The sequence below is a fragment of the Podarcis tiliguerta genome (assembly GCF_965153285.1).
Source record: "Podarcis tiliguerta genome assembly, chromosome: 3".
In the NCBI taxonomy this organism is placed as follows: domain Eukaryota; kingdom Metazoa; phylum Chordata; class Lepidosauria; order Squamata; family Lacertidae; genus Podarcis; species Podarcis tiliguerta.
The window spans coordinates 114,373,534-114,659,911 of NC_139536.1; the positions used below are offsets into that span (position 1 = coordinate 114,373,534).

The following is a 286,378-nucleotide window of genomic DNA, read 5'->3' on the forward strand; positions in this document are numbered from 1 at the left end:
CATTTTAAGCACCTGGTGGCAGGAGGCTCAGGTGTTGATAGGTGGCTACTACAGTATTAGAGCAGGTACTAGCTTATTTTGTGTCTTAGGACTTATCTGTGTGAGATAACCAGCCTCATACAACCAGCATGCTAATGCATGAATGGGTTAAAGCCATAGAGTAAGCTTTCCTGCCAGGTTTAGTTAGGTCACTTCCCCTCACCTTGGAAGATATCCAGCCTGTTGTTGTACCTCAGTCTGCCTGAGAAGCTCAGTATGTAAAAGAAGTCGGAGCTGGTTGCTCACAAGCCATTCTTGAGTTCCTATACCAATAATTTAAAAACGTTCACCACTTATATCTTAGCCAGGTTTTACTGCCTGTGTCTTTTCTGACTGATGTATGGAAAAGCACATGAACCTGACCTTTGTAAGTAAACCAGTTTTTAACTTATCAAACTTGTGTTCTTTTCTTATGCAGAGGGAAGAAGAAAGTTTTGGAATTCACAAGGATATATTTTAAAGGTCCAATGGCCTATATTTCCACACTTTACTTTGATGCATATTTTGTAATTTTTTTATGATAATATTTACTAGAAGTTTTATAGTTACAGGAAAAAAAGTATGAGAGAAAAAAAAGCAATAAAAAATTAACAAACAATACATCGAAAATAGAAAGAAAAAACAATACATCAAAACAACAAGAAAAAACAAAAACATTTAAAAACACATCCAATTTCGATATCTTTATCTTTCATTTACTTGTTTCCTCGACTTCCCCACACCTCCCTTTTTTGTATTCTAGTTCAAATTAGCTAATTCAGCAAATCCTTTCCCTCTTTCTCAATTTTTTGTTCTATAATTTATCTTAACACAATCTAACTTTAAATTTTCCACTTTAGCCCATTAACAATCAGTTTCTGCTTAATTCTTTATAACATTTCTGCTAAAACCATATAATTTCATTCCAGTATTCTTCTAACATTCATTAATTTTGCAGTATTTCTGTAAATATACTTTAATTTTTTTCCAATCTTCTTCCATCGACTCTTCTCCCTGGTCTCGGATTCTGCCAGTCATTTCCGCCATTTCCATGTAGTCCATCAGCTTCATCCATATTTTGTAATTTTAAATGTCTGCTGGAGTTCTCTCATCAAAGAGTACTTGCCCCTAACTCAGATCTTGGTACCCAGGAATTCTAGTGAGTCCAGGGAAGAATATATTTGTTAAGAGTCCAGTGGGGAATACTTTAGTAGACATTTCAGCATTTAAAATGATTTTTTAAAACCTGACTTTAAAAACAGAGAAAGATTGCCCTTTCTCATGGTTTCACTCAGCCATGAGACTCCATGTTGTATTTTTGTTTTTTGTTGTTTTATTATTCTGAGGTGTGTCCCCCCCCCCCACATTGTACAGTTTTGAGAACAATCTCTTATTTTCTGCATTGTTCCTGATATTTTTAAATTCCTTTGGGTTTTCTCTCTCTTTTACGATGGATGTCCACAATCTCATTGCTTCTCATACTGCTTAGATGCACAGAGAGTAACTTTATCCAATGGAAGTGGAGATTGGATGTCATTCTTAGAATGAGAGGGTCATTTCTTGCATCAAACAAGAGAAACCTAGAAATGATGCAGCAGGATTACTATGGATTAACAGTGTATTACTATGGATAGTCTTTCAGACTCCCAGCTAATTCGCACCCACAATTGTGACACAGCCATTCAGATGATTGGCAGTTTACAGAAAGCCATTGGAGTTACAAGCAAGCATGCGCTTTGAGCTTCAATGAGGGAACTATTCAAATTAAAGCTCTTGTGGAGAAGCTGGAATGAGCAAATTTTTAATTACACTATGAACTGAAAGTTTGCTACCCAGCATAATCAGTCACATGACATGACATGACAAGGCACACACACACACCATTTGAATAGGAATGCCCATCACCTGGGGGGGGGCAGCCCCTTTAAATATTTTATTGGCAGGGCCAAAGGGACCTTGGCCCCTAGGAGTTTGCTTCTATGTTTCCTGGTATCAACATCAAACTGACTGGCCGGTAGTTACCTGGGTAACTACCCACTTTTAAAGATGGAAACAACATTGGCCCTCCTCCAGTCTGCAGGGACCTAACCTGTTCTCCAGGAATTCTCAAAGATTATAGACAGAGGCTCTGAGGAGAAGAAGAAGAAGAAGAAGAAGAAGAAGAAGAAGAAGAAGAGGAGGAGGAGGAGGAGGAGGAGGAGGAGTTTGGATTTGATATCCCGCCTTTCACTCCCTTTCAGGAGTCTCAAAGCGGCTCACATTCTCCTTTCCCTTCCTCCCCCACAACAAACACTCTGTGAGGTGAGTGGGGCTGAGAGACTTCAGAGAAGTGTGACTGGCCCAAGGTCACCCAGCAGCTGCATGTGGAGGAGCGGAGACACGAACCCGGTTCACCAGATTACGAGACTACCGCTCTTAACCACTACACCACACTGGCTCTCATCTGAGACATCTGTAAGCTCCCTTAGTATCCTTGAGTGCAGCTCAACATGCCCTGGAGATTTGATTTAAAGTAGCTAGGTGTTCCCTTACCACCTCTTTGCCTATCTTGGACTGCAGCTCCCTCCTTGCACTGTTTGTTCTGTTATCACCAGGTCTGGCACTGCTTTCATTTTGGGTGAAGACACAGGCATAGTACCGTAGTTGTTGAGCACTTTCACCTTCTCTCTGTTACCCTAGCATTTCCCCATTTTCTCCATGCAGAGGACCTATTATTTGCTTGTTCTTCTTACTTCAAAAAACCTCTCTTGAAGCCTGAGTTCATTCTGAGTTTGGGCCACCTGACCTTCTCCATGCAAATGTTGGCTACTCGTGTATATTCCTCCTTTGTGATTTCCCCCCTTTTTCATTTCTTATACATGTCCTTCTTAAATCTCAGCTCATCTGTGAACTCCTCATGCAACCACACTACAGTGGTGCCTCGCAAGACGAAAATTATCCGTTCTGCGAGTCTCTTCGTCTAGCGGTTTTTTCGTCTTGCGAAGCAACCCCATTAGTGGATTAGCGCTATTAGCAGTTTAGCGGCTATTAGCGGCTATTAAAGGCTTAAGGGATTAGCGGATTAGCTGCTAAAAGGCTATTAGCGGCTTAGCGGGCTTAGTGGATCAGCTGATAAGCGGCTTAGCGGCTTGGGAAAAAGGGGGGGAGGGAAAAAACCCCCACAGGAACTCGCAAGACATTTTCGTCTTGCAAAGCAAGCCCATAGCAAATTCGTTTTGCGAAGCACCTCCAAAACGGAAAACCCTTTCGTCTAGCAGGTTTTCCGTCTTGCGAGGCATTTGTCTTGCGGGGCACCACTGTAGTTTGTTTAGATGCCTCCCACTTTTCTTTCCTGCTGGAATTGTCTGCATTTGGGCCTTCAATATTTCACATTTAAGAAAGGTGGACTCCCTTCTTATTAAGTATTTCTGGCATGGGATCTCACCCTGTAGTTCCTTAAGCTTTTTGAAATCAGCCTTCTTAAAGTGAATCACTGTGAATGATTGTATGAGTGTACAACTTAGCTACTTGCGTACACAGATTGTACACTTGTTGAATGTAACATGTGAAGATTGCTACTTTCTCAAATTAGAGTGAATGTTTGTGTCTGCCCTTCAATGCACAGAACAACACACTACACTTGAGGACACTGCTTCAGGTGTAGGCAGACCTGGATTCCCCACTGACAGAAATTGGTAGGGGAGTACAAACCATGGATTTGAAGAGCCCACCCGCTCCATAATTTGCTTGTATAAAAAACTGTTTTGGGGTCTCTGCAGCTTGTACAGTTGTATTTCCCAAGTAAAACCATTATCACTAGCTCATATTTGGACATTTAACTGGGAATATGATCCTTCAAGTTTTGAAGGCATTTGTTAACATGTGACTACAAGAAACCAGTTTCATTGGTTGATCTCTATGCCCAAAGCAGAGGACCAACTTGCACCCAAGATGTGACGTCATGAGTGCATAACATCCCATTGTCAGGGGAGACCAAGCATGGAGTCCACAATGGCTTGGCTTCAATGGCCGGTGGTTCCTCCCCTCCCGCGCTCAGGAGGAGCCGGTCAGTGGAGCTGCACTGTTCTGCACTGTGCTCAGCTCTGTGGATGGCCTCCCTCGCCCCCTCAACATTGAGGGGGCATGGCCCCTTCCAACAGATATGGGGGGGAGAGGCTAAGACACCTCAGCCCCATAGAGTTGGTGCCCCTGGCCCCAATGTCATAATAATTCAGGTCTAGATGCTTCAACACTAGCTTTATGGGATTCATCAGCACGTCAGGTAAAGGGGAACACTTAAGGTTTGTGACAAAGCACGGATCAATTCTACCCGCAGGCTACTCAACCCAAATACCCTTGTTGAACAGGAGTGTTTAAAAAAGGCTCGCATTGCACACACAGGTAGGCTAAGTAATCCAGGAACTTGTGAGTCTTAGAAACATGGCAGAGCACAGAGCTGGTGGGGCATGGGAGATGTTGTAAGCCCAACAACAGGAGTAAGGTCCAGGTCTTCTTGAGATGTTCCAGGGGGTGGCTGGAAGGTGAATCTCTGCAGGAGACTTGTGAAGAAGAGGAAGAGCTCCATTTTGGCAAGAGTCTCACCTACACATGCTCTCCGACCTGTAACAAATCACAGGAAGCAGAGAAACCAGGTTTATCGGTTGCTTAGTATTATGATCAACTATTTGGAGCAATGTGTCATTGCTCCAAATAGTTGATCATAAGAAGAAAATATCCCAAATACTTTCAAGAAGACTAAAATGCAGTGATAAAGTAACAGCTAACGGTGCCCATCTTAAAAGAATTACATACTCCCGATACTATCCCTCCCTGCAGTCCTGAAAACCAGGGGTGGGAAACCTTTTTCAGCCAGAGGGCCACATTCCCGGGTGAGCAACATTCATGGTGGCCAGATCTGGTGGCAGAAATGGCCATAGCAACTTATGTGATCCTTACCGTTGCACAGTATTCTACATTCCAGGCATGTAAAGATCCCATTGATTAAGCACAAACTATACAGGTATACACAAAAGTTAAAAAAAAAAAGTTACCTGCAGAGAAAGGCATGAAAGCATCTCTCTTTACGAATTTTCCTTCAGAGTTGAGAAAATGCTCAGGATAGAATTTATGTGGTTTCTCCCACTGAGATTCATCATGCAGCACAGAGGACAGCAATGGTATGATGTGAGTCCCCTGCAAAGGCAAAGCAAGAGATATTTTAATATAAAGCATATGCCTCCGGTACAATTAATATTCAGTGCAGGAGAAATGAGATTTGAGTTCATCTGAGAAATGTCTTTAGTTCCAAAAACTTTAACGTATAAGTCATGATCTCCCACCAGAAGTGGTTTCTTTTCCAACCTTGTTCTCCTTCCCACTGAGATCTGTTTATTGGGTTGAAGCTGATGCCTGACAGCTTCTGATGGGTAGATTGCATGCTTGCAGTGCAATCCTATACAAGTCTGCACAGATGTCACCCACACTGAAGTCCAAGGGGCTTACTCACAGGAAAGCCTTAAAATATATTGTAACTAGTAGGCAGCAGTTCAATGAAAAGGATCACCTTTGGAATGAAGTAGCCATTGAGGGTAACATCTGTAGTCGTGGCATGTGGCAGGTTGGTTGGCACAACATCAGCAAATCTCTGGATCTCATGGACCACGGCATCTGTATAAGGCATTTTTGTTCGGTGTTCAATCCTTGGCTGAGAAGATCCAACAACCTTTGCAATTTCTTCTTGGACCTTTGCTGGGGGAAACAAAAAATGGAAAAGCATTCATTTTTCTGCTAAGATTATCTCTTTGACTTTGGCTTTTGTCTCTCAAAATATTAATCTCTCCAGCATAGAACTGGCATAAACTGGTTCTCCAATTCCATGGGCTCACAAATTTAATCTCTAGAATTATACACAGGTATTTTTAAGCAGGACCAACATTTAAGGCAGTGGTTCTCAGTGAGGGGTTCAGGGACTGCTGTGGGTCTGCAGCACCATCACCTGCTGGGGGACTCACATATTTTGTTAATTGCACAGTGAAAGCCTTTCAGGCATCATCCAGCCTCTGCTCAGGAGCAGCAGGGGAAAAACTTGTGAAAGAGTTCCTGGGTGGGAAGTGACCTGGGATTGAGCAAAAACCTCTGACAATTTCTTTTGTCTCTCAATTTCTTAGGGCCCAATTTCTTAGGGCTCTTGTGATTGGAGAGGGGGAATAGGGAGAGGGAGAGGGAGAGAGAACAGCTTGCTCCAGGGGGTGGGGTGGCATGTCATAATTTGTTCACTTGTACTATATGTTAATAAAATTAAATTTCTCTCTCCCCCAACTAAATCTTTGTCATTTTGTGTGGAAATATCACAAATTTTATGGTCTATTTAGTATACCTAAAATCCTTTTCTTATTAGAGGCTCCCCCACATTTTTTAAAACGACTTCCACAGGTAACTGCCATAAAGTTATCAAAATTTTCAAAAGTAGGGGTTCTGTGGCTTGGCTTTTGAAAAATAGGGGGTCCTCAGTAATTGGCTAATTGGGAACCACTGATTTAAGCCAATGCCTGATACAGTGGTACCTCGGGTTAAGTACTTAATTCGTTCTGGAGGTCTGTTCTTAACCTGAAACTGTTCTTAACCTGAAGCACCACTTTAGCTAATGGGGCCTCCTGCTGCTGACGCACCGCTGGAGCACAATTTCTGTTCTCATCCTGAAGCAAAGTTCTTAACCTGAAGCACTATTTCTGGGTTAGTGGATGTAACCTGAAGCATATATATGTATGTATGTATGTATGTATGTAGTGTATGTAACCTGAAGCATATGTAACCCGAGGTACCACTGTATACTGATGGAGACAAATGCATCCAGGATGGCTATTTAAATATCACGTGGGGAAATGGCTGTAGCTCTCATAAGGTGGCCACTTCCATGGAGATTCCTGACCAAGCAGGGCTCTACAATATGCGTTTTCAGTGTCTTCATATTCATAATCGCCTCACACAATCCTGCCCCCTGCCTGATTAATTAATTCACGCCAATCTTCACAATAACAGGAAGGGCAATGTTCTCATCCCCTCCTGCTGTTGTTTCAGGTAACATCCAAATCTGCCCCAAGTTTTCTTTCAGGTCTTGCTCTAATAGTTACATAAAATTGGATTTAAGATATTTCAGAATAATGGGAGCCAACCCAATGAAAAGCACTCACTCTGAATTTCAGGATATTTCATCATTAGAAACAGTCCCCAGCGCAGTGTGGTAGAAGTGGTCTCCATGCCAGCAGCAAATAAATTGGCCACAACAGCTTTTAAGTTTTCGTTGTGGAAATATCCATTCGTCTTGTTCTTCTTCTCCTCCTGGGTTGCAAAGAGTTAAAACAAATGGAGTGAGAAAATTTCACGTGCAGAGATAAAAATGAATACCTGACTGGACCCGATGATCCAAAGTATCACTGCACATAACCCCAATCGCTGAGCAGTGAGAGATTCCAGGTTTTCCAGACCATGCCATCATGATGATATAGGATTTATTTACACATATATACAACCCAAGCATAAGACAGAGGGGCTCAACACCCCAAAGTTTCTTGCTCATCCATTAGTCACAGCTTTGGAGTCAAGCAAACACCAAGAATGGGTCTGACTCAGCTCTTTCCCTATTGTTCTCTGTTTACCAACTAAGTGAAGAGGTGGTTGTAGCTTGACAATCCAGCTCCTTCTTCTCTGATGCTAATCGTGGCACTTAACTGCTCAGCCAACAGCCTTGGTTTAGACTAAGGAAATACAGTGGTGCCTCGCAAGACGAAAAGAATCCGTTCTGTGAGTCTCTTCGTCTAGCGGTTTTTTCGTCTTGCGAAGCAAGCCCATTAGCGGATTAGCGGATTAGCGCTGTTAGCGGTTTAGCGGCTATTAAAGGCTTAAGTGATTAGCGGATTAGCTGCTAAAAGGCTATTAGCAGCTTAGTGCCTTAGAAAAAGGGGGTGAGGAGTGAAAAAAACACCCCAGGAATCGCAAGACATTTTCGTCTTGCAAAGCAAGCCCATAGCAAATTCGTTTTGCGAAGCACCTCCAAAACGGAAAACCCTTTCGTCTAGCGGGTTTTCTGTCTTGCGAGGCATTCGTCTTGCGGGGCACCAATGTAATGGCATTATGTAGGTGGCAAGTGTGTGGTCCTCATCTTACAAATAAACTTGTCTGACTGGTTCAACAATAGATTCCTCCATTAGAATTAACCAGTGCTTTCCTTCTAGAAAAAAAGAAGAAGATTCTGGAACTGCATACCCTATAGAATCCCCAGGGAAAAAAGCACTGGTTAACCCTTACTGGGTGCAAGACCCCATGAGTTAGAACATACTCAGGCATCATGCAGACTTAATATGAATGCATACATGAAAGGCAGCATTTCTGGTGAACACTTGGTTAGTGGCCATTTTGCATAAAGTGCTATTTTCAGCTGACATCTTTGGTGAATTTACACATAGTCCAAAAGGAAAGCATGACACAGAAATAGCACATGTCAGTATGCAACTATATTTGGTGAACCTTCTTTAAACTGAGGTGAGCAACATGGGGTCTTCTAGACGTTGCAGATCACAGCTCCCACCAGCCCCAGCCAACTTGTGATGGAGGTCACAGTATAGTAGGGACAAGCTTTGTGTCCTTCTTGTAACTGGTTGTAGAAGTGAATGTATGCCTGGCTTTTGCAGTGGAAAAGAGAAATTTAACCCACCCTTTGTCCTCAAAAAGGAATCTCAGAGCAGAGTTTCTGTGTAGAGTATGTGTGTGTGAATGTGTTACTGCATCTGACACAATGGCTCATGAAACCTTATACAAAGAGAGATTCCTAATCTCCAGGAGCAGAGCTGAGCACAGTGGTTACTGTTCCAGGCACCCGGTTAGATTTGTATCTGCGCTCATTCAGCTTTAAACAAGCACAAACCATGAAAATACTTAGGCTGGAATAAATCACAGAACTTAGCTTTGCAAATAAGTGAGTATTTTACTCAGAGTCTCCTGCAGTTACATCAAACAAGTCTCCGTCTGCTGGCAGTAAAACAAAGATGAAAGAAGGTTCTAAGCGGATTAAAAAGAAAAGGACTTACGAAAAGGATCATGCAATCTTTGGATTAGCAAAAGTGCAGGCTATAAAATCTCCCATTTGAAGAGATTCAGTTCACTTGCAGGGAGCCAGAAGCTGTCTGGCTCCTTCACTGCTTGTTCCAGGAAGCACGAAGAGCAACAGACTGGGGAACAGAGTCTGTTGAGAGCCACACACACTCAGGTAACTTGAGCTGAGGTTAACCCTTCATATGCACACAAGTGTGAATCAGTAAGTGTATACAGGTGACTCTCAACTTACACAAGAGTTACCTTCCAGGTAAAGCCCATAAAGCCAAAATTGTTTATAGTCAGAGCACATTGGGTTCAATGGCGAGTAGGATTGCCAAGACTTTTTTGTTGGATGCCCACTGCTTCTTTGATTTTGTAAAAAAAATGCCAAGTGCATAAGGCAAGTTAAATGTGCCTATGTTGTGAGTTCCCTGTGTTTCAATGGCACCAGGAGCAGCAGCACAGATAATAGCTGCCTGTCCTGCCAGGAACCAGAGGGGAGGGAGCAGAGGAAGGGAAAAAAGGGAGAAGTCAGAACTGTGGAGGTTAAGTGGAAGGAGGAGAAATGCAAAGAGCAAATCCATTCCTACCCCCCCAAATGGCTATTCCTGCCTGTCCAAATGTGGCCATCCTCAGAACGCAATGAATTTCTAGCAGGACAAACTAGCCACTATTCCCCCTTTGTACTATTAGCACAAAACCTAGCATAATTGGCAGCCTTGGCTATGCAATCTCCTCTTAAGCCTCTGCTGTGTCTACAAAAAGGAATGTGATAGCAAGAAACAACTGACTAACAATTGCACAACAGATGCCATTTGATTAAGGTAGATTTTCAGAAATGTTGACAAGCATGCAACCTTTGGCCCTGCAGAGACTGCTTCTGTAACACATTAATGATGGTGGAGTAGTTAGAAATGGCAGAAAGTGTGCTTCTGAAGTGAGGCTTCCTGACTACTCCTTATGCAACCACTTGCAAACATACACTTAAAGCATGAATTGAAAATTTCTCCTGGGCAAACTTAAAATGCTCTGTTACCTCTTGCTGTCGAATAAGAAAAGAATCAATAAAGCTCCTTTGGTCATTTTCATCCAAATCTCGGAGGTGTTTTATGAAGGTGGCATTTATGAAGGCAAACAGCTCATCTCTGTTTTGAATGATAGTCTTACGAGCCCCCAGAAGAAAACCAAGAGCAGGAAACATGTTATACAGCTGAAAGGATAAAATGTGAAAAAAGAAAAAGAAAACATTAGGAAAGCCCAGTACTGTACACTCAGATGGGTGTCTCAAAGCGTGGTTGCCCATATACAATACAAAACAATAATGTATTCAGGTTGATTTAATGTTTAGTCATTACACCTTAAAGACTCCTTAAAGTTACTCTGGCTAAAAGGGTGGTGTAAGTCAAATTGCCCCATAGCAGCCAGCAGTGTCTCCTGGAGGCTCTGAAATGGTGTTTGGAATGGGGGGTAGGGCACCTCAGGATAGCATAATTTATGTGCAACCCCAGGATAATAAGCTATTGTGATTCTCCTCTGGAGGTTCATCTTCAGGGAAGGAGATCTGCCCTCGGGGGCCCCTTCTGAGCTTTCATGGAACCAGCTATCACTGGTTCTTCCTTGTCTTTGGAGTCCCAATGGCAATGAGGCCAGAAAGATTTTGTTATAGTTATGGGATAACTGTGCCATCTGTTTGAGTTTTCTAAATATTTCAAATCACCACCAAGTTTCTCAAGATACCAAGATTCTGTGTTTTATAGTGAATCCTGAACAGTATACAATAAACAGGTTGCCCTGCCCACACTGCCCACACTGTTATTACAATCAACTGTTTGTTTGTTTTAATTGGAAAAAATAGATTACCATGACTGAGAAGTTTCCAAGAAGCCGGACATTTTCATTGACCAACTTCAGAAGTCTTATGTATGTGGGATCTTCATAATCAAATCGCTTGTCTAGTAGTATGGCCACTATAATATTGGCAACAGCTGCATTCATAATTGTGGTGGTCTCAAATGGGTTTCCTAGACAGAAATATGACAGTTAAGCAAAAATATTCTGTTGAAATTCCAAGTATGGAAAGGGCGTTGTTTTTAAGTCTGCTCTTTGTTGCCTTAAATCCCTACTGGCAGCTTACCTATGTGTAGACCTCCTTTATCAAAGAAACTGATCCTAAGTGCTGCTGGATGTGGCCATAGCTGGGCTAAGAAATGCTAAAGAGGGCTTGGAAGTCATAGGAGCTATTGGAATATAATCTACACACTACAGGAACAGACCGATTACGTCTCCACAAGGAACCAACCCTGGGAACTGTAGTTCTGGATTTAACCATAAGTATGGGCTCATCCACACTTCCACTTCACACACGCTTTCTAGGCATGGTTGAAGCAGTTTTTCCCTTCCCCCACTCCTTTCCAAGGGGAAAACCACTCTTTAGCAGTAATTCAGAACTAATGGCAATCTGGGGAAAACCCAAATTGTTCCAAAGAGTGGCTTTTCCCAAGGGAAAGCAGCGGGAGAAGAGGAAGTGTGGATAAAGCCCATGGAACACAACACTCCGGGCACTTTTAAAGTGCTATGCTTATGCACTGGTTTGACTTCACCCCTGGAGGCACACTCCATTGTCTCTCGAGGCAGACAGATGCCAACAACAAGATACACCCTGGAGCACCAGAGACAAATACCAACCCACCTTGGTAAGATTCAACTTTCTTAACCAGGACACTGCACTCTTCAACAATTCTGTCCTCTATGGACCTCTTTCCCATGCCGTAATCCCGTAATGTGGTTAGTGCAAACCGTCGCATCACTTTCCAGTATTCACCATGAGAAAAAGCTACACCTGAAGAGAGAAAAAAGCCGGGCAGGTTCAAAGTCATTCTGGCCATAGTAATATGTACTTGCTGTTTAACATCTCATCCTTTAACTACAGAATTACAGAATTGAGACAGGCACAGACAAGACCCCCAGCTGTCATGGACTGGCTAGATGAGAAGGAGTGGTGGAAACCCCCTGACCAAGAGTCTCCTATGGAAAGTGCAGAGGAAGAAGACTTGGAGTCGGGCTCTTGGTGGTGGACAACCGGACGCACCTTAGAGGAGGGGAAGAGCTGGGAGGTACTGGAGGCTGGGAGCTTAGAGGGTGAGGAAAAGGGGATAACAAGCAGGTGGCCCAGGGTCCTTTGGGACTCGCCAGAGACAGAGGGAAGGGCCTGACTCAGAAGGAATAGAATGAAGTGGGAGGTATTAGGCAATCTCAGCAACGGCTCAATATAAGGGAGCATTTCTCATGGGTTTCTGCATGGATCTTGCTTAGATTCCTTAATAAAACTATTAACTTCAAGGGGTTTTTGTGCCACGTGTCAGTGCTTCCATGATAACAACCTTTTAAATGTTTCTTCAGACAATGATTTTCATGATTATGTTATTACTGCAGTATAGAAATTTAACAAATGAGTAAATAAGACGGTGGCGCTGTGGGTTAAACCACAGAGCCTAGGACTTGCCAATCGGAAGGTCAGAGGTTTGAATCCCCGCGGCAGTGTGAGCTCCTGTTGCTTGGTCCCTGCTCCTGCTAACCTAGCCGTTCGAAAGCACATCAAAGTGCAAGTAGATAAATAGGTACCGCTCCGGGGGCAAGGTAAACGGCGTTTCCGTGCGCTGCTCTGGTTCGCCAGAAGCAGCTTCGTCATGCTGGCCACATGACCCGGAAGCTGTACACCGGCTCCCTCGGCCAGTAAAGCGAGATGAGTGCCGCAACCCCAGAGTCGGTCACAACTGGACCTAATGGTCAGGGGTCCCTTTACCTTTAAATGAGACAGTGCATAGAAATCCTTTATATGCGTATGCAATATTTTATACACATATGCAGACTTTTATTCATTTTTGTTTATTCAAGAGCACCTTACTGGACTCTGGCCTACTCTTAAAAAACCCCCAAAACTTCATTTGATCTACAGAAATCCGCAGATGAAGCTTCATATGACAGTATCAGCCTAATGCGTGCAGATCCTGTGCACAGGTTGGTAGAAAAATTCAAAAGCTATTCTCAAGTTATAGAGCAGTGTTTCCGAAAGTGGGAGATACCATTCCCTGGGGGACGCTAGTAGCCTCGGGTGCAATTGGGGGGCATCGAATAAAAATAAAGGGACGGTGGAAGCATAAAGGAAGAAGAGAAGAAAAATTTGAAAAATTGTCCATTTGTGTTTCATCTGTTGTGTAATGATGTTTATTGCCACGTTGGGCGCCATTAAGGGATGGCAACAACTCCTCCCCTGGATCGGGCAATTGTGCTGAAGGTGTGGGGTTTTCCCAGGATGGGGGAACCCTTTTCGGCTTCACCCAGGCCTGGGAAGTGGATTGCAGCTTGCCTGCCTATTTGGCCAATGGCAGACGGGCTGCAGCACTGGTCTCTGCGGCAGATCGGACTGTCTGTCCGCATAAAGAATGTCGATTTCCAGGGGGGCACTGAGTATATTTTTTTTCTGAAAAAGGGGCAATATGCCAAATAAGTTTGGGAACCTCTGTTATAGAGTAAGCCACGAATCTACTGAGAGGGGAAAGTATACCTTGCATTTCTCCCACGATAACTTTTGGATTAGACTCTTTTGGCATGGTTACTCTATTTACAAGCAGTACCAGGTACTACATAAGGAATGGACTCACCAAAGCCCTTTGTGATCTCTTCCAAAATTGGGACAATGGGCCTCTCGGCAAATGCATCGGCCTGATTCACCAGGGCCTCCTTTATCGTCTCATATCCTGTCAGCACCACCATTTTCTCAGAACCCATTTGGATGCTGAAGACAGAGCCATACTCTTTTGACCACTGAAATTCAAGAGAACGAACACAGTGTGGTCACCAAATAAAGCCCTTCTCACTATTCAAGGGTACTCAAATAATATATTAATGTAAAGCAACTCTCATGGATACAAAACTGCAGTAGCTTGTACACTTGCCTCAGAGTAAGGACTAATTTATACATTCTACAGAATCAAGTTTTCACGATTATTTGCAGTTTTATTCAATAAATGTTACTACAGTCAGTAGAAAGGGTTACGGGTGGTGCTGTGGTTTAAACCACTGAGCCTCTTGGGCTTGCTGATTGGAAGGTCAGCAGTTCGAATCTCCGCAACGGGGTGAGCTCCCATTGCTCAGTCCCTGCTCCTGCCAACCTAGCAGTTCGAAAGCACGCCGAAAAGTGCAAGTAGATAAATAGGAACTGCTCCAGAGGGAAGGTAAACAGCGTTTCCGTGCACTGCTCTGGTTTTGCCAGAAGCGGCTTAGTCATGCTGGCCATATGACCCAGAAAAACTGTCTGCAGAGCGGACAAACGCCGGCTCCCTCGGCCTGTAAAGCGAGATGAGCGCCGCAACCTCAGAGTCATTTGCGACTGGACTTAACTTTCAGGGGTCCCTTTACCTTTACCTTTACAGTCAGTAGAAATCATTTCCAAGTCATTGTGCCTTGGACTGAGCTGAAAACATGTGATTTAAAAACAGCAATTTTGCAGATGAATTTACTTTTGTATCTTTGCAAATCACTGTGCAAAACAGAATCCAAATGACATACAGTGGAACCTGTACTCACGACCACAATCCGTTCCAGAGGCCCGTCTAAAAGTCGAAATGGGTCACTGGGCGAGGCGCCATTGGGCACAGGCACAGGCACAGGCAACAATTGCCCGCTTCTGTGCAGGCGCGAACGGCGATTGCCGCTCTTCCACATGCATGAACGGTGGCAAACCCACTGGTTACTTCCAGGCAAAAGAGGATGTAAGAAGAGGTTTGACTGTAATGATAAAGCTCATTGTCTATCCTCCAGGGTTTGGGGGACGTTTGCTACTACTAGCTGCAGCAGCAACAACAGTAGACCAGCCCTTTCACCCAGTTTTCTAGGAGTACTCAGAAAACAAGAACAAAAGCAGGCAGTTGTAAGGATAAATGTGATTTACCTTTAATAGCACCTCTCTAATCTAGTTCAAAAGTTAGGCTCAAGCAAGAGGGCTGTGCTAGAGGCAGAAGAGGAGAGAAGACCTGTTGTTTAACGTTTCAAATTTAATTTTACTTTTAAAATGCAGGTTTAGTGGGGCCTGCCTGCCCATTAGCCTTAGGCAGCAGGCTGGGAAGACCACTCCCCATCCCTGGGGGGTGGAGTTGCGGGAGGGCATCCAGGACCACCCTGTGACCCAGCAGTGGGCAGAGGGATGCTGCCCGCGTCATTGGGACTCCCAGCCGCATCACACACCCCAGTGGACCAGTGTGGTTAGCCAGGAGCTAACCAGTGCGCAGCTGAGGGGGCAGCCTCCTTTTTGCCTCCTCGACAGATCACCCAGCCCACCCGCCCTCTTTTACGCGTTGCTTGACTTTGGCCTTGCTATAGACTAATGTTGGTTGCCTTCTTGTTGGGGCCAGGTAGGCATTTTTCCACTTGGCAAATTGGCACCAGCCATTTGGTTTCCGCTTACCTTGTAGCAATCGTCACAACTTTGTAAGGTTAGGCATTGCGTAAGCCTTGTTTATGGGAGGGAAGGTTGTTGCCTCCGCCTGCCCCTCCTTGTTAAAGGGATCCAGGAGTGTGGATCCTGTCCGAAGCCTGAGCGTGGGCTAGGGCCATGCCACAACCCCATCAGGGACCCTGGGGGAGCTTTTAATTGATGTATATCATAGGGCTCTCCCTACTGGTGGTTGACCCTTAAGAGACTTCCTGTGGACGTGCAGGAATCAGGATATAGTCTGGTTTCACACAATGCCTAAGCCAAACCACTCACATCTGTAACCAATAAAGTTCTGGCCTTATTTATCCCATTAGCTAAAAATATTTGTGTCCATGTGTTTATTATCTATGGGGAACTGGGGGCCCCGGGGCCTCACCACACAACAGAGGAGGGGTGCAGCAGATCCAAGGAGCCTAAACCCACCCACCATGACTCTCCCCCTTTGTGTCTCTGTAGCTTGAAGGTCCCCAAGGGGCATGCTGCTCACGGCCACTTGGGAGTTGGGGCTGCAGCTGCTCTTTTTGCTCCCCCTGCTGCCTTGAGTGCACCAGGACTTAACCAGGCCACCTCGAGTTGCGTCAGAAGGTGGAGGAGAAGGTGTTGGGAGTCATTTTCAAGCAACATACCAAATAAGAAGGCAGTGATTATGTATAACTTGCAGACTTAAGGCAAACAAAAACACTCTCTGTGGATGAATGGCTGCATGCCAGGGTGCTGTAAACAGTAAGGCAGAGCCAGAAAAGAAACCTGCAGACATATACCAATCCTTTGCATCACCTCGGCAGCATATTATAAAATGCTAAAAGTTCACAGGTGGCTCTGGTCTGTGGTATCCTTCCCCCCTCTTTAGTTACCATTTTCCATAAGAAGATAATGGAGAGGGAGAGATTAAATGCAATACCTATTTCAAAACTCAAACTTGGATTTTATTTATTTAGAAGGAGGCCATATCTAAAATAAATATCTTTCTGCAAAGCTTATTTTTCTTTCTCTTTCTTTCATTTGCAGTGCTCTCCTTGGGCTTGAAAGTTTTATTGTTAAATAAGTACAAGCATCCCAAAATGGGTTTCCATGTTACAAACAGGTGGTGCATGCAAGAGTATAACAAGACGGGGATAGACTTAGCCAAGACATTGATCAAATACTTGACACACACCCTTTTGTAGGGGGGGGGCACCTCTACTTGCATGGCTTATGTTCTGAGCTTTGCGACTGGGCAAGCAAGGGCCCTCCTGCACAGGTCCTGGCAGCTGGTAAGGTTTGCACTGGCACTTCTGCATTCTTGATCATGGAGGCAGAGTCAAACGTGATTTGACACCAGACACCCCCAGAAACCTTGTTCAAATTACCAGTTATAAATTGCAACTTGGTCCTATGACTATTTATTGGGAAAGATAAGAGGAGGTTCTGTAGCACACAAAGGGGAGATGAGATTTATAGGCTCTAAGAGAACAAAATGCAATGTAGTAGTAGTAGTAGTAGTAGTAGTAGTAGTAGTAGTAGTAATACCCCACTCTTCTGACTGGGCTGCCCCAGTACCTTTCAGCCTTGCCATGGGAAGAACTGGAATCTTTACCTTTAGCATGGTTCTGTAAGGCCTCTTCAGATCCATGATGTGGAGATTCCCAATGAGAGGTAAAGGCCTCGGTCCTGGTGGAAGATTTTGGGAGCTCTTTTTCCCGAAAGTGCCCAGTTTCAAAACAAAGGAAATCATAATGATAAAGAGGAATAACGCTGGAATTGGCTCCGTCCAATCCATTTCGTTTCAGCAAGCAATTATTTGGGGTAGTGGTTATAATGCAAGCTACAGCTCAATTTGGTCAAGAACAATGTCTTGCAACTGCAAGGAGCAGCCCATATATAATGTTATGTTATGTCTCTAGCGAATCATTAAACCATCCCTCCGATTTTTTTATCTCCACAGCTATTCAGAGCTGTACATTGGATGATTTGCCTTTCAGTTTAATGTTTATTCAAGTGAATGGTGCTTACTTGCAGAAACTAATGCTTTCAGAACAGATTCAAATGCTTTTGAAGGCAGCGAATTTATCACTCAGGATTACCTGTAAACTTAGTTTGTTTGTTACCCTGGGAGTAGAGAGCAGCATTGTGAAATCATTTGCAGATGAAATTATTCCACTTTACTTAGGGACAAAAGCATGTAGTTTGAAAGGAAGGATACTAACTAAGCAGTGCATCCTCTCATTTCAAAAGGGCTGGAATAAATTTATACAATACAGTAATACCTCTGCAAATGTCTGCCTCGTCTAGCATCCATTCCAGCGAACATCCGCGGCAAACCCGGAAGTACCGGAATGGTTACCTCCAGGTTTGCACTAAAAAAGAAGCACTAAATTGCGCTTCATGCATGCATAGAAGTGCAGATGTGGGGCTTTGCCCTATGTCCTTTTCGGCTAGCAGCCGGGGCTCTGGAACGGATCCCAGTCACAAAACAAGGTACGACTATATCTGAAAGATTATTGTAAGCAATTATCATCACTAGCAGGGGTGTCTGAAGACTTGTAATGAGAAATTTTCTACCTTTCTATATTTAAATTTTGAATTATTTTGTAATGAGTGGAATTAGAATTGGAAAACGTACAAAATACAATGGTGTAAAGGCTAACTTTGAAAGCCATGAGGCGGGAGGGAAGAAAGTTGATAGGCTCTAAAGAGCCAGGGACGTAAAGTGGATTGTAATGATGTGAACGTATATTATTAAATGGGAAATAAATAAAAATTATATATATATACAGAAACAAGAGAGAAGAGAGATTCAAAGCGGACATTTTTTTTTTCTATTTCCTGGTGAGACCATGGTGACTTCCCTTGTCTCTATTGTGAAACGGATTAGCTCCCTCTTCCCTCCCAGAGCAGTAGCTAGGCAGAGAAAGTTTTGAGTTTTTCATGTTTTGGAGATGTAAATTTTGATTTTGAATTTGACACATTTCCCCCATTTTTATTTTTGATATAACCAGTCAGAATTCTGTTGATGAGGGAAGCCTTAAGGTACCCAGACTCTCAGAGAAAGTTCATTATAGTGGTATCTTGGTTTAAGAACGGCTTAGTTTATGAACAACTTGGATTAAGAACACTGCAAACCCAGAAGTAGGTGTTTTGGTTTGTGAGCTTTGCCTTGGAAGCAGGACATTTTCCACTTCCTGTTGAAGGTGTTCCATTTGTAAATTGAGTCCCCCGCTGCTATGGGAAAGCACGCCTTGGTTTAAGAATGCTTTGGTTTAGGAACGGACTTCCGGAATGGATTAAGTTCATAAACCAAGTTACCACTGTACTATCTAGGAGTCCAATTACAGAGAAAAGATGGTTCTTTTATTCTAAGCCAGAAGCAGAAAGTCACTGAACTAATTGACAGCATAGAGATGCCAGAAGCAAACCCAGTTGACGCATCTATTATGGCAGAGTTTTTAAAGAACCAGGAGGAAACAAAGCCATTGCCTGACATCAACAAATACAGTTCAGAATCCAAATACATTGGAGCCACAGAAGTTAAAATACCCAACTTCCTCTACCATTCCTCATAAGGCTTGGTTTCCAGACCCTTTATCGTCTTGTCACAATTCACTGCACATCTACTTGGGAATATGATGCTTCAAGATATTTGAAGGTATATCTTAACATGGGAATACATGCAACCAGCTTTGTTGGTTAATCTCTATGCCCCAAGTGTCATAAGAACTCAGGGCCAGGTTTTAAGTAAGAGATGCTCCAATGCTAGTTTCATGGGATTCGGCAGTATGGCAGGTAAAGGGGAACACTTCATGTTTGTGAGAAAGCATGGACCAATTCCACCAGCAGGCTACTCAACCCAAATACCCTTGTTGAACAGGGGTGTTTAAAAAAGGCTCGCATTGCAAAAACAGGTAAGATAAGCAAGTTAGAATTTCTGCTGCTCCGTGATTGCAGTCATGGGATTGTTGTCTTTCACATGACAGTGTATGTTTTGACTCCACAAAGTGGGAAGTGATGGAGACAGGATGTTTGTGTTACTGTGTTCTGTGAAGTGGGACTATTGTCCTTTGCTCTTTCTCTTTGCTGTCTGATGCTAGAGAGAGAGGGAACCATGTTGCAGTGCTCCGTGTGTGTTTATATGTAAATAAAGTAGATTAGCCAAAATGCTGAGTTGCTGAGGTCTGTTACGCAAGCTGTGAAGACTCTGTGGATCCCTAAGTGTGCCAATGTCTGTTGGCATCGGTCGCTGTGATGTTCAGGCTGAAGAAAGCCTTTGAAGCTCCTGAACGAACGACCGGGAGGGAGAGAACATGCCAGTCAGACATGTGACTCTACCAGGGTCCTACTCGAGTGTAGGACAAAGCAACTCAGGAGCTTGTGAGTCTTAGAAACGTGGCAGAGCACAGAGTTGGTGGGGCATGGGAGGTGTTGTAAGCCCAACAACAGGAGTAAGGTCCAGGTCTTCGTGAGATGTTCCAGGGGGTGGCTGGAAGGTGAATCTCTGCAGGAGACTTGTGAAGAAGAGGAAGAGCTCCATTTTGGCAAGAGTCTCACCTACACATGCTCTCCGACCTGTAACAAATCACAGGAAGCAGAGAAACCAGGTTTATGGGTTGCTTAATAACACCCCACATACAATGGTACCTCAGTTTCAGAACAGCCCTGTTTACAAATGATTTGGTTTACGAACTCCGCAAAACTGGAAGTAGCATCCTGGTTTGCAAACGTTACCTTGGTCTAAGAACAGAATCTGAACAGTGGAAGGGCACCGGTGGCGAAAGGCCTCCTTAGGGAAAGAGCGCCTCAGTTTAAGAACGGTTTCGGTTTAAGAACAGATTTCTGAAACAGATTAAGTTCATAAACCAAGGTACCACTGTACTTCAAAGCAGACTAAAATGCAGCAATAAAATAACAGCTAATGGTGTCCATGTTAAAAGAATTATGAACTCCCAATACTAGCCATCCTGCAATGCTGAAAACTGGGGGGAAGGGGAATCTTTTTCAGCCTGAGGACCACATTCCCTGGTGAGCAACATTCCAGGGGCCACACCCCAATGGTGGCCAGATCTGGTGGCAGAAATGGCCACAGCAACTGATGTGAACCTTACCTTTGCACAATAGGCTACATTCCAGGCATGTCAAAATCCCATTGACTAAGCACACACTATGCAGATACTCACAAAAGTAAAAAGAAAAAAGTTACCTGCAGAGAAAGGCATGAAAGCATCTCTCTTTACGAATTTTCCTTCAGAATTAAGAAAATGCTCAGGATAGAATTTATGTGGTTTCTCCCATTGAGATTCATCATGCAGCACAGAGGACAGCAGTGGTATGATGTGAGTCCCCTGCAAAGGCAAAGCAAGAGATATTTTAATATAAAGCATATGCCTCCGATACAATTAATATTCAGTGCAGGAGAAATGAGATTTGAGTTCATTTGAGAAATGTCTTTAGTTTGACAAACTTTAACGTATAAGTCATGATCTCCCACCAGAAATGGTTTCTTTTCCAACCTTGTTCTTCCCATTGATATCTGTTTAATGGGTTGAAGCTGATGCCTGACAGCTTCTTAAGGGTAGATTGCATGCTTACAGTGTAATCCTATACAAGTCTGCACAGATGTCACTCACACTGAAGTCCAAGGGGCTTACTCCCAGGAAAGCCTTAAAATATATTGTAACTAGTAGGCAGCAGTTCAATGAAAAGGATCACCTTTGGAATGAAGTAGCCATTGAGGGTAACATCTGTAGTCGTGGCATGTGGCAGGCTGGTTGGGGCAATATCAGCAAATCTCTGGATCTCATGGACCACGGCATCTGTATAAGGCATTTTAGTTCTGTGTTCAATCCTTGGCTGAGAAGATCCAACAACCTTTGCAATTTCATCTTGGACCTTTACTGGGGGAAATTAAAAGAAAAGCATTAATTTTTCTGCCAGGATTATCTCCTTGACCTTGATCTCATAAGATATTAATAAAAAGGTATAGGTAACTCTGCCCATACGGTCCAGTCGTGTCTGACTCTAGGGTTGTGTGCTCATCTCACTTAAGAGGCCTGGAGCCAGCGCTGTCCGGAGACACGTCCGGGTCATGTGGCCAGCGTGACAAAGCTGCTCTGCTGAGCCAGCAACAGCGCAGCACACAGAAATGCCGTTTACCTTCCCGCTATAAAGCGGTACCTATTTATCTACTTGCTCTTAAGTGTGCTTTCGAACTGCTAGGTGGGCAGGAGCTGGGACTGAAAGACGGGAGCTCACTCCACCACGGGGATTCGAACCGCCGACCATACGATCAGCAAGTCCTAGGCATTGAAGTTCTACCCACAGGGCCACCCACGTCCCCTAAGGTATTAATACTTGAAGCATAAAACTGCCCTAAACTGGTTCTCTAATTCCCTAGGCTCGTAAATTTAATCTCTAGGCAAAGTTATTTTAAAACAGGACAAACAAACATTTTAGCCAATAACCTGATATACTGATGGAGAGAAATTCATCCAGGATTATTATTGAAACATCACTGTTGGGAATATCTTGAGGTGGTATCCTTTGCATATAAAGGCAAGACAAATTTTGGAGAAAATATGGGGGAAAGTTAGCTAGAGAAAGAACATTTGGATAGAAAGCTGGAAAGGAAGAGGAAGATTCAACAGAGGTGGAGGTGAAAGAGAAATAAATATGGAACAAGATGGCTTTGAAAATTCTAACTTGGAATGTAAATAGGCTAAATAATAAGATTAAAGGGAATAAAGTTAAACATGTTGTAAAGAAGTTAAACTTGGATAAATAAAACTTAAATAAAAGGAAAGAACTTTGTACCTTCTGATATAACAAAAAAGAGAGGAGTTGTAATGTGTATAAAACCAGATTTGGACCCAAAACAATTATTCAAAGATGAACAATGAAGAATATTGATAATGGGAAAATACACCAGATTTTCATTAGAGGCTAGAAGAAATATTATTTGAACATTTGAATGAAAAGGTGATTTTGATGGGCGATATGAATGGTGTAGGCTCCCTAGATTGGGACAGGAGTATAAGAAAAAATGAAACAAAAGAAGGCAAGCTACTGAAAGCCTTTTTTAGGATGGCTGACCATTTAAGTTGAATTGACATTTGGAGAGAAAAACACCCACAGTACATTTTATTCGACTGCGAATCATTCTGCAACCTGTATGGACTTATAAAGATTTTTATACTAAGGTAAAGAGGGTGGAAATTCTATCAAGAACATTATAATACCACAACTCTATAACAGTGGAATTAAGAACAGGGACAAGTTTCCCAATGAGATGGAGTCTAAATGAAAATTTATTAAATTATAAAATTTATTAAATCAAAAAAAATTTGAAAAAGGGGCAATAAAATAAAAGGATTATTTTGAAATTAATTTAAATCAAGAGATAGATTTAAAGGTGGTATGGGGTGTGAGTAAAGTGGTAATGTAGGGGGTTGTTTTTTTACATAGCAAAGCGCATACCAAAGAAATATAAGAGAGCAGAAAAAACTAGAAATTTTAGGAGAAATAAAAGGGAAAGAATTAATAAATTTCCCTTGAAAAGAGATAGTGAAACAGGATGTCAAGATGTTGCAAATGCAATATTCAATGATAATAAACCAAGCAATAGAGTGGGAAAGTGTTTTAAATATTTAAAACAGAAACACTGAAAACAGAAATCTGTTGGAGACCAAAACACCACTATGGCTTTCACCTTTGGAGAATTTAAAATAAAATAATTTAAGGTTTTATCAGAGAAGTTAACAACATGATTACAATAGTTTCATTTGAATGAAGTATTTTAAAAGGATATGAAGCGGCGGGGTTGGGGAACAAGCATCACAACTGGAAAGAGACCTATTAAACTGTAATGTTAAAGTGATATCTAAAATGTATAAGATGTTATTGGAATGGGAGACAATGATGAACAAGTGAAATCTTCAATGATACACTGGGCAATAGATATTGTTAATAATATAAAAACGGATGTATGGGAAAGTTTATCAAAGGTGGATATAAAATATTGGAGCATTTTATAGTTTAAGAGAAAACTATGTGATAATGTTATATAGATGGTAAAGGTAAAGGGACCCCTGACCATTAGGTCCAGTCGTGGACGACTCTGGGTTTGTGGTGCTTATCTCGCTTTATTGGCCAAGGGAGCCGGTGTACAGCTTCTGGGTCATGTGGCCAGCATGACTAAACCGCTTCCGGTGAACCAGACCAGCGCACGGAAGCGCCGTTTACCTTCTCACCTGAACGGAATCTATTTATCTATTTGCACTTGCTTTCGAACTGCTAGGTTGGCAGGAGCAGGGACTGAACAATGGGAGCTTACCGCATTGCGGGGATTCGAACCGCTGACTTTCTGATCAGCAAGCCCTAGGCTCTGTGGTTTAACCCACAGCACCACCCGCGTCCCATATAGATGGGACCTAACACCTAATAGATTGGCTAAAATGTATAAACCCAAACTGAATATGTGCTGGAAATGTAAAGACAAAGAAGGTAAACATTTTCATATGTGGTGCTCTACTAATAAAGTTAAAGCTCACTGGGAAATGATATATAATGAACTGAAAAAGATGTTTAAAAAACCATTAGCTTTTCTTTCGGGAATTTTGGAATCGGAACTACCTAAAGAGAAATGAAAGGAATGGAAATGGTTTATAGAGTATTTACAAACAAACTATAAACATACTAAGACATTGGCAGGATTAATGTAAAAACCTTCTGATTCAATATACATATGGGATATATATGGGAATATATATCTAAATGAATGTGTTGAGATAATTTGGAGTATTGCAGGAAAATGAAATGAAATGCTTCACAGAAAGATTGAAATGTTAAATTTAGGATTGAATAATGGTTGTGACACACACACTTTCTAATAGATACATATAACTGGAATTAAGATTTCTCAGAATAATGGGAGCCAACACAATTAAAAGCACTCACTCTGAATTTCAGGATATTTCATCATTAGTAACAGTCCCCAGCGCAGTGTGGTAGAAGTGGTCTCCATGCCAGCAGCAAATAAGTTACCCACAACGGCTTTTAGGTTTTCATTGTGGAAATATGCATTCATCTTGTTCTTCTCCGCCTCCTGGGTTGCAAAGAGTATGAACTGGTTAAAACGAATGGAGTGAGGAAATTTCAAGTGCAAAGATAGAAATGAAAACCCGACAGGACCCAATGAAATGACAGTATCATTGCACATCAACACAATCGCTAAGTAGTGAGAGATTCCAGGTCTTCCAGACTATACCATCATGATAATATAGGGTTTATTTACACATGTATATAACCCAAGCCTAAGATGGAGGGGCTCAGCATCAACACTCCAAAACATCTAGTTTCTCCATAGTCACAGCTGTTGCTCTCTATCTACCAGCTAAGAGAGGAGATTGGGGAGGCTTGGCAATCCAGCTCCTTCTTCTCTGATGCTAATCATGGTGCTTAACTGCTCAGCCAGTGGTTAACCTGCAAGAATATTATATGACTGCATACATGGAGGGCAGCATTTCTGGCGAACACTTGTGGAGATCTGAAATCAAGGTTAACATAAAGTGTTGTTTTCTGCTGACATATATGGTTCTCAGTTGAACATCTTTAATGTATTTACTCATAGTCTAAAATGGAAAAATAACACAGAAATACCACATATTCATCTGGAAATGTTTCATTAAACTGAGATAGACAATATGGTGCCCTCCATATTTTGGAGATTGCAACTTACTTCTGCCACGCCTTCCAACAGGAAGAGTAACACCAATAGTTCTTAACCCAAGGTACTATTTCTGGGTTAGCAGAGTCTGTAACCTGAGCGTCTGAAACCTGAAGCGTCTGTAACCCAAGGTACCACTGTATAGCTAAAGCTATCACCATTAGTGATGTATGGAAGTGAGCTGGACCATAAAGAAGGCTGATGGCTGAAGAATTGATGCTTTTGAATTAGGGTGATGGAGGAGACTCTTGAGAGTCCCATGGACTGCAAGAAGATCAAACCTATCCATTCTTAAGGAAACCAGCCCTGAATGCTCACTGGAAGGACAGATCCTGAAGCTGAGGCTCCAATACTTTGGCCACATCATGAGAAGACTCCCTGGAAAAGACCCTGATGTTGGGAAAGATTGAGGGCACAAGGAAAAGGGGACGACAGAGGACGAGATGGTTGGACAGTGTTCTTGAAGCTACGAACATGAGTTTGACCAAACTGCGGGAGGCAGTGGAAGACAGGAGTGCCTGGCGTGCTCTGGTCCATGGGGTCACAAAGAGTCGGACACGACTAAACGACTAAACACCATCACCAACAACAACAAGCGCAGTGCATGGGCCAATGTTTTTTCCTTGCTCCGAGATGCCTCTCCATCCACAAAGTTTCCTATCTCCTCCGGTGTGAAGAACGCCTTCTTCTGAGCACACGAGGCATTTTCCCATCCCCCTTGCATCAAAAGGGAGTCAGGCAACCATTACCTCTCATAAGCCAATGGTTTGTCTGCCATAATTCCACCCCTGAAAACTCATACACCCCAACTGTCATGTTTTCTTGATCAGGGATTTACCCCAGAAATGCTGTTGAGCATGCAACCATTGACCCTGCAGAGGTAACTTCTGTAACACATTAAAAACGGCTGACTATTGGGAAATAGTAGGAAGTATGCCAGGTTCGACCCTTCTGAAGTGAGACTTCCTGACTACAACTTATGCATTCACTTGCGAATATGCCCTTAAAACATGAATTGAAAATGTCAACGCTTATTCTGGGCCAACTTAAAGACTCCATTACCTCTTTCTGTCGGATAAGAAATGAGTCAATAAAGCTCCTCTGGTCATTTTCATCCAAATCTCTGAGGTGTTTTATGAAGGTGGCATTTATGAAGGCAAACAGTTCATCTCTGTTTTGGATGACAGTCTTACGAGCCCCCAAAAGAAAACCAAGAGCAGGAAACATGTTATACAGCTGAAAGGATAAAAATGTGAAAAAAGAAAAAGAGACATTAGGAAAGCTCAGTACAGTTCTTTCAATTGCATCTCGCAAAGCGTGGTTGCCCAAATACAAACAAAACTCTTGAATGGCATTTGGAATGGGGGGTGGGCTACCTCAGGGCAGCGTAATTTATGTGCAACCCCGGGATAATAGGCTATGGCAGGTCTCCTCTGGAGGTTTGCCTTCAGAGAGGGAGATCTGCCCTTGGAGGCCCCTTCTGAGCCATCATGGAACCAACTATCACTTGTTCTTCCTTGTCCTTGGAGTCCCGATGGCAGTGAGGCCAGAAAGGGTGTGTGCAAAAGAGACTTTATTATAGTTACGGGATGACTGTGCCGTGTGAGTTTTCTAAATATTTCGAATCACCACCTGCTTTCTCAAGATATCATTCTGTGTTTTGTAGTGAATCCTGAACAATATACAATAAACAGGTTGCCCTCCCCACTTTGCATACAATGTCATTACAATCAACTGTTTGTTTTATTGGAAAAGAATAGATTACCGTGACTGAAGGGCTTCCGACAAGCCGGATATTTTCATTGACCAACTTCAGAAGTCTTATGTATGTGGGATCTTCATAATCAAATCGCTTGTCTAGTAGTATGGACACTATAATATTGGCAACAGCTGCATTCATAATTGTGGTGATCTCAAATGGGTTTCCTAGACATAAATATGACAGTTAAGCAAAAACATTCTGTTGAAATTCCTAGTATGGTTTTTAAGTCTGTTCTTTGTTGCCTGAAATCACTACTGGCAGCTTACCTATGTGTAGACCTTATTTATCAAAAAAACTGATCTGCTGCTGGTTGTGGCCATATGTTGGCTAAGAAATGCTAAAGAGGGCTTGGAGCTATTGGAATGTAATCTACACACTACAGAATCAGACCAATTTTGTTTCCACAAGGAACCAACCCTGGGAACTGTAGTGGGATGTAAAACACATAGGAGTCGAGTACAACATTCCTAGAATGGACATGCTAGGGGATGCTTTCTACCAGCCAGGAGAAAACTTCCTGTTTCTTCCTGAGCTGGGACAAACTTCCTCTGCATGTGACTAGATGTAGGTGTGGCCTAATTTGGGTTAGGGGAGCAAACTGTTACGATATTGAAGCAATGATGCTGCAAGCTGATTGCTTGGAAAAGTCACATGATGTTGGGAGTGTCTGTGGGAAACAGACAGCACCGGAATTAGCTCAGAGTCTAATATGAGCTGCACAGGAAGTGCTTGTGGAGTCGTCTGCTGGAGTTTGATGAGAGCAGACATGATTTTTGTATTGCTGCAGAGACAGGAATAAAAGCATGTAAATACGTTTCTGTCTTATCTCTTTCCCCTGCCGGGGGGGGGCAGGAAAGGGTGGTGTGTTCTTCTCACGCTGAGGAGGATCGCCTATCGCGACCTCTGCCTGGTCCCTGCCGGGAGAGCAGACCGGGAGGTCAACAGGACTCCAAGCCGGGTGCCTGGGAGAGTTGCCAGTTTCTGCTGATAATGGCTTGGAATCCAACACAAACCTCCTTCTTTGCTTCTTCTTTTCCTTCTCCATTTTTTTACGTGTTAACAGACTGCCTGTCTGCAGTCACTTGGGACAAACTCCCTTATGGGATAGTTCCACATGTATATATCAAATCAAATCAAATCAAAATGTTTATTCGGCTTTACGCCCATAATGAAACACAACACAACACAACAGAACAAAACAAATCAAATAAAACAGCGGACTCATACAAAACACATGTAGTATGACACCGTTCACAACACATAAGGACATGTATTGGCCATTCATAAGAAAAGTTTAAGATTAAAGTTAAAAATTTTAAGGACTACACTAAAATCAGTATCTGATGTCATTATAAAAAAATCTTATAGCTGTCAATAATCAGCTAAGACATGTATATATACTTTTGTAACCTAAGTCTGCCTTGAGGGATCCATCCATCCATGAACTGAATGAATGTGAGTAAACTACTTTTATATTGACGTTAATAAGATTGTCGTGTCTATTCTTTTTAAGAGGGAAAAGAAGGGATCTTACACAGACGAGAAGCACAGACGAGCCTGCAACAAGCAAACCGCTATGTGTTTAAACTCTGCTTATAGAACTTGCTAACGCAAGTTAGGGAGGATACAATTAAACAATATATCCCCTCCTGCCTCCCTGAACATCCCCACAGAAATTCAAAGTATGGAAAGGGCATTGTTTTTAAGACTGTTCATGTTGTCTTAAGTCCCCACTGGCAGCTTCCCTATGTGTAGACCTCATTTAACAAATAAACTGATCCTAAGTGCTCCTGGATGTGGCCATAGCTGGGCTAAGAAATGCTTGGAAGTCTCAGGAGTTATTGCAGTACAACCTGCACATTCCCGGAACAGACCAATTGCAGGGAACCCTGGGATTTGTGCTTCTGGAAGTTAGGAATATGTAACACAATAGTCTTGGCACCTTTAAACTATGGTAGTATAGCGATGCACCAGAGGAAAACACCAACCCACCTTTGTAAGATTCAAATTTCTTTATCAGGACACTGCATTCCTCAACAATTCTATCCTCTATGGTCCTCTTTCCCATTCCATAGTCTCGCAATGTGCTTAAAGCAAACCGCCGCATCACTTTCCAGTTCTCACCATTAGACAGAGTTAAACCTGAAGAGACAGGAAGAAAGGTCTCATGTCTGCATGACAATTGCACAAAAATATCAATAAATTGTGTTCTGCATTTCTTCCATGGAACTGAGAATGGATCCCAGCTGTTCTCCCATTCAGACTCAGACTTCTGAGCTTTGACAAAGTAGCTGGCAGATGTGTCATCAGACCATGACCTGAGAACACATTGATCGATATTTTCCATTACAAAGTGTAGGGTAGAGTAGAGGGTGGTTTGTACATGTCAGGCATCAAAGCAGAACTCAGCTTGTTCTTTGTATCCCATGGGGAGACATTATGCCTTCTTCATTTTTCCTCTTTGTATAGGCTGGGCCAGAAAACGGTCAGTCAGTTTCCCCTTGGTGTGTGGCATTACTTTTCCATGTGACAATCATTCACAATTCAAATGTGACAACTATTACATTCTCCTGCCCCATTCTCCCCCAGCTCTACAATATGACTGTTGGGAAGAAGGTGGGAATGGGAAAGGTTTGCTTTAACTGGTCTCCATTTTTGTTTCTTCAACAGAGCCCCACTGAGCCACTGAAAGTCAAGACCAAAAAAGGCTGGCCTGGTCCACTCTTTTTAACATTTTAGCTTGATCTGCAGAAATCTACACTTTTAGTGACACATTCTCAGCCTAATGCCTGCAGATACTCTGTCAATGTCAAAGGCACTGAGGTTGGTTGAAAAATTCACAAGGATTTCCCTCACAGGAAACAATGGATGTTGTTGACCTGCTTTGCAAACGCTCATCTTACAAACCATTTCTTGGGAACAGATTGTGTTCACCTGGTGGACCAGTGTGTGTCTGCAAGCATTACAAGTTCCAATAGAAAGGGAGGTGCCTCACCAAAGCCTTGTGCAAACTCTTGAAACATTGGAACGATGGGCCTGTCAGCAAATGCGTCCGCCTGATTAACCAGAGCCTCCTTTACTGTCTCATATCCTGTCAACACCACAGTTTTCTGGGGTCCCATTTGGATCCTGAAGACAGAGCCATATTGCTTTGACAGCTGGAATTCAACAGAAGAAAAAGTGAGAAAGAGAGTTCTGATATACCCAAAGAATATATTAATGTAAATCATCTCTCACAGAACCAAGACTGCATTAGCTTGCACATTTACCTGAGAGTAAAGGCTCTTTTATACATTCCACAGAATCTAGTAACAAAGTTTGACTTTTAGACTAGTGTCAGTTTTTTTCAATAACTACTATTGGGCTAGTCACACTTCTCTGAAGTCTCTCAGCCTCACTCACCTCACAGAATGTTTCTTGTGGGGGAGGGGGGGAAAGGAGATTGTGAGCCTCTTTGAAACTCCTTAGGGTAGTTTAAATAAAGCGGGATATCAAATCCAAAATCCAAACTACTATAGAAGTTGGTAGAAATTACTTCCATGTCATTGTGCCTTGGACCGAGCTGAAAACATACGACTTAAGAATAGTAATTTTGTGGAATCAATTCACTTTTTGTATCTTTGCAAATCACCATGCAAAACAGAATCTAAATAACATAATGATAAATTAAAAGGTCATTGTCTATGCCTCAATGCTCTTCAAGACATTTGCAGGTGCCAGATTGCTGGAATTCCAATGTGTTACCTCTGAGGATGTGGATAGGCTGCTTGGATGAGTGAAACTGACCACCTGTCTCCTTCATCCTTGCCCATTCTGGCTCATAAAAGCTCTGTGGGGTGGTGAATGCTTCGCTCTGTTAAAGAGCCCTCCCAAACCTACTGAAAGTGCTGGTTATAAAACTGCTTATTAAAAAATAAATATTTCGACACAGCCAATATGGCCAACTATCACTCAGTCTCAAATCTTCCATTCTTGGGCAAAGTGGTTGCTGAACAACACCAAGCATGCCTGGAGGATGCAGACCATTTGGATCCTTCCAATTGGGATTGTGGCCTCATCATGAGACTGAAACTGCCGTGGTTGTGCTGGTCAGTCCTCTCCGGCAGGCTAGGGACAAAGGTGAAAGCTGCGATGTAGACTACATCGCAGTGGATGTAGTCTACCTTGATTTCAGCAAGGCATTTGACAAGGTGCCCCATGATATTCTTGTAAAGAAGCTGGTAAAATGCGGTCTTGACTATGCTACCACTCAGTGGATTTGTAACTGGCTGACTGACCGGACCCAAAGGGTGCTCATCAATGGTTCCTCTTCATCCTGGAGAAGAGTGACTAGTGGGGTGCCACAGGGTTCTGTCTTGGGCCCGGTCTTATTCAACATCTTTATCAACGACTTGGATGATGGACTCAAGGGCATCCTGATCAAATTTGCAGATGACACCAAACTGGGAGGGGTGGCTAACACCCCAGAGGACAGGATCACACTTCAAAACGACCTTGACAGATTAGAGAACTGGGCCAAAACAAACAAGATGAATTTTAACAGGGAGAAATGTAAAGTATTGCACTTGGGCAAAAAAAATGAGAGGCACAAATACAAGATGGGTGACACCTGGCTTGAGAGCAGTACATGTGAAAAGGATCTAGGAGTCTTGGTTGACCACAAACTTAACATGAGCCAACAGTGTGACGCGGCAGCTAAAAAAGCCAACGCAATTCTGGGCTGCATCAATAGGAGTATAGCATCTAGATCAAGGGAAGTAATAGTGCCACTGTATTCTGCTCTGGTCAGACCTCACCTGGAGTACTGTGTCCAGTTCTGGGCACCACAGTTCAAGAAGGACACTGACAAACTAGAACGTGTACAGAGGAGGGCAACCAAAATGGTCAAAGGCCTGGAAACAATGCCTTATGAGGATCGGCTAAGGGAGCTGGGCATGTTTAGCCTGGAGAAGAGGAGGTTAAGGGGTGATATGATAGCCATGTTCAAATATATAAAAGGATGTCACATAGAGGAGGGAGAAAGGTTGTTTTCTGCTGCTCCAGAGAAGCGGACACGGAGCAATGGATACAAACTACAAGAAAGAAGATTCCACCTAAACATTAGGAAGAACTTCCTGACAGTAAGAGCTGTTCGACAGTGGAATTTGCTGCCAAGGAGTGTGGTGGAGTCTCCTTCTTTGGAGGTCTTTAAGCAGAGGCTTGACAACCATATGTCAGGAGTGCTCTGATGGTGTTTCCTGCTTGGCAGGGGGTTGGACTCGATGACCCTTGTGGTCTCTTCCAACTCTATGATTCTATGATTCTATGGTTTCCCAGTTCTGCTGGATCTCTCAGCAGCTTTTGATACCATCGACCATAACATCCTTCTGGACCGTTTAGAGGGGATGGGAGCTGTGGGCACTGTTACACAGTGGTTTTGCTCCTTCCTCCTGGACCGTGTCCAGAATGTGGTGTTTGGGGATAAGTGTTCAGACCCCTGGGCTCTCACCTCTCACCAAAAGGTTCTGTCCTCTCCCCCATGCTTTTTAACATCTATATGAAGCCTCTGGGAGGGATCTTCAGGGGGTTTGGGCTGGGTGTTCATCAGTATGTGGATGATAACCTGCTCTACCTCTCTTTTAAATCAGAACCAGTGAAAGTGTTGAAGGTCCTGTGTGAGTGTTGGGAGGTGGTTGGATGGCAGCTGACAGAATGAGGTTGGGGTTGAATCCTGACAAGACAGAAGTACTGTTTTGGGGAGACAGGGGGCAGGCAGGTGTGGGGGAGTCTCTGGTCCTGAATAGGGCAGCTGTGGCCCTCAAGGACCAGGTGTGCAGCATGGGAGTCATGTTGGACTCACAGCTGTCCATGGGGGCGCAAGTCAATTCTCTGTCCAGGGCAGCTATCTGCCACCTCCATCTGGTACGCAGGCTGAGACCCTACCTGCCGGCAGACTGTCTCACCAGAGTGGTGCATGCTCTGATTATCTCCTGCTTTGACTACTGCAACACGCTGTACGTGGGGCTACTTTTGAAGGTGACCCAGAAACTGCAACTGATCCAGAATGTAGCAGCTAGACTGGTGACTGTAAGACCATATAACACCAGTTCTGAAAGACCTAGAGTGGCTTCCCAGTACGTTTCTGAGCACAATTCAAAGTGTTGGTGCTGACCTTTAAGCCCTAAACATCCTCGGCCCAGTATACCTAAAGAAAAGTCTCCACCCCCATCGTCCAAGGTTCAGGGCCGAGGGACTTCTGGCAGTTCCCTCACTGTGAGAAATGAGGTTACAGGGAAACATACAGAGGGTGTTCTTGGTAGTGGCACCTGCCCTGTGGAACACCCTCCCATCAGATGTCAAGGAAATAAACAATTATCTTACTTTTAGAAGACACACCTGAAGGCAGTCTTTTTTAGTGAAGTTTTCAATGTTTGATGCTTTATCGTGTTTTTAATCTGTTGGGAGCCGCCCAGAGTGGCTGGGGATACCCAGACAGATGGACGGGGTATACATAATAAATTATTATTAACTTATTATTGTTATTCAGTTGCAGCAGCACAAATATTTCCTAGGAATGCTCAGAAAACCAGAACAGAATAGTCAGTTATAGGGATGAATGTGATTATACCTTTAATGACACCTCTCAAATCTAGAAAGATAGGCTGAAGGAGGACGTTGGCCTAGGCAAGGTTTGCACCGGCACTTTTGCATCCTTGAAAATGGAGACAGAGTCAAACATGATTTGACACCAGACATCTTGTTCAAATTACCAGTTATAAATTGCAACTTGGTCCTATGACTCTTTATTGGGAAAGCTAAGAGGAGGTTCTGTAGCACACAAAAGGAAGATGAGATTTATAGGGTTTAAAAGAACAAAAATTATTATTATTATTATTATTATTATTATTATTATTATTATTACCCCTTTCTGCTGACTGGGCTGCCCCAGTACCCTTTAGCTTTGGCATGGGAAGAACCAGAAGCTTTACCTTTAACATGGTTCTGTGAGGCCTCTTGAGATCCATGATGTGGAGATTCCCAATGAGAGGTAAAGGCCTTGGACCTGGTGGAAGATTTTGGGAGCTCTTGTTCCAGAAAGTGCCCAGTTTCAAAACAAAGGAAACCATAAGGATAAAGAGGAACAACGCTGGAATCGGCTCCGTCCAATCCATTTCGTGTCAGCAAGCAATTTGTTTTGCAATGGTTGTAATGAAAGCTACAGTTCAGTTTGGTCAAGGATAATGTCTTGCAACTGCAGTGAGCAGTATTTATATTATGCTAGGTACTGTCTCTAGCAAATCATTAAACCATCCAGTAAAAAGTGTCCCGCTTTGGCCCTCTGGTTTTGTTTTCTTCTCCTCAACTATTCCAAGCTGTACATTGGATTATTTGCCTTTCAGCTTAATGTTTACTCAAGTGAGTGGTGCCCACTTCTTCAAACTATTGCTTTCAGGAGCAAATTCAAACTCTCTTGAACCTGCTTGCAGACCTGTCACCCAGATTATGTGTAAAATTAATCTGTTATAATGAGAGTGAAGGGCAGCATTGTGAAATCATTTGCAGATGAAATTATTCAACTTTAATTAGGAACAACTGCATTTAGTTTGAAAGTGTCCAGTATATGCTGAACATCCTCCCATTCAAACATAATAATAATAATAATAATAATAATAATAATAATAATAATAAATTTTATTTATATCCCGCCCTCCCCAGCCAAAGCCGGGCTCAGAGCGGCTAACATCAAATGTATAATACATTAACATAAAATCAGACAATCAATTAAAATACATCCTCAAATCAGATCAGGATCAGAATAGCATCCAATCAGATGGCAACCCGCAGATTAGGGTTGGGGACCTTAAATGCTCACTGTTTGTGCTGAAGTTATATGGGCCTGTGAGAAAAATTGGGAGGCCACTTTCATGTAAGTTCTTATGAAAGTGGAGAGGAGTCAGACTGAACCCCGACCAAAGGCCTGGCAGAACAGCTTCGTCTTGCAGGCCCTGCGGAAAGATGTCAAGTCTGCGGAAACACTCACACATATTTTCTTTATAGCATAGTTTTTATTCATTTTCATTTTGAAACTGTTTAACATGGTGGCATTAGGGTATATCTTTGTATACATTAGAGTATATGACATGCAACAATGTGAGCAAGTAAGGATAATAACTAAGCAGTGCATCCTCTCATGGGGCCTACATCCATTCTTACAAAGTTTATGGGGCCCTGTTAAGACAAAAATTAAAGTGTGGCTGGATTTTCTTAAGAGAGAAGAGACATTTGAACTAGACATTTTTTCTGTTTCCTGGTGAGACCATGGAGACTTCTAGTGACACCAGTGTGAAAGGGATTAGCTCCCTCTTCCCTCTCAGAGCAGTAGCTAGGCGGAGAAGGTTTTGAGTTTTTCCTCTTGTGGAGATTTAAGTTTTGATTTTGGTTTTGACACATTTCCACCATTTCCATTTTTCATATGACCAGTCAGAATTCCGTTGATGAGGGAAGCCTTAAGCTACCCCGACTCTCAGAGAAAGTTCATTCAGATACAGGTAGAAGATGGAAGATGGTTGTTTAATTCTAAGCCAGAAGCAGAAAGCCACTGAACTAAGCCAGAAGCAGAATTCTAAGCCAGAAGCAGAAAGCCACTGATGCTCCAATGCTAGTTTCATGGGATTCGGCAGTATGGCAGGTAAAGGGGAACACTTCATGTTTTTGACAAAGCATGGACCAATTCCACCAGTAGGCTACTCAACCCAAACACCCTTGTTGAACAGGGGTGTTTAAAAAAGGCTCACATTGCAAAAACAGGTAGGCTAAGCATGTTAGAATTCCTGCTCCGTGGTTGCAGTCATGGTATTGTTGTCTTTCATATGAAAGTGTATGTTTTCACTCCACAAAGCGGGAATGACGGAGATAGGATGTTTGTGTTACTTTGTTTTGTGAAGTGGGACTATTGTCCTTTGCTCTTTCTCTTTGCTGTCTGATGCTAGAGAGAGAGGGAGCCGTGTTGCAGTGCTCTCTGTGTGTTTATATGTAAATAAAGTAGATTAGCCAAAATGCTGAGTTGCTGAGGTCTGTTACGCAAGCTGTGAAGACTCTGCGGATCCCTAAGTGTGCCAATGTCTGTTGGCATCGGTCGCTGTGATGTTCAGGCTGAAGAAAGCCTTTGAAGCTCCTGAACGAACGACCGGGAGGGAGAGAACATGCCAGTCAGACATTTGACTCTACCAGGGTCCTACTCGAGTGTAGGACAAAGCAACCCAGGAGCTAGTGAGTCTTAGAAACGTGGCAGAGCGCAGAGTTGGTGGGGCATGGGAGGTGTTGTAAGCCCAACAGCAGGTGTAAGGTCCAGGTCTTCTTGAGATGTTCCCGGGGGTGGCTGGAAGGTGAATCTCTGCAGCAGACTTGTGAAGAAGAGGAAGAGCTCCATTTTGGCAAGAGTCTCACCTACACATGCTCTCCGACCTGTAACAAATCACAGGAAGCAGAGAAACCAGGTTTATGGGTTGCTTAATAACACCCCAAATACAGTGGTACCTCGGTTTAAGAACAGCCTTGTTTACGAACGATTTGGTTTATGAACTCCGGAAAACCGGAAGTAGTGTCCTGGTTTGCAAACGTTACCTCGGTCTAAGAACAGAATCTGAACAGTGGAAGGGCACCGGTGGCAAAAGGCCTCCTTAGGGAAAGAGCGCCTCAGTTTAAGAACGGTTTCGGTTTAAGAACAGATTTCTGAAACAGATTAAGTTCATAAACCGAGGTACCACTGTACTTCAAAGCAGACTAAAATGCAGCAATAAAATAACAGCTAATGGTGTGCATGTTAAAAGATTTATGAACTCCAAATACGAGCCATCCTGCAATGCTGAAAACTGGGGGGAAGGGGAATCTTTTTCAGCCTGAGGGCCACATTCCCTGGTGAGCAACATTCCAGGGGCCACACCCCAATGGTGGCCAGATCTGGTGGCAGAAATGGCCACAGCAACTGATGTGAACCTTACCTTTGCACAATAGGCTACATTCCAGGCATGTCAAAATCCCATTGACTAAGCACACACTATGCAGATACTCACAAAAGTAAAAAGAAAAAAGTTACCTGCAGAGAAAGGCATGAAAGCATCTCTCTTTACGAATTTTCCTTCAGAATTAAGAAAATGCTCAGGATAGAATTTATGTGGCTTCTCCCATTGAGATTCATCATGCAGCACAGAGGACAGCAGTGGTATGATGTGAGTCCCCTGCAAAGGCAAAGCAAGAGATATTTTAATATAAAGCATATCCCTCCGATACAATTAATATTCAGTGCAGGAGAAATGAGATTTGAGTTCATTCGAAAAATGTCTTTAGTTTGACAAAATTTAACTTATAAGTCATGATGTCCCACCAGAAATGGTTTGTTTTCCAACCTTGTTCTCCTTTCCATTGATATCTGTTTAATGGGTTGAAGCTGATTCCTGACATCTTCCTAAGGGTAGATTGCATGCTTACAGTGCAATCCTATACAAGTCTGCACAGATGTCACCCACACTGAAGTCAACAGGGCTTACTCCCAGGAAAGCCTTAAAATATATTGTAACTAGTAGGCAGCAGTTCAATGAAAAGGATCACCTTTGGAATGAAGTAGCCATTGAGGGTAACATCTGTAGTCGTGGCATGTGGCAGGCTGGTTGGGACAATATCAGCAAATCTCTGGATCTCATGGACCACAGCATCTGTATAAGGCATTTTAGTTCTGTGTTCAATCCTTGGCTGAGAAGATCCAACAACCTTTGCAATTTCATCTTGGACCTTTACTGGGGGAAATTAAAAGAAAAGCATTAATTTTTCTGCCAGGATTATCTCCTTGACCTTGATCTCTTAAGATATTAATAAAAAGGTAAAGGTAACCCTGCCCATACGGGCCAGTCGTGTCTGACTCTAGGGTTGTGTGCTCATCTCACTTAAGAGGCCTGGAGCCAGCACTGTCCGGAGACACTTCCGGGTCATGTGGCCAGCGTGACAAAGCTGCTCTGGTGAGCCAGCACCAGCACAGCACAAAGAAATGCCGTTTACCTTCCCGCTATAAAGCGGTACCTATTTATCTACTTGCTCTTAAGTGTGCTTTCGAACTGCTAGGTGGGCAGGAGCTGGGACTGAAAGACGGTAGCTCACTCCACCACGGGGATTCGAACCGCCGACCATACGATCAGCAAGTCCTAGGCATTGAGGTTCTACCCAGAAGGCCACCCGCGTCCCCTAAGGTATTAATACTTGAAGCATAAAACTGCCCTAAACTGCTTCTCTAATTTCCTAGGCTCGCAAATTTAATCTCTAGGCAAAGGTATTTTAAAACAGGACAAACAAACATTTTAGTCAATAACCTGATATACTGATGGAGAGAAATTCATCCAGGGTGATTATTGAAATATCAATACTGGGAATATCTTGTGGTGCTATCTTTTACATATAAAGGCAAGACAAATTTTGGAGAAAATATGGGGGAAAGTTAGCTAGAGAAAGAACATTTGGACAGAAAGCTGGATAGGAAGAGGAAGATTCAACAGAGGTGGAGGTGAAAGTGAAATAAATATGGAACAAGATGGCTTTGAAAATTCTAACTTGGAATGTAAATAGGCTAAATAATACGACTAAAGGGAATAAAATTGAACATGCTGTAAAGAAGTTAAACTTGGATAAATAAAACATAAATAAAAGGCTGTGAAAGTACTTTGTACCTTCTGATATAACAAAAAAGAGAGGAGTTATAATGTGTATAAAACCAGATTCAGACCCAAAACAATTATTCAAAGATGAACAAGGAAGAATATTGATAATGGGAAAATGCACCAGATTTTCATTAGAGGCTAGAAGAAATATTATTTGAACATTTGAATGAAAAGGTGATTTTGATGGGCAATATGAATGGTGTAGGCTCCCTAGATTGGGACAGGAGTATAAGAAAAAATGAAACAAAAGAAGCCAAGCTACTGAATGCCTTTTTTAGGATGACTGACATTTTAATTGACATTTGGAGAGAAAAACACCCACAGTACATTTTATTCGACTGAGAATTATTCTGCAAGCTGGAAAAAAACCCTGTATGAACTTGTAAAGATTTTTATACTAAGGTAAAGAGGGTGGAAATTCTATCAATAACATATAAGACCACAACTCTATAACTGGAATTAAGAACAGGGACAAGTTCCCCGATGAGATGGAGACTAAATGAAAAATTATAAAATTATAAAATTTATTAAATCAAGAAATATTAGAAAAAGGGGCAAAAAAATTAAAGGATTATTTTGAAATTAATTTAAACCAAGAGATAGATTTAAAGGTGGTATGGGGTGTGATAAAAATGGAAATATAGGGTTGTTGTTTTTTACATAGCAAAGCGCATACCAAAGAAATATAAGAGAGCAGAAAAAACATGACATTTTACGAGAAATAAGAGGGAAAGGGAAATAATTACTAAATTCCCCTCAAAAAGAGATAGTGAAACAGGATGTCAAGATGTTGCAAATGCAATATTCAATGATAACAAACCAAGAAATAGAGTGGAAAAGTGTTTAAAATATTTAAAACAGAAACACTAAAAACAGAAACCTGTTGGAGACCAAAACACCACTATGACTTTCACCTTTGGATAGTTTAAAATAAAATAATTTAAGGTTTTATCAGAGAGGTTAGCAACATGGTTACAATATCATCATTTGCATGAAGTATTTAAAAAGGATATGAAGTGGCGGGGTTGGGGAACAAGCATCACAACTGGAAAGAGACCTGTTAAACTGTAATGTTAAAGTGATATCTAAAATGTATAAGATCATATTGGAATGGGAGACAAAGGACGAACAAGTGAAATCTTCAATGATACACTGGGCTATAGATATTAGTAATAATATAGAAATGGAGGCATGGGAAAGTTTATCAAATTTATAGAATGTTATAGTTATAGACAACTATATGAAATGTTATAGACAACTATATGAAAATGTTACATAGATGGTCCCTGACACCTAGTAAATTGGCTAAAATGTATAAATCTGAACTGAATATGTGCTGGAAATGTAAAGAGAAAGAAAGTACTATTTTTCATATGTTTCCTGGGAAATGATATATGATGAACTGAAAAAGATGTTTATGGTGTTTAAAAAGCCATAATCTTTTCTTTTGGAAATTATGAGATCAGAACTACCTAGAAATTTATTTAGTATAGAATATTTAGAAATTTATTTCTGTATGCAATTTATACAAATTTATTTATTTATGCAACCATTGCTGCAAGATTAATATTTGCTCAAAAATGGAATGATGAAGAGAAGAATGGATACAGAAATTAATGGACGAACAAGTGAAATCTTCAATGATACACTGGGCAATAGATATTGTTAATAATATAAAAATGGATGTATGGGAAAGTTAATGGAATGTGGATATAACATTTGCAGCGTTTTATAGTTTAAGGGGAAACTATTTGTTTTATAGATGGTAAATGTAAAGGGACCCCTAACCATTAGGTCCAGTCGTGGACGACTCTGGGGTTGCGGTGCTCATCTCGCTTTATTGGCCAAGGGAGCTGGCGTACAGCTTCTCAGAAAGGGAGAAGGGAGTCCAGATTGAAATGTTAAATTTAGGATTGAATAAGTGTTGTGACACACACACACACTAATAGTTACATATAACTGGAATTAAGCTATCTCAGAATAATGCAAGCCAACACAATTAAAAGCACTCACTCTGAATTTCAGGATATTTCATCATTAGTAACAGTCCCCAGCGCAGTGTGGTAGAAGTTGTCTCCATGCCGGCACCAAATAAGTCAGCCACAACAGTTTTTAAGTTTTCGTTGTGAAAATATGCATTTGTTTTGTTCTTCTTCTCCTCCTGGGTTGCAAAGAGTATGAACTGGTTAAAATGAATGGAGTGTGAAAATTTCATGTGCAAAGATAAAAATGAATACCTGACAGGACCCGTTGATCCAAAGTATCATTGCACATCAACACAATCGCTAAGTAGTGAGAGATTCTAGGTCTTCCAGACTATGCCATCATGACAATATAGGGTTTATTTACACATATATACAACCCGAGCCTAAGATGGAAGGGTCAGCATCAACACCCTAAAACATCTAGCTTCTCCATAGTCACAGCTGTTGCTCTCTATCTACCAGCTAAGAGAGGAGGTTGGGGAGGCTTGGCAATCCAGCTCCTTCTTCTCTGATGCTAATCGTGGTGCTTAACTGCTCAGCCAGTGCTTAACCTGCAAGAGTATTATATGACTGCATAAATGGAAGGCAGCATTTCTGGTGAACACCTGTGGAGATCTGAAATCAAGGTTAACATAAAGTGTTGTTTTCTGCTGACATATATGGTTCTGAGTTGAACATCTTTAATGTATTTACTCATAGTCTAAAATGGAAAAATTACACAGAAATACCACATATTCATCTGGAACTGTTTCATTAAACTGAGATAGACAATGTGGTTCCCTTCATATTTTGGAGATTGCTATTCCCTTCAGCCACACTTTCCAACACGAAGAGTAACACCAACAGAGTTGCTGGTTGTAATAGCTGCCTGTCCCGATGGGAGTCAGAGGGGAGTGAAGGGAGGAAGGAGAAAAGGGAAGAATCTTAACTGTGGTGGTTAAGAGGGAGGAGGATAAATTCCTGGCCTATTGCCAAAGAGCAAATGCTTCCCTACTGTGGAATAGTCTGCCTCACATGAGCAGGATACTTAAAACTAATTAAGTCCTGGCCTGACTTCATTGGCTGCCAACAGAGGACTGCAATACCTCAAGGACTACCTCTTCCCATATAAATCAACCCAGATCCTGCGATAATCATCTGAGGCCCTTCATGTGGCTCCTCCACAACAACAACAGAGGGTGGCAACGTGAGAATAGGCCTTTTTTTTTTTTGCAGCGCCTCCCCTTTTTGTGGGATGCTCTCCCCAGGGAGGCACACCTGATACTTTCATCACAGATCTTTAGGCACCAGGTGAAACCATTCCTCTTCTTCCTCTGTGACCTTTCAAACTGTGTGGGGTGGGCTTTTTGTTTTTGTGTTTTTTGTGTTTTTATGTTGTAAACCATCCAATGATCTTCGAATGAAGGGCTATATAAAAATGTAGTTAACAACAATAAGAACAACAACAACAACAAGAAGAAGAACATGGCTATAGAGTAAGCTTTTTGCCATGCTTACCTCAACTTTGGAGGAATTATATTTCCACTATTACTTTGCTGCATATTTTGTGATACTGAGCACTTTTTCTAAGACCCACACAGTCCTTGCTTATCAGGGATACATTCCTAGCATTTCTCTCTCACAAAGGTGCAGCCATGCAGTTTCACATTACAACCAGCAGATTCACAAGTGAGGCAGAGGATCAAAAGCAGAATGAAATAACATGAAAACTGCTTAGCTGTTTAGAAGCTTTATTTGGTACGTATGCTAAGATATGCTTTTCAACTACTTAAAAAGGTAAAGGTACCCCTGCCCGTACGGGCCAGTCTTGACAGATTCTAGGGTTGTGCGGCCATCTCACTCAAGAGGCCGGGGGCCAGCGCTGTCCGAAGACACTTCTGGGTCACGTGGCCAGCGTGACATCGCTGCTCTGGCGAGCCAGAGCCGCACACGGAAACGCCATTTACCTTCCCGCTAGTAAGCGGTCCCTATTTATCTACTTACACCCAGGGGTGCTTTCGAACTGCTAGGTTGGCAGGCGTTGGGACCGAACAGTGGGAGCGCACCCCGCCGCGGGGATTCGAACCGCCGACCTTTCGTTCGGCAAGCCCTAGGCACTGAGGCTTTAACCCACGGCGCCACCCGCGTCCGTTTCAACTACTTATATTCCCACTATTACTTTGCTGCATATTTTGTGATTTTTAAATCTCTGCTAGAGTTCTCTCATGAAATAGCACTTGCCGAAAACTTGGATCTTAGCATCCAATAATTCTGCTTTCTACCATACCCCCCCCCATCGTACAGCTGCTCTCCCAAATGGCCACCCTGCCTATCTAAAAGAGGCTCAGCCTCAGACTGCTGTGCATTTGCAGCAGGACAAATTAGAAACCAAAAAAGAAGAGATTTTTTTAAAAGAGAAAAGAAAAAGCAGGGGGAAGGATAATAATTCTAAGCTCTTTATCACTTATACCATAACCCTAAAGGCAGTGTAGATTGAAAGTTAAAAGCAAATTCAGGCCTATATGTCTGCTTTAACTTTTCTAACTTTTCAAAGCTTTTAGAAATAATTTCCAACCCATTATTTAGAACTCTGTCATCACACTAACACCTGTTTCCTTTTCTGGGTGCTAATTAATTGGTAAACAGAAACTCCAATTCATATTAATTTTGAATCTTAGTAATGGTTAAAAGAACTGATCACTGCAGATGGTGACAGCAGTCATGAAATTGAAAGACGCCTGCTTCTTGGGAGAAAAGCAATGACAAACTTAGACAGCATCTTAAAAAGCAAGGACATCACTGTGGCGATCACGCAGGGCCCCCGGACATTTGACGGTCTATTGACCCTGTGCCGCCGCTGCGATTGCTTTTTCTGCTGCCACCACCCCGCTTCTCATGGGGACACACGGAGTCCAGTCAGTTGTTAACATAAACAAATAATCAAGTTTATTTTTAAATGCAGGAACAAGCTTATGGTTTCAGTTAGTTTTTCTTGACAGTTTCTTAATCTTAGTTCCTAACAACTTCAAACTGATTATTCCCAACTATCTATCTGACTCCACCTAACAATTCTGTGGGGTGTAAAACACAAGAGCAGTCAATTACAACATTCCTAGAGTGTACATGTTTAGACATGGGGAGGGATGTTTGTCCAGCCAGCAGGCAAACTTCCTGTTTCCCTCTGGGCTGGAACAGACTTCTTCCACATGTGATTAGAGGTGGGTGTGGCCTCACCTGTGCAGGTAATGATAAAACCACAGGACAGGGCAGCCATCTCTTTCTCTTTCTTCTCTTCCTTCGAAGAAGCAACATCTGCTAAGCTAAAGATGCCCTCTTGGCTCCCAGCCAAGAGAGGACAAAGGGACTATCCTCCTATAAGATAGATTCTAAATGTACGTTTCTTCATTAAGCCTAAGTCTGCCTTCTGGGATCTGATGTGGACAGAATGTGAGTAAACTCTTTTTATACTTTTGTAAAGGACTGTGACGTGTCTTCTATTTGAAGAGGGAATAAGGGGAAATTACCAGAGTGATTATTATAGAGGCTTAAGCAAGTCTGAGCAAACGCTGCCGTTGCAAACTTAAAATAAAGGGGAATGTTTTACTCTGCTGATATTGGAAATTTGTTAACACAAGTTGGATAAGGATATAATCAGACAATATATCCTCTCCTGCATCCCTGAACATTCCCACAAATTTCTCTCACTCTCTCACAATACAACTCTACCAACCCACACCTAAAACTCCCTCTTCCTTCTTCAACTCCCAAACCTCAACTCTCAACTCAACTGACTTTCAAAACCTCCCACTCTAACTTTTATTCCGCCCTTGCATTCTCACTGGCCAATCACATCACACCTATTTTAACCCTTTCCTTATGACCTATCCTAGGAGGCAAACGCCACAATCACCTTGCCGACAAAGGTCTGTACAGTGGAACCTCGGGTTAAGAACTTAATTCATTCTGGAGGTCTGTTCTTAACCTGACACTGTTCTTAACCTGAGGTACCGCTTTAGCTAATGGGGCCTCCCACTGCTGACGCACCGCCGCAGCATGACTTCTTTTGTCATCCTGAAGCAAAGTTCTTAACCCAAGGTACTATTTCTGGGTTAGCAGAGTCTGTAACCTGAGCATCTGAAACCTGAAGCGTCTGTAACCCAAGGTACCACTGTATAGCTAAAGCTATCACCAGTAATGATGTACGGAAGTGAGAGCTGGATCATAAAGAATGTTGATGGCCGAAGAATTGATGCTTTTGAATTATGGTGATGGAGGAGACCCTTGAGAGTCCCATGGACTGCAAGAAGATCAAACCTATCCATTCTTAAGGAAATCAGCCCTGAGTGCTCACTGGAAGGACAGATCCTGAAGCAGAGGCTCCAATACTTTGGCCACATCATGAGAAGACTCCCTGGAAAAGACCCTGATTTGGGAAAGATTGAGGGCACAAGGAGAAGGGGATGACAGAGGACGAGATGGTTGGACAGTGTTCTCGAAGCATGAGTTTGACCAAACTGCGGGAGGCAGTGGAAGACAGGAGTGCCTGGTGTGCTGTGGTCCATGGGGTCACAGAGAGTCGGACACGACTAAACGACTAAACAACAACAACAACAAGAAGCGCAGTGCATGGGCCAATGTTTTTTCCTTGCTCCGAGATGCCTCTCCACCCACAAAGTTTCCTATCTCCTCTGGTGTGAAGTATGCCTTCTTCTGAACACACGAGGCATTTTCCCATCCCCCTTGTATCAAAAGGGAGTCTGGCAACCATTACCTCTCATCACTGCATAATTATCTCTCTTTGCAGAAGCATTAGCAGCCAATGATTCCACCCCTGGAAATTCATACACCCCAATTGTCATGTTTTCTTGATCAGGGATTTTTCCCCAGAAATGCTGTTGAGCATGCAACCATTGACCCTGCAGAGGCAACTTCTGTAACACATTAACAATGGCTGACTATTGGGAAATGGTAGGACGTATGCCAGGTTGGTCCCTTCTGAAGTGAGACTTCCTGGCTACAACTTATACATTCACTTGCAAATATGCCCTTAAAACATGAATTGAAAATGTCAGCGCTTATTCTGGGCCAACTTAAAGACTCCATTACCTCTTGCTGTTGGATAAGAAATGAGTCAATAAAGCTCCTCTGGTCATTTTCATCCAAATCTTGGAGGTGTTTTATGAAGGTGGCATTTATGAAGGCAAAAACCTCATCTCTGTTTTGCATGATAGTCTTACGAGCCCCCAGAAGAAAACCAAGAGCAGGAAACATGTTATACAGCTGAAAGGATAAAAATGTGAAAAAGGAAAAAGAGACATTAGAAAAACTCAGTATTGTACTCTCAGCTGGGTCTCTCAAAGCATGACTGCCCAAATACAAAACAAAACTCTTGAGTGGCATTTGGAATGGGGGGATGGGTAACTCAGCATAGCATAATTTATGTGCAACCCTGGAATAATAGGTTATGGCAGTTTTCCTCTGGAGGTTCATCTTCAGAGATGGAGATCTGCCCTTGGAGGCCCCTTCTGAGCCATCATGGAACAAACAATCACTTGTTCTTCCTTGTCCTTGGAGTCCCGATGGCAGTGAGGCCAGAAAGCGTGTGTGCAAAAGAGACTTTGTTACAGTTGCGGGATGACTGTGCCATGTGAGGTTTCTAAATATTTCGAATCACCACCTGCTTTCTCAAGATATCATTCTGTGTTTTGTAGTGAATCCTGAACAATATACAATAAACAGGTTGCCCTGTCCACTTTGCATACAATGTCATTACAATCAACTGTTTGTTTTATTGGAAAAGAATAGATTACCATGACTGAAGAGCTTCCGACGAGCCGGACATTTTCATTGACCAACTTCAGAAGTCTTACGTATGTGGAATCTTCATAATCAAATCGCTTGTCTAGTAGCATGGCCACTATAATATTGGCAACAGCTGCATTCATAATTGTGGTGGTCTCAAATGGGTTTCCTAGAAATAATTATGACAGTTAAGCAAAGATATTCTTTTTAAAATGTGGGATGTAAAACACACAGGAGTCAAGTACAACGTTCCTAGAATGGACATGTTAGTGGATGCTTTCTACCAGCCAGGAGAAAACTTTGTGTTTCCTCCTGAGCTGGGACAAACTTCCTCTGCATGTGACTAGATGTGGGTGTGGCCTAATCTGGGTTAGGGGAGCACACCTCCTTCTCTTCTTCTTCTTCTTCTTCTTCTTCTTCTTCTCCTCCTCCTCCTCCTCCTCCTCCTCCATTTTTCTACGTGTTAGTAGAAGTGACTGCCTGTCTGCAGTCACTTGGGACTAACTCCCTTATGGGATAGTTCCACATGTATATATACTTTGGAACCTAAGTCTGCCTTGAGGGATCCATCCATCCATGAACCGAATGAATGTGAGTAAACTACTTTTATATTGACTTTAATAAGATTGTCGTGTCTATTCTTTTTAAGAGGGAAAAGAATCTTATATACCAGGAATCTTATATAGAGAAGCTCAGACGAGCCTGCAACAAGCAAACCATTATGCGTTTAAACTCTGCTAAGATATAGAACTTGCTAACGCAAGTTAGGGAGGATATAATTAAACAATATATCCCCTCCTGCCTCCCTGAACATCCCCACAGAAATTCAAAGTATGGAAAGGGCATTGTTTTTAAGTCTGCTCATTGTTGCCTTAAATCCCTACTGATAGCTTACCTATGTGTAGACCTCATTTATAAAAGAAACTGATCCTAAGTGCTGCTGGATGTGGCCATAGCTGGGCTAAGACCTGCTTGGGAGTCACAGGAGTTATTGCAGTACAATCTGCACATTACAGGAACAGAACAATAGTTAGGAACCCTGGGAGCTGTGCTTCTGGAAGTTAGGAATATGTAACACAATAGCCTTGGCACCTTTAAACAACGGTTGTGTAGCTATGCACCAGAGGAAAAAAACAACCCACCTTCGTAAGATTCAAATTTCTTTATCAGGACACTGCATTCCTCAAGAATTCTGTCCTCTATGGTCTTCTTTCCCATTCCATAGTCCCGCAATGTGCTTAAAGCAAACCGCCGCATTACTTTCCAGTTTTCGCCATTAGACAGAGTTAAACCTGAAGAGACAGGAAGAAAGGTTTCATGTTTGCATGGCCATTGAATCAATAAATTGTGTTCTGCATTTCTTCCATGGAACTGACAATGGATCCCAGCTGTTCTCCCATTCAGACTCAGACGTCTGAGCTTTGACAAAGTAGCTGGCAGATGTGTCATCAGACCATGACCTGAGAACCCATTGATCAATATATTCCATTACAAAGTGTAGGGTAGAGTAGAGGGTGGTTTGTACATGTCAGGCATCAAAGCAGAACTCAGCTTGTTCTTTGTATTCCTCCTTCATTTTTCCTCTCTGTATAGGCCGGGCCAGAAAATGGTCAGTTTCCCCTTGGTGTGTGGCATTACTTTTCCATGTGACAATCATTCACAATTCAAATGTGACAACTATTACATTCTCCTGCCCCATTCTCCCCCAGCTCTACAATATGACTGTTGGGAAGAAAGTGGGAATGGGAAAGGTTTGCTTTAACTGGTCTCCATTTTTGTTTCTTCAACAGAGCCCCACTGAACCACTGAAAGTCAAGATCAAAAAGGCTGGCCTGGTCCACTCTTTTTAACATTTTAGCTTGATCTGCAAAAATCCACAGGTGACACTTTTTGTGACACATGCTCAGCCTAATGCCTGCAGATACTCTGTCAATGTCAAAGGCACTGAGGTTGGATGAAAAAGTCACAAAGATTTCCCTCACAGGAAACAATGGATGTTGTTGACCTGCTTTGCAAATGCTCATCTTACAAACCATTTCTTGGGAACAGATTGTGTTCACCTGGTGGACCAGTGTGTGTCTGCAAGCATTACCAGTTCCAATAGAAAGGGAGGTGCCTCACCAAAGCCTTGTCCAAACTCTTGAAAAATTGGGACGATGGGCCTGTCTGCAAATGCATCCGCCTGATTAACCAGAGCCTCCTTTACTGTCTCATATCCTGTCAACACCACGGTTTTCTGGGGTCCCATTTGGATGCCCAAGACAGGGCCATATTGCTTTGACAACTGGAATTCAACAGAAGAAAAATTGAGAAACAGAGTTCTGGTATACCCAAAGAATATATTAATGTAAATCATCTCTGACAGAACCAAGACTGCATTAGCTTGCACATTTACCTAAGAGAAAAGGCCATTCCACAGAATCTAGTAGCAAAGTTGGCTTTAGACTAGTATCAGTTTTCCCCCAATAACTACTATTGGGCTAGTCATACTTCTCTGACGTCTCTCAGCCTCACTCACCTCACAGAGTGTTTGTTGTGGGGAAGGAGCGGAAAGGAGATTGTGAGCCTCTTTGAAACTCCTTAGGGTAATGATAAAGCAGGATATCAAATACAAAATCCAAACTACTATAGAAGTTGGTAGAAATTACTTCCATGTCATTGTGCCTTGGACCGAGCTGAAAACATATGACTTAAGAATAGTAATTTTGTGGAATGAATTCCCTTTTTGTATCTTTGCACATCACTATGCAAAACATAATCCAAATAACATAATGATAAATTAAAAGAGCATTGTCTATGCCTCAGTGCTCTTCAAGACATTTGCTACTAATAGCTGTAGCAGCAACAGTTGCTGGACTCATGATACAGCAGCTCAGCCGTTTCATTCAGTTCAGTAGACTCCACCATGGGAGCAGGGCCGGGGCGGGAGAGTGCTCGAATTCTGGAATTCCAATGTGTTACCTCTGAGGATGTGGACAGGCTGCTTGGATGAGTGAAACTGACCACCTGTCTCCTTCATCCTTGCCCATCCTGGCTCATAAAAGCTCTGTGGGGTGGTGAATGCTTCCCTCTGTTAAAGAGCCTTCCCAAACCCACTAAAAGTGCTGGTTATAAAACTGCTTATTAAAAAATAAATATTTGGACCCAGCCAATATGGCCAACTATCACTCAGTCTCAAATCTTCCATTCTTGGGCAAGGTGGTTGCTGAACAGCTCCAAGCACACCTGGAGGATGCGGCCCACTTGGATCCCTTCCATTTGGGATTCTGGCCTCATCATGAGACTGAAACTGCCGTGGTCTTGCTGGTCAGTGCTCTCCGGCAGGCTAGGGACAAAGGTGAAAGCTGTTTCCCAGTTCTGCTGGATCTCTCAGCAGCTTTTGATACCATCGACCATAACATCCTTCTGGACCGTCTAGAGGGGCTGGGAGCTGTGGGCACTGTTACACAGTGGTTTTGCTCCTTCCTCCTGGACCGTGTCCAGAAAGTGGTGTTTGGGGATAAGTGTTCAGACCCCTGGGCTCTCACCTTTCACCAAAGGGTTCTGTCCTCTCCCCCATGCTTTTTAACATCTATATGAAGCCTCTGGGAGGGATCTTCAGGGGGTTTGGGCTGGGTGTTCATCAGTATGTGGATGATAACCCGCTCTACCTCTCTTTTAAATCAGAACCAGTGAAAGTGTTGAAGGTCCTGTGTGAGTGTTGGGAGGTGGTTGGATGGCAGCTGACAGAATGAGATTGAGGTTGAATCCTGACAAGACAGAAGTATTGTTTTGGGGAGACAGGGGGCGGGCAGGTGTGGGGGAGTCTCTGGTCCTGAATGGGGCAGCTGTGGCCCTCAAGGACCAGGTGTGCAGCATGGGAGTCATTTTGGACTCACAGCTGTCCATAGGGGCGCAAGTCAATTCTCTGTCCAGGGCAGCTATCTACCAGCTCCATCTGGTATGCAGGCTGAGACCCTACCTGCCGGCAGACTGTCTCACCAGGGTGGTGCATGCTCTGATTATCTCCCACTTTGACTACTGCAACACGCTGTACGTGGGGCTACTTTTGAAGGTGACCCAGAAACTGCAACTGATCCAGAATGCAGCAGCTAGACTGAGAGTGGCGGCTGAGACCATATAACACCAGTCCTGAAAGACCTACATTGGCTTCCCAGTTCGTTTCTGAGCACAATTCAAAGTGTTGGTGCTGACCTTTAAGCCCTAAACGTTCTCGGCCCAGTATACCTAAAGAAACGTCTCCACCCCCATCGTCCAAGGTCCAGGGCTGAGGGACTTCTGGCAGTTCTCTCAATGTGAGAAATGAGGTTACAGGGAAACATACAGAGGAAACATACACCCCCAGACACCTTGTTCAAATTACCAGGTATAAATTACAACTAGGTCCTATGACTATTTATTGGGAAATATAAGAGAAGGTTCTGTAGCACACAAAGAGAAGATGAGATTTATAGGCTGTAAAAGAACAAAATGTATTATTATTATTATTATTATTATTATTATTATTATTATTATTACTGTCATTATTTATACCCCGCTCATCTGATTGGGCTGCCCAAGTACCCTTTAGCCTTGCCATGGGAAGAACTGGAAGCTTTACCTTTAACATGGTTCTATAAGGCCTCTTGAGATCCATGATGTGGAGATTCCCAATGAGAGGTAACGGCCTTGGTCCTGGTGGAAGATTTTGGGAGCTCTTGTTCCAGAAAGTGCCCAGTTTCAAGACAAAGGAAACCATAAGTATAAAGAGGAACAATGCTGGAATCGGCTCTGTCCAATCCATTTCGTTTCAGCAAGCAAATTTGTTTTGCAATGGTTGTAATGAAAGCTACAGTGCAGTTTGGTCAAGGATAATGTCTTGCAACTGCAGTGAGCAGCATATATATTATGCTAGGTACTGTCTCTAGCAAATCATTAAACCACCCAGTAAAAAGTGTCCCACTTTGGCCCTCTGATTTTGTTTTCTTCTGCTCAACTATTCAAAGCTGTACATTGGATTATTTGCCTTTCAGCTTAATGTTTACTCAAGTGAGTGGTGCCCACTTCTTCAAACTATTGCTTTCAAGAACAAATTCAAATTCCCTTGAACCTGGTTGCAAACCTGTCACCCAGATTATGTGTAAAATTAATCTGTTATAATGGGAGTAAAGGGCAGCATTGTGAAATAATTTGCAGATGAAATTATTCAACTTTAATTAGGAGCAACTGCAGTTAGTTTGAAAGTGTCCAGTGTTTCCTGAACTTCCTCCCATTCAAACACTCACACATATTTTCTCTTTAGCATAGTTTTTATTCATTTTCATTTTGAAATTGTTTAACATGATGGCATTAGGGTATATCTTTGTATACATTAGAGCATATGACATGCAACAATGTGAGCAAGGAAGGACAATAACTAAACTGTACATCCTCTCATAGTGCCTAAATCCATTCCTACAAAGGTTATGGGGCCCAGTGAAGACAAATTTCAAAGTATTATAGTGGGTGTAGCTGGATTTTCTTAAGATAGAAGAGAGTTTCAAAGGGGAATTTTTTCTATTTCCTGGTGAGACCATGGTGACTTCCACTGACTCCAGTGTGAAACGGATTAGCTCCCTCTTCCCTTTCAGAGCAGAAGCTAGGCAGGGAAGGTTTTGAGTTTTTCCTCTTGTGGAGGTTGAAGTTTTGATTTTGAATTTGACACATTTCCACCATTTTCATTTTTCATATGACCAGTCAGAATTCCATTGATGAGGGTAGCCTTAAGCTAATCCAGACTCTCAGAGAAAGTTCATTCAGATACAGAGAGAAGATGGAAGATGGTTGTTTAATTCTAAGCCAGAAGCAGAAAGCCACTGAACTAATTGGCAGCATGGAGATGCCAGAAGCAAACCCAGTTGCCAGATCTATTATGACAGACTTTTTAAAGAACCCGGAGGAAACAAAGCCATTGCCTGACATCAACAAATACAGTTCAGAATCAGAATACATTGCAGCCACAGAAGTTAACATACCCAACTTCCTCAACCATTCCTCATAAGGCATGGTTTCCAGACCCTTTTTAGTCTCAGTCACAATACTCTGTACATCTACCTGGGAATATGATGCTTCAAGAAATTTGAAGGTATATCTTAACACGGGAATACATGCAACCAGATTTGTTGGTTGATCTCTATGCCCCATGTGTCATAAGAACTCAGGGCCAGGTTTTAAGTAAGAGATGCTCCAATACTAGTTTCATGGTATTCAGCAGTATGGCAAGTAAAGGGGAACACTTAAGATTTGTGACAAAGCACGGACCAATTCCACCCATAGGCTGCTCAACCCAAATACCCAAGCCAGGAGTTTGTGAGTCTTAGAAACGTGGCAGAGCACAGAGTTGGTGGGGCATGGGTGGTGTTGTAAGCCCAACAGCAGGAGTAAGGTCCAGGTCTTCTTGAGATGTTTCAGGGGGTGGCTGGAAGGTGAATCTCTGCAGGAGACTTGTGAAGAAGAGGAAGAGCTCCATTTTGGCAAGAGTCTCACCTATACATGCTCTCCGACCTGTAAGGAAACATAGGCAGCAGAGAAACTGGGTTTAGCAGTTGCTTAATAACATCCCTAATATTTTGAAGCAGAAGGAAATGCAGGGATAAAATAACAGCTCATGGTGCCCGTCTTAAAAGGATTATGAACTCCCAATACTAGCCATTCTGCAATGCTGGAAACTGGGGGGGGGGGTGTCTTTTCAACCTGAAGGCCCCATTCCCTGGTGAGCAACATTCCAGGGGCCGCACACCAATGGTGGCCAGATCTAGTGGCAGAAATGGCTACAGCAACTGATGTGATTCTTTCCTTTGCACAATAGGTTACATTCGTGGCATGTGAAAATCCCATTGACTAAGCACACACTGCAGATATACACAAAAGTAGAAAAAAGTTACCTGCAGAGAAAGGCATGAAAGCATCTCTCTTTACGAATTTTCCATCAGAATTAAGAAAATGCTCAGGATAGAATTTATGTGGTTTCTCCCATTGAGATTCATCATGCAGCACAGAGGACAGCAATGGTATGATGAATGTGCCCTGCAAAAGCAAAAGAAGAGTTATTTTAAAATAAAGTATATTCCTCTATAATAAATATTGAGTGCAAGAGAAATGAGATTTGAGTTCATTTGAGAAATGTCATTAGTCTGACAAACTTAACATATAAACCATGATCCCCCACTAGAAATGGTTTAATTTCCAACCTTGTGCTCCTTCCCACTGAGATCTGTTTAATGGGTTGAAGCTGATGCCTGACAGTTTCCAATGGGTAGATTGATTGCTTACAGTCCAATCCTATACAAATCTGCACAGATGTCACCCACCCTGAAGTCCAAGGGGCTTACTCCCAGAAAAGCCTTAAAATATATTGTAACTAGTAGGCAACAGTTCAATCAAACTGATCACCTTTGGAATGAAGTAGCCATTAAGGGTAACACCTGTAGTCGTGGCATGTGGCAGGTTGGTTGGGTTAACATTGGCAAATCTCTGGATCTCATGGACCACGGCATCTGTATAAGGCATTTTTGTTCGGTGTTCAATCCTTGGCTGAGAAGATCCAACAACCTTTGCAATTTCTTCTTGGACCTTTACTGGCGGCAACAAAAAGAACAACGTTTATTTTCCTGCTAAGATTATCTCTTTGATTTTGGCTTTTGTCTCTCAAAATATTAATCTCTGCAGCATAGAACTGCCATTAACTGGTTCTCCAATTCCTCACAAATTTAATGTCTAGAATATGATACAGGTATTTTTAAAACAGGACAAACATCTTAGCCAATAACCTGATACACTGAGGGAGAGAAATTCATCCAGGATGGTTATTAAAATATCACCACTGGGAATATCCTGAAGTGGTATGTTTTACATTTAAAGGTCAAAAACAAAGATTTCGTGATCCTACAGAGCCAGACAAATTTTGGAGAAAATATGGGCAAGAGTTAGCTGGAAAAAGAGCATTTGGAAGGGAAGCTGGACAGGAAGAGGAAGATTCAACAGAAGTGGAGGTGAAAGAGAAATAAATATGGAACAAGATGGTTTTGAAAATTCTAACTTGGAATGTTAATAGGCTAAATAATAAGACTAAATGAATAAAATTGAACATGTTGCAATGAAGTTAAACTTGGATAAATAAAAGTTAAATAAAAGGGTAGGAAAGGACTTTGTACCTTCTGATACAACAAATAAGAGAGGAGTTGTAATGTGTATAAAACCAGGGTTGGACCGAAAGCAATTATTCAAAGATGAACAAGGAAGAATATTGATAACTTAGATACCATCACATGGAGAAAAGTATTATTAACGCATTAGGTGTGTATGCACCTAATGAGAAAAAAAATACTATTTTTAAAAGAGGCTGGAAGAAATATTATTTGAACATTTGAATGAAAAGGTGATTTGGATGGCGATATGAATGGTGTAGCCTCCCTAGACAGGACTATGAGAAAAAATGAAACAAAAGAAGGCAAGCTACTGAATGCCTTTTTTAGGATGACCGACAATTTAAGTTTAATTGACATTTGGGAAGGAATTTTTCGAAATTAATGAGAGACATGGGACTGACAGGAAAATCATTTGGGATACCAGTAAAGCCTATATGAGAGGAATTGGAATACAACAATACAATACAACAAATGGCAAGAATAAGGAAGGCTAAAGCAAATGATACTATGGAAATCAATAAACAGATAAGGGAGAATGAAAAAGAATTGTTGAAAAATCCAAAACAAGAAAGTATAATCCAAAATATTAAACTTCTACAATCCCAACTAATTAATTTAATAAACAAAGAGGTGGAAAATAAGATCAAATGGACAAAACAAAGGTATTTTGAATAGGCAAATAAACCTGGTAGAATGTTGTCTTGGTTAACAAAGGAGAAACAAGCGGATAGGGTTATAATAAGATTATTGAACAAGGAAAAGAAATTACAGATCCGGACTAAATAAAAACGATGTTTAGGAACTTTTATAAAAAATTATATGAATTGGAAGGTAAGGATAAGAATAAAATTAAAGAGTATGTAAGAGAAAACAAAATCCCTGAAATAGATGGTAAGGAATTTAGCAATTTAAACTCGTGCATAAGCACGGAAGAAATAAGAGAAGTGATAAGGAAAATGGAAACTGGGAAATCACCAGGCCCAGACGGAATACTGACTATTTATTACAAGAAACTAGAAGAAGTAGTAATCTCTAGACTTAAAAAGATGAGATAATGAAAGAAGGGAAAATCCCTGATGTTATGTACTGAAGTTCTCACCCTGGGCCAGCAAGGGGATACTGTAGATCGTTCAGGTCCACATATGCAAATAAGGGATCGAAAGTGACGTTCAGTGATTGGCTAGTTACAGAAAATGGTTCCTGTTGCGTTGTAGTGGAGCTCTATATAAGCAGGCTGGCTGAACCCTTCAGTTCAGTTCTGGCCTGTGAATAAACAAGAGCTGTTTGAAGAACCGCTGTGTCGTCTGCCATGCTCACCCACAACTTAACATCTGACTCTTGGCATGAAGCGTTGATAACCATACAGCGGTACCTCGGGTTACATACATTTCAGGTTACATACGCTTCAGGTTACAGACTCTGCTAACCCAGAAATAGTACCTCAGGTTAAGAACTTTGCTTCAGGATGAGAACAGAAATCGTGCAGCAGCGGCGCAACGGCAGCAGGAGGCCCATTAGCTAAAATGGTATTTCCAGTTAAGAACAGTTTCAGGTTAAGAACGGACCTCCGGAACAAATTAAGTACGTAACCAGAGGAACCACTTTACTACCAAAACAAGTAATGGACCCAAACATTATAAAGAACTACAGGCCAATTTCACTATTGAATATTGATTACAAAATCTTTGCAGGTGTGTTAGCAAATAGATTGAAAAAATGCTTGAACAGAATAATAGGCAAGGATCAGAATGGGAGACAGATAAAAAATAATACAAGTGTAGTGATTGATCTTCTAGAATATATTGATATGAAACCTAGTAAAAAGGTGGCAATGTTACTGGTAGACGCGGAGAAAGCCTTTGGCAGTGTGGCCTGGAATTTTCTGGTCCACACCGTGGAAAGTTTGAAACTTGGGAACAAAATTTTGAATGGTATTAAAGCGATTTATGAAAACCAGAAAGCTAAGTTAATAATTAACAATGAAATAACTGAAGAATTCCAAATTGAAAGAGGCACCAGACAAGGATGTCCTCTATCCCCACTTTTGTTCATTGTGACGCTGGAAACACTCCTAATAGCGATAAGAAAGGACCTAAAAATCAAGGGGATTAGTCTAAGCAATAGACAATTTAAAGTTAAAGCATTTTATTATTACAGAAAATCCAGAAGAAAGTATACAAGAAGCCCTAAAGAAATTGTTTGAGTATGGAGGAGTATCAGGCTTCAAGTTAGATAAAAATAAATCAAAATTATTAATGAAAAATATGAGGGTAAAGGAACAGGAAGAATTGGAAAGGGTAACAGGCCTTAAAATCACCACAAAAGTTAAGTATTTGGGGATCTGGATCACAAATAAAAATACCAGTTTGTACAAGGATAACTAAGTGGAAGGAAATAAAAGGATATTTAAATAAATGGAATATATTGAACTTGTCTTTATGGGGTAGGATATCCTTGATAAAAATATCAATTCTCCCCCAAATGCTCTTCCTTTTCCAGATGATCCCAATAATTATTGGGATAAAATGTTTTAAAGGCTGGCAAAAATGAATAAAACATATAATAATAAGTGCTGGAGATGTAAGAAACTAAAAGGAACCTTCTACCGTATGTGGTGGATTTGCCCCCAAACTGGGAAATTTTGGAGCATGATCCACAAAGAAATAAAGAAAATACTAAGAATATCATATAGTAAAAGGCCAGAGGCATTCCTTTTAGGGATTTTAAATGATGATATTCCAAAAGACAAAACTATTTTTTTCTTATACGCAACGTCTGCAGCAAGAATCCTGGTGGCTAAGAATTGGAAAGGGAATCAGTTACCCACTGATTTTGTTGTATGTTGGTTTTGTGTATTGTTATTTTTCGATATTTTTAATGTTGTTGTTGCTGTGTGGAAAATACTAATAAAATTTATAAACATGTAAAAAATTAAAGAAATCAATTTGTGAGTTTTTATACAGAACTTTATTGAGGCGAATGAGGCAATTTGGAAGAAATGGGTAAATATTTAGAATACAGCAAACTACCTAAGATACCAAAAGATAAAATGTCATTTCATAATAGACATGTCACATAGATGGAATTACAACAAGCAAAATTACAGGGTAAATTAGGGAAGGCACCCAGACATGATGGACTTTCAGCAATATAATATAAAAATTACAAGATTACGTAATACAGCCTTTAAAAGAATTATGAGTAACTCTTAGAATACAGGAAAGTTACCCAAATCTTGGAAGAGTGCATACTGTACATAACTTTGATTTATAAGCAAGATAGAGATCCAAAGCTGGTTAAGAGCTATCAGCCTATTTCATTATTGAAAAAAGATTATAAACTGTTTGCAGACAAATTAGTTAATAGGTTGAAAACTGTATTAAAAGAAGTAATATTATGATTTTATCATGAAGCACCTTGTCTGTGCTGGTTGAAGGAATGGTTGTTCTTGAAGAATCCACATATTTTAGATTTGGAAGATCATGATAATATTTTTTTGTGGGCACGCTTATTTGAGGTATGAAAATGTGAACGTGCATAAAGGTTTTACAAACCATATAATCAGGAAAAAACCTGCAGTTTCAATATATATATTGGATATATATGGGAATATATATCTAAAAGAATATGTTGAGATAATTTGGAGTACGCAGGAAGATGAAACGAAATGCAAAGAACCACAGAAAGAGGGCGAAGTGAGATCAGATTAAAATGTTAAACTTATGATTGAATATTATAAATATTTTCGCTCTTTGATAGTTACATATAACTGAAATTTAGCTTTCTCAGAATGATGGGAGCCAACCCAATGAAAATCACTCACTCTGAATTTCAGGATATTTCATCATTAGTAACAGTCCCCAGCGCAGTGTGGTAGAAATGGTCTCCATGCCAGCAGCAAATAAGTTGGCCACAATAACTATTAAGTTTCTGTTGTGGAAATAAGCATTCGTCTTGTTTTTCTTCTCCTCCTGGGATGCAAAGAGTATGAACTGGTTAAAACAAATGGAGTGAGAAAATTTCATGTGCAAAGATAAGAATGAATAACTGAGTGGACCTGATGATCCAAAGAATCATTTCATATCACCCCAATCACTGAGCAGTGAGAGATTCCAGGTTTTTCAGACTATCCCATCATGGTGGTATAGGGTTTATTTACACACATATATGTTGTTGTTGTTTAGTCGTTTAGTTGTGTCCGACTCTTCGTGACCCCATGGACCAGAGCACGCCACGCATATATATGTGCGTGTAAATACATATACATATATATATATATATATATATATATATATATATATATATATATATATAAAAACCCAAGCCTAAGATAGAGGGGCTCAGCATCAATACCCCAAAACATCTTGCTCCTCCATAGTCACAGCTGAAAGTGGAAATCAGGGAAGCTTGCCAATCCAGCTCCTTGATCCAGTTTCCTTTTCTGGGTGCTAATTAATTGATAAGCAGAAACTCCAATTCATATTCATTTCCAGTCTTAGTAATGGTTAAAAGAACTGAAGCCCTAATTTAAGGGTGATTGGTCAGTGCATGGGCCAATGTTTTTTCCTTGCTCTGAGATGCCTCCCCACCCTCAAAGCTTCCTATCTCCTCCAGTGTGAAGAATACCTTCTTCTCAGCACATGAGGCATTATCCCATCCCCCCTTGTATCAAAAGGAAGTCTGGCAATCAATATTTATGACTTGATTACCTCTCATCACTTCTTAATTATCTATAATTACATATTTTCTTGATCAGGGTTTTTCCCCAGAAATGCTGTTGAGCATGCAACCATTGACCCCGCAGAGGCAACTTCTGTAACACATTAACAATTGCTATTGGGAAATGGTAGGAAGTATGCCAGGTTGGTCCCTTCTGAAGTGAGACTTCCTGACTACTCCTTATGCATTCACTTGCAAATATATCCTGAAAACACGAATTGAAAATGTCAACGTTAATTCTGGGCCAACTTAAAAGATTCCATTACCTCTTGTTGTCGGATAAGAAATGTGTCAATAAAGCTCCTCTGGTCATTTTCATCCAAATCTCTGAGGTGTTTTATGAAGGTGGCATTTATGAAGGCAAACAGCTCATCTCTGTTTTGGATGACAGTCTTACGAGCCCCCAAAAGAAAACCAAGAGCAGGAAACATGTTATACAGCTGAAAGGATAAAAATGTGAAAAAAGAAAAAGAGACATTAGAAAAACTCAGTACAGTTCTCTCAATTGCGTCTCTCAAAGCATGGTTGTCCAAATACAAACAAAACTCTTGAATGGCATTTGGAATGGGGTTAGGGCTACCTCAGGACAGCATAATTTATATGCAGCCCTGGAATAATAGGTTATGGCAGTTTTCCTCTGGAGGTTCATCTTCAGAGAGGGAGATCTGCCATTGGAGGCCCCTTCTGAGCCATCATAGAACATACAATCACTTCTTCTTCCTTGTCCTTGGAGTCCCGATGGCAGTGAGGCCAGAAAGTGTGTTGTTACAGCTTGGTCTCTCCCACAAATGCAAGACAACACTGGCTGTTAATTGCTAAAACAACAAACTAGGACGGAGCTCCTCTACTCATCGTCCTCCCCAGAAGATACAGTTGCCCAGACTGAGCTCCTCCCCCTTCCCCAGAACGGAAGCCCCCACCTTTTCTTCTGGTATCTTTCGCGCAGCTCTGCCACTTTTGAAATCCTACGAGATTTGGCAGAGAGTATTTCCTGCATTCCAATGTCTTGCCCACTATTGGAGTTCTCACACCTCTGTCTGTCCCTTTGGTCAGAGCTCAGATTACAGCTGCTTTTCCCCTCCTCTCTGCTTTCTGCTGTTAACTGTCCTCTCCCTGTGCCTGCTTCTTCTCCTCCTGTCAGAATTTGAGCTTCGCTGACACGTGTTTGCAAGAGACTTTGTTGTAGTTATGAGATGACTGTGCCGTGTGAGTTTTCTAAATATTTCGAATCACCAGCAGGTATCTCAAGATATCAATATTCTGTGTTTTGTAGTGAATTCTGAACAATATACAATAAACATGTTGCCCTCCCCACTTTGCACACAGTGCCATTACAATGAACAGTTTGTTTGTTTTAATTGGAAAAAATAGATTACCGTGACTGAAGGGCTTCCGAAAAGCCGGATATTTTCATTGATCAACTTCAGAAGTCTTATGTATGTGGAATCTTCATAATCAAATCGCTTGTCTAGTAGTATGGACACTATAATATTGGCAACAGCTGCATTCATAATTGAGGTGGTTTCAAATGGGTTACCTAGACATAAACAAGACAGTTAAACAAAAATATTCTGTTGAAATTCCAAATATGGATAGGGCATTGTTTTTAAGTCTGCTCATTGTTGCCTTAAATCCCTACTGGCAGCTTACCTATGTGTAGACCTCCTTTATCAAAGTGCTGCTGGATGTGGCCATAGCTGGGCTAAGAAATGCTTGGAAGTCACAGGAGTTGTTGCAGTACAATCTGCACATTACAGGAACAGACCAATTGCAGGGAACCCTGGGATTTGTGCTTCTGGAAGTTAGGAATATGTAACACAATAGTCTTGGCACCTTTAAACTATGGTAGTGTAGCTATGCACCAGAGGAAAACACCAACCCACCTTCGTAAGATTCAAATTTCTTTATCAGGACACTGCATTCCTCAACAATTCTATCTTCTATGGTCCTCTTTCCCATTCCGTAGTCCCGTAATGTGCTTAAAGCAAACCGCCGCATCACTTTCCAGTTCTCACCATTAGACAAAGTTACACCTAAAAACGGGAGGAAAGGTTTTATGTCTGCATGGCCATTGCACAAAAATATCAACAAATTGTGTTCTGCATTTCTTCCATGGAACTGAGAATGGATCCCAGCTATTCTCCCATTCAGACTTCTGAGCTTTGACAAAGCAGCTGGCAGCTGTGCCATCAGAGCAAGACCTGAGAACACACTGAACAATATTTTCCATTATAAAGTGTAGGATAGAGTAGAGGGTGGTTTGTACATATCAGGGATCCCAGCAGAACTTTGTATTCCATGGGCAGATATTATGCCTCCTTCATGTTTCCTCTTTGCAAGAAAATGGTGTGTGGCATTACTTTTCCATGTAATCTGCAGAAATACACACTTGACACTTTTTGTGACACATTATCAGCCTAATGCCTGCAGATACTCTGTCAGTGTCAAAGGCACTGAGGTTGGTTGAAAAATTAACAAGGATTTCCCCCACAGGAAACAATGGATTTGAATGACTTGCTTTGCAAACGCTTATCCTACAAACCATTTCTTGGGAACAGATTGTGTTCACCTGGTGGGACCTGTTTGTGTCTGCAAGCATTACCAGTTCCTGTAGAAAGGGGGGTGCCTCACCTAAGCCTTGTGCAAGCTCTTGAAACATTGGAACGATGGGCCTGTCTGCAAATGCGTCCGCCTGATTAACCAGAGCCTCCTTTACTGTCTCATATCCTGTCAACACCACAGTTTTCCGGGGTCCCATTTGAATGCTGAAGATGGGGCCATATTGCTTTGACAACTGGAATTCAACAGGAGAAAAAGTGAGAAAGAGAGTTCTGGTATACCCAAAAAATATATTAATGTAAATCATCTCTGGCAGAACCAAGACTGCATTAGCTTGCACATTTACCTAAGAGTCAAGGTTATTTTATACATTCCACAGAATCTAGTGGCAAAGTTTGACTGTTAGACTAGTATCAGGTTTTTTTTAATCACTACTATTGAACTTGGTAGAAATTACTTCCATGTTATTGTGCCTTGGACCGAGCTGAAAACATATGACTTAAGAATAGTAATTTTGTGGAATGAATTCCCTTTTTGTATCTTTGCAAATCACCATGCAAAACGGAATCCAAATAACATAATGATAAAGTAAAAGAGCATTGTCTATGCCTCAGTGCTCTTCAAGACATTTGCTACTAATAGCTGTAGCAGCAACAGTTGCTGCTACAGCTGCATGATAGCACTCTCCCTCCCTGGCCCTGCTCCCATGGTGGAGTCTCCTGAACTGAGCTTAGCCTTTTCACCCAGTTCAGTAGACTCCACCGTGGGAGGGGGAACCCGGGCCGGAGGGTGCCAGATTTCTGGAATTCCAATGTGTTACCTCTGAGGATGTGGACAGGCTGCTTGGACAGTGAAACTGACCACCTGTCTCCTTCATCCTTGCCCATCCTGGCTCATAAAAGTTCTGTGGGGTGGTGAATGCTTCCGTCTCTTGAAGAGCCTTCCCAGCTCCACTGAAAGCGGTGGTTATAAAACCACTTATTAAAAAATAAATCTTTGGACCCAGCTAATATGGTGAACTACCACCCAGTCTCAAATCTTCCATTCTTGGGCAAGGTGATTGAGCGGGTGGTTGCTGAACAACTCCAGGCACGCCTGGAGGATTTATTTTGAAATAAATCTATGTTCATTGTGGTTAACCAAATTCCTAAATACTTAACTTTTTTGACTACTTCTATACCAATTTCCTCCTGCAATATATCAGCCAAGTCTTGAAGAATATTTTTAACTAATATTTTAGTCTTGCTTTTGTTTTATTTAAAACTTGCTTCTTGTCCAAATTGTTCTATTTTTTTAATAACTTCTTTGGCATTATTTAATGGTTCTTCTATAGTTAGTACCAAGTCATCTGCAAAGGCTTTCACTTTATGTTATTTCTGGCCAACTGAAATTCCTTTTATTTTCTCATTTTCTCTTATTGTCTGTGATGGCCTGGGATTCCGATTCGGAGGATGAAACAGAGGAATCCCGGCCTGCACAGGAGTCCCCGCCTCCAGGGCCGGCTGAACTGGGGCCAGGCCTAGATGCTGAAGAGCCTGCACCTGTGGCAGTGCATCAGGAGCTGGCCCCAGGTGAAGCCCTTCTGGCCCCAGAGAGGCTTGACGACTCAGTGGCCACAGGTGAGCCTCCTCCGGGGCCCAGTAACCCTTCGGCCTCTCCTGATCTGCAGAGGTTTAGAGCAGAGAGGCGAAGGGAACTGGTTGCCCCCAGGAGGAGTGCTCGCCTTAAGGCCAGAGGAGGCGGGGCTCCTGGGGGCCGGGACCGCCCCCGGCCTTAGAAGAGGATAAAAGCCCAGTCAGCCCGGCCCCAGGTTGCGGGAGCAACGTCGTTGTTGGCTTCGGACCTTCCAGCGTTCGTGATCCCTGCTCGTGACTATCCGGTACTCCTGTTCCCTGCTCGGCCTCCTGTTCCCGACCATCCGGTGTTCCTGTTCCCTGCACAGCCTCCTGTTCCAGCGTTCCTGTTCACCGCCCGGCACTCTGCCTCGGACCTTGCCCCTCTTCGTGTGGACTTTGCTACACCCAAGGTACCTTACCCCCGGGACCAGCACAGTTTGCTCCCGCCACCTCCCGCACCCCCCCTTCGTCGGGGTGCGTTCGGGAAGAGCCAGAGGCCATGGCTGAACAGGCGGCTGCACTGGTGGCTTTGGCCCAGGAGAACCAGGCCTTGTCTCACACCGTGCAGCAGCTCAGTGACGCGGTTGAGGCACTTCAGCAACGCTTGGAAGCCCTACCGGCTTCTGGGGCCGACGCCCCGGCTCCGGGCAAGTACCCAGTGGCTTTGCCTGAGAAATTTGATGGAGCCCCGGCCAGCTTTCCCATGTTCCTGGCCCAGGCCAAACTGTATATTCAGGGGCGAGCCCGGAACTTTCCTGACGACCGTACCAAGGTGCACTTTTTGATTAGCTTGTTAAAGGACCAGGCGGCCAAGTGGGCGTTGCCGCTACTCAGGCAAGACTCCCCCTTGCTGGCAGACTATACGGGGTTTTGCAATCGTTTGGAGGCCGCGTTCGGCAACCCCCAGAAAGAGAGTCAAGCCAACCGGGCGATTCGGCATTTGAAACAGGGCAAGTCCACGGTGGCCACATATACCACGGAGTTCCGGCTGTTGGCACAGGACTTGACCTGGAATGACTCGGCACTGCGGGACCAGTATCTCGAAGGGCTTTCGGACGAGGTACTGGACCAGTTGGCCACAATGGAACGCCCCACCACGCTGGACACTCTCATTCAACGGAGTCTACAAATAGGCGACCGGTTGGAGGATCGTCGTCAGGCCCGGGGTCGCCGACACTTCCAGTTCACGGCACCAGCTTTTTCCGGCAGCCCCACGGTCACAACTGATTTAACGGAGGAGCCTATGCAGCTCGGGGCAGTGCGGCCACGCCTTTCCCCCGCAGAGAAGGCGCGGCGTCGGGATGGAAATCTCTGTCTTTACTGTGGCGGAAGTGGACACTTCGCTCGGTCCTGCCCTGAGAAACGCCAGCCGCAGGGAAACCGCCAACCCCAGTAGCTGATGGCCCTAGCTACCGGGGGTCCCAAACCGTACAGAATGGGCCCGCACCAATGGACTTGCAACATCTTATGGTTTCGGTACGTTTATACCCTCCAGGTGGGCCCTGGATCCTCACCCATGCTTTGGTAGATTCAGGGGCAACCCGCTCCTATATGGACGCTGCTTTTGCCGCCCATTATCAGGTGCCACTTCGGAACAAGCCAGTACCGGTCCAGGTGGAAGCGATTGACGGACGACTTCTGCGTTCAGGTGCCGTTACTCAGGAGACCCAGCCTCTGGTCCTGTGTCTCCAGCAGCACCGGGAGTTGCGAACTTTGGACATTGCCTCTATGCCCCGCTTCCCCCTGGTGCTCGGGATGGACTGGCTGGAGGCCCACAACGTTCAGATTGACTGGGTCAAACGGACCGTGCACTTCCCAGACCCATGTTCCCATGCTCAATCCGGAACGCTGGCGGCCGCGCCCTCAGAGGAGGCAGCACCCACGCTCCCAGCCGTGTACCAGGACTACCAGGACGTGTTCGAGGAACGGGGGGCAGACCAGCTGCCGCCGCATCGGCCTTTTGACTGCGGCATAGACCTCCAACCCGGAGCGCCTTTACCAGTGAGTCGCTTATATTCCCTAACAGAGCCAGAGCGCGAGGCTTTGCAGGACTTCTTGCGCAAGAACCTGGAGCGTGGGTTCATTAGGCCTTCCACCTCGCCCACCGCGGCGCCGGTGCTTTTTGTTAAGAAGAAATGTGGGGAACTCCGCCCTTGCCATGATTACCGAGCCCTGAACAAAATTACCGTCCCAGACCGGTACCCCTTGCCCCTTATCTCGGAGCTGCTGGAGCGGGTGCAAGGGGCACAGGTGTTCACCAAGCTGGACCTCCGGGGGGCCTACAACTTGATTCGGATCCGAGCCGGGGATGAGTGGAAGACAGCGTTTGGGACCCGGTACGGGCAGTTCGAATATTTGGTTATGCCTTTCGGTTTGTGCAACGCGCCTGCTGTGTTTCAACGCTACATCAACCACGTGTTTCAGGACCTGTTAGACAAGTACGTGGTGGTGTATTTGGATGACATACTGATTTACTCCCGTGACCCGGCTCGCCATGAGGGACATGTCCGGACCGTGCTGCAGCGCTTGCGTGAGCACCGTTTGTACGCAAAGCTCAGCAAGTGCGAGTTCCATCAGCGGACTGTGGACTTCCTTGGTCACCGGCTCTCTCCAGATGGGGTGCAAATGGACCCGGGGAAGGTGACAGCGGTTCAAGAATGGGCGGCACCCCGGAACCGCAAGGACCTACAGCGTTTCCTGGGGTTCGCCAATTACTACCGGACCTTCATCGCTGATTATGCTCATCGCACCACCCCGTTGACCCGGCTACTGCGCCCAAAGACGCCGTTTTCCTGGGACAAGGAGGCAGAGGAGGCGTTTCAGGGGTTGAAGGCCTGTTTCCAGAGGGCACCAATCTTACAGCATCCTGACCCCTCTCGACCCTTTGTGGTGGAGACCGACGCTTCCAGTACGGCTCTCGGTGCCGTCTTGTCTCAACAGATTGGTCCTGAAGCGCCACTCTTACCCTGTGCCTTCTATTCCCGCCAGCTCCTACCAGCGGAGCGTAACTATACTGTGTGGGAGCGGGAACTACTGGCCATCAAGGTAGCCTTTGAGGTCTGGCGCCACCATCTTGAGGGGGCACGACATCCGGTGGAGGTGAGAACCGACCACCGGAACCTGGAGTACCTCCAGACCACCCGCAAGCTGAACCAAAGACAGATCCGGTGGGCGTTGTTCTTTTCCCGGTTCCAGTTCCGGATCCGCTACATCCCTAGCTCTCAGAATCAGAAGGCGGATGCCCTGTCCCGGAAACCTGACGACAACGCAGACACGGTACAGCAAGCAGAACCCACCACGATCCTACCTCCGGCTGCATTCCTGGCCACCCAGGAGGCGCAGCCACTGCAGGTTCGGGTGCGGGAACAGCAGCGGGTCGACGCTTGGGCCCAGGAACGACTCCGGGAGCTGGCTGAAGGGTCCAGCCCACAGTATCCGGGGCTGGTCCTGCATCAGGGCCTTCTGCTGCACCACGGTCGTTTGTACATCCCGCCAGGGCCACTACGGCTGGAGGTTCTCCGGATGGCCCATGATGCCCCAGCAGCGGGGCACTTTGGACGGTATCGGACCACCCATCTGGTCAGTCGAGAGTTTTGGTGGCCCCGCCTGAAGGCTGACGTGGCTCGCTACGTTGCTGGGTGTGATGTCTGCCGGCGCGCCAAGGGACCTACCGGGCGACCCCCCGGCCTACTTCAGCCATTGCCAGTTCCACCGCACCCTTGGCACACGGTTTCGTTGGACTTTGTAGTGGACTTACCCTCGTCTCGTGGCTGTACCTGCCTTCTGGTTTTCTCCGACCATTTCACCAAGATGGTGCACTGCGCTCCCTGTCCATCTGTACCCACAGCCAAGGAAACTGCTCAGCTGTACCTTCAGCATGTCTTCCGCCTGCATGGCCTACCTGAGCGCGTGGTGTCCGACCGGGGCGTACAGTTCACATCCCGGTTCTGGCAAGCACTACACCGGACCCTCGGGACGGAGGTCTGCCTCTCGTCAGCCTACCACCCACAGACCGATGGCCAGACGGAACGGGCGAACGCGGTGCTGGAGCAGTACCTCCGGTGTTACTGCAGCTACCAGCAGGATGACTGGGTCGACCACCTGGCATTGGCGGAGTTCGCCTACAATAACGCGGTGAATGCGTCCACCCAGCAGACCCCGTTCCAGGCCAGTTATGGTTATCATCCACGGCTGTTTCCAGAGGTGCTGCCGACATCCGCAGTCCCGGCGGTGACGGAGTGGCTTCAAGAGCTCCAGGCCCAGCAACAGCTTTTGGTGGAGCAACTGCACCAGGCCAAGGAAGCGTACAAGGCCCAGGCCGACCGCCACCGCCAGGTGGGGCCGGAACTTCGCGTCGGTGACCTGGTTTGGCTCTCCACTCGCCACCTCCACCCCTCTCGACCTTCGCGGAAGTTGGACGCCCGCTTCACCGGCCCGTTCCCTATCGTAGACCAAGTCTCTCCTGTGGCATTTCGTCTCCGGTTACCCGCAACCCTGAAGGTTCACCCGGTCTTCCACAGGTCCCTTTTGAGTCCGGTGGCCCCACCCGACGAGTTCCACCCGAACCGTCCTCGACCGCAGCCAGTGTTGGTTCGGGGAGAGCCTGAGTACGAGGTGGAACGCATCCTGGACTCCCGATACCGCAGGGGGAAGCTGCAGTATCTCATTGACTGGAAGGGGTACGGACCGGAGGACCGTTCCTGGGAACCAGCGGCCAACGTCCACGCACCTGCCTGCCTCCGAGAGTTCCATGCGACGTACCCCGGCAAGCCGGGTCCGGACCCTCGGTTGAGGGGGGGGCCTGGGAGGGGGGATGGTGTGATGGCCTGGGATTCCGATTCGGAGGATGAAACAGAGGAATCCCGGCCTGCACAGGAGTCCCCGCCTCCAGGGCCGGCTGAACTGGGGCCAGGCCTAGATGCTGAAGAGCCTGCACCTGTGGCAGTGCATCAGGAGCTGGCCCCAGGTGAAGCCCTTCTGGCCCCAGAGAGGCTTGACGACTCAGTGGCCACAGGTGAGCCTCCTCCGGGGCCCAGTAACCCTTCGGCCTCTCCTGATCTGCAGAGGTTTAGAGCAGAGAGGCGAAGGGAACTGGTTGCCCCCAGGAGGAGTGCTCGCCTTAAGGCCAGAGGAGGCGGGGCTCCTGGGGGCCGGGACCGCCCCCGGCCTTAGAAGAGGATAAAAGCCCAGTCAGCCCGGCCCCAGGTTGCGGGAGCAACGTCGTTGTTGGCTTCGGACCTTCCTGCGTTCTTGATCCCTGCTCGTGACTATCCGGTACTCCTGTTCCCTGCTCGGCCTCCTGTTCCCGACCATCCGGTGTTCCTGTTCCCTGCACAGCCTCCTGTTCCAGCGTTCCTGTTCACCGCCCGGCACTCTGCCTCGGACCTTGCCCCTCTTCGTGTGGACTTTGCTACACCCAAGGTACCTTACCCCCGGGACCAGCACATTGTCCTTAGAAAGACTTACAGTACCGATACGAATAATAGTGGTGAGAGCAGACACCCTTGTCTTGAACCTTTCGTAATTTCAATATTTCCAGTTATTATATTATTTACTATTAATTTTGCTTTTTGACCAGAATATCTTTTATACCTTTTATAAACAATTGTCCAATGCCCATTAAATCAATATTCTTTATCATAAATTCCCAAGATATATTATCAAAGGCCTTTTCCGCAACTACAAACATTAATATCACTTGTTTATCATTCCTGGCCGTCAGGTATTCAAACGAATTAGGTTCTTAACCCACGGTAAAGGTAAAGGTAAAGGGACCCCTGACCATTTGGTCCAGTCGTGACCAACTCTGGGGTTGCGGTGCTCATCTCGCTTTATTGGCCAAGGAAGCTGGTGTACAACTTCCGGGTCATGTGACCAGCATGACTAAGCCACTTCTGGTGAACCAGAGCAGCACACGGAAATGCCGTTTACCTTCCCGCCGGAGTGGTAGCTATTTATCTACTTGCACTTTAACGTGCTTTCAAACTGCTAGGTTGGCAGGAGCTGGGACCGAGCAACGGGAGCTCACCCCGTCGTGGGGATTCGAACCGCCGACCTTCTGATCAGCAAGTCCTAGGCTCTGTGGTTTAATCCACAGTGCCACCAGGTTCCACTGTATATATTTCAAGGTGTGTGTGTGGGGGGGGTGACAATAAACCCACACTGGGTATCACCTGACCTTGCTATGCCACTGTTGGCTCCGGGTACGTTTCCAAGCACAATTCAAAGTGTTGGCGCTGACCTTTAAAGACCTACATGGCCTCGGCCCAGTATACCTGAAGGAGAGTCTCCACCCCATCGTTCAGCCAGACACTGAGGTCCAGCTTCGAGGGCCTTCTGGCGGTTCCTTCACTGCATGAAGTGAGGTTAAAGGGAACCAGGTAGAGGTCCTTCTCGGTAGTGGCACCCACACTGTGGAATGCCCTCCCATCAGATGTCAAGGAAACAAACAACTATCTGACTTTTATAAGACACCTGACAGCAGTAGTTTTTAGGTAAGTTTTAATGTTTATTGTTTTATCATGTTATTAATCTTTTGGGAGTCGCCCAGATTGGCCAGGGAAACCCAGCCAGATGGGCGGGGTATAAATAAAAAAATATTATTAAATTATTATTATTATTCAGTTGTGGCAGCACAAATATTTGCTAGGAATACTCAGAAAACCAGAAAATATAGGCAGTTGTAAGGATAACGTTGGTGGTGCTGTGGGTTAAACCATAGAGCCTAGGGCTTGCTGATCAGAAGGTCAGCGGTTCGAATCCCTGCAATGGAGTGAGCTGTATGCCGGCTCCCTCGGCCAATAAAGCGAGATGAGTGCCGCAACCCCAGAGTCGGCCACTACTGGACCTTATGGTCAGGGGTCCCTTTACCTTTAAGGATAAAAGTGATTATACCTTTAATGGCACCTCTCAAATCTAGTTTAGAAAGATAGGCTCAAGAAGGAGGCTGGGCTAGGCAAGGTTTGTACCAGCACTTTTACATCCTTGAAAATGGAGGCAGAGTCAAATGGGATTCGACACCAGACACCCCCAGACACCTTGTTCAAATTACCAGGTATAAATTACAACTACGTCCTATGACTATTTATTGGGAAATATAAGAGAAGGTTCTGTAGCACACAAAGGGAAGATGAGATTTATAGGCTGTAAAAGAACAAAATGTATTATTATTATTATTATTATTATTATCATTATTATTATTATCATCATCATCATCATTTATACCCCGATCATCTGACTGGGCTTCCCCAGTATCATTTAGCCTTGCCATGGGAAGAACTGGAAGCTTTACCTTTAACATGGTTCTATAAGGCCTCTTGAGATCCATGATGTGGAGATTCCCAATGAGAGGTAAAGGCCTCGGTCCTGGTGGAAGATTTTGGGAGCTCTTGTTCCAGAAAGTGCCCAGTTTCAAGACAAAGGAAACCATAAGGATAAAGAGGAACAACGCTGGAATCGGCTCCGTCCAATCCATTTCGTTTCAGCAAGCAATTTCTTCGGGGTAGTGATTGTATTGAAAGCCACAGTGCAATTCAGTCAACAACTGTGTCTACCAACTGCAATGAGCATTACATAATGCTATGTAATGTCTCTAGCGAATCATTAAACCATCCCTCCGATTTTTTTCTTCTCCACAACTATTCAGTGGTTATAATCAAAGCTACAGGGTAGTTTGGTCAAGGACAATGTCTTGCAACTGCAGTGAGCAGCATATATATTATGCTAGGTACTGTCTCGAGCTAATCATTAAACCACCCAGTAAAATGGAAAGTGTCCTGCTTTGTCCCTCTGATTTTTTCTTCTTCTTCTCCACAATTATTCAAAGCTGTATATTGGATGTTTTGCTTTTCAGTTTAATGTTTACTCAAGGGGGAAGTGCCCACTTCCACAAACTGATCCTTTCCAGAACAAATTCAAGCTCTCTTGAATCTGGCTGCAGACCTCTCACTCAGGATTAGCTGTAAAATCATAGAATCATAGAGTTGGAAGAGACCACAAGGGCCATCGAGTCCAACCCCCTGCCAAGCAGGAAACACCATCAGAGCACTCCTGACATATGGTTGTCAAGCCTCTGCTTAAAGACCTCCAAAGAAGGAGACTCCACCACACTCCTTGGCAGCAAATTCCACTGTCAAACAGCTCTTACTGTCAGGAAGTTCTTCCTGATGTTTAGGTGGAATCTTCTTTCTTGTAGTTTGGATCCATTGCTCTGTGTCCGCTTCTCTGGAGCAGCAGAAAACAACCTTTCTCCCTCCTCTATGTGACATCTTTTTATATATTTGAACATGGCTATCATATCACCACTTAACCTCCTCTTCTCCAGGCTAAACATGCCCAGTTCCCTTAGCCGTTCCTCATAAGGCATCGTTTCCAGGCCTTTGACCATTTTGGTTGCCCTCCTCTGGACACGTTCCAGTTTGTCAGTGTTCTTCTTGAACTGTGGTGCCCAGAACTGGACTCCAGTACTACAGGTGAGGTCTGACCAGAGCAGAATACAGTGGCACTATTACTTCCCTTGATCTAGATGCTATACTCCTATTGATGCAGCCCAGAATTGCATTGGCTATTATAAGGGGAGTAAAGGGCAGCATTGTGAAATTCTTCGGAGTGATCATTGAACTGCATTCAGGGATGGATTTTACAAAGTGCACCAGTATGGACTTCCAGCGAGGCAAGATGGCAAGCGCCAAAGCAGCACGGAGCTTCTGAGGACCGCAAGCACTAATGGCGCTGCCTGGATGGTGCCTGCACTGCCAACCCGGCCACTGCTGCCACCATGATTGAGGGGTAACCAGGGGTGCCCAACGTGACAACCAAGGAGGCCGTGAAGAGCCCCAAGCCGCCTCCCAGGGGCTTCGACCCAGCTGGGACTGGGAGCATCCCAACGATAGCTGAGAAGAAGAAGAAGAGTTTGGATTTGATATCCCGCTTTTTCATTAGCCGAAGGAGACTCAAAGCAGCTAACAATCTCCTTTCCCTTCCTCCCCCACAACAAACACTCTGTGAGGTGAGTGGGGCTGAAAGACTTCAAAGAAGTGTGACTGGCCCAAGGCCACCCAGCAACTGCATGTGGAGGAGCGGAGATGCAAACCCGGTTCCCCAGATTACGAGACTACCGCTCTTAACCACTACACCAGGCCTGGAGGCCTCTGGAGCCAAACAGAAAAAAAGCAGAAACCTCCAGATAAAAACCTGGCAAGCCAAAGGCCGACAGGGTCTAAAAGACTTCTACAAAAACAACAAAGCTACAGAGCAGTTTGGTCAACAACAGTGTCTACCAACTGCAATGAGCCACCCATATATTATGTTATGTAATGTCTCTAGCGAATCATTAAATCATCCGTCTGATTTTTTTCTTCTCCACAACTATTCAAAGCTGAACATTGGATGATATGCCTTTCAGTTTAATGTTTACTCAAGTGAGTGGTGCTTACTTCCAGAAACTAATGCTTTCCAGAACAGATTACAATGCTCTTGAACACGGCGAACTCATAACTCAGGATTATCAGTAGAGAGCAGCATTGTGAAATCATTTGCAGATGAAATTATTCAACTTCAATTAGGGACGACAGCATTAATTTGAAAGTGTCCAGGATTTCCTGAACTTTCTCCCATTGAAACACTCACACATATCTTTCTTTTTAGCATAATTTCTATTCATTTTCATCTTGAAACTGTTTAACATGGTGGCATTAGGTTATATCTTTGTATACATTAGCGCATATGATATACAGCAATATGAGCAAGGAAGGATAATAACTAAGCAGTGCATCCTCTCATAGTGCCTAAATCCATTCCTACAAAGGTTATGGGGCCCATTGAAGACAAAAATCAAAGTATTATAGTGGGTGTGGCTGGATTTTCTTGAGAGAAGAGAGATTCAAACCAAATATTTTTTCTATTTCCTAGTGAGACCATGGTGACTTCCCTTGTCTCTGTTGTGAAATGGATTAGCTCCCTCTTCCCTTTCAGAGCAGAAGCTAGGCAGAGAAGGTATTGAGTTTTTCCTCTTGTGAAGATTTAAGTTTTGATTTTGATTTTGACATATTTCTGCCATTTTCATTTTTCATATGACCAGTCAGAATTCCATTGATGAGGGAAGCCTTAAGCTACCCAGACTCTCAGAGAAAGTTCATTCAGATACAGGGAGAAGATGGAAGATGGTTTTTTATTCTAAGCCAGAAGCAAAAAGTCACTGAACTAATTGGCAGCATGGGGATTCCACAAGCAAACCCAGTTGCCAGATCTATTATGACAGACTTTTTAAAGAACCTGGAGGAAACAAAGCCATTGCCTGACATCAACAAATACATTTCAGAATCAGAATACACTGCAGCCACAGATGTTAACATACCCAACTTCCTCAACCATTCCTCATAAGGCATGGTTTCCAGACACTTTATCGTCTTGGTCACAATTCTCAGCACATCTACTTGGGAATATGATGCTTCAAGATCTTTGAAGGTAAATGTTAACATGGGGATAAATGAACCAGCTTTGTTGGTTGATCTCTATGCCTGAAGTGTCATAAGAACTCAGGGCCAGATTTTAAGTAAGAGATGCTCCAATGCTAGTTTCACGGGATTCGGCATTAAGGCAGGTAAAGGGGAACACTTAAGGTTTGTGACAAAGCACAGATCAATTCTACCTGTAGGCTACTCAACCCAAATACCCTTGTTGAACAGGGGTGTTTTAAGAAAGGCTTGCATTGCACACACAGGTAGGCTAAGCAAGCCAGGAGCTTGTGAGTCTTAGAAACGTGGCAGAGCGCAGAGCTGGTGAGGCATGGGCGATGTTGTAAGCCCAATAGCAGGAGTAAGGTCCAGGTCTTCCTGAGATGTTCCAGGGGGTAGCTGGAAGGTGAATTTCTGCAGCAGACTTGTGAAGAAGAGGAAGAGCTCCATTTTGGCAAGAGTCTCACCTAAACATGCTCTCCGACCTGTATGGAAACATAGGCAGCAGAGAAACTGGGTTTAGCAGTTGCTTAATAACATCCCAAGGGACGTGGGTGGTGCTGTGGGTTAAACCACAGAGCCTAGGACTTGCCGATCAGAAGGTTGGCGGTACAAATCCCCGCGACGGGGTGAGCTCCCATTGCTCGGTCCCTCTTTCTGCCAACCTAGCAGTTCGAAAGCACATCAAAGTGCAAGTAGATAAATAGGTACCACTCCGGCGGGAAGGTAAACGGCGTTTCCATGCGCTGCTCTGGTTTGCCAGAAGCGGTTTAGTCATGCTGGCAACATGACCCGGAAGCTGTACGCCGGCTCCCTCGGCCAATAAAGCGAGATGAGCGCCGCAACCACAGAGTCGGCCATGACTGGACCTTTACCTTTAATAACATTCCAAATACTTAAAAGCAGACAGAAATGCAGAGATGAAATAACAGCTCACAGTGCCCATCTTAAAAGAATTAAGAACTCCCAATACGAGACATCCTGCAATGCTGAAAACCGGGGTGGGGATTTTCCAGCCTGAGGGCCACATTCCCTGGTGAGCAACATTCCAGGGGTGGCTCACCAATAGTGGGCAGATCTAGTGGCAGAAATGGCCACAGCAACTGATGTGATTCTTACCTTTGCACAATAGGTTACATTCGTGGCATGTAAAAATGCCGTTGACTAAGCACACACTATGCAGGTATACACAAAAGTAAAAAAAAGTTACCAGCGGAGAAAGGCATGAAAGCATCTCTCTTTATGAATTCTCCATCAGAATTAAGAAAATGTTCTGGATAGAATTTATGTGGTTTCTCCCATTGAGATTCATCGTGCAGCACAGAGGTCAGCAATGGCATGACGTATGTCCCCTTCAAAGGCAAAGCAAGAGTCATTTTAAAATAAAGCATATGCCTCTGGTACAATAAATACTGACTGCAGGAAAAATGAGATTTTTAGTTCACTTGAGAAATGTCTTTTGTTTGAAAAACTTTAATATAAACCATGATCTCCCACCAGAAATGGTTTCTTTTCCAACCTTGTGCTCCTTCCCATTGAGATCTGTTTAACGGGTTGAAGATGACGCTGAAGAGCTTCCTTACAGTGCAATCGTATACAAGTCTGCACAGATGTCACCCACACTGAAGTCCAAGGGGCTTACTCCCAGGAAAGCCTTAAAATATATTGTAACTAGTAGGCAGCAGTTCAATGAAATGGATCACCTTTGGAATGAAGTAGCCATTGAGGGTAACATCTGTAGCTGTGGCATGTGGCAAGTTGGTTGGGACAATATCAGCAAATCTCTGGATCTCATGGACCACAGCATCTGTATAAGGCATTTTTGTTCGGTGTTCAATCCTTGGCTGAGAAGATCCAACAACCCTTGCAATTTCTTCTTGGACCTTTACTGGGGGAAACAAAAAAAAGAAAGCATTCATTTTTCTGCCAAGATAATCTGTTTGACTTTGGCCTCTTAAAATATTAATCTCTGCAGCATAGAACTGCCATAAACTGGTTCTCCAATTTCCCGGATTCACAAATTTAATCTCTAGAATTTGACAAAGGTATTTTTAAATAAGACAAACATTTTAATCAATAACCTGATATACCGAGGGAAAGAATTGCATCCAGGATAATTATTAAAATATCACTGCTGGGAATATCCTGAAGCGGTAGCATTTACAGTGGTACCTCGGGTTAAGAATTTAATTTTTTTGGAGGTCTGTTCTTAACCTGAAACTGTACTTAACCTGAACCACCACTTTAGCTAATGGGGCCTCCTGTTGCCGCTGTGCCACCACTGCACAATTTCTGTTCTCATCCTGAAGCAAAGTTCTTAACCCGAGGTACTATTACTGGGTTAGTGGAATCTGTAACCTGAAGCGTATGAAACTGAAGCGTATGAAACTGAAGCATATGTAACCTTGAGGTACCACTGTACATATAAAGGCAGAAAACAAAGATTTCTGGATCCTACAGAGCCAGACAAATTTTGGAGAAAATATGGGCAAGAATTAGCTGGAGAAAGGGCATTTGAACTGGAAGGTGGAAGATTCAACAGAGGTGGAGAAATAAATAACGAACAAGATGGCTTTGAAAATTCTAACTTGGAATGTTAATAGGCTAAATAATAGGACTAAATGAATAAAATTGAACATGTAAAGAAGTTAAACTTGGGTGTTATATGCCTCCAAGAAAATTGAACATGTAAAGAAGTTAAACTGGGATGTTATATGCTCCAAGAAACACATTGTGAAGAAACATAGAAGAATTTTAATAAATAAAAGGCATGGAAAGGACTTTGTACCTTCTGATATAACAAAAAAGAGAGGAGTTGCAATGTGTATAAAACCTGAGCTGGACCCAAAACAATTACAGTGGTACCTTGGGTTAAGTACTTAATTCGTCTGTAACCTGAAGCGTATGTAACCTGAAGTGAATGTAACCCAAGGTACCACTGTATTCAAAAATGAACAAAAGCAGTTTTAGAAGAAATTAGTAAATATTTAGAAGACAGCATACTACATAAGATACCAAAATGATGAATTACAGCAAGCTATTTTACAGGCAAAATTAGGGAAGGCACGTGGACCTGATGGACTTTCAGCAATATGTTATTAAAAAATTACAAGATTACCTGATGTAACCTTTAAAAGATATTATGAATATAACACGCTGATTCCCGGACTGTCCCGATTAGAAGGTGATTGGGGCGGATATGGCCCCCGGGCCTTAGTTTGCCTACTCATGATTTAGCACTTCCGATGGAAATACATTTAGTCTGGCTTTGGTAAATAAATGCTGATAGGTTGGTACAGACATGTTCCTAAGATATGAGGCTATCTGGATGGTGTACTCATGTTGGATTCCTGCGGCTACTGGGCCACAAATTGCATGAGATCAAGATCACAGGTCACTATGTGAAATGTCCTTTGCCTCAGGAATTCAAGGGCAGTCTCATAGGCCAGATGATACAAGATTACCGAATGCAACCTTTAAAAGATATTTTGAAAATAACTTGGAATGTAGGAGTTGCCCAAATTCCGGAAGAGTGCATACATAACTTTGATTCATAAGTAAAATAGAGATCCAAAGCTGGTTAAGAGCTATCGACCTATTTCATTGTTGAATAACGATTATAAACTGTTTGCAGACATATTAGCTAATGGGTTGAAAACTGTATTAAAAGAGGTAATCCATTAAGGCTGGATCAGGCTGATTTTTTGCTGGGAAGACAAATGAAAGATAATAATAGAAACATAATTGATGTAATAGAATATTTAGTAGTGAGAAATGAAAAATGGGCAGCTTTAATGTTTTTAGACTGCGAGAAAGCATTTGACAACATCTCCTGGGAATTTATATCTTTAAGGCTTTGGAATATATGGTTTGTGGAGACACTTTTAAAAAGGAGTTACGGCAATATATACTGATCCATCAGTAAGTAATGTATTGACTGAGAATTGTAAAATAACTAAAGGCAGTAGACATGGTTGCCCACTGTCACCTTCATTGTTTATGACAGTTTTAGAGGTTTTGGCACAAAGAATAAGATGTAACCAAGAAAATAAAGGAATAAAAGTGGGACAGAGACAATATAAATATATTATATATAATATAATAAAAATAAATAATAATATAATATAAGTTAAAAGCTTTTGCAGATAACGTGCTGATATTTGTTGGGGAACCTATAGAGTCAACCCTGAAGGCACTGTAAGATATATATATATATATATATATAGCAGGACTTAAAATTAATAAGATAAAACCAAACTCCTGGTGAAAAATTTGAATGATGAGAGTAAAAATAAATTACAAAGTTTATCCATCTTAAAGAGTGAAAAGAAGATTAAATATTTGGAGCAAAGAATATAAACTTGTATAAGAATAATTATTTAAAAACTTGGGAGGATATTAAAGTAAATTTGCAAATATGGAGGAGAATGAAACTTTCATTACTGGGTAGGGTATCAACCATTAAAATGAATGTATTACCGAGGCTATTATTTTAGTTTATGCTTCTTATTATTATTTATTGAATTTATATACTGCCCTATATCCAGAGGTTCACAGAATAAAATCAAATATAAAACCACAAAATACATAATGAAAATAAAAACAACAACCCAATAAACGCCCCAAACCACATTTTAAAAGGTCATAGGACATTTCAATTATTACCAGCAAGACAGATTGTTTCAACAAATGGCAAAAATATATTTATAAATATATCTGGCAAGAGAAAAAATGAGAATAAAATATAAAATATTGATAGATGTGAAAGAGAGAGGAGGTTTCTTCCCGCCACATATGAGATTCTATTATGAAGCACCTTGTCTATGCTGTTTGAGGGAATGATTGTTATTGAAGAATCCACATATTTTAGATTTGGAAGGTCATGAGAATATTTTTGGTTGGCACGCTTACTTGAGGTATGAAAATGTGAAAGTACATAAAGGTTTTATAAACTATATAATCAGAAAAAAATGTATAGAGTATGGATAAGTATAAAAACCCGTTGGAGACCAAAACACCACTATGGCTTTCACTTTTGGAGAATTTACCGGTAAATTAAATTTTTTTAAAGATTTACCAACATGGTTACAATATCATCATTTGAATGAAGTCTTTAAAAGGGATATGAAACGGGGGGTTGGGGAACGAAAATCACAACTAGAAAGAGACCTGTTAAATGGTAATGTTAAAGTGATATCTAAAATGTATAAGATCTTATTGGAATGGGAGACAAAGGACGAACAAGTGAAATCTTCAATGATAAACTGGGCAATAGATATTAGTAATAATATAGAAATGGAGGCATGGGAAAGTTTATCAAATGTGGATATAAAATTTACAGAATGTTATTGTTTAAGAGACAACTATATGAAAATGTTATATAAATGGTATCTAACACCTAATAGATTGGCTCAAATGTATAAATCCAACTTGAATATGTGCTGGAAACGTAAAGAGAAAGAAAGCACCTTTTTGATATGTGGTGGTCTAGTAATAAAGTTAAAGCTTACTGGGAAATGATATAAAATGAACTGAAAAAGATGTTTAAGATGTTTAAAAAACCAGAAGCTTTTCTTTTGGAAATTTTGGGATTGGAACTACAGTATATAAATTTATTTATGTATGCAACCACAGCTGCAAGAATGTTATTTGCCCATATATTTATACATAAATAAATGGGAGGAAGAAGAGGTCCCGACAAGAGAAGAAGGGATACAGAGGTTGATGGACTACACAGAAATGACAAAACTTACCATGAGAATAATATATCCAGATAACCTTTTTTTTTTTTTAAAAAAAGAAAGGAATGGAAATGCTTTATTGAATATTAGCAAACAAACTGTAAACATACTAAGACATTGGCAGGATTAATGTAAAAACCTGCAGTTTCAATATACAGTGGTGCCCCGCAAGACGAATGCCTCGCAAGACGAAAAACTCGCTAGACGAAAGAGTTTTCCGTTTTTTGAGTCGTTCCGCAAAACAAATTTCCCTATGGGCTTGCTTCGCTAGACGAAACGTCTTGTGAGTTCTTGCGAGTTTGTTTCCTTTTTCTTAAAGCCGCTAAGCCACTAAGCTGTTAATAGCCGCTAAGCCGCTAAGCTGCTGATAGCCGTGCTTCGCAAGATGAAAAAACCACTAGACGAAGAGACTCGCGGAACGGATTAATTTCGTCTTGCGAGGCACCACTGTATATATGGGATATATATGGGAATATATATCTGAAAGAATATGTTGGGATAATTTGGAGTACGCAGGAAGATGAAACGAAATGTAAAGAATCACAGAAAGAGGGAGAAGGGAGTCCAGGTTGAAATGCTAAACTTATGATTGAATAAGTTGTGAGATAGATAGATATGAAAATTATTAATATTTTCTCTCTCTAATAGTTACATATATCTGGAATTAAGCTATATCAGACTAATCAGAGCCAGCCCAATGAAAAGCACTCACTCTGAATTTCAGGATGTTTCATCATTAGTAACAGTCCCCAGCGCAGTGTGGTAGCAGTGGTCTCTGTGCCAGCAGCAAATAAGTTGGACACAATAACTGTTAAGTTTTTGTTGTGGAAATATACATTCGTCTTGTTCTTCTTCTTCTCCTGGGTCACAAAGAGTATGAACTGGTTAAAACGAATGGAGTGAGAAAATTTCATGTGCAAAGATAAAAATGAATACCTGACTGGACCCGATGATCCAAAGTATCATTGCACATCACCACAGTCTCTGAGCAGTGAGAGATTCCAGGTTTCCAGACTATGCCATCATGATGAAAGAGGGTTTATTTAAACATACAGTGGTACCTCGGGATGTGAACGGGATCTGTTCTGGAGCCCCGTTCGCATCCTGAACAGAACATAAGATGCGACTGTGCGTCTTCACATGTGCTGGTCGTGTTTCACTGCTTCCGCGCATGTGTGTGATGTCATTTTGCCTGTCTGCGCATGCTCGAGCGGCAAAACCCAGAAGCAATGCACTCCGTTAGTTCCGGGTTCCCGCAGAGCGCAACCTGAAAATACTTATCCTGAAGCGAATTTATCCCGAGGTATGACTATATATTCAACCTGAGCCTAAGATAGAGGGGCTCAGCATCAAGACCCCAAAATGTCTTGCTTCTCCATAGTCACAGCTGTTGTTCTCCATCTACCAGCTAAGAAAGGAGGTTGGGGAAGCTTGGCAATCCAGCTCCTTCTTCTTTGATACTCATAGTGATGCTTAACTCCTCAGCCAACAGCCTTTGTTTAGACAAAGGAACTAGCGGCAGTATTTAGATGACAAGTATATGGCCCTCATCTCACAAAGAAACTTGTCTGACTGATTCAACAATAGATTCCTCCATTAGAATTAACCCTTACTGGGTACAAGGTCTCCACAAGTTGGAACATTCTCAGGCATCATGCAGACTGACCCCACAAACCTGCAACAGGAAGGCAGCATTTCTGGTGAACACTTGTGGAGATCTGAAAGGTTAACATAAAGTGTTGTTTTCTGCTGACATATATGGTTCTCAGTGAACTTCTTTAATGTACTTACTCATAGTCTTTAATGTATTTACTCATAGTCTAAAATGGAAAAAATGACACAGAAAAACCACATATTCATCTAGAACTGTTTCATTAAACTGAGATAGACAATGTGGTGCCCTCCATATTTTCGCGATTTGCAACTCCTTTCTGCCACACTTTCCAACAGGAAGAGTAACACCGATAGAGTTGCTGGTTGTAATAGCTGCCTGTCCCACTGGGAGCCAGAGGGGAGTCAAGTTCAAGTTCAAGTTTTATTGCGGCAAAAGCCAGTAACACTAAACACCACAAGATCAGACAAAGAGAATTCAACAATGGCATCAGAAAAAAAAAGAAAAAAAAGAAGAAGAAAAAGAAAAAGGATTACACAAGGGAACTTCGCATTGTGCCATTCAACAGAAGAGATTTACGCTTCCCGATTACCAAAGTGCAGAATTTGGCCACCTCATATGATATTGAGCTTGAGGAATCTTCCAGAAGATATTTTCGTAAAATTTCGGGGGAGGATTCCAAATAATGTTGTAGGGGTATAAATTTTGATAAAAGCGGCAAAATAAATTGAGGGGAGTGAAGAGAGGAAGGAGAAAAGGGAAGAATCTTAACTGTGGTGGTTAAGAGGGAGAAGGATAAATGCCTGGCCTATTGCCAAAGAGCAAATGCTTCCCTACTGTGGAGTAACCTGCCTCACATAAGGAGCATACTTAAAATTAATTAAGTCCTAGTCCAACTGCCAACTGAGGACTGCAATAAATAAAAGACTACCTCTCCCCATATAAATTGATCAAGATCCTGCAAATCCATCTGAGGCTTCTTCCTCTAGCTCCTCTCCAAGAATAACGGAGCGTGGCAACATGAGAATTGGCCTTTTCAGCAGCAGCTCCCCATTATTAACAATTTAATGCCTCTCCACTCTAAGTTCTTCCAATTGTTCATTCAATAGTTGATGCATGGCACCAACAGGCAGTGGGGTGTTTTTCAGTATTTTCACCACACTGAGCACTTTTTTTCATTCTGCTAGATGATATTTTTCAATCTTTACTCCCAGGCCTCTTGGGTTCACCTTATTCAACTGAAAAAGTCCAGATATAGCTCTTTAATTGTTCTCATCGTGTCTAAAACAGCCTTTCTCTGTTTCAATATGATGAGTTGTCAAGGGTTCCAACAAATCTTAACAGTAAAATAACCCATAAATATTTGCATATTGTATCTTCATTAAATCATACCTAGTGCCACATTCCAATCTCATTTCTAGTTGGTGATGTTTCACTTCGGGGTTTTTTAAAAAGGAAAGATTTCTCTCTCTTTTTTGCAATTTCATCCAGTCATTTTACAAACCTATGAGGTGAGGGGTTTTTTCAATTTGTTAACTAGAATCTCGCTTTCTAAATCCAATCTCTGTCACCTCCAGTCATCTTTTAACATAAATCCATCAATCTCTCTGGGCTCCACAACAGCTCTTTTATATAACCCCATTGTCATTTTTTCTTGATCGGGGATTTTTTTCAGAAATGCTGGTGAGCATGCAACCTTTGCTCCTACACAGGCAACATCTGTACCGGTAACACATTAACAATGGCCGAAGATTGGGAAATGGTAGGAAGTATGCCATGTTGGTCCCTTCTGCAATAAGTCTGCCTGACTACAACTTATGCATTCACCTGTGAAAATGCCCTTAAAACATGAATTGAAAATGGCAACGCTTATTCTGGGCCAACTTAAAAGACTCCATTACCTCTTGCTGTTGGATAAGAAATGAGTCAATAAAGCTCCTCTGGTCATTTTCATCCAGATCTCGGAGGTGTTTTATGAAGGTGGCATTTATGAAGGCAAACAGCTCATCTCTGTTTTGAATGACAGTCTTATAAGCCCCCAAAAGAAAACCAAGAGCAGGAAACATGTTATACAGCTGAAAGGATAAAATGTGAAAAAAGAAAAAGAGACATTAGAAAAAACTCAGTATTGTACTCTCAGCTGGGTCTCTCAGAGCATGATTGCCCAAATACAAAACAAAACTCTTGAATGCCATTTGGAATGGGGGATGGGCTACCTCAGCATAGCATAATTTATGTGCAACCCCGGAATAATAGGCTATGATGGGTCTCCTCTGGAGGTTTGTCTTCAGAGAGGGAGATCTGCCCTTGGAGGCCTCTTCTGAGCCATCATGGAACCAACTATCACTTGTTCTTCCTTGTCCTTGGAGTCCCGATGGCAGTGAGGCCAGAAAGCGTGTGCGCAAAAGAGACTTTGTTACAGTTATGGGATGACTGTGCCGTGTGAGGTTTCTAAATATTTTGAATCATCACCAAGTTTCTCAAGAGACCAATATTCTGTGATTTGTGGTGAAACCTGAACAATATACTATAAACATGTTTCCCTGCCCACTTTGCATATACTGTTATTACAATCAACTGTTTGTTTGTTTTAAATGGAAAAAATAGATTACCGTGACTGAAGTGCTTCCGAAAAGCCGGATATTTTCATTGACCAACTTCAGAAGTCTTATGTATGTGGGATCTTCATAATCAAATCGCTTGTCTAGTAGTAGGGCCACTATAATATTGGAAGCAGCTGCATTCATAATTGTGGTGGTCTCAAATGGGTTTCCTATACATAAATATGACAGTTAAACAAAAATATTCTGTTGAAATTCCAAGTATGGACAGGGCATTGTTTTTAAGTCTGTTCTTTGTTGCCTTAAATCCCTACTGGCAGCTTCCCTATGTATAGACCTCATTTAACAAATAAACTGATCCTAAGTGCTGCTGGATGTGGCCATAGCTGTGCTAAGAAATGCTTGGAAGTCACAGGAGTTATTGCAGTACAATCTGCACATTACAGGAACAGACCAATTGCAGGGAACCCTGGGATCTGTGCTTCTGGAAGTTAGGAATATGTAACACAATAGTCTTGGCTCCTTTAAACTATGGTAGTGTAGCTATGCACCAGAGGAAAACACCTACCCACCTTCGTAAGATTCAAATTTCTTTATCAGGACACTGCATTCCTCAACAATTCTGTCCTCTATTGTCCTCTTTCCCATTCCATAGTCCCGCAATGTGCTTAAAGCAAACCGCCGCATCACTTTCCAGTTTTCACCATTAGACAGACTTACACCTGAAAACGGGAGGAAAGGTTTCATGTTTGCATGGCCATTGAACAAAGAATCAATATATTATGCTCTGCATTTCTTCCATGGAACTGAGAATGGATCCCAGCTATTCTCTCAGTCAGACTCAGACTTCTGAGCTTTGACAAAGTAGCTGGTAGATGTGCCATCAGAGCAGGACCTGAGAACAAATAGATAGATAGGATAGAGTAGAGGGTTGTTTGTACATGACAGTGGTCACAGCAGCACTCAGCTTGTTACTTTGTATTCAATGAGCAGACATTATGCCTTCTTAATTTATCCTCTCTGTGTAGGCTATGCCGGAAAATGGTCAGTCAGTTTCCCCTTGGTGTGTGGCATTACTTTTCCATGTGACATGTCACAATTCTCCTGCCCCATTCTCCCCCACCTCTACAATATGACTGTTGGGAAGAAGGTGGGAATGGGAAAGGTTTGCTTTAACTGGTCTCTATTTTTGTTTCTTCAACAGAGCTCCACTGAGCCACTGAAAGTCAAGATCAAAAAAAGTTGGTCTGGTCTACTCTTTTTAACATTTTAGCTTGATCTGTAGAAATTGACAGGTGACACGTTTTGTGACACATTCTCAGCCTAATGCCTACAGATACACTGTCAATTTCAATAGCACTGAGGTGGGTTGATTTTCCCCACAGGAAACAATGGATTTCGTTGACTTGCTTTGCAAACACTCATCTTATGAACCATTTCTTGGGAACAGATTGTGTTCACCTGGTGGGACCAGTTTGTGTCTACAAGCATTACCAGTTCCAATAGAAAGGGAGGTGCCTCACCAAAGCCTTGTGCAAGCTCTTGAAATAATGCAAAGGTGGGCCTGTCAGCAAATGCGTCCGCCTGATTAACCAGAGCCTCCTTTACTGTCTCATATCCTGTCAACACCACAATTTTCCGGGGTCCCATTTGGATGCCCAAGACAGGGCCATATTGCTTGGACAACTGGAATTCAACAGAAGAAAAAGTGAGAAAGAGAGTTCTGGCATACCCAAAGAATATATTAATGTAAATCATCTCTCACAGAACCAAGACTGCATTAGCTTGCACATTTACCTGAGAGTAAAGGCTCTTTTATACAATCCACAGAATCTAGTAGCACAGTTTGACTGTTAGACTGTTATCAGTTTTCTTCAATAACAGAATCCAAATAACATAATGATAAAGTAAAAGAGCATTGTCTATGCCACAATCCTCTTCGAGACATTTGCTACTAATAGCTGTAGCAGCAACAGTTGCTGGACTCATGATACAGCAGCTCAGCCTTTTCACCCAGTTCAGTAGACTCCACCTTGGGAGCAGGGCCAGGGTGGGAGAGTGCTAGAGTCAAGTTGCATGGGATGTCTAGTCAAGTTGCATGGGATCAATTCCAAACTGTTACCTCCAAGGATGTGGATAGGCTGCTTGGACAAGTGCAACTGACCACCTGTCTCCTTCATCCTTGCCCATTCTGGCTCATAAAAGCTCTGCGGGGTGCTGCAGACCTGTTAAAGAGCCTTCCCAAACCCGCTGAAAGTGGTGGTTATAAAGGCACTTTGATGGGATGTTTTGTTTCTGCCTAAGAATGTTCAGTTCATATTAAGTTCACCTGTTCCTGTTCTTAATGCGCGGCTGACCACATCTATGGAATGCGATGGTTATGCCTTTTAAGTTTTACTATATTAATCAGTAGTTTAATAAAGGAGTATATCAATCATTAGTGATAGTTTAGTAATGGAGGTTTTCATACCTGTCTAACTCTGTGTTCCTTTCCCAACCCTTTAATCTATTGATGATTAATGCCTATATGCAGCCTATATGCAACCCTTGCTTTGTCTTTGTATTAACCAATCAGCAACAAGCACATACGTGGCAATGCTGTAATATTCAATAAAAGGGACTCTCTGAGACATGCTCCACAGATGCCTCCCATATGACACTCGTCTGTCGTTTATTTCAACCCAACAGCACTTATTAAAAAATAAATCTTTGCACCCAGCTAATATGGTGAACTATTACCCAGTCTCAAATCTTCCATTCTTTGGCAAGGTGATTGAGCGGATGGTTGCTGAACAACTCCAGGCACGCCTGGAGGACGCGGACCATTTGGATCTCTTCCAATTTGGATTCAGGTCTCATCATGGGACTGAAACTGTGGGCCAGTGATCTCCGGCCAGCTAAGAACAAAGGTGAAAGCTGTTTCCTAGTTCTGCTGGATCTCTTAGTGGCCTTTGATACCATCGACCATGACATCCTTCTGGACCGTCTAGAGGGGCTGGGAGCTGGAAACACTGCTATACAGTGGTTTTGCTCCTTCCTCCTGGACTGTGTCCAGAAAGTGGTGTTGGGAGATAACTGTTCATGCCCCTGGGCTCTCACTTGTGGGGTGCCTCAGGGTTCCATCCTCTCCTCCATTATTTTCAACATCAACATGAAGCTGCTGGGAGAGATAATCAGGAGGTTTGGGCTGGGTGTTCATCAGTATGCGGATGATAACCAGCTCTACCTCTCTTTTAAAACAGAACAGTGAAGGTCCTGTGTGAGTGTCAGGAGGCGGTTGGAGGTAGATGGTGGCTGAATTGAGGCTGAATGCTGACAAGACAGAAGTACTGTTTTGCGGGGACAGGGGGTGGGCAGGTGTGGAGCACTCCCTCGTCCTGAATGGGGTAACTGTGCCCTGGAAGGAACAGGTGTGCAGCCTTGGAGTAATTTTGGACTCACAGCTGCCCATGAAGGCACAGGTCAATTCTTTGTCCAGGGGAGCTGTCTACCAGCTCCATCTGGTACACAGGCTGAGACCCTACACGCCCGCAGACTGCCCGCAGACTGTCTCGCCAGAGCAGTGCATGCTCTAGTTATCTCCCACTTGGACTACTGCAATACGCTCTACGTGGGGCTACATTTGAAGGTGACCCAGAAACTGTAACTAATCCAGAATGCAGCAGCTAGACTGGTTACTGGGAGTGGCTGCCGAGACCATATAACACCGGCCCGTAAAGACCAATATTGGCTACCAGTACATTTTTAAGCGCAATTCAAAGTGTTGGTGGTGACCTTTAAAGCCCCAACTGGCCTTGGCCCAGTATACCTGAAGGAGCGTCTCCACCCCCATCATTGAGCCCGGACACTGAGACCCAGCTCTGAGGGCCTTCTAGCGGTTCCCTCACTGCGAGAAGTGAGGTTACAGGGAACCAAGCAGAGGGCCTTCCTGGTAGTGGCGCCTGCCCTGTGGAATGCCCTCCCATCAGATGTCAAGGAAATAAACAACTATCTGACTTTTAGAAGACACCTGAAGGCAGTCCTTTTAAAGTAAGTTTTAAAGTTTGGTGTTTGATCCTGTTTGATCATGTTCCTAATCTGTTGGGAAACCCAGCCAGATGGGTGGAGTATAAATAATAAGTTATTATTAAATTATTATTATTATTCAGTTGCGGCAGCACAAATATTTGCTAGGAATAATCAGAAAACCAGAACAAGATAGGCAGTTGTAAGGATAAAAATGATTATACCTTTAATGGCACCTCTCAAATCTTGTTTAGAAAGATAGGCTGAAGGAGGAGGCTGGGCTAGGCAAGGTTTGTACCAGCACTTTTACATCCTTGAAAATGGAGGCAGAGTCAAACGGGATCCGACACCAAACACCTTATTCAAATTACAAGTTATAAAATGCAACTAGGTCCTATGATTGAGAAAGTTAAGAGGTGGTAGCACACAAAGGGAAGATGAGATTTATAGGCTCTAAAAGATAAAATGTAATGCATTATTGATATTAATAATAAATAATAATAATAATAATAATAATAATAATAATAATAATTTTCTACCCCGCTCATCTGACTTGGCTGCCCCAGTACCCTTCAGCCTTGCCATGGGAAGAACTGGAAGCTTTACCTTTAACATGGTTCTGTAAGGCCTCTTCAGATCCATGATGTGGAGATTCCCAATGAGAGGTAAAGGCCTCGGTCCCGGTGGAAGATTTTGGGAGCTCTTGTTCCAGAAAGTGCCCAGTTTCAAAATAAAGGAAATCATAAGGATAAAGAGGAACAACGCTGGAATCAGCTCTGTCCAATCCATTTCGTTTTTGCAAGCAATTATTTGGGGTAGTAGTTACAATGAAAGCTACAGTGCAATTTGGTGAAGAACAACGTCTTGCAACTGCAGTGAGCAACATATATATTATGCTAGGTACTGTCTCTAGCAAATCATTAAACCATCCAGTAAAATGGAAATGTGCTCTGATTTGCCCCTCTGATTTTTTTCTTCTTCTCCACAACTATTCAAATCTGTACATGGGATGATTTGCCTTTCAGTTTAATGTTTACTCAAGTGAGTGGTGCTTACTTCCAAAAACTGTTGCCTCCCAGAACAGATTCAAATTCTCTTGAACTTGGCTGCAGACCTGTCACCCAGATTATGTATAAATTAATCTGTTATAATGGGTGCAAAGGGCAGCATTCTGAAATTCTTTGGAGTAATCATTGAACTGCATTCAGAGATGGATGTTTCAAAGTGCACCAGTATGGACTTCCGGTGAGGCAAGATGGCAAGCGCCAAGGTCAGCATGGAGCTTCTGAGGACCACAAGCACCAATGGCGTTGTCTGGATGGTACCTGCACCGCCATCAGCATCAAGACTGGGGGGTAACCAGGGGTGCCAACGTGACAACCAAGGAGGCCGTGAAGAGCCCCAAGCCACCTCCCAGTGGCCTCGACCCCGCTGGGACTGGTAGCATCCCACCGATAGCTGAGTAGAGCTTCAAGGCCTGGAGGCCTCTGGAGCCAAACAGAAAAAAAGCAGAAACCTCCAGATAAAAACCTGGCAAGCAAAAGGCCGACACAGTCTAAAAGACTTCTACAAAAACAACAAAGCTACAGAGCAGTTTGGTCAACAACAGTGTTTACCAACTGCCATGAGCCACCCATATATTATGTTATGTAATGTCTCTAGCGAATCATTAAGCCATCCCTCCGATTTTTTTCTTCTCCACAACTATTCAAAGCTGTACATTGGATGATATGCCTTTCAGTTTAATGTTTACTCAAGTGAGTGGTGCTTACTTCCAGAACCTAATGCTTTCCAGAACAGATTACAATGCTCTTGAACACGGCGAATTAATAACTCAGGATTTTCAGTAGAGAGCAGCATTGTGAAATCAATTTCAGATGAAATTATTCAACTTCAATTAGGGACGACAGCATTTAGTTTGAAAGGGTCCAGTAGTTCCTGAACTTTCTCCCATTGAAACACTCACACATATTTTTCTTTTTAGCATAGTTTTTATTCATTTCCATCTTGAAACTGTTGAACATGGTGGCATTAGAGCATATGACATGCAACAATATGAGCAAGGAAGGACAATAACTAAGCAATGCATCTTCTCATGGTGCCTAAATTCATTCCTACAAAGGTTATGGTACCCAGTTAAGACAAAATTCAAAGTATTTTATTGGATGTGGCTGGATTTTCTTAAGAGAGAAGAGAGATTCAAACCAAACATTTTTTCTATTTCCTGGTGAGACCATGGTGACTTCCCTTGTCTCTATGGTGAAAGGGATTAGCTCCCTCTTCCCTCCCAGAGCAGTAGCTAGGCAGAGAAGGTTTTGAGTTTTTCCTCTTGTGGAGATTGAAGTTTTGATTTTGAATTTGACACATTTCCACCATTTTCATTTTTCATATGACCAGTCAGAATTCCATTGATGAGGGAAGCCTTAAGCTAATCCAGACTCTCAGAGAAAGTTCATTCAGATACAGTGAGAAGATGGAAGATGGTAGTTTTATTCCAGGGATAACCAACAGGTTGATCGGGATCGACTGATCGATACCCAGGAGGTTCTGGTCGATTCCTGGCTCCTTTTCCTTTGTTTTTGCCTCAGAGCAGCTGGCCCTTTCCCTCTCCCCGCCCACCACATTCAGCTGATCGCTGGAACAGAAGACGAAGTTTTGGCTGTGAGGCAAATTGTTTCCATAGCGATCTTTTGGTGAATGACTAATCCCCTCTCCCCTTTACTCTAGTCTGACATTTCCCCCTTAATAACAGAGATTTTCTCCATAAAAAAGGCTCAGCAATCTTGGCCTTAACCCCCAAAATGGAACTTTCCTCTTTAAAAGTACCTGACCAACTTTCACTGCCAGTCCCCCCCCCCCTGCTGTGAGTAGATCACAGTCTCGTGGGAGTTGGACGCCCCTCTTCTAAGCCAGAAGCAGAAAGTCACAGAACTAATTGGCAGCAAGGAGATGCCAGAAGCAAACCCAGTTGCCAGATCTATTATTACAGACTTTTTAAAGAACCTGACAACAACAAATACAGTTCAGAATCAGCATACATTGCAGCCACAGATGTTAACATTCCCAACTTCCTCAACCACTCCTCATAAGGCATGGTTTCCAGACCCTTTTTCGTCTTGGTCACAATTGCGTGGCGAGTTCCTGCCTCCCCCTATAGAAATAAAGGCACAGGACACAAGAGTTCGAGTTAACCAAGTGGCTGGTGCTGGGCTTCCTGTTTCCGGCCGTGGAAGATGGCGGATCCCACACGATTGAGCCTCAGCTGTTCCGATAATTCAGGGCTGATATGGGGGTAATTAGCCCTGGCAGCCTTCCCAGGGCAGGGGAGGACTGTCTCGACGACCCGCGGTTTGCCCCAGGGCACTGGGGTACGGAGCAAGGGACGGACTGACACTCCTGCGATGCCACCCCATAGCCGGAAGCATCTGTTTGGGAAAATATAAAGATTTGGAAGACAACCAGACACACTCTGAACTGACGAAGCTGGGGGAAAACCTGCAGTATGTACAGGTTTTCGAACTTCAAAGAGATCCTCATCATGATGTTTGGAATCTGGACGGTCTTGGTATGTTTTTTCTTTTCCCTCTTACATTAACAATTTGCATTGCATGCCAAGCCTCATTAAGAACCTAAATTGCTCTTCAAAAAGTGAGTACAGATGGACTTTCATATATAATTGGGACCTATTCGCAGCCGCTTTGCTTCTAAGATTTGAAATGCCTGTTAAAGACGAAAACAAAGGACAAAGGACAAAATGGCTTCTACCCACCACGCACTTATGGAATATCTGAAATACTTCCCTGATTAAGAGAAACAGGAGCTAACTGATGGTTGGTCATAAAGACTGGAAACAATATTATATACACAACTGTTTGCAAAAAGATGTTTTTTGTTATGAGCGAGAGAGAGGGCTGAATGGATGTCTGGCAGCCCCCCTCTAGGGCCCGGAGGGAGGATTGGGAGGGTTCCAAAGGCCAATTGTTAACTGTCTGATATATTGCTACATTGCAAACAGTCTGCTTAAGAATAAAGAAGGAGGTTTCTCTCTGTTTCTTTGATAACACCTGGACGGGAAAGATCAACGATTTGGGAGCTGCCAAAATAACAATTCTCAAAGAGCTGGACAGAACTTTGAAATTGGATGCAATTAAATGAAGCGGTGTGATGAAAAAACAAAAGCAGCTGAAAGAGTACAATATACGGACAAATCTGCACTCCATAGGAAAAAAAGTATCTGTTTTCTGACATGAATGAGGACCGCAGAACCAGAGTCAAAACGTGGAGGAAAAAAATCGGATATGGAATTATGAAAAACATTGAGGGTGATGAGAGGCAGGACTATGATGTTGAAAGCGCTTCAGAATTCAGACTGTGGGAAGCCAAAACAAAAATTATTACAATTTGGAAGACAATTGGACTTTTTTATTTTAGTTTTTTTTTTTAATTGGATTTGATATGTTAATTGGATGTTTTTATTGGAAAATGAATAAACGCTTAAAAAAACAACAACCAAGTGGCTGGTGCCAATCTGCCAGTTGGAAAAATTCCTAAAAGGCCCCTTGACGGCGACCGACCGAAGCCCATAGCAACATCAGAGAGCCTAGCCTAAAGGGTGGGAGGGGGGGGAACCAGGTCAGCTGCGACGTGTGAAAGAGGAAGAGCCCTGGCCGTGCCAGACGTAAGTAGGCAAGGCCACGCCCCCCAAGCCAGCCGATTGGCTGGCTCAGGGTATGAAACGTCCGAGGATTCCCCGCTATCATGTGGGCTGGAGCCAGCCCCCGCGAGTGTGGGAAGGGGCGTGAAGCCCGCAACCCCACCTCCTCCCTAGCTGGGAAATGGCTTTCTCTGCACATCTACCTGGGAATATGATGCTTCAAGATATTTGAAAGTATATGTTAACATGGGAATACATGCAACCAGATTTGTTGGTTGATCTCTATGCCCCAAGTGTCATAAGACCATTTCTGTCTCATGAGACCAGGGCCCTGCAGGATCTGATTTCTTTCCGCAGGGCCTGTAAGACAGAGTTGTTCCGCCTGGCCTTTGGCTTGGAGCCAATTTGATTCCCTCCCTCCCTCTCTTTCTTTTTTCTTTTCCTTCTCCTCCTGCAATGAGGCTACATTTTAATATTTTAATGTTCCATTATTTTAATGTTGTATTTTACTTTTGTTTTTAAGGTGTAATCATTCATCTTGTTTTTATTATTGCTTGTAAGCCGCTCTGAGCCCGGCCTTGGCTGGGGAGGGCGGGGTATAAATAAAAAATTATTATTATTATTATTATTGTTGTTGTTGTTGTTGTTGTTGTTGTTGTTGTTATATAAGAACACAGGGCCAGGTTTTATTTAAGAGATGCTCCAATGCTAGTTTCACGGGATTCGGCATTATGGCAGGTAAAGGGGAACACAAGATTTGTGACAAAGTATACACCAATTCCACCACTAGGCTACTCAACCCAAATACCCTTGCAGAACAGGGGTGTTTTAAGAAAGGCATTGCACACACAGGTGGGCTAAGCAATCCAGGAGCTTGTGAGTCTTAGAAACGTGGCACAGCACAGAGTTGGTGGGGCATGGGTGGTGTTGTAAGCCCAACAGCAGGAGTAAGGTCCAGGTCTTCTGGAGATGTTCCAGGGGGTAGCTGGAAGGTGAATTTCTGCAGGAGACTTGTGAAGAAGAGGAAGAGCTCCGTTTTGGCAAGAGTCTCACCTAAACATGCTCTCCGACCTGTAAGGACACACAGGCAGCGGAGAAACTGGGTTTAGGCAGTTGCTTAATAACATCCCAAATAATTTAAAGCAGACTAAAATGCAGAGATAAAATAACAGCTCAATGTGCCCATCTTAAAAGAATTGTGAACTCCCAATATGAGCCATCCTGCAATGCTGAAAACCAGGGGTGGGAAACCTTTCTCAGCCTGAGGGCCACATTCCCTGGTGAGCAACATTCCAGGGGCCGCACACCAATGGTGGCCAGATCTAGTGGCAGAAATGGCCACAGCAACTAATGTGATTCTTACCTTTGCACAATAGGCTACATTCCAGGCATGTAAAAATCCCATTGACTAAGCACACACTATGGAACCAGGCAGAGGGCCTTCTCGGTAGTGGCACCCTCCCTGTGGAACATCCTCCCACCAGATGTCAAAGAGAACAACTTTAAGAAGACAGCCCTGTTTAGGGAAGCTTTTAATGTTTGATGTATCACAGTATTTTAATATTCTTTTGGAAGCCGCCCAGAGTGGCTGGGGAAGCCCAGCCAGATGGGCGGGGTATAAATAATAAATTATTATCATTATCATTATCATTATTATTCAGGCATACACAAAAGTAAAAAAAATTACCTGCAGAGAAAGGCATGAAAGCATCTCTCTTTACGAATTTTCCTTCAGAGTTAAGAAAATGCTCAGGATAGAATTTATGTGGTTTCTCCCATTGAGATTCATCGTGCAGCACAGAGGACAGCAATGGTATGATGTATGTCCCCTGCAAAGGCAAAGCAAGAGTCATTTTAAAATAAAGTGTATGCCTCTGGTACAATAAATATTTATTGTAGGAGAAATGAGATTTGAGTTCATCTGAGAAATGTCTTTAGTTTGACAAACTTTAATGTATAAACCATGATCCCCCACTAGAAATGGTTTCTTTTCCAACCTTGTGCTCCTTCCCAGTGAGATCTGTTTAATGGGTTGAAGCTGATGCCTGACAGCTTCTGATGGGTAGATTGCATGCTTACAGTGCAATCCTATACAAGTCTACACAGATGTCACCCACACTGAAGTCCAAGGGACTTACTCCCAGAAAAGCCTTAAAATATATTGTAACTAGTAGGCAGCACTTCAATGAAATGGATCACCTTTGGAATGAAGTAGCCATTGAGGGTAACATCTGTAGCCGTGGCATGTGGCAGGTTGGTTGGGACGATATTGGCAAATCTCTGGATCTCATGGACCACGGCATCTGTATAAGGCATTTTTGTTCGGTGTTCAATCCTTGGCTGAGAAGATCCAACAACCTTTGCAATTTCTTCTTGGACCTTTACTGGGGGAAACAAAACAAAAAAAGAAAAGAAAAGAAAAGAAAAGAAAAGCATTCATTTTTCTGCTCAGATTATCTCTTTGACTTAGGTCTCTTAAAAATTAATCTCTGAAGCATAAAACTGCCACAAACTCATTCTACAATTCCATAGGCTCACAAATTTAATCTCTAGCATTTAACAAATGTATTTTTAAGAAGGACAAACAAACAATTTAAACAATAACCTGATATACTGAGGGAGAGATATGCATCCAGGATGATTATTAAAATATAACTGCTGGGAATATTCTGAAGGTCAAAAACAAAGATTTTAGGATCCTTCGGACCCTCACAAATTCTGGACAAAATATGGGAAAGAGTTAGCTGGAGAAAGAGCATTTGAACTGGAAGCTGGACAGGAAGAGGAAGATTCCACAGAGGTGGAGGTGAAAGAGAAATAAATATGGAACAAGATGGCTTTGAGAATTCTAACTGGGAATGTAAATAGGCTAAATAAGAAGACTAAATGAATAAAATTGATCACGTTGTAAAGAAGTTAAACTTGGAAGTTATATGCCTCCAAGAAACAGGAAAACTAGTAGCTTGGCAAATAAAGAAGAAAGAAGAAAAAACTGCATTAATAGAATAAATGTAGTAGGTAGAGTTGTGGAAAATCTGAAAAAAATTATAGATCAATGCCTGAGTTTTTATACAGCACCATATTAAGGCAAATAAGGTAACGTAGAAGAAATGGGTAAATATTTAGAAGACAACAGATTGCTTAAGATACCTAAAAGTTAAAATGTCATTTCTGAATAGACCTGTCACAATGATGGAATTACAGCAAGTAATTTTACAGGCAAAATTACGGAAGGCACCCGGACCTGATGGAGTTTCAGCAATATATTACAAGATTACCGAATGCAACCTTTAAAAGATATTATGACTATAACTTTGAATACAGGAGAGTTACCCAAATCCCCGAAGAGTGTATACATAACTTTGATTCATAAACAAAATAGAGATCCAAAGCTGGTTAAGAGCTATCAACCAATTTCAATGTTGGATAACGATTATAAACTGTTTGCAGACATATTAGCTAATAGGTTGAAAACTGTATTAAAAGAGAAAGCATTTAGACTCCGAGAAAGCATTTGACAATGTCTCCTGGGACTTTATAAAAGGAGTTAAGGCAATATATACTGATCCATCAGTAAGTAATGTATTGACTGAGAATTGTAAAATAACTAATGGAAGTAGACATGGTTGCCCACTGTCACCTTCGTTGTTTATAACAGTTTTAGAAGTTTTGGCACAAAGAATAAGATGTAATAAAAAAAAAAGCGGGAATAAAAGCGGGAAAGAGAATATAATAATAATAAATTATAATATTTTATCTCTCTAATAGTTACATATAATTGGAATTAAGATATCTCAGAATAATGGGAGCCAACCCAATTAAAAGCACTCACTCTGAATTTCAGGATGTTTCATCATTAGTAACATTCCCCAGCACAGTGTGGTAGAAGTGGTCTCCATGCCAGCAGCAAATAAATTGGCCACAACAGTTTTTAAGTTTTCGTTGTGGAAATATGCATTCGTCTTCTTCTTCTTCTCTTCCTGGGTTGCAAAGAGTATGAACTGATTAAAACGAATGTAGTGAGAAAATTTCATGTGCAAAGATAAAAATGAATACCTGACTGGACCCGATGATCCAAAGTATCATTGCACATAACCCCAGTCGCTAAGTAGTGAGAGATTCCAGGTTTTCCAGACTATGCTATCATGATGATATAGGGTTCCTGCAGGAGGAGTGCTCGCCTCCAGGCCAGGAGAGGTGAGTCACCAGAGGATTGGGGCCGCCCTATGCCTCAGTGCAGATACAAGCCGGCCAGCCCCAGTCCCAACTTGCGGTAGCAACATTGTTGGTTGCTAGTTCCTGTCTGGCCCCTATCCTGCTTTCCTGCCTGAGCTCGTGACCCGCCCTGTTTCCCTGCTTGCCTGTTCCTGGCTTCACCCGATTCCCTGCCCTGCACCCAGCTTCAGCTACTACGGAGTGCCTCCATGTTGCGCCTTTGACCACAGACCGGACTTGGACCTCGCCTCTCGGGTAACCCATGGGACCAGCACACCAGGCCTGTAGATCTGCTTTAACTTTTCAAACTCAGTAATCAGTTTAAGATTTTAGAAATAATTTCCAGCCTGTTATTTAGAACTCTGTCATCACCCAACCACCTGTTTCCTTTTCTGGGTGCTAATTAATTGATAAGCAGAAGCTCCAATTCATATTCATTTCCAGTCTTAGTAATGGTTAAAAGAACTGAAGCCCTAATTTAAGGGTGATTGGTCAGTGCATGGGCCAATGTTTTTTCCTTGCTCTGAGATGCCTCCCCACCCTCAAAGCTTCCTATCTCCTTCTTCTGAGCACATGAGGCATTATCCCATCCCTTCTTGTATCAAAAGGGAGTCTGGCAACCAATATTTATGACTTGATTACCTCTCATCACTGCATAATTATCTATAATTACATGCTGACTTGATCAGGGATTTTTTTCCCAGAAATACTGTTGAGCATGCAACCATTGACCCTGCAGAGGCAACTTCTGTAACACATTAACAACGGCTGACTATTGGGAAATGGTAGGAAGTATGCCAGGTTGGTCCCTTCTGAAGTGAGACTTCCTGACTACAACTTATGCATTCACTTGCAAATATACCCTGAAAACATGAATTGAAAATGGCAACGCTTATTCTGGGCCAACTTAAAAGACTCCATTACCTCTTGCTGTTGGATAAGAAATGAGTCAATAAAGCTCCTCTGGTCATTTTCATCCAAATCTCTGAGGTGTTTTATGAAGGTGGCATTTATGAAGGCAAAAACCTCATCTCTGTTTTGCATGACAGTCTTACGAGCCCCCAGAAGAAAACCAAGAGCAGGAAACATGTTATACAGCTGAAAGCATAAAAATGTGAAAAAGGAAAAAGAGACATTAGAAAAACTCAGTATTGTACTCTCAGCTGGGTCTCTCAGAGCATGACTGCCCAAATACAAAACAAAACTCTTGAGTGGCATTTGGAATGGGGGGTGGGCTACCTCAGGGCAGCGTAATTTATGTGCAACCCCAGAATAATAGGCTATGAAGGGTCTCCTCTGGAGGTTTGCCTTCAGAGAGGGAGATCTGCCCTTGGAGGCGACTTCTGAGCCATCATGGAACCAACTATCACTTGTTCTTCCTTGTCCTTGGAGCCCCGATGGCAGTGAGACAAGAAAGGGTGTGCGCAAAAGAGACTTTGTTACAGTTGCGGGATGACTGTGCCGTGTGAGTTTTCTAAATATTTTTAATCATCACCTGGTTTCTCAAGATATCATTCTGTGTTTTGTAGTGAATCCTGAACAATATACAATAAACAGGTTGCCCTGTCCACTTTGCATACAATGTCATTACAATCAACTGTTTGTTTTATTGGAAAAGAATAGATTACCAGGACTGAAGAGCTTCCGACGAGCCGGACGTTTTCATTGACCAACTTCAGAAGTCTTATGTATGTGGAATCTTCATAATCAAATCGCTTGTCTAGTAGTAGGGCCACTATAATATTGGCAACAGCTGCATTCATAATTGTGGTGGTCTCAAATGGGTTTCCTAGAAATAATTATGACAGTTAAGCAAAAATATTCTTTTTAAAATGTGGGATGTAAAACACACAGGAGTCAAGTACAAGGTTCCTAGAATGGACATGCTAGTGGATGCTTTCTACCAGCCAGGAGAAAACTTTGTGTTTCCTCCTGAGCTGGAACAAACTTCCTCTGCATGTGACTAGATGTGGGTGTGGCCTAATTTGGGTTAGGGGAGCAAACCTCCTTCTTTGCTGCTTCCCCTTCTTCTTCTTCTTCTTCTTCTTCTTCTTCTTCTTCTTCTTCTTCTCCTCCTCCTCCTCCTCCTCCTCCTCCTCCTCCTCCTCCTCCATTTTTCTACGTGTTAGTAGAAGTGACTGCCTGTCTGCAGTCACTTGGGACTAACTCCCTTATGGGATAGTTCCACATGTATATATACTTTTGTAACCTAAGTCTGCCTTGAGGGATCCATCGATCCATGAACCGAATGAATGTCAGTAAACTACTTTTATATTGACTTTAATAAGATTGTCGTGTCTATTCTATTTAAGAGGGAAAAGAATCTTATATACCAGGAATCTTAGATAGAGAAGCTCAGACGAGCCTGCAACAAGCAAACCATTATGCATTTAAACTCTGCTAAGATATAGAACTTGCTAACACAAGTTAGGGAGGATATAATTAAACAATATATCCCCTCCTGCCTCCCTGAACATCCCCACAGAAATTCAAAGTATGGAAAGGGCATTGTTTTTAAGTCTGTTCATGTTGTTTTAAGTCCCTACTTGCAGCTTCCCTATGTGTAGACCTCATTTAACAAATGAACTAAACCTAAGTGTTGCTGGATGTGGCCATAGCTGGGCTAAGAAATCCTTAGAAGTCACAGGAGTTATTGCAGTGCAATCTGCACATTACAGGAACAGACCAATTGCAGGGAACCCTGGGAGCTGTGCTTCTGGAAGTTAGGAATATGTAACACAATAGCCTTGGCACCTTTAAACAACGGTTGTGTAGCTATGAACCAGAGGAAAAAAGCAACCCACCTTCGTAAGATTCAAATTTCTTTATCAGGACACTGCATTCCTCAAGAATTCTGTCCTCTATGGTCTTTTTTCCCATTCCATAGTCCCGCAATGTGCTTAAAGCAAACCGCCGCATCACTTTCCAGTTTTCACCATTAGACAGAGTTAAACCTGAAGAGACAGGAAGAAAGGTTTCATGTTTGCATGGCCATTGAATCAATAAATTGTGTTCTGCATTTCTTCCATGGAACTGAGAATGGATCCCAGCTGTTCTCCCATTCAGACTCAGACTTCTGAGCTTTGACAAAGTAGCTGGCAGATGGGTCATCAGACCATGACCTGAGAACACATTGAACAATATTTTCCATTACAAAGTGTAAGGTAGAGTAGAGGGTGGTTTGTACATGTCAGGCATCAAAGCAGAACTCAGCTTGTTCTTTGTATTCCTCCTTCATTTTTCCTCTCTGTATAGGCTGGGCCAGAAAATGGTCAGTTTCCCCTTGGTGTGTGGCATTACTTTTCCATGTGACAATCATTCACAATTCAAATGTGACAACTATTACATTCTCCTGCCCCATTCTCCCCCAGCTCTACAATATGACTGTTGGGAAGAAAGTGGGAATGGGAAAGGTTTGCTTTAACTGGTCTCCATTTTTGTTTCTTCAACTAGAACCCCACTGAGCCACTGAAAGTCAAGATCAAAAAGGCTGGCCTGGTCTACTTTTTTTAACATTTTAGCTTGATTTGCAGAAATCCACAGGTGACACTTTTAGTGACACATTCTCAGTCTAATGCCTGCAGATACTCTGTCAATGTCAAAGGCACTGAGGTGGGTTGAAAAATTCACAAGGATTTTCCCCACAGGAAACAATGGATTTCGTTGACTTGCTTTGCAAAAGCTCATCTTACAAACCATTTCTTAGGAACAGATTGTGTTCACCTGGTGGACCAGTGTGTGTCTGCAAGCATTACCAGTTCCAATAGAAAGGGAGGTGCCTCACCAAAGCCTTGTCCAAACTCTTGAAACATTGGAACGATGGGCCTGTCTGCAAATGCGTCCGCCTGATTAACCAGAGCCTCCTTTAGTGTCTCATATCCTGTCAACACCACAGTTTTCTGGGGTCCCATTTGGATCCTGAAGACAGAGCCATATTGCTTTGACAACTGGAATTCAACAGAAGAAAAAGTGAGAAAGAGAGTTCTGGTATACCCAAAGAATATATTAATGTAAATCATCTCTGACAGAACCAAGACTGCATTAGCTTGCACATTTACCTAAGAGTCAAGGCTCTTTTATACATTCCACAGAATCTAGTAGCAAAGTTTGACCGTTAGACTAGTATCAGTTTTCCCCCAATAACTACTATTGGGCTAGTCATACTTCTCTGAAGTCTCTCAGCCTCACTCACCTCACAGAGTGTTTGTTGTGGGGGAGGAGCGGAAAGGAGATTGTGAGCCTCTTTGAAACCCCTTAGGGTAATGATAAAGCAGGATATCAAATACAAAATCCAAACTACTATAGAAGTTGGTAGAAATTACTTCCATGTCATTGTGCCTTGGACCGAGCTGAAAACATATGATTTAAGAATAGTAATTTTGTGGAATCAATTCACTTTTTGTATCTTTGCAAATCACCATGCAAAACAGAATCTAAATAACATAATGATAAATTAAAAGGTCATTGTCTATGCCTCAGTGCTCTTCAAGACATTTGCTGGTGCCAGATTGCTGGAATTCCAATGTGTTAGCTCGGAGGATGTGGACAGGCTGCTTGGATGAGTGAAACTGACCACCTGTCTCCTTCATCCTTGCCCATTCTGGCTCATAAAAGCTCTGTGGGGTGGTGAATGCTTCGCTCTGTTAAAGAGCCTTCCCAAACCTACTGAAAGTGCTGGTTATAAAACTGCTTATTAAAAAATAAATATTTCGACACAGCCAATATGGCCAACTATCACTCAGTCTCAAATCTTCCATTCTTGGGCAAGGTGGTTGCTGAACAACTCCAAGCATGCCTGGAGGATGCAGACCATTTGGATCCCTTCCAATTGGGATTCTGGCCTCATCATGAGGCTGAAACTGCCGTGGTCGTGCTGGTCAGTGCTCTCCGGCAGGCTAGGGACAAAGGTGAAAGCTGTTTCCCAGTTCTGCTGGATCTCTCAGCAGCTTTTGATACCATCGACCATAACATCCTTCTGGACCGTTTAGAGGGGCTGGGAGCTGTGGGCACTGTTACACAGTGGTTTTGCTCCTTCCTCCTGGACCGTGTCCAGAATGTGGTGTTTGGGGATAAGTGTTCAGACCCCTGGGCTCTCACCTCTCACCAAAATGTTCTGTCCTCTCCCCCATGCTTTTTAACATCTATATGAAGCCTCTGGGAGGGATCTTCAGGGGGTTTGGGCTGGGTGTTCATCAGTATGTGGATGATAACCAGCTCTACCTCTCTTTTAAATCAGAACCAGTGAAAGTGTTGAAGGTCCTGTGTGAGTGTTGGCAGCTGACAGAATGAGGTTGGGGTTGAATCCTGACAAGACAGAAGTATTGTTTTGGGGAGACAGGGGGCAGGCAGGTGTGGGGGAGTCTCTGGTCCTGAATAGGGCAGCTGTGGCCCTCAAGGACCAGGTGTGCAGCATGGGAGTCATTTTGGACTCACAGCTGTCCATGGGGGTGCAAGTCAACTCTCTGTCCAGGGCAGCTATCTGCCAGCTCCATCTGGTACGCAGGCTGAGACCCTACCTGCCGGCAGACTGTCTCACCAGAGTGGTGCATGCTCTGATTATCTCCCGCTTTGACTACTGCAACACGCTGTACGTGGGGCTACTTTTGAAGGTGACCCAGAAACTGCAACTGATCCAGAATGTAGCAGCTAGACTGGTGACTGTAAGACCATATAACACCAGTTCTGAAAGACCTAGATTGGCTTCCCAGTACGTTTCTGAGCACAATTCAAAGTGTTGGTGCTGACCTGTAAAGCGCTAAACGTCCTCGGCCCAGTATACCTAAAGGAATGTCTCCACCCCCATCGTCCAAGGTCCAGGGCCGAGGGACTTCTGGCAGTTCCCTCACTGTGAGAAATGAGGTTACAGGGAAACATACAGTGGGTGTTCTCGGTAGTGGCACCTGCCCTGTGGAACACCCTCCCATCAGATGTCAAGGAAATAAACAACTATCTGACTTTTAGAAGACACACCTGAAGGCAGTCCTTTTAAGGGAAGTTTTCAATGTTTGATGCTTTATCATGTTTTTAATCTGTTGGGAGCAGCCCAGAGTGGCCGGGGATACCCAGACAGATGAACGGGGTATAAATAATAAATTATTATTCACTTATTATTGTTATTCAGTTGCAGCAGCACAAATATTTCCTAGGAATGCTCAGAAAACCAGAACAGAATAGTCAGTTATAGGGATGAATGTGATTATACCTTTAATGGCACCTCTCAAATCTAGAAATATAGGCTGAAGGAGGACGTTGGCCTAGGCAAGGTTTGCACCGGCACTTTTGCATCCTTGAAAATGGAGACAGAGTCAAACATGATTATTATTATTATTATTATTATTATTATTATTATTATTATTCCTTTCTGCTGACTGGGCTGCCCCAGTACCCTTTAGCTTTGGCATGGGAAGAACCAGAAGCTTTACCTTTAACATGGTTCTGTAAGGCCTCTTGAGATCCATGATGTGGAGATTCCCAATGAGAGGTAAAGGCCTCGGTCCCGGTGGAAGATTTTGGGAGCTCTTGTTCCAGAAAGTGCCCAGTTTCAAAACAAAGGAAATCATAAGGATAAAGAGGAACAACGCTGGAATTGGCTCCGTCCAATCCATTTCGTTTCAGCAAGCAATTTGTTTTGCAATGGTTGTAATGAAAGCTACAGTTCAGTTTGGTCAAGGATAATGTCTTGCAACTGCAGTGAGCAGTATTTATATTATGCTAGGTACTGTCTCTAGCAAATCATTAAACCATCCAGTAAAAAGTGTCCAGCTTTGGCCCTCTGATTTTGTTTTCTTCTCCTCAACTATTCCAAGCTGTACATTGGATTATTTGCCTTTCAGCTTAATGTTTACTCAAGTGAGTGGTGCCCACTTCTTCAAACTATTGCTTTCAGGAGCAAATTCAAACTCTCTTGAACCTGCTTGCAGACCTGTCACCCAGATTATGTGTAAAATTAATCTGTTATAATGAGAGTGAAGGGCAGCATTGTGAAATCATTTGCAGATGAAATTATTCAACTTTAATTAGGAACAACTGCATTTAGTTTGAAAGTGTCCAGTATATCCTGAACTTCCTCCCATTCAAACATAATAATAATAATAATAATAATAATAATAATAAATTTTATTTATATCCCGCCCTCCCCAGCCAAAGCCGGGCTCAGAGCGGCTAACATCAAATGTATAATACATTAACATAAAATCAGACAATTAATTAAAATACATCCTCAAATCAAATCAGGATCGGAATAAAATCCAATCGGATGGCAACCCGCAGATTAGGGTTGGGGACCTTAAATGCTCACCAGGCCCAACTGTTTGTGCTGAACTTATATAGGCCTGTGAGAAAACTGGGAGGCTACTTTCATGTAAGTTCTTATGAAAGGGGAGAGGAGTCAGACTGAACCCCGACCAAAGGCCTGGCAGAACAGCTCCGTCTTGCAGGCCCTGCGGAAAGATGTCAAGTCTGCAGAAACACTCACACATATTTTCTTTATAGCATAGTTTTTATTCATTTTCATTTTGAAACTGTTTAACATGGTGGCATTAGGGTATATCTTTGTATACATTAGAGCATATGACATGCAACAATGTGAGCAAGGAAGGATAATAACTAAGCAGTGCATCCTCTCATGGGGCCTACATCCATTCTTACAAAGTTTATGGGGCCCTGTTAAGACAAAAATCAAAGCGTGGCTGGATTTTCTTAAGAGAGAAGAGACATTCGAACTAGACATTTTTTCTATTTCCTGGTGAGACCATGGAGACTTCCACTGACAACAGTGTGAAAGGGATTAGCTCCCTCTTCCCTTTCAGAGCAGTAGCTAGGCAGAGAAGGTTTTGAGTTTTTCCTCTTGTGGAGATTTAAGTTTTGATTTTGGTTTTGACACATTTCCACCACTTTCATTGTTCATATGACCAGTCAGAATTCCATTGATGAGGGAAGCCTTAAGCTACCCCGACTCTCAGAGAAAGCTCATTCAGATACAGAGAGAAGATGGAAGATGGTTGTTTCATTCTAAGCCAGAAGCAGAAAGCCACTGAACTAAGCCAGAAGCAGAATTCTAAGCCAGAAGCAGAAAGCCACTGATGCTCCAATGCTAGTTTCATGGGATTCGGCAGTATGGCAGGTAAAGGGGAACACTTCATGTTTGTGACAAAGCATGGACCAATTCCACCAGTAGGCTACTCAACCCAAATACCCTTGTTGAACAGGGGTGTTTAAAAAAGGCTTGCATTGCAAAAACAGGTAGGCTAAGCATGTTAGAATTCCTGCTCCGTGATTGCAGTCATGGGATTGTTGTCTTTCACATGACAGTGTATGTTTTGACTCCACAAAGTGGGAAGTGATGGAGACAGGATGTTTGTGTTACTGTGTTCTGTGAAGTGGGACTATTGTCCTTTGCTCTTTCTCTTTGCTGTCTGATGCTAGAGAGAGAGGGAGCCATGTTGCAGTGCTCCGTGTGTGTTTATATGTAAATAAAGTAGATTAGCCAAAATGCTGAGTTGCTGAGGTCTGTTACGCAAGCTGTGAAGACTCTGTGGATCCCTAAGTGTGCCAATGTCTGTTGACATTGGTCGCTGTGATGTTCAGGCTGAAGAAAGCCTTTGAAGTTCCTGAACGAATGACCAGGAGGGAGAGAACATGCCAGTCAGACATGTGACTCTACCAGGGTCCTACTTGAGTGTAGGACAAAGCAACCCAGGAGCTTGTGAGTCTTAGAAACGTGGCAGAGCACAGAGTTGGTGGGGCATGGGAGGTGTTGTAAGCCCAACAGCAGGAGTAAGGTCCAGGTCTTCTTGAGATGTTCCAGGGGGTGGCTGGAAGGTGAATCTCTGCAGCAGACTTGTGAAGAAGAGGAAGAGCTCCATTTTGGCAAGAGTCTCACCTACACATGCTCTCCGACCTGTAACAAATCACAGGAAGCAGAGAAACAAGGTTTATCGGTTGCTTAATAACACCCCAAATACAGTGGTACCTTGATTTAAGAACAGCCCTGTTTACAAACGATTTGGAAGGGCACCGGTAGCGAAAGTCCTCATTAGGGAAAGAGCACCTCAGTTTAAGAACGGTTTCGGTTTAAGAACAGATTTCTGAAACAGATTAAGTTCATAAACCGAGGTACCACTGTACTTCAAAGCAGACTAAAATGCAGCAATAAAATAACAGCTAATGGTGTCCATGTTAAAAGAATTATGAACTCCAAATATGAGCCATCCTGCAATGCTGAAAACTGGGGGGAAGGGGAATCTTTTTCAGCCTGAGGGCCACATTCCCTGATGAGCAACATTCCAGGGGCCACACCCCAATGGTGGCCAGATCTGGTGGCAGAAATGGCCACAGCAACTGATGTGAACCTTACCTTTGCACAATAGGCTACATTCCAGGCACGTCAAAATCCCATTGACTAAGCACACACTATGCAGATACTCACAAAAGTAAAAAGAAAAAAGTTACCAGCAGAGAAAGGCATGAAAGCATCTCTCTTTACGAATTTTCCTTCAGAATTAAGAAAATGCTCAGGATAGAATTTATGTGGTTTCTCCCATTGAGATTCATCATGCAGCACAGAGGACAGCAGTGGTATGATGTGAGTCCCCTGCAAAGGCAAAGCAAGAGATATTTTAATATAAAGCATATGCCTCCGATACAATTAATATTCAGTGCAGGAGAAATGAGATTTGAGTTCATTTGAGAAATGTCTTTAGTTTGACAAACTTTAACGTATAAGTCATGATCTCCCACCAGAAATGGTTTCTTTTCCAACCTTGTTCTCCTTCCCATTGATATCTGTTTAATGGGTTGAAGCTGATGCCCGACAGCTTCCAAAGGGTAGATTGCATGTTTACAGTGCAATCCTATACAGGTCTGCACAGATGTCACCCACACTGAAGTCCAAGGGGCTTACTCCCAGGATAGCCTTTAAATATATTGTAACTAGTGGGCAGCAGTTCAATGAAATGTATCACCTTTGGAATGAAGTAGCCATTGAGGGTAACATCTGTAGTCGTGGCATGTGGCAGGTCGGTTGGCACAATATCAGCAAATCTCTGGATCTCATGGACCACAGCATCTGTATAAGGCATTTTTGTTCGGTGTTCAATCCTTGGCTGAGAACATCCAACAACCTTTGCAATTTCTTCTTGGACCTTTACTGGGGGAAATTAAAAGAAAAGCATTAATTTTTCTACTGAGATTATCTCTTTGACCTTGATCTCTTAAGATATTAGTACTTGAAGCATAAAACTGCCATAAAGTGGTTCTCCATTTCCCTAGGCTTGCAAATTTAATCTCTAGGCCAAGGTATTTTAAAACAGGACAAACAAACATTTTAGCCAATAACCTGATATACTGATGGAGAGAAATTCATCCAGGATGATTATTGAAATATCAATGCTGGGAATATCTTGAGGTGGTATCTTTTACATATAAAGGCAAGAAAAAATTTGGAGAAAATATGGAGAAAAGTTAGCAGGAGAAAGAGAATTTTACAGAAAGCTGGACAGGAAGAGGAAGATTCAACAGAGGTGGAGGTGAAAGAGAAATAAATATGGAACAAGATGGCTTTGAAAATTCTAACTTGGAATGTAAATAGGCTAAATAATAAGACTAAAGGGAATAAAATTGAACATGTTGTAAGGAAGTTAAACTTGGATAAATTAAACTTAAATAAAAGGTTGGGAAAGAACTATGTACCTTCTGATATAACAAAAAAGAGAGGAGTTGCAATGTGTATAAAACCAGAGTTGGACCCAAAACAATTATTCAAAGATGAACAAGGAAGAATATTGATAATGGGAAAATACACCAGATTTTCATTAGAGGCTAGAAGAAATATTATTTGAACATTTGAATGAAAAGGTGATTTTGATGGGCGATATGAATGGTGTAGCCTCCCTAGATTGGGATAGGAGTATAAGAAAAAATGAAACAAAAGAAGGCAAGCTACTGAATGCCTTTTTTAGGATGGCTGACAATTTAAGTTTAATTGACATTTGGAGAGAAAAACACCCACAGTACATTTTATTCGACTGTGAATTATTCTGCAAGCTGGAAAAAACCCTGTATGGACTTATAAAGATTTTTATACTAAGGTAAAGAGGGTGGAAATTCTATCAAGAACATTATAATACCACAACTCTATAATAGTGGAATTAAGAACAGGGACAAGTTTCCCAATGAGATGGAGACTAAATGAAAAATTAGTAAATAATAAAATTTATTAAATCAAGAAATATTAGAAAAAGGGGCAAAAAAAATTAAAGGATTATTTTGAAATTAATTTAAACAAATAGATAGTTTTAAAGGTGGTATGGGGTGTGAGTAAAGTGGTAATGTAGGGGTGTTTTTTTTTTTTAACATAGCAAAGCGCATACCAAACAAATATAAGAGAGCAGAAAAAAACAAGAAATTTTACAAGAAATAAAAGGGAAAGGGAAAGAATTACTAAATTCCCCTCGAAAAGAGATAGTGAAACAGGATGTCAAGATGTTGCAAATGCAATATTCAATTATAATAAACCAAGAAATAGAGTGGGAAAGTGTTTTAAATATTTAAAACAGAAACACTAAAAACAGAAACCCATTGGAGACCAAAACACCACTATGGCTTTCACCTTTGGAGAATTTAAAATAAAATAATTTAAGGTTTTATCAGAGAAGTTAACAACATGGTTACAATATCATCATTTGAATGAAGTCTTTAAAATGGATATGAAGCGGGGGGCTGGGGAACAAAAAGCACAACTAGAAAGAGACCTGTTAAACTGTAATGTTAAAGTGATATCTAAAATGTATAAGATGTTATTGGAATGGGAGACAAAGGATGAACAAGTGAAATCTTCAATGATACACTGGGCAATAGATATTGTTAAGAATATAAAAATGGATGTATGGGAAAGTTTATCGAACGTGGATATAAAATTTGCAGCATTTTATATGCTGGAAATGTAAAGACAAAGAAGGTAGACTTTTTCATACGTGGTGCTCTACTAATAAAGTTAAAGCTTAATGGGAAATGATATATAATGAACTGAAAAATATGTTTAAGATGTTTAAAAAACCACTAGCTTTACTTTCGGGAAGTTTGGAATCGGAACTACCTAAAAAGGAATGAAAGGAATGGAAATGGTTTATAGAGTATTTACTACCAAACTGTAAACATACTAAGACATTGGCAGGATTAATGTAAAAACTTTCTGTTTCAATATACATATGGGATATATACGGGAAAATATATCTAAATGAATATGTTGAGATAATTTGGAGTATTGAAGGAAGATGAAATGAAATGCAAAAACCACAGAAAGGGAGAAGGGAGTCCAGATTGAAATGTGAAATTTAGGATTGAATAATTGTTGTGATACACACACGCGCGCGCACACACACACACACACACTTTCTAATAGTTAGATATAACTGGAATTAAGATATCTCAGAATAATGGGAGCCAACCCAATTAAAAGCACTCACTCTGAATTTCAGGATATTTCATCATTAGTAACAGTCCCCAGCGCAGTGTGGTAGAAGTTGTCTCCGTGCCAGCACCAAATAAGTCGGCCACAACAGTTTTTAAGTTTTCGTTGTGAAAATATGCATTCGTCTTGTTCTTCTCCTCCTCCTGGGTTGCAAAGAGTATGAACTGGTTAAAACGAATGGAGTGAGAAAATTTCAAGTGCAAAGATAAAGATGAAAACCTGACAGGACCCATCATTGCACATCAACACAATCGCTAAGTAGTGAGAGATTCCAGGTCTTCCAGACTATGCCATCATGACAATATAGGGTTTATTTACACATGTATACAACCCGAGCCTAAGATGGAGGGGCTCAACATCAACACTCCAAAACATCTAGTTTCTCCATAGACACAGCTGTTGTTCTCCATCTACCAGCTAAGAGAGGAGGTTGGGGAGGCTTGGCAATCCAGCTCCTTCTTCTCTGATGCTAATCGTGGTGCTTAACTGCTCAGCCAGTGCTTAACCTGCAAGAGTATTATATGACTGCATACATGGAAGGCAGCATTTCTGGCGAACACTTGTGGAGATCTGAAATCAAAGTTAACATAAAGTGTTGTTTTCTGCTGACATATATGGTTCTCAGTTGAACATCTTTAATGTATTTACTCATAGTCTAAAATGGAAAAATAACACTGAAATACCACATATTCATCTGGAAATGTTTCATTAAATTGCGATAGACAATGTGGTGCCCTCCATATTTTGGAGATTGCAACTCACTTCTGCTGCACTTTCCAACAGGAAGAGTAACACCAATAGTTCTTAACCCGAGGTACTATTTCTGGGTTAGCAGAGTCTGTAACCTGAGCGTCTGAAACCTGAAACGTCTGTAACCCAAGGTACCACTGTATAGTTAAAGCTATCACCATTAGTGATGTATGGAAGTGAGAGCTGGACCATAAAGAAGGCTGATGGCCGAAGAATTGATGCTTTTGAATTATGGTGATGGAGGAGACTCTTGAGAGTCCCATGGACTTCAAGAAGATCAAACCTATCCATTCTTAAGGAAATCAGCCCTGAGTGCTCACTAGAAGGACAGATAGTGAAGCTGAGGTTCCAATACTTTGGCTGCATCATGAGAAGACTCCCTGGAAAAGACCCTGATTTGGGAAAGAGTGAGGGCACAAGGAGAAGGGCACGACAGAGGACGAGATGGTTGGACAGTGTTCTCGAAGCTACGAACATGAGTCTGACCAAACTGCGGGAGGCAGTGGAAGACAGGAGTGCCTGGCGTGCTCTGGTCCATGGGGTCACAGAGAGTCGGACACGACTAAATGACTAAACACCATCACCAACAACAACAAGCGCAGTGCATGGGCCAATGTTTTTTCCTTTCTCCGAGATGCCTATCCAACCACAAAGTTTCCTATCTCCTCCGGTGTGAAGAACGCCTTCTTCTGAGAACACGAGGCATTTTCCCATCCCCCTTGTATCAAAAGGGAGTCAGGCAACCATTACCTATCATGAGCCAATGGTCTATCTGCCATAATTCCACCCCTGAAAACAAATACACCCCAACTGTCATGTTTTCTTGATCAGGGATTTACCCCAGAAATGCTGTTGAGCATGCAACCTTTGACCCTGTAGAGGCAACTTCTGTAACACATTAACAACGGCTGACTATTGGGAAATGGTAGGAAGTATGCCAGGTTGGTCCCTTCTGAAGTGAGACTTCCTGACTATTCCTTATACATTCACTTACAAATATGCCTTTAAAAAATGAATTGAAAATGTCAACGCTTATTCTGGGCCAACTTAAAAGACTCCATTACCTCTTGCTGTCGTATAAGAAATGAGTCAATAAAGCTCCTCTGGTCATTTTCATCCAGATCTCGGAGGTGTTTTATGAAGGTGGCATTTATGAAGGCAAACAGCTCATCTCTGTTTTGGATGACAGTCTTACGAGCCCCCAGAAGAAAACCAAGAGCAGGAAACATGTTATACAGCTGAAAGGATAAAAATGTGAAAAAAGAAAGAAACATTAGGAAAGCTCAGTACAGTTCTCTCAGCTGGGTCTCTCAAAGTGTGGTTGCCCAAACACAAACAAAACTATTGAATGGCATTTGGAATGGGGGGTGGGCTACGTCAGGAAAGTGTAATTTATGTGCAACCCCAGAATAATAGGCTATGAAGGGTCTCCTCTGGAGGTTCGCCTTCAGAGAGGGAGATCTGCCCTTGGAGGCCCCTTCTGAGCCATCATGGAACCAAATATCACTTGTTCTTCTTTGTCCTTGGAGTCCCGATGGCAGTGAGGCCAGAAAGCGTGTGTGCAAAAGAGACTTTGTTACAGTTACGGGGTAACTGTGCCATGTGAGGTTTCTAAATATTTCGAATCACCGCCTGCTTTCTCAAGATATCATTCTGTGTTTTGTAGTGAATCCTGAACAATATACAATAAATAGGTTGCCCTGCCCACTTTGTATACAATGTCATTACAATCAGCTGTTTGTTTTATTGAAAAAGAATAGATTACCAGGACTGAAGAGCTTCCGACGAGCCGGGTATTTTCATTGACCAACTTCAGAAGTCTTATGTATGTGGAATCTTCATAATCAAATCGCTTGTCTAGTAGTATGGACACTATAATATTGGCAACAGCTGCATTCATAATTGTGGTGGTCTCAAATGGGTTTCCTAGAAATAATTATGACAGTTAAGCAAAAATATTCTTTTTAAAATATGGGATGTAAAACACACAGGAGTCGAGTACAACGTTCTTAGAATGGACATGCTAGGGGATGCTTTCTACCAGCCAGGAGAAAACTTCCTGTTTCGTCCTGAGATGGGACAAACTTCCTCTGCATGTGACTAGATGTGGGTGTGGCCTAATCTGGATTAGGGGAGCACACCTCCTTCTTTGCTGCTGCTGCTGCTGCTGCTGCTTCTTCTTCTTCTTCTTCTCCTCCTCCTCCTCCTCCTCCTCCTCCTCCTCCTCCTCCTCCTCCTCCTTCTCCTCCTCCATTTTTCTACGTGTTAGTAGAAGTGACTGCCTGTCTGCAGTCACTTGGGACAAACTCCCTTATGGGATAGTTCCACATGTATATATACTTTTGTAACCTAAGTCTGCCTTCAGGGATCCATCCATCCATGAACTGAATGAATGTGAGTAAACTACTTTTATATTGACGTTAATAAGATTGTCGTGTCTATTCTATTTAAGAGGGAAAAGAATCTTATATACCAGGAATCTTAGATAGAGAAGCTCAGACGAGCCTGCAACAAGCAAACCGCTATGCGTTTAAACTCTGCTAAGATATAGAACTTGCTAACACAAGTTAGGGAGGATATAATTAAATAATATATCCCCTCTTGCCTGCCTGAACATCCCCACAGAAATTCAAAGTATGGAAAGGGCATTGTTTTTAAGTCTGTTCATGTTGTCTTAAGTCCCCACTGGCAGCTTACCTATGTGTAGACCTCATTTAACAAATAAACTGATCCTAACTGCTGCTGGATGTGGCCATAGCTGGGCTAAGACCTGCTTGGGAGTCACAGGAGTTATTGCAGTGCAATCTGCACATTACAGGAACAGAACAATAGTTAGGAACCCTGGGATCTGTGCTTCTGGAAGTTAGGAATATGTAACACAATAGTCTTGGCACCTTTAAACTACGGTTGTGTAGCTATGCACCAGAGGAAAACACCAACCCACCTTTGTAAGATTCAAATTTCTTTATCAGGACACTGCATTCCTCAAGAATTCTGTCCTCTATGGTCTTCTTTCCCATTCCATAGTCCCGCAATGTGCTTAAAGCAAACCGCCGCATTACTTTCCAGTTTTAACCATTAGACAGAATTAAACCTGAAGAGACAGGAAGAAAGGTTTCATGTTTGCATGGCCATTGAATCAATAAATTGTGTTCTGCATTTCTTCCATGGAACTGACAATGGATCTCAGCTGTTCTCCCATTCAGACTCAGACTTCTGAGCTTTGACAAAGTAGCTGACAGATGTGTCATCAGACCATGACCTGAGAACACATTGAACAATATTTTCCATTACAAAGTGTAGGGTAGAGTAGAGAGTGGTTTGTACATGTCAGGCATCAAAGCAGAACTCAGCTTGTTCTTTGTATTCCTCCTTCATTTTTCCTCTCTGTATAGGCCGGGCCAGAAAATGGTCAGTTTCCCCTTGGTGTGTGCCATTACTTTTCCATGTGACAATCATTCACAATTCAAATGTGACAACTATTACATTCTCCTGCCCCATTCTCCCCCAGCTCTACAATATGACTGTTGGGAAGAAAGCGGGAATGGGAAAGGTTTGCTTTAACTGGTCTCCATTTTTGTTTCTTCAACAGAGCCCCACTGAGTCACTGAAAGTCAAGACCAAAAAAGGCTGGCCTGGTCCACTCTTTTTTACATTTTAGCTTGATTTGCAGAAATCCACAGGTGACACTTTTAGTGACACATTCTCAGTCTAATGCCTGCAGATATTCTGTCAATGTCAAAGGCACTGAGGTTGGTTGAAAAATTCACAAGGATTTCCCTCACAGGAAACAATGGATATTGTTGACCTGCTTTGCAAATGCTCATCTTACAAACCATTTCTTGGGAACAGACTGTGTTCACCTGGTGGGACCAGTGTGTGTCTGCAAGCATTACCAGTTCCAATAGAAAGGGAAGTGCCTCACCAAAGCCTTGTCCAAACTCTTGAAACATTGGAACCATGGGCCTGTCTGCAAATGCGTCCGCCTGATTAACCAGAGCCTCCTTTAGTGTCTCATATCCTGTCAACACCACAGTTTTCTGGGGTCCCATTTGGATGCCCAAGACAGGGCCATATTGCTTGGACAACTGGAATTCAACAGAAGAAAAAGTGAGAAAGAGAGTTCTGGTATACCCAAAGAATATATTAATGTAAATAATCTCTGACAGAACCAAGACTGCATTAGCTTGCACATTTACCTAAGAGAAAAGGCCATTCCACAGAATCTGGTAGCAAAGTTTGACCGTTAGAATAATATCAGTTTCCCCCCAATAACTACTATTGGGCTAGTCACACTTCTCTGAAGTCTCTCAGCCTCACTCACCTCACAGAGTGTTTGTTGTGGGGAAGGAGCGGAAAGGAGATTGTGAGCCTCTTTGAAACTCCTTAGGGTAATGATAAAGCAGGATATCAAATACAAAATCCAAACTACTATAGAAGTTGGTAGAAATTACTTCCATGTCATTGTGCCTTGTACCGAGCTGAAAACATATGACTTAAGAATAGTAATTTTGTGGAATGAATTCCCTTTTTGTATCTTTGCAAATCACCATGCAAAACAGAATCCAAATAACTTAATGATAAATTAAAAGAGCATTGTCTATGCCTCAATGCTCTTCAAGACATTTGCTACTAATAGCTGTAGCAGCAACAGTTGCTGGACTCATGATACAGCAGCTCAGCCCTTTCATCCAGTTCAGTAGACTCCACCATGGGAGCAGGGCCGGGGCGGGAGAGTGCTGGAATTCTGGAATTCCAATGTGTTACATCTGAGGATGTGGACAGGCTGCTTGGACAAGTGAAACTGACCACCTGTCTCCTTCATCCTTGCCCATCCTGGCTCATAAAAGCTCTGTGGGGTGGTGAATGCTTCCCTCTGTTAAGGAGCCTTCCCAGACCCACTGAAAGTGCTGGTTATAAAACTGCTTATTAAAAAATAAATATTTGGACCCAGCCAATATGGCCAACTATCACTCAGTCTCAAATCTTCCATTCTTGGGCAAGGTGGTTGCTAAACAGCTCCAAGCACGCCTGGAGGATGCAGACCATTTGGATCCCTTCCATTCGGGATTCTGGCCTTATCATGAGACTGAAACTGCCGTGGTTGTGCTGGTTAATATCTCCGGCAGGCTAGGGACAAAAGTGAAAGCTGTTTCCTAGTTCTGCTGGATCTCTCAGCAGCTTTTGATACCATCGACCATAACATCCTTCTGGACCGTCTAGAGGGGCTGGGAGCTGTGGGCACTGTTACACAGTGGTTTTGCTCCTTCCTCCTGGACTGTGTCCAGAAAGTGGTGTTTGGGGATAAGTGTTCAGACCCCTGGGCTCTCACCTCTCACCAAAATGTTCTGTCCTCTCCCCCATGCTTTTTAACATCTATATGAAGCCTCTGGGAGGGATCTTCAGGGGGTTTGGGCTGGGTGTTCATCAGTATGTGGATGATAACCCGCTCTACCTCTCTTTTAAATCAGAACCAATGAAAGTGTTGAAGGTCCTGTGTGAGTGTTCGGAGGTGGTTGGATGGCAGCTGACAGATTGAGGTTGAGGTTGAATCCTGACAAGACAGAAGTACTGTTTTGGGGAAACAGGGGGCGGGCAGGTGTGGGGGAGTCTCTGGTCCTGAATGGGGCAACTGCGGCACTGAAGGACCAGGTGTGCAGCATGGGAGTCATTTTGGACTCACAGCTGTCCATGGGGGCGCAAGTCAATTCTGTGTCCAGGGCAGCTATCTACCAGCTCCAACTGGTACGCAGGCTGAGACCCTACCTGCCGGCAGACCTTCTCACCAGAGTGGTGCATGCTCTGGTTATCTCCCGCTTTGACTACTGCAACACTCTCTATGTGGGGCTACTTTTGAAGTTGACCCAGAAACTGCAACTGATCCAGCATGCAGCAGCTAGACTGAGACTGGTGGCTGAGACCATATAACACCAGTTCTGAAAGACCTAGATTGGCTTCCCAGTTCGTTTCTGAACACAATTCAAATTGTTGGTGCTGACCTTTAAGCCCTAAACATCCTCGGCCCAGTATACCTAAAGAAACGTCTCCACCCCCATCGTCCAAGGTCCAGGGCCAAGGGACTTCTGGCAGTTCCCTCACTGCGAGAAATGAGGTTACAGGGAAAAATACAGAGGGTGTTCTCGGTAGTGGCACCTGCCCTGTGGAACACCCTCCCATCAGATGTCAAGGAAATAAACAACTATCTGACTTTTAGAAGACACACCTGAAGGCAGTCCTTTTTAGGGAAGTTTTCAATGTTTGATGCTTTATCATGTTTTTAATCTGTTGGGAGCCGCCCAGAGTGGCCGGGGATACCCAGACAGATTGACGGGGTATAAATAATAAATTATTATTAACTTATTATTGTTATTCAGTTGCAGCAGCACAAATATTTCCTAGGAATGCTCAGAAAACCAGAACACAATAGTCAGTTATAAGGATGAATGTGATTATACCTTTAATGGCACCTCTCAAATCTAGAAAGATAGGCTGAAGGAGGATATTGGCTGAGGCAAGGTTTGCACCGGCACTTTTGCATCCTTGAAATTTTGACACCAGGCATCTTGTTCAAATTACCAGTTATAAATTGCAACTTGGTCCTATGACTATTTATTGGGAAAGCTAAGAGGAGGTTCTGTAGCACACAAAAGGAAGATGAGATTTATAGGGTTTAAAAGAACAAAAATTATTATTATTATTATTATTATTATTATTATTATTATTATTATTACCCCTTTCTGCTGACTGGGCTGCCCCAGTACCCTTTAGCTTTGGCATGGGAAAAACCAGAAGCTTTACCTTTAACATGGTTCTGTGAGGCCTCTTGAGATCCATGATGTGGAGATTCCCAATGAGAGGTATTATTTTATTATTTATTTATTTTTACGGCTATTAGCCCATAAAATATGTACAAACATAAAAACACAGGGACATAAAAACAGATATATCCAACAACAGAAGGTGAACACCACGATGCAAGGATGGGTCATTGAGCAGAGCCAAGTGACAGCTTAGGGCCAGGAGAGCTCCAAGGGACGGATCACAGAAAAGGAAAACTGAAGTCGAACTCCGACATGCACTCTCATCATAACAGTCCAATTAGTTTTGATGTTGTTGTTGTTGTTTGGTGGTTTTTGAGTGTGAGATAACCGCATTCAGAAATCTCGCCACCTGCAGAGTTACAGAAGAATCTGTATCCTGCAAAAGCAGTGCGGCGTGTGACTCAGCAGGCCTGCCAACCAAGCGCAGTAAAGCAGGACCCAGGAGTTTAGCCCTGGCTATGCTATGTAGGGGACAGTTGAACATTATATGTGAAAGAGATTCAACAGTTTCCCCGTCACACACGCATAGCGGAGACACCAAACCCTTGGAAAATCTGTGGTTCAGTAGGTTCGATGGAAAGACATTGAACCTTGCACGAATAAATGCACGTCGGTGTGGTACTGATGAAAGAGATGACATGTATGATGGAAGGCCAAGTGGTGGGGTTATTCCGTGATACCTGGGGGAGCAGACACCCCCACCCCTGGCGAGGTTGTGTTGATTTTCAATGTCCGCTAATCTTTGCTCAATAAGGCTTTTGGCTGAGCGTAAGTTCATCTTTAAGGAGTCCGCTGGGGAAATTCCGATGCTCAGAAGTTTGGTATGGATTTTTCCTACCCACGGATTGACAAAGACGTCTCGCCAGAGGCACTGAAAAAGGTAATGGTCGGGAAGCCTATGCCAGCTGGACAGCCAATAGCCAAAGACTCGCTTCCAGATGACAGTCTCCAATGATGCAATCCTTAACTCCAGACGTATGGCTGCGTTGCTCACACACATGGGGAGTTTCAGAAGGCGACGGAGAAACTGATTCTGCAATGTCCCCAGTGATGTTAAATTGGACCCTGGGGCCCAGAGCGGGGCAGCATAACAGAGGGTGGAAACCACTTTTGCGTGGTATACCTTCAATGCAGAAGGGATGTGAGAGGCTCCGTCGGCCGCAAGAAATTGGAGTAGAGTATTAAGTATTGTTTTCCCTTTGTTTAGTAGATACTGTATCTGTGGCTTCCAGCTTAGATTGTAATGAAAAAAGACTCCCAGGTATTTAAATTTGAAAACCTGTTCTAATTGGACTCCATCTAACTTCCAGCTGTAAGTTTTCCGAGACCTGGAAAAGACCAGGACTTTAGATTTCCCATGATTAATTGTCAGATGGTTAAGTTTGCAATAAGCCGCAAAAATCTTTAGAGCTCTGCATAAACCAACTCTAGAGTAGGAAAGGATCGCTGCATCGTCGGCATATAGGAGCAAAGGGCAGCGAAAATCAGCTAGGCGGGGGGCATGAATGTTGGCTTGAGACTCGTTCAGAGAGAGCTTCATATCGCTAATAAACAGGTTGAAGAGGAGTGGGGCCAAAATGCAGCCTTGGCGCACACCTCTATTTATTGGGACCTCGTTGGATAGGTTTCCCGCCGGTGTGAGTCTCACTCTAGCCGACGACCCATGGTGTAATTGGGTTATAAGCCATAACAGCCTTCTATCTATGCCCCATCTCTCTAATTTCTTCCATAGGCAATTTCTTGGGATACTGTCGAAGGCAGCCTTTAGGTCTATAAAAGCGACACATAGGCGCCCCCGACTCGGGGCAGAATATTTTCTGGCAAGATGATACATGATTACCATATGGTCAGAGGTCGAGTAATTGTTCCTAAAGCCCGCTTGCTCATGGCCAATCAAATTTGAGTCGTTTGCCCAGTGGGACAGCTTGGACAGCAAAAATTTTGCATAAATTTTCCCGATGATAGACAAAAGGTTGATGTTCCGATAGTTCTCCGGGTCAGCAGGGGGACCCTTTTTATGGACTGGCACGATCACGGCCTCCTTCCATGACCTAGGGATAAGCCCCGTAGAATTAATTGCATCAAAAACTTTGGCCAGAATTTCAGCCCACCACCTTGGTTGCGCAACAATAACCTCAGCAGGGACTAAATCCGGCCCGGGGGCTTTGCCCGTTTTCAGATCTAATATCAAGTCCATTATCAGGTCCGGGTCAGTGGAGGGCCACAAAGGTAGATGGTCGGCTCGTAGTTCCGTGGATGAGTTGGATTCCTCTGCCAAGGAGAAATATTTACTCAGGAATTGTTCCCATGTGGGCGCAGGGATAATCGTCAGTGGGTACTTCCTTCCTCTTTTGTTTATCAGAGCCCAAAATTCCTGTGGTCTGCGGGATCTCGAGGCCGCAATCAAGGCTCGCCAACGTTTTTGATACCACTCGCGTTTGGCCAGCTTTAAAGTCTGTTTGTATGCTCTTTTGGCTTGTAAATAGGAAGATGGTAGAGCCTGAGCATTAGAGTTTTTGTATTCATTATAGATGGAACGAAGAAGGGATCTTGCTTGTTTGCAAGAGATGTTAAACCAGGGGGCCCCAGCACTGCAATGCGCCACTTTCACCTTTTGAGGAGGTGATGTAAAAAAAGTGGTAAGGTCTGTTATAAGAAGGTTAAAAAGTTTCAAGACCGAATTGGAATCTTGTAAATCAGTAGTTATTTGAGGTAAGTAGGCGTTGATTTCCCTATGGAAGAAAACCTGATATTTTTGGGCCACAGCCTCCGACCATTTGATCCCTCTTATTTTGATCGATGATGAGGTTTCCAGAAGGACTGAGTGTTTATTGTCATTCTGGCACCGGAACAATGACAGAGTGGTCACTATTGGGAGGTGATCACTGAAATGTTGGTTTTCAACTTGGAAGGAAAGTACATTGACGGCCAGATTTGCGGAGATCAAGAGGTAATCGATAACACTGTTAGATGTTAGTCCCAGGTGAGTGAACTCCCCCGGTATATCGGGGGGGAAGGTGCCGTTCAAAAATACTAGATTCAGGCGAATGGCCATTTGGTAAAGGGTCACTCCTGCTTTGTTTACTCTGTTGTCCTTTGAAGTTCTAATTCTGGCATGTTCCAAGTCAAAATTGTCCAAACATGGGGGAGTCCACCATTTGGACTTGGTTAGTAAGTCCCAATTTGTGGCAATACGAGCATTAAAGTCTCCCCCAATTAAGGAGTACGAGTTAGGGCATTTAGTATGACATGACAGTAGGTGATTTTCAAATGATTCCCATCTCCAATCAAGATCAGGCGCTGAGCCTTCGGGGGGGAGATAAACATTAGTAATTAGTAATGAGGACTTCCCTTCTGTGATCAGTCCAGATAGAGCAAAAGGCGGGGAAGCCCGTACCAGAGTGAATTTGGCGCGAAGTTGGAGTGAAATCCCAATCAAAAGGCCCCCTTTGGGGCGACCACCTTTCAAAGAAGGGGAGGCCGGAAGTGTTAGAAGATCAAAGCCGTCTATGGTAATTTCTTCCTCATCCCATGTTTCTTGGAATAGAATGATTTTAAATGAATTTATGTACTTCCTGAATTCGGGGTCTGGTTTTTTGGTTCTCCAACCAGCAATGTTCCAGCTAAGTATTGATAATGTCGAGTCCTTGTGCTGTCCCGGTAATTGTCACTTTGAGTTGTTTAATGGGTTCTTGGAGGTAGAACGAGGACCCATAAGGAAATCGGTAATTTTAGTTTGTGCGGATAAGGTCTTCTTCCGTGTTAATTGTATCGATGATTTGGTAACATTAACGGGCAGGAAGGGCTTTGCCGGGAAGGAAGAATTAGGCAAAGTTGGTGAGGTCGGATGCTGTTCATTGAGGTGAGTAGTAACAAGTCTTTGATGGGCTACACTAGTAGATCCGTCAGAATTATCAGTCTTAACCAGGGTAGCGCTAAGAGGTGTTCCAGCCATCACTTGTAGTTGCTGCGCAGATGGGGAGGAATTATCACGCAGATGTATTAAAGGACATGAACGTGAGGATGGTGCATGTATAGTCATTTCCTGGTGATCTTCAGGCAGGGTAGATTCTAGCTCAGGCATTGAGGCAAAGGAGTCATCAACTTCCATATTTTGATTGGGCATAAGGACTGAAATGGGAGTATTGAGTTTATCGACTTCCTCCACGGTAGAATGGTGTTGTAGGTCAACAGGTGACTGCTGATTCAGATCAGTAGGGGGTAACAAGGTAACAGGTTGAGAAATTGTCAGGGCATTTGATGGAGGCACCATGTGGGACGTGGAGCGCCTGCTCTCCTCTCTCATCGGTATAGAGGGGTCCCCTTGCGATAGAAGTCTTTGTTTGAGTAGATCCAATCTATCGAGAATAGCCTGCTGTTCTTCTGAAGGGAGTTTTCCATAAGAGGAGATAAGATTTCTCTCTTCAGGGATATTCCAATCTCCGCTTGCAGTTGGATCATTCCTCAACGTAACTAGATGGGCACTTGGGGTCGCAGGTGGAACAGGGGATACCCGGCTAGGTGTTTTTCCCGTTATTATAGGAACAGAAGAAGGGAATGAGCGCTCATTGCCAGTTGAGATGTTGGCAAAAAGAGGTTTAACACTCATGTCCTTAAAGACTCTTGTTGTTACAATCTCCCAGGGTGCCAGTCGATCTTTTTGTCTTGCAAGAAGATGTGGGATCCTTGCAGACTGGAAGGAGAGCATAAATTTCCTTGGCCAGGGCGTGGCGTTTAGGGGTGCTACAGATATAAGATCTATCTGGGAAAAAGGAATATTTAACAAATCACGAAGGTACCCTTTAGCCATCCTCAGGTTATTCCACCTAAGACTGGGGGCGTCACGGGAAAAAATGGATAAACATATTTTGTTAGGTTGAAAAATCAAAGATTGCTTATTCCTTTGGAGCAGTGGCAGCCTGCCTCTTAGGTCCTTAAGGAGAGATTTCTGGTCAAGTTGTCTCTTTAAGGCACTTACAAGCTGCACAGGAGGTTGATGCAAATTAGATAGCTCAGTTGAGGAAGGTAGATGAGCCAGAAGGGCCCGTGAAAGTTTGTTCAATGACAAAGAAATCCCCTCCAATTCCTTGAAAATGAAGCTTAAAGTCCTGATTACCAGTTGTATTTGATCAGGTACTAAATCATGGGCTGTTTGCCCTAATGCTTCCCTTTTCAGTGACGGAGGGGTAATTAAGGTGTCAGGGGGGAGGGCTTCCCTATGGCTTCCATCCCCCGCTGAATCAGCTAGCTTTTCCAACTCTCCTTGATCATACAGAGGCAAGAAGCGGTTGTATGTTTCGACCGCAGAAACAGTTACTTGCTCCGTTTTGCTATTATTGTTAGTAGATGGTGGGGGAGATTCAAGCTTTGACTGCTTTGCTCTTGGAGATGAACAACCTTTCTCAGCAGATCTTGGTCGCTTGCCATGACCCATTTGTCGCTGTCTCACTGACTACGGAGGTTCAAAGTAGAGGTAAACGGAGACAAAAGAGAACTTATCTTTTATGGCCGCAGCTCCTCTGCTACTCCTCCTCCACTGCTCAGCGTAACCCAATCTTCAAGGCGGCGTTACTAATCAGCAGAAGGTTTGAATATCCTTGTTGATACGTATATTGGCCAACCATAGAAGTAAAACGATTAAAACTTCTAACAGAGGTAAAATGATTTAAAAGTCTAATAAAAACAGCTAAAAAGACGGCTATAAAAGGCTATAAAAGGTTTGTAATCCAGAGGGTTCATGAAGGAGAAGTTGTTACAGCCGCCATCTTGCCCCCCCTCTCTCGGACTCCCCCAATGAGAGGTAACGGCCTTGGTCCTGGTGGAAGATTTTGGGAGCTCTTGTTCCAGAAAGTGCCCAGTTTCAAAACAAAGTAAACCATAAGGATAAAGAGGAACAACGCTGGAATCGGCTCCGTCCAATCCATTTCGTTTCAGCAAGCAATTTGTTTTGCAATGATTGTAATGAAAGCCACAGTGCAGTTTGGTCAAGGATAATGTCTTGCAACTGCAGTGAGCAGTATTTATATTATGCTAGATACTGTCTCTAGCAAATCATTAAACCATCCAGTAAAAAGTGTCCAGCTTTGGCCCTCTGATTTTGTTTTCTTCTCCACAACTATTCAAAGCTGTACATTGGATTATTTGCCTTTCAGCTTAATGTTTACTGAAGTGAGTGGTGCCCACTTCTTCAAACAATTGCTTTCAAGAACAAATTCAAATTCCCTTGAACCTGCTTGCAGACCTGTCACCCAGATTATGTGTAAAATTAATCTGTTATAATGGGAGTAAAGGGCAGCATTGTGAAATAATTTGCAGATGAAATTATTCAACTTTAATTAGGAGCAACTGCAGTTAGTTTGAAAGTGTCCAGTGTTTCCTGAACTTCCTCCCATTCAAACACTCACACATATTTTCTCTTTAGCATAGTTTTTATTCATTTTCATTTTGAAACTGTTGAACATGGTGGCATTAGGGTATATCTTTGTATACATTAGAGCATATGACATGCAACAATGTGAACAAGGAAGGACAATAACTAAACTGTACATCCTCTCATAGTGCCTAAATCCATTCCTACAAAGGTTATGGGGCCCAGTGAAGACAAATTTCAAAGTATTATAGTGGGTGTAGCTGGATTTTCTTAAGATAGAAGAGAGATTCAAAGGGGACATTTTTTCTATTTCCTGGTGAGACCATGGTGACTTCCACTGACTCCAGTGAGAATGGGATTAGCTCCCTCTTCCCTTTCAGAGCAGAAGCTAGGCAGAGAAGGTTTTGAGTTTTTCCTCTTGTGGAGATTGAAGTTTTGATTTTGACACATTTCCCCCATTTTCATTTTTCATATGACCAGTCAGAATTCTGTAGATGAGGGAAGCCTTAAGCTACCCAGAAGATGGAAGATGGTTGTTTAATTCTAAGCCAGAAGCAGAAAGCCACTGAACTAATTGGCAGCATGGAGATGCCAGAAGCAAACCCAATTGCCAGATCTATTATGACAGACTTTTTAAAGAACCTGGAGGAAACAAAGCCATTGCCTGACATCAACAAATACAGTTCAGAATCAGAATACATTGCAGCCACAGAAGCTAACATACCCAACTTCCTCAACCATTCCTCATAAGGCATGGTTTCCAGACCCTTTTTCGTCTCGGTCACAATACTCTGCACATCTACCTGGGAATATGATGCTTCAAGATATTTGAAGGTATATTTTAACATGGGAATATATGCAACCAGCTTTGTTGGTTGATCTCTATGCCCCAAGTGTCATAAGAACTCAGGGTCAGGTTTTAAGTAAGAGATGCTCCAATGCTAGTTTCATGGTATTCAGCAGTATGGCAGGTAAAGGGGAACACTTAAGATTTGTGACAAAGCACGGACCAATTCCACCCATAGGCTACTCAACCCAAATACCCAAGCCAGGAGTTTGTGAGTCTTAGAAACGTGGCAGAGCACAGAGCTGGTGGGGCATGGGTGATGTTGTAAGCCCAACAGCAGGAGTAAGGTCCAGGTCTTCCTGAGATGTTCCAGGGGGTGGCTGGAAGGTGAATCTCTGCAGGAGACTTGTGAAGAAGAGGAAGAGCTCCATTTTGGCAAGAGTCTCACCTATACATGCTCTCCGACCTGTAAGGAAACATAGGCAGCAGAGAAACTGGGTTTAGCAGTTGCTTAATAACATCCCTAATATTTTGAAGCAGAAGGAAATGCGGAGATAAAATAACAGCTCACGGTGCCCATCTTAAAAGAATTATGAACTCCCAATGGTAGCCATTCTGCAATGCTGAAAACTGTGTGTGTGTGTGTATGTGTGTCTTTTCAGCCTGAAGGCCCCATTCCCTGGTGAGCAACATTCCAGGGGCCGCACACCAATGGTGGCCAGATCTAGTGGCAGAAATGGCCACAGCAACAGATGTGATTCTTTCATTCGCACAATAGGCTACATTCCAGACATGTAAAAATCCCATCGACTAAGCACACACTGCAGATATACACAAAAGTAGAAAAAAATTACCTGCAGAGAAAGGCATGAAAGCATCTCTCTTTACGAATTTTCCATCAGAATTAAGAAAATGCTCAGGATAGAATTTATGTGGTTTCTCCCATTGAGATTCATCATGCAGCACAGAGGACAGCAATGGTATGATGAATGTGCCCTGCAAAAGCAAAAGAAGAGTTATTTTAAAATAAAGTATATTCCTCTACAATAAATATTGAGTGCAAGAGAAATGAGATTTGAGTTCATTTGAGAAATGTCATTAGTCTGACAAACTTAACATATAAACCATGATCCCCCACTAGAAATGGTTTAATTTCCAACCTTGTGCTCCTTCCCACTGAGATCTGTTTAATGGGTTGAAGCTGATGCCTGACAGTTTCCAAAGGGTAGATTGCTTGCTTACAGTGCAATCCTATACAAGTTTGCACAGATGTCACCCACACTGAAGTCCAAGGGGCTTACTCCCAGGAAAGCCTTAAAATATATTGTAACTAATAGGCAGCAGTTCAATGAAAAGGATCACCTTTGGAATGAAGTAGCCATTGAGGGTAACATCTGTAGTCGTGGCATGTGGCAGGTTGGTTGGGTTAACATTGGCAAATCTCTGGATCTCATGGACCACGGCATCTGTATAAGGCATTTTTCTTCGGTGTTCAATCCTTGGCTGAGAAGATCCAACAACCTTTGCAATTTCTTCTTGGACCTTTACTGGCGGCAACAAAAAGAACAACGTTTATTTTTCTGCTCAGCTTATCTCTTTGATTTTGGCTTTTGTCTCTCAAAATATTAATCTCCGCAGCATAGAACTGCCATTAACTGGTTCTCCAATTCCGTCGACTCACAAATTTAATCTCTAGAATATGATACAGGTATTTTAAAAACAGGACAAACATTTTAGCCAATAACCTGATACACTGAGGGAGAGAAATTCATCCAGGATGATTATTAAAATATCACCGCTGGGAATATCCTGAAGTGGTATGTTTTAGATTTAAAGGTCAAAAACAAAGATTTCGTGATCCTACAGAGCCAGACAAATTTTGGAGAAAATATGGGCAAGAGTTAGCTGGAGAAAGAGCATTTGGAAGCGAAACTGGACAGGAAGAGGAAGATTCAACAGAAGTGGAGGTGAAAGAGAAATAAATATGGAACAAGATGGTTTTGAAAATTCTAACTTGAAATATAAATAGGCTAAATAATAAGACTAAATGAATAAAATTGAACATGTTGCAAAGAAGTTAAACTTGGATAAATAAAAATTAAATAAAAGGGTAGGAAAGGACTTTGTACCTTCTGATACAACAAATAAGAGAGGAGTTGTAATGTGTATAAAACCAGGGTTGGACCCAAAGCAATTATTCAAAGATGAACAAGGAAGAATATTGATAACTTAGATACCATCACATGGAGAAAAAGTATTATTAATGCATTAGGTGTGTATGCACCTAATGAGAACAAAAATACTATTTTTAAAAGAAATATTATTTGAACATTTGAATGAAAAGGTGATTTGGATGGGCGATATGAATGGTGTAGCCTCCCTAGATTGGGACAGGACCATGAGAAAAAATGAAACAAAAGAAGGCAAGCTACTGAATGCCTTTTTTAGGATGACTGACAATTTAAGTTTAATTGACATTTGGAGAGAAAAACACCCCAAGGACAATGTACATTTTATTTGACTGTGAATTATTCTGCAAGCTGAAAAGACTCTGTATGGACTTGTAAAGATTTGTATTCTAAAGTAAAGAGGGCAGAAATTCTATCAAGAACATTATGAGACTATGACTCTATAATAGTGGAATTAAGAACAGGGACAAGTTTCCCAAAGAGATGGAGACTAAATGAAAATTTATTAAATGATCAAGAAATATTAGGAAAAGGGGCAAAAAATTAAAGGGTTATTTTGAAATTAGTTTGAACCAGGAGGCAGATTCAAAGGTGGTATGGGAAGCCCGTAAAGTGGTAATGTGGGGTGTTTTTTGTTTTTTTTTACACAGCAAAGCACATACAGAAGAAATATGAGAGCAGAAAAAAACAAGAAATTTTAGGAGAAATAAAAGGAAAAGGAAAAGAATTAATAAATCCCTCTCAAAAGTGAAACAGGATAACGAGATGTTGCAATTGCAATATTCAATGATAATAAACAAGGAAATAGAGTGGAAAATTAAATATTTAAAACAGAAACAATTTGACAAGGCTAATGAGCCAGGGAAACTATTATGTAGGTAGATAAAGAAGAAACAAGAAAAAACCTGCATTTATAGAATAAAGGCAGGAGGTACAGTTGTGGAAAATCCGAAAGAAATAAGAACATCATTTCTTAATGGACCTGTCACAATGATGGAATTATAGCAAGCTATTTTACACGCAAAATTAGGGAAGGCACCTGGGTCTGATGAAGTTTCAGCAATTCATTATAAGAAAAATTACAAAATTACCTAATGCAACCTAGAAAAGATATTATGAATATCTCTTTGAATATAGGAGAGTTACCCAAATCCCGGAAGAGTGCATCCATAACTTTGATTCATAAGCAAAATAGAGATCCAAAGCTGGTTAAGAGCTATCGACCTATTTCATTGTTGAATAACAATTATAAACTATTTTCAGACATATTAGCTAATAGGTTGAAAACTGTATTAAAAGTGGGAATCCATCAAGATCAGGCTGGATTTTTGCTGGGAAGACAAATGAAAGATAATAATAATAGAAACATAATTGATGTAATAGAATATTTAGTAGTGAGAAATGAAAAACGGGCAGCTTTAATATTTTTAGACTCTGAGAAAGCATTTGACAATGTCTCCTGGGACTTTATATATTCAAAGCTTTGGAAAACAGTGGAACCTCTGGTTACTTAATTCATTTTGGAGGTCCGTTCTTAACATGAAACCGTTCTTAACCTGGGGTTATTTTGAAATTACAGTGGTACTTCAGTTTTCGAACATAATCTGTTCAGGAATACTGTTCAAGTTCTGAAACATTCAAAAACTGAGTCACAAATGGCAGTCTTGGAATTTAATAGAGAAAACTGAGAAAAATAACATATACACTCAGTGGAAGCCATTCTAAAACTATAATGTTCCTCAACGAAGATGTTTGGAAACTGAGGTACCACTGTATTTTAAACCAAGAGGCAGATTTAAAGGTGGTATGGGATGCAAGTAAAGTGGTAGTGTGGGGGCGTTTTTTACACTCCAAAGGGCATAGACAAGAAATAAAAGAGAGCAGGAAAAAGCAAGAATTTTTAAAAAGAAATAAAAGGAAAAGGAAAAGAATTAATAAATTCCCCTTGCAAAGAGATAGTGAAACAGGAAATCAAGATGTTGCAAATGCAAAATTCAATGATAATAGATCAAGAAATAGAGTGGAAAATTAAATATTTAAAACAGAAACAATTTCAACAGGCTGACAAGCCAGGGAAACTATTAGCTTGGCAAATAAAGAAAAAACCTGCATTAATAGAATAAATGTAGGAGATAGAGTTGTGGAAAATCCGAAAGAAATAAGAAATTGACACTGAGCTTGGTAAAAGCAGAGATTCTTAACAAATCTCTCTCAGACCATAATCCAGTTACTATACACATAAAATTTAAAAAACATACGAGAGGGAGGTGGAGGATGAATGATGAGGTATGGAGAGATGAGCAAAAGGTGAATAAAATGAGGGAATTGTTGAAGGAATTTTTCGAAATTAATGAGAGACATGGGACTGACAGGAAAATCATTTGGGATACCAGTAAAGCCTATATGAGAGGAATTGGAATACAACAATACAATACAACAAATGGCAAGAATAAGGAAGGCTAAAGCAAATGATACTATGGAAATCAATAAACAGATAAGGGAGTCGAAAAAGAATTGTTGAAAAATCCAAAACAAGAAAGTATAATCCAAAATATTAAAATTCTACAATCCCAACTAATTAATTTAATAAACAAAGAGGTGGAAAATAAGATGAAATGGACAAAACAAAGGTATTTTGAATCGGCAAATAAACCTGGTAGAATGTTGTCTTGGTTAACAAAGGAGAAACAAGCGGATAGGGTTATAATAAGATTATTGAACAAGGAAAAGAAATTACAGATCTGGACCAAATAAAAACGATGTTTAGGAACTTTTATAAAAAAATTATATGAATTGGAAGGTAAGAATAAAATTAAAGAGTATGTAAGAGAAAACAAAATCCCTGAAATAGATGGTAAGGAATTTAGCAATTTAAACTCGTGCATAAACTCAGAAGAAATAAGAGAAGTGATAAGGAAAATGGAACTGGGAAATCACCAGGCCCAGACGGAATACTGACTATTTATTACAAGAAACTAGAAGTAGTAATCTCTAGACTTAAAAAGATGAGATAATGGAAGAAGGGAAAATCCCTGATGTTATGTACTGAAGTTCTCACCCTGGGCCAGCAGGGGGATACTGTAGATAGTTCAGGTCCACATATGCAAATAAGGGATCGAAAATGACGTTCAGTGATTAGCTAGTTACAGAAAATGGTTCCTGTTGCGTTCTAGTGGAGCTCTATATAAGCAGGCTGGCTGAACCCTTCAGTTCAGTTCTGTTCTGGCCTGTGAATAAACAAGAGTTGTTTGAAGAACTGCTGTGTCGTCTGATATGTTCACCCACAACTTAACATCTGACTCTTGGCATGAAGCGTTGATAACCATACAGCGGTACCTCGGGTTACATACGCTTCAGGTTACAGGCTCCGCTAACCCAGAAATAATACCTTAGGTTAAGAACTTTGCTTCAGGATGAGAACAGAAATCGTGCAGCAGCAGCGCAGCGGCAGCAGGAGGCCCATTAGCTAAAGTGGTACTTCCGGTTAAGTTTCAGGTCAAGAACGGACCTCCGGAACAAATTAAGTACGTAACCAGAGGAACCACTGTACTACCAAAACAAGGAATGGACCCAAACATTATAAAGAACTACAGGCCAATTTCACTATTGAATATTGATTACAAAATCTTTGCAGGTGTGTTAGCAAATAGATTGAAAAAATGCTTGAACAGAATAATAGGCAAGGATCAGAATGGGAGACAGATAAAAAATAATACAAGAGTAGTGATTGATCTTCTAGAATATATTGATATGAAACCTAGTAAAAAGGTGGCAATGTTACTGGTAGACGCGGAGAAAGCCTTTGGCAGTGTGGCCTGGAATTTTCTGGTCCACACCAGAAACTTGGGAACAAAATTTTGAATGGTATTAAAGCAATTTATGAAAACCAGAAAGCTAAGTTAATAATTAACAATGAAATAACTGAAGATGTCCAAATTGAAAGAGGCACCAGACAAGGATGTCCTCTATCCCCACTTTTGTTCATTGTGATGCTGGAAACACTCCTAATAGCGATAAGAAAGGACCTAAAAATCAATAGACAATTTAAAGTTAAAGCATTTTATTATTACAGAAAATCCAGAAGAAAGTATACAAGAAGCCCTAAAGAAATTGTTTGAGTATGGAGGAGTATCAGGCTTCAAGTTAGATAAAGAAAAATCAAAATTATTAACGAAAAATATGAGGGTAAAGGAACAGGAAGAATTGGAAAGGGTAACAGGCCTTAAAATCACCACAAAAGTTAAGTATTTGGGGATCTGGATCACAAATAAAAATACCAGTTTGTACAAGGATAACTAAGTGGAAGGAAATAAAAGGATATTTAAATAAATGGAATATATTGAACTTGTCTTTATGGGGTAGGATATCCTTGATAAAAATGTCAATTCTCCCCAAAATGCTCTTCCTTTTCCAGACGATCCCAATAATTATTGGGATAAAATGTTTTAAAGGCTGGCAAAAATAAATAAAACATATAATAATAAGTGCTGGAGATGTAAGAAACTAAAAGGAACCTTCTACCGTATGTGGTGGACTTGCCCCCAAATTGGGAAATTTTGGAGCATGATCCACAAAGAAATAAAGAAAATACTAAGAATATCATATAGTAAAAGGCCAGAGGCATTCCTTTTAGGGATTTTAAATGATGATATTCCAAAAGACAAAACTATTTTTTTCTTATACGCAACGTCTGCAGCAAGAATCCTGGTGGCTAAGAATTGGAAAGGGAATCAGTTACCCACTGATTTTGTTGTATGTTGGTTTTGTGTATTGTTATTTTTCGATATTTTTAATGTTGTTGTTGCTGTGTGGAAAATACTAATAAAATTTATAAACATGTAAAAAATTAAAGAAATCAATTTGTGAGTTTTTATACAGAACTTTATTGAGGCGAATGAGGCAATTTGGAAGAAATGGGTAAATATTTAGAATACAGCAAACTACCTAAGATACCAAAAGATAAAATGTCATTTCATAATAGACATGTCACATAGATGGAATTACAACAAGCAAAATTACAGGGTAAATTAGGGAAGGCACCCAGACATGATGGACTTTCAGCAATATAATATAAAAATTACAAGATTACTTAATACAGCCTTTAAAAGAATTGAGTAACTCTTAGAATACAGGAAAGTTACCCAAATCCTGGAAGAGTGCATACTGTACATAACTTTGATTCATAAGCAAGATAGAGATCCAAAGCTGGTTAACAGCTATCAGCCTATTTCATTATTGAAAAAAGATTATAAACTGTTTGCAGACAAATTAGCTAATAGGTTGAAAACGGTATTAAAAGAAGTAATATTATCATTTTATCATGAAGCACCTTGTCTGTGCTGGTTGAAGGAATGGTTGTTCTTGAAGAATCCACATATTTTAGATTTGGAAGATCATGATAATATTTTTTTGTGGGCACGCTTATTTGAGGTATGAAAATGTGAACGTGCATAAAGGTTTTACAAACCATATAATCAGGAAAAAACCTGCAGTTTCAATATATATATTGGATATATATGGGAATATATATCTAAAAGAATATGTTGAGATAATTTGGAGTACGCAGGAAGATGAAATGAAATGCAAAGAACCACAGAAAGAGGGTGAAGCGAGATCAGATTAAAATGTTAAACTTATGATTGAATATTATAAATATTTTCACTCTTTGATAGTTACATATAACTGAAATTAAGCTTTCTCAGAATAATGGGAGCCAACCCAATGAAAAACACTCACTCTGAATTTCAGGATATTTCATCATTAGTAACAGTCCCCAGCGCAGTGTGGTAGAAATGGTCTCCATGCCAGCAGCAAATAAGTTGGCCACAATAACTATTAAGTTTCTGTTGTGGAAATAAGCATTCGTCTTGTTTTTCTTCTCCTCCTGGGATGCAAAGAGTATGAACTGGTTAAAACAAATGGAGTGAGAAAATTTCATGTGCAAAGATAAGAATGAATAGCTGAGTGGACCCGATGATCCAAAGTATCATTTCATATCACCCCAATCACTGAGCAGTGAGAGATTCCAGGTTTTTCAGACTATGCCATCATGGTGGTATAGGGTTTATTTACACACATATATGTTGTTGTTGTTTAGTCGTTTAGTCGTGTCCGACTCTTCATGACCCCATGGACCAGAGCACGCCACGCATATATATGTGCGTGTAAATATACATATATATATATAACCCAAGCCTAAGATGGAGGGGCTCAGCATCAATACCCCAAAACGTCTTGCTCCTCCATAGTCACAGCTGAGAGTGGAGATCAGGGAAGCTTGCCAATCCAGCTCCTTGATCCAGTTTTCTTGATCAGGGATTTCCCCCCAGAAATGCTGTTGAGCATGCAACCATTGACCCTGCAGAGGCAAATTCTGTAACACATTAACAATGGCTGACTATTGGGAAATGGTAGGAAGTATGCCAGGTTGGTCCCTTCTGAAGTGAGACTTCCTGACTACTCCTTATGCATTCACTTGCAAATATGCCCTCAAAACACGAATTGGAAATGTCAACGTTTATTCTGGGCCAACTTAAAAGATTCCATTACCTCTTGTTGTCGGATAAGAAATGTGTCAATAAAGCTCCTCTGGTCATTTTCATCCAGATCTCTGAGGTGTTTTATGAAGGTGGCATTTATGAAGGCAAACAGCTCATCTCTGTTTTGGATGACAGTCTTATGAGCCCCCAGAAGAAAACCAAGAGCAGGAAACATGTTATACAGCTGAAAGGATAAAAATGTGAAAAAAGAAAAAGAGACATTAGGAAAGCTCAGTTCTTTCAATTGCGTCTCTCAAAGTGTGGTTGTCCAAATACAAACCAAACTCTTGAATGGCATTTGGAATGGGGGGGTGGGCTGCCTCAGGGCAGAGTAATTTATGTGCAACCCCGGGATAATAGGCTATGCAAGACAACACTGGCTGTTAATTGCTAAAACAACAAACTAGGATGGAGCTCCTTTACTCATCATCCTCCCCAGAAGATACAGTTGCCCAGACTGAGCTCCTCCCCCTTCCCCAGAATAGAAGCCCCCACCTTTTCTTCCGGTATCTTTCGCGCAGCTCTGCCACTTTTGAAATCCTACGAGATTTGGCAGAGAGTATTTCCTGCATTCCAATGTCTTCTCCACTATTGGAGTTCTCACACCTCTGTCTGTCCCTTTGCTCAGAGCTCAGATTACAGCTGCTTTCCCCCTCCTCTCTGCTTTCTGCTGTTAACTGTCCTCTCCCTGTGCCTGCTTCTTCTCCTCCTGTCAGAATCAGAGCTTCGCTGACACGTGTTTGCAAAAGATACTTTGTTGTAGTTACGAGATGACTGTGCCGTGTGAGTTTTCTAAATATTTCGAATCTCCAGCAGGTATCTCAAGATATCAATATTCTGTGTTTTGTAGTGAATCCTGAACAATATACAATAAACATGTTGCCCTCCCCACTTTGCACACACTGCCATTACAATGAACTGTTTTTGTTTGTTTGTTTGTTTGTTTGTTTGTTTGTTTTAATTGGAAAAAATAGATTACCGTGACTGAAGGGCTTCCAAAAAGCCGGATATTTTCATTGATCAACTTCAGAAGTCTTATGTATGTGGAATCTTCATAATCAAATCGCTTGTCTAGTAGTATGGACACTATAATATTGGCAACAGCTGCATTCATAATTGAGGTGGTTTCAAATGGGTTACCTAGACATAAACAAGACAGTTAAACAAAAATATTCTGTTGAAATTCCAAATATGGATAGGGCATTGTTTTTAAGTCTGCTCATTGTTGCCTTAAATCCCTACTGGCAGCTTACCTATGTGTAGACCTCCTTTATCAAAGTGCTGCTGGATGTGGCCATAGCTGGGCTAAGAAATGCTTGGAAGTCACAGGAGTTGTTGCAGTACAATCTGCACATTACAGGAACAGACCAATTGCAGGGAACCCTGGGAGCTGTGCTTCTGGAAGTTAGGAATATGTAACACAATAGTCTTGGCACCTTTAAACTATGGTAGTGTAGCAATGCACCGGAGGAAAACACCAACCCACCTTCGTAAGATTCAAATTTCTTTATCAGGACACTGCATTCCTCAACAATTCTGTCCTCTATGGTCCTCTTTCCCATTCCGTAGTCCCGTAAGGTGCTTAAAGCAAACCGCCGCATCACTTTCCAGTTTTCACCATTAGACAAAGTTACACCTAAAAATGGGAGGAAAGGTTTCATGTCTGCATGGCCATTGCACAAAAATATCAATAAATTGTGTTCTGCATTTCTTCCATGGAACTGAGAATGGATCCAGCTATTCTCCCATTCAGACTTCTGAGCTTTGACAAAGTAGCTGGCAGCTGTGCCATCAGAGCAAGACCTCAGAACCCACTGAACAATATTTCAAAGTGTAGGATAGAGTAGAGGGTGGTTTGTACATGTCAGGGATCCCAGCAGAACTTTGTATTCCATGGGCAGATATTATGCCTCCTTCATGTTTCCTCTTTGCTTAGGCTGGGCAAGAAAATGGTGTGTGGCATTACTTTTCCATGTAATCTGCAGAAATCCACACTTGACACTTTTTGTGACACATTCTCAGCCTAATGCCTGCAGATACTCTGTCAGTGTCAAAGGCACTGAGGCTGGTTGAAAAACTCACAAGGATTTCCCCCACAGGAAACAATGGATTTCAATGACTTACTTTGCAAACGCTTATCCTACAAACCATTTCTTGGAAACAGATTGTGTTCACCTGGTGGGACCAGTGTGTGTCTGCAAGCATTACAAGTTCCAATAGAAAGGGAGGTGCCTCACCTAAGCCTTGTGCAAGCTCTTGAAACATTGGAACGATGGGCCTGTCTGCAAATGCGTCCGCCTGATTAACCAGAGCCTCCTTTACGGTCTCATATCCTGTCAACACCACAGTTTTCCGGGGTCCCATTTGAATGCTGAAGATGGGGCCATATTGCTTTGACAACTGGAATTCAACAGGAGAAAAAGTGAGAAAGAGAGTTCTGGTATACCCAAAAAATATATTAATGTAAATCATCTCTGGCAGAACCAAGACTGCATTAGCTTGCACATTTACCTAAGAGTCAAGGTTATTTTATACATTCAACAGAATCTAGTGGCAAAGTTTGACTGTTAGACTAGTATCAGGTTTTTTTTAATCACTACTATTGAACTTGGTAGAAATTACTTCCATGTTATTGTGCCTTGGACCGAGCTGAAAACATATGACTTAAGAATAGTAATTTTGTGGAATGAATTCCCTTTTTCTATCTTTGCAAATCATCATGCAAAACAGAATCCAAATAACATAATGATAAAGTAAAAGAACATTGTCTATGCCTCAGTGCTCTTCAAGACATTTGCTACTAATAGCTGTAGCAGCGACTGTTGCTGCTACAGCTGCATGATAGCACCCTCCCTCCCTGGCCCTGCTCCCATGGTGGAGTCTACTGAACTGAGCTTAGCCTTTTCACCCAGTTCAGTACACTCCACCATGGGAGGGGGACCAGGGCGGGAGAGTGCCAGATTTCTGGAATTCCAATGTGTTACCTCTGAGGATGTGGACAGGCTGCTTGGACAGTGAAACTGACCACCTGTCTCCTTCATCCTTGCCCATCCTGGCTCATAAAAGTTCTGTGGGGTGGTGAATGCTTCCGTCTCTTGAAGAGCCTTCCCAGCTCCACTGAAAGCGGTGGTTATAAAACCACTTATTAAAAAATAAATCTTTGGACCCAGCTAATATGGTGAACTACCACCCAGTCTCAAATCTTCCATTCTTGGGCAAGGTGATTGAGCAGGTGGTTGCTGAACAACTCCAGGCACACCTGGAGGATTTATTTTGAAATAAATCTATGTTCATTGTGGTTAACCAAATTCCTAAATACTTAACTTTTTTGACTACTTCTATACCAATTTCCTCCTGCAATATATCAGCCAAGTCTTGTTTCATATTTTTAACTAATATTTTAGTCTTGCTTTTGTTTTATTTAAAACCTGCTACTTGTCCAAATTGTTCTATTTTTTTAATAGCTTCTTTGGCCTTATTTAATGGTTCTTCTATAGTTAGTACCAAGTCATCTGCAATGGCTTTCACTTTATGTTCTTTCCAGCCAACTGAAATTCCTTTTATTTTCTCATTTTCTCTTATTGTCCTTAGAAAGACTTACAGTACCGATATGAATAATAGTGGTGAGAGCAGACACCCTTGTCTTGAACCTTTCGTAATTTCAATATTTCCAGTTATTATATTATTTACTATTAATTTTGCTTTTTGACCAGAATATATAGCTTTTATACCTTTTATAAACAATTGTCCAATGCCCATTAAATCAATATTCTTTATCATAAATTCCCAAGATATATTATCAAAGGCCTTTTCCGCATCTACAAACATTAATATCGCTTGTTTATCATTCCTGGCCGTCAGGTATTCAAACGAATTAAGTTCTTAACCCACGGTAAAGGTAAAGGGACCCCTGACCATTAGGTCCAGTCATGACCAACTCTGGGGTTGCGGCGCTCATCTCGCTTTATTGGCCAAGGAAGCTGGTGTACAACTTCCGGGTCATGTGACCAGCATGACTAAGCCACTTCTGGTGAACCAGAGCAGCACACGGAAATGCCGTTTATCTTCCCACCGGAGTGGTAGCTATTTATCTACTTGCACTTTACCGTGCTTTCAAACTGCTAGGTTGGCAGGAGCAGGGCCCAAGCAGCAGGAGCTCACCCCGTCGTGGGGATTCGAACCACCGACCTTCTGATCAGCAAGTCCTAGGCTCTGTGGTTTAACCCACAGTGCCACCAGGTTCCACTGTATATATTTCAACGTGTGTGTGTGTGGGGGGGGTGACAATAAACCCACACTGGGTATCACCTGACCTTGCTATGTCACTGTTGGCTCCAGGTACGTTTCCAAGCACAATTCAAAGTGTTGGTGCTGACCTTTAAAGACCTACATGGCCTCGGCCCAGTATACCTTAAGGAGAGTCTCCACCCCATCGTTCCGCCCAGACACTGAGGTCCAGCTTCGAGGGCCTTCTGGTGGTTCCCTCACTGCATGAAGTGAGGTTACAGGGAACCAGGTAGAGGTCCTTCTCGGTAGTGGCACCCACACTGTGGAACTCCCATCAGATGTCAAGGAAATAAACAACTATATGCCTTTTATAAGACACCTGATGGCAGTAGTTTTTAGGTAAGTTTTAATGTTTACTGTTTTATCATGTTATTAATCTTTTGGGAGTCGCCCAGATTGGCCAGGGAAACCCAGCCAGATGGGCGGGGTATAAATAATAAATTATTATTAAATTATTATTATTATTCAGTTGTGGCAGCACAAATATTTGCTAGGAATACTCAGAAAACCAGAAAAAATAGGCAGTTGTAAGGATAACATGGGTGGTGTTGTGGGTTAAACCACAGAGCCTAGGACTTGCCGATCAGAAGGCCAGCGGTTCGAGTCCCTGCGATGGAGTGAGCTCCAGTTGCTTGGTCCCTGCTCCTGCCAACCTAGGAGTTCAAAAGCACGTCAAAGTGCGAGTAGATAAATAGGTACCGCTCCGGCGGGAAGGTAAATGGCGTTTCCATGCGCTGCTCTGGTTCACCAGAAGTGGCTTAGTCCTGCTGGCCACATGACCCGGAAGCTGTACGCCAATACAGCTCGGCCAATAAAGCGAGATGAGCGCCGCAACCCCAGAGTTGGCCACTACTGGACCTTATGGTCAGGGGTCCCTTTACCTTTAAGGATAAAAGTGATTATACCTTTAATGGCACCTCTCAAATCTTGTTTAGAAAGATAGGCTGAAGGAGGAGGCTGGGCTGGGCAAGGTTTGCATTGGCACTTTTGCATCCTTGAAAATGGAGGCAGAGTCAAACGGGATTCGACACCAGACACCCCCAGACACCTTGTTCAAATTACCAGGTATAAATTACAACTAGGTCCTATGACTATTTATTGGGAAATATAAGAGAAGGTTCTGTAGCACACAAAGAGAAGATGAGATTTATAGGCTGTAAAAGAACAAAATGTATTATTATTATTATTATTATTATTATTATTATTATTATTATTATCATTATTTATACCCCGCTCATCTGACTGGGCTGCCCCAGTACCCTTTAGCCTTGCCATGGGAAGAACTGGAATCTTTACCTTTAGCATGGTTCTGTAAGGCCTCTTGAGATCCATGATGTGGAGACTCCCAATGAGAGGTAAAGGCCTCGGTCCTGGTGGAAGTTTTTGGGAGCTCTTGTTCCAGAAAGTGCCCAGTTTCAAGACAAAGGAAACCATAAGGATAAAGAGGAACAAAGCTGGAATCGGCTCCGTCCAATCCATTTCGTTTCAGCAAGCAATTTTTTTGGGGTAGTGGTTGTAATGAAAGCCACACTGCAATTCGGTCAACAGCAGTGTCTACCAACTGCAATGAGCAGCCCATATATAATGCTATGTAATGTCTCTAGCGAATCATTAAACCATCCCTCCGATTTTTTTCTTCTCCACAACTATTCAGTGGTTATAATCAAAGCTACAGGGTAGTTTGGTCAAGGACAATGTCTTGCAACTGCAGTGAGCAGTATTTATATTATGCTAGGTACTGTCTCGAGCTAATCATTAAACCACCCAGTAAAATGGAAAGTGTCCTGCTTTGTCCCTCTGATTTTTTTCTTCTTCTTCTCCACAATTATTCAAAGCTGTATATTGGATGTTTTGCTTTTCAGTTTAATGTTTACTCAAGGGGGAAGTGCCCACTTCCACAAACTGAGACTTTCCAGAACAAATTCAAGCTCTCTTGAATCTGGCTGCAGACCTGTCACTCAGGATTAGCTGTAAAATCATAGAATCATAGAGTTGGAAGAGACCACAAGGGCCATCGAGTCCAACCCCCTGCCAAGCAGGAAACACCATCAGAGCACTCCTGACATATGGTTGTCAAGCCTCTGCTTAAAGACCTCCAAAGAAGGAGACTCCACCACACTCCTTGGCAGCAAATTCCACTGTCAAACAGCTCTTACTGTCAGGAAGTTCTTCCTAATGTTTAGGTGGAATCTTCTTTCTTGTAGTTTGGATCCATTGCTCCGTGTCCGCTTCTCTGGAGCAGCAGAAAACAACCTTTCTCCCTCCTCTATGTGACATCCTTTTATATATTTGAACATGGCTATCATATCACCCCTTAACCTCCTCTTCTCCAGGCTAAACATGCCCAGCTCCCTTAGCCGTTCCTCATAAGGCATCGTTTCCAGGCCTTTGACCATTTTGGTTGCCCTCCTCTGGACACGATCCAGTTTGTCAGTGTCCTTCTTGAACTGTGGTGCCCAGAACTGGACACAGTACTCCAGGTGAGGTCTGACCAGAGCAGAATACAGTGGCACTATTACTTCCCTTGATCTAGATGCTATACTCCTATTGATGCAGCCCAGAATTGTATTGGCTATTATAATGGGAGTAAAGGGCAGCATTGTGAAATTCTTCGGAGTGATCATTGAACTGCATTCAGGGATGGATGTTACAAAGTGCACCAGTATGGACTTCCAGCGAGGCAAGATGGCAAGCGCCAAAGCAGCACGGAGCTTCTGAGGACCGCAAGCACTAATGGCGCTGCCTGGATGGTGCCTGCACTGCCAACCCGGCCACTGCTGCCACCATGATTGGGGGGTAACCAGGGGTGCCCAACCTGACAACCAAGGAGGCTGTGAAGAGCCCCAAGCCACCTCCCAGTGGCCTCGACCTGGCTGGGACTGGTAGCATCCCAACGATAGCTGAGAAGAAGAAGAAGAAGAAGAAGAAGAAGAAGAAGAAGAAGAAGAAAAGGAGTTTGGATTTGATATCCCGCTTTTTCATTAGCCGAAGGAGACTCAAAGCGGCTAACAATCTCCTTTTCCTTCCTCCCCCACAACAAACATTCTGTGAGGTGAGTGGGGCTGAGAGACTTCAAAGAAGTGTGACTGGCCCAAGGTCACCCAGCAACTGCATGTGGAGGAGCGGAGATGCAAACCCGGTTCCCCAGATTACGAGTCTACTGCTCTTAACCACTACACCAGGCCTGGAGGCCTCTGGAGCCAAACAGAAAAAAAGCAGAAACCTCCAGATAAAAACCTGGCAAGCCAAAGGCCGACACAGTCTAAAAGACTTCTACAAAAACAACAAAGCTACAGAGCAGTTTGGTCAACAGCAGTGTCTACCAACTGCAATGAGCTACCCATATATTATGTTATGTAATGTCTCTAGCGAATCATTAAATCATCCCTCTGATTTTTTTCTTCTCCATAACTATTCAGAGCTGTACATTGGATGATATGCCTTTCAGTTTAATGTTTACTCAAGTGAGTGGTGCTTACTTCCAGAAACTAATGCTTTCCAGAACAGATTACGATGCTCTTGAACACGGCGAACTCATAACTCAGGATTATCAGTAGAGAGCAGCATTGTGAAATCATTTGCAGATGAAATTATTCAACTTCAATTAGGTACGACAGCATTTAGTTTGAAAGGGTCCAGTATTTCCTGAACATTCTCCCATTGAAACACTCACACATATTTTTCTTTTTAGCATAGTTTTTATTAATTTCCATCTTGAAACTGTTGAACATGGTGGCATTAGGGTATATCTTTGTATACATTAGAGCATATGACATGCAACAATATGAGCAAGGAAGGATAATAACTAAGCAGTGATTTTGAATTTGACACATTTCCACCATTTTCATTTTTCATATGACCAGTCAGAATTCCATTGATGAGGGAAGCCTTAAGCTAATCCAGACTCTCAGAGAAAGTTCATTCAGATACAGAGAGAAGATGGAAAATGGTTGTTTTATTCTAAGCCAGAAGCAAAAAGTCACTGAACTAATTGACAGCATGGAGATTCCAGAAGCAAACCCAGTAACCAGATCTATTATGACAGATTTTTTAAAGAACCCGGAGGAAACAAAGCCATTGCCTGACATCAACAAATACATTTCAGAATCAGAATACACTGCAGCCACAGATGTTAACATACCCAACTTCCTCTACCATTCCTCATAAGGCATGGTTTCCAGACCCTTTATCGTCTTGGTCACAATTCTCAGCACATCTACTTGGGAATATGATGCTTCAAGATCTTTGAATGTAAATGTTAACATGGGGATAAATGAACCAGCTTTGTTGGTTGATCTCTATGCCTGAAGTGTCATAAGAACTCAGGGCCAGATTTTAAGTAAGAGATGCTCCAATGCTAGTTTCATGGGATTCAGCATTAAGGCAGGTAAAGGGGAACACTTAAGGTTTGTGACAAAGCACAGATCAATTCTACCTGTAGGCTACTCAACCCAAATACCCTTGTTGAACAGGGGTGTTTTAAGAAAGGCTTGCATTGCACACACAGGTAGGCTAAGCAAGCCAGGAGCTTGTGAGCCTTAGAAACGTGGCAGAGCACAGAGCTGGTGGGGCATGGGCGATGTTGTAAGCCCAATAGCAGGAGTAAGGTCCAGGTCTTCCTGAGATGTTCCAGGGGGTAGCTGGAAGGTGAATTTCTGCAGGAGACTTGTGAAGAAGAGGAAGAGCTCCATTTTGGCAAGAGTCTCACCTAAACATGCTCTCCGACCTGTATGGAAACATAGGCAGCAGAGAAACTGGGTTTAGCAGTTGCTTAATAACATCCCAAGGGATGTGGGTGGCGCTGTGGGTTAAACCACAGAGCCTAGGACTTGCCAATCAGAAGGCTGGCGGTACGAATCCCTGCGACGGGGTGAGCTCCCGTTGCTTGGTCCCTGTTCCTGCCAACCTAGCAGTTTGAAAGCACATCAAAGTGCAAGTAGATAAACAGGTACCACTCCAGCGGGAAGGTAAATGGCGTTTCCGTGCGCTGCTCTGGTTCGCCAGAAGCGGCTTAGTCATGCTGGCCACATGACCTGGAAGCTGTACGCCGGCTCCCTTGGCCAATAAAGCGAGATGAGCGCCGCAACCCCAGAGTCGGCCACGACTGGACCTTACCTTTAATAACATCCCAAATACTTAAAAGCAGACGGAAATGCAGAGATGAAATAACAGCTCACAGTGCCCATCTTAAAAGAATTAAGAACTCCCAATACGAGCCATCCTGCAATGCTGAAAACCGGGGTGGGGATTTTTCAGCCTGAGGGCCACATTCCCTGGTGAGCAACATTCCAGGGGTGAACATTCCAGGGCCCCAACAGTGGGCAGATCTAGTGGCAGAAATGACCACAGCAACTGATGTGATTCTTTCCTTTGCACAATAGGTTACATTCGTGGCATGTAAAAATCCCATTGACTAAGCACACACTATGCAGGTATACACAAAAGTTTTTAAAAAGTTACCTGCGGAGAAAGGCATGAAAGCATCTCTCTTTACGAATTCTCCATCAGAATTAAGAAAATGTTCTGGATAGAATTTATATGGTTTCTCCCATTGAGATTCATCATGCAGCACAGAGGACAGCAATGGCATGATGTATGTCCCCTGCAAAAACAAAGCAAGAGCTATTTTAAAATAAAGCATATGCCTCTGGTACAATAAATACTGACTGCAGGAGAAATGAGATTTGAGTTCATTTGAGAAATGTCTTTAGTTTGACAAACTTTAACGTATAAGTCATGATCTCCCACCAGAAATGGTTTCTTTTCCAACCTTGTTCTTCCCATTGATATCTGTTTAATGGGTTGAAGCTGATGCCTGACAGCTTCTGATGGGTAGATTGCATGCTTTCAGTGTAATCCTATACAAGTCTGCACAGATGTCAACCACAATGAAGTCCAAGGGGCTTACTCCCAGGAAACCTTAAAATATATTGTAAATAGTAGGCAGCAGTTCAATGAAAAGGATCACCTTTGGAATGAAGTAGCCATTGAGGGTAACATCTGTAGCCGTGGCATGTGGCAGGTTGGTTGGGACGATATCAGCAAATCTCTGGATCTCATGGACCACAGCATCTGTATAAGGCATTTTTGTTCGGTGTTCAATCCTTGGCTGAGAAGATCCAACAACCCTTGCAATTTCTTCTTGGACCTTTACTGGGGGAAACAAAAAAGAAAGCATTCTTTTTTCTGCGAAGATAATCTGTTTGACTTTGGCCTCTTAAAATATTAATCTCCGCAGCATAGAACTGCTATAAGCTGGTTCTCCAATTTCCCGGACTCACAAATTTAATCTCTAGAATTTGACAAATGTATTTTTAAATAAGACAAACATTTTAATCAATAACCTGATATGCTGAGGGAGGGAAATGCATCCAGGATAATTATTAAAATATCATTGCTGGGAATATCCTGAAGGGGTAGCATTTACAGTGGTACCTCGGGTTAAGAACTTAATTCGTTCTGGAGGTCTGTTCTTAACTTGAAACTGTACTTAACCTGAGGCACCACTTTAGCTAATGGGGCCTCCTGTTGCTGCTGCGCCACCACTGCACAATTTCTGTTCTCATCCTGAAGCAAAGTTCTTAACCCGAGGTACTATTTCTGGGTTAGTGGAGTCTGTAACCTGAAGTGTATGAAACTGAAGCATATGTAACCTTGAGGTACCACTGTACATATAAAGGCAGGAAACAAGGATTTCTGGATCCTACAGAGCCAGAGAAATTTTGGAGAAAATATGGGCAAGAATTAGCTGTAGAAAGGGCATTTGAATTGGAAGGTGGAAGATTCAACAGAGGTGGAGAAATAAATAAGGAACAAGATGGCTTTGAAAATTCTAACTTGGAATGTTAATAGGCTAAATAATAGGACTAAATGAATAAAATTGAACATGTAAAGAAGTTAAACTTGGGTGTTATATGCCTCCAAGAAAATTGAACATGTAAAGAAGTTAAACTGGGATGTTAAATGCCTCCAAGAAACACATTGTGAAGAAACATAGAAGAATTTTAATAAATAAAAGGCATGGAAAGGACTTTGTACCTTCTGATATAACAAAAAAGAGAGGAGTTGCAATGTGTATAAAACCTGAGCTGGACCCAAAACAATTACAGTGGTACCTTGGGTTAAGTACTTAATTCGTCTGTAACCTGAAGTGTATGTAACCTGAAGTGTATGTAACCCGAGGTACCACTGTATTCAAAAATGAACAAAAGCAGTTTTAGAAGAAATGGGTAAATATTTAGAAGACAGCATACTACGTAAGATACCAAAATGATGGAATTACAGCAAGCTATTTTACAGGCAAAATTAGGGAAGGCACGTGGACCTGATGGACTTTCAGCAATATGTTATTAAAAAATTACAAGATTACCTGATGCAACCTTTAAAAGATATTATGAATATAACTTTGAATACAAGAGAGTTACCCAAATACTGGAAGAGTACAAACATAACTTTGATTCATAATCAAAATAGAGATCCAAAGCTGGTTAAGAGCTATTAACCAATTTCATTGTTGAATAACAATTATAAACTGTTTGCAGACAGATTAGCTAATAAGTTTAAAACTGTATTATAATAAATCTTTATTGCGGTTCAAAGTCTCATAGAGCAATTTCAGAAAAAAATACAGTTAAGACAGTCAACCACACAAGAAAGAGCAACAGAGGGGGTCATTTTGTTTTGTCTCTAGCATGATAATCTTTGTTTCTTATAACTTCCGAAAGAAACTTTGCCACGGCCAGTGTAATATCATTAGACCTGTCATCCAAAAGATATTTAGCATGGGAGGCTTCAGATTTTCCCAGCAGATTTGCCAGTAGGGGTTTGATCAGTTGGTCGTACTGCCACAATGCAGTAAGATATGCGTCATGCAATCGATGTCCTGAGAACATAAACAAAGCCTATTCTGATAAGGGATGCCGCTCAGTCAACCATTTAGCACAGGGGTCAGCAAACATTTTGAGCGGGGGGGCAATCCACTGTCCCTCAGACCTTGTGGGGGGCCTGACTATGGTTTTTTTTGGGGGGGGATGAACGAATTCCTATGCCCCACAAATAACCCAGAGGTGCATTTAAAAAAAAAGACACTCATGTAAAAACATGCTGATTCCCAGACTGTCCGCGGGCCGGATTTAGAAGGTGATTGGGCCAGATACGGCCCCTGGGCCTTAGTTTGCCTACTCATGATTTAGCACTTCCGATGGAAAAACATTTAGTCTGGCTTTGGTAAATAAATGCTGATAGGTTGGTACAGACAGGTTCCTAAGATATGAGGCTATCTGGATGGTGTACTCATGTTGGATTCCTGCGGCTACTGGGCCACAAATTGCATGAGATCAAGATCACAGGTCACTATGTGAAATGTCCTTTGCCTCAGGGATTCAAGGGCGGTCTCATAGGCCAGATGATACAAGATTACCTGATGCAACCTTTAAAATATATTTTGAATATAACTTAATAGGAAAAGTTACCCAAATCCCGGAAGAGTGCATACATAACTTTGATCCATAAGCAAAATAGAGATCCAAAGCTGGTTAAGAGCTATCGACCTATTTCGTTGTTGAATAACGATTATAAACTGTTTGCAGACATATTAGCTAATGGGTTGAAAACTGTATTAAAAGAGGTAATCCATTAAGGCTGGATCAGGCTGATTTTTTGCTGGGAAGACAAATGAAAGATAATAATAGAAACATAATTGATGTAATAGAATATTTAGTAGTGATAAATGAAAAATTGGCAGCTTTAATGTTTTTAGACTGCGAGGAAGCATTTGACAATGTCTCCTGGGAATTTATATCTTTAAGGCTTTGGAATATATGGATTGTGGAGACACTTTTAAAAAGGAGTTACGGCAATATATACTGATCCATCAGTAAGTAATGTATTGACTGAGAATTGTAAAATAACTAAAGGAAGTAGACATGGTTGCCCACTGTCACCTTCGTTGTTTATAACAGTTTTAGAAGTTTTGGCACAAAGAATAAGATGTAACCAAGAAAATAAAGGAATAAAAGTGGCACAGAGACAATATAAATATATATAATATAATATAATATAATATAATATAATATAATATAATATAATTAATATAATATAATATAATAACTAATAATATAATATAAATTAAAAGCTTTTGCAGATAACGTGCTGATATTTGTTGAGGAACCTATAGAGTCAACCCTGAAGGCACTGTAAGATATATATATATATATATATATATGCTTTCGTAGATTTTCACGGGTACAGGAATGCAGGTTTTGGTGTCTTCGGGTGTCTTCCCGTGTAAAAGTTGGGGTGTCTAGGCGACGTTTCGACGAGGTCTCACTCGTCATCTTCAGGCTGGTGCTTTCGGCTTCTTGTTACTGGAACAGAGCAGGATCTCAGTGTTTGAGTTCCTATAAATACTGTTGAGGAGGTGTGGTGTATAGCCTCCAATGTTCTGGGCAGAGAGGAGGTTCCCAGGCTAGTGTGCCTTTTCTTCTTTTGTTCCTTAATTACTTGAGGGATATCTTGAGTGATTTCTTGAGTGATTTCCTGAATCCCACTTAGGTGGGTCATTAGGTGTGGATTAGTTGTTAAAGCCTTCGTGTCTTGAACTCTTGAACTTTGTGAAGAGTTTTTCTGAGAAGATGGCTGTGCTGCACTTGGTTGTGCTCTGGCTTGGCTTCGTGTATAGGGGCGAGCTGTGGTTTTGTGGCCTGTGCCAGCCAGATCTGTGTAGGGATTGCAGGGGGGTGCAGCATCCGGAGGTGCCACCCTGGTTTGGCTACTGGATGGTGTCTGTAATTTATCTGTGGAGAGGGTCTGGGTTTGGGTCTGGTGTGGTTGATTGGTGATGGCGTTCTGTGTGCCTCTGGATCTGGTGTCAGATTTTGTGGGGAGGGCTAATTTCCAGATGTCTGGCAAGCGGGATGTGTCGTCACGCTTGTTCATGTTGTGAGGGTGTTTCTCTATCTCGATGGCTTCCATGATTATTCTCTTGTGGTGATGTTCCATGTTAAAGAGCAATTTGGAATCTGCAAAATTAATTTCGTGTCCTGTTTCTTTCATGTGTTGGAAAAGAGAGGAAGTTTTTTCTTCTTTTTTGACGGCATTCTTGTGTTCTGCGATCCGTGCATTTATTCGTCTGTTTGTTTGTCCAATGTACGTGGCTGGGCAGACTTTGCAGGGTATTTCATAGACCCCTTGGTTTTCCAACTGAATTTTATCCTTGGGGTTTCTGAGGATATTGGCTATTTTTTGGTTGGTGCAAAAGGCTGTTTTGATATTGTGTTTATGGAGGATTTTGCTAATTTTATCTGTAGTGCCCTTGATATAAGGAAGGAGGGCTATGCCATTGTTTTCTTCTGTGTCTTGGTTTTTGGGGGGTGTTTCTTTTTGGATTAGCTTCGTAACCCTGTTTTGCTGGTATCCATTGGCAATTAACACATTTGAGAGATTCTGTAACTCAGTTGTCAAGTGGTCTTCGTCAGCCAGGCGTTTGGTTCTGGAGATGAGAGTCTTGGCTACGGAGTTTATTTGTGCAGGGTGGTGGTGTGATTGTGCATGTAAGTAGCGGTTGGTGTGTGTTTTTTTCCGGTAGATAGTGTGTCCTAGGGAGCCATCAGGTTTTTTGTAGATTAGGACGTCAAGGAAGGGAAGTTGGTTGTTGGCTTCTATTTCCATAGTGAATTGTATTTTGGGGTGTAGGCTGTTGAGATGTGTGAGGAAGCTATCCAGTTTTTCCTTCCCGTGTGGCCAAATTACAAAGGTGTCGTCAACATATCTGAGCCAAAGTTTGGGTTTGTGTTCTGACTTGTCTAAAGCATTGGTTTCAAAGTGTTCCATGTACAGGTTAGCGATGACCGGTGAGAGGGGTGATCCCATAGGTGCTCCTTCTATCTGTTTGTATCTTTGTCCATTGTGGATGAAGTACGTGTTGGTTAGGCAGTGGTTGGTCAGGTCCAAGATGTATTCGGGGGGATTGTATTTGTTTTGAATGGCTGTCAAGGCTTCATTAATGGGCACTTGTGTGAAGAGAGATACAACATCGAAGCTCACAAGTAGGTCATTGGGTTGTAGGTTTTGCTTCTTTATTGTTTCTATGAACTGGAAGGAGTTTGGAACGTGTGAAGAGATGGATTCTGCATAGGGCTGAAGTTGCTTGGCGAGAAATTTAGCGAGATTTTGTAGAGGTGAGCCTATGGAGCTGACTATTGGTCTGAGTGGTGTTCCTTCTTTGTGTATCTTGGGGAGGCCGTAGAGTTTGGGGCATCTGGATGATTTTCCTCTCTTTTCCAACACATGAAAGAAACAGGACACGAAATTAATTTTGCAGATTCCAAATTGCTCTTTAACATGGAACATCACCACAAGAGAATAATCATGGAAGCCATCGAGATAGAGAAACACCCTCACAACATGAACAAGCGTGACGACACATCCCGCTTGCCAGACATCTGGAAATTAGCCCTCCCCACAAAATCTGACACCAGATCCAGAGGCACACAGAACGCCATCACCAATCAACCACACCAGACCCAAACCCAGACCCTCTCCACAGATAAATTACAGACACCATCCAGTAGCCAAACCAGGGTGGCACCTCCGGATGCTGCACCCCCCTGCAATCCCTACACAGATCTGGCTGGCACAGGCCACAAAACCACAGCTCGCCCCTATACACGAAGCCAAGCCAGAGCACAACCAAGTGCAGCACAGCCATCTTCTCAGAAAAACTCTTCACAAAGTTCAAGAGTTCAAGACACGAAGGCTTTAACAACTAATCCACACCTAATGACCCACCTAAGTGGGATTCAGGAAATCACTCAAGAAATCACTCAAGATATCCCTCAAGTAATTAAGGAACAAAAGAAGAAAAGGCACACTAGCCTGGGAACCTCCTCTCTGCCCAGAACATTGGAGGCTATACACCACACCTCCTCAACAGTATTTATAGGAACTCAAACACTGAGATCCTGCTCTGTTCCAGTAACAAGAAGCCGAAAGCACCAGCCTGAAGATGACGAGTGAGACCTCGTCGAAACGTCGCCTAGACACCCCAACTTTTACACGGGAAGACACCCGAAGACACCAAAACCTGCATATATATATATATATATATATATATATATATATAATATATATATATATATAGCAGGTCTTAAAATTAAATTTAAATTTAATTTTAATTTTAATTAAATTAATTAAAATTTTAATTTTAATTAAATTTAAATTTAAAAAAAATTAAAATTAAAATTAATAAGATAAAACCAAACTCCTGGTGAAAATTTTGAAGGATGAGAGTAAAAATAAATTACAAAGTTTATCCATCTTAAAGAGTGAAAAGAAGATTCAATATTTGGAGCAAAGAATATAAACTTGTATAAGGATAATCATTTAAAAACTTGGGAGGATATTAAAATAAATTTGCAAATATGGAGGCGAATGAAACTTTCATTACAGGGTAGGGTATCAACCATTAAAATGAATGTATTACCGAGGATATTATTTTAGTTTATGCTTCTTATTATTATTTATTGAATTTATATACTGCCCTATATCCAGAGGTTCACAGAATAAAATCAAATATAAAACCACAAAATACATAATCAAAATAAAAACAACAACCCAATAAACGCCCCAAACCACGTTTTTAAAAGGTCATTTCAATTATTACCAGCAAGACAGATTGTTTCAACAAATGGCAAAAATATATTTATAAATATATCTGGCAAGAGAAATAATGAGAATAAAATATAAAATATTGATAGATGTGAAAGAGAGAAGAGGTTTCTTCCCGCTGCATATAAGATTCTATTATGAAGCACCTTGTCTATTCTGTTTGAGGGAATGATTGTTATTGAAGAATCCACATATTTCAGATTGGGAAGCTCATGACAATATTTTTGGTTGGCACGCTTACTTGAGGTATGAAAATGTGAAAGTACATAAAGGTTTTATAAACTATATAATCAGAAAAAAATGTATAGAGTATGGATAAGTATAAAAACCTGTTGGAGACCAAAACACCACTATGGCTTTCACCTTTGGAGAATTTACCGGTAAATTAAATTTTTTAAAAGATTTATCAGAGATGTTACCAACATGGTTACAATATCATCATTTGAATGAAGTATTTAAAAGGGATATGAAACTAGAAAGAGACCTGTTAAACTGTAATGTTAAAGTGATATCTAAAATGTGTAAGATCTTATTGGAATGGGAGACAAAGGACGAATAAGTGAAATCTTCAATGATACACTGGGCAATAGATATTAGTAATAATATAGAAATGGAGGCATGGGAAAATTTATCAAATGTGGATATAAAATTTACAGAATGTTATAGTTTAAGAGACAACTATATGAAAATGTTATATAAATGGTATCTAACACATAATAGTTTGGCTCAAATGTATAAATCCAACTTGAATATGTGCTGGAAACGTAAAGAGAAAGAAAGTACCTTTTTGATATGTGGTGGTCTAGTAATAAAGTTAAAGCTTACTGGGAAATGATATAAAATGAACTGAAAAAGATGTTTAAGATGTTTGAAAAACCAGAAGCTTTTCTTTTGGAAATCTTGGGATTGGAACTACAGTATATAAATTTATTTATGTATGCAACCACAGCTGCAAGAATGTTATTTGCCCATACATAAATAAATGGAAGGAAGAACAGGTCCCGACAAGAGAAGAAAGGATACAGGTTAATGGGCTACACAGAAATGACCAAACTTACCATGAGAATAACATATTAAGATAACCTTTTTTTTTTTATTAAAAAAAAGAAAGGAATGGAAATGCTTTATGTAATATTAGCAAACAAACTGTAAACATACTAAGACATTGGCAGGATTAATGTAAAAACCTGCAGTTTCAATATATATATGGGATATATAAGGGAATATATATCTAAAAGAATATGTTGGGATAATTTGGAGTACACAGGAAGATGAAACGAAATGTAAAGAATCACAGAAAGAGGGAGTCCAGGTTGAAATGCTAAACTTATGATTGAATAATTGTTGTGAGATAGATAGATATGAAAATTATTAATATTTTCTCTCTCTAATAGTTACATATATCTGGAATTAAGCTATATCAGACTAATCGGAGCCAGCCCAATGAAAAGCACTCACTCTGAATTTCAGGATGTTTCATCATTAGTAACAGTCCCCAGCGCAGTGTGGTAGAAGTGGTCTCTGTGCCAGCAGCAAATAAGTTGGACACAATAACTGTTAAGTTTTTGTTGTGGAAATATACATTCGTCTTGTTCTTCTTCTTCTCCTGGGTCACAAAGAGTATGAACTGGTTAAAACGAATGGAGTGAGAAAATTTCATGTGCAAAGATAAAAATGAATACCTGACTGGACCCGATGATCCAAAGTATCATTGCACATCACCACAGTCTCTGAGCAGTGAGAGATTCCAGGTTTCCAGACTATGCCATCATGATGAAAGAGGGTTTATTTAAACATACAGTGGTACCTCGGGATGTGAACGGGATCTGTTCTGGAGCACCGTTCGCATCCTGAACAGAACATAAGATGCGATTGTGCGTCTTCACATGCGCTGGTCGTGTTTCACTGTTTCCGCGCATGTGTGTGATGTCATTTTGCCTGTCTGCGCATGCTCGAGCGGCAAAACCCGGAAGTAATGCACTCCGTTAGTTCCGGGTTCCCGCAGAGCGCAACCCGAAAATACTTATCCTGAAGCGTATTTATCCCGAGGTATGACTATATATAGAGGGGCTCAGCATCAAGACCCCAAAATGTCTTGCTTCTCCATAGTCACAGCTGTTGTTCTCCATCTACCAGCTAAGAGAGGAGGTTGGGGAAGCTTGGCAATCCAACTCCTTCTTCTCTGATGCGAACCGTGGTGCTTGACTCCTCAGCCAACAGCCTTTGTTTAAACAAAGGAACTAGTGGCAGTATTTAGATGACAAGTATATGGCCCTCATCTCACAAAGAAACTTGTCTGACTGATTCAACAATAGATTCCTCCATTAGAATTACAGTGGTGCCTCGCAAGACGAAAAGAATCCGTTCCGGGAGTCTTTTCGTCTTGCGGTTTTTTCGTCTTGCGAAGCAAGCCCATTGACGTAGTAGCGCTATTAGCTAAAAAAGGGCTAAAAACGGCTTTTTGGGGGGGGGGATTAGCGGTTTTGCTGCTAAAATGCTTTTAGCAGCTTAGCGATTCAGAATAAGGGGTTTTGGAGCAAAAAAAAAAAAATCGATTTCCCCCCCGTCATTTTTCGTCTTGCGAAGCAAGCCCATAGGGAAATTCGTCTTGCGAAGCGCCTCTGCAGACGGAAAACCCTTTCGTCTTGCGGGTTTTCCGTCTTGCGAGGCATTCGTCTTGTGGGGCACCACTGTAACCCTTACTGGGTACAAGGTCTCCACAAGCTGGAACGTGCTCAGGCATCATGCAGACTGACCCCACAAACCTGCAACAGTATTATGATTGCATACATGGAAGGCAGCATTTCTGGTGAACACTTGTGGAGATCTGAAAGTGTTCTGGTGAACACTTGTGGAGATCTGAAACAACATAAAGTGTTGTTTTCTGCTGACATATATGGTTCTCAGTGAACTTCTTTAATGTACTTACTCATAGTCTTTAATGTATTTACTCATAGTCTAAAATGGAAAAAATGACACAGAAAAACCACATATTCATCTAGAACTGTTTCATTAAACTGAGATAGACAATGTGGTGCCCTCCATATTTTCGCGATTGCAACTCCTTTCTGCCACACTTTCCAACAGGAAGAGTAACACCGATAGAGTTGCTGGTTGTAATAGCTGCCTGTCCCACTGGGAGCCAGAGGGGAGTCAAGTTCAAGTTCAAGTTTTATTGCGGCAAAAGCCAGTAACACTAAACACCACAAGATCAGACAAAGAGAATTCAACAATGGCATCAGAAAAAAAAGAAGAAGAAAAAGAAAAAGGATTACACAAGGGAACTTCGCATTGTGCCATTCAGCAGAAGAGATTTACGCTTCCCGATTACCAAAGTGCAGAATTTGGCCACCTCATATGATATTGAGCTTGAGGAATCTTCCAGAAGATATTTTCGTAAAATTTCGGGGGAGGATTCCAAATAATGTTGTAGGGGTATAAATTTTGATAAAAGCGGCAAAATAAATTGAGGGGAGAGGGGAGTGAAGAGAGGAAGGAGAAAAGGGAAGAATCTTAACTGTGGTGGTTAAGAGGGAGAAGGATAAATGCCTGGCCTATTGCCAAAGAGCAAATGCTTCCCTACTGTGGAATAGTCTGCCTCACATAAGGAGCAGACTTAAAATTAATTAAGTCCTAGTCCAACTGCCAACTGAGGACTGCAATAAATCAAAGACTACCTCTCCCCATATAAATCGACCAAGATCCTGCAGATCCATCTAAGGCTTCTTCCTGTAGCTCCTCTCCAAGAATAACGGAGCATGGCAACATGAGAATTGGCCTTTTCAGCAGCAGCTCCCCATTATTAACAATTTAATGCCTCTCCACTCTAAGTTCTTCCAATTGTTCATTCAATAGTTGATGCATGGCACCAACAGGCAGTGGGGTGTTTTTCAGTATTTTCACCACACTGAGCACTTTTTTTCATTCTGCTTGATGATATTTTTCAATCTTTACTCCCAGGCCTCTTGGGTTCACCTTATTCAACTGAAAAAGTCCAAATATAGCTCTTTAATTGTTCTCATCGTGTCTAAAACAGCCTTTCTCTGTTTCAATATGATGAGTTGTCAAGGGTTCCAACAAATCTTAACAGTAAAATAACCCATAAATATTTGCATATTGTATCTTCATTAAATCATACCTAGTGCCACATTCCAATCTCATTTCTAGTTGGTGATGTTTCACTTCGGGGTTTTTTAAAAAGGAAAGATTTCTCTCTCTTTTTTGCAATTTCATCCAGTCATTTTACAAACCTATGAGGTGAGGGGGTTTTTCTTCCTTCAATTTGCTAACTAGAATCTCGCTTTCTAAATCCAATCTCTGTCACCTCCAGTCATCTTTTAACATAAATCCATCAATCTCTCTGGGCTCCACAACAGCTCTTTTATATAACCCCATTGTCATTTTTTCTTGATCGGGGATTTTTTTCAGAAATGCTGGTGAGCATGCAACCTTTGCTCCTACACAGGCAACATCTGTACCGTTAACACATTAACAATGGCCGAAGATTGGGAAATGGTAGGAAGTATGCCATGTTGGTCCCTTCTGCAATAAGTCTGCCTGACTACAACTTATGCATTCACCTGTGAAAATGCCCTCAAAACATGAATTGAAAATGGCAATGCTTATTCTGGGCCAACTTAAAAGACTCCATTACCTCTTGCTGTTGGATAAGAAATGAGTCAATAAAGCTCCTCTGGTCATTTTCATCCAAATCTCTGAGGTGTTTTATGAAGGTGGCATTTATGAAGGCAAACAGCTCATCTCTGTTTTGAATGACAGTCTTATAAGCCCCCAAAAGAAAACCAAGAGCAGGAAACATGTTATACAGCTGAAAGGATAAAATGTGAAAAAAGAAAAAGAGACATTAGAAAAAACTCAGTATTGTACTCTCAGCTGGGTCTCTCAGAGCATGATTGCCCAAATACAAAACAAAACTCTTGAATGCCATTTGGAATGGGGGATGGGCTACCTCAGCATAGCATAATTTATGTGCAACCCCGGAATAATAGGCTATGAAGGGTCTCCTCTGGAGGTTTGCCTTCAGAGAGGGAGATCTGCCCTTGGAGGCCTCTTCTGAGCCATCATGGAACAAACAATCACTTGTTCTTCCTTGTCCTTGGAGTCCTGATGGCAGTGAGGCCAGAAAACGTGTGTGCAAAGGAGACTTTGTTATAGATATGGGATGACTGTGCCATGTGAGTTTTCTAAATATTTCGAATCACCACCAAGTTTCTCACAATATCATTTTGTGTTTTGTAGTGAATCGTGAACAATATACAATAAACAGGTTGCCCTCCCCACTTTGCATACACCGTTATTATAATCAACTGTTTGTTTGTTTTAAATGGAAAAAATAGATTACCGTGACTGAAGTGCTTCCGAAAAGCCGGATATTTTCATTGACCAACTTCAGAAGTCTTATGTATGTGGGATCTTCATAATCAAATCGCTTGTCTAGTAGTAGGGCCACTATAATATTGGAAGCAGCTGCATTCATAATTGTGGTGGTCTCAAACGGGTTTCCTATACATAAATATGACAGTTAAACAAAAATATTCTGTTGAAATTCCAAGTATGGAAAAGGCATTGTTTTTAAGTCTGTTCTTTGTTGCCTTAAATCCCTACTGGCAGCTTCCCTATGTGTAGACCTCATTTAACAAATAAACTGATCCTAAGTGCTGCTGGATGTGGCCATAGCTGTGCTAAGAAATGCTTGGAAGTCACAGGAGTTATTGCAGTACAATCTGCACATTACAGGAACAGACCAATTGCAGGGAACCCTGGGATTTGTGCTTCTGGAAGTTAGGAATATGTAACACAATAGTCTTGGCTCCTTTAAACTATGGTAGTGTAGCTATGCACCAGAGGAAAACACCAACCCACCTTCGTAAGATTCAAATTTCTTTATCAGGACACTGCATTCCTCAACAATTCTGTCCTCTATTGTCCTCTTTCCCATTCCATAGTCCCGCAATGTGCTTAAAGCAAACCGCCGCATCACTTTCCAGTTTTCACCATTAGACAGACTTACACCTGAAAACGGGAGGAAAGGTTTCATGTTTGCATGGCCATTGAACAAAGAATCAATATATTATGTTCTGCATTTCTTCCATGGAACTGAGAATGGATCCCAGCTATTCTCTCAGTCAGACTCAGACTTCTGAGCTTTGACAAAGTAGCTGGTAGATGTGCCATCAGAGCATGACCTGAGAACAAATAGATAGAGAGGATAGAGTAGAGGGTTGTTTGTACATGACAGTGGTCACAGCAGCACTCAGCTTGTTACTTTGTATTCAATGAGCAGACATTATGCCTTCTTAATTTATCCTCTCTGTGTAGGCTATGCCGGAAAATGGTCAGTCAGTTTCCCCTTGGTGTGTGGCATTACTTTTCCATGTGACATGTCACAATTCTCCTGCCCCATTCTCCCCCACCTCTACAATATGACTGTTGGGAAGAAGGTCGGAATGGGAAAGGTTTGCTTTAACTGGTCTCTATTTTTGTTTCTTCAACAGAGCCCCACTGAGCCACTGAAAGTCAAGACCAAAAAAAGTTGGTCTGGTCTACTCTTTTTAACATTTTAGCTTGATCTGTAGAAATTGACAGGTGACACTTTTTGTGACACATTCTCAGCCTAATGCCTACAGATACACTGTCAATTTCAATGGCACTGAGGTGGGTTGAAGAATTCTCAAGGATTTTCCCCACAGGAAACAATGGATTTCGTTGACTTGCTTTGCAAACACTCATCTTATGAACCATTTCTTGGGAACAGATTGCGTTCACCTGGTGGGACCAGTCTGTGTCTGCAAGCATTACAAGTTCCAATAGAAAGGTAAGTGCCTCACCAAAGCCTTGTGCAAGCTCTTGAAATAATGCAAAGGTGGGCCTGTCAGCAAATGCGTCCGCCTGATTAACTAGAGCCTCCTTTACTGTCTCATATCCTGTCAACACCACAATTTTCCGAGGTCCCATTTGGATGCCCAAGACAGGGCCATATTGCTTTGACAACTGGAATTCAACAGAAGAAAAAGTGAGAAACAGAGTTCTGGCATACCCAAAGAATATATTAATGTAAATCATCTGTCACAGAACCAAGACTGCATTAGTTTGCACATTTACCTGAGAGTAAAGGCTCTTTTATACAATCCACAGTTTGACTGTTAGACTTTTATCAGATTTTTTCAATAACAGAATCCAAATAACCTAATGATAAAGTAAAAGAGCATTGTCTATGCCACAATCCTCTTCGAGACATTTGCTACTAATAGCTGTAGCAGCAACAGTTGCTGGACTCATGATACAGCAGCTCAGCCTTTTCACCCAGTTCAGTAGACTCCACCTTGGGAGCAGGGCCAGGGCAGGAGAGTGCTAGAGTCAAGTTGCATGGGATGTCTAGTCAAGTTGCATGGGATTAATTCCAAACTGTTACCTCCAAGGATGTGGATAGGCTGCTTGGACAAGTACAACTGATGACCTGTCTCCTTCATCCTTGCCCATTCTGGCTCATAAAAGCTCTTTGGGGTGGTGCAGACCTGTTAAAGAGCCTTTCCAAACCCGCTGAAAGTGGTGGTTATAAAGGCACTTATTAAAAAATAAATCTTTGCACCCAGCTAATATGGTGAACTATTACCCAGTCTCAAATCTTCCATTCTTTGGCAAGGTGATTGAGCGGGTGGTTGCTGAACAACTCAAGGCACGCCTGGAGGATGCGGACCATTTGGATCTCTTCCAATCTGGATTCAGGCCTGATCATAGGACTGAAACTGTAGGCCAGTGATCTCCGGCAGCTAAGAACAAAGGTGAAAGCTCTTTCCTAGTTCTGCTGGATCTCTCAGTGGCCTTTGATACCATCAAGCATGACATCCTTCTGGACCATCAAGAGGGGCTGGGGGCTGGAAACACTGCTATACAGTGGTTTTGCTCCTTCCTCCTGGACTGTGTCCAGAAAGTGGTGTTGGGAGATAACTGTTCATGCCCCTGGGCTCTCACTTGTGGGGTGCCTCAGGGTTCCATCCTCTCCTCCATTATTTTCAACATCAACATGAAGCTGCTGGGAGAGATCATCAGGAGGTTTGGGCTACATGTTCATCAGTATGCAGATGATAACCAGCTCTACCTCTCTTTTAAAACAGAACAGTGAAGGTCCTGTGTGAGTGTCAGGAGGCAGTTGGAGGTAGATGGTGGCTGAATTGAGGATGAATCCTGACAAGACAGAAGTACTGTTTTGCGGGGACAGGGGGTTGGCAGGTGTGGAGGACTCCCTCGTCCTGAATGGGGTAACTGTGCCCTGGAAGGAACAGGTGTGCAGCCTTGGAGTAATTTTGGACAAACAGCTGCCCATGAAGGCACAGGTCAATTCTTTGTCCAGGGCAGCTGTCTACCAGCTCCATCTGGTACACAGGCTGAGACCCTACCCACCCACAGACTGCCCACAGACTGTCTCGCCAGAGCGGTGCATGCTCTAGTTATCTCCCGCTTGGACTACTGCAATATGCTCTACATGGGGCTACATTTGAAGGTGACCCAGACACTGTAACTAATCCAGAATGCAGCAGCTAGACTGGTTACTGGGAGTGGCTGCCGAGACCATATAACACCGGCCTGTAAAGGCCAATATTGGCTACCAGTACATTTTTAAGCGCAATTCAAAGTGTTGGTGGTGACCTTTAAAGCTCCAACCGGCCTCGGCCCAGTATACCTGAAGGAGCATCTCCACCCCCATCATTGAGCCCAGACACTGAGACCCAGCTCTGAAGGCCTTCTAGCAGTTCCCTCACTGCGAGAAGTGAGGTTACAGGGAACCAAGCAGAGGGCCTTCTTGGTAGTGATGCCCGCCCTGTGGAATGCCCTCCCATCAGATGTCAAGGAAATAAACAACTATCTGACTTTTAGAAGACACCTGAAGGCAGTCCTTTTAAAGTAAGTTTTAAAGTTTGGTGTCTGATCATGTTTGATCATGTTCCTAATCTGTTGGGAGCCATCCAGAGTGGCAGGGGAAACCCAGCCAGATGGGTGGGGTATAAATAATAAGTTATTATTAAATTATTATTATTATTCAGTTGCGGCAGCACAAATATTTGCTAGGAATAATCAGAAAACCAGAACAAATTAGGCAGTTGTAAGGATAAATGTGATTATACCTTTAATGGCACCTCTTAAATCTAGTTTAGAAAGATAGGCTGAAGGAGGAGGCTGGGCTGGGCAAGGTTTGTATCAGCACTTTTGCATCCTTGAAAATAGAGGCAGAGTCAAACGGGATTCGACACCAGACACCCCCAGACACCTTGTTCAAATTACCAGGTATAAATTACAACTAGGTCCTATGACTATTTATTGGGAAAGATAATAGGAGGTTCTGTAGCACACAAAGGAAAGATGAGATTTATAGGCTGTAAAAGAACAAAGTGTATTATTATTATTATTATTATTATTATTATTATTATTATTATTACCCCGCTCTGCTGACTGGGCTGCCCCAGTACCCTTTAGCCTTGCCATGGGAAGAACTGGAAGCTTTACCTTTAACATGGTTCTGTAAGGCCTCTTGAGATCCATGATGTGGAGATTCCCAATGAGAGGTAAAGGCCTTGGACCTGGTGGAAGATTTTGGGAGCTCTTGCTCCAGAAAGCGCCCAGTTTCAAGACAAAGGAAATAATAAGGATAAAGAGGAACAAAGCTGGAATCGCCTCCGTCCAATCCATTTCGTTTTTGCAAGCAATTATTTGGGGTAGTGGTTACAATGAAAGCTACAGTGCAATTTGGTGAAGAACAATGTCTTGCAACTGCAGTGAGCAACATATATATTATGCTAGGTACTGTCTCTAGCAAATCATTAAACCATCCAGTAAAATGGAAATGTGTTCTGATTTGCCCCTCTGATTTTTTTCTTCTTCTCCACAACTATTAAAATCTGTACATGGGATGATTTACCTTTCAGTTTAATGTTTACTCAAGTGAGTGGTGCTTACTTCCAAAAACTGTTGCCTCCCAGAACAGATTCAAATTCTCTTGAACTTGGCTGCAGACCTGTCACCCAGATTATGTATAAATTAATCTGTTATAATGGGTGCAAAGGGCAGCATTCTGAAATTCTTTGGAGTAATCATTGAACTGCATTCAGGGATGGATGTTTCAAAGTGCACCAGTATGGACTTCCGGTGAGGCAAGATGGCAAGCGCCAAGGTCAGCATGGAGCTTCTGAGGACCACAAGCACCAATGGCGTTGTCTGGATGGTACCTGCACCGCCATCAGCACCATGATTGGGGGGTAACCAGGGGTGCCCAATGCAACAACCGAGGAGGCTGTGAAGAGCCCCAAGCCACCTCCCAGTGGCCTTGCCCCCGCTGGGACTGGTAGCATCCCACCAATAGCTGAGTAGAGCTTCAAGGCCTGGAGGTCTCCGGAGCCAAACAGAAAAAAAGCAGAAACCTCCAGATAAAAACCTGGCAACCCAAAGGCCGACACGGTCTAAAAGACTTCTACAAAAACAACAAAGCTACAGAGCAGTTTGGTCAACAACAGTGTCTACCAACTGCAATGAGCCACCCATATATTATATTATATTATGTTATGTAATGTCTCTAGCGAATCATTAAGCCATCCCTCTGATTTTTTTCTTCTCCACGACTATTCAAAGCTGTACATTGGATGATATTCCTTTCAGTTTAATGTTTACTCAAGTGAGTGGTGCTTACTTCCAGAAACTAATGCTTTCCAGAACAGATTACAATGCTCTTGAACACGGCGAATTAATAACTCAGGATTATCAGTAGAGAGCAGCATTGTGAAATCATTTGCAGATGAAATTATTCAACTTCAATTAGGGACGACAGCATTTAGTTTGAAAGGGTCCAGTATTTCCTGAACATTCTCCCATTGAAACACTCACACATATTTTTCTTTTTAGCATAGTTTTTATTCATTTCCATCTTGAAACTGTTGAACATGGTGGCATTAGGGTATATCTTTGTATACATTAGAGCATATGACATGCAACAATATGAGCAAGGAAGGATAATAACTAAGCAGTGCATCCTCTCGTGGTGCCTAAATCCATTCCTACAAAAGTTATGGGGCCCAGTTAAGACAAAATTCAAAGTATTTTAGTGGATGTGGCTGGATTTTCTTAAGAGAGAAGAGAGATTCAAACCAGACATTTTTTCTATTTCCTGGTGAGACCATGGTGACTTCCCTTGTCTCTATTGTGAAAGGGATTAGCTCCCTCTTCCCTCTCAGAGCAGTAGCTAGGCAGAGAAGGTTTTGAGTTTTTCCTCTTGTGGAGATTGAAGTTTTGATTTTGAATTTGACACATTTCCACCATTTAAGCTACCCAGACTCTCAGAGAAAGTTCATTCAGATACAGAGAGAAGATGGAAGATGGTTGTTTTATTCCAGAGATAACGAACAGGTTGATCAGGATTGACTGATCAATACCCGGGAGGTTCTGGTCACTTGCTCGCTCCTTTTCCTTTGTTTTTGCCTCAGAGCAGCTGGTCCTTCCCCTCTCCCCACCCACCATATTCAGCTGATCGCTGGAACAGAAGCCGGAGTTTTGGCTGTGAGGCAAATTGTTTCCATAGCGATCTTTTGGTGAATGACTAATCCCCTCTCCCCTTTACTCTAGTCTGACATTTCCCCCTTAATAATGGAGATTTTCTCCATAAAAAAGGCTCAAGAACCTTGGCCTTAACCCCCAAAATAGAACTTTCCTCTCTAAAAGAAGCTGAACAACTTTGGCTGCCAGTGCCTCCCCCTCTCCGTGAGTAGATCGCAGTCTCGTGGGAGTTGGACGCCCCTCTTCTAAGCCAGAAGCAGAAAGTCACAGAACTAATTGGCAGCAAGGAGATGCCAGAAGCAAACCCAGTTGCCAGATCTATTATTACAGACTTTTTAAAGAACCTGGAGGAAACAAAGCCATTGCCTGACAACAACAAATACAGTTCAGAATCAGCATACATTGCAGCCACAGATGTTAACATTCCCAACTTCCTCAACCACTCCTCATAAGGCATGGTTTCCAGACCCTTTTTCGCCTTGGTCACAATTGCGTGGCGAGTTCCTGCCTCCCCCTATAGAAATAAAGACACAGGACACAAGAGTTCGAGTTAACCAAGTGGCTGGTGCTGGGCTTCCTGTTTCCGGCCGTGGAAGATGGCGGATCCCACACGATTGGACCTCAGCCGTTCCGATAATTCAGGGCTGATATGGGGGTAATTAGCCCTGGCAGCCTTCCCAGGGCAGGGGAGGACTGTCTCGACGACCCGCGGTTTGCCCCAGGGCACTGGGGTACGGAGCAAGGGACGGACTGACACTCCTGCGATGCCACCCCATAGCCGGAAGCATCTGTTTGGGAAAATATAAAGATTTGGAAGACAACCAGACACACTCTGAACTGACGAAGCTGAGGGGAAAACCTGCAGTATGTACAGTCTCTGGTACATCAAACTTCAAAGAGATCCTCATCATGATGTTTGGAATCTGGACGGTCTTGGTATGTTTTTTCTTTTCCCTCTTACATTAACAATTTGCATTGCATGCCAAGCCTCATTAAGAACCTAAATTGCTCTTCAAAAAGTGAGTACAGATGGACTTTCATATATAATTGGGACCTATTCACAGCCGCTTTGCTTCTAAGATTTTAAATGCCTTGACGGCGACTGACCGAAGCCCATAGCAACATCAGAGAGCCTAGCCTAAAGGGTGGGAGGGGAGGGAAAACCAGGTCAGCTGCAGCGCAGCCGCACCAGACCTAAGTAGGCAAGGCCACGCCCCCCAAGCCAGCCGATTGGCTGGCTCAGGGTATGATGCGTCCGAGGATTTCCCGCTATTGCGTGGGCTGGAGCCAGCCCCCGCGAGTGTGGGAAGGGGCGTGAAGCCCGCAACCCCACCTCCTCCCTAGCTCGGAAGTGGCTTTCTCTGCACATCTACCTGGGAATATGATGCTGCAAGATATTTGAAAGTATATCTTAACATGGGAATACATGCAACCATTTGTTGGTTGATCTCTATGCCCCAAGTGTCATAAGAACACAGGGCCAGGTTTTATTTAAGAGATGCTCCAATGCTAGTTTCACGGGATTCGGCAGTATGGCAGGTAAAGGGGAACACAAGATTTGTGACAAAGCATGCACCATTTCCACCGCTAGGCTACTCAACCCAAATACCGTTGCCAAACAGGGGTGTTTTAAGAAAGGCTCGCATTGCACACACAGGTAGGCCAAGCAAGCCAGGAGCTTGTGAGTCTTAGAAACGTGGCAGAGCACAGAGTTGGTGGGGCATGGGTGGTGTTGTAAGCCCAACAGCAGGAGTAAGGTCCAGGTCTTCTTGAGATGTTCCAGGGGGTAGCTGGAAGGTGAATTTCTGCAGGAGACTTGTGAAGAAGAGGAAGAGCTCCGTTTTGGCAAGAGTCTCACCTAAACATGCTCTCCGACCTGTAAGGACACATAGGCAGCAGAGAAACTGGGTTTAGGCAGTTGCTTAATAACATCCCAAATACTTTAAAGCAGACTAAAATGCAGAGATAAAATAACAGCTCACTGTGCCCATCTTAAAAGAATTGTGAACTCCCAATATGAGCCATCCTGCAATGCTGAAAACCGGGGTGGGAAACCTTTCTCAGCCTGAGGGCCACATTCCCTGGTGAGCAACATTCCAGGGGCTGCACACCAATGGTGGCCATATCTAGGGGAAGAAATGGCTACAGCAATTGATGTGTTTCTTACCATTGCACAATAGGCTACATTCCAGGCATGTAAAAATCCCATTGACTAAGCACACACTATGGCACCAGGCAGAGGGCCTTCTTGGTAGTGGCGCCCTCCCTGTGGAACATCCTCCCACCAGATGTCAAAGAGAACAACTTTAAGAAGACAGCCCTGTTTAGGGAAGCTTTCAATGTTTGATGTATCACAGTATTTTAATATTCTTTTGGAAGCCGCCCAGAGTGGCTGGGGAAGCCCAGCCAGATTGGTGTGGTATACATAAGAAATTATTATCATTATCATTATCATTATTATTCAGGTATACACCAAAGTAAAAAAATTACCTGCAGAGAAAGGCATGAAAGCATCTCTCTTTACGAATTTTCCTTCAGAGTTAAGAAAATGCTCAGGATAGAATTTATGTGGTTTCTCCCACTGAGATTCATCGTGCAGCACAGAGGACAGCAATGGTATGATGTATGTCCCCTGCAAAGGCAAAGCAAGAGTCATTTTAAAATAAAGTGTATGCCTCTGGTACAATAAATATTTAGTGTAGGAGAAATGAGATTTGAGCTCATCTGAGAAATGTCTTTCGTTTGACAAACTTTAATGTATAAACCATGATCTCCCACTAGAAATGGTTTCTTTTCCAACCTTGTGCTCCTTTCCACTGAGATCTGTTTAATGGGTTGAAGCTGATGCCTGACAGCTTCTGATGGGTAGATTGCATGCTTGCAGTGCAATCCTATACAAGTCTACACAGATGTCACCCACCCTGAAGTCCAAGGGGCTTACTCCCAGGAAAGCCTTAAAATATATTGTAACTAGTAGGCAGCACTTCAATGAAAAGGATCACCTTTGGAATGAAGTAGCCATTAAGGGTAACATCTGTAGCCGTGGCATGTGGCAGGTTGGTTGGGACGATGTTGGCAAATCTCTGGATCTCATGGACCACGGCATCTGTATAAGGCATTTTTGTTCGGTGTTCAATCCTTGGCTGAGAAGATCCAACAACCTTTGCAATTTCTTCTTGGACCTTTACTGGGGGAAACAAAAACATAGAAAAGTAAAGAAAAGAAAAGCATTCATTTTTCTGCTCAGATTATCTCTTTGATTTAGGTCTCTTAAAAATTAATCTCTGAAGCATAAAACTGCCACAAACTCGTTCTACAATTCCATAGGCTCACAAATTTAATCTCTAGCATTTAACAAATGTATTTTTAAGAAGGACAAACAAACAATTTAAACAATAACCTGATATACTGAGGGAGAGATATGCATCCAGGATGATTATTAAAATATAACTGCTGGGAATATTCTGAAGTGGTGTCTTTTACATATAAAGGTCAAAAACAAAGATTTTAGGATCCTTCGGACCCTCACAAATTCTGGACAAAATATGGGAAAGAGTTAGCTGGAGAAAGAGCATTTGAACTGGAAGCTGGACAGGAAGAGGAAGATTCAACAGAGGTGGAGGTGAAAGAGAAATAAATATGGAACAAGATGGCTTTGAGAATTCTAACTGGGAATGTAAATAGGCTAAATAAGAAGACTAAATGAATAAAATTGATCATGTTGTAAAGAAGTTAAACTTGGAAGTTATATGCCTCCAAGAAACAGGAAAACTAGTAGCTTGGCAAATAAAGAAGAAAGAAGAAAAAACTGCATTGATAGACTAAATGTAATAGGTAGAGTTGTGGAAAATCTGAAAAAAATAATAGATCAATGCGTGAGTTTTTATACAGCACCATACTAAGGCAAATAAGGTAACGTAGAAGAAATGGGTAAATATTTAGAAGACAACAGACTGCTTAAGATACCTAAAAGTTAAAATGTCATTTCTGAATAGACCTGTCACAATGATGGAATTACAGCAAGTAATTTTACAGGCAAAATTACGGAAGGCACCCGGACCTGTTGGAGTTTCAGCAATATATTACAAGATTACCGAATGCAACCTTTAAAAGATATTATGACTATAACTTTGAATACAGGAGAGTTACCCAAATCCCCGAAGAGTGTAATTCATAACTTTGATTCATAAACAAAATAGAGATCCAAAGCTGCTTAAGAGCTATCAACCAATTTCGATGTTGGATAACGATTATAAACTGTTTGCAGACATATTAGCTAATAGGTTGAAAACTGTATTAAAAGAGAAAGCATTTAGACTCCGAGAAAGCATTTGACAATGTCTCCTGGGACTTTATATGTTTAAGGCTTTGGAATATATGGTTTGTGGAGACAGTTTTATAAAAGGAGTTAAGGCAATAAATACTGATCCATCAGTAAGTAATGTAGTGAATGAGAATTGTAAAATAACTAATGGAAGTAGACATGGTTGCCCACTGTCACCTTCATTGTTTATAACAGTTTTAGAAGTTTTGGCACAAAGAATAAGATGTAATTTAAAAAAAGCGGGAATAAAAGCGGGAAAGAGAATATAATAATAATAAATTATAATATTTTATCTCTCTAATAGTTACATATAACTGGAATTAAGATATCTCAGAATAATGGGAGCCAACCCAATTAAAAGCACTCACTCTGAATTTCAGGATGTTTCATCATTAGTAACATTCCCCAGCACAGTGTGGTAGAAGTGGTCTCCATGCCAGCAGCAAATAAATTGGCCACAACAGTTTTTAAGTTTTCGTTGTGGAAATATGCATTCGTCTTCTTCTTCTTCTCCTCCTGGGTTGCAAAGAGTATGAACTGATTAAAACGAATGGAGTGAGAAAATTTCACGTGCAAAGATAAAAATGAATACCTGACTGGACCCGGTGATCCAAAGTATCATTGCACATCACTCCAGTCGCTAAGTAGTGAGAGATTCCAGGTTTTCCAGACTATGCCATCATGATGATATAGGGTTCCTGCAGGAGGAGTGCTCGCCTCCAGGCCAGGAGAGGTGAGTCACCAGAGGATAGGGGCTGCCCTATGCCTCGGGGCAGATAAAAGCCGGCCATCCCCAGTCCCAACTTGTGGGAGCAACATTGTTGGTTGCTAGTTCCTGCCTGGCCCCTGTCCTGCTTTCCTGCCTGAGCTCATGACCCGCCCTGTCTCCCTGCTTGCATGCCTGTTCCTGACTTCACCCGACTTCCTGCCCTGCACCCAGCTTCAGCTACTACGGACTGCCTCCATGTTGCGCCTTTGACCACAGACCGGACTTGGACCTCGCCTCTCGGGTAACCCATGGGACCAGCACACCAGGCCTGTATATCTGCTTTAACTTTTCAAACTCATCAGTAATTAGTTTAAGATTTTAGAAATAATTTCCAGCCTGTTATTTAGAACTCTGTCATCACCCAACCACCTGCTTCCTTTTCTGGGTGCTAATTAATTGATAAGCAGAAACTCCAATTCATATTCATTTCCAATCTTAGTAATGGTTAAAAGAAATGAAGCCCTAATTTAAGGGTGATTGGTCAGTGCATGGGCCAATGTTTTTTCCTTGCTCTGAGATGCCTCCCCACCCTCAAAGCTTCCTATCTCCTCAAGTGTGAAGAATGCCTCCTTCTGAGCACATGAGGCATTATCCCATCCCTTCTTGTATCAAAAGGGCGTCTGGCAACCAATATTTATGACTTGATTACCTCTCATCACTGCATAATTATCTATAATTACATGTTTTCTTGATCAGGGATTTTTTCCCCAGAAATGCTGTTGAGCATGCAACCATTGACCCTGCAGAGGCAACTTCTGTAACACATTAACAATGGCTGACTATTGGGAAATGGTAGGAAGTATGCCAGGTTGGTCCCTTCTGAAGTGAGACTTCCTGACTACAACTTATGCATTCACTTGCGAATATGCCCTCAAAACATGACTTGAAAATGGCAACGCTTATTCTGGGCCAACTTAAAAGACTCCATTACCTCTTGCTGTTGGATAAGAAATGAGTCAATAAAGCTCCTCTGGTCATTTTCATCCAGATCTCTGAGGTGTTTTATGAAGGTGGCATTTATGAAGGCAAACAGTTCATCTCTGTTTTGGATGACAGTCTTACGAGCCCCCAGAAGAAAACCAAGAGCAGGAAACATGTTATACAGCTGAAAGGATAAAAATGTGAAAAAAGAAAAAGAGACATTAGAAAAACTCAGTATTGTACTCTCAGCTGGGTCTCTCAAAGCATGGTTGCCCAAATACAAACAAAACTCTTGAGTGGCATTTGGAATGGGGTTAGGGCTACCTCAGGGCAGTGTAATTTATGTGCAACCCCAGAATAATAGGCTATGAAGGGTCTCCTCTGGAGGTTTGCCTTCAGAGAGGGAGATCTGCCCTTGGAGGCCCCTTCTGAGCCATCATGGAACCAACTATCACTTGTTCTTCCTTGTCCTTGGAGTCCCGATGGCAGTGAGGCCAGAAAGCGTGTGTGCAAAAGAGACTTTGTTACAGTTATGGGATGACTGTGCCATGTGAGTTTTCTAAATATTTCGAATCACCACCAAGTTTCTCACAATATCATTTTGTGTTTTGTAGTGAATCGTGAACAATATACAATAAACAGGTTGCCCTCCCCACTTTGCATACAATGTCATTACAATCAACTGTTTGTTTTATTGGAAAAGAATAGATTACCAGGACTGAAGAGCTTCCGAAAAGCCGGACATTTTCATTGACCAACTTCAGAAGTCTTATGTATGTGGGATCTTCATAATCAAATCGCTTGTCTAGTAGTAGGGCCACTATAATATTGGCAACAGCTGCATTCATAATTGTGGTGGTCTCAAATGGGTTTCCTATACATAAATATGACAGTTAAACAAAAATACTCTTTTAAAAATGTGGAATGTAAAACACATAGGAGTCAAGTGCAACATTCCTAGAATGGACATGCTATGGGATGCTTTCTACCAGCCAGGAGAAAACTTCCTGTTTCCTCTGCTAACGCAAGTTGGGGGATATCATTAAACAATATATCCTCTCCTGCCTCCCTGAACATCCCCACAGAAATTCAAAGTATGGAAAGGGCATTGTTTTTAAGTCTGTTCTTTGTTGCCTTAAATCCCTACTGGCAGCTTCCCTATGTGTAGACCTCATTTAACAAATAAACTGATCCTAAGTGCTGCTGGATGTGGCCATAGCTGGGTTAAGAAATGCTTGGAAGTCACAGGAGTTATTGCAGTGCAATCTGCACATTACAGGAACAGACCAATTGCAGGGAACCCTGGGATCTGTGCTTCTGGAAGTTAGGAATATGTAACACAATAGTCTTGGCACCTTTAAACTATGCTAGTATAGCTATGCACCAGAGGAAAACACCAACCCACCTTCGTAAGATTCAAATTTCTTTATCAGGACACTGCATTCCTCAACAATTCTATCCTCTATGGTCCTCTTTCCCATTCCGTAGTCCCGTAATGTGCTTAAAGCAAACCGCCGCATCACTTTCCAGTTTTCACCATTAGACAGAATTACACCTGAAGAGATGGGAGGAAAAGTATCATGTTTGCATGGCCATTGAACAAAGAATCAATAAATTGTGTTCTGCATTTCTTCCATGGAACTGAGAATGGATCCCAGCTATTCTCCCATTCAGACTCAGACTTCTGAGCTTTGACAAAGTAGCTGGCAGCTGTGCCATCAGAGCAAGACCTGAGAACCCATTGAACAATATTTTCCCCTACTAAGTGTAGGATAGAGTAGAGGGTGGTTTGTACATGTCAGGCCAAGCAGAACTCAGCTTGTTATTTGTATTCTATTATGCCTTCTTAATTTATCCTCTCTGTGTAGTCTAGGCCAGGGAACCCTGGGATCTGTGCTTTATCTTTATTTATCTTCTCTGTGTAGGCTAGCCAGTAATAGTGCCACTGTATTCTGCTCTGGTCAGACCTCACCTGGAGTACTGTGTCCAGTTCTGGGCACCACAGTTCAAGAAGGACACTGACAAACTAGAACGTGTCCAGAGGAGGGCAACCAAAATGGTCAAAGGCCTGGAAACGATGCCTTATGAGGAACGGCTAAGGGAGCTGGGCATGTTTAGCCTGGAGAAGAGGAGGTTAAGGGGTGATATGATAGCTATGTTCAAATATATAAAAGGATGTCACATAGAGGAGGGAGAAAGGTTGTTTTCTGCTGCTCCAGAGAAGCGGACACGGAGCAATGGATCCAAACTACAAGAAAGAAGATTCCACCTAAACATTAGGAAGAACTTCCTGACAGTAAGAGCTGTTTGACAGTGGAATTTGCTGCCAAGGAGTATGGTGGAGTCTCCTTCTTTGGAGGTCTTTAAGCAGAGGCTTGACAACCATATGTCAGGAGTGCTCTGATGGTGTTTCCTGCTTGGCAGGGCATTGGACTCGATGGCCCTTGTGATCTCTTCCAACTCTATGATTCTATGATTCTAGGCCAGAAAATGGTCAGTCAGTTTCCCGTTGGTGTGTGGCATTACTTTGCTGTGCAACTATTATTCACAATCCTCCTGTCTCATTCTCCCCCACCTCTACAATATGACTCCCACCTCTACAATATGGAAGAAGGCGGGAATGGGAAAGGTTTGCTTTAACTGGTCTCCATTTTTGTTTCTTCAACAGAGCACCACTTATCCACTGAAAGTCAAGACCTGGTCCACTCTTTTTAACATTTTAGCTTTATCTGAAGAAATCCACAGGTGACACTTTTTGTGACACACTCTCAGCCTAATGCCTGCAGATACTCTGTCAATGTCAAAGGCACTGAGGTGGGTTGAAAAATTCACAAGGATTTTCCTCCACAGGAAACAATGGATTTCGATGACTTGCTTTGCAAACGCTCATCTTACAAACGATTTCTTGGGAACAGACTGTGTTCACCTGGTGGGAGCACTGTGTGTTTGCAAGCATTACCAGTTCCAATAGAAAGGGAGGTGCCTCACCAAAGCCTTGTGCAAGCTCTTGAAATAATGGAACAATGGGCCTGTCAGCAAATGCGTCCGCCTGATTAACCAGAGCCTCCTTTACTGTCTCATATCCTGTCAACACCACGGTTTTCTGGGGTCCCATTTGGATGCTGAAGACGGGGCCATACTGCTTTGACAACTGGAATTCAACGGAAGAAAAAGTGAGAAAGAGAGTTCTGGTATACCCAAAGAATATATTAATGTACATCATCTCTGACAGAACCAAGACTGCATTAACAACCACCTAGTCTCAAATCTTCCATTCTTTGGCAAGGTGATTGAGCGGGTGGTTGCTGAACAACTCCAGGAATATCTGCTTGGACAAGTGCAACTGACCACCTGTCTCCTCCATCCTTGCCCATCCTGGCTCATAAAAGTTCTGCGGGGTGGTGCATGCTTCACTCTGTTAAAGAGCCTTCCCAAACCCGCTGAAAGTGGTGGTTATAAAGCCACTTATTAAAAAATAAATCTTTGCACCCAGCCAGTATGGCCAACTATTACCCAGTCTCAAATCTTCCATTCTTTGGCCAGGTGATTGAGCGGGTGGTTGCTGAACAACTCCAGGAATGTCTAGAGGATGCGGGCCATTTGGATCCCTTCCATTTGGGATTCAAGCCTCATCATGGGACTGAAACTGCCTTGGTTGTGCTGCTCGATTATCTCCGGCCTTCTAAGGACAAAGGTGAAAGCTGTTTCCTAGTTCTGCTGAATCTCTCAGTGGCCTTTGATACCATCGACCATGACATCCTTCTGGACCGTCTAGAGCGGCTGGGAGCTGGGGGCACTGCTATACAGTGGTTTCACTCCTTCTTCCTGGGGCGTGTCCAGAAAGTGGTGTTGGGGGATGAGTGTTCAGGCCCCTGGGCTCTCACTTGTGGGGTATGCGGATAATAACCAGCTCTACCTCTCTTTTAAATAAAAACCATTGAAGGCAGTGAAGGTCCTGTGTGAGTGTTGGGGGGCGGTTGGAAGATGGATGGTGGCTGACAGATGGAGGTTGAATCCTGACAAGACAGAAGTACTGTTTTAGGGGGACAGGAGGCCGGCAGGTGTGGAGGACTCCTGGTCCTGAATGGGGTAACTGTGCCTCTTAAGGACCAGATGTGTAGCCTGGGATTCATTTTGGACTCACAGCTGTTCATGGAGGCGCAGGTCAATTCTGTGTCCAGGGCAGCTGTCTACCAGCTCCATCTGGTACGCAGGCTGAGACCCTATCTGCCAGCAGACTGTCTTGCCAGAATGGTGCATGCTCTAGTTATCTCCTGCTTGTATTACTGCAATGTGCTCTATGTGGGACTACTTTTGAAGGTGACCCAGAAACTGCAACAAATCCAGAATGCGGCAGCTAGACTGGTGACTGGGAGTGGCTGCCGAGACAATATACCACTGGTTCTGAAAGACCTACGTTGGCTCACAGTACGTTTCCAAGCACTATTCAAAGTGTTGATGCTGACCTTTAAAGCCCTAAATGGCCTCGGCCCAGTATCCTGAAGGAGCGTCTCCACCCCCATCGTTCAGCCTGGACACTCAGCTCCAGGGCTCAGGGCCTTTTGGCGGTTCCCTAACTGCGAGAAGTGAGGTTACAGGGGACCAGACAGAGTGCCTTCTCAGTAGTGGCACCTGCCCTGTGGAACGCCATCCCATCAGATGTCAAGGCAATAAACAACTATCTGATTTTTAGAAGACACCTGAAGGCAGTAGTTTTAAGGAAAGTTTTTAATGTTTGATGTTTTATCATGTTCTTAGTCTGTTGGGTGGCCAGGGAAACCCAGCCAAATGGGCAGGGTATAAATAATAAATTATTATTATTATTCAGTTGTGGCAGCACAAATATTTGCTGGGAATAATCAGAAAACCAGAACAAATTAGGCAGTTGTAAGGATAAAAGTGATTATACCTTTAATGGCACCTCTCAAATCTAGTTTAGAAAGATAGGATGAAGGAGGAGGCTGGGCTGGGCAAGGTTTGCATTGGCACTTTTGAATACTTGAAAATGGAGGCATAGTCAAACAGGATTCGACACCAAACACCTTGTTCAAATTACCAGTTATAAAATGCAACTAGGTCCTATGATTGGGAAAGTTAAGAGGTGGTTCTGTAGCACACAAAGGGAAGATGAGATTTATAGGCTCTAAAAGAACAAAATGTAATGCATTATTGATATTAAGAATAATAATAATAATAATCTACTCTGCTCATCTGACTTGGCTGCCCCAGTATCCTTCAGCCTTGCCATGGGAAGAACTGGAATCTTTACCTTTAACATGGTTCTGTAAGGCCTCTTGAGATCCATGATGTGGAGATTCCCAATGAGAGGTAAAGGCCTTGGTCCTGGTGGAAGATTTTGGGAGCTCTTGTCCCAGAAAGTGCCCAGTTTCAAAACAAAGTAAACCATAAGGATAAAGAGGAACAACGCTGGAATCGGCTCCGTCCAATCCATTTTGTTTCAACAAGCAATTTTTTTTGCAGTGGTTATAATGAAAGCCACAGTGCAGTTTGGTCGAGGACAATGTCTTGCAACTGCAGTGAGCAGCATATATATTATGCTACGTACTTTCTCAAGCTAATCATTAAACCATTATTAAACTCTCTTGAACCTGGATGCAGATCTGTCACCCAGATTATGTGTAAAATTAATCTGTTATAAGGGGAGTAAAGGGCAGCAGTATGGTGAAATTCTTTGTAATCATTGCATTCAGGGATGGATTTCTGAAAGTGCACCAGTATGGACTTCTGGAGAGGCAAGATGGCAAGCCCCACAGCGGCATGGAGCTCCTGAGGTCCGCCAGCACCAATGGCGCTGCCTGGCTGGTCCCAGCACTGCCACCACGGCTGCCGCCACAACCATGATTGGGGGGTAACCAAGGTTTCCCAACACGACAACCAAGGAGGCTGCGCAGAGCCCCAACCCCCCCCAGTGGCTTCAACCATGCTTGGACTGGGAGCATCCCACCAATAGCTCAGCAGAGCCAGAGGAGTAGCAAGCTCTGGTGGTACCTGGTGTGGAATTTTTTTTGTCACCCCCCCCATGACTCCCAAGCCTACAGCAAGCCAGGGGAAGAGGGGGGGGAGGTTCACCACTTCACTGGGGCCGCTCACTGTCAGCTTGGGATTCATGGGAGGGGAGGGTGACAAAAAAAATTATGCAACCCCCTTGCTCTGCTCCTAGGGCATGGAACGAAATATCACACACCATGCTAACACAGCTAGGGCCATGGAGACAAGTTTTTGTACAACAAATGTAAGATTGAACAATTGTCTTACGTTCTGGCATTTATGAATGACCTGATAATTGCAATCATAAATGACACTAAGTACACAGTAGTAGAAGAAAATTTAAGCAAAGATGTGGTGGTCAAAAAACAAGAAAAAGTTCATTACTATCTAGGAGTCCAGATACAGAGAGAAGATGGTTGTTTTATTCTAAGCCAGAAACAGAAAGTCACTTAACTAACTGACAGAGACTCTCCTCCCTGAAAGAGAGGGGAGTGGTTGTGGGCGGGAGCCCGAGCCCCGCCCCCTAGCAGGGGGCAACTGCCCCCTGCTTACCTAGCTCACCTGGCTAATATTGCAGATGCCTTGTCTCGCTTTCAGATGTCCCGCTTCCGGTCGCTGGCACCTGGAGCGCAACTGTCGTCCGAACCCTTTCCGGAGCACCTGTGGAGTGTTGGAGACGCAAAGTGATTCAGGGAGTATTGGCGTCCGTCGCACCTTCCACAGTCAGGTCTTATAAGAAGGCCTGGTGCGATTTCTTGGGCTTCAGGTCAGGGTTATCGGGGCTTGCCCCTAGTGTGCCACTGTCCACTGATGACGTCTTAAGATATCTTTCGCACCTTGATGACCTAGGTCGAGCTAAAAAAACCTTGAAGATACATGTGGCGGCCATTAGTTTTTTCTCTAAGGCCACTTTCTCATTCGATCCATGTAGTGACTTCTTAGTCCGCAGGGCCATTGAAGGCTGGGGCAGGCTGCAACCTTCGAAGGCCGGGGGCCGTAAGCCGATCTCTTATGCGTTACTGACCAAGATCCGCACAAAATTGAGGTCCATCTGCTGGTCCAAGTATGAGGCCCGCATGTTCTCCGCCGCCTATTCAATCGCATTTTTTGGCGCCCTGCGGGTGGGCGAGGTTGTAGCCGAGGTTAGTGCAAACGGCTCAACGCGCGGCCTCTTAGCGGAAGACGTGCAACTGGCTGAGGCGTCCATGACAGTCCGGATACGTCAGTCTAAAACAGATCAGGCTGGTAGGGGGGTGTTGGTGAAACTGGTAGCTTCGAAGGAGTCGGGTCCATGCCCAGTAAAGGACACCAGACGGTTCCTCCACCTCCGGCCTCCCAGCCCGGGCCCGCTTCTGATTCATCAGGATGGGTCTCCTTTGCTAAGATACCAATTTACGAGGGTGCTCCGCAGAGCCATTGACGCTTGTGGGTTACCTTCCCAAGATTACGCAGCGCACTCTTTTCGAATCGGCGCTGCAACAACAGCTGCTCGTCTGGGCCTGCCGGTTGACAGGATTAAGGAAATGGGTCGTTGGAGATCAGATGCATATAAGGCTTATATCCGTTAGATTGCGTTACCCCCATTACCCCGACTTACCTTGGCCTCTCCTTCTTTTCATCCTCAGCTGCTGTCAGAAAGATCGTGTGGATCTGCGGCCATAGTATTGTCCATTGGGCCCGTGCGAGGGCGTGCAGTTCCGGCCTTACCGTTAACCTTGGCCTGCACCCCGGAATTCGTTGTTTCTGGTTCTCGAGAAGAGGCATGCGTTGGCAGGAGCTTATGCCTTTGTTGCGTGAAAAAGTGGCCTTGTTTGCCCCCCCCCCGACATCCTTATTATTCAACTAGGGGAGAATGACCTTGTTACCAGAGGAACTGCGGACTTGTCATGGAGCATAAGAACTGATTTGGGCGAGATTGCTGTCTCGTGCCCTGGGACTACTGTGTTTTGGTCCTCCCTCCTGAAAAGAATTGTTTGGCGTGGGGCACAGAGTTGTATGGCCGTTGAGAGAACTAGGAAGATACTGAACAGAGCCGTGTCCCGTCGGGTGCGATATTTGAATGGCCAAGTTATCACGCATGACCGTATCCGGGTTGGCAACAAGGCCTTGTACCGGGATGATGGGGTACATCTCTCAGACCAAGGAAACGATTTGTGGCTTGACAGCGTTATCAGTAGTGTGAGGGATTGGTTGCAGCTGTGAGGGTATTGGCGGTGAGCCTTCGGCTCGGGTGGCGGTTAGGCATTGGATTATTGCGTGATGGTGTGTTGGAAGGCTAGGTGTGGCCATCGCCTAAGCCTTCAATTTTTGGGTATTCCGTTAAAGGAATCCGGAGGTCGTGTATTCTGTCCGATGCCTGCTTGGCGGGAGGCCATGGCACGACCTCTGGTGACGTCAGGGGAGAGCTTTAGTTGTATTATCATCAACAGGCTCCGCCCACTGGTGATTCAACCCCTGTGGTGGACATCCAATGCCTAAGCCAATACCTTTTCACCACTGTAACCAATAAAGTTGTGGCCTTTTCCATGCCCATAAACCATATATCACGTGTCCTTGTCTATTCATTTCCACGGCGCGGGGGTCGGGTCCTCGAACCACAAAGACTCTCCTCCCTGAAAGAGAGGGGAGTGGTTGTGGGCGGGAGCCCAAGCCCCACCCCCTAGCAGGGGGCAACTGCCCCCTGCTTACCTAGCTCACCTGGCTGGCGCGCCCGCCCACCAGCCGGCACCCAATCGGGTGCCGGTGGGGGGCGTGTCCAGCGAGCTTTAAATCGAAGCGCCAGCCCTCTCCCCGGCCTCTTTCCTCCTCGTCTCGCTGAGAGTCACCCACCCTCCACTCCCTTTAGCTTAGGGTCTTGGCCTTGCTATGGACCTTAGGTTGGTCGCCCTGGTTAGTTGGGGGGCCTGGTAGGAGTTTTTCCGCATGGCAGTAGGCCATGGGGTTTTTTCGCCTACCTCGTAGCAATCGTCACAACTTTCGTGGTATTGGTGGGTAGGTTAGGCATTGGATTATTGCGTGATGGTGTGTTGGAAGGCTAGGTGTGGCCATCGCCTAAGCCTTCAATTTTTGGGTATTCCATTAAAGGAATCCGGAGGTCGTGTATTCTGTCCGATGCCTGCTTGGCGGGAGGCCATGGCACGACCTCTGGTGACGTCAGGGGAGAGCTTTAGTTGTATTATCATCAACAGGCTCCGCCCACTGGTGATTCAACCCCTGTGGTGGACATCCAATGCCTAAGCCAATACCTTTTCACCGCTGTAACCAATAAAGTTGTGGCCTTTTCCATGCCCATAAACCATATATCACATGTCCTTGTCTATTCATTTCCACGGCGCGGGGGTCGGGTCCTCGAACCACAACATGGAGATGCCAGAAGCACACCCAGTTGCTGCATCTGTTACTATAGACTTTTTAAAGAACCAGAAGGAAACAAAGCCATTGCCTGACAACAACAAATACAGGTCAGCGATACTTTTGTACCTGACCATGACATGCAGGTTGGTTATAACAAATGCAGTGATTATTCTGAGCAGAAAAGTGAAAGTTCCTACTGAACACGACTGGACAGCTATCAAGAGAGTTGTCAGACATCTAAAGGGTATCATGAACTCTAAATTAAAGTTGCCAGATTACAGTGATCCTGAACTGGTAGGTTACATGGACGCTGAGTGGGCTGGGGGTGCAAAAATCTATAAATCTATAGGTGGGTATGTCTTTATGTCTGCCAATGGTTCAATCTCCTGGGGCAGTTATATACAGAATTGTATAGCCTTGTCTTCTACAGGATCCAAATGGGAGCCATCCCGTCTGAACTAGTTAAAGCCAAGCCAGACTGGTGGGCTCTGATTCTAGCAGAACTATTCACTGTGGTGGACAAAACTGGAATTATGCCTAATTCATGGCAGAATTCTGTAATTATTCCAATCTTTAAAAAGGGGGACAAAAAATTACCTTCCAACTATTGATCAATAAGCCTATTGTCAAATATTGGGAAATTGTATGCAAAACATCTATTATCCAAATTAACTACGTGGCTTGACCTGAACATCATCATAGGCTCAGAGCAGGCAGGGTTTAGGCCAGGGAAATCCACTTTACGTAACTGTATAGTGTTATCCCATTTAGCCGCCAAGTACATGCGGCACCATAAAGAAGGACTATTTGTGGCCTTTTTAAATCTTAAGGCTGCTTTTGACTCAGTCGACAGGGGACTGTTATGGTCCAAACTGGAGACACTGGGCTTAGACCCCAGGTTACTTTACCTGATTAAAAAGCTTTACTCAAATAATACCTGTCGTATAATAATAACTCCAGGGGACGAGGTGTCAGACCCTGTTGCTATAAATCGAGGTGTGAAACAGGGCTGTGTTCTTGCTCCCTCTCTTTTTAATCTCTTCTTAAATGACCTTGCCCCATTACTAAAACTAGTGGATGCTCACAGCCCCAAACTCAATGCATCAAAAATTCCAATCTGGATGTCAGGGTTTTCCCAGTCAGCAGAAAGAGTGCAGGCAGCCTTTCTAGTTAAGATCTTTGCTGTCCCATGATGCATACTTTATGCAGCCCTGTGTTTAGAGGAGTCCAACATAAGCTAGAGACAGTTGCCTTGATGAGTTTTCTTTTATGCTGGCTAAACATCTGTTTTTCAGCAGACAAAGATACCTTACTCAACGAAGTTCTGTCTGACTCCTTCCCTTCCCCAGGGCTAAAACTGTTTCGCACAAAGATACGGCAACTCGGGCTTTCAGAGGATCTCCTGGACGGTGCGGCTTTCCCAGTTGCCAAGACCATGTTAAAGACTAGGCTGTGGGACATAGATCGCCAGGAACTAATCTCAGTTGGGGGAAAAACATGCTCCCCTCTTTATTTTCAACTCTCTTGGCTGCAGGAATTTAATCTTAATTATTTACAATTTTTGTTTAATGCACAAGAAAGAAGGGCCTTTCCACTGACTAGGTTCAATTCTAATCCTTCTAACCTCCTTTGGGCTACGTTTGCGGGTTTGGCAGAAGGAGATAGGATCTGCCCATGCGATGCCCACCTGGTGGAAACTCTAGCTCACATGGCTCTTAAATGTAAAATGTATGATGATCTCCGCCAACAGTTTCTAGACCATCTATGTATTCCAACATGGAAACCAGAGACGGAGGATATGCGCTTCTTATTACAGGGGAGAGACCAGGAGCGCACCAAGACAGTAGCTAAGTTCCGCTATTTGATTTTTTGTCGCTGAAGTATGCTACAGGATCCTGCCCTTGCTGGAAACCCACAGAGATGAGGCAGATTGCTCACCTCTTCTGCCCCTTGGCGAGTGACTGTGCCATTGGGGTGGCGACGAGATCGCACTGGCCTATCTATTCTGAATGTATTCTGAATGTTCTTATGTAATGCCAATAAAGGTTACTTGACTTGACTACATTGGAGCCACAGAAGCTAATATACCCAACTTCCTCAACTTCAACATAAGGCATGGTTTCCAGACCCTTTATTGTCTTGGTCACAATTATCTGCACATCCACCTGGGAATATCTTTGAAGGTATACCTTAACATGGGAATAGATGCAACCAGATTTGTTGATTGATCTCTATGCCTCAAGTGTCATAAGAACTCAGGGCCAGGTTTTAAGTAAGAGATGCTCCAATGATAGTTTCACGGGATTCGGCAGTATGGTAGGTAAACGGAACACTTCAGGTTTGTGACAAAGCATGCACCAATTCCACCTCTCACTTCCATACATCACTAGCTGGACAATAAAGAAGGCTCATCGCCGAAGAATTGATGCTTTTGAATTATGGTGCTGGAGGAGAGTCTTGAGAGTCCCATGGACTGCAAGAAGATCAAGCCTATCCATTCTGAAGGAAATCAGCCCTGAGTGCTCACTGGAAGGACAGGTCGTGAAGCTGAGGCTCCAATACTTTGGCCACCTCATGAGAAGAGAAGACTCCTTGGAAAAGACCCTGATGTTGGGAAAGATGGAGGGCACAAGAAGAAGGGGATGACAGAGGATGAGATGGTTGGATGGTGTTCTTGAAGCTACCAGTATGAGTATGGCGTGCTCTGGTCCATGGGGTCACAAAGAGTCGGACACGACTAAACAACAACAACAATGCACCAATTCCACCACTAGGCTACTCAACCCAAATACCCTTGCAGAATAGGGGTGTTTTAAGAAAGGCTCGCATTGCACACACAGGTAAGCTAAGCAAGCCAGGAGCTTGTGAGTCTTAGAAACGTGGCAGAGCGCAGAGTTGGTGGGGCATGGGTGGTGTTGTAAGCCCAACAGCAGGAGTAAGGTCCAGGTCTTCTTGAGATGTTCCAGGGGGTGGCTGGAAGGTGAATCTCTGCAGGAGACTTGTGAAGAAGAGGAAGAGCTCCGTTTTGGCAAGAGTCTCACCTAAACATGCTCTCCGACCTGTATGGAAACATAGGCAGCAGAAAAACTGGGTGTAGCAGTTGCTTAATAACATTCCTAATATTTTGAAGCAGAAGGAAATGCAGAAATAAAATAACAGCTCACGTGCCCATTTTAAAAGAATTATGAACTCCCAATACGAGCCATCCTGCAATGCTGAAAACCGGGGGGGGGGGGGGGTGTCTTTTCAGCCTGAAGGCCCCATTCCAAGGTGAGAAACATTCCAGGGACCACACACCAATGGTGGCCAGATCTAGTGGCAGAAATGGCCACAGCAACGGATGTGATTCTTACCTTTTCACTATGGGTTACATTCCATGTATGTAAAAATCCCATTGACTAAGTACACACTATGCAGATATACACAAAAGTAAAAAAAATTACCTGCAGAGAAAGGCATGAAAGCATCTCTCTTTACGAATTTTCCTTCAGAGTTGAGAAAATGTTCAGGATAGAATTTATGTGGTTTCTCCCATTGAGATTCATCGTGCAGCACAGAGGACAACAATGGTATGATGAATGTCCCCTGCAAAGGGAAAGCAAGAGTCATTTTAATATAAAGCATATGCCTCTGGTACAATACATATTTAGTGTAGGAGAAATGAGATTTGAGTTAATCTGAGAAATGTCTTTTGTTTGACCATGATCTCCCACTAGAAATGGTTTGTTTTCCAACCTTGTGCTCCTTTCCACTGATATCTGTTTAATGGGTTGAAGCTGATGCCTGACAGCTTCTGATGGGTAGATTGCATGCTTACAGTGCAATCCTATACAAGTCTGCACAGATGTCACCCACATTGAAGTCCAAGGGGCTTACTCCCAGGAAAGCCTTAAAATATATTGTAACTAGTAGGCAGCAGTTCAATGATAAGGATCACCTTTGGAATGAAGTAGCCATTAAGGGTAACATCTGTAGCCGTGGCATGTGGCAGGTTGGTTGGGATGATATTGGCAAACCTCTGGATCTCATGGACCACGGCATCTGTATAAGGCATTTTTGTTCGGTGTTCAATCCTTGGCTGAGAAGATCCAACAACCTTTGCAATTTCTTCTTGGACCTTTACTGGTGGCAACGAAAAGAAAAACGTTTAGAATCTACAATCTCTAGAATGTAACAAATGTATTTTTAAGAAGGACAAACAATTTAGACAATAACCTGATATACTGAGAGAGAGAGATGCATCCAGGATGATTATTAAAATATCACTGCTGGGAATATTCTGAAGTGGTAACTTTTACATATAAAGGTCAAAAACAAAGATTTTGGGATCCTCCAGACCCTGACAAATTTTGGAGAAAATATGGGAAAGAGTTAGCTGGAGAAAGAGCATTTGGAAGGGAAGCTGGACAGGAAGAGGAAGATTCAACAGAAGTGGAGGTGAAAGAGAAATAAATATGGAACTAGATGGCTTTGAAAATTCTAACTAGGAATGTAAATAAGCAAAATAATAAGACTAAATGAATAAAATTGATCATGTTGTAAAGAAGTTAAACTTGGAAGTTATATGCCTCCAAAATACAGGGAAACTATTAGCTTGGCAAATAAAGAAGAAAGAAGAAAAAACTGCATTGATAGAATAAATGTAGGAGGCAGAGTTGTGGAAAATCTGAAAAAAATAATAGATCAATTAGTGAGTTTTTATACAGCACCATATTAAGGCAAATGAGGTAAAGTAGAAGAAATGGGTAAATATTTAGAAGACAACAGACTGCTTAAGATACCTAAAAGTTAAAATGTCATTTATGAATAGACCTGTCACAATGATGGAATTACACCAAGTAATTTTACAGGCAAAATTACAGAAGGCACCAGGACCTGATGGCGTTTCAGCATATATTATTTAAAAATTACAAGATTACCGAATGCAACCTTTAAAAGATATTATGACTATAACTTTGAATACAGGAGAGTTACCTAAATCCCTGAAGAGTGTATACATAACTTTGATTCATAAACAAAATAGAGATCCAAAGCTGGTTAAGAGCTATCGACCTATTTCAATGTTGGATAATGATTATAAACTGTTTGCAGACATATTAGCTAATAGGTTGAAAACTGTATTAAAAGAGAAAGCATTTAGACTCCGAGAAAGCATTTGACAATGTCACCTGGGACTTTATATGTTTAAGGCTTTGGAATATATGGTTTGTGGAGACAGTTTTATAAAAGGAGTTAACTCAATATATACTGATCCATCAGTAAGTAATGTATTGACTGAGAATTGTAAAATAACTAAAGGAAGTAGACATGGTTGCCCACTGTCACCTTCATTGTTTATAACAGTTTTAGAAGTTTTGGCACAAAGAATAAGATGTAATTTTAAAAAAAAGCGGGAATAAAAGCGGGAAAGAGACAATATGAATAATATAATATAATATAATATAATATAATATAATATAAATAGCTTTTGCAGATAATGTGGTGATATTTGTTGAGGAACCAATAGAGTCAATCCCAAAGGCATTGGAAAAGATTTTTTTTATTTTTTTGAGAAATAGCAGATTTTAAAATTAATAAAGATAAAACCAAACTCCTGTTAAAAAATATGAATGATGAGAGTAAAAATAAATTACAAAGTTTATCCATCTTAAAGAGTGAAAAGAAGATTAAATATTTGGGTGTGTGGTTAAAAGCAAGAATATAAATTTCCATAAGGATAATTATTTAAAACCTTGGGAGGATGTTAAAATAAATTTTCAAATATGGAGTAGAATGAAACTTTCATTACTTCAACCATTAAAATGAATGTATTACTGACAATATTCTTTTTGTTTCTTCTTCTTCTTCTTCTTCTTCTTATTTACTGCATGTATATACCACCCTATATCCAGAGGTTCACAGAATAAAATCAAAATATAAAACCACAAAATACATAATCAAAATAAAAACAACCACCCAATAACCCCCCTACAAAAAACCCACATTTTAAAAGGTCATGGAATGCTTCAATCAATACCAGTGGTCAGAATGACAAATTGTTTCAACAAATGGCAAAAATATATTTCTAAATATATCTGACAAGGAAAAATAAGAATAAAACATAAAAAAATGACAGATGAAAGAGAAAGGAGGTTTTTTCCTGCCGCATATGAGATTCTATTATGAAGCACCTTGTCTATGCTGTTTGAGGGAATGATTGTTATTGAATAATCAACATATTTCAGATTGGGAAGCTCATGATAATATTTTTGGTTGGCACGCTTACTTGAGGTATGAAAATGTGAAAGTACATAAAGGTTTTACAAACCATATAATCAGGAAAAAAATGTATAGAGTATGGGATAAGTATAAAAACCTTTTGGAAACCAAAACACCACTATGGCTTTCACTTTTGGATAATTTACCGGTAAATTAATTTTTTTAAAAGATTTGCATTTGTAGGTCCCCAGGCCACCCCTCAAATAACTTCACACATAACACGTAATTTAGTTTTGTTTTTTTGGGCACTATTTTGGCCACAACTTTATTAAAATACAAAATCAGTGAGTGGTTGTTTAGACATTGGTTATGACTATCTGTCCCCCCGCCTGGGACAGAACTGACATCCCGAGGTCCGATCGGTAGCCAGTAGAAGGGAAAGTCAAACTTGGGGATCATTTGAGCTAAGCGTCGGATCCACGCCGCTCACCCCAGCAGCTCCCCGAAAGCTTGCCGGCCCTGGTCCTATGACAAGGATTCCCATGACAGGGATTGGGCGGCCCTGGTCCCATGACAAGGATTGGACAAAATCGTGGCAAGCCCCAGGATTCCTTTAACGGAATTCTCTTCAGCGCAATAGGAGGGGCAGGCACAGCCTATCCTGACCCCTCCACCATCAGCATATTATAACTAATGCCTAACCGCCACACGAACTCTTAACGCTCGCCGCCAATCACTCACAAACCTAACCATGAACCCAATTTAGTAGCCACCGCATCCAGCCAAACATCATCCCCCAAATCGGAGAGGTGCACTCCATCTGCCCGGTAAAGGGCCTCAGCCTTAAAATTAATGTCTGGGTGCGAAATCACCAAACCACCCAGCTCCAATACCTTCACGCAAACAGCAGAGTTAATGCGCTTCCTGGCCCTTTCAGTGGCCCCCGGGCGGGAAACACCGTGCCAGGTTTGCCTCTGCAACAGGTGAGACCAAATTATTCTCACTGAAGGTAATAAGGCTGCCAATGCCTCCAAATCCCTTTTTGGATTGAGGTGCGCAAAGAAAGGCAATCAATAGTTGCCACATCATTTTCCCCCAGCTGCACCACTATGGCCATAGGGTGGGGAGGTCCGACAGCAGCAGGCGACCAATCAGCGGCATGCGCATGACATTCCGCGTCTGGAAAACCATGACACTTGCATGTGCTGTGGGAGGCCGAGACACGCTCCCCTTGCAGACTGCCTCAAGCCAGCCCCCCCAGGGGAACGAAAAGCCAAATATTTCTGGTATCCAGTAACAGGGCAAGGGCCCACCTTACCTGTGACTGGAAGCCTGATGATGGCAACCCTGCTCACTAGGTCTGACTTAGAGCTCCAGACACTTATGACAAGCTCCAAAGCAGATAAGGAAAAATCCTGAGGCAATAAGCCTCCAAACTCTCAGCCCCGTGCTAGCTCCAACACAATTCCCCAACCCTCAGTACACCAAAATTACAATAGAATACTGATAGAAGTCTCATCTAGATCTAGAACCAGGAGACAAGTCTTAACTTGTTGCAGATACTGCATAGGTCAAGATTGACCGGCTTCCTGCCGGCAGTCCTGTGAAGGCTGGAGTCTTTTCCAACCTTCCGAGACCCTGCACACGACATACTTTCAGAAGGGTCTCTGAAAAATTAAAGCTTTACTCTAGCAGACATTGCAGCGGACTGAATTCTGGTAGATTTAACAGTACATCCGATCTGCAGCAGATAGGCCAATTACTGCAGGTCCTGCTCAGAGAATGGAGGCAAGTTCCTCTGAATGGCCGAGGACTGCCAGCTAAACACTAAGAAATCAGTCCAGGCCTTCTCATAAGACCTGAAAGCAGAAGGGGAAATGTAAGCTACTACTCCTCCTTAATTATCAATTGTTGCCAAAGCGCCACGGGAGCTCCAGAAAATCCGGTTATAGCCGGGCGTCCGGAGCCCAGGATCTGAGCTCTCCAACTGAAAACAGGATAGAGTGACAGAGAAAACATTAGATGATCCCGTAATATAGCGAGCAGAAACGCAATATTAAACCTTAAGCAGTGCAGCTGGAAAGCACATAAAAGGGGGCGGAGACTCTGCCAAAGCATGAGGACCATTTTGCCAGGACCCTCACACTGGCTGGTTATCAGACCAAGACAGACCCGGCGGTCCCTGTATTCCTCAGTCCAGATGTGCGCTGACACTACAATGGGGAGAACTCAAGAAAAGTTAGGTCACATGTGATAGCCTTGCCCTGCCAGGCTCAAGGCCACTGTACAGGATGATGAAGGGACCCCGGGCCATGAGACCACCTGGCCGAGCAGGAATGGAAGGGGCAGCCTGGAACAACCACCCTGTATGCCAATTTTTAACTGACTTAGCAATGATAGAATCTGACAAAGCAACATTTGCTATCAGAGGAAGTATTACAAGAATAACGTCCTTCACGGCAAACAGCTTTTCCACAGGCAAGCCTAGGTATGAGCAACGATATCCAGCTAGCCCCTAAATACGTTAAAAGGGGCAGTAGGAGCCACTGTCCTATCCACTGGGAACATCCAGCTCCTCAGGGAATATAAGGGGCGTCCAGTAAGCCTAAGCAGAGGCTGGTGTCACATGAACCAGCCAGTGAGATAATCCAAATAATGGTACCCCCCGTTAAATGAGTCATGACTCGCAATGCTCAATCCAGAAAGATGCTAAAGGACTCAAGTGTTGCACAGCCTATAGCGCAACCCATTGGCATCGCCTTATCAATGTAAGGACCATCCAATTAAAGCCCAACTACTTATAATCTTGAGGGTGAACTGGCAGCAGCCTAACAGCCAATTCAATATTGCATAATGCCAACCAGGCCCTCTTCCAATTTGTTGGTAAGCTCAACTGCCTGATCCAAAGATGCATATTTCACAGAACAATTCCAGAGAGTCATTCATTGAGGTGCCTTTGGGATGCGATAAATATGGATTATATGGGGCTTTCTTAGGGACGATCCCCAAAGGGGATAAATGAAAATCAGGAATAGAAGGAGAATCAAGGGGATCCCACCAAACGTCCCAATGAAAGCTGCTTCCTAACCTTCTTACTTGCTACCACAGGTAGCTCTCTGACTGGCTTTGAGTTGCTGCATTCAGAGCCACTGGCTGAAAAGCCAGAGGAATCCCAAACCTTGGGAAAACCCTTCCCACAAGCACAAAACCACTGACCTATCTAGATAACCTTTTAGCCAGGCTCTCAAGGAAGATATTTTTATGGAAATATGGGCAAGAGGTATTGAGTTATTGCTTGCTAGCCCCCAGCCCCCACTTGGGCAGAATGCCCTGCCTTGAGTTGCCACCATGATGTGTAAATTTACAGGGCCAACGCTGGCCAGAAACCCTAAAAAGTCCCAACAAAGCTGCTGCCGGGCCAGCTTCCTGCATACCAGCTTCAGGTTCTTTTGCTCAGGGAATTTCCATTTGAAATGTGGAGCTGCGCAAGTGGTCCACATTTCCGTGTCCCTGTGATCCTAGCAAGCTGAGGGGATGATGGCAGCCCTGCATCTAACATACCCATAGTGAACTGCAACTTAAAGAATAGTGGGGTGGAAGGGACCCTGAGGATCATCTAGTCCACTCTCCCACAATATCATCATCATAATCTATTTGTACCCCGCCCATCTGGCTGGACTTCCCCAGCCACTCTGGGCAGCTTTCAACAAAAGATTAAATACAGAAATGCAGCAAACATTAAAGGCTTCCCTAAACAGGGCTGCATTAGATGTCTTCTAAAAGTCTGGTAGTAGACATCTGATCGGAGGGCGAATCCACAGGGCGGGTGCAACTACCGAGAAGGTCCTCCACATGGTGCCCTGTAACTTGGCCTCTTACAGTGAGGGAACCACCAGAAGGCCCTCGGCGCTGGACCTCAGTGTCTGGGCAGAGTGATGAGGGAGCATGCAGCTGTCCCATACAGGGACCAATCCTGCAACCTAGGGATTACCGGCACCATAGGCTGACCAGCTGAGCTATCCAGGATGATCTCTAAAGACCCAGGTTTGACGTACCTGCAAGGAGGTGTAAGCATCATCCCTGCTCCCCTTTTCCCTGCTCCTGGATCGCCGCCTCTGAAGACGCTTCCTTCTGGAAGAAGGCACCTAGGGCATCAGCAAGTCAACCTCTGCAGGAGAGGCAAGCTCTGGAGGCATCTGCAAAGGCCCTGTCATAATCTGCAAAAAACTAAATGTGAGGAACTGGTGAAACCAATGCTTTGTGCACCACATGGGGAAGCTATTCAGGCCGGAAACGCTGCCAGAGGCCATCAAATTCTAGGGCCAAGCGGGCCAAACCCTAAGATCACCTGCTAGGCCAGACATAAATGTTTCCAATGAGATAACAAACTCGAGGCAACCCACTGCCTGACCAGGTATCCCTGTTTGCCCTTTAGAGGGAAGCATGCCCTCAAGAAACCCAAAGTTCTTTTTGGGAGCAATATCACAAGTGGGCCGAACTACCCAGCAACAGAATAGTCCAAAAGGAGCAGTTTGTTTTGTTTTGTGATAACAATGGCTAAGTGGGGGGTATGAACCCTGACTCCCAGGTCCTAGTCCTGCACTCTGGCCACCAAGCCACAGTGGCTCGCCTCTAAAATGGCAGTTGCCACTATCAGGGCAAAACAAACTTGAAGAAAATAAACTTGTTCAGAAACAGCAATAAAAGTTGCCCCTTTTAAATGATAGGCAAATCTAGGCGCAAAGCAATGCCAAGTAATCAAACAGAATTGAAAATAACTGCTTACAAGGAGATGCTCAGAAGCTGCAGCCAAATTAAGAGAAAAGGAAATCAATAAGATTCCACACCAGCGGCACTGCTGGGGAAACTTTACGAAACAAAGAAAAATTTGCCAAACAAAGAAAAGTAAATCTTTGCCCACAAGGTCGGCTCAAGACCAGGTGAGGGAAATAAGGGTGCTTAAACAGACAAAAGACTGCAATTGGTCAAACTGCTGGTTAGTTAAACTGACAATGCAACTTGTTGTTGTTGTTTAGTCGTTCAGTCGTGTCCGACTCTTCGTGACCCCATGGACCAGAGCACACCAGGCACTTCTGTCTTCCACTGCCACCCGCAGTTTGGTCAGATTCATGTTTGTAGCTTCGAGAACACTGTCTAACCATCTCGTCCTCTGTCGTCCTCTTCTCCTTGTGCCCTCCATCTTTCCCAACATCAGGGTCTTTTCCAGGGAGTCTTCTCTTCTCATGAGGTGGCCAAAGTATTGGAGCCTCAGCTTCACGATCTGTCCTTCCAGTGAGCACTCAGGGCTGATTTCCTTAAGAATGGATGCGTTTGATCTTCTTGCAGTCCATGGGACTCTCAAGAGTCTCCTCCAGCACCATAATTCAAAAGCGTCAATTCTTCGGCGATCAGCCTTCTTTATGGTCCAGCTCTCACTTCCATACATCACTACTGGGAAAGACAATGCAACTAGAGCTGCTGAACTGCCAGGTGCTTAAAGACAATGCCTCACAAACTGCCGGTCACTCAGAGAGCAATCAAGCCTGCCCCAGCAGTTGAAAAACCTGTCTGGTAACTGTGATGACTCAGGCAAGAAGCAAAGGAAACTCCAAAGACCAATGTATCTCCTGAAAGGGTTGGGGGTGTAGGGAGGGAGGAGGGGTGGAGGGAGGAGAAGGAAAGCATGGGGGGGGAGTTGGGAGGCAGGAGGGGGGAGGGAGTAAAATGAACATGCCGGGCAAGGAAAAGGTTTTTGAAGAAGAGGAAAATAGCTGAGCCAAAATGATGTGGAAATATAAACCGTGGGTTAACCTGGACTTTTCAGTAAGGTACTATAAGCCGTACCCTTTTGTTGTTGTTGTTGTTGTTGTTTAAAAGTGGTTTTCTTTAGGGAGCCTGTACTAGCAAGTGAAGCCAATGACAAGAACCAGGCAAAGGCACACCTTCAAAGGTTCTAAACGTATAAACATGCAGTGCTGAGGAATAGTTCCCTGATCAGAAACCCTGAATTGTCCACCCCAAGCCCTGCCTTATTTCTATCCCCCAAACATCAAGCGAAGGGGGGGGGTGGCTTAGAGAAACCAAGAGGGGTGAGGTTTAAGCGCACAGTCTTTCCCAAGCCCCGGCAGCCTTTAAAATTTTACAGGGGGCTCCCGATTTAAGTGGTACCAATGGAAGGGATGGCAGGGTAAATTAAACCCACGCTAGAAGAGTAATAAACCAATAAACGGCAGGCACAAACACACGCTGCAAGCACACATACACACAACTTAAAATTAGAGAGGAACAGGAAAAGGAACCCTGAGGATCATCTAGTCCAACCCAGACAATGCAGAAATATTCAGCTGTCCCATACAGGGATCAAACTTGCAACCTTGGCATTATCAGCACCATGCAGTCACCCAAACCAGCCACGCAATTGGACAGCCCTGGCCAAAAAATAAAATAAAACGCACAGCTACCAAGGCAGAGGCAGGGGGAGGAAAGCGAGGAGACAAGGAAGAAAGAAAGACGGAGCCACACTCACACTCAGACCTTGCTGGGGGCATGTGCTGGGCAAGGGAACAAGCTGCAGCTTAAGAAAGGTAATTCGCACTTAGACCGCACAAACAAATCAAGCACCAGGAGTGGGGGGAAATGGAAGGTTAAATGTAGGTTTTTACACGGAAAAGAGTACACAGCAAGGCAAACCTGGATGCCTGGATTTTTAAAAGCAGTAAAGCAATGAGCGCACGCAAGCCTCCTAAAGTTAAAAGGCAAGCCAGAAACCAGGCAGCCTCCACACACACAGACCCCCCCAACTCCAAACCTCGTGGCTCTTCCCTGTGATGACTCGCGACGGGATGAAGATCGACGAGAAGAGAGGCCGGGAGGGGGCTGGCGCCCAGCATACATACTGGAGGACACGCCTCCTCAGCGGCACCTGATTGGGTGCCTGCTGATGGGCGTGGGCGCCAGCCAGGTAAGAGGGAAGGCAGGGGGCTATCACCCCCTGCTAGGGGGTGGGGCTCGGGCTCCCGCCCACAACCACTCCCCTCTCTTCCAGGGAGGAGAGTCTTTAAAGAGCATACACAGAGTGCTCACTGGAGGCACAGAGAGCCTCTGGCTCCACTCTGTCTGCCTAAGATATACATTAGCAACAAGTGAGCCTGCAAACAAACAGATAAATTCTTATAGAGAAAATGAGTCACATGTCACAGAGACTTAACAATTACTGTACTGCTAACTGTAGCAGGCTTAGGCTTGAATGATATGTGCAGGCCGAGAAGGCCGTGAAGGCCTCCCTGCTTCAGCTCTCTGCCTTTTATAGTCTCATTGCAATATTAAAAGAACTCAATATAGTGCAGCCACCCAAGGCTAGATTAAAACTCGGCCAACAGCACTGCATGCACCCAAAATAAAGCCAACCTTTGGGGATACTATAAACGAAAGTGATTCCAGCTAAGCTGGGAACAGCCCTGACTAGCCCCACAATTAAACAGGCAAAAATGGGGGAAACCTCTTTGCAAAAGAAAGCCCCTAATGGGGGCTCTCTCCCTATTGGGAAAGGCAAGCCCAGGAGGATTATGCACAGGCAGCGCTCACAGGCACAGGGAGAATCTTCCCACAGGGCAGGGAAAGGGGTGGGGTGAGAAATCAAACAGGAAAAAGGGAAAATTAAATTAATCAAGGGACTAGAGAGGGGAATTAAATTAATTAAGGGACTAGAGAGGATTAAAAAGAAGGGAGAAAATAAAGAAATGTAACCAGACAACGAGAAGATTGCTCCTGATCCGATGCACTCTGCAAAGAGAAAGAGAAACCAGAGTGCACCAGTATTTAAAGACTATGGCCCCACCCACCCAATTTGCAACATACAATTTGCCCCAGCAACCCGGTTATCCAATCACAATGCCAAGCAACAACTATTAACCTGCCTGGTAACAAGAGGCCTGGCCCAGTGGCCCACACCGCAACATGTGCTCTCATTTATTGGAGAACACACTTTATCAGAGATGTTAACAACATGGTTTCAATATCATCATTTGAATGAAGTATTTAAAAGGGATATGAAGCGGGGGGTTGGGGAACGAAAATCACAACTAGAAAGAGACCTATTAAACTGTAATGTTAAAGTGATATCTAAAATGTATAAGATCTTATTGGAATGGGAGACAAAGGACGAACAAGTGAAATCTTCAATGATACACTGGGCAATAGATATTAGTAATAATATAGAAATGGAGGCGTGGGAAAGTTTATCAAATGTGGACATAAAATTTACAGAATGTTATTGTTTAAGAGACAACTATATGAAAATGTTACATAGATGGTACCTGACACCTAGTAAATTGGCTAAAATGTATAAATCCAAACTGAATATGTGCTGGAAACCTAAAGAGAAATAAAGTACTATTTTTCATATGTTTGCTGGGAAATGATATATGATGAACTGAAAAAGATGTTTATGATGTTTAAAAAGCCATAAGCTTTTCTTTTGGAAAGACATTGGCAGGATTAATGAAAAAACCCACAGTTTCAATATATCTATGGGATATATACTGGAATATATATCTGAAATAATATGTTGAGATAATCTGGAGTATGCAGGAATATGAAACAAAATGTAAAGAACCACAGAAAGAGGGAGAAGGGAGTTCCGGTTGAAATGTAAAACTTATGACTGAACAATTGTGCGTGTGTGTGCAAATTATAAATATTTTCTCTCTCTAATAGTTACATATAACTGGAATTAAGATATCTCAGAATAATGGGAGGCAACCCAATTAAGAGCACTCACGCTGAATTTCAGGATATTTCATCATTAGTAATAGTCCCCAGCGCAGTGTGGTAGAAGTGGTCTCCATGCCAGCAGCAAATAAGTTGGCCACAACAGCTTTTAAGTTTTTGTTATGGAAATATACATTCGTCTTCTTCTTCTTCTCCTCCTGGGTTGCAAAGAGTATGAACTGATTAGAACGAATGCAGTGAGAAAATTTCATGTGCAAAGATAAAAATGAATACCTGACTGAACCCGATGATCCAAAGTCTCATTGCACATCACTTCAGTCGCTAAGTAGTGAGAGATGCCAGGCTTTCCAGACTATGCCATCATGATGATATAGGGTTTATTTATTTATTTTAATATAAGGTTCATTCATTTTCCAATAAAAATCTTCCAATTATTAACAAATCAAATGAAATCGTACAACTGCTCTCCCAAATGGCCATCCTGCCTATCTAAAAGTGGCTCATGAATTTGCAGCAGGACAAACTAGAAACCAAAAAAGAAGAGATTTTTTTAAAAGAGAAAAGAAAAAGAAAGGGGAAGGATAATAATTCTAAGATCTTTATTATTTATACCTTAACCCTAATTCCAGACCCAGAAGAGTGAACCCTCCCAGTTCCCACCTCTTTCCTCAGCTTCCCACCCTGAGGGATCCTCTCTGCATCTCCCACAGATCCTTTCATCTTTGGTCCATCTCCTTCCTGAGGGTATCTTCTTTTATCCAAAATACATAACTTCAAAAAACAACATACATACAAATAGGACGTACAGAGAACTAACAATGATTAAAAGTCACAGAAAAAGCAAGGTAAAAAATAAAATAAAGCAAAGGAAGAAAACTAGTATTCCGCATCGCTGTATGTGAATTATGTATATAACTATTATTCAAAATATTCAGATTTTCACAACAGCTTCTTTTATTTGTTTCATCCCTTTATACAGCTGTAAAGCTGTTGTTTCCCCATTTAGGCAGGGAAAAGTCCAAGTCTTTTCCCACAGGTTCTATAGATTATTTCATCTGCAATTGCATCTCTGATCAAATCTCTCCAAACTTCCTGCACATCTCATCTCTTAACTCTGCTAACTGTTCATTATGGTATTTTCATATATTTTCAAGAAGCAATGAAGGAGCCAGTTATTTTTGCCTGATTTATGAGACACGCCCCCCCCCCCTTGAGCGTCTCCATTATGCTGCCCTTGTGATGCAGATAGAATTCACTTTTATTTCCCAGTCAGGATAGCACGGGAAAGACAGGAAGAAAACAGTTTTACAGGCAATGTAGATTGAAAGTTCCCCTTCATGGATCACTGCCTTGCCGTGGCGAAGGGGCTTGAAGAACTCAGAGAAGCTATGAACTATGCCGAGCAGGGCACCTAAGATGAACAGGTCATGGTGGAGAGTTTTGACCAAACGTGATCCACCTGGAGGAGGAACCGGCAAGCCACTCCAGTATCCCTGCCAAGAAAACTCCATGGACAAAGACAACAGGCATATAAAAGTTATGACGCTGGAAGATGAGCCCCTCAGGTCGGAAGGCGTCCAACATGCTACTGGGGAAGAGCGGAGGACAAGTACAAGTAGATCCAGAGCTGATGAAGCGGCTGGGCTAAAGCCGAAAGGACGTTCAGTTGCGGATATGCCTGGAAGCGAAAGGAAAGTCCAATGCTGTAAAGAAAAATATTGCATAGGAACCTGGAATGTAAGAACCATGAACCTGGGTAAGTTGGATGTGGTCAAAAATGAGATGGCAAGAATAAATATTGACATCCTGGGAATCAGTGAACTGAAAGGGACGGGAATGGGCGAATTCAGTTCGGATGACTATCATATCTACTACTGTGGGCAAGAAACCCGTAAAAGAAATGGAGTGGCCCTCATAGTCAACAAAAGAGTGGCGAAAGCAGTACTGGGATGCAATCTCAAAAATGATAGAATGATCTCGATACGAATCCAAGGCAGACCTTTTAACATCACACCAATCCAAGTTTATGCACCAACTACTGGTGCTGAAGAAACTGAAATTGACCAATTCTATGAATACTTACAACACCTTATAGAAGTGACACCAAAGAAGGATGTTCTTCTCATTATAGGGGATTGGAATGCTAAAGTAGGGAATCAAGAGATAAAAGGAACAACTGGCAAGTTTGGCCTTGAAGAGCAAAATGAAGCAGGGCAAAGGCTAATAGAGTTCTGCCAAGAGAACAAGCTGGTCATCACAAACACGCTCTTCCAACAACACAAGAGACGACTCTACATGTGGACATCACCAGATGGGCAGCATCGAAATCAGATTGATTATATTCTCTGCAGCCAAAGATGGAGAAGCTCAATACAGTCAGCAAAAACAAGACCTGGAGCTGACTGTGGCTCAGATCATCAGCTTCTTGTAGCAAAATTCAAGCTTAAACTGAAGAAAGTAGGAAAAACCACTGGGCCGGTAGGATACAATCTAAATCAAATCCCTTATGAATACACAGTGGAAGTGAGGTATGTTACGATATTGAAGCAATGATGCTGCAAGCTGATTGCTTGGAAAAGTCATGTGATGTTGGGAGTGTCTGTGGGAAACAGACAGCACCGGAATTAGCTCAGAGTATAATATGAGCTGCACAGGAAGTGCTTGTACAGTCGTCTGCTGGAGTTTGAAGAGAGCAGACATGTTTTTTGTAACACTGCAGAGACAGAAATAAAAGCATGTAAATACGTTTCTGTCTATCTCTTTCCCCTGCCGGGGGGGCAGGGAAGAGTGGTGTGTTCTTCTCACGCTGAGAAGGATCGCCTATCGCGACCTCTGCCTGGTCCCTGCCGGGAGAGCAGACCGGGAGGTCAACAGGAGACCAAGCCGGGTGCCTGGGAGAGTTGCCAGTTTCTGCTGATAAAGGCTTGGAATCCAACATCTGGTAGCACGGAGCCGATGGTTTTGATCCATGAAAGCTGCAGGAGAGGTTGGTGGATCGTAACTTCATCCTCTGCAAGGATATAAAGGAAGATATGGTAGCGAGCGGATGGGAAGCTACAAGACCGGCAGAGCACCGGAGCAATCAGTTTTTGCTGATAAGCTAACGAGCAACGGAACCCCAAGGTATGCTGATTTTATGGGCTAAAAGGGTGAACACAGATCGAATCTTCTCTGGTTCACAAAAGCTGTTTTTTGGATTAAAAACGGCACTGAGAGAGAGCCACATACTTCGCATTCTTGGGATAGATAAGAAGCTTGTTGTTCAAGCTTGGAATGTCCAGTTGCTAAGCAACGAGACGTCAATCTTTTCAGCTACTTCGGAGATAGTTAGCTTGAAAAGGAAGTGGAAATTCACTAGCCAACGGAAGAGGCTGGGACTGTGAAGAGGCTGGAAAAACACTGGTAAACATTCCAGCGTTTGTTTTGTCTATTGTCTAACTGCTCTTGGAAGGGACTTTCCAGAGCTGCCTGTGTTTAGCTGCCAAAAGACTCTTGGATTTTACAAGGCTCGATAGTGAGAGCTGAGGCTTGGATTCAAAATGGATACCAAGAAGGGGGGAGGCTTACCATACCCACCTCCACTGACTAATGACAATTATGCCTCATGGTCTGTAAAGATGAAAGCCCTGCTACAGAATCAGAGGATTTTTGGGGTGATTGAAAACCCCATCCCTCCTGCACCAACGCCATGTTGGAATTCACAGAATGTGAGAGCCAGGACGGCCATAATTCTGTGTGTCTCAGATGATCAACTCGTGCATGTTCAGGATTTGGAATACGCGCGTGAGATTTGGGAAACGCTGCGTAGAATACATCAAAGAGATGCTGGTTCTTCAGCGTTGCTGCATTTTGAAAAGCTGACCAATCTGAGGCTAGCGCCTGATGGAGATGTACAAGCGCATCTGACAGAGATGAAATTCTTACGCCAGCAGATGGCGCAACGCAATTTCCCTCTACAGGAAGAGATATTCTGCTTCATGATTATTAACAGCCTTAATCGGACTTATAAAACCGTTGCAAGTCAGCTTGGTTCTCTACCAGCGGCTGATCTAATGGTGGAGAGAATCTGTTCAGTCGTTCTGAATGAAAAAGACAGACTTGCTGCAATAGATGTCAAAGACAGGGGGAGAGAAGCTCGGAGTTCTGACACCCCCACTGCTATTGCAAGTGAAGAACCGGCTGTTGCTTTGAACGTTGTCCATTGTTTCAATTGTGGACAGACTGGGCATCTTCAGCGGCATTGTAAGAAGCCACGTCAACAGAGAGGAGCGAAGGGGAGCTCTGCAAAGCCTGAGGCGTCAGGCAAAAGTCGTACCAAGTCCCAGGTGAAACCTGAAAAGGCATTGCTGTCAACAAAAGCCGAGTTTTCAGCGGAGAACGCTTTTGTTATTGATACAGGTTGCACGCAACACATGACGTCGCGCCGAGGACTGTTTTCCACGTTTAAGAAGCAAAGCTTCACTGTGAAACAGGCCAATGGCCAGGAGCTGAAAGCGATCGGGTTTGGGACTGTGTATCTTGAAAGTCTGAACTTGACTATTAACAAGATGTATTTGGTTCCTGATTTAAAGTACAATCTGCTGAGTGTTTCGCAGATCACAAAGAAAGGACTGATTTTGTCCTATGATGAAGAAAGCTGCAAAATCTTCAAAGATGGAGAGCTGTATCTTTCTGCCAGAGAGAAAGATGGACTGTATTTGTTGACTTTTGATGAGAGTGATTGCATAAAATGTAATGCTTTTGAATCTAACATGATCTCTCTTGCAGGTACGACGAATAACGTCAAGAAGACTATGAGAGTAACCAAAGCTTTTCAGCGAGTGTATGCTGATGTGATTGGTCCTCTAGCACCGTCTAGAGGCAATGCAAGATTTTATCTTGTGTGTGTGGATTATTTCTCTCATTATGTGTGGATATTCACATTACACAAACCACAAGAAGCCTTAGAAAGGTTTAAAGAGTTTTGTGAGAAGGTTAATAATATTCATGATGCTAACATTGATTGTCTTTTCACAGATGAAAAGCCAGTTTTTCTTTTACAGGATTTTCAGGATTTCCTGGATAAGAAAGGAATAAGGCACAAGATTGCTGTTTCAGCAGATGCATGGAACAAAAGTGTCTGTGTACAAGTGAACAAAGAATTGCAAAATGCCATGAAGGCGCAATTGCTGAGTTCACACTTGCCACATGAGTTTTGGGCTGAGGCTTTATCATGTTTTTGTTACTGTTGGGTGAGAAAGGTTTCCAAAGGTATGGAATGTTCTCCTTTTGAAAAGCTGTTCCACAGAAAACCTTCTGTCGCACATTTTAAGGTTTTTGGATCTCAAATCAGAACTGAAACTCCAGATGGGGTAAAAAATGCTAGAGGCATTTTTGTGGGTTATGAAAAAGGTCTCTACAGAGTAATTTTGTCTGAATCTGGTCAGGTGATTCTCACAAAATTTCTAGAGAGTGCTCCTGAACAGGAGAGAGTAATTGGTCACACATTTCCCACTGAGGACAGTTCAGATGATGATGATGATTTTACTGATTACAGTGGTACTGAGAGTGATAGTGATAGCTCGAAGAGCTCAGTTGACACAGTCATTGAGAGGAAATCTCACACAATGGCTAGACCTTCACAGGTGGAGGATGAACCACTGTTTACTATTGGAACTGGTTCTCCAAAGAGTCCTGAGACTGAACCAGTGAGCAAAGAGGATCAGCACCTTTTACGCAGGTCCGAGAGAGTTACAAAGGGTGTACCACCCAAGAGGTATTCAAAGGAGTTTGCTAACTCAGCTGTAGCATGTGTTACTATTGTTGACAACTCAAGACAGCTTAAAGCTGTGTCTAAGTCAGAGACAGAGACACAACAGGGAGTTGCTAAGCGTAACACTACATTCCCTAGCCAAGAAAATGCAGATGCAATCATTCCTTGGAAGTCAGACAACCAGAGAGGTACACTGGGGAAACCAGTGGCGGGTAGTTCCAAGGGTGGAACTGAAACAACAGGGGAGTGTTATATGTATAACAACTGTTTGTTTTCTTCTCTGGATTAAGCTTTGCTCGCAGCACGCATTGAATCAAATGGGGGAGTATGTTACGATATTGAAGCAATGATGCTGCAAGCTGATTGCTTGGAAAAGTCATGTGATGTTGGGAGTGTCTGTGGGAAACAGACAGCACCGGAATTAGCTCAGAGTGTAATATGAGCTGCACAGGAAGTGTTTGTACAGTCGTCTGCTGGAGTTTGAAGAGAGCAGACATGTTTTTTGTAACACTGCAGAGACAGAAATAAAAGCATGTAAATACGTTTCTGTCTATCTCTTTCCCCTGCCGGGGGGGCAGGGAAGAGTGGTGTGTTCTTCTCACGCTGAGAAGGATCGCCTATCGCGACCTCTGCCTGGTCCCTGCCGGGAGAGCAGACCGGGAGGTCAACAGGAGACCAAGCCGGGTGCCTGGGAGAGTTGCCAGTTTCTGCTGATAAAGGCTTGGAATCCAACAAGGAACAGGTTTAAGGATTTAGATTTGCTAGACAGAGTGCCTGAAGAACTATGGATGGAGGCTCGCAGCATTATACAGGAGGCAGCAACGAAAACCATCCCAATGAAAAAGAAATGCAAGAAAGCAAAGTGGCTGTCCAATGAGGCCTTACAAATAGCGGGAGAGAGAAGGCAACCAAATTGCGAGGGAGATAGTGAAAGATACAAGAAATTGAATGCAGATTTCCAAAAAATAGCAAGGAGAGACAAGAAGGCCTTCTTAAATGAGCAATGCAAAGAAATAGAGGAAAACAACAGAATGGGAAAAACCAGAGATCTGTTCAAGAAAATTGGAGATATGAAAGGAACATTTCGTTCAAAGATTGCCATAATAAAGGACAAAAGTGGTAAGGACCTAACAGAAGCAGAAGACATCAAGAAGAGGTGGCAAGAATACACAGAGGAATTATACCAGAAAGATATGGATGTCTCGTACACCCCAGGTAGTGGGGTTGCTGACCTTGAGCCAGACATCCTGGAGAGTGAAGTCAAATGGGCCTTAGAAAGCACTGCAAATAACAAGGCCAGTGGAAGTGATGGTATTCCAGCTGAACTATTTAAAATTTTAAAAGATGATGCTGTTAAGGTGCTACACTCAATATGCCAGCAAATTTGGAAAACTCAGCAGTGGCCAGAGGATTGGAGAAGATCAGTCTACATCCCAATCCCAAAGAAGGGCAGTGCTAAAGAATGCTCCAACTACCGCACAATTGCACTCATTTCACATGCTAGCAAGGTTATGCTTAAAATTCTACAAAGGAAGGCTCAAGCAGTATGTGGACCGAGAACTCCCAGAAGTGCAAGCTGGATTTAGAAGAGGCAGAGGAACCAGAGACCAAATTGCAAACATGCGCTGGATTATGGAGAAAGCTAGAGAGTTCCAGAAAGACATCTACTTCTGCTTCATTGACTATGCAAAAGCCTTTAACTGTGTTGACCACAGCAAACTATGGCAAGTTCTTAAAGAAATGGGAGTGCCTGATCACCTCATCTGTCTCCTGAGAAATCTCTATGTGGGACAAGAAGCTACAGTTAGAACTGGATATGGAACAACTGATTGGTTCATGTTTTCTTGATCAGGGATTTCCCCCCCAGAAATGCTGTTGAGCATGCAACCATTGACCCTGCAGAGGCAACTTCTGTAACACATTAACAACGGCTGACTATTGGGAAATGGTAGGAAGTATGCCAGGTTGGACCCTTCTGCAATAAGACTTCTTGACTACAATTTATGCATTCACTTGCGAATATGCCCTTAAAACATGAATTGAAAATGGCAACGCTTATTCTGGGCCAACTTAAAAGACTCCATTACCTCTTGCTGTTGGATAAGAAATGAGTCAATAAAGCTCCTCTGGTCATTTTCATCCAAATCTCTGAGGTGTTTTATGAAGGTGGCATTTATGAAGGCAAACATTTCATCTCTGTGTTGCATGACAGTCTTATGAGCCCCCAGAAGAAAACCAAGAGCAGGAAACATGTTATACAGCTGAAAGGATAAAAATGTGAAAAAAGAAAAAGAGACATTAGAAAACTCAGTACTGTACTCTCAGCTAGGTCTCTCACAGAGCATAATTTATGTGCAACCCTGGAATAATAGGTTATGGCAGTTTTCCTCTGGAGGTTCATCTTCAGAGATGGAGATCTGCCCTTGGAGGCCCCTTCTGAGCCATCATGGAACAAACAATCACTTGTTCTTCCTTGTCCTTGGAGTCCCGATGGCAGTGAGGCCAGGAAGCGTGTGTGCAAAAGAGACTTTATTATATTTATGGGATGACTGTGCCGTGTGAGTTTTCTAAATATTTCGAATCACCACCAGGTTTCTCAAGATATCATTATTCTGTGTTTTCTAGTGAATACTGTTATTACAATCAACTGTTTGTTTTAAATGGAAAAAATAGATTACCGTGACTGAGAAGCTTCCGAAAAGCAGGGCACTTTCATTGACCAACTTCAGAAGTCTTATGTATGTGGGATCTTCATAATCAAATCGCTTGTCTAGTAGTATGGCCACTATAATATTAGCAACAGCTGCATTCATAATTGTTGTGGTCTCAAGTGGGTTTCCTATACATAAATATGACAGTTAAACAAAAATATTCTTTTTAAAATGTGGGATGTAAAACTCCTAGGAGTCAAGTGCAACATTCCTAGAATGGACATGCTATGGGATGCTTTCTACCAGCCAGGAGAAAACTTCCTGTTTCCTCTGTTTCCTCTGCTAAGATATAGAACTTACTAACACAAGTTGGTGGATATCATTAAACAATATATCCTCTCCTGCCTCCCTGAACATCCCCACAAAAATTCAAAGTATGCAAAGGGAATTGTATTTAAGTCTGTTCTTTGTTGACTTGAATCCCTAGTGGCAGCTTACCTATGTGTAGACCTCATTTATCAAATAAACTGATCCTATGTGCTGCTGGATGTGGCCATAGCTGGGCTAAGAAATGCTTGGAAGTCACAGGAGTTATTGCAGTACAATCTGCACGTTACAGGAACAGACCAATTGCAGGGAACCCTGGGATTTGTGCTTCTGGAAGTTAGGAATATGTAGCACAATGGTCTTGGCACCTTTAAACAATGGTAGAGTAGCTATGCACCAGAGGAAAACACCAACACACCTTCGTAAGATTCAAATTTCTTTATCAGGACACTGCATTCCTCAACAATTCTATCCTCTATGGTCCTCTTTCCCATTCCGTAGTCCCGTAATGTGCTTACAGCAAACCGCCGCATCACTTTCCAGTTTTCACCATTAGACAGAATTACACCTGAAGAGACGGGAGGAAAGGTTTTATGTCTGCATGGCCATTGTACAAAGATATCAATAAATTGTGTTCTGCATGTCTTCCATGGAACTGAGAATGGATCCCAGCTATTCTCCCATTCAGACTTCTGAGCTTTGACAAAGCAGCTGGCAGCTGTGCCATCAGAGCAAGACCTGAGAACCCATTGATCAATATTTTCCATTATAAAGTGTAGGCTAGAGTGGAGGGTGGTTTTTACATGTCAGGCATCCCAGCAGAACTCAGCTTGTTACTTTGTATTCCTCATTATGCCTCCTTCATTTTTCTTCTCTATATAGGCTGGGGCAGAAAATGGTCAGTCAGTTTCCCCTTGGTGTGTGGCATTACTGTGCTGCGTGACTATTATTCACAATCCTCCTGTCTCATTCTCCCCCAACTCTACAATATGACTGTTGGGAAGAAGGTGGGAATGGGAAAGGTTTGCTTTAACTGGTCTCCATTTTTGTTTCTTCAACAGAGCCCCACTGAGCCACTGAAAGTCAAGACCAAAAAAAGTTGGCCTGGTCCACTCTTTTTAACATTTTAGCTTTATCTGAAGAAATCCACAGGTGACACTTTTTGTGACACACTCTCAGCCTAATGCCTGCAGATACTCTGTCAATGAAAAAGGCACTGAGGTGGGTTGAAAAATTGGCAAGGATTTGCAAACACTCATCTTACAAACCATTTCTTGGGAACAGATTGTGTTCACCTGGTGAGACGAGTGTGTGTTTGCAAGCATTACCAGTTCCAGTAGAAAGGGAGGTGGCTCACCAAAGCCTTGTGCAAGCTCTTGAAATAATGCAAAGGTGGGCCTGTCTGCAAATGCGTCCGCCTGATTAACCAGAGCCTCCTTTACTGTCTCATATCCTGTCAACACCACAGCTTTCTGGGGTCCCAGTTGGATGCTGAAGACAGGGCCATATTGCTTTGACAACTGGAATTCAACAGAAGAAAAATTGAGAATCAGAGTTCTGGCATACCCAAAGAATATATTAATGCAAATCCTCTCTGACAGAACCAATACTGCATTAACTACCACCCAGTCTCAAATCTTCCATTCTTGGGCAAGGTGATTGAGCGGGTGGTTGCTGAACAACTCCAGGAATGTCTAGAGGATGCGGACCATTCAGATCCCTTCCATTTGGGATTCAAGCCTCATCATGAGACTGAAACTGCCTTGGTTGTCCTGCTCGATTATCTCCGGCCGGCTAAGGACAAAGGTGAAAGCTGTTTCCTAGTTCTGCTGAATCTCTCAGTGGCCTTTGATACCATCGACCATGACATCCTTCTGGACCGTCTAGAGAGGCTAGGAGCTGGGGGCATTGTTATACAGTGGTTTCACTCCTTCTTCCTGGGGCGTGTCCAGAAAGTGGTGTTGGGGGATGAGTGTTCAGGCCCCTGGGCTCTCGCTTGTGGGGTATGCGGATAATAACCAGCTCTACCTCTCTTTTAAATAAAAACCATTGAAGGCAGTGAAGGTCCTTTGTAAGTGGTGGGGGGCGGTTGGAGGATGGATGTTGGCTGACAGATGGAGGTTGAATCCCGACAAGACAGAAGTACTGTTTTTGGGGGACAGGAGGCAGGCAGGTGTGCAGGACTCCTGGTCCTGAATGGGGTAACTGTGCCTCTGAGGGACCAGATGTGCAGCCTGGGCGTAATTTTGGACTCAGAGTTATCCATGGAGGCGCAGGTCAATTCTGTGTCCAGGGCAGCTGTCTACCAGCTCCATCTGGTACGCAGGCTGAGACCCTATCTGCCAGCAGACTGTCTTGCCAGAGTGGTGCATGCTCTAGTTATCTCCTGCTTGTACTACTGCAATGTGCTCTATGTGGGACTACTTTTGAAGGCGACCCGGAAACTGCAACAAATCCAGAATACGGTAGCTACACTGGTGACTGGGAGTGGCTGTTGAGACAATATACCACTGGTACTGAAAAACGTACGTTGGCTCCCAGTACATTTCCAAGCACTATTCAAAGTTTTGAAGCTGACATTTAAAACCTTAAATGGCCTCGGCCCAGTATCCTGAAGGAGCGTCTCCATCCCCACCGTTCAGCCTGGACACTCAGGTCCAGGGCTCAGGGCCTTATGGTGGTCCCCTCACTGCGAGAAGTGAGGTTACGGGGGACCAGACAGAGCGCCTTCTCAGTAGTGGCACCTGCCCTGTGGAACACCATCCCATCAGATGTCAAGGCAATAAACAAGTATCTGATTTTTAGAAGACACCTGAAGGCAGTCGTTTTAAGGAAAGTTTTTAATGTTTGATGTTTTATCATATTCTTAGTCTGTTGGGTGGCTGGGGAAACCCAGCGAGATGGCCAGGGTATAAATAATAAATTATTATTATTCAGTTGTGGCAGCACAAATATTTGCTATGAATAATCAGAAAACCAGAACAAAATAGGCAGTTGTAAGTGATCATACCTTTAATGGCACCTCTCAAATCTATTTAGAAAGATAGGCTGAAGGAGGAGACTGGGCTGGGCAAGGTTTGCATTGGCACTTTTGCATTCTTGAAAATGGAGGCAGAGTCAAACGGGATCCGACACCAAACACCTTGTTCAAATTAGCAGTTATAAAATGCAACTAGGTCCTATGACTGGGAATGTTAGGAGGCGGTTCTGTAGCACACAAAGGGGAGATGAGATTTATAGGCTCTAAAAGAACAAAATGTAATGTATTATTGATATTAAGAATAATAATAATAATTTTCTACCCCACTGTGCTGACTGGGCTTCCTCAGTACCCTTTAGCCTTGCCATGGGAAGAACTGGAATCTTTACCTTTAACATGGTTCTGTAAGGCCTCTTGCGATCCATGATGTGGAGATTCCCAATGAGAGGTAAAGGCCTTGGTCCTGGTGGAAGATTTTGGGATCTCTTGTTCCCGAAAGTGCCCAGATTCAAAACAAAGTAAACCATAAGGATAAAGAGGAACAACACTGGAATCGGCTCCGTCCAATCCATTTTGTTTCAGCAAGCAATATTTTTTTTTGCAGTGGTTATAATGAAAGCCACAGTGCAGTTTGGTCGAGGACAATGTCTTGCAACTGCAGTGAGCAGCATATATACTATGCTTGGTACTGTCTCAAGCTAATCATTAAACCATTATTAACCATTATTAAACCAGAGATACGAGGGATTAAAGTAGGAACTAAAGAATACAAAGTGAAAGCGCACGCAGATGATTTGGTGTTATCCTTAGAAGATCCGCAAAAAAGTGTCAATAAGGCCTTGGAAATATTAGACTAAAAACTTGGAAAATGATGCAAGAGAAAAATTAGAGATACAGAATGGAATCAAGGTGGTAAAAAAATTAAAATATTTGGGAATTTGGTTAACCACAAAAAACATAAATTTAATTGGCGATAATTATTTTACAACGTTGAAAGAGATAAAAAAAGACTTAGACACGTGGAACAGAGTAAAACTTTCATGGTCGGGAAGAATGGCGGCAATAAAAATGAATATACTCCCCGAAAATGTTATTTTCCCCCCAGAATATTCCAGTGATTAGAGGATCCTCAATATTTAAAGATAGGCAAAAAAACTCTCTCAAAATTTATTTGGCAGGGGAAAAGACCGAGATTTAAATTTAAATTACTTACGGACTGGAAAGAAAGAGGGGGATTTTCGGTGCCAAATTTGAAATTATATTTCGAAGCCTCCTGCCTTTGTTGGATTAAAGATTGGATCAATTTGAAAAACACGGATTTGTTAGATTTAGAAGGTTTCAACAACAGATTTGGATGGCACGCTTTTCTGTGGCTCAGTAAAGAAAAGGTGCATAAAGGTTTCTCAAGTCACATTATCAGAGGATCATTATATGAGGTTTGGGAGAAAAACAAAAAACTTTTGGAATGGAAAACACCCTGGTGGCTATCACCGACTGATATCCTAACTACTAAAAAAACAAACATGGAAGGAGAAAGATTGACTTATGAAGATTTATTGATAAGAACAGAAAACGGATGGAAACTGAGAGCATATGAAGAGTTAAAAGATAGACTAACAGGCTGGTTGCAATTTCATCAAATAAGTACAGTATGGAATGAAGATAAAAAGACAGGGATAAATGAAAAAAAATCTAAATTTCAGATAGAAATAATAGAAGGTAAAACTAAGTTATTATTGAAAATGTATAACCTACTGTTAGAGTGGGATACTAAAGACGAAGAGATAAAAGAGGTTATGGTAAAATGGGCAATGGATTTGGGATACAACATAGAATATGATAATTGGGTGAAATTATGGACCAAAGGAATGAAATTCACGGCCTTTGTCACGCTTAGAGAAAATTTGGAAAAGGTGATGTACAGGTGGTACATCACACCGGTGAAATTAGGAAAAATGTACAAAACAGGAAATAAAGCCTGCTGGAAGTGTAAAACCAAAGAAGGGAAATTCTACCATATGTGGTGGGCCTGTGAAGAAATGAAGTTCTGGGGACTTATATATTATGAATTAAAAAAAATATTCAGATATACTTTTGCTAAAAAACCGGAAGCCTTCCTATTAGGAATAATTGGGGATGAAATTAAAAAAGAGGACCAGACACTATTCCAATATGTGACAGTGGCTGCTAGCATACTAATAGCACAAAAATGGAAGAATCCAGACATTCCAACTGTTAAAGATTGGCAAATAAAATTATTCGAATATGAGGAACTAGCAAAAATGACTCAAAAAATTAGATACCAAAAAGGTACAAAGTTTATTAGTGATTGGAATAAATTTATAACATACATTGAAGGGAATTATAAAAGTTTAAAAACCACAGCAGGTTTGACATAAATCTTACGATGTGTAAACTATTAATAATGAAACTGCAGGGGGGGAAAGGAGTTTTATTAAGAAGCCCGAAGTCAGGAGGGAAGGAGGTCAATAGGGACATAGAGGAGAGATATAAACAAGATGATGAAGAATTGTAATGGAAATTTATGTTACTTTTTTGTTGTTTATTGATATTTTGGTATTATTGATTTGTTTACTTTTGGTTACTTAAATGAAAATTAATAAAAAGAATTGGGGGAAAAAATTAAACCATTATTAAACTCTCTTGAACCTGGATGCAGACCTGTCACCCAGATTATGTGTAAAATTAATCTGTTATAATGGGTGTAAAGGGCAGCAGTATGGTGAAATTCTTTGGAGTGATCATTGAACTGCATTCAGGGATGGATTTCTGAAAGTGCACCAGTATGGACTTCTGGAGAGACAAGATGGCAAGCGCCACAGCAGGATGGAGCTCCTGAGGACCACAAGCACCAATGGCGCTGCCTGGCTGGTGCCCGCACTGTCACCATGGCTGCCGTCGCCACCACCATGATTATTTTCAAAATAAATGCACATGTAGATATCTGTTTTGTTGGAGGGTTTTTTTCCCTTGGAGGTAGAGAATTCTCTGGGGTTTTGTTTTGAAATCGTGGAACACCCAGGCTTAAAAAGTGATAAGTGCATCTGCACTCTTAATCAAAAGCTCCAATTCAGATTGCTATGGCATTATTTTATTAAAACTCTGAATTACTGTAATGAGAGAGAGAACAATCACAACCCTCTGATAGTTATCCGATTTCCATCTATGTCTGCACAGGATCCCTTCACTGTTCACCAACTATAATAGATATTCACAAAAGGTTCAGTACAAAGCCGGTCCGTTGGCTGCTGCCTTATTCTAAGAAAAGAAGAGAAAAACCGTGGCAGGATCTACATGAATAAAGTCACCTACTCGGCAGGAGCAGCAGTGGAAGAGTCATAATGTAGGAACAGAACAAAATTGAGGCCCGCAGATATCAAATCTACCTGGCAATGGGAGAACTACAAAAGAGCAAAGACCTTAGTTGTATTTGCAAAATTGCAGCCAAGCAGCGAATTGCCCTTTGGTTTTATTTCAGAAAACCACTACTATACGTCAACGCAAACGTACCATGGCTGGGAGGGGGGCAATTATTTCATTAACGGCGAGGCCATGCATCAGAACAAAGCATTGCAAAGGCGGTTTTTTTTCCTTTTTTTAAAAGTAATATTTATTAAAAGTTTCAGGATTATAGAAAAGAAAAAAAATAGGAAACAGCACTACAGTACATAAAAAAAGGGAAAAAAAGAAAAAAATACATAAAAACCAATACAGCAATACAACAACAACAAAAAGAAAGAAAGAAAGAAAAAACACAAATCCCATATTGCATATATTTAACTTCCATTTGCTTGTTTCATTGACCTCCTCACACCTCCCTTTTTGTATTCTAGTTTAATTAGTTATTTCAGCAAATTCTTTCCATCTTTCTCAATTTTTATTGACTAATTTATCTTAACAATTAAACCTATTAATTAACTCAGCAAATCCTTCCTATCTTTCCCCATATTCTGTTATTCAGTTTGCCTTGATTTATTTAACCTTATCTTACCGTAAAATACCTTAAAGCTTGAAAAGTAATACTTATTTATACATAACTCTTTACATCATTTCTACTAAAGCCAGATAGTTTCATTCCAACATTTTCCCTAATATTCATTAATTTTACGCTAATTCCCTAAATAAGAATTTTTCTTTATAAATTTTCTTCCAATCTTCATCCAACGTCTCTTCTTCCTGGTCTCGGGTTATGTCAGTCCTTACTGTCCATTCCATCTAGTCCATCAACCTGGTAATCTTATGTCCGAGGCTCTTAAGTCTCTTCCATGTCCCTTCTGCAGATCATCTTCTTCTTGTTGTTTATACCTGCACTTTTCCTTGTCTTTTGTTGGTCTCTTTCTTAATTTCTTTCCTTTCTCTCCTGGTATGGACCGCCTCTCCTGGTATGCCCCACAGAGAAACCTACGGTCTGCAAATAAAAACATCCTGAAGGTCCCAGGCCTCAGAGAGGTTAGGCTGGCCTCAACTAGAGCCAGGGCTTTCTCGGCTGTGGCTCCAATCTGGTGGAACGCTCTGTCACAAGAGACTAGGGCCCTGCGGGACCTGACATCTTTCCACAGGGCCTGCAAGACAGAGCTGTTCCACCAGGCCTTTGGTCAGGGCCCAACCTGACTCCCTCCTCTGGCAACCTGCACAGAATTTTGCTTAACGGTTGCCATTAATTTGATTTTAATTAATTTTTATAGTGGAATGTTTTTAGAATGTTAGATCATTTGATTGTTTGATTATTTAATTGTTGTTAGCCGCCCTGAGCCCGGCTTCAGCTGGGGAGGGCGGGATATAAATAAAATTTATTATTGTTGTTGTTGTTATTATTATTATTATTGAGGAGTAGGTCTCTGGGAGATTCCAGCCCAAAATTATCTCCATCTCCCTTCACCAGGGCAGCTCATTCCCCACAGTCCCACTCCCCACAATCATCAGTGTAATCCAAAAAATATTTGAAAGTATATTTCAAAGTCCCTCCGAAGTTAAGAACCTCCTCAGCTCCAGACTCCCCCTGGCCCACTCCAACTTCAATCTTCAAAAACAGCGGCTTATGCTCCTGCAGGGCCTCAGGTCTCTCCATTTGTATTATTTGAGGTGCAACCGCAACCTCCTCCATTATCTTCTGCTCTTGCACTTGCCCAGTCAATACAGGTTCCTGAGTTGGTCCCTGAATGATTTCTGTATCAGTATTCCCTGTTTGTCCGCAGTTACTGACCACAACAGTCATCAAATCCATTTTCTCATTCATCAAATCCATCTTCTCATGCATCTGTTCCAACAAAGCACTTGTCTTGCATAAAGCAAGCACCAAAACTTCCTCCCAGCACATTTTTATTCAAGGTCAAAGGACTGGTCCCACAATCTTAATCTCACAGCTGTAAAGTCCCCAAGTAGACTGCAGCAACAATTTAACAAGCTCCCTCTAGAGGAGGCAATTTCTATTTGTATCCATCTTTTTAAGGCGAGTCCAACAAAGGAAAGTTACTTTCATTTTTCATTTAAAATGCAAAAGGCAACATTGGAATCAGTTCATTTCTCTTTTTTAGCTATCTGTCAAAGTGTTCCAATTCACAGTCAATGAACATCTCCAACAATTTCTGACTCTGACACCCCGTTCCCAGGTTTGAGACAGTGGAACCTTGTCTTTCTTTACTCCCCCTCCCACCAGGCTTAAACAGTCAAAGTCCCCCCCCCCTTTTCTCCTGCTTCCAGGGGGGTTTTAGTGGTTATAAATGAAGGAAATTTAGGCTTTTATAGACAACTTTCCAGGCTTTAGCTTACAAGGTTTCGCTTCAGTCTGTTTACAAAAAACGGAAGGCGGACTTCCTGTTTTGAACCTTCCTGCTTCGGTGCCAAATTAAGGTGTTTCTTGATCCAATTTTCCGTTTCTACTCACGGGTACTTGTTTTAAGTCCAATTGTCCACAGGGAAAAGTAAGCGCTCTCCGGCAATGGCTATGCGGCTTCACTCCGTGAAAGTAGCAATCAGTTCGCAGCACCGCGCCACTCACCCCACTTCACTCCGGAGCCCCAAAATGGGATTCCCCGTGAGCAGGGGAGGCGCTCCTGGTGCCCTGCCGAACCCCACGTTCCCAGGCTTCCTCCACCTGGGATTTCTAGCGGGTCCCCACCTTCGCCGCGGTGGGAAGACCCAGTTTCCACGGAGCCAGTTCCTCCGGTCGGAGGAACTCCGCGATTCGCCGATGGCGCTAACCCGGAAGTCCGGATTAGCATGGCCCCTGCGCAAAGGCGTTTTTCTACCCTGCTGGTGCAATCCCCAATGGTTGTAGCCAAAACTAATCAATGTATCCATAAAAGAGACAAGCTCAAAACAGTGACTTTTCTTTTTGGTTTCTCTGGAATGTTAGAGAGAGCCTGTTTTACAGGCGCGAGGTGCTGGTTCTTGCTCCATGTGTGCAGAAGAGGCAGGAAGGGGCGAGGGAAGGAGACCGCCCACCAGCTGGCAGGGGGATCATAGAATCATAGAATCATAGAATCATAGAGTTGGAAGAGACCACAAGGGTCATCGAGTCCAACCCCCTGCCAAGCAGGAAACACCATCAGAGCACTCCTGACATATGGCTGTCAAGCCTCTGCTTAAAGACCTCCAAAGAAGGAGACTCCACCACACTCCTTGGCAGCAAATTCCACTGTCGAACAGCTCTTACTGTCAGGAAGTTCTTCCTAATGTTTAGGTGGAATCTTCTTTCTTGTAGTTTGGATCCATTGCTCCGTGCCCGCTTCTCTGGAGCAGCAGAGATGGGAGGGGGCGCTTCTCGTGGCCCGCTGATGCCCCTCCCTGGCCCGCCCCTCGCCTCCACTAGCAGCCTGAGCAGGAAGGAAGCGAAGCACCAAGTGGGCAAGCAGGCGATCTGTGGAGCAAGGCCTGTCCTGGATGACGGGGCAACCCGCCCATGACTCCCTACAGTGAGCTGGGGGAAGGGGGGAGTTTTGCCACTTTGCCAGCGGCCCCGACAGATGTAGGCTTGGGAGTCGCAGGTGGGGATACGCATGCAGAGTGTCACTCTCCCTCAGGATGTCACCCAGTATGGCCCGCCATCACTGCACCCCCTTGCTCCACCCCTAAGCAGAACTCCAAGACTTGGAGGCCTGCGGAGCCAAACAGAAAAAAAGCAAAAACCTCCATATAAAAACCTGGCAACCCAAAGGCTAACACTGTCTAAAAGACTTCTTCGAAAACAACAAAGCTACAGTGCAGTTTGGTCAACAACAGTGTCTACCAACTGCAATGAGCAGCCAATAATAATGTTTCTAGCAAATCATTAAACAATCCCTCTGATTTTTCTTCTTCTCCACAACTATTCAGAGCTGTACAATGGATTATTTGCCTTTCAGTTTAATGTTTATTCAAGTGAGTGGTGCTTATTTGCAGAAACTATTGCTTTCCAGAACAGATTCAAATGCTCTTGAAGTCAGTGAACTCATCACTCAGGATTACCTGTAAACTTAGTTTGTTTGTTAAACTGGGAGTAGAGAGCATCATTGTGAAATCATTTGCAGATGAAATTATTCCACTTTAATTAGGTACGACTGTATTGTGTCCAGTATTTCCTGAACTTTCTCCAATTGAAACACTCACACATATTTTTCTTTTTAGTATAGTTTTTATTCATTTCCATCTTGAAACTGTTGAACATGGTGGCATTAGGGTATATCTTTGTATACATTAGAGCATATGACATGCTAAGCAGTACATCCTCTCATAGTGCCTAAATCCATTCCTACAAAGGTTATGGGGCCCAGTGAAGACAAAATTCAAAATATTATAGTGGGTGTGGCTGGATTTTCTTAAGAGAGAAGAGAGATTCAAAGCGGGCATTTTTTCTATTTCCTGGTGAGACCATGGTGACTTCCACTGACTCCAGTGAGAATGGGATTAGCTCCCTCTTCCCTCTCAGAGCAGAAGCTAGGCGGAGAAGGTTTTGAGTTTTTCCTCTTGTGGTGATTGAAGTTCTGATTTTGAATTTGACACATTTCCACCATTTTCATTTTTCATATGACCAGTCAGAATTCCATTGATGAGGAAAGCCTTAAGCTACCCAGACTCTCAGAGAAAGTTCATTCAGATACAGAGAGAAGATGGAAGATGGCTGTTTTATTCCAGGGATAACCAACAGGTTGATCGGGATCAACTGATCGATACCTGGGAGGTTCTGGTCGCTCGCTCGCACCTTTTCCTTTGCTTTTGCCTCAGAGCAGCTGGCCCTTCCCCTCTCCCCACCCATCATATTCAGCTGATCGCTGGAACAGAAGACAGAATTTTCGCTGTGAGGCAAATTGTTTCCATAGTGATCTTTTGGTGAATGACTCAGGGCCAGGTTTTAAGTAAGAGATGCTCCAATGCTGGTTTCACGGGATTCGGCAGTATGTTAGGTAAAGGGGAACACAAGATTTGTGACAAAGCATGCACCATTTCCACCAGTAGGCTACTCAACCCAAATACCGTTGTTGAACAGGGGTGTTTTAAGAAAGGCTCGCATTGCACACACAGGTAGGCTAAGCAAGCCAGGAGCTTGTGAGTCTTAGAAACGTGGCAGAGCACAGAGTTGGTGGGGCATGGGCGATGTTGTAAGTCCAATAGCAGGAGTAAGGTCCAGGTCTTCTTGAGATGTTCCACGGGGTTGCTGGAAGGTGAATTTCTGTAGCAGACTTGTGAAGAAGAGGAAGAGCTCTGTTTTGGCAAGAGTCTCACCTAAACATGCTCTCCGACCTGTAAGGACACACAGGCAGCAGAGAAACTGGGTTTAGCAGTTGCTTAATAGCATCTCAAATACTTTAAAGCAGACTAAAATGCAGAGATAAAATAACAGCTCACAGTGCCCCTCTTAAAAGAATTATGAACTCCCAATACGAGCCATCCTGTAATGTTGAAAACAGGGGGGGTGGGGTGGGTGTCTTTTCAGCCTGTGGGGCACATTCCCTGGAGAGCAACATTCCAGGGGCCGCACACCAATGGTGGCCAGATCTAGTGGCAGAAATGGCCACAGCAACTAATGTGATTCTTACCTTTGCACAATAGGCTACTTTCCATGCATGTAAAAATCCCATTGACTAAGCACACACTATACAGATATACACAAAAGTAAAAAAAAATTACCAGCAGAGAAAGGCATGAAAGCATCTCTCTTTACGAATTTTCCTTCAGAGTTAAGAAAATGCTCAGGATAGAATTTATGTGGTTTCTCCCATTGAGATTCATCGTGCAGCACAGAGGACAGCAGTGGTATGATGTATGTCCCCTGCAAAGGGAAAGCAAGAGTCATTTTAAAATAAAGTGTATGCCTCTGGTACAATAAATATTTAGTGTAGGAGAAATGAGATTTGAGTTCATCTGAGAAATGTCTTTAGTTCCAAAAACTTTAATGTATAAGTCATGATCTCCCGCTAGAAGTGGTTTCTTTTCCAACCTTGCGCTCCTTTCCACTGAGATCTGTTTAATGGGTTGAAGCTGATGCTTGACAGCTTCCGAAGGGTAGCTTGCATGCTTGCAGTGCAATCCAATACAAGTCTGCACAGATGTCACCCACCCTGAAGTCCAAGGGGCTTACTCCCAGGAAAGCTTTAAAATATATTGTAACTAGTAGGCAGCAGTTCAATGAAAAGGATCACCTTTGGAATGAAGTAGCCATTGAGGGTAACATCTGTAGCTGTGGCGTGTGGCAGGTTGGTTGGGACGATATTGGCAAATCTTTGGATCTCATGGACCACGGCATCCGTATAAGGCATTTTTGTTCGGTGTTCAATCCTTGGCTGAGAAGATCCAACAACCTTTGCAATTTCTTCTTGGACCTTTACTGGGGGAAACAAAAATAAATATGTTTATTTTTCTGCTCAGATTATCTATTTGACTTAGGTCTCTTAGAAATTAATCTCCAAAGCATAAAACTGCCACATACTCATTCTACAGTTCCATAGGCTCACAAATTTAATCTCTAGAATTTAACAAATGTATTTTTAAGAAGAACAAACAAACAAACAATTTAGACAATAACCTGAGGGAGAGATATGCATCCAGAATGATTATTAAAATATCACTGCTGGGAATATCCTGAAGTGGTATCTTTTACATAAATAGGTCAAAAACAAAGATTTTGGGATCCTCCAGACCCTGACAAATTTTGGAGAAAATATAGGAAAGAGTTAGCTGGAGAAAGAGCATTTGGAAGGGAAGCTGGAGGAAGGAAGAGGAAGATTCAACAGAGGTAGAGGCGAAAGATAAATAAATATGGAACAAGATGTCTTTGAAAATTCTAACTGGGAATGTAAATAAGCAAAATAATAAGACTAAATGAATAAAATTGATCATGTTGTAAAGAAGTTAAACTTGGAAGTTATATGCCTCTAAAATACAGGAAAACTATTAGCTTGGCAAATAAAGAAGAAAAAACTGCATTGATAGAATAAATGTAGGAGGCAGAGTTGTGGAAAATCTGAAAAAAAATAATAGACCAGTTAGTGAGCTTTTATACAGCACCACATTAAGGCAAATGAGGTAAAGTAGAAGAAATGGCTAAATATTTAGAAGACAACAGACTGCTTAAGATAACAAAAGTTGAAATGTCATTTCTGAATAGACCTGTCACAAAGATGATATTACAGCAAGTAATTTTACAGGCAAAATTAGGGAAGGGACCCGGACCTGATGGAGTTTCAGCAATATATTATTTAAAAAATTCAAGATTACCTAATGCAACCTTTAAAATAAATTATGACTATAACTTTGAATACAGGAGAGTTACCCAAATCCCAGAAGAGCATATACATAACTTTGATTCATAAGCAAAATAGAGATCCAAAGCTGGTTAAGAGCTATTGATCTATTTCGATGTTGGATAATGATTATAAACTGTTTGCAGACATATTAGCTAATAGGTTGAAAACTGTATTGAAAGAGAAAGCATTTAGCCTCCGAGAAAGCATTTGACAATGTCTCCTGGGACATTATATATTTAAGGCTTTGGAATATATGGTTTGTGGAGACAGTTTTATAAAAGGAGTTAAGGCAATATATACTGATCCATCAGGGACGCGGGTGGCACTGTGCGTAAAAGTCTCAGCGCCTAGGGCTTGACGATCGAAAGGTTGGCGGTTCGAATCCCCACGGCGGAGTGCGCTCCCGTTCGGTCCCAGCGCCTGCCAACCTAGCAGTTTGAAAGCACTCCCTGGTGCAAGTAGATAAATAGGGACCGCTTACTAGCAGGAAGGTAAACGGCGTTTCCATGTGCGACTCTGGCTCGCCAGAGCAGTGATGTCACGCTGGCCACGTGACCCGGAAGTGTCTCTGGACAGCGCTGGCCCCCGGCCTCTTGAGTGAGATGGGCGCACAACCCTAGAGTCTGTCAAGACTGGCCTGTACAGGCAGGGGTACCTTTACCTTTACCTTTTATACTGCTCCATCAGTAAGTAATGTATTGACTGAGAATTGTAAAATAACAAAAGGAACTAGACATGGTTGCCCACTATCACCTTCATTGTTTATAACAGTTTTAGAAGTTTTGGCACAAAGAATAAGATGTAATAATAAAAAAAGCGGGAATAAAAGCGGGAAAGGGGCAATATGAATAATATAATACAATACACTACAATACACTACAATACAATACAATACAATACAATACAATACAATACAATACAATACAATACAATATAATATAGATTTTGCAGATAATGTGGTGATATTTGTCGAGGAACCAATAGAGTCAATCCCAAAGGCATTGGAAAAGATTTTTTATTTTATTTTTTAGAAATAGCAGGTCTTAAAATTAATAAAGATAAAACCAAACTCCTGGTAAAAAATATGAATGATGAGAGTAAAAATAAATTACAAAGTTTATCCATCTTAAAGAGTGAAAAGAAGATTAAATATTTGGGTGTGTGGTTAAGAGCAAGAATATAAATTTGTATAAGGATAATTATTTTAAAACTTGGGAGGATAGTAAAATAAATTTGCAAATATGGAGTAGAATGAAACTTTCATTACTTCAACCATTAAAATGAATGTATTACTGACAATATTCTTTTTGTTTATCTTTATTATTTACAGAATAAAATCAAAATAGAAAACCACAAAATACATAATCAAAATAAAAACAACCACCCAATAACCCCCCTACAAAAAAACCACATTTTAAAAGGTCATGGAATGCTTCAATCAATACCAGTGATCAGGACGACAAATTGTTTCAACAAATGGCAAAAATATATTTCTAAATATATCTGGCAAGGAAAAATAAGAATAAAACATAAGAAAATGACAGATGAAAGAGAAAGGAGGTTTTTTCCTGCCGCATATAAGATTCTATTATGAAGCACCTTGTCTATTCTGTTTGAGGGAATGATTGTTATTGAATAATCCACATATTTCAGATTGGGAAGCTCATGAGAATATTTTTGGTTGGCACGCTTACTTGAGGTATGAAAATGTGAAAGTACATAAAGGTTTTACAAACCATATAATCAGGAAAAAAATGTATAGAGTATGGGATAAGTATAAAAACCTTTTGGAGACCAAAACACCACTATGGCTTTCACCTTTGGAGAATTTACCGGTAAATTAATTTTTTTAAAAGATTTATCAGAGATGTTAACAACATGGTTACAATATCATCATTTGAATGAAGTATTTAAAAGGGATATGAAGCGGGGGGTTGGGGAACGAAATTCACAACTAGAAAGAGACCTGTTAAACTGTAATGTTAAAGTGATATCTAAAATGTATAAGATCTTGTTGGAATGGGAGACGAAGGACGAACAAATGAAATCTTCAGTGATACACTGGGCAATAGATATTAGTAATAATATAGAAATGGAGGCATGGGAAAGTTTATCAAATGTGGATATAAAATTTACAGCATGTTATTGTTTAAGAGACAACTATATGAAAATGTTACATAGATGGTACCTGACACCTAGTAAATTGGCTAAAATATATAAATCCAAACTGAATATGTGCTGGAAACGTAAAGAGAAATAAAGTACTATTTTTCATATGTTTACTGGGAAATGATATATGATGAACTGAAAAAGATGTTTATGATGTTTAAAAAGCCATAAGCTTTTCTTTTGGAAATTATGAGATCAGAACTACCTAGAAATTTATTTACTATAGAATATTTAGAAATTTATTTATGTATGCAATTTAGATAAAGTTATACAAATTTATTTATTTATGCAACCATTGCTGCAAGATTAATATTTGCTCAAAAATGGAACGATGAAGAGGTTCCGACAAGAGAAGAATGGATACGGAAATTAATGGACTATGCAGAAATGGCAAAACGTACTGGGAGAACAAGATTATTCTTATTATTAGAAAGCAATGGAAATGGTTTATTACGAATTTTCAAACAAACTGTAAACATACTAAGACATTGGCAGGATTAATGAAAAAAACCCGCAGTTTCAATATATCTATGGGATATATACCGGAATATATATCTAAAAGAATATGTTGAGATAATCTGGAGTATGCAGGAATATGAAACGAAATGTAAAGAACCACAGAAAGAGGGAGAAGGGAGTCCCGGTTGAAATGTAAAACTTATGACTGAACAATTGTGTGTGTGTGTATGCAAATTATAAATATTTTCTCTCTCTAATAGTTACATATAACTGGAATTAAGATATCTCAGAGTAATGGGAGCCAACGCAATGAAAAGCACTCACTCTGAATTTCAGGATATTTCATCATTAGTAACAGTCCCCAGCGCAGTGTGGTAGAAGTGGTCTCCATGCCAGCACCAAATAAGTTGGCCACAACAGCTTTTAAGTTTTCATTATGGAAATATGCATTCGTCGTCTTCTTCTTCTCCTCCTGGGTTGCAAAGAGTATGAACTGATTAGAACGAATGCAGTGAGAAAATTTCATGTGCAAAGATAAAAATGAATACCTGACTGGAACCAATGATCCAAAGTATCATTGCACATCACTTCAGTCGCTAAGTAGTGAGAGATGCCAGGCTTTCCAGACTATGCCATCAGGATGATATAGGGTTTATTTATTTATTTTAAAATAATGTTCATTCATTTTCCAATAAAAATCTCCCAATTCTTAACAAATCAAATGAAATAATATACAATATTACCATTATATATTCCAAATTCAAAGAAATTTTAAAGGTAGGATTCCTCATGCCCTCGGTTTCAGAGATAATATATTTATTTGTTTTCTTCTTTCTTGTTAATTTCCAGTTTCCGAATTCTGATTTACCGTCCTTGTCTTCTCAATCAATCATTCGCTGGTATGTGACTCCCAATCTTGTTTTAACAGGAGCTTTTATTTCAATATTTCCCTCTCTTAGATTATTTTAAAAGACAGTTCTCTTGGTGGCATCTCCTTCTGCTGAAAGTCCTGGGCTTCCATCCAAAGTTAAGAATAATGACCCTGTTTTCTCTTTGTTCTCTTTTGATGATGTTTTGAATGTGTCCAGTAAATGCAATTCGGTGAGGGTGTGCTTCCTAAACAGTAAGTTATATAGAAATTGTTCCAGCTCTTCTATGCACTCCATGTCCTCCCCACCAGTTTTCCCCAGCCCTAGGAAAACCGGCAGGCACTCAAAATTTGCTGTCACTCTCTCTTCAAACCATGTGTAAAAATGTATCCATGCAAGCAAATGCATTTTTATGTAAAATACACCCCTTTTTATAATCGAGAAAATATTTCCAGCCTCTCTGGGGAAGGAGGATTCTTCTTTTTGTAAGTGTGCAGCAACCGCCGCCATCTTATCTCCTCTTCAGCCCAAGCGACTGCATAATTTAGCAGATTTTTCTTTCATTTCCTCCATCCTGGAAATGCCCGTTTTTGGTCTGAATCTTAGTAATTTTTAAAAACAGGTGTCCCTGCTCGAGAGATTGAATCCAGAGAGTTCTTCTGTGCCAGGGTTCAGCACCCAGCGTCCTCTGCCCCCACATCTTGTTGTGGGCGACAGATATCAGACGATCTGTGGGTGAGACAGCCCCCTCATCCCCTGGAGGGGTCAGCAGGACAAATTACCCTCATATTAGTCTTGAATTTCTGGCACAACTGGGGGTCCTATCTCATGGGAAGCAGCCATATCCCTTGGCAAGAAACAGGAAGTCCGATATAGGGTTTATTTACACATATATACAACCCGAGCCTAAGATGGAGGGGCTCAGCATCAAGACCCCAAAATGTCTTGCTTCTCCATAGTCACAGCTGTTGTTCACCAGCTAAGAGAGGAGGTCGGGGAAGCTAGGCAATCCAGCTCCTCCTTCTCTGATGCGAATCGTGGTGCTTAACTCCTTAGCCAACAGCCTATGTTTAGACAAAGGAACTAGCAGCAGTATTTAGATGGAGGAAGCTGAGGTTGCCTCTGGGTCCGGTAACCCTCCAGCCTCTCCTGAGCTGCAGAGGCTCAGGGCAGAGAGGAGGAAGGAACTAAGTTTCTGCAGGAGGAGTGCTCGCCTCCAGCCAGGAGAGGCGAGTCACCAGAGGATCAGGGCCGCCCTATGCCTCGGGGCAGATAAAAGCCGGCCAGCCCCAGTCCCAACTTCCAGGAGCAACATTCTTGGTTGCTAGTTCCTGTCTGGCCCCTGTCCTGCTTTCCTGCCTGAGCTCATGACCCGCCCTGTCTCCCTGCTTGCATGCCTGTTCCTGACTTCACCCGACTCCCTGCCCTGCACCCAGCTTCAGCTACTACGGACTGCCTCCACGTTGCGCCTTTGACTTGGACCTCGCCTCTCGGGTAACCCATGGGACCAGCACACCAGGCCTGTATATCTGCTTTAACTTTTCAAACTCATTATTAATTAGTTTAAGATTTTAGAAATAATTTCCAACCTGTTATTTAGAACTTTGTTGTCACCCAACCACCTGTTTCCTTTTCTGGGTGCTAATTAATTGGTAAACAGAAATCCAATTCATATTCATTTCCAATCTTAGTAATGGTTAAAAGAACTGAAGCCCTAATTTAAGTGCATGGGCCAATGTTTTTTCCTTGCTGTTGAGCATGCAACCATTGACCCTGCAGAGGCAACTTCTGTAACACATTAACAATGGCCGACTATTGGGAAATGGTAGGAAGTATGCCAGGTTGGTCCCTTCTGAAGTGAGACTTCCTGACTACAACTTATGCATTCACTTGCAAATATGCCCTTAAAACATGAATTGAAATTGTCAACGCTTATTCTGGGCCAACTTAAAAGACTCCATTACCTCTTGCTGTTGGATAAGAAATGAGTCAATAAAGCTCCTCTGGTCATTTTCATCCAAATCTCTGAGGTGTTTTATGAAGGTGGCATTTATGAAGGCAAACAGCTCATCTCTGTTTTGATTGATAGTCTTATGAGCCCCCAAAAGAAAACCAAGAGCAGGAAACATGTTATACAGCTGAAAGGATAAAAATGTGAAAAAGGAAAAAGAGACATTAGAAAACTCAGTATTGTACTCTCAGCTGGGTCTCTCGGAGCATGACTGCCCAAATACAACACAAAACTCTTGAGTGGCATTTGGAATGGGGGGTGGGCTACCCCAGGGCAGCGTAATTTATGTGCAACCCCGGGATAATAGGGTATGAAGGGTCTCCTCTGGAGGTTCGCCTTCAGAGAGGGAGATCTGCCCTTGGAGGCCCCTTCTGAGCCATCATGGAACCAACTATCACTTGTTCTTCCTTGTCCTTGGAGTCCCGATGGCAGTGAGACAAGAAAGGGTGTGTGCAAAGGAGACTTTGTTACAGTTATGGGATGACTGTGCCATGTGAGTTTTATAATATTTTGAATCATCACCAGGTTTCTCACAATATCATTCTGTGTTTTGTAGTGAATCCTGAACAATATACAATAAACAGGTTGCCCTGCCCACTTTGCATACACCGTTATTATAATCAAGTGTTTGTTTGTTTTATTTGGAAAAAATAGATTACCGTGACTGAAGAGCTTCCGGCGAGCCGGACATTTTCATTGACCAACTTCAGAAGTCTTATATATGTGGGATCTTCATAATCAAATCGCTTGTCTAGTAGTAGGGCCACTATTATATTAGCAACAGCTGCATTCATAATTGTGGTGGTCTCAAATGGTTTTCCTATACATAAATATGACAGTTAAGCAAAAATATTCTGTTTAAAATGTGGGATGTAAAACACATAAGAGACGAGTACAACATTCCTAGAATGGACATGCTAAGTCTGTTCTTTGTTCCCTTAAATCCCTAGTGGCAGCTTCCCTATGTGTAGACCTCATTTAACAAATAAACTGATCCTAAGTGCTGATGGCTGTGGCCATAGCTGGGCTAAGAAATGTTTGGAAGTCACAGGAGTTATTGCAGTACAATCTGCACGTTACAGGAACAGACCAATTGCAGGAAACCCTGGGAGCTGTGCTTCTGGAATTTAGGAATATGTGACACAATAGTCTTGGCACCTTTAAACTATGCTAGTATAGCTATGCACCAGAGGAAAACACAAACTCACCTGCATAAGATTCAAATTTCTTTATCAGGACACTGCATTCCTCAACAATTCTATCCTCTATGGTCCTCTTTCCCATTCCGTAGTCCCGTAATGTGCTTAAAGCAAACCGCCGCATCACTTTCCAGTTCTCACCATTAGAAAAAATTACACCTGATGAGACGAGAGGAAAGGTTTCATGTCTGCATGGCCATTGTACAAAAATATCAATAAATTGTGTTCTGCATTTCTTCCATGGAACTGAGAATGGATCCCAGCTATTCTCCCATTCAGACTCAGACGTTTGAGCTTTGACAAAGTAGCTGGCAGCTGTGCCATCAGAGCATGACCTGAGAACCCATTGATCAATATTTTCCATTATAAAGTGTAGGCTAGAGTAGGCTTTATTTTTCTTCTCTATATAGTCTGGGGCAGAAAATGGTTCAGTCAGTTTGCCCTTGGTGTGTGGCATTACTTCTCCCCCACCTCTACAATATGACTATTTGGAAGAAGGTGGGAATGGGAAAGGTTTGCTTTAACTGGTCTTCATGTTTGTTTCTTCAACAGAGCACCACTTATCCACTGAAAGTCAAGAACAGAAAAAGGCTGACCTGGTCCACTATTTTTAACATTTTAGCTTGATCTGCAGAAATCCACATTTGACATTTTTTGTGACACATGCTCAGCCTAATGCCTGCAGATACTCTGTCAATGTCAAAGGCACTGAGGTGGGTTGAAAAATTCACAAGGATTTCCCCCACAGGAAACAATGAATTTCGATGACATGCTTTGCAAACACTCGTCTTACAAACCATTTCTTGGGAACAGATTGTGTTCACCTGGTGAGACCTGTTTGTGTCTGCAAGCATTACCAGTTCCAATAGAAAGGGAGGTGCCTCACCAAAGCCTTGTGCAAGGTCTTGAAATAATGGAACGATGGGCCTGTCAGCAAATGCGTCCGCCTGATTAACCAGAGCCTCCTTTACTGTCTCATATCCTGTCAACACCACAGTTTTCTGGGGTCCCATTTGGATGCCCAAGACAGGGCCATACTGCTTTGACAACTGGAATTCAACGGAAGAAAAAGTGAGAAAGAGAGTTCTGGTATACCCAAAGAATATATTAATGCAAATCCTCTCTGACAGAACCAAGACTGCATTAACTAACACCCAGTCTCAAATCTTCCATTCTTGGGCAAGGTGATTAAGCGGGTGGTTGCTGAACAACTCCAGGAACATCTAGAGGATGCGGACCATTCGGATACCTTCCATTTGGGATTCAAGCCTCATTATGGGACTGAAACTGCCTTGGTTGTGCTGCTCGATTATCTCTGGCCGGCTAAGGACAAAGGTGAAAGCTGTTTCCTAGTTCTGCTGAATCTCTCAATGGCCTTTGATACCATCGACCATGACATCCTTCTGGACCATCTTAGAGAGGCTGGGAGCTGGGGGCACTGTTAGACAGTGGTTTTGCGCCTTCTTCCTGGGGCGTGTCCAGAAAGTGGTGTTGGGGGATGAGTGTTCAGGCCCCTGGGCTCTCACTTGTGGGGTATGCGGATAATAAACAGCTCTACCTCTCTTTTAAATAAAAACCATTGAAGGTGGTGAAGGTCCTGTATGAGTGTCGGGGGGCAGTTGGAGGATGGATGGTGGCTGACAGATGGAGGTTGAATCCTGACAAGACAGAAGTACTGCTTTGGGGGGACAGGAGGCAGGCAGGTGTGGAGGATTCCTGGTCCTGAATGGGGTAACTGTGCCCCTGAAGGACCAGGTGTGCAGCCTGGGAGTCATTTTGGACTCACAGCTGTCCATGGAGGCAAGGGCAATTCTGTGTCAACGCAGCTGTCTGGTACGCAGGCTGAGACCCTATCTGCCAGCAGACTGTCTTGCCAGAGTGGTGTATGCTCTAGTTATCTCCTGCTTGTACTACTGCAATGTGCTCTATGTGGGACTACTTTTGAAGGTGACCCGGAAACTGCAACAAATCCAGAATGCAGCAGCTACACTGGTGACTGGGAGTGGCTGCCAAGACAATATACCACTGCTTCTGAAAGACCTATGTTGGCTCCCAGTACATTTCCAAGCACTATTCAAAGTGTTGATGCTGACTTTTAAAGGTCACCTGTATACCTGAAGGAGCATTTCCGCACACTCCTGTTCAGCCTGGACACTCAGGTCCAGGGCTCAGGGCCTTAGGGTGGTTCCGTCACTGTGAGAAGTGAGGTTACAGGGGACCAGACAGAGTGCCTTCTCGGTAGTGGCACCTGCCCTGTGGAACACCATCCCATCAGATGTCAAGGCAATAAACAACTATCTGATTTTTAGAAGACACCTGAATGCACTCCTTTTAAGGGAGGTTTATAATGTTTGATGTTTTATCATATTCTTAGTCTGTTGGGTGGCCGGGGAAACCCAGCCAGATGGGCAGGGTATAAATAATAAATTATTATTATTCAGTTGTGGCAGAACAAATATTTGCTGGCATAATCAGAAAACCAGAACAAAATAGGCAGTTGTAAGATTAAAAGTGATTATATCTTTAATGGCACCTCTTAAATCTAGTTTAGAAAGATAGGCTCAAGAAGGAGGTTGGGCTAGGCAAGGTTTATATTGGCACTTTTGCATCCTTGAAAATGGAGGCAGAGTCAAGCGGGATTCGACACCAAACACCTTGTTCAAATTACCAGTTATAAATTGCAGCTAGGTCCTATGATTGGGAAAGATAAGAGGCGGTTCTGTAGCACACAAAGGGGAGATGAGATTTATAGGCTCTAAAAGAACAAAATGTAATCTATTACAGTACACTTCAGCCTTGCCATGGGAAGAACTGGAAGCTTTACCTTTAACATGGTTCTGTGAGGCCTCTTGAGATCCATGATGTGGAGATTCCCAATGAGAGGTAAAGGCCTCGGTCCTGGTGGAAGATTTTGGGAGCTCTTGTTCCAGAAAGCGCCCAGTTTCAAAACAAAGGAAATCATAAGGATAAAGAGGAACAACGCTGGAATTGGCTCCGTCCAATCCATTTTGTTTCAGCAAGCAATTTTTTTGCAGTGGTTATAATGAAAGCCACAGTGCAGTTTGGTCGAGGACAATGTCTTGCAATTGCAGTGAGCAGCATATATATTATGCTAGGTACTGTCTCGAGCTAATCATTAAACCATTATTAAACTCTCTTGAACCTGGATCCAGATTTTGTATAAAATTAATCTCTTATAATGGGTGTAAAGGGCAGCATTGTGAAATTCTTTGTAATCATTGAACTGCATTCAGGGATGGATTTCTGAAAGTGCACCAGTATGGACTTCTGGAGAGGCAAGATGGCAAGCGCCACAGCAGGATGGAGCTCCTGAGGACCACAAGCACCAATGGCGCTGCCTGGCTGGTCCCAGCATCGCCACCATGGCTGGGAGGGGGGCGCATTATTTCATTAAAGGCGAGGCCACGCATCAGAACAAAGCATTGCAAAGGCGTTTTTCTACCCTGCTGGTGCAATCCCCAATGGTTGTAGCCAAAACTAATCGTTGTATCCATAAAAGAGACGAGCTCAAAACAGTGGCTTTTCTTTTTGGTTTCTCTGGAATGTTAGAGAGAGCCTGTTTTACAGGTGCGAGGAGCTGGTTCTTGCTCCGTGTGTGCACAAGAGCAAGGAAGGGGCAAGGGAAGGAGGCCGCCCACCAGCTGAAGGGGGGATTGGAGGGGGCGCTTCTCGTGGCCTGTCGACCCCCCTCCCTGGCCCGCCCCTTGCCTCCACCAGCAGCCCGAGCAGGAAGGAAGCGAAGGACCAAGCGGGCAAGTGGGAGATCTGTGGAGCAAGGCTTTTTCCTGGATGACGGGGCAACCCTCCCATGACTCCCAAGCCTACAGTGAGCCGGGGAAAGGGGGGAGTTTTGCCACTTTGCCAGCGGCCCTGACAGATGTAGGCTTGGGAGTCGCAAGTGAGCCGAACAGAAAAAAGCAAAACCCTCCATATAAAAACCTGGCAACCCAAAGGCTAACACTGTCTAAAAGACTTCTTCGAAAACAACAAAACTACAGTGCAGTTTGGTCAACAACAGTGTCTACCAACTGCAATGAGCAGCCCATATATTATGTTACATAATGTTTCTAGCGAACATTAACCATCCCTTTGACTTTTTTTCTTCTCCACAACTATTCAATGCTGTACATTGGATGATTTGCATTTCAGTTTAATGTATACTCAAGTGGGTGGTGCTTACTTGCAGAAACTAATGCTTTCCAGAACATAGCTGTCAACCGTCCCTTATTTGGTGGGAAACTCCCTTATCCCAGCGCCGTGTCCTGCTGCTGTCCCTTATTGATGATGTCCCTTAAATTTCCCAGGTTTCAAAGGAAGTAGCTCCTCTTCCTCCCTCCCTGCAGGCCAGGGAGGAGGGAGGCTCCAACTGTGTTGCTTGGCTGCATTGCTCACCCAATAAGGAGTCTACGAACAACTAAGGGGGTGGAGCTTGCATGCTTTGTGCCAATCAAATCAGCTGCATTGCCTGGGGACTCGCCTTTGCTCAGCGCTTCATAGTGGAGAGGGGACAGTGGTTTTCCTTGCTGGGTTGCTGCGCTGTGGGAACCACTGCTTGAGGCTTCGTTTGGCTGCTGGTTGACTAAAATCCCTTATTTTGGCTGCTGATCCCTTATTTTCGAGGCTGCTGGTCCCTTATTTTCAAATCTGTAAGTTGACAGCTATGTTCCAGAACAGATTCAAATGCTCTTGAAGGCGGCGAAGTCATCACTCAGGATTACCTGTAAACTTAGTTTGTTGTTACACTGGGAGTAGAGAGCAGCATTGTGAAATCATTTGCAGATGAAATTATTCCACTTTAATTAGGTACGACTGCATTGTGTCCAGTATTTCCTGAACTTTCTCCAATTGAAACACTCACAAATATTTTTCTTTTTAGCATAGTTTTTATTCATTTTCATCTTGAAACTGTTGAACATGGTGGCATTAGGGTATATCTTTGTATACATTAGAGCAGATGACATGCAACAATGTGAACAAGGAAGGACAATAACTAAACTGTACATCCTCTCATAGTGCCTAAATCCATTCCTACAAAGGTTATGGGGCCCAGTGAAGACAAAATTTAAAGTATTATAGTGGGTGTGGCTGGATTTTCTTAAGAGAGAAGAGAAATTCAAACCAGACATTTTTTTTCTATTTCCTGGTGAGGTCATGGTGACTTCCACTGACTCCAGTGAGAATGAAATTAGCTCCCTCTTCCCTCTCAGAGCAGAAGCTAGGCAGAGAAGGTTTTGAGTTTTTCCTCTTGTGGAGACTGAAGTTTTGATTTTGAATTTGACACATTTCCACCATTTTTGATATGGCCAGTCAGAATTCCATTGATGAGGGAAGCCTTAAGCAAGCTACCCAGACTCTCAGAGAACATCATCCAATGGTCATCAACTACAAGAAAGAAGATTCCACCTAAACATTAGGAAGAGCTTCCTGACAGTAAGAGCTGTTTGACAGTGGAATTTGCTGCCAAGGAGTGTGGTGGAGTCTCCTTCTTTGGAGGTCTTTAAGCAGAGGCTTGACAACCATATGTCAGGAGTGCTCTGATGGTGTTTCCTGCTTGGCAGGGGGTTGGACTCGATGGCTCTTGTGGTCTCCTCCAACTCTGTGATTCTGTGATTCTATGATTCTATGGACAAACCACCTTTATGCCATATTTTATTTTAGAGGAATCTTGGATTGCATGGAAAATGAAAAGCATTCTGGCACCAGTGAAGTAGCCAAAACACTAGTCAAGGCATGGGAAAAGCAGAATAAACTAGGAGTAGCTATCTTTCTCTGTAGTATTTTGGATGCTAGTTTTTATTTTGGATTGTACTTTGTAAAAAAGGTAGAAAGGGTAAAGGACCCTGGACGGTTAAGTCTAGTCAAAGGTAGCTATGGGTTGTGGTGCTCATCTCCCTTCAGGCTGAGGGAGCTGTTGTTTTTCCATAGACAGCTTTCTGGGTCATATGGCCAGCATGACTAAACCACTTCTGATGCAACGGGACACCGTGATGAGTGCCAGAGAGCACAGGAACACTGTTTACCTTCCCACTGCAGCGGTACCTATTTATCTACTTGCACTGACGGGCTTTCAAACTGCTAGGTTGGCAGGAGTCGGGACAGAGCAATGGGAGCTCACTCCGTCATGCAGATTTAGACCGCTGACCTTCCAATCAGCAAGCCCAAGAGGCTCAGATAGTTTGTATCAAAGGCAGCCTGGAGCAGTCACATAACATAACAAAGCCGCCTAAGCCTAAGCAAATAGGCACGAGACACATAGACATAAAAGCTGCATTTTTACATGGCAAAATCTCAGAGATTTACATGAAGCAAGTGTTTTATCAAGTCAAACAAAGTGCATTTGATATGCAGACTTCAAAGGGGGCTTTAAGGACTAAAAGAAGCTGCTAGGGCATGGAACAAAATATCACACACCATGCTAACACAGCTAGGGCCATGGAGACAAGTATTTGTACAACAAATGTAAGATTGAACAATTGTCTTACATTCTGGCATTCATGAATGCCCTGATAATTGCAATCATAAATGACAGAGAATACACAGTAGTAGAAGAAAATTTAAGCAAAGATGTGGCGGTCAATGAACAAGAAAAGGTTCATTACTATCTAGGAGTCCAGATACAGAGAGAAGATGGTTGTTTTATTCTAAGCCAGAAACAGAAAGTCACTGAACTAACTGACAGCATGGAGATGCCAGAAGCACACCCAGTTGCTGCATCTGTTACTACAGACTTTTTAAAGAACCAGAAGGAAACAAAGCCATTGCCTGACAACAACAAATACAGATCAGCAATACTTCTGTACCTGATCATGACATGCAGGTTGGTTATAACAAATGCAGTGATTATTCTGAGCAGAAAAGTGAAAGTTCCTACTGAACACGACTGGACAGCTATCAAGAGAGTTGTCAGACATCTAAAGGGTATCATGAACTGTAAATTAAAGTTGCCAGATTACAGTGATCCTGAACTGGTAGGTTACATGGATGCAGAGTGGGCTGGGGGTACAAAAAACTATAAATCTATAGGTGGGTATGTCTTTATGTTTGCCAATGGTCCAATCTCCTGGGGCAGTTTATATACAGAATTGTATAGCCTTGTCTTCTACAGGATCCAAATACATTGGAGCCATCCTGTCTGAACTAGTTAAAGCCAAGCCAGAATGGTGGGCTCCGATACTAGCAGAACTATTCACTGTGGTGGACAAAACTGGAATTCTGCCTAATTCATGGCAGAATTACATAATTATCCCAATCTTTAAAAAGGGGGACAAAAAGTTACCTTCCAACTATCGACCAATAAGCCTATTGTCAAATATTGGGGAATTGTATTGTCAGGGGTTCAGGAGCAGAGGCACAGGAGAGGGAGGAAATGGAGAGCGAAGGGGAGGAGTCCGAAGGAAATGTCAGCGATGACAGCGATCCGAGGTCTCTGAGTCTGTCCAGTGAATCAGAGGATTCACAAAAAGGGGCTCCCATGGTCAGGGCAAGGGGAGTACCCAGGGGGGCACTTCAGGGAGAAGGGGACTCAGAGAGCAGCAGCTGGAAATCTGGACCAGCGTCCACACCAGAGGGAAGTAGGGGGGAGGAGTCCCAGGCATCGGGATCAGGCGGCGCGCTACCAGCGGGAGAACATGAGGCAGGATTGACCACGCCTCCGTCAGGGAGCGAGGAAACGGTTAAGAGGAAGGTTAAACGCGCGCGCGCGCCAAGTTCAAATGTACAGGAAAGCGGCACAGTTGGCAGCCCGGGTAGGGAGCCAAGTCCTAAAGCCCGCCAAAGAGAGCGGGAGGAGTCAGGAGGGTCAACGTCTGCGTCAGAGGAGTCCAGGAGGGAGGAGACCCCGGGGGGCAGCAGGACCCAGAGGAGAAAGGAGAGAAGGGAGAGGTGGAGTAAGATTAGAGTCTTAAACTGGTGTACAGGGGGCGGAGATTCAGACGGAGCTTCGCCGGTCTAGACTCCAGACGTAGAGCTGGGGCGCTGAGGCTCGGAAATGGAAACTATTCTTCAATAAAGACTGTGATACTTTACTACCGGCTAGCGTTGGTCCTTTGTGAGCTGGGACCAGGAGCCAGCTCTGACAGTAAGCTCCGTCTCATAGTTTTGGCACCAAGAACCTCGCCACGTGAGTCGACGCGGCGAGGGCAGAGGAGGGGTGCTTCGAGAGCTCACACAAATCAGGCAAAATGAATCCAGAACAGCAACTGACAGAACTGCGAAATGCAGTAACTCAACTCAACGCGGAGGTACGGGCCTCCAAGAAAAGGGAAGAGGAAATGGATGCCGCCTGCAGAGATCTCCGAACCAGGTTGGAAGCGCTCACCACACTGGGGCAAATGGGACCCAGGTCCGAGGGCATTGGACTGGGGAGGAGGGGAGGCAGTCTGGTATCTCATTTCGACGGGAGTTTACAGCAGTACCCCAACTTCAGAGCCGACCTGCTGTTTGCGCTGGATCTGCTAGCAAAAGACTTTAGAGATGAGAGAGAGAAAGTGGGGTTTATCTTGTCCCATTTGCATGGGGAGGCCAAAACGTGGCTGAGGAATTTATGGAGAGATAATGATCCGGCGCTCCAAGATGCGAAGGCTTTCATTAAAGCAATGGATTCGTGTTTTTTATCTAAGATAGACATCGACATTGCCAGAAGAGACATACACGGGCTTAAACAAGGCAGAGCCAGTGTGAGGCAGTACCATGCACGCTTTTTTGGCTTAGTTCATGCACTGGGATGGGAGAAAGATTCTGCTCCAGTGAGAGACCTCTTTTGGGAAGGCTTGAATGCAGATGTAAAAGCTGAGATTGCAAGGGGAGAGAGGCCAAAGAACACTCAGCAAGTGGTCCAGAGGGCGCTGGAGATTGGGGTGCGCTTGGAGGAACGTCCTTGGAACAGAGAAGAAGGACGTTGGGGAAGGGCGCCAGCCAGAGCACCTCCCTTCTCTCCCAAAGATGCAACGCGTGCGCACTCCACACCCTCGCAGGGAGGGGGAGAAGAACCGATGGAGATCGGAGGTGCCAGGGCTCAGTCAGCTACCAGAGCCCTAACACCGGGAGCAGTCAAAACGAAGCCTCCTAGAGGGAACAGGAAGTGCTACATCTGCGAGAGTGCTCAGCACATGGCGAAAGAGTGTCCCCAGAGGCTCCACAAGCACACTGCAGCCTCGGCAACAGTCACAGACGCAACTCCACAGGGAAACGACGGAGTCTGGCTGGAGGAAGAGGCACTGGGGTCCAGCCAGACAAGTCAATGAAGCAATCCCCAGCAATTTTGCAGCCCACAGACCCCCTCCCACCCAAACCAGTGGTGCAGCTTACAGCGTCTCTCCAACTGCCCAATGGACGCACTCTGGAAGTGCCGATCACCATTGACTCCGGCAGCAACGCCGACTTTATAGGGCTGGATTTCATTCAGCAGCACAATATATCACTATTACCAGCCACGCTGCCCCTGAAGGTTGTCACGGTGGATGGCAGAGAATTGTTGGGGGGGCAGGTGGTGCAACAAACGCAGCCAATGGTGATGCGGATTGGAAATCACAGAGAAGTCATCAGCTTCAATGTCACCCACCTGTCGGACACGCCTGTAGTCTTGGGCATGAGTTGGCTGCACAGGCACAGCCCAGCATTGGCGTGGTACCAGCGCCAACTGACCTTCGGCTCATCCTATTGCGCAGAACATTGCATCCTACCTAGCCCGGAAGAGGGAGGGGAAGACACGCAGCTACAATTAGGCACGCTGCAAGCAGTGCCGCGCAAGTACGCAGCGTTTTTGGAGGTTTTCTGCGAGAAAGAAGCAGACAAGCTGCCTCCCCACAGGCCCTATGACTGCAAGATTGACCTCCTGCCAGGGGCGACGCTGCCAAACGGGAAACTGTATTCAATGTCTGAAGACGAGCTGCAGGAGCTCAAGGAGTTTATAGACCTCAATTTGAAGCGCGGTTTCATCCGGGAGTCGAAGGCAGTGGGGGGCAGTCCTGTATTCTTTGTGAAGAAAAAGGACACGCCCCAAAAGAGGCTTGTAGTTGATTTCAGACTCTTAAATTCCAAGACCAAGCCCACGGCCTTTCCCATGCCCAAAATAGATGACCTGCTCACAACGGTGAGGAAAGGACGCGTTTTCACAAAGTTGGATCTGCGAGGGGCGTACAACCTGATTCGCATACGGGAGGGAGACGAGTGGAAGACTGCCATGTTCACACCCCTGGGCACCTATGAATACAGAGTTATGCCCTTCGGTTTACAAAATGGCGCTCACTGTTTTCAAGCCTTCATGCATCACGTCCTGGCGGGTCTCCTCTACAAGAAATGCGTCTGCTTCTTGGACGACATCCTGATATTCTCAGAATCAGAGGAGACCCACGAGGGAGACGTCAAGGAGGTTCTGCAGAGACTGCAGGAGCATCGGCTGTACGCCAAGCTGGAGAAGTGCCAGTTCGACAGGAAGGAGGTGGATTTCCTGGGCTACAAGTTGTCGGACAAGGGGCTCGCCATGGACAGCGCCAAGGTTCGCACAGTGTTGGACTGGAAGAGCCCGCGCAACCGGAAGGAGGTCCAGCGGTTTGTGGGTTTCGCCAACTTTTACCGCAAGTTCATCAAGGGGTTCGCGATGCAGACAGCGGCCATTACCGACACGCTGAGCTCCAAGAAGAAGAAGTTCATCTGGACGGAGCAAGCGGAGCAGTCCTTCCAGAACCTTAAGCGTCTCTTCTCGTCCGAAGGGCAGCTACTGCATGTGAATCCCAGCAGACCGATGAGAGTTGAAACGGACGCCTCAGACAGAGCCGTGGGCGCAGTACTGTTGCAGCAGGACCCGCATGGGGACTGGAGACCGTGTGCCTTCTACTCCAGGAAGCTCAGCAAGTCAGAGCAGAACTACACCATCTGGGACAGGGAGTTGCTGGCCATTCATGCAGCATTCAAGGCGTGGCGGCACTTCCTCATCGGAGCCAAACACACAGTGCAGGTTCGCACGGATCATAAGAACCTGGAGTACTGGCGTACGGCAAGGTTCCTGAACCAGCGGCACATCAGATGGGCGGAGTTCTTTGCGGATTTCGACTTCAGGATAGAGTACATCCCAGGCGACAACAACATCATGGCAGATGCACTGTCCAGGAAGCCGCAATACCTCGAAGAGGCGGCACCAGCAGCGGCCAAGCACATTTTCGCACCGAAAGCGTGGGCGTGCGCTTCAGCAACCGTGGACCTGGATGCGGTCCGTCGAGCGCTGCAGGAGGACCCCTTCGCACAAGCCAAAATGGAGGAGGTGCACAAGGGCACGGTGAAGGACGACGAATTCCAAATACGTGATGGATTGCTCATCCGCAGAGGGGCACTCTATGTACCGGGAGACGACCTCCGCGCGAAAGTACTGCAGCAGTTGCACGACGCACCCACCGCCGGGCACTTTGGCAAAGAGAAGACGGCAGAATTAGTTGCCAGAGATTTTTGGTGGCCCAAGATGCGGGGGGAAGTCACGGAGTACGTCTCGAGGTGCGACACCTGCCAAAGGGCCAAGTCAGTGCACAAACCTCCGGCGGGACTGCTCGAACCGCTGCAGACACCGAGCGAACCGTGGGAGAGGGTGGCCCTGGACTTTGTCACGGATTTACCCAGCTCGAGGGGTAAAACGGCAGTGCTAGTGGTGGTGGACATGTTCACCAAAATGGCCCACTTCATTCCGTGCGCGAAGGTGGCCACGGCGGAACAGACCGCCAAACTGTTCATAGACCACGTCTTCAGGGTGCACGGTCTGCCACGGTCTATCTTGTCCGACAGGGGGCGACAGTTCATCTCGAACTTCTGGCAGAAGCTGATGGGTTTCCTGAACGTCAAGATCAACCTAGCGTCGGCAAGACACCCGCAGACCAACGGACAAGCGGAGCGCGTCAATGCCATCATGCAGCAGTACCTGAGATGCTATGCAAATCAGCAGCCGGCAACATGGGTGGACTACCTGCCACTCGCTGAGTTCGCCTACAACAACACGAAGCACGTGTCCACGGGGGTGACACCGTTCTTCGCCAACAACGGGAGGCATCCCAGAACCTTCCCGGGATTAGAGAGACTGGGGGAGGGGGAGCCACAGGCAGCGGAAGTCTTAGCGTCAGAATTGCAGGAAGTTCACGAACAGCTTAGGAGGCAGTTAGAACTTGCAAAGCACGCATACAAACTGCAGGCTGACAAGCACAGAAGGGTCGGGGAGGACATACAGGTGGGAGACTGGGTGTGGTTAGCGGCCCAAGCAGTGCCGACCAGATCATTAGCGAAGAAGAAACTCGGACATAAGCAGCTAGGACCTTACCAAGTTGAGGCACAGATCAATCCAGTGGCCTTCCAGTTGACACTTCCGGAGGGATCCAGAATGCACCCAGTGTTCCATAGGTCGGTGCTCACGCCCTACAAAGCACCTCACCGATTTCAGGCGCAGGGCACGGCACCAGACCCGTATAGGGAGACGCCCCCAAGGAGGGAGTCGCCAAGAGGGGAGCCCATCAACCAGGTCACAGAGATTTTAGACTCGAGATGGGGGGAAGAGGGAGTAGAATATTTTCTCGCCAGTGAGGGTACCCCGGCCAGCGCCAACCGTTGGGTGCCGGACTATGCCCTGAACGAGCCTCTTCTCAAGGAGGAGTTTCATGCCTTGTTCCCACACAGGCCCATGCCAGCCGAGTATTTCGACGACTGGCTTTTCACACCCACGCTTTCAACCAGCACATTCCAGGGGTTCACCTCGGACGAAGAACCGGCAATAGAAACACGTTCCCCGGAGGGGTCGCCCTCGGGGTTTGCCTCAGACCGCTCGTTTTGGTGGGACGATCGAGGAGAGGAGCGGTGGAGCAGGAGGTGGCTGGGGGGTCCTTGGCAGGCAACGGACCCAGAGGTGACAGAGGGAGAGATGGACATGGACGTGCTGGGGGAGGACGTTGGGTTCGAGCACGGCGGCACAGAGATGGAAGCAGAGGAAATCGAGGTCGGCGAGAGCACGGAGGACGAGCAGGACTTATCCGGCTGGATGCACGCCACGGGGGACGTACTGTATCCGCCATTCACCCCCACAACGACGGAGCACCCAGCACCCCCACCTGAGGAAGGGGAGGGGGGAAGGGGGGGCTTCGAGGGGGGGATGGATGTCAGGGGTTCAGGAGCAGAGGCACAGGAGAGGGAGGAAATGGAGAGCGAAGGGGAGGAGTCCGAAGGAAATGTCAGCGATGACAGCGATCCGAGGTCTCTGAGTCTGTCCAGTGAATCAGAGGATTCACAAAAAGGGGCTCCCATGGTCAGGGCAAGGGGAGTACCCAGGGGGGCACTTCAGGGAGAAGGGGACTCAGAGAGCAGCAGCTGGAAATCTGGACCAGCGTCCACACCAGAGGGAAGTAGGGGGGAGGAGTCCCAGGCATTGGGATCAGGCGGCGCGCTACCAGCGGGAGAACATGAGGCAGGATTGACCACGCCTCCGTCAGGGAGCGAGGAAACGGTTAAGAGGAAGGTTAAACGCGCGCGCGCGCCAAGTTCAAATGTACAGGAAAGCGGCACAGTTGGCAGCCCGGGTAGGGAGCCAAGTCCTAAAGCCCGCCAAAGAGAGCGGGAGTCAGGAGGGTCAACGTCTGCGTCAGAGGAGTCCAGGAGGGAGGAGACCCCGGGGGGCAGCAGGACCCAGAGGAGAAAGGAGAGAAGGGAGAGGTGGAGTAAGATTAGAGTCTTAAACTGGTGTACAGGGGGCGGAGATTCAGACGGAGCTTCGCCGGTCTAGACTCCAGACGTAGAGCTGGGGCGCTGAGGCTCGGAAATGGAAACTATTCTTCAATAAAGACTGTGATACTTTACTACCGGCTAGCGTTGGTCCTTTGTGAGCTGGGACCAGGAGCCAGCTCTGACATGTATGCAAAACATCTATTATCCAAATTAACTACGTGGGTTGACCTAAACAACATCATAGGCTCAGAGCAGGCAGGGTTTAGGCCAGGGAAATCCACTTTACGTATCTGTATAGTGTTATCCCATTTAGCCGCCAAGTACATGTGACACCATAAAGAAGGACTATTTGTGGCTTTTTTAGATCTTAAGGCTGCTTTTGACTCAGTCGAAAGGGGACTGTTACGGTCCAAACTGGAGACACTGGGCTTAGACCCCAGGTTACTTTACCTGATTAAAAAGCTTTACTCAAATAATACCTGTTGTATAATAATAACTCCAGGGGACGAGGTGTCAGACCCTGTTGCTATAAATCGAGGTGTGAAACAGGGCTGTGTTCTTGCTCCCTCTCTTTTTAATCTCTTCTTAAATGACCTTGCCCCATTACTAAAACTGGTGGATGCTCACAGCCCTAAACTCAATGCATCAAAAATTCCCATTCTCCTTTGTGCACATGATATGATTCTGCTCTCACGGACTGCTGTTGTTGTTGTTTAGTCATTTAGTCGTGTCCGACTCTTCGTGACCCCATGCACCAGAGAACGCCAGGCACTCCTGTCCTCCACCGCCTCCCGCAGTTTGGTCAGACTCATGTTTGTGGCTTCGAGAACACTGCCCAACCATCTTGTCCTCTGTCGTCCCCTTCTCCTTGTGCCCTCCATCTTTCCCAACATCAGGGTCTTTTCCAGGGAGTCTTCTCTTCTCATGAGGTAGCCAAAGTATTGGAGCCTCAAATTCACGATCTGTCCTTCCAGTGAGCACTCAGGGCTGATTTCCTTAAGAATGGATACGTTTGATCTTCTTGCAGTCCATGGGACTCTCAAGAGTCTCCTCCAGCACCATAATTCAAAAGCATCAATTCTTCGGCGATCAGCCTTCTTGATGATCCAGCTCGCACTTCCATACATCACTACTGGGAAAACCATGGCTTTAACTATAGGGACCTTTGTTGGCAAGGTGATGTCTCTGCTTTTTAAGATGCTGTCTAGGTTTGCCATCGCTTTTCTCCCAAGAAGCAGGCATCTTTTAATTTCGTGACTGCTGTCACCATCTGCAGTGATCATGGAGCCCAAAAAAGTAAAATCTCTAACTGCCTCCATTTCTTCCCCTTCTATTTGCCAGGAGGTGATGGGCCCAGTGGCCATGATCTCTCACGGACTAGAATTGGCTTAAAGCATTTGTTAAGTGCCTGTATTGACTATCTGTGTAGTATGAAAATGAGTATCAATTTTGACAAAAGCAAAATAATGGTTTTCAGGAATTCTCATAAGAGATATATTTGGGGGTTTTGGTGGGAAACACATCCAGGAGATATTTGAATTCAACTACTTGGGGATCACTTTCCATCACAGGCTCCGGTGGTCTTCACACTGCGCAGGGGCAGTAAACGCCAGCAAGCTGTCCATGCGGGCCATATTGCTCTTCTTTGCAACAAGAGGTAACCAACACATCCCTTCAGCCCTCAAGGCTTTTAATGCTAAAGCCAGAGCTCAACTGCTCTATGGAATTCCAATCTGGATGTCAGGGGTTTCCCAGTCAGCGGAAAGAGTACAGGCAGCCTTTCTAGTTAAGATCTTCACTGTCCCACGATGCGTACCTTACGCAGCCCTGTGTTTAGAGGGAGGCCAACATTAGCTAGACGCAGTTGCCTGGATGAGTTTTCTATTATGCTGGCTAAGCATCTGTTTTTCAGCAGACAAAGATACCTTATTCAGCAAAGTTCTGTCTGACTCCTTCCCTCCCCCAGGGCTACAACTGTTTCGCACAAAGATACGGCAACTCGGGCTTTCAGAGGATCTCCTGGACGGTGCGGCTTTCCCAGTTGCCAAGACCATGTTAAAAACTAGGCTGTGGAACATAGATCTGCAGGAACTAATCTCAGTTGGGGGAAAAAACATGCTCCCCTCTTTATTTTCAACTCTCTTGGGTGCAGGAATTTAATCTTAATTATTTACAATTTTCGTTCAATGCGCAAGAAAGAAGGGCTTTTTCGCTGGCTAGGTTCAATTCTAATCCTTCTAACCTCCCTTGGGGTAGGTTTGCAGGTTTGGCAGAAGGAGATAGGATCTGCCCATGCGATGCCCAGTTGGTGGAAACTCTAGCTCACATGGCCCTTAAATGTAAAATGTATGATGATCTTCGCCAACAGTTTCTAGACCATCTATGTATTCCAACATGGAAACCAGAGACGGAGGTTATGCGCTTCTTATTACAGGGGAGAGACCAGGAGCTCACCAAGACAGTAGCTAAGTTCCTCTATTTGATTTTTTGTCACTGAAGTATGCTACAGGATCCTGCCCTTGCTGGAAACCCACAGAGATGAGGCGGATTGCTCACCTCTTCTGCCCTTTGGCGGGTGACTGTGCCATTGGGGTGGCGACGAGATCGCACTGGCCTATATATTCTGAATGTATTCTGAATGTTCTTATGTAATGCCAATAAAGGTTACTTGACTTGACTACATTGGAGCCACAGAAGCTAATACAGTGGTACCTCGGGTTACATACGCTTCAGGTTACAGACTCCGCTAACCCAGAAATAGTGCTTCAGGTTGAGAACAGAAATCGTGCTTCAGCGGCGCAGCGGCAGCTGGAGGCCCCATTAGCTAAAGTGGTGCTTCAGGTTAAGAACAGTTTCAGGGTAAGTACAGATCTCCGGAGCCAATTAATTACTTAACTTGAGATACCACTGTATACCCAACTTCCTCAATTTCAGCATAAGGCATGGTTTCCAGACCCTTTATCGTCTTGGTCACAATTCTCTGCATTCTACCTGGGAATATGATGCTTCAAGATCTTTGAAGGTATACCTTAACATGGGAATACATGAAACCAGCTTTGCTGATTGATCTCTATGCCTCAAGTGTCATAAGAACACAGGGCCAGGTTTTATTTAAGAGATGCTCCAATGCTAGTTTCACGGGATTCGGCAGTATGGTAGGTAAAGGGGAACACTTCAGGTTTGTGACAAAGCATGCACCAATTCCACCACTAGGCTACACTTGCAGAAAAGTGGTGTTTAAAAAAAGGCTCGCATTGCACATACAGGTAGGATAAGCAAGCCAGGAACTTGTGAACCTTAGAAACGTGGTAGAGCACAGAGCTGGTGGGGCATGGGAGGTGTTATAACCCCAACAGCAGGAGTAAGATCCAGGTCTTCTTGAGATGTTCCTGGGGGTAGCTGGAAGGTGAATTTCTGCAGCAGACTTGTGAAGAAGAGGAAGAGCTCCATTTTGGCAAGAGTCTCACCTATACATGCTCTGCGACCTGTAAGGACACACAGGCAGCAGAGAAACTGGGTTTAGCAGTTGCTTAATAACATCCCAAATACTTTAAAGCAGACTAAAATGCAGAGATAAAATAACAGCTTACGGTGACCATCTTAAAAGAATTATGAGCTCCCAATACGAGCCATCCTGCAATGCTGAAAACCAGGGGTGGAAAACCTTTCTCAGCCTGGTGAGCAACATTCCAGGGGCCGCACACCAATGGTGGCCAGATCTAGTGGCAGAAATGGCCACAGCAACTAATGTGATTCTTACCTTTGCACAATAGGTTACATTCCAGCATGTAAAAATCCCATTGATTTAGCACACACCATGCAGGTATACACAAAAGTAAAAAAAAAAAAAGTTACCTGCAGAGAAAGGCATGAAAGCATCTCTCTTTATGAATTTTCCTTCAGAGTTGAGAAAATGCTCAGGATAGAATTTATGTGGTTTCTCCCATTGAGATTCATCGTGCAGCACAGAGGACAGCAATGTTATGATGTATGTCCCCTGCAAAGGCAAAGCAAGAGTTATTTTAAAATAAACATATGCCTCTGGTACAATAAATATTCAGTGCAGGAGAAATGAGATTTGAGTTCATCTGAGAAATGTCTTTAGTTCGAAAAACTTTAACATATAAGTCGGGATCTCCCACCAGAAAAGGTTTGTTTTCCAACCTTGTTCTCCTTCCCACTGAGATGTGTTTAATGGGTTGAAGCTGATGCCTGACAGCTTCCGAAGGGTAGTGTGATGGGATGAAGAGCTGCTTGTGCGTAAACTGCAAGTCCCTCAGAGTTTGAACAGGTTCTCAAACCTCTGCCTGTGACGGAGCCCCTCCAGCATGGCTGCGTCAATCGCTAGCAGAATCCGAAAGTGGTTGCTTTCGGAAACGTTTCCAACATAAAAGCTCCTTAACGGAAACACGTCTTCTGGACTCTCTGCGTGACAGTTTCCGGCGGGGAACGGGTGTCCCTATAGGAGGTCCTGAGACCTCCCCACTGTTTTCGCTGGAAGCGTCTCTGAGCCATTCCTCCGACTCTCCTTCCCTTGACGTTCCTATTCGCCCCCTACTGGTTCCCTCTTCAGGTGTAACGTCTCTCTCTACCTCAGAGAGCCTTTGCACCTCCTGTTCTGCCGATGGCAGTTCCCTGACATCCACCTCCCCTCCAGGGCCCCCTTCACCCCCTCCCTTCTCCTCCCCTACGGGTTGGGAGGAGGTAAAACCCCGGAAAGAACCTTCCTCATCGTCTGAAGTTTCGAACACCTTTCTCCACTTGTTGTGGTTCCTAGTCTCTCGGTACTCCTCGTCATCTGAGTCCGTTCCTTCTTCCAACTCCGACTCCGCGAATCCTTCCAGTTCCTCTTCCTCGTCTGTGGTGCCGAAATACTCCCTCCTAAACCTTGCTACCGGCTGTGGTTTCCTCGGGAATCTTTGGTGGAATGTTTCTGTTAAAACCTCGTCATTGACCTCCTCTGCCGTCACCCAGGTGTTTTCTGACTCCGGTTCCCCTTCCCACGCCACTAAATACTCCACCTGATTGCCCTTCCACCTGGAATCGAGGATTTCCGCTACATGGTTACTGCTTTCCCTCTCTTCCAAGACTGGTCCCCTGGTGTACTCCCCTTCACCTCCCCCCTTGTACGGTGATAGTAACGACCTGTGGAACACTGGGTGCAATTTCATGTGGCTGGGTAACCGGAGTTTGAAAGCCACTGGGTTGACCTGCTGAATGACCTCAAAGGGTCCCAATCTCTTGGGTCTTAATTTTTTACAACCCCCTTTGAACGGCAACCCTTGGGTGGACAGCCACACCTGATCCCCCACCCTTATTGTTTCACCTTCCCTTCTGTTCTTGTCTGCCTGCTTCTTATATTGTGCCTTGGCCCTTTCTAAGTTGAGCTGAAGCTGACGATGGATCGCTTCCATCTCTTCTACAAAATGTTCGGCCGCTGGGACGCTCCATCTCTCGCCTCCCTCCCCTGGGAATGCCCTGGGGTGACACCCGTAATTGGCCAAAAAGGGGCTCATCCCTGTGGACACATTCTCCGCATTGTTGTAGGCAAATTCTGCCAGCGCCAGCTTTTCGACCCAATCATTCTCTCTGTCATTGACATAACACCGCAGATATTGTTGGAGGATGCCATTTGCTCTTTCCGCCTGCCCGTTGGTTTCAGGGTGCCGGGCAGTCGAAAAGTTGACTTCCACGTGCAGCAAGCTCATGAGCTTCCTCCAGAACCTGGAAGTAAATTGTTTGCCGCGGTCTGAGATCACCCTCAAGGGGGCGCCGTGCAGCCGGAAGATGTGTTCTACAAACAACTTCGCTGTTTCTTCCGCTGTGACTGCATGTGAACATGCTACAAAGTGGCACATCTTAGTTAACAGGTCCACTACTACCATAATGGCCGTTTTCCCCTTGGATTTGGGCAGATCCGTCATAAAATCTATAGAGACCGCCTCCCAAGGCCGTTCTGGCGTGGGTAATGGTTCTAATAACCCTGCCGGCGCCCTTCTTTCCCCCTTGGCCCTCTGGCATTGGTCACACCCTCTTACATACTCCTTTACATCTTCCCTCACCTTGGGCCACCAAAATTCCCTGGTGACCATCCACATGGTCTTGTGTTGTCCAAAATGTCCCGCCGTGGGACTATCATGCAATTGCTTGAGTACCCTCCCTCTCAATTCACCTTCTGGTATATACAGTGCCCCTTTGTAATACAATGCCCCGTTTCTTTCCTCAAAACCCTCCGGGCTCTCACCCTCTCCCCTGAGACCTCTGAGCTTATTTTGGGCATATTCGTCATTTTCCGTTTCCTCTACCAGTTCTCGTCTCCCCACCAGCGCCGCCCCACACACCCAGCGGTCCTCAGGAATGACATGTCTTTCTTCGATTGCCCCCTCCCCCTCCAAATACTCTGGTTTGCGTGAGAGAGCGTCTGCCCTGACGTTCTCTGGGCCTGGTACATAACAAATCTCGAAGTGGAATTTGGAAAATTCCTGTGCCCATCTCACTTGTCGTTGGTTGAGTACTCGAGCTGTTCTCCAATACTCCAAATTCTTGTGGTCGGTGCACACTTGCACCTTGTGTTGTGCCCCAATCAATAAATGTCTCCACCTCCGGAACGCTTCGTGAATGGCGAGTAGTTCCCTGTCATACACCGTGTAGTTCCGCTCGGACTTATTCAGCTTCCTCGAGAAGAAGGCACACGGTCTCCACTCCGACGTATTTCTTCCCGGCTGAAGAAGTACCCCCCCCTACCGCTCGGTCTGACGCGTCTGTTTCCACTCTCATGGGCTTCTGTAGGTCCACATGCAGAAGTTGTTCTTCCGAGGCAAAAGCCCTTTTCAGTTCTTCAAAAGCTCGCTCCGCCTCCGCCGTCCAAACAAATTTCTTCTTGCTACTGAGGCAGTCAGTGATGGGCGCCGTCAAGTGTGCAAAGTTCTTGATGAACTTCCGATAAAAGTTCCCAAACCCCAGGAATCTTTGCACATCCTTCTTGGTCTTCGGTGTCTTCCATTCCAGCACCGCCTGGACCTTGCCTGGATCCATGGCCAATCCTTTGTCTGACAAGCGGTACCCCAGGAATTCCACCTCCTTGGCATGAAACTGGCACTTCTCCAGTTTCACCCACAGCTGATTGGCTTGCAGCCGGCCCAACACTTCTCTCACGTCCCTCACATGCTGCTCTTCATCTTCCGAATACACCAACACGTCATCCAAAAAGGCCACACAATTCTTGTAGAGCAAAGGTCCCAAGACGTGGTTGATAAAACTTTGAAAACATGCGGAGCCGGCTTGGAGACCGAAGGGCATTACGAGGTATTCAAATGCTCCCAAAGGGGTGAACATGGTGGTCTTCCATTCATCCCCCTTCCTTATGCGTATCAGATTGTACGCCCCCCGCAGGTCCAGTTTTGTAAAAATCTTCCCCTTCCTCACCCTGGTCAGAATGTCATCAATTCGGGGCATAGGAAAGGCCAGGGGTTCCGACACGGCATTTAGCGCCCTGAAGTCTACTACAAGTCTCGGCTTATCTGTGTTTTTTTTGTCCACAAAAAACACTGGGCTGCCCCCCACCGCTCGGGACTCTCTGATGAAACCCCGCTTCAGGTTTTTGTCAATGAACTCCCTCAGCTCCTGCATCTCCCTGTCTGACATGGCGTACAGCTTGCCCACTGGGAGTTGAGCCCCAGGGAGTAGGTTGATTTGACAGTCAAAGGGTCTATGCGGCGGCAGTTTGTCCGCTTCCCTTTCGCTAAATACGTTGCTCAGATCTGCATATTGCGGAGGCACCTCCCCTTTGTTCATAACCTCCATCCCAGCTAGGGTGAGCCTGGCTTCCCCTGGATCCTTCCCCTGCTTGCAGTGTTCTAGGCAATGCGCTGACCCAAAGGAGACCACCCTCTGATGCCAGCCCACTAGAGGATCGTGTAGTGCCAGCCAGCTCATCCCCAAAATGATGGGAGCTCCTCCCAAGGTGGCCACATTAAACGCTATTCTCTCGGTGTGCCTTGCCACCCTCATTATCATGGGGACTGTCTGTTGGTTCACTTCTCCTCCCAACAGCTCTCTGCCATCAATCGTGGTCACCTGCAGGGGTTTACTTAAGGGGAGGGTTTGTATCTGGTGCTCAGCTGCAAACTCCTTACTCATGAAATTACAGGAGCTGCCTGAATCCAGAAGGGCCTTGACCTGTAGGGGGTGTCCGTTTGGCAGCTCTAGCAACACCTCTATCACTAGAGCAGGTCTGGGAGGTTCTGGTGAGGGCACTTTCACTGCTTTTGGGCCTGGCTGCTGTGCCCCGACGGCAGCCAGGCGTTGGCTTTTACTTGCTCCTTGCTCTCCTCCTCCTCTCCCCCAACAGCTCCTGCCATGCCTTGCCATTCCTTTCTCCGTGGACAGACTCTGGCAAAGTGTCCTGGCTGTTGGCAGAGATAACATTTCTTGGCGCTCTTTCCCTCCTTCTTCCGCCCTTCACTGAGGTTTGAAACTGCGCGCGCCCGCGCTGTTCCAACTTCCATCGGCTCTGCCGGCGGGAAAGGCTGCTCTGGAATGTCTGGAATGCGGAGCTCCCTCCAACGTTCTCCTTTCCCCTCCCGCTTCTCCAAAGCCCTCGCTTCTTGGCGCGCTCCTATGGCCAGCGCGGATTTAGTCAGCTGGTCCATAGACTCCGCTCTGGGGGCCCGGGAAAGTTCATCTTTTAAGGACGAAGAGAGCCCTTCTTCGAAAAGCATCTGAATGGGCTCCGCAGACAAGTCCCACCCCAATCTATGAATCAACATAGTGAACTCAGTCCAGTACTCACGGACAGTCCGGTTCCCCTGTTTGCAAGCCATTAACTGCCTTCGCACCCCTCCCTGCTCAATGTCGCTGGAAAACATCAGGTCCATGGCACGAAAAAACTTCCTTGTGTCCTTTAGGATCTCATTATTGGCTGCCATCAAGGGTCTAACCCAGTCCTTCGCCCCTGATTCGAGATGGCTAATTACAAAAGCCACTCGTGATTCCTCATCAGGGAAGTCATCAAATTGCAGATTGAGAGCGTATTGCATCTCTGTCCGAAAGGCATGATAGTTTCTGGGGTCCCCCCCAAATTTCTGCACCAATCCTGGCATCTTTCTGGGGAGCGGGGTGGCTTTCTCCTTCCCCCTTTCTGCATCCTGAGCCCTCCTCTCCTCCAGCCTCGCCGTCTGCAAGGCAAGCTGGATTTCCAACGTCCTATACCTTTCCTCCAGGCTTGGACCTCCTCCAGCTGCTCCTCCGGTTCCGGCTGGTTCGCTCATGATGCCTCTCCCTGGCACAAGCTAGCTTTCGGTGACTTTCGGATTGCTGTGATGGGATGAAGAGCTGCTTGTGCGTAAACTGCAAGTCCCTCAGAGTTTGAACAGGTTCTCAAACCTCTGCCTGTGACGGAGCCCCTCCAGCATGGCTGCGTCAATCGCTAGCAGAATCCGAAAGTGGTTGCTTTCGGAAACGTTTCCAACATAAAAGCTCCTTAACGGAAACACGTCTTCTGGACTCTCTGCGTGACAGTTTCCGGCGAGGAACGGGTGTCCCTATAGGAGGTCCTGAGACCTCCCCACTGTTTTCGCTGGAAGCGTCTCTGAGCCATTCCTCCGACTCTCCTTCCCTTGACGTTCCTATTCGCCCCCTACTGGTTCCCTCTTCAGGTGTAACGTCTCTCTCTACCTCAGAGAGCCTTTGCACCTCCTGTTCTGCCGATGGCAGTTCCCTGACAGGTAGATTGCATGCTTGCAGTGCAATCCTATACAAGTCTGCTCAGATGTCACCCAAACTGAAGTCCAAGGGGCTTACTCCCAGGATAGCCTTTAAATATATTGTAACTAGTGGGCAGCAGTTCAATGAAATGTATCACCTTTGGAATGAAGTAGCCATTAAGGGTAACATCTGTAGCCGTGGCATGTGGCAGGTTGGTTGGGTTAATATTGGCAAACCTCTGGATCTCATGGACCACGGCATCTGTATAAGGCATTTTTGTTCGGTGTTCAATCCTTGGCTGAGAAGATCCAATAACCTTTGCAATTTCTTCTTGGACCTTTACTGGGGGAAGCAAAAAAGAAAAGCATTAATTTTTCTGCTAAGATTATCTCTTTGATTTGGCTTTTGTCTCTCAAAATACTAATCTCTCCAGCATAGAACTGGAATAAACTGGTTCTCCAATTCCCTGGGCTCACATACTTAATCTCTAGAATGTGACATGGGTATTTTTTAAACAGGACAAACATTTTGGCCAATAACTTGATATACTGATGGAGAGAAATTCATCCAGGATGATTATTAAAATATCACTGCTGGGAATATCCTGAAGTGGTATCTTTTACATATAATGGTAAAAACCAAATATTTCGTGATCCTACCGAGCCATACAGATTTTGGAGAAAATATGGTGGAAAGTTAGCTAGAGAAAGAGCATTTGGACAGGAAGAAGAAGATTCAACTGAGGTGGAGGAGAAAGAGAAATAAATATTGAACAATATGGCTTTGAAAATTCTAACTGGGAATGTAAATAGGCTAAATAATAAGACCAAAGGGAATAAAATTGAACATCTTGTAAAGAAGTTAAACTTGGATAAATAAAACTTAAATAAAAGGTTGGGAAAGGACTTTGTAACTTCTGATGTATCAAAATGGAGAGGAGTTGTAATGTGTATAAAACCAGGGTTGGACCCAAAACAATTATTCAAAGACCAACAAGGAAGAATATCGATAACCCAGATACCTTCACATGGAGAAAAAGTATTATTAATTGGTGTGCATGCACCTAATGAGGAAAAAAATCAGATTTTTAAAAGAGGCTAGAAGAAATATTTTGAAAATTTGAATGAAAAGATTGTTTTGATGGGCGATATGAATGGTGTAGCCTCCCTAGATTGGGACAGGAGGCTTCTAAAGATTTGTATACTAAGGTAAAGAGGGCAGAAATTCTATCAAGAACATTATGAGACTACAACTCTATAATAGTTGAATTAAGAACAGGGCAAGTTTCCCGATGAGATGGAGACTAAATGAAAATTTATTAAATGATCTAGAAATATTAGAAAAGGGGGGCAAAAAAATTAAAGGATTATTTTGAACTTAGTTTAAACCAAGAGACAGATTTAAAGGTGGTATGGGATGCCAGTAAAGTGTTAATGTGGGGTGTGTGTTTTTTACATAGCAAAGCGCATACCAAAGAAATATTAGAGAGCAGAAAAAACAAGAAATTTTACAAGAAATAAAAGGGAAAGGGAAAGAATTAATAAATTCCCCTTGAAAAGAGATAGTGAAACAGGATATCAATATGTTGCAAATGCAATATTCAATTATAATAAACCAAGAAATAGAGTGGAAAATTAAATATTTAAACAGAAACAATTTCAACAGGCTAACAAGCCATGGAAACTATTAACTTGGCAAATAAAGAAGAAACTAGAAAAAACCTGCATTAATAGAATAAATGTAGGAGGTAGAGTTGTGCAAAATCTGAAAGAAATAAGAAATCGATTTGTGAGGTTCTTATACAGAACTATATTGAGCTAATACGAGGTAATTTAGAAGAAGTGGGTAGATATTTAGAAGACAGCAGACTACCTAAGATACCAAAAGGTAAAATGTCATTTGTTAATGGACCTGTCACAATGATGGAATTACAGCAAGCAATTTTAAACGGTAACTTAGGGAACATACCCTGACCTTATTGACTTTCATCAATATAATATAAAAAATTAAAGGATTACTTAATACAACGTTTAAAAGATATTATGAATACATCTTTGAATACAGGAAAGTTACCCAAATCCTGGAAGAGTGCATACATAACTTTGATTCATAAGCAAAATAGAGATCTAAAGCTGGTTAAGAGCTATCAACCTATTTCATTGTTGAATAAAGATTCTAAACTGTTTGCAGACAAATTAGCTAATGGGATGAAAACTGTATTAAAAGAGGTAATATTATGAAGCACCTTGTCTGTGCTGGTTGAAGGAATGGTTGTTATTGAAGAATCCACATATTTTAGATTTGGAAGGTCATGATATCATTTTTGGTTGGCACATTTATTTGTGGTATGAAAAGGTTAAAGTACATAAAGGTTTTACAAACCATACAATCATAATATTAAATATTATAAAACAGAAATTCAATTAAAATTAATTTTAAAAATGCAAACCATATAATTGGGGGGGGGGGGTATAGAGTATGGGATCAGTTATAAAAACCTGATGGAGACCAGAACACCACTATGGCTTTCAGCTTTGGAAGCCATAGCGGTGAAAAAGAAAAACATGATGGAAAATTGGGCAACATAGAAATTTAAGTGGAGATTTGAAATTAAAATAATGATTTATCAGAGATGTTAACAACATGATTACAATACCATCATTTGAATGAAGTATTTTAAAAGGATATATAGCAGGGGGTTGGGGATGAAACATCACACTTGAAAGAGACCTGTTGAACTGTAATGTTAAAGTGATATCTAAAATGTATAAAATATTATTGGAATGGGAGACAAAGGAAGAACAAGTGAAATCTTCAATGATACTCTGAACAATAAAGGTTAAGGTAAAGGTACCCCTGCCCGTACAGGCCTGTCTTGCCAGACTCTAGGGTTGTGCGCTCATCTCACTCTAGAGGCCGGGAGCCAGCGCCGTCCGCAGACACTTCTGGGTCATGTGGCCAGCGTGACGAAGCTGCTCCGCCAAACCGGCACCAGAGCAGCACACAGAATGCCGTTTACCTCCCCGCTAGAAGCGGTACCTATTTATCTACTTGCACTTAATTGTGCTTTCGAACTGCTAGGTGGGCAGGAGCTGGGACCGAACGGTGGGAGCTCACCCCACTGTGGGGATTCGAACCGCCAACCATGCGATCGGCAAGTCCTAGTCGCTGAGGTTTTACCCACAGCGCCACCCGCATCCCTGCTCTGAACAATAGTTATTGGTAATAATACAGAAATGGCTGGATGGGAAAGTTTATCGAACATGGATATAAAATTTACGTAATGTTACAGTTTAAGAGAAAATTATATGAAAGCGTTATATAGATGGTATTTAACACCTAGTAGATTGGCTAAAATGTATAAATCCAACTTGAATATGTGCTGGAAACGTAAAGAGAAAGAAGGTACCGTTTTTCATACGTGGTGGTCTTGTAATAAGGTTAAAGCTTACTGGGAAATGATATATAATAAAATAAAAAAGATGTTTAAGATGTTAAAAAAACCAGAAGATAATATTTTTTTTTTTAAAAAAAGGAAGAAATGGAAATGGTTTATTGAATATTTACAAACAAACTGTAAACATACCAAGATTGGCAGGATTAATGTAAAAACCTGCAGTCTCAATATATATATGGGATCTATACAGGAATATATATCTAAAATAATATGTTGAGATAATTTGGAGTATGCAGGAATATGAAATGAAATGTAAAGAACCACAGAAAGAGGGAGAAGGGAGTCCAGGTTGAAATGTTAAACTTATGACTGAACAATTGTTGTTACACACACACACACACACACACACATATGGAAATTATAAACATTTTCTCTCTCTAATAGTTACATATAACTGGAATTAAGATATCTCAGAATAATGGGAGCCAACCCAATTAAGAGCACTCACTCTGAATTTCAGGATACTTCATCATTAGAAACAGTCCCCAGCGCAGTGTGGTAGAAGTGGTCTCCATGCCAGCAGCTATTAAGTTGGCCACAACAGTTTTTAAGTTTTCGTTGTGGAAGTATCCATTCGTCTTGTTCTTCTTCTCCTCCTGGGTTGCAAAGAGTATGAATGGGTTAAAACGAATGGAGTGAGAAAATTTCATATGCAGAGATAAAAATGAATACCTGACAGGACCTGATGATCAAAGAATTGCTTCTTGCTGAGCAGTGAGAGATTCCAGGTTTCCAGACTATGTGATGATGATGATGGTATAGGGTTTATTTACACATATATACAACCCGAGCCTAAGATGGAGGGGCTCAGCATCAAGACCCCAAAATGTCTTGCTTCTCCATAGTCACAGCTGTTGCTCTCCATCTACCAGTTAAGAGGGGAAGCTAAGTTGGGGAAGCTTGGCAATCCAGCTCCTTCTTCTTTGATACTCATAGTGGTGCTTAACTCCTCAGCCAAATGCCTTTGTTTAGACCAGTGGTAGTCAACCTTTTTATAACTACTGCCCACTAATGCATCTTTCCTGATGGTAAAATTTTCTTACCGCCCACCAGTGTTCAATGAAAGGAGGATTAAGCTTGTGCTGTAGAATCCCTACCATCCACCTAGAATGCTGAAACGCCCACTAGTGGGTGGTAGGGACCAGGTTGATAACCCCTGGTTTAGACCAGGCATAGGCAAAGTCCAGCCCTCCAGATGTTTGTGACTACAATTCCCATCATCCCTGACCACTGGTCCTGTTAGCTAGGGGTGATGGAAATTGTAGTCCCAAACATCTGGAGGGCCGGACTTTGCCTATGCCTGGTTTAGACAAAGGAACTAGTGGTAGTATTTATGTGACACGTATATGGCCCTCATCTCACAAAGAAATTTGTCTGACTGATTCAACAATAGATTAAATTCCATTAGAATTAACCCTTACTGGGTACAAGATCCCCACAATTTGGAACGTACTCAGGCATCATGCAGACTGACCCCATAAACCTGCAACAGTATTATATGATTGCATACATGGACCTGTTATTTAGAACTCTGTCGTCACCCAACCACCTGTTTCCTTTTCTGGGTGCTAATTAATTGGTAAACAGGAACTCCAATTCATATTCATTTCCAATCTTAGTAATGGTTAAAAGAACTGAAGCCCTAATTTAAGGCTGATTGGTCAGTGCATGGGCCAATGTTTTTTTCCCTTGCTCTGAGATGCCTCCCCACCCTCAAAGCTTCCTATCTCCTCCAGTGTGAAAAACGCCTTCTTCTCAGCACACAAGGCATTTTCCCATCCCCCTTGTATCAAAAGGGAGTCTGGCAACCATTACCTCTTATCACTGCATAATTAGCTCTCTTGGCAGAAGCTCCAGCAGCTGATGGTCAGTCTGACATAATTCCACCCCTGGAAATTCATGTACACCCATTGGCCTGTTTATTTGATCAGGGAATTTTTTTCAGAAATGCTGGTGAGCACTTTGACCCTGCAGAGGCAACTTCTGTAACACATTAACAATGGCCGACTATTGGGAAATGGTAGGAAGTATGCCAGGTTGGACCCTTCTGAAGTGAGACTTCCTGACTACTCCTTATGCATTCACTTGCAAACACGAATTGAAAATGTCAACGCTTATTCTGGGTTGACTTAAAAGACTCCATTACCTCTTGCTGTTGGATAAGAAATGAGTCAATAAAGCTCCTCTGGTCATTTTCATCCAAATCTCTGAGGTGTTTTATGAAGGTGGCATTTATGAAGGCAAACAGCTCATCTCTGTTTTGATTGAAAATCTTATGAGCCCCCAAAAGAAAACCAAGAGCAGGAAACATGTTATACAGCTGAAAGGATAAACATGTGAAAAAAGGAAAAGAGACATTAGAAAAACTCAGTACAGTTCTCTCAGCTGGGTCTCTCAAAGTATGGTTGCCCAAATACAACACAAAGCTCTTGAATGGCATTTGGAATGGGGGGTGGGGTAACTCAGCATAGCATAATTTACGTGCAACCCCAGAATAATACGCTATGGCAGTTTTCCTCTGGAGGTTTGCCTTCAGAGAGGGAGATCTGCCCTTGGAGGCCCCTTCTGAGCCATCATGGAACCAGCTATCACTTGTTTTTCCTTGTCCTTGGAGTCCCAATGGCAGTGAGACAAGAAAGGGTGTGCGCAAAAGAGACTTTATTATAGTTATGGGATGACTGTGCCATGTGAGTTTTCTAAATATTTTGAATCATCACCAAGTTTCTCAAGAGAACAATATTCTGTGTTTTGTGGTGAAACCTGAACAATATACTATAAACATGTTTCCCTGCCCACTTTGCATATACTGTTATTACAATCAACTGTTTGCGTGGCAACACCCGCCCCCTCCCACAGGAGTAGAAATAACGACTCGGACACAAGAATTAAGGTTAATGGGCGTAAATGGCCACAACTTTATTGATTACAGGTAAGAGAGGTATTGGCTTTAGGCATTGTCCCTAACATTCTAACCGGCCTAACCGGGAAGGGTTAAACACCAACAGGGGGAGCCCCCCGAGATGAACATCCGTAGGCGCCCCCCCAGGGGTTACCGCTCGGGGGCGCGCTTTAGGCCCTAGCCTCCGTAGGTTTCGGACGAGGCGACGCCCCTCGGAGTCCTTTAACGAACTACCCTTCGTGATGTGGGGGAGGTGATGGCGCTCCTCCCCCCCGCCCTCATATGCATAACAATACCCATGCCAATGCCTAACCGCCAAAACCAGGGAGTTGTGACGTTTTGCTACGAGGTAGGCGAAAAAACCAAAGGCTTCGAAATCACAGCCAATTAGCCACATGGAAAAATTCCTACCAGGCCCCTTGCGGCGACCAGCCGAAGCCCATAGCAAAGTCCGGGGCAAGCCTAGAGGGAGGGTGGGTGGGAAAAGCGAGCTGGAGCCGGTGCGAGGGAAAAGGGGCGAGCCAGGGCAGCCCTGACCTTAAATTGCCCTGGCAAGCCCCGCCCCCTCGCCAGCCGATTGGCTGGCCCAGGGGAATGCATAGTAATAATGTTAGGGAATCCCTGACCTTCCCGCGGGGCTTCCCAGCCCCGCGAGACTGTGGTCGCGGACGAGAGCCCGCAACCCCACCCCCTCCCGAGATCGGGAGTGGCTTTGTTTGTTTGTTTTAATTGGGGAAAAAATACATTACCATGACTGAAGAGCTTCCAAAAAGTTGGGCATTTTCATTAGTCAACTTCAGAAGTCTTATGTATGTGGGATCTTCATAATCAAATCGCTTGCCTAGTAGTATGGACACTATTATATTGGCAACAGCTGCATTCATAATTGTGGTGGTCTCAGTCGGGTTTCCTATACGTGAATATGACAGTTAAACAAAAATATTCTGTTTAAATTCCAAGTATGGAAAGGGCATTGTTTTTAAGTCTGCTCTTTGTTGCCTTAAATCCCTACTGTCAGCTTACCTATGTGTAGACCTCCTTTATCAAAGAAACTGATCCTAAGTGCTGCTGGATGTGGCCATAGCTGGGCTAAGAAATGCTTAAAGGGGCTTGGAAGTCACAGCAGTTATTGGAGTATAATCTACACACTACAGAAGAAACAGACCAATTACGTCTCCACAGGAAACCCTGGGAACTGTAGTTGTGGAGTTAGCGATAAGTATGGGCTCATCCACACTTCCACTTCACACACACTTTCTAGGCATGGTTGAAGCATTTCCACCCCTTCCCTGTTCCTTTCCAAGGGGTAACCCACTCTTTAGCAGTAGATCAGAACCAATGGCAACTGGAGAAAGCCCAAATTGCTCAACAGCATGGTTTTTCCCAAGGGAAAGCAACAGGAGAAGAGCATATGTGAATGAGCCCTGTGGAACACAACACTCTAAACACCTTTAAAGTGCTGTGCTTATGCAGTGGTTTGACTTCACCCCTGGAGGCACACTGGGATCTGTGCTTCTGGAAGTTAGGAATATGTAACACGATACTATGGTAGTGTAGCTATGCATCAGAGGAAAACAACCCACCTTCGTAAGATTCAAATTTCTTTATCAGGACACTGCATTCCTCAACAATTCTATCCTCGATGGACCTCTTTCCCATTCCGTAGTCCCGTAATGTGCTTACAGCAAACCGCCGCATCACTTTCCAGTTCTCACCATTAGACAGAACTATACCTGAAGAGATGGGAAGAAAGGTTTCATGTCTGCATGGCCATTGTACAAAAATATCAATAAATTATGTTCTGCATTTCTTCCATGGAACTGAGAATGGGTCCCAGCTATTCTCCCATTCAGACTTCTGAGCTTTGACAAAGTAGCTGGTAGATGTGCCATCAGAGCATGACCTGAGAACACATAGATAGAAAGGATAGAGTAGAGGATTATTTGTACATGTCAGGGGTCCCAGCAGCACTCAGCTTGATACTTTGTAATCCATGGACGGACATTATGCCTCTTTCATGTTTCCTCTCTGTATAGGCTGGACCAGAAAACGGTTAGTCAGTTTCCACCCGGTGTGTGGCATTACTTTTCCATGGGACGATTATTGTCAGGTACCATGCTGAGGAGAACTACAATGAGGAGGCATGGTGGGAGCTGCCTCTTCCCCCTCACCCTGAATCTCCCCAGGAGCAGGAGGACAGTATAGATTTAGATCGGTGGTTTGCAGAGGGGCATAGCTGAGAAGGCAAAAGCTGGGAAATACTGGATGGAGCTAGGAGAAGAAACACTGGAAAAGAGAGGGTTTACACATTCACAGTTATTGGATAACATCCTCCCCCCCCCCTCCCCTCGATCTAGGAGGGCTCAGAAAGTCTCCGAACAGAAAGCACAGCAACTACATGCTCAGGTTATGAGAAGTAGGAGTGACGTGGATGGATAGGGATGGCAGGGGGAGGAGGGAGCCTTAATTGGGAGCACCACCATTCTAGCAGGAGGCATTTGTTGTCCCTTGCTATGATTATTGAAGAATTCTAACTGGTAAGAAGACTCTGTTTCCTTTGTTCTGCTTATCTACTGCCATGGGGGGAGGAAGCCAATTACCTGAAGCCTGACAATTATTCACAATTCACATTACCAGTTTCAATAAAAAAGGGAAGTGCCTCACCGAAGTCTTGTGCAAGCCCTTGAAATAATGGAATGATGGGCCTGTCTGCAAATGCGTCCGCCTGATTAACCAGAGCCTCCTTTATTGTCTCATATCCTGCCAACACCACAGTTTTTCGGGGTCCCAGTTGGATGCGGAAGACGGGGCCATATTGCTTTGACAACTGGAATTCAATGGAAGAAAAAATGGGAAACAGAGTATACCCAAAGAATATATTAATGTAAATAATCTCTGACAGAACTGACTGCATTAGCTTGCACATTTACCTAAGAGAAAAGACTCTTTTATACATTCCACAGACTCTAGTAACAAAGTTTTACTATGTTTTTCAGCATTTTTCAATAACTACTATTGAACTCAGTAGAAATTACTTCCATGTCATTGTGCCTTGGACCGAGCTGAAAACATATGACTTAAGAATAGTAATTTTGTGGAATGAATTCCTTTTTTTGTATCTTTGCAAATCACCATGCAAAACGGAATCCAAATAACATAACGATAAAGCAAAAGAGCATTGTCTATGCCTCAATGCTCTTCAAAACATTTGCTACTAATAGCTGTAGCAGCAACATTTGATACAGCAGCTCAGTTAGGCATGCTCAGGAAACCAGAACAAAATAGGCAGTTGTAAGGATAAAAGTGATTATACCTTTAAATGCACCTCTCAAATTTAGTTTAGAAGATAGGCTGAAGGAGGAGGCTGGGCTGGGCAAGGTTTGTATTGGCACTTTTGCATCTTTGAAAATGGAGGCAATCGTGATTCGACACCAGATACCCCCAGACATCTTGTTCAAATTACCAGTTATAAATTGCAACTAGGTCCTATGACTATTTATTGGCAAAGATAAGAGGAGGTTCTGTAGCACAAAAAGGGGAGATGAGATTTATAGGCTCTAAAAGAACAAAATGTAATGTAATATGTAGTAGTAGTAGCAGTAATAATAATAATAATAATAATAATAATAATAATAATAATAATTTTCTACCCCACTCATCTGACTGGGCTGCCCCAGTACACTTCAGCCTTGCCATGGGAAGAACTGGAAGCTTTACCTTTAACATGGTTCTATAAGGCCTCTTGAGATCCATGATGTGGAGATTCCCAATGAGAGGTAAAGGCCTTGGACCTGGTGGAAGATTTTGGGAGCTCTTGTTCCAAAAAGCACCCAGTTTCAAAACAAAGTAAACCATAAGGATAAAGAGGAACAATGCTGGATTTGGCTCTGTCCAATCCATTTTTTTCCAGCAAGCACTTTTTTGCAGTGGTTATAATGAAAGCCACAGTGCAGTTTGGTCGAGGACAATGTCTTGCAAATGCAGTGAGCAGTATTTATATTATGCTAGGTACTGTCTCTAGCTAGTCATTAAACCACCCAGTAAAACTGAAAGTGTCCTGCTTTGTCCCTCCAATTTTTCCTTATCCTCCACAACTATTCAAAGCTGTATCTTGGATGATTTGCCTTTCAGTTTAATATTTACTCAAGGGGGTACTGCCCACTTCCACAAACTAATGCTTTCCAGAACAGATTCAAACTCTCTTGAATCTGGCCGCAGATCTGCCACTCTGGATTATCTGTAAAATTAATCTGTTATAATGGGAGTAAAGGGCAGCATTGTGAAATTCTTTGGAGTAATAATTGAACTGCATTTAGGGATGGATGTTTGAAAGTGCACCAGTGTAACGCTTTCCATGGTTTGAATTGTACTGCTTGTATTTCAGTTTCTTTGACTACAGTGGTATTATTTCCTTTTACTCAGTACCATCATCATCAATAGCTACTGTTTTTTTTTTTATGCAACTGATGCCCAGATTAGGATTTTTAAATTTAACTACCAATATTATGGTGGAAGGGACACGGGAGGCGCTGTGGGTTAAACCACAGAGCCTAGGGCTTGCTGATCAGAAGGTCGACGGTTCAAATCCCCGCAACGGGGTGAGCTCCTGTTGCTTGGTCCCAGCTCCTGCCAACCTAGCAGTTCGAAAGCACGTCAAAGTGCAAGTAGATAAATAGGTACCGCTCCGGCGGGAAGGTAAACGGCGTTTCCGTCCACTGCTCTGGTTTGCCAGAAGCGGCTTAGTCATGCTGGCCACATGACCTGGAAGCGAGATGAGTGCCACAACCCCAGAGTCGGTCATGACTGGACCTAATGGTCAGGGGTCCCTTTACCTTTAACTTTATTATGGTGGAAAGAGTTGAGTTAAATGCAGTATCTATGAAAAGAGGCACTAAATTATAGCATCTGGTTTCATTTTAGGGTCTGTCTGATCAACTCCAGGAGATTGCAGCTTGGGCGTGAAGTCACTTTGCGTATTTATTTTATCAGTAAGCATTCTCTCAAATGATTTTGCTGCCAGGTTCTGAATACATTAGAAACACAAGCGTTGAGTGGGTAGTGCTGTAATGCGTGAATGTGCATAATATTAATACTAGTCCAGAAAAACATTTTACTCTGGTTTTATTTTTGCAGTAAATTAAAGCAGATATAAACTGGAAAAAAAACAATGCATGGTCCAGTTATTTCACCAGAAACAGAAAACACCTTTGGGAAAAAAGCTAAATATGTATAGTTCCTTCTGTGCTTCAATGCTGATCTTGCTGTGGCTCTCTGGGTAAATGAAAACTGCTCTTGTATGATGGCTCTTCAAGGGGAACCTAGAAGGAAACCAGACAAGATGTTTGAGTAGACAGAATTTAGTTGGTAGCCAAAGGAAGCTACACCACACATACCAAAATCTAAAGCGAGTTCAGCACAGCTCACAGCACATCCTTCTATGCCCTGGAAATCCCAATCAGGCAAATGTGATCTGGAAAAGAGCGCTGCAAAGTGGAGCCATTTATTAAGAAATAGGAAGGATGGACCAGAAAGAGACATTGGCACTGGCTATCTCATCGTGCTGATACCATGAAAGAAAAATGCTATTTTTATGCACTCGGTTGTATTATTCTGTCCTACCTCCCAATACACGGAGTCATCATAGCAGTTCTGATCAGGTGGTTGCTCCCAGAAAGGCAAACGTAGAATCAACCCTGCATGGGGGGGGGGGACACAGCCGTAGTTAAAAGCATCCCATGACAGATTTTATAAAACAACAGTAAGACGGAATATTGGAGAAATGCCACAGAATCCTCATTAGTCTATTATCTCATCAATTTGTGCCCCCCAAAATAAAATTTAGGCTTAACATTAGCTTTGTGTATTTTAATTCAACTTGAAGCAATAGAATGTTGAGGGGTCTTCTGTTTTCTTGCTAGTGCAATTATATTTCACACTAGGTTCTACACAGTAAAACAGACACACTTGTAAGGAGGTTTCCAGATTGTGGTTTGATATTGTAAATATGTTTGTTGTTGTTTTTCCCAAAAAACCTTGGGCTTTCCATTCACTCTTTCAGCACCTATTTCAAAGATCTTTCAAGCCTATCCAGACACATAGAAGCAGACACGTTTTAGCGTTTTTTACTTTTATTCTTCTTTCTCTTTAAATATTTTTAATGGTCTTAAACTGTTTTTCTTAATCGTTTCAACACTTCTTGCAAACTGCTTAGAGGTTTTATTACAACCGATCGACATATTAATGCTGTTAAATAGATAAAGGGGGTGCACCCGTCCCACAACAAACACCCGTCTGAAAGCAACCGATAAGGGCCTGTATTTTACTGACCTGTAAAAGCTCCTCCTACCAAAGCAATTGCAATGGAGCATCCCAGAGCAGCAGCCTGCATACCAGTCGATAAACTGTAGGAAGGGGAGATAAAATACATATTGCATCACCTTCACCCATGATGAGTGGAATTTGTTAGGTGTGTTCTTTGGGACATAAAACACATGTAGCTTTTTAAAAAATAATGTGGGGGTCCAATATTCAGTGGTCCCCTAGCTGCCTGTGTCTTCCTCTTTGCTGCCTCTTGACTTCTCCAATGCCCCTGCCTTCAGGACAGGAAGGAGGAGGCTCAATGCTCACATGAAATGCAGTATGTAAGAGAAAATTGCTTGCGCATTTTGACATAACTTCAGGCTCGAAAAAGACTCTGCTGACAGGCCAGGAATATGGTTTAATGGCCTCGGACATAAGACAACCTGGCTGACTGATTGAACTTATGGATTGGAAAGATCTTAAAAAGCTGTAAAAAAGACTGGCAGTACCTGAAACCGGGGGGAAGAGATGGTGGGACAAATTTGGAAATTTTTAAGTAAAATTTGATATAATATGATTTTAATAAGCATTTATGGGGGATGACGGAAGGAATTTATTTTGGTTCCAGGGAGTAAGATAAGGAAGATGAAACATTAGGATATAAGGGTATGTTATTATAGGGTTTAAGATTAGAAGATTTAAAGTAAATTTTCTTTTTCTATTATTGTCTTTCTTCTTCACAAGGGGTAAAGGTAGATAAGTGAAAAAGCACTAAAAGTTGGATGGAATTTGCCGATTAGATTAAAAATTGGAATACAAAGAGGGAGGTGGGAGGAAGTCAAAGAAACAGGTTAAAAAAGAAGGAATTTGAAACTTTGAGTTGTTTGGGTCCCCCCCCCCTTTTTTGAGTTTTGTTTTTTTGAGATTTTTTGTGGGGGGGGATGGGGAAGAGGGTTTTTTTTTTCCTCTTCGTTTGGGTTTTCTTTTGTCTTTATTTCTTTTTTTCCTCTATTCTCTTTTTTTTATTATTATGTGTCTTTTGTGGATATGTTGTGTTGTGTTATTGGAAAACTCAATAAATATTATTTTTTTTAAAAAAAGAGAAAATTGCTTGCAAGAACATACAAAGTGAGAAAAACACATTACAGTGGTACCTCAGGTTACATACGCTTCAGGTTACACACTCCGCTAACCCAGAAATAGTGCTTCAGGTTAAGAACTTTGGTTCAGGATAAGAACAGAAATTGTGCTTCGGAGGCGCGGCAGCAGCGGGAGGCCCCATTAGCTAAAGTGGTGCTTCAGGTTAAGAACAGTTTCAGGTTAAGTACGGACCTCCAGAACGAATTAAGTACTTAACCCGAGGTACCACTGTATAAAGTTCTGGGCAATTTTCATAAGGACTTTAAAACAAGTAAATTGAAAAGTGACGTGGAATGTAGAGAGCAGATCTTAAGATTGGGGGGAAACAGTGACGTAGCGTGCGGGGTGTAGGGGGGGCCGGCCGCACCGGGCGCAACATCTGGGGGGGGGGCCGCTCGCACTCGCAGCTCTCTGCCCCTACCTGGCTCACTCACTCTCTCTCACTGCAGTGCTGGCTGTGCAAATCCGATCCGAGCCGCCGGGTCGCCGCCCACTGTGGAGGGGAGGGTGCCAGGCGTGCGGTGCGGTGCGGAGAGAGAGCGAGGGACTATCTGGGGGAGGGACAGGGCAGCGGGGGGCGCAAATTACTTGCCTTGCCCCGGGTTAGGGGGCGCAAATTACTTGCCTTGCCCCGGGTGCTGACAACCCACGCTACGCCACTGGGGGAAAATGAGAATATGAGAGAAAGTGGAACTGAAACATTCTGTTCTTCTATACTACGTTGGCCTTGTGGTCTGTTGAGATTCCTGCATTGCAGGGGGTTGGACTAGATGACCCTGGGGTTCCCTTCCGACTCTACAATTCTATGATTCGAATCTGTGCTCTAGATTAGATCTGTGCTCTAACACTGCTCCTACTGCAAAGCGGCTGCATCCCAAGAAGGCAATCTAAAAGCAACATTTCATACATTCTTAGTCTGGCCATTTTTGTCACCTGTCAAAACTTAGTTTGCAACCAATGAAAACATGTTATTTTACTAGCAGATAGGGCCTGATTCTAGGCAACTCACTTGTTCTCGACTTGTAAAGCAGCTGCAATGATACTTGCAATGCCTCCCAAAAGGCCAGGTAAGCCATGCAGGTTATGGACTCCACAGGTGTCTTGAATCTTCAGCTTTGAGGCAAAGAAAGGCTGCAAGGAAACAAAAGGTTATTTCCAAGTCACTGTAAAACAGGGTATCTAGAAAGGATGTTGTTCTTCCTTATTTGCACAGGTTGTCTTACATGATCGAAGAGCAAATTTGCACAACATAAAATGACACCACTGTATCCTGCAATATAATCTACATTTTGGAAAGGTCTCCCTTGGGAGGTTCTGGACTCTCCTTCCTTGGAGGTTTTTAAGCAGAGGTTGGATGGTCATCTGTCATGGATGCTTTAGCTGAGATTCCTGCATTGCAGGGGGTCAGACTAGATGACTCTTGATGTCCCTTCCCATTCTGTGATTTATTAATAATCTCAAAAATATTTCCCTAGATAGGATACAACATAGTAGCATCTTTGGACAACTGAATTTGAGGCTGTGGCCATGCAAGGGAGGAATAATGGTGGAATGGGAAGCTGTTTCTGGCTTTAGTAAGACTACTGACTCAGAATCCAACACAATTTTCCTTGCCACCTGACGGGGCAAGTCTCCCCATATGGTAAGACAAAACAGTTGCACACCTCTATGTTGGCAATAGGGCAAATTCCCAGTATGACCGGTGTTATGTACTGAAGTTCTCTCCCTGGGCCAGCAGGGGGATACTGTAGATAGTTCAGGTCAACATATGCAAATAAGGGATCGAAAGTGACGTTCAGTGATTGGATAGTTACAGAAAATGGTTACTGTTACGTTCTAGTGGAGCTCTATATAAGCAGGCTGGCTGAGCCCTTCAGTTCAGTTCTGTTCTGGCCTGTGAATAAACAAGAGCTGTTTGAAGAATCGCTGTGTTGTCTGATATGTTCACCCACAACTTAACACTGGCGACGAAGGTGGGATGGATGGACAACAGAGCACAGCCAGATGCAGCCACCCTCTGAGCGGAGCTGAATCACTGAGCTGAAACACCGAGCAAAATCACTGAACGTCATTTTCGATCCCTTATTTGCATATGTCCACCTGAACTATCTACAGTATCCCCCTGCTGGCCCATGGAGAGAACTTCAGTACATAACACCCCTCCCCACCGAGATAAGGTGTTAGTTACAATCGTAACAACGGGGGGGGGGACCTTTTTCTTTCCCACTCCAGATGTGGAATCAGTCTGACAAAAACGGTCTCCAGCCATTCAAAAGAATGTGAGAGAGCTCAAATTGTATAAGGGCACCAGACAGAGGCATGAACTCCCATTGCTGCCAGGTGCTGAATGGTGTGATGCTCAGGAGAGAAGCCGGCCTGCTCGAGGGCAATGGAATGGGACATTCACTCAACAGCAACCATAATCTTTAATTGCGGCAGGCCCTGATGTACCAAAGCAAATTTATCTAGATACCAGAATAAGTCAGGATTATATTGAAATTTCCCATTACTCCCTTTGATTGGCTTTGAAAATGCACTCAGAAAGGAGCAGAATCCTGGCAACATGAGCCACAGCAATAACTATTAAGTAAACTAACAAGCACAGCTTGGATTTCGGCCTACTCAGTGCAGTGTGCAAATTCTCTTATCAAAGGTAGGACAAATCTAAAAAGAACGAAGCAGCACTCACCGTCAAGTATTTGAATCCAGCAACTGAGATGAATCCAGCTGTGCTGCCAATTAACATTGCACCGAAAGGTAAGATGTTCAGGTCGGCACAGGAACCCACAGCAACTCCTCCTGCCAAAGTAGCATTTTGTATGTGCACCTGTGTGGGGCACAACATATTGACACGTTATCTCACACCAGTAAAACCAAGAGACCGCTTGCCTTTCCTGTAATTGACTAGTCTTGCAAGATAGTTGCAAAGGAATTTGCAAAGATGACATTTGAAAAGCAGTTGCAGAAACAATTGAACTAAAGCTGGACTTGGCATTCTCACGTGACCAGGGGCACATTTCACTTAAGAGTGCAGGGGCCCAGAACGCAACCTTTGTGTAAGTGGGGAGTTGCCTGTAATGCAGAAATTAGATGTCACCAGCAGGCTGACCAGAATTTCATTCTGGCTGGAAGTAGTTCACAGAGTTATCCTCTTTCCCTCACCGATGCCACTAGCCCCACAAATTGGTCTTTTCAATGTAGCTGGTGACTTAAAACTAGAGGTGGAAGAGAAATTAGATCCAGTTTGCATTTGTAAGAAAATATGTGACTAGAAACAGCCATCCTTCGGAAAGTTTGCACTGCTCTGAATTTTGAACTGCAGTTCTTTATTCAAGTGATGTGTACAGAAATACACAAAAATGTGCATACAAATGAATGCATTAGTGAAAATGGCATAGGAAATGCATCACATTAGAGGAGATTGCTTTGCAAAATGAGTAATAAGACAAAATTGCAAACAAAAATGTGTATATTGGGAGAAAATTGCATTAAAATGCTGGTGAATTTTCATGAGGACTAAAAAATATATATTACAAAGTGATGTGGAAATGCGGAGAACTGAATTTAAGAGTGTAAAAATGAGAAATGGAGAGAAAACAAAATGGATATATTTTGCAATCCCTACATACAATTAATTACCTTTTCAACAAAGGGTCTTCCTGATGGATATTTATTGTAGGATGAGTGCTCCTTGTGGACACAGGTTTTTCAAAGTGTCCACATGATGGCATTGACAGCAAAATCCTAGTCTGTATCATCTCCCTGCCCCATTTAATCTGGATTTGTCCTATCTTGTAAAAAATCTGGTATGTTCTGCAAAGTGTGTCAGACAGGAACAGCCCCAGAAGACATAAACCTTTATGAAGTCTATAAAAATTCATTCTAGCCAAAGCAAAACAATCCCTGATTTGGGTGGCTCTGAGGCAACAACTGTATACTGACATTCTGAGAAACCCAACTGAATCCATACTAGTGATAAGGAAGAAATTTGGTTCTCCAAATTTTGTGATGCAGTCCTCCAACCAAAAACATATGTGCAAAATGCATATATTGGGGGAAAGTGTTAAAAAGCATCATATTAGCTTGTAAAGAATTGTGCACAATAAGCAAAATTGCATACAAAAATCTGTGTATTAAGAGAATCCAAATGCTGGTGAATTTTTGTGATGACTTTCTTGAATTGCAAACAGATGTGGGAATGTGGTGAACTGAATTTAGAGAGTAGAGAAATGAGAAACCCCGACATAAATGAGTGGTTGTTAACTGTGATGGATATGCATCGTGCTCAAGACAAAGCTTACCATGTCAAGTTTGCCTCTGCCTTCCACCAGGATAGAGGTGGCAAATGCTGTGAGTGTGCCAGCTGCCAAAGCAAAGTATGTGTTGATGATCGCTCTTTGCTGGGCATCTGCTGTTGCTGCAACTGCTGAGTTAAAACTGGGCCAAAACAGCCAGAGGAAAAGGGTACCTATATAAATAATATAACAAAAAAATGCAGGATGTCATTAATTAATCTCCTCTGGTCTTCTTTGAAGGACATTGGAAGCTGGTCAGACCCAGATAGCTCCCTGTATTCTCAACTCTGATGACTCCCAGTATGGCTCCCCTTTATCACATACACAGCCCAACAAGACAATGACAAAAATCCACCAACAAATCAATATGGCTAGACTGATCCAAAACACCCACCCACCCCGCTCACACATGAAAACAAAGACCACCACAGCCAACCACAAATGAACAACCACACCTTGGCCAACCCCAACCTCTCTCACCACCAAAGGAACACAAGTGAACAGCAAACAACTTGCACAAGCAGCGCTGACACAAAACCCCACATATATTAAGTAAAATAGAAACATCACCACCCGACCCCAACCCCACTCATCTTTTTCCCCCCTCCACCTCTTCCCACCTATTCTTCCTAATGTCTCAACAAATGAAACCGATTTGTAAAAAAAAAAAAGTTATGAGAGTAAAACAAGAAAATCTTAAATAAAATACATTTTAAAAAAAGAAAAGAAAACTCTGATGACGCCCAAAGGTCCCAGGGAGAAATCTTCCCCATCCTCTGTTGCCTGATCCTCTTAACCAGTGATTCTGGGACTGGAACCTTCCTATACTTTTCTTCCCTCCAATTATCATACGCTTGGTCCAATGTGACCACCTGAACTATCATTGCACTGGTACACCAATACTGGTGTTCCATCATGCCTGGCAAATTGTGTCAGGGCAGCACTTAGGACTTCATCCAGATCACTTGGTGGCTTAGTACAGCTGTATACCTTAGAAACATTTCACAATTCCACATCCCTTGGAGAAGTGAGACAACTGTTTCTATCAATCCAAAAGCTGGAATTAAAAGCCCCTAATGTCTGTGGCATCAGACCCTCATGGTTCTTTCATACAGACCTAATTACCTGAGTCTCCTGGCATAACTGCTTCAGAACCCTTGACCATGCAGTAATGCCAGGCAAGGCATCATATGATAAATAGCTTTTGAAAAGAGCTTTTGTTGGCCACCCTCATGGTATGATATGTTTCTTCTCCACAGTATCATGAAAATTGACTCATAACAGAAAGAAGCCTCCTACTCACCAATCATAGCAAACATGTCGGAATTGTAAACAGAACCTTCATTTTTATGTCCATTTCTCAAAGCAGGCCGGTATATGACCCGAGCTACTGCCAGCCCAAAATAGGCTCCAAAAGCATGAATAGTCATGGATGCACCAGTATCAGTGGCCTGCAAAACAGCATAATTAGTTGCAACAATTAATTGTTAATCCTAACCATGTAGTATGCTGAACTGCTGTCTTAAAGCCAAGCAACAACTGCCATCATAAGAGGGCGAAAACTTCAGATAACTATGACTGTGAATACGTGGGAGTCTTCATTTCAAGTTTCTGGTGCCAGTGCACAAGTATGCAAGGCTCCCTCGCTCCCTCCTTATCCGTAGACAATGTCTGGTGGCCACGTGGAAGAGGAGGGTTGAGTTGGGGAGGTGGGTTGGCTTGTTGAGATGCATCCCTATACTGAGCCTCGGATAAAAGATCACCAGGTTGATGGACTATATGGAATTGATAGAAAGGACTGACAGAATCCGAGACCAGGGAGAAGAGACGGTGGAAGAAGATTGGAAAAAATTAAAAAAATTATTTAGAGAAATATTGTGAAATTAATGAATGTTAGGAAAATGTTGGAATGAAATTATATGGCTTTAGTAGAAACATTATAAGGAGTTAAGTATAAATAAGCTTTAAGGTTTTGATGGTAAGATAAGGTTAAAATAGATTAAGATAATTAAATGACAGAAAGTAGTGAAAGATGGTAAGGATTTGCTGATATAGTTAATAACTAGAATACAAAAAAGGGAGGTGTGAGAAGGTCGAGGAAATAAGTTAATGAAATATAATGATAAATATTGGATGTGTTTTTAATTGTTTTTGTTTTTGTTTTTGTTTTGATGTATTGTGTTTTTTGTTTCTTTTTATGTTTGTAATGTATTGATTTGTATTGTTTATTCTTTTTTCTTTTTTTCACTTCTTTTTTTCTGTAATCTTTAAACTTTTAATAAATATTATTTTTTTAAAAAAGAGATGCATCCCTAAACTGTACTCCTTTCTCCGAAAGCTGGAGGAGAAACAGTTGTTATGTTTATTACTATTACTACTATATCAGGCTTTTGGAGTTAGAAACTGATGGGCAGATAGAGATGGGTGAGGAAAATGCACCATTTTCTTTCTAAGGAGGAAGTGTGTTTTGCCAGCCCCAGCAAGCCAGGTCAACATTGGCACATGCAAGGCGCAGGGCTGTGCCTGCATGGTGTGATTTCAGCCATATGGACAGGATCAAAATGTAAAAGTGAGCGTGGCAAGAATGTCAGCTGTCAGGACTGCCTTCCAGAGGGGTTTTCCATGCAACACTATTTCAAATCATTTTAAACATTCATTATTCATTATATTCTCTCTCTCTCTTTGAAGGACAGATTGCAGGGGATCTTTTGGCATGGCGGCATCAATGCAAGGTCCCTGAAGGAGCGATCATTAAATGACAGTCAAATGTTGCTGTTCTTCTTGAATTCAGGGGCAGCTGATGTGTTGGGGTGGAGCTGCCTTCCTGACCCTGGAGTCACCCCACCCTACTAGACACTACTGGATGAATTAAGCTTCAGCGAAGATGAAACAGAACAAGTGTAAGCACAAAGACTTGAGGCACATCAAAATAAACAGAGATAGGATATGTTTCCACTATAAAGTATGGGCAGAATATACAGTATTTTCCGCTCCATAAGACGCACCCAACCATAAGACGCAGCTAGTTTTTAGAGGGGGAAAGCAAGAAAAAAAATATTCTGCGCAGAGCATGTAAGTGGCTCTCACTTTTCTTGCTTTAAACCCTTCTGTCCCTCCTCCCGCTTTGCTAAGAAGCCAGCAGAGCAAGAGCGATAGCTGCACAGCGCCTCTTCTGCTGCTGGCTTCCCAGCAAAGCAGGATGAGGGATGAAAGGGAGCCCTTACAAGGGAGCGCTGAGCAGAGCCTGGCAGCGGCTCTTGCTGGCTTTTCTGGGAGGTGTGGGAAGGGACAGAGGGCAGCCCGTCAGTCTCTTCTCCCTCCTCGGGGAAAAGCCAGCAAGAGCTGCACACATGCTCCACACAGCTCTTTGAAGCAGTGGCGTAGCGTGGGTTGTCAGCACCCGGGGCAAGGCAAGTAATTTGCGCCCCCTAACCCGGGGCAAGGCAAGTAATTTGCGGCCCCCCCGCTGCACTGTCCCTCCCCCAGATAGTCCCTCGCTCTCTCTCCGCACCGCACCACACCACACCACACGCCTGGCACCCTCCCCTCCACAGTGGGTGGCGACCCGGGGGCTCGGATCGGATTCGCACAGCCAGCACTGCAGTGAGAGAGAGTGAGTGAGCCAGGTAGGGCCAGAGAGCTGCGAGTGCGAGTGCGAGCGCGCCCCCCCCGATGTTGCGCCCGGTGCAGCCGGCCCCCCCTGCACCCCCCACGCTACGCCACTGCTTTGAAGGGAGCACTGAGCAGAACCGCCCGTCTGCATTCGCTCCATAAGATGCACACACATTTCCCCTTACTTTTTAGGAGGGAAAAAGTGTGTCTTATGGAGCAAAAAATATGGTAAGTGAACAACTTTTCTCACTTCATACATGTCACAGAAAATTCCTACCTGTAATACTGACACGACGAGGTGTTCGTTGCAGGCAAAGATGGTGATTTCAAAAATGGCCATGATCAGCATCTGGATTGGACTTGTTCTCCCCAGGACAGCCCCAAAGGAAATCAGGACAGCTGCTGTGCTGAAGTCTGCATTGATCATGCTTTCAATGGGAAGGGAACAGGGAGAATAAAAACCAAAGTCAGGTATGATGTCATAGATGTATGAGGGTTCAGAGACCAGGATGAAGTGGCATGATGATGCTATCCTATGCCTAAGCAGATGTGGCTTTGAAAGCTGTACTGGGACTGTATGAAAGATCTCAGCTACCAGTTACACCCTTCATGGTTAGTGCTCGTAAGTTTAAGGCCATTTTTAGTTTGAAGGACAAGCAGTCATGGTCCTCTAGTGCAGAATGTACGCCCAGTCTGCATCAGGAGCAGATTCCAGAGCAGGGCCCAACAGCTCCTAGTGCTTAAAAAAAATATTTAAAAAATGGCCTCCAAGTAAACTCTAAAACAACAACAGTACTAGGAACAATATACGGTGTCAACACCCTGAGGGCCAACCCAGATATTAAAAGTACCACATAAGACTGCCCCCACTCAGTGTTTCTTGTCCATCTTTTTCTTCTATATAAAACATCACAACCAGGCATCATTGTTAGGGCATCTCACAATGTTAGCTGCTAATGTCAGGGAGAACCATTTTCCCTTCCTATTCTGTGTAAGAAGGAGATGAGAGGGGCAAAAGACAAGGGTGAGTGTATGCCTTAGAATGTCTAGTTTGGACCCGAACCATTTGAAAGAATAAATGCAATTAATTTGAAAAAATAACCTGATGTTTATTGAATTGATCACTGAATTGAGACTCCGAGGCCTTACCCTACAAAAATGTACTTTAACCTCACATTTCCCCTTTGGTTCAATCCTCTTACAAATTCCTTTCTGGGACCATGGCAGGAAAAAGACCAGGAGAATGCTCGGCCGAGTTTGTCTTCTGTTTCCTTTGTCTCAGGTAAAAAGTGGGGAGCGGAAATGCATCCAGCTTTTTGCACTCATGGGGAATGCACATCACAACATTGCAGCAGGAAAGTGCTGGAAACAGTGTGCGCATGAGAGATGAGGTTTTGCCACTTGCCAGTAGCAATGTCATGGGCAGACCTGTCTCTAATGACATTTATAGCAGTGGAGCTGTTGGCGGCAAATTGTATTTTGTTAACGATAAGCCTCTGCATTTTGACACTGGGAAAATGCGCTGAGCAAAGATGCAAAGAACTCATTTGCAAGAGCACCACCTTGAGGGAAGATACATTAATTCATTGCAGCAGCTGACTATGAGCTGTGTAGTTTTGCATGAAAATTGCAATAACCTGGAGAGGCTCTATGAATTGTGTTAAAATATATGCTCCAAGTGAAACTCATTTTAAGTGTATTTGCTTCGTTTTACACTTTCATATAAGTGTAAAAGTCTTATTTATTGACTTCATGACTTTTACAATATACTTGACAATACTATTGGGAGGGTGGTTGTGATAATAATAACAACAACAACAACAACAATGCCCCGCCCATCTGGCTGGGTTTCTCCAGCACTATGGGGAAATGATAGTAACTAAGCAGTTCTATTGAAATCAATTTTTGCTTGTTTTTATTTCTGCATAAAATTCAGTTCTAGTACCAGATGGGTAACGATGGCTTTGGAAGTCTCATTGAAACTTCAAAAAGAGGATGCATGGGTGAGCCTGATTTTATTTTAATTTTTTGTCCAAACTAAATGTTAAAAATCCAGAGGAAATGAAGGGAAAAGAAAAGAAGGGAATATAAACATTATTCAACTCATCCACCCCAATATAACACCCAGCATGACTACTTTCGAGAAACCAACATTACATTCAGCCTTCAAATCCAAGGTAAGCCTGATTTTAGATCACCAATTCCTGGATGCACGTTTGGCTCATTGGCCAGATTGTGCGTTCGGCCACCATTCTGGCAGTTCCCAGAAGCATGGAAAAGAGGCTGCATAGCTCAGAATCATCTCCCAGAAGTGTTGGACTGACCCGTCTCCTCGTTTTCAGAGGGCCATGAAACTGGGCAGAGGGTTTTCCAGCCACTTCCCAAGAGCCTTCTGTCAGGGAGGGGCAAGAATCCCAAGAGTCTTGTGGTGCCTTAAAGCCTAACAAATGTATTCCAACACAAAGTTTATTCATGTAGAACCCTCTTCATCAGATGCATAAACTCGTGTTTTATTTGGGCACGTTTATTTATTTAGGGTATTGCTGTACTGCCTTTGATAATGCATATAAGTGAAATTTATTAAAAAGAAAATAACTACAAAACAGCAAAGACAACAGCAAGGCAACAAAAATAGTTAAAATACCAGAATGTCCTATACAATATCAGAGGGATATTAAACAAACAGGAGAATGGGAGAATTTTTTTAAAAAAAAAAAAATTATTAAGGATTTTCTTGTTTTACAGAAGTAAGTGTAATGCACCGTATTCCCCCCCCCCCATGTAACATTTTTACAAATCCGTTTCATTTGTTGAGGCATTAGGGGGGAGAAGAAAAAAAAGAAAAAAGAAAGGGGGGGTGGAGAGAGGGAAGATGGATGGGGTGGGGTCGGGTGGCGGTGTTTCTATTACGTTTAATGTATGTAGAGTTTGGTGTCAGCGTTGCTTGTGTTGTTCACTTGTGTTCCTTTGGTGGTGAGAGAGGTTGAGGTTGGCCTAGGGTGTGATTGTTTGCTTGTGATTGGCTGTGGTGATCTTTGTTTTCGTGTGTGAGTGAGGTGGGTGGGTGTTTTGGATCAGGAATGTTTTTGTTTTTGCATTTTTTATTCTCCAGTTTTGCTTCATGCCCAAAAGATAAGAGTAAGCAGCAGCAGTGTTTCCTGGGGGGGCTGACCTTCTCCTTTCCCCCCGCATGTCTTTTCTGTGATGGGACAGGGACAGGCTTCTAATGTTTAATGTTTGGGCAAGTTGATGTGGGAGACAGCATTGGTTTAAGCATAGACACCTGATCGGATGAAGTGAGCTTTAGTTTTCGAGTTTGCAAAGGCTTACAGCACAATCCTATTTTCAGCCTTTAAGGAGCCACGGGACTCTTTTATGCATTCCAGTGGTCTTTCCAGTGACAGTGGTGTCTGTTAAGTGACAGGGGCTTCTCAGGATGCCCCCCTTACCTGCCAATGTTGATGTGGATTTCATTTGAGTGCATATGCCAGAATCCTTGCAGCAGGATGCCCCACTGGAGACCCAAGGCTGCAACGAGGAAGTTTATGCCAACACTGCTGAAGCCATATTTCTTCAGGAAAGTCATCAGGAAACCAAACCCAACAAATATCATCACATGAACATCCTGAAAGACTGGAAGGATAAGGAAGACAATGTGTTGGGCCCACGATGGGTTGCATAAATTGAAAGCTAATAATGACAACTTATTCCCAGTTACCCACCCTGAAGAACCCTCTCTTTTCCCACAGAGCATATTTTTAAAACAAGTGCAGTCAATCATTTCTGAGAAAGCGGGTTCTCCTTCCTGGAGAGCACGTGTTGCGGTGGCGGCAACCAAGACATCCCTCTGTTGCTAGGCGGGTTACTATAGATGGCTACGATTCTGATTGGGAACCCCTCAGTCTTTGGAGAGAATTTGGTGTAGCAATTTTATGATTGACTGATGAGGGGCTATTTATTCCCTGCACTCAGCGTTGAGCTTCCTCTTTTCGTTGCGCGCATTGGATCACCCGCCCACCCTCCCTATATTTAGGGCTGTTCGCATTGACCTTGCTATGCCTGTCATGGGGTTGTCTGCTTTTGGGGCAGGGGCCTGGTAGGAATTTTGCCATTTGGCTGATTGGCTGGTCCCATTTGGTTTTTGCCTACTGCGTAGCAAATCATCACAACTTGTAAGATTGCGGTTAGGCATTGGTGGAGGGGGTATGGTTGGCTGTACCTACCCCTCCAATGCTGCTGCTGCAAGGATATTCCATTAAAGCAATCCAGGGGCTCACCATGCTCTTGTCCAAACCCCTGTCAAGGGACTAAGGCCACACAAGAGCCCCTGGGAGCATTTGGGGAGAGATGAGAGCCTGGCACCCAGCTCTATTCTCTCCCCAAAATGTTTTCCCTTACTGACTCTTGCAGGCTTGCGGATGTCAGTTTTGTTCCTACCTCTATGCTGGAACAGATAGTTGCGAACCAATGCCTAAGCAACCACTCACATGCTGTAATCAATAAAGTTGTGGCCAAAAATTATGCCCAAAACCTTTAACAAAAATTCTGTGTGAATTGTGTCTTTATCTGAGGGTGGCTATGGGGTCCTCGACAAGCAACAAGCACATGGGTAGAATATTCTCAAATATGGAAAATAAATTCCCAAACTCAGGAGTGTCACAAGGTGCATATTTCTGGGAATATATTGCAATATATTTTATAAAAAGAATTAACAGATATATATTTAAAAATAACAGTTGCGTTGATATGTTTAAAATTCCACCTACTGTATTTTTTGCTCTATAAGACTCACGTTTTCCCTCCTAAAAAGTAAGGGGAAATGTGTGTGCGTCTTATGGAGCGAATGCAGGCTGCGCAGCTATCCCAGAAGTCAGAACAGCAAGAGGGATTGCTGCTTTCACTGTGCAGTGATCCCTCTTGTTGTTCTGGCTTCTGAGATTCAGAATATTTTTTTTCTTGTTTTCCTCCTCCAAAAACTAGGTGCGTCTTGTGGTCTGGTGCGTCTTATAGAGTGAAAAATATGGTATTTTCTTTTTGAGGATGGGAGTGGGGGACCTGATTCTTCCACGGCTGTTTGTGACCTTACGTAAGGGTAGGTGGTCTCCAAAACTTTTCAAACAGAGCTGAGGAATTGATTAATTGTAATTAATTAATTAAACAAGTTTAAACACTTATTTTATGCCACCTTAAATAAACAGACACTTTAGCAAATTAATCCTGGTTTAATTGTTTATGGGACAGACCATTCTTAAAATCAACTCAATTGAATGCATATCTACTGAATCCTATTTAAAGGCTTCTGCAGAATAGATGATGAACTGCAGTAACATGACAAAAGCTATGCCTGGCTAAAGGACAGTAAGTTTCTTTCAGCATCAGTTAAAGCCCCCAAACCCAGTGACTTCGTAGTTTCAGGAGGAAAAGTGCTCAAGCCAAAGGGTTAGAAGATAGTCATTCCTATATTGCCTGGCAGTTTTAATCTAGCATTCAGCCCTTGGGGTGTGAGAGCGGGCAGGAAAACGAGATAGGAGTTCAAAATGGTAAATGAGAATCCTCTGTGTCGTCTCTGTAGCCAGAAGATTTCAGATGCACAAGGCCTAAGACACTTTGAATCCCCAAATTCTGCAAAGCGGTTAGATGGAGTGAGACCTAAACAGAAACACAACTTTAAATGACAACTTTGATGGGTGCAGCAGGAACAGAAGCCTCACATTATCACCACAAAAGTCTGCTTTCTAGAAGCAATGTGCGGCAGAAGTGAGATAGAGCCATCAGCACCTTTACGGCCATTTGATATGCTACTAATTTAAGGTGTGCAACATGTTCACCAGGAGACAAACCAAGAAGCTCTCCAACATTAGTCTGTGCTTATGTACAGCAATGCAAATAGCACCTCGCTGTACCAGAAAGCAAGTTTATGAACCAACAAAGCAGGCTTCTTCAAGAACTTGATGAGACAGGCACTATACAAAGGTAACAAATAGAAAACACTCACGTGGGTATACTTGTCTCCTGTCCACTGTGTCATATTTTACAAATACTCCAAATAAAATTATAATGACCACCTCCAAGAAAATGGCAAGTATGGGGAATTTGATCCTCATGGTTGTGAAGGAAGATGGATCCGTGTTGGCCAGCCTTGCAGCAGTCTGCAGACGAGTGATAATGAGAGAGAGAGAGGCTCAATGTTTATATTCCTTTGGGTTACGACAGAATGACATGGCAAAAACTTGTCCTTGCCCATGTCAAGCTCACTGAAAGGAGGACTTTACAAAAGTCTCCTGTCCCAGACTTTACAATTATTGTTATTTTTATATGCCGCTCTTCCAAAAAAAAAAAAAATACCCCAGGGAGGCAATATTCTGTGGGGTATATAGGCTTGTAACCAAAGTAGCGCTAAGTCATGGCAAGGATGGAAATGTCATGAAATTATGACTCACGTTTATATGGCTTCGGAACACTTTTTATTATTATTTCTAACTGTCCCCCCCCCCCCCCGCATATTGTTTAAAAGGTATAAAAATAGCCACTGAGGCTATAATCTGTCGGAAATGGTTTGTAGTACAAAGTTCAAATAACTCTGCATGGTATTTCCCAATTTGGTTGCCAGAATTGTTTCTGGGTCCAACTCAAGGTGGTTTAAAGCCTCAGGTGCCTTAGGCCCCAAATATCTGCAAGACTCCATCTATCCCTAGTAGTCTTCTCAGGTATTAAGGTAACCACCCTTAAGTTGGTAATGGCACTCCAGAAGAGGGCCTTCTCTGTGGCAGCCCCTAAATTGTGGAACTGTAATGGTATTATACATGAGATAGATACAGATATATAGATAATAAGTGCCCAGAACCAGTGCTTTTTTTTTCAGACAGTACTCAGTGGTACACAGTACCAGCACTTTTTCATTTCTTTTCTCAAATATCCACATCCAGGAGACTATTATTACTACTGCTGCTGCTACAGAGGAAGAACTGTGCGGGGAGAGAGACTTTCTGTTCCTCATCATGCAGTGGTGTTTCCCAGACCATGAGTTTAAGAACAGCAGCCGCAGCAGCAGCTGAGAAGAGAGAAGTTTTAATAGTTTTATAATTTGCCTGTCCTTGTTTCTCAATTTGATCCTTTTACATGGTTTTGTATGCTTTGTGGTATTTTATGCATTGTGATTTGCTGTTATTTTTATTGATTATAGATTGGTAATTCATTAAAAGGGACGCGGGTGACGCTGTGGGTTAAAGCCTCAGCACCTAGGACTTGCCGATCGAAAGTCCAGCAACTGGAGGAACGTGTAGCTACGCTCCAAAGAATTAGAGAGCTGGAGCTCTTCTTGGAAGCAACAGAGCACACCGTCTCCACCAAGGAGGAGACAGGGGACTCCCCTGAGAAGGAGGCTAGTTCACCAACACAGGAGCCCGATATGTGGAGAAACGTGACTCAAAGAAGTAGGAGGCCCAGGGTTCGCTCTGATTGTCTAGAAATACACAATCGCTTTGAGGTCCTCTCCAATAGCAAGGAAGACGAAGAGCAGACTCCATTTGAGGATCTCTCCCTCATTACAGTCGATCACGTATATGAAGATGAGCAGCAAAGTCAGTCCTCAGGGAATGTGCAGGCGACCTTGGAACGGACCGCTCACGGAAGAACCCTGACCAAACCTAAGAGAAGGCGTGTAGTGGTGATAGGGGATTCCCTACTGAGGGGAACAGAAGCAGTGATCTGTGGGCCTGACAAGATGTCTCGGGAAGTGTGCTGTCTCCCCGGGGCTAAGATCCAAGATGTAAGTGAACGACTGCAAGGAATCATAAAACCCACTGACAAATACCCCTTCCTCTTGGTTCATGTGGGAACCAATGACACTGCAAGCAATAGCCTCCAGAAGATCAAAAGAGACTACGAGGCTCTGGGCAGGAAATTGAAGCAATTAAATGCACAAATCGTCATCTCATCTGTCCTCCCAGTTGAACGACGTGGCCCAGGGAGAGAGAGGAAAATAGTGGAAGTAAACAGCTGGCTTCGCAAATGGTGTAAACAGGAACGGTTTGGATTCTTAGATCACGGACTGCAGTTTCTTGAGGATGGACTTCTGGCAAGCGATGGGCTGCACCTCACAACGGTTGGGAGGAATGTTTTTGCCAAAAAACTAAGAAACCTCATCAGGAGGGCTTTAAACTGACTAATGTGGGGGAGGGAGACAGTGCTCCTGAAGGTAGGAGTCTATTAATTGATGAAGATGATCATCCAAATGTCATAGACCAAATGGAGCAAACAGCAAGCAGACCTAGTGGTGGGAGGAAAAAATCCTTAAATAAGAGACACGGGGGAATGACTAATGGACTTCAGTGTCTGTACACTAATGCACAAAGCATGGGAAATAAACAAGATGAGCTTGAGCTCTTGGTACAGCAAACTAAATATGACATAATAGGCATCACTGAAACCTGGTGGGATAAGTCCCACGATTGGAATGTAAAAATGGAGGGATACAATCTATTTCAGAGAAACAGACCAGACAAGAAAGGAGGAGGAGTGGCGTTATATGTCAGGGATGTGTATACCTGTGAAGAGATCCAAGATTTAGAACCTCAAAGCCAAAGTGAGAGCATTTGGGTCAAAATTAAGGGAGAGAAGAATAACAGTGACCTCATTGTGGGAGTTTACTATAGATCCCCAAGCCAAACGGAGGACATAGATGATGCCTTCCTGGAACAGATGGCCAAGCATGCAAAAGGAAGGGAGATAGTAGTAATGGGGGACTTCAATTACCCAGATATTTGTTGGATGTCAAACTCAGCCAAGAGCATAAGGTCAAACAGATTCCTCACTGGCCTTGCAGACAACTTCATTGTCCAGAAAGTGGGAGAAGCAACAAGAGGAACAGCCATTTTAGATCTGGTCCTAACCAATGTCGATGACCTGGTTAATGGGGTAGAAGTGGAAGGATCATTAGGCGCAAGTGATCATGCTCTTCTGAAGTTTACTATACAACGGAAAGGAGCAGCCAAGCATACTAGGACTCAATTTCTTGACTTTAAGAAAGCCGACTTCATAAAACTTAGGGAAGTGCTGGGTGAGATCCCATGGACAGTAATACTAAAAGGAAAGGGAGTTCATGATGGCTGGGAGTTTGTTAAGAGGGAGATAGTAAAAGCACAACTTCAGGCAATACCAATGAGACGGAAACATGGAAGGTGCCTAAAGAAGCCAGGGTGGCTATCTAAAGAACTTTTAACTGAGTTAAGATTAAAAAAGGATGTGTACAAAAAATGGAAAAGGGGGGAAACCACCAAAGAGGAATTCAAACAAATAGCCAGCACGTGTAGACACAAAGTCAGAAAAGCTAAAGCACAGAATGAACTCAGGCTTGCTAGAGAGGTTAAAAGCAACAAAAAAGGCTTCTATGGGTATGTTCATAGCAAAAGGAAGAACAAAGAAACAGTGGGGTCACTCAGAGGAGAAGATGGTGAAATGCAAACAGGGGACACAGAAAGGGCTGAACTCCTCAATGCCTTCTTTGCCTCAGTCTTCTCCGATAAAGAAAACAATGCCCGACCTGAAGAATTTGGAGGAAATGATTCAGAGGAAACACAGCCCAGAATAACTAAGGAGATAGTACAAGAATACTTGGCTAGTTTAGATGTATTCAAGTCTCCAGGGCCAGATGAACTGCATCCAAGAGTATTAAAAGAACTGGCAGATGTGATCTCAGAACCACTGGCAATCATCTTTGAGAATTCCTGGAGAACAGGCGAAGTCCCGGCAGACTGGAGGAGGGCAAATGTTGTCCCTATTTTCAAAAAGGGGAAAAGAGAGGACCCAAATAATTACCGCCCAGTCAGTCTAACATCAATACCAGGGAAGATACTGGAGCAGATCATTAAGCAAACAATCTGTGAGCACCTAGAAAGGAATGCTGTGATCACCAATAGTCAGCATGGATTTCTGAAAAATAAGTCATGTCAGACGAACCTGATCTCATTTTTTGACAGAATTACAAGCCTGGTAGATGAAGGGAACGCAGTGGATGTAGTCTACCTTGATTTCAGCAAGGCATTTGACAAGGTGCCCCATGATATTCTTGTAAAGAAGCTGGTAAAATGCGGTCTTGACTATGCTACCACTCAGTGGATTTGTAACTGGCTGACTGACCGGACCCAAAGGGTGCTCATCAATGGTTCCTCTTCATCCTGGAGAAGAGTGACTAGTGGGGTGCCACAGGGTTCTGTCTTGGGCCCGGTCTTATTCAACATCTTTATCAACGACTTGGATGATGGACTCAAGGGCATCCTGATCAAATTTGCAGATGACACCAAACTGGGAGGGGTGGCTAACACCCCAGAAGACAGGATCACACTTCAAAACGACCTTGACAGATTAGAGAACTGGGCCGAAACAAACAAGATGAATTTTAACAGGGAGAAATGTAAAGTATTGCACTTGGGCAAAAAAAATGAGAGGCACAAATACAAGATGGGTGACACCTGGCTTGAGAGCAGTACATGTGAAAAGGATCTAGGAGTCTTGGTTGACCACAAACTTAACATGAGCCAACAGTGTGACGCGGCAGCTAAAAAAGCCAATGCAATTCTGGGCTGCATCAATAGGAGTATAGCATCTAGATCAAGGGAAGTTATCGTGCCACTGTATTCTGCTCTGGTCAGACCTCACCTGGAGTACTGTGTCCAGTTCTGGGCACCACAGTTCAAGAAGGACACTGACAAACTAGAACGTGTACAGAGGAGGGCAACCAAAATGGTCAAAGGCCTGGAAACGATGCCTTATGAGGATCGGCTAAGGGAGCTGGGCATGTTTAGCCTGGAGAAAAGGAGGTTAAGGGGTGATATGATAGCCATGTTCAAATATATAAAAGGATGTCACATAGAGGAGGGAGAAAGGTTGTTTTCTGCTGCTCCAGAGAAGCGGACACGGAGCAATGGATACAAACTACAAGAAAGAAGATTCCACCTAAACATTAGGAAGAACTTCCTGACAGTAAGAGCTGTTCGACAGTGGAATTTGCTGCCAAGGAGTGTGGTGGAGTCTCCTTCTTTGGAGGTCTTTAAGCAGAGGCTTGACAACCATATGTCAGGAGTGCTCTGATGGTGTTTCCTGCTTGGCAGGGGGTTGGACTCGATGACCCTTGTGGTCTCTTCCAACTCTATGATTCTATGATTCTATGATTCTATGATTCTATGAATCCCCACGGCGGGGTGCGCTCCCGTCGTTTGGTCCCAGCGCCTGCCAACCTAGCAGTTCGAAAGCACTTTCGGGTGCAAGTAGATAAATAGGGACCGCTTACCAGCGGGAAGGTAAACGGCGTTCCGTGTGCTGCGCTGGCTCACCAGATGCAGCTTGTCACGCTGGCCACGTGACCCGGAAGTGTCTGCGGACAGCGCTGGATCCCAGCCTTTAGAGTGAGATGAGCGCACAACCCTAGAGTCTGGCAAGACTGGCCCATATGGGCAGGGGTACCTTTACCTTTACCTAATTCTTTATTGTGGTTGATAAGTGTAAACTGTTTAAATTTTATTTGCTGGTGTTTAATTTTACTGTTTACTATTAGATTCTGATGGATTGTTTAATGTTGCTTTTTTGATATAAGTTGTTTATTTTGAAGTTATTGTGATCCTTTATATTGGATCAGATTGTTACTATTAATGTTTGATCTTTTTATGTGTTGGAAGCCACCCAGAGTAGCTGGGGCAACCCAAGATGGGCTTGTAGAAAGAATTGTCGTTATTATTACTATTAGCACATTTTGGTGTTCTTATGTTTGGGGAGAGAAAGGGCTAGAGCAGGGTTCTCAAACAGGAGGCCAGTTCACTGTCCCTCAGACACTGTTAGGGGCCGGACTATAGTTTAGGGGAAAAATATGAATGATTTCCTATGCACACAGCACATATTTTATTTGTAGCGCACAAAAAACAGGAAAAACAATAAAATACTTACAATGAAGAAGAATTTTAATCAACATAAACTTGGAAGTATTTCAATGGGTGTGTGTGTGAGAGAGAGAGAGAGAGAGAGAGAGAGAGGAGGGCGACCGAGTAAGAGGGAGGAAAGGAAAGAGGCGCCACCTCAGGCTCTGGGCAGCAGTGGCAACATCTGGCTGCTCCTCCCTCAGTGCCCTCCAGCGAGAGACCCGGCGCCCTGGGTCCAGCTGCGGCGCTGGTGACGGCCACTGCGCCTTCGCGCTATGCCCACATTTCCACAAGTCTTTCTCAGTGATGGTGACGGCTCCTCCGGGCTTGGCTCCAGGCCCGACTGGTCCATGGGCCAGTCCCTCCCCCTTCAGACCTGCTTCGCCCGGCAACTGAGGAGGAGGTGCATGTGTGGAGAAGGAGAAGCTGGGTGGGATTGCAGTCACCGCCGAACCGGTGGTCCCTTCCTAGCAGTTTGAGGGAGCTGTCACTAACACCGGCAACATCTCACTCTCTCACACACACACCCCACCCTGGCAGGCCCGTGTGCCTGGGATCGTGATGGGATTGATGGGCGGCCGAGTGGGATGGGGCTGGAGAGTGTGGTCTGAGGAGAAGCTGGAAGGGATTGGACCCACCCGCTTGCAGGAGTAAGGCATGCTGGCCCGGGGGTTAACCCAAGCAACGAGGTCCAGGTCTGGTCCCAGATCCAAGGATTCTGTGAGGAGTCAGTCCAACAGGGCCAAGGCAAGTCTCAAAGCAGGAAACCAGGCTAGGTCGGGCACCGGGTCTCAGGCAGGTTCCAGCAAGCAGCAGTGTTGCTCCTGCAACCTGGGGCGCGCCTGACAGCCTTCTATCTCTGTCGGGGTAACGGCTGGTCCTGATCCCCCGGTGACACGCCTCCCTGTCTCCTCCTGCGAGTACTCAGGTCTCTCCTTCTCTCAGACCTGAGTCTCTGCAGCTCGGGAGATGTCAGTGGGTAGACCCAGAGGCTGCTTCAGCTTCTCCTGGCACAACTGGTAGTGGAGCAGCTGTACTTGAATGCCCAGAGGGCAAGAAGGTAATCCCAGCATCTGGACCCAGGGCAGGGTCAGGCCCCTGACTCGGCCCAGCTGGTGCTTCTTGCAAGGGAACCTGTGCAGATTGGGGCTCTTCAGAATCAGGCCCCAGACTCAGTTCAGATGCCGCCTGAGGCAGAGGAACTGGTGTGGACCGAGACTCCTTCGGTTCCGAGTCCGAGCCCGAGTCCCAGGCCATCACATAGGGGTTCGGAGGGATGGAGGGAAGGACGCTTGCGTTGGCTGTGGGCAACGGGAAGGAGGGTTCTGCAATTGCCGGGCAGGGCAGATTCAGGACCCTGGTGGGCTGGATCTGGCCCACGGGCCATAGTTTGATGACCCCTGGGCTAGAGGAAGTGGAGAAAGGAAGAAGCAGGGCTGGGGAATGGGAAGGAGGGTAAGAACTGGGAGAAAGAAAGAGGGGGTTCCCTTTTTAAGCAAACCAAGGGAAAGGGGAGGCGAGGAGGAACAGAAATATTGGCAGTGGTGTGGGGGCAGAAAGAGGAGAGTGGGCAGCAACGCTGCCTCCCTCTCTCCCAGTAGCGTAGCGTGGGTTGTCAGCACGCGGGGCAAGGCAAGTAATTTGCGCCCCCTAACCCGGGGCAAGGCAAGTAATTTGCACACACACCCCCGCTGCACTGTCCCTCCCCCAGATAGTCCCTCGCTCTCTCACTGCACTGCACCGCACGCCTGGCACCCCCCCTCCACAGTGGGCGGCAACCCGGCGGCTCGGATCGGATTCGCACAGCCAGCACTGCAGTGAGAGAGAGTGAGTGAGCCAGGTATGGGCAGAGAGCTGCGAGTGCGAGCGAGCGCCCCCCAGATGTTGCGCCCGGTGCGGCCGGCCCCCTCTGCACCCCCCACGCTACGCCACTACTCTCTCCTGGACTGCAGCGTGTGAGGAACCTGCCTAGGCAGCTTCCTTGTGTCCGGCCGCAGTTCTGCTCCTTGGTCACACCTGACTCAGCGGCGGAGAGGAGGAGGAGTGTTGGCCACAGCGCCCCTCTCCCTGGCTGGACTGTGGCACGCAAGTGCGCCCCCATACCAATTTGTGAGGCGAGCCACAGCGGGATCCCTCCGTGCCCCATCCCAGAGTGGCGATAGCATATGCTCTGCCACTGAATATTGGCATTTCAATGAATGTTGAGAAAAGCAGGAGGAGGAGATCGGTTTTTTGTTGTGAGTGAGTGTGCATATGATTGGCGGCCGTGACGATGTGTGCAATTTGTATTGGTGGACAGGCGGTGCCCCCCCCCCAAAGCTAAATAACTCTGGGCAATCTCCCCCCCCCAAAAAAAGCTCAACAACCGTGGGCAATTCCCCCCCCCCCCATTTTTTTGTTGCGGTCCAAAAAAATAAGGGTCATCTTCTACACGGGGGCATGTTATACACGGAAAAATATGGTATATTGTTCTAACCCATCCTGTGACCTTGCGGTGAAGGGTGAATGAGAAATCAAATAAAGAAGGAAATACAACCCACAACTGTATTTTTCCACAGATAAAACAGATTTTTAAAATTAAAAAATTCTACTAAGAGAGATACCAACAATATTTTGCCATAATAAATGCTCATTTTAATAAATGTGACTGCCTTATTTTGTTTTAAATACCTTATTTGTGTTCTCCAGAACAATCTTATACATATCTACTCAGAAATAAGCCCCATTTAGTTCAATGTGCTGGTGCCTACTCCTGCGAAGTGTGCATGGGATTATAACCCCCAGCAGTATAAAGGTGGGTAAACAATTATCTTTTTATAGGGATTAAAGTTCATCATTTTGTGGTATGTGTCTACTGCAAATAATGTTTTATAGAATATAGTCAAAAGAATAAAGCTGGGCAAACAATCCCCTTTTTATAAGGAAGGAAGTTCATCTTTCTGTCTAACGCAAATAATGTTTTATATTAAGTGAAACAATTTTGTTATTAAATGGTTCTTTATTTTACATTTCATTATTTATATTAACATTTTTATTCCTTCAAAAATGAAGCAGGTTTTTAAGTTACTAATGGCTGAACTTTTTTTGTTTATTAAGTTGTTCAGTTAAATTCATACTGCCCAAGTTTCAGACCACAGATTCACCAGATCAGGACTATCTCAATATCATTGGTACCCAAGTGGCCCTAGCAAATTTGAATCAAAATCCATTAAAATTCAAGTTTTAAGAGTTAAAATAAATTAACCCCCCCTTGCTCCTTCTACCTTCTCCATATTACTGACAATCAGAACAGAATTGTCTCTGCAGGTACCATTTAGTACCATTTTTCCGTTTTCTTTAAAGCGGGAGAAAGAGAGGATTTTGATGTGAGAAGTGATGCATTTGGCAAATGGGCCTGTCCACCTCCCAGTTCTCCAAGGTGAGGATATTTTCCTTTTTGTAGGGAGTCTGAGTCAACTAGAGAAAAGGGGCAGGTGAGGTACAGGCTGCATAAACTACTAATGGGGATGGTCTATTTAAGCACAATTTTATTTTATATGTTGCATTTGTTTAGTCAAGATCTGATTTCTCACCTCATCTCTGTTCATTACCAATGATGTTTGCAAGTGCGTAAGTGGTGAAATCAAGAGGGTCAGCTAATCTAACTTGCCCACAAACTTTGTGCAAACAGACCAGGATGGATGTTCAACAAGCAGGTCATTTGAAGGGACCAGATAAAGTGCTGTACATGCCTCAGTCTCCAAGCAGTGAGGTTTCAGGGATTCCAGAATATATTTTGGGTTGATATCCTTTGAGTGAGGTCATTTTATGGTGTTTTTGCCCACAGATGACCCCTCAGTGACATCACCTCCAGCCAGGGGAGGGGAGAGGTGCCCTCTTTTGCCACATCTGCTGTCACCTTCCTAAGGTGTCTCCAACTACTTTGTTTCTGTGACACTTTGTCCCTAGCTTACATAGCAAAGGAGATGCTTGCCAGACCCAGCTACAGTCTGACCATTTCAGTAGCCAGCCTCTTCTGCAGACCCCCAGTCCCTTGACTCCACGGGCTGGAAGGAATCCTGAGACGACATCCAGATCACCCTAGTCCCCTAACAACACCCTCAGAACGATTGCATTTTTGCTGCTACCTTGGGCAAAAGTCGAAACAAAATTTTTCTCACCTGGGTGGATGGGCACATAACTGTCTAATCACAGCTAAAATAATATCCTGGAGTTCTCTGTTGATTTCTACAGTCAACTCCCCCGAGAGGAAAAATAAGGAGAGGTCCAAAACAAAGAGGTGGGCTGCTCTATAATTTTTTAATCTTTCTATTTAATCTACATTGGGAACAAGGAGGGGGAGGGGAATAGCTACAGTGAATTCGAATTTGCTGCCCCTATGGATCCTGCTGCCTGAGGCAGTGGTCTCACCTTGCCTCAGGGGTGGGCTGGCCCTGCCAAAAACCACTCCATTTAATCAGCCTTTGAGCAGGGGTTCCCCAACTTGATTCCATGGACCACCAGTAACCCACGAGCTTTATTCTGGTGGTCTGTGGTGTTGCTGTGAAGAACACATACACTTTGAACCCTATGCAATATGAGAAAGAAAATAAGCAATAAAAATGCAATTTAAATCCACACTGCATCTAACACAGTGCATAACAGTTGCTACAACAGATGGTGGGTGGGTGGGAATCATTAAATGGTCTGCCAAGACCCTCAGCAATTTTCAAGTGGTTCATAAGGGGCAGGAATGGGAACATCTTCTTTAGAGTGTTCGGCAGACCAGAATATGTGGAAATGTAATAGTATTAAGCTCTGCTTGTTCACACTCAATTCTCTCCAACATTATAGCATTAGAAAGAATGGTATTTGCCTCTCAGACAAGCAGATCAGTTATCTATGCCAATGGGAGTTTATCAACACTTTCTGAGGTAAATTTTTATTTGATTAGCATGTGTTGGTTGGTTCTTCTGCTCCACATCACCAAAACGTATGTATGCAAGAGCAGAAAGTAAAGTTCCCTTTACGATTAACCAGACAGCCCACAGCAAGCTGTTGAATAGAGATAAAAGCTCTTTTGCATATCACTGTGGAAAAGGACTGGAGTTGCCTTGGCGAGCCGTTTCGTTTATGACCCCTCCCAGTCAATCAAAAGGTTGCATCTGGACGTGAGAATGAACTGCATGTGTCACCATGGTTGCCGTCCTTACCATAGTTAATTCTGGTTCTGAAAGGAAAAAATAAAATCCCTGCTAAGTCTAGGAACAATCAATGTGCAAAGTAGTGAACACGTTGGTGGGGAGGAGAGAATCTTTAGTCAGGGGGACCCAGGGCTTTAGAGGGGCCTAGGCTGCAAGCCTGTTACCACAGTGAAAAACGGAAGCAAAAGTCTAGATCAAACTTGAGGATTTTGTTTTTTAATGCAAACTCCCCCCTTCCCCCATTTCTTTGTTTCTGCATTAGCACTCCAGACCTTGTAAAATTTTGCAGAAAGAGTGCTGGCAGGACACCAACACTGCATTGTTCCCCTGGGACATTCATGTGGAGGGCAGAGGTGTCGGAAGGTCAGGTGGTACCTGGTGCGTAAAATTTCTTGTCACCACTGAATTGAAATTTCAGCCTTCACAACATACACGGCCAAGTAAACAGTTATTTTCGTGAAGGAGGTCAAGATATTAACTGACATGCATGAAATTTCAGATATAGCTATATAGAATCATAGAATCATAGAGTTGGAAGAGACCACAAGGGCCATCGAGTCCAACCCCCTGCCAAGCAGGAAACACCATCAGAGCACTCCTGACATATGGTTGTCAAGCCTCTGCTTAAAGACCTCCAAAGAAGGAGACTCCACCACACTCCTTGGCAGCAAATTCCACTGTCGAACGGCTCTTACTGTCAGGAAGTTCTTCTTAATGTTTAGGTGGAATCTTCTTTCTTGTAGTTTGGATCCATTGCTCCGTGTCCGCTTCTCTGGAGCAGCAGAAAACAACCTTTCTCCCTCCTCTATGTGACATCCTTTTATATATTTGAACATGGTTATCATATCACCCCTTAACCTCCTCTTCTCCAGGCTAAACATGCCCAGCTCCCTTAGCCGTTCCTCATAAGGCATCGTTTCCAGGCCTTTGACCATTTTGGTTGCCCTCCTCTGAACACATTCCAGTTTGTCAGATGATCTAGGTGCTATACTCCTATTGATGCAGCCCAGAATTGCATTGGCTTTTTTAGCTGCCGCGTCACACTGTTGGCTCATGTCAAGTTTGTGGTCAACCAAGACTCCTAGATCCTTTTCACATATACTGCTCTCAAGCCAGGTGTCACCCATCTTGTATTTGTGCCTCTCATTTTTTTTTGCCCAAGTGCAATACTTTACATTTCTCCCTGTTAAAATTCATCTTGTTTGTTTTGGCCCAGTTCTCTAATCTGTCAAGGTCGTTTTGAAGTGTGATCCTGTCCTCTGGGGTGTTAGCCACCCCTCCCAGTTTGGTGTCATCTGCAAATTTGATCAGGATGCCCTGATCCCTAGTGTAGTAAGATAAGACCTTTGGAGCAGGCATTTTCAACAAAGAGTTTTTTATGAACCGCCCTAGTAGGGCAATAATTGTTCCTTGATAATTTGTCATACCCCCCCCCCCATGATGGCACCTGGAGCACTCCCCCCCCCGCCCCCTTCCTATGCCCCTGGTGGAGGGAAGAGAGAGTTGGCTCCCACAAGATTGCTAAAGAAAGCCAAACACATGATATCAGCAAAGAAGAACCTGTGTTTAAAATATGCCAGTAGCAGATACGTGCTTGACAAGCATAGGCGCCGGCTCTAGGGGGCCAAGGCTCTGGAGGACCTTCAATGGGGTTTTTTTAAGGTTGGCATTCCTTTATTTTTGGAGCCGGGTGCAGAGCCATGTCAGGCCCTCATGCACCATTGTGCGCACAACGTCAGGACCCCTCGGTGCGCTTCAGAATGCTGCCTCTGTTGGCGAGTAACAGAGGTAGAGGGTTTCTCACGCCACAGTTCTGGAACTCTGTCCGTGATGAGTACTGAAAACATTTTTACTCCAGAAGGCAATCTAGAATTTATTATTGCTATGGGGCACTGGTTTAATGCTGCTGCCTTTCAGTTTTTTGCTGTTATTAATGATGGAAGTGAACCCGCAACCTGATTGGCCTACAGGAGAATCCCGAAATTAGCCAATCACTTGCAGCCCATTGTGTAAATAATGTATATAAAGTAGATATTTTGGGGAAACTTTCATTCCTTGCTACTATGAGCTGAATAAAGAGCACGAAATCCACACTTGACTCCTAGTATATGTCAATGATTGTCAGTATTGTTATTATTTATGGGGTGCTAATTTCTCTGTACATGTTGGTTGGGAGGTTGAGGCAAGCAGATTTGCACCACTTTTGTGCATTTTTCTCAGAGATGCTGGAAAAACATTACCTGCCCTTTACTCCATGTGATAAACTATGGGGTTGTATAAGGCGCCCTGGGCTCATTTTCTGATGGTCCAGATATATATGTGTAAAATAATAATAATTAAAATAATTCTGACAGCACCTTCTGTTGCAGATAGGTAGCTTTTTGTATATTTTCCTCCAAATTACATCAAATTCCTTCCCCCTTTGTCCTTCCCTTTTTGCCTGCTGATCTTCAATCCTATGCATCTAATAAAAAAATTGCATTCTTTGCTACTCACAGTTCAGCCTCAGCAGCAGCAGATAATGTGGTTTGTTTAAATTTTACTTCTGTTTAGTGTTATTTACTTTACATTGTGCTATTTGCCTCTCCCAAGCCTCACGTGCGCACGTGATCTGTGGCACATGCATTGCCCTTTTGTAATTCTACCCATTACGTAATTTGACATCATTAAGCAGTTAAAGTCATGTAGTCTTATGTTATAAAGTATGAAGTTAATTTTAATTTGTTTGTGCTCCACGTTTACAGTAAAGGAGCTTATTCCCAATGAGGAAGCCCTAACTACACAAACAACATCAACCTCAATAGCTGGACTTTGGACTTCGCCATCACCTCCAAGAGCTGGTCTTCAGGAAATATTCCTGGTGCCAATAATGTAAATTTTTAACCAGTTTTTGAAAGAAAAAGTCAAAGATTATTTACTCTTAATGCTGTAAAGGTAAAGGTACCCCTGCCCGTACGGGCCAGTCTTGACAGACTCTAGGGTTGTGCGCCCATCTCACTCAAAGAGGCCATGGGCCAGCACTGTCCGAAGACACTTCCGGGTCACGTGGCCAGCGTGACATCGCTGCTCTGGCGAGCCAGAGCCGCACACGGAAACGCCATTTACCTTCCCGCTAGTAAGCGGTCCCTATTTATCTACTTGCACCCAGGGGTGCTTTCGAACTGCTAGGTTGGCAGGCGCTGGGACTGAACAACGGGAGCGCACCCCGCCGCGGGGATTCGAACCGCCGACCTTTCGATCGGCAAGCCCTAGGCGCTGAGGCTTTAACCCACAGCGCCACCCGCGTCCCTATTTAATGCTGTAGTTCTATCTTAAATTAAGAATAGTTATCTCAAGAATGTTGTACATTTACAGGTGCCTTGGCAGTGTTTTTCCAACAGTTGTGAGTCACATCTACAGCCCTCAGTGTTATTTGTGTATGCACATCCTTTGGCTGAAAAGAATAAACAAAGTTAGGTGTAAAAAAGAGAGAGAAAGCCTTAG

At 43.3% G+C, this 286,378-nt stretch overlaps 13 protein-coding genes, 1 long non-coding RNA gene and 1 pseudogene across 17 annotated transcripts; all 15 read right to left on the bottom strand.

Moving 5' to 3' along the window:
- Positions 1-3,826: 3,826 nt before the first annotated feature.
- Positions 3,827-18,835, bottom strand: LOC310675239 (cytochrome P450 2K4-like). The gene is made up of 9 exons (XM_083435520.1): positions 17,157-18,835; positions 13,749-13,911; positions 11,777-11,926; positions 10,948-11,108; positions 10,124-10,297; positions 7,188-7,335; positions 5,561-5,745; positions 5,049-5,190; positions 3,827-4,617 (listed from the first exon to the last, which is right to left on the bottom strand). The coding sequence occupies exons 1-9, from the start codon at positions 17,337-17,339 to the stop codon at positions 4,430-4,432; spliced, it is 1,494 nt and encodes a 497-aa protein (XP_083291646.1). The 5' UTR covers positions 17,340-18,835; the 3' UTR covers positions 3,827-4,429.
- Positions 18,836-18,975: 140 nt separating this feature from the next.
- On the bottom strand, positions 18,976-34,268 carry LOC310675177 (cytochrome P450 2K6-like). Its single transcript, XM_083435380.1, has 9 exons — positions 34,005-34,268; positions 30,032-30,194; positions 29,029-29,178; positions 27,040-27,200; positions 26,337-26,510; positions 24,506-24,653; positions 21,263-21,447; positions 20,754-20,895; positions 18,976-20,122 (listed from the first exon to the last, which is right to left on the bottom strand). The coding sequence occupies exons 1-9, from the start codon at positions 34,185-34,187 to the stop codon at positions 19,935-19,937; spliced, it is 1,494 nt and encodes a 497-aa protein (XP_083291506.1). The 5' UTR covers positions 34,188-34,268; the 3' UTR covers positions 18,976-19,934.
- A 418-nt stretch (positions 34,269-34,686) lies between these two features.
- On the bottom strand, positions 34,687-51,385 carry LOC310675176 (cytochrome P450 2K6-like). Its single transcript, XM_083435379.1, has 9 exons — positions 51,087-51,385; positions 48,608-48,770; positions 47,629-47,778; positions 46,495-46,655; positions 45,791-45,964; positions 40,734-40,881; positions 37,624-37,808; positions 37,112-37,253; positions 34,687-36,480 (listed from the first exon to the last, which is right to left on the bottom strand). The coding sequence occupies exons 1-9, from the start codon at positions 51,267-51,269 to the stop codon at positions 36,293-36,295; spliced, it is 1,494 nt and encodes a 497-aa protein (XP_083291505.1). The 5' UTR covers positions 51,270-51,385; the 3' UTR covers positions 34,687-36,292.
- Positions 43,605-44,583, bottom strand: LOC310675280. The gene is made up of 2 exons (XR_014510026.1): positions 44,390-44,583; positions 43,605-43,755 (listed from the first exon to the last, which is right to left on the bottom strand). It is a non-coding gene; the product is annotated as an uncharacterized lncRNA (long non-coding RNA).
- Positions 51,386-52,814: 1,429 nt separating the features above from the next.
- Positions 52,815-71,108, bottom strand: LOC310675174 (cytochrome P450 2K6-like). Its single transcript, XM_083435376.1, has 9 exons — positions 70,837-71,108; positions 62,002-62,164; positions 61,254-61,403; positions 60,747-60,907; positions 59,637-59,810; positions 58,475-58,622; positions 53,897-54,081; positions 53,389-53,530; positions 52,815-53,008 (listed from the first exon to the last, which is right to left on the bottom strand). Exons 1-9 carry the CDS (start codon positions 71,017-71,019, stop codon positions 52,821-52,823), a joined length of 1,494 nt encoding a protein of 497 aa, XP_083291502.1. The 5' UTR covers positions 71,020-71,108; the 3' UTR covers positions 52,815-52,820.
- A 2,929-nt stretch (positions 71,109-74,037) lies between these two features.
- Positions 74,038-103,487, bottom strand: LOC310675175 (cytochrome P450 2K1-like). Of its 2 annotated transcripts, none has more exons than XM_083435377.1 (9): positions 103,210-103,483; positions 100,572-100,734; positions 99,592-99,741; positions 98,416-98,576; positions 97,712-97,885; positions 96,405-96,552; positions 94,772-94,956; positions 94,260-94,401; positions 74,038-74,484 (listed from the first exon to the last, which is right to left on the bottom strand). In XM_083435377.1, the coding sequence occupies exons 1-9, from the start codon at positions 103,390-103,392 to the stop codon at positions 74,297-74,299; spliced, it is 1,494 nt and encodes a 497-aa protein (XP_083291503.1). In that variant the 5' UTR covers positions 103,393-103,483; the 3' UTR covers positions 74,038-74,296. The 2 variants fall into 2 exon arrangements, with proteins under 2 accessions (XP_083291503.1, XP_083291504.1); XM_083435378.1 differs by lacking the exon at positions 74,038-74,484 and adding an exon at positions 93,408-93,643 and having other exon boundaries at positions 103,210-103,487.
- On the bottom strand, positions 75,655-88,720 carry LOC310673729 (cytochrome P450 2K6-like; the record flags this gene model as incomplete). The annotated part of the gene is made up of 7 exons (XM_083432320.1): positions 88,525-88,720; positions 85,437-85,599; positions 84,486-84,635; positions 83,965-84,125; positions 83,254-83,427; positions 80,453-80,600; positions 75,655-75,887 (listed from the first exon to the last, which is right to left on the bottom strand). The coding sequence occupies exons 1-7, from the start codon at positions 88,705-88,707 to the stop codon at positions 75,655-75,657; spliced, it is 1,212 nt and encodes a 403-aa protein (XP_083288446.1). The 5' UTR covers positions 88,708-88,720.
- A 779-nt stretch (positions 103,488-104,266) lies between the features above and the next one.
- LOC310675237 (cytochrome P450 2K6-like) lies at positions 104,267-122,825 on the bottom strand (annotated as a pseudogene). Its single transcript, XR_014515480.1, has 10 exons — positions 122,614-122,825; positions 116,805-116,849; positions 113,932-114,094; positions 112,951-113,100; positions 111,772-111,932; positions 111,071-111,244; positions 109,252-109,399; positions 106,750-106,934; positions 106,238-106,379; positions 104,267-105,686 (listed from the first exon to the last, which is right to left on the bottom strand). The product of XR_014515480.1 is annotated as a cytochrome P450 2K6-like (transcript).
- A 1,421-nt stretch (positions 122,826-124,246) lies between these two features.
- Positions 124,247-138,650, bottom strand: LOC310675170 (cytochrome P450 2K6-like). 2 transcript variants are annotated; one of them, XM_083435371.1, is made up of 9 exons: positions 138,296-138,650; positions 134,950-135,112; positions 134,199-134,348; positions 133,692-133,852; positions 132,723-132,896; positions 131,910-132,078; positions 125,347-125,531; positions 124,839-124,980; positions 124,247-124,450 (listed from the first exon to the last, which is right to left on the bottom strand). In XM_083435371.1, exons 1-9 carry the CDS (start codon positions 138,476-138,478, stop codon positions 124,263-124,265), a joined length of 1,515 nt encoding a protein of 504 aa, XP_083291497.1. In that variant the 5' UTR covers positions 138,479-138,650; the 3' UTR covers positions 124,247-124,262. The 2 variants fall into 2 exon arrangements, with proteins under 2 accessions (XP_083291497.1, XP_083291498.1); XM_083435372.1 differs by having other exon boundaries at positions 131,910-132,057; positions 138,296-138,647.
- Positions 138,651-141,290: 2,640 nt separating this feature from the next.
- Positions 141,291-159,391, bottom strand: LOC310675238 (cytochrome P450 2K6-like). Its single transcript, XM_083435519.1, has 9 exons — positions 159,188-159,391; positions 156,514-156,676; positions 155,549-155,698; positions 155,028-155,188; positions 154,320-154,493; positions 151,124-151,271; positions 142,968-143,152; positions 142,460-142,601; positions 141,291-141,725 (listed from the first exon to the last, which is right to left on the bottom strand). Exons 1-9 carry the CDS (start codon positions 159,368-159,370, stop codon positions 141,538-141,540), a joined length of 1,494 nt encoding a protein of 497 aa, XP_083291645.1. The 5' UTR covers positions 159,371-159,391; the 3' UTR covers positions 141,291-141,537.
- A 3,268-nt stretch (positions 159,392-162,659) lies between these two features.
- On the bottom strand, positions 162,660-172,791 carry LOC310675171 (cytochrome P450 2K1-like). The gene is made up of 9 exons (XM_083435373.1): positions 172,508-172,791; positions 170,227-170,389; positions 168,644-168,793; positions 167,952-168,112; positions 167,249-167,422; positions 165,917-166,064; positions 164,227-164,411; positions 163,715-163,856; positions 162,660-163,100 (listed from the first exon to the last, which is right to left on the bottom strand). The coding sequence occupies exons 1-9, from the start codon at positions 172,688-172,690 to the stop codon at positions 162,913-162,915; spliced, it is 1,494 nt and encodes a 497-aa protein (XP_083291499.1). The 5' UTR covers positions 172,691-172,791; the 3' UTR covers positions 162,660-162,912.
- Positions 172,792-178,817: 6,026 nt separating this feature from the next.
- LOC310675172 (cytochrome P450 2K1-like) lies at positions 178,818-203,875 on the bottom strand. The gene is made up of 10 exons (XM_083435374.1): positions 203,629-203,875; positions 201,617-201,779; positions 200,678-200,827; positions 199,960-200,120; positions 199,369-199,542; positions 191,579-191,726; positions 180,539-180,723; positions 180,045-180,186; positions 179,370-179,660; positions 178,818-178,968 (listed from the first exon to the last, which is right to left on the bottom strand). The coding sequence occupies exons 1-9, from the start codon at positions 203,809-203,811 to the stop codon at positions 179,473-179,475; spliced, it is 1,494 nt and encodes a 497-aa protein (XP_083291500.1). The 5' UTR covers positions 203,812-203,875; the 3' UTR covers positions 178,818-178,968; positions 179,370-179,472.
- A 7,699-nt stretch (positions 203,876-211,574) lies between these two features.
- Positions 211,575-223,776, bottom strand: LOC310675173 (cytochrome P450 2K1-like). Its single transcript, XM_083435375.1, has 9 exons — positions 223,513-223,776; positions 221,575-221,737; positions 220,698-220,847; positions 220,149-220,309; positions 219,443-219,616; positions 216,934-217,081; positions 212,878-213,062; positions 212,366-212,507; positions 211,575-211,978 (listed from the first exon to the last, which is right to left on the bottom strand). Exons 1-9 carry the CDS (start codon positions 223,693-223,695, stop codon positions 211,791-211,793), a joined length of 1,494 nt encoding a protein of 497 aa, XP_083291501.1. The 5' UTR covers positions 223,696-223,776; the 3' UTR covers positions 211,575-211,790.
- A 13,703-nt stretch (positions 223,777-237,479) lies between these two features.
- On the bottom strand, positions 237,480-254,539 carry LOC310675178 (cytochrome P450 2K1-like). The gene is made up of 9 exons (XM_083435381.1): positions 254,174-254,539; positions 253,121-253,283; positions 252,040-252,189; positions 251,206-251,366; positions 249,704-249,877; positions 248,006-248,153; positions 244,258-244,442; positions 238,251-238,392; positions 237,480-237,880 (listed from the first exon to the last, which is right to left on the bottom strand). Exons 1-9 carry the CDS (start codon positions 254,354-254,356, stop codon positions 237,693-237,695), a joined length of 1,494 nt encoding a protein of 497 aa, XP_083291507.1. The 5' UTR covers positions 254,357-254,539; the 3' UTR covers positions 237,480-237,692.
- A 1,021-nt stretch (positions 254,540-255,560) lies between these two features.
- Positions 255,561-271,977, bottom strand: RHAG (Rh associated glycoprotein). The gene is made up of 10 exons (XM_083435417.1): positions 271,799-271,977; positions 269,253-269,436; positions 266,081-266,231; positions 263,495-263,642; positions 262,198-262,364; positions 260,586-260,723; positions 258,906-259,027; positions 256,784-256,857; positions 256,076-256,149; positions 255,561-255,774 (listed from the first exon to the last, which is right to left on the bottom strand). The coding sequence occupies exons 1-10, from the start codon at positions 271,905-271,907 to the stop codon at positions 255,703-255,705; spliced, it is 1,239 nt and encodes a 412-aa protein (XP_083291543.1). The 5' UTR covers positions 271,908-271,977; the 3' UTR covers positions 255,561-255,702.
- Positions 271,978-286,378: the final 14,401 nt, after the last annotated feature.

Bases quoted from the DNA above. Each gene is read 5' to 3' on its own strand.
- LOC310675239 (XM_083435520.1), bottom strand. From the start codon at position 17,339: ATGGATTGGACGGAGCCAATTCCAGCGTTATTCCTCTTTATCATTATG. The intron at 7,336-10,123 runs GTAACAGAGCAT...TTTGCAACCCAG, and splicing joins TTCTTATTCGACAGCAAGAG to GAGGAGAAGAAGAACAAGAC. The intron at 5,191-5,560 runs GTGATCCTTTTC...TTGCCTTTGCAG, and splicing joins ATGGCTACTTCATTCCAAAG to GGGACTCACATCATACCATT.
- LOC310675177 (XM_083435380.1), bottom strand. From the start codon at position 34,187: ATGGATTGGACGGAGCCGATTCCAGCGTTGTTCCTCTTTATCCTTATG. The intron at 26,511-27,039 runs GTAATCTATTCT...TTATCCTTTCAG, and splicing joins TCGGAAGCCCTTCAGTCACG to CTGTATAACATGTTTCCTGC. The intron at 21,448-24,505 runs GTGAGTGCTTTT...AATTTCCCCCAG, and splicing joins GAAATATCCTGAAATTCAGA to TAAAGGTCCAAGATGAAATT.
- LOC310675176 (XM_083435379.1), bottom strand. From the start codon at position 51,269: ATGGATTGGACAGAGCCGATTCCAGCATTGTTCCTCTTTATACTTATG. The intron at 48,771-51,086 runs GTAAAGCTTCCA...GTTGAATTCCAG, and splicing joins CTTATAGAACCATGTTAAAG to TTGTCAAAGCAATATGGCCC. The intron at 40,882-45,790 runs GTAATGGAGTCT...TTTGCAACCCAG, and splicing joins TTCTTATCCAACAGCAAGAG to GAGGAGAAGAAGAACAAAAC.
- LOC310675174 (XM_083435376.1), bottom strand. From the start codon at position 71,019: ATGGATTGGACGGAGCCGATTCCAGCGTTGTTCCTCTTTATCCTTATG. The intron at 62,165-70,836 runs GTAAAGCTTCCA...GTTGAATTCCAG, and splicing joins CTTATAGAACCATGTTAAAG to TTGTCAAAGCAATATGGCCC. The intron at 58,623-59,636 runs GTAATGGAATCT...TTTGCATCCCAG, and splicing joins TTCTTATCCGACAACAAGAG to GAGGAGAAGAAAAACAAGAC.
- LOC310675175 (XM_083435377.1), bottom strand. From the start codon at position 103,392: ATGGATTGGACGGAGCCAATTCCAGCGTTGTTCCTCTTTATCCTTATG. The intron at 97,886-98,415 runs GTAATCTATTCT...TTATGCTTTCAG, and splicing joins TCGGAAGCTCTTCAGTCCTG to CTGTATAACATGTTTCCTGC. The intron at 94,957-96,404 runs GTGAGTGCTTTT...TGTTTCCCCCAG, and splicing joins GAAACATCCTGAAATTCAGA to TAAAGGTCCAAGAAGAAATT.
- LOC310675170 (XM_083435371.1), bottom strand. From the start codon at position 138,478: ATGGATTGGACGGAGCCGATTCCAGCTTTGTTCCTCTTTATCCTTATG. The intron at 125,532-131,909 runs GTGAGTGTTTTT...TGTTGCCGCCAG, and splicing joins GAAATATCCTGAAATTCAGA to TAAAGGTCCAAGAAGAAATT. The intron at 124,981-125,346 runs GTGATCCTTTTC...TTGCTTTTGCAG, and splicing joins ATGGCTACTTCATTCCAAAG to GGCACATTCATCATACCATT.
- LOC310675238 (XM_083435519.1), bottom strand. From the start codon at position 159,370: ATGGATTGGACGGAGGCGATTCCAGCTTTGTTCCTCTTTATCCTTATT. The intron at 156,677-159,187 runs GTAAAGCTTCCA...GTTGAATTCCAG, and splicing joins CTTACAGAACCATGTTAAAG to TTGTCAAAGCAATATGGCCC. The intron at 142,602-142,967 runs GTGATCCTTTTC...TTGTTTTTGCAG, and splicing joins ATGGCTACTTCATTCCAAAG to GGGACATACATCATGCCATT.
- LOC310675171 (XM_083435373.1), bottom strand. From the start codon at position 172,690: ATGGATTGGACGGAGCCGATTCCAGCGTTGTTCCTCTTTATCCTTATG. The intron at 168,794-170,226 runs GTGAGGCACCTC...CCATCTCTTCAG, and splicing joins AGAGCTTGCACAAGGCTTTG to GTGTAATTCTGTCTAATGGT. The intron at 163,857-164,226 runs GTGATCCTTTTC...TTGCCTTTGCAG, and splicing joins ATGGCTACTTCATTCCAAAG to GGGACATACATCATACCATT.
- LOC310675172 (XM_083435374.1), bottom strand. From the start codon at position 203,811: ATGGATTGGACGGAGCCGATTCCAGTGTTGTTCCTCTTTATCCTTATG. The intron at 201,780-203,628 runs GTAAAGATTCCA...GTTGAATTCCAG, and splicing joins CTTACAGAACCATGTTAAAG to TTGTCAAAGCAATATGGCCC. The intron at 200,121-200,677 runs GTGTGTTGGTGT...ATTTATGTATAG, and splicing joins GAAATTTGAATCTTACGAAG to GAAACCCACTTGAGACCACA.
- LOC310675173 (XM_083435375.1), bottom strand. From the start codon at position 223,695: ATGGATTGGACGGAGCCAATTCCAGCGTTGTTCCTCTTTATCCTTATG. The intron at 219,617-220,148 runs GTAATCTATTTT...TTATCCTTTCAG, and splicing joins CCGGAAGCTCTTCAGTCACG to CTGTATAACATGTTTCCTGC. The intron at 213,063-216,933 runs GTGAGTGCTTTT...TGTTTCCCCCAG, and splicing joins GAAATATCCTGAAATTCAGA to TAAAGGTCCAAGAAGAAATT.
- LOC310675178 (XM_083435381.1), bottom strand. From the start codon at position 254,356: ATGGATTGGACAGAGCCAAATCCAGCATTGTTCCTCTTTATCCTTATG. The intron at 251,367-252,039 runs GTGGGTTGTTTT...ATTCACGTATAG, and splicing joins GAAATTTGAATCTTACGAAG to GAAACCCGACTGAGACCACC. The intron at 248,154-249,703 runs GTAATGGAGTCT...TTTGCAACCCAG, and splicing joins TTCTTATCCAACAGCAAGAG to GAGGAGAAGAAGAACAAGAC.
- RHAG (XM_083435417.1), bottom strand. From the start codon at position 271,907: ATGAGGATCAAATTCCCCATACTTGCCATTTTCTTGGAGGTGGTCATT. The intron at 269,437-271,798 runs GTGAGTGTTTTC...TTATCCTTCCAG, and splicing joins CAGGAGACAAGTATACCCAC to TCTTTCAGGATGTTCATGTG. The intron at 255,775-256,075 runs GTAGGACAGAAT...GTTTCCTTCTAG, and splicing joins ATGACTCCGTGTATTGGGAG to GTTCCCCTTGAAGAGCCATC.